This window comes from Dromiciops gliroides, chromosome 4, assembly GCF_019393635.1.
Source record: "Dromiciops gliroides isolate mDroGli1 chromosome 4, mDroGli1.pri, whole genome shotgun sequence".
NCBI lineage: Eukaryota > Metazoa > Chordata > Mammalia > Microbiotheria > Microbiotheriidae > Dromiciops > Dromiciops gliroides.
Window position 1 is genome coordinate 437,955,512 of NC_057864.1, and position 288,358 is coordinate 438,243,869.

At 40.6% G+C, this 288,358-nt stretch overlaps 2 protein-coding genes and 1 long non-coding RNA gene across 11 annotated transcripts; 1 reads left to right on the plus strand and 2 right to left on the minus strand.

Annotated features, from left to right (window-relative positions):
- Positions 1 to 13,269: 13,269 nt before the first annotated feature.
- KCNA2 (potassium voltage-gated channel subfamily A member 2) lies at positions 13,270 to 19,629 on the minus strand. Its single transcript, XM_044003808.1, has one exon. The coding sequence runs from the start codon at positions 19,617 to 19,619 to the stop codon at positions 18,120 to 18,122; it is 1,500 nt and encodes a 499-aa protein (XP_043859743.1). The 5' UTR covers positions 19,620 to 19,629; the 3' UTR covers positions 13,270 to 18,119.
- Positions 19,630 to 22,095: 2,466 nt separating this feature from the next.
- On the plus strand, positions 22,096 to 48,835 carry LOC122755412. Of its 3 annotated transcripts, none has more exons than XR_006356391.1 (4): positions 22,096 to 22,231; positions 26,669 to 26,752; positions 40,911 to 41,080; positions 48,777 to 48,835. It is a non-coding gene; the product is annotated as an uncharacterized LOC122755412 (long non-coding RNA). The 3 variants fall into 3 exon arrangements; XR_006356390.1 differs by lacking the exon at positions 48,777 to 48,835 and adding an exon at positions 41,760 to 41,966 and having other exon boundaries at positions 40,911 to 41,084; XR_006356389.1 differs by lacking the exon at positions 48,777 to 48,835 and adding an exon at positions 41,760 to 41,966.
- Positions 22,466 to 151,594, minus strand: KCNA3 (potassium voltage-gated channel subfamily A member 3). Of its 7 annotated transcripts, XM_044003803.1 has the most exons (4): positions 148,161 to 151,594; positions 142,896 to 143,034; positions 142,770 to 142,775; positions 118,032 to 124,289 (listed from the first exon to the last, which is right to left on the minus strand). In XM_044003803.1, the coding sequence occupies exon 1, from the start codon at positions 151,579 to 151,581 to the stop codon at positions 149,797 to 149,799; it is 1,785 nt and encodes a 594-aa protein (XP_043859738.1). In that variant the 5' UTR covers positions 151,582 to 151,594; the 3' UTR covers positions 118,032 to 124,289; positions 142,770 to 142,775; positions 142,896 to 143,034; positions 148,161 to 149,796. The 7 variants fall into 7 exon arrangements, with proteins under 7 accessions (XP_043859735.1, XP_043859741.1, XP_043859742.1 ...); XM_044003800.1 differs by lacking the exons at positions 118,032 to 124,289; positions 142,770 to 142,775; positions 142,896 to 143,034 and adding exons at positions 22,466 to 22,580; positions 24,396 to 24,475; XM_044003806.1 differs by lacking the exons at positions 118,032 to 124,289; positions 142,896 to 143,034 and adding an exon at positions 40,947 to 41,070.
- Positions 151,595 to 288,358: the final 136,764 nt, after the last annotated feature.

The window sequence follows — 288,358 nt, forward strand, 5'->3', positions numbered from 1 at the left end:
TTTTTCCTTTGTCCCAACTGAAGCATGTCCCTGCAGGGTCAAAGGATATGACTGGTATGGCATTGAGCCATCCTTGGTGGGAGATTCCCTCCAGAGAGTGGAGGTGGAGAGATTCTCAGAATTCTGGCCAACAAATCACTGGCATTGGTGCTTGGGTTCCAGGGATGTTGCCTAGCATCTGACTCTGAGAGCTGGCTGATCCCAGAAACCCAGGACCAAGGATGACTCTAGAAGTCTTAGGTCATAGAAGACTCTAGAGGTCCTAAGGTCATAGACGAGATCGTTTTGCAGCAGAAAAAGTCCTGGACTAGGAGTCAGGTGACCTAAGTTCTAGCCCCTGTCTCTGTCCCTTAATAGCCTCTCTGAGCAAAACATCATATCTGGATTAGATGATCTCATACAGTGATGTGCTGGAAAATATTTAATAACTGGCTTTCCAGAGGTGGGGAATGTATTCATAACACGCTTTTAAGTTTAACCTTCATTATTAACATTTTCCCCATCACTTTCTTAAGTCTAAACAATCAACTAATAAATCGAGCTGAGATTTGTAACATTTAATGATTTCTGAGGTATAAACGCTCACACTGAAAATTTAACAATCAGGTCTTCAGGTGAGAACTGGCTGTGGCACACCCTTGACTGGATCTTTGCTTAATCATGCAATCACAACTAGCTATTATCAATAGGGCTGTTCACAGAACCCCTGGGGAGAATTATGGTGCAGCAGAAAGTGCCCTGGATTTAATCAGAGTTAGAGGATTTGAGTTGAAATTCTAGCACCACGTCAGTGGGGGGCAAGATGACCTTTCTGGTCCCTTTGAGCTCTGAATCCTATAATTTTATGAATCAGAGCTGTTGGGCCCATTTAAAAAAAATTCAATCAAGTTGTTGACTCAAAAAATGCAGATTTTTTGCGCTATTCTTGCAAGCAATTTTCATGTCAGTCATATGTATATATTTCCCTTTGATATTTTCTCCACTGTGCTGAATCTGTCCCCATCACCCTTCCCACCCTGCAAAACAGTTGGCAACCACATCCTTCCTCCCCAGCCTACTATTGCTCCCTATATCTCGGCAGAAGTACAGACAGTCATAAAGTATAGTTTAACCAGAACAGGGAGATGGAAAGTCATTTTGGGGAGGAGGGAAAGTCCCATGACCAGAGGGGGGGGGGCCGGGGGGCAGAACTGCTGATAGATACCTTATATCCTTTAATCTGGTTATCCAGTTTTTGGCTGATCCCCAGTCTCACATTTCCAACTGTTTATTGGACATTCTTATAGATATCTTCAACTCAACGTGTCCCAGACTGAACTCCTGTTTCCCCTCCTCCTACCCCCTCTTTTAAACTTCCCTGTTCTCAGTCACCCAGGCTCACAACAAGGTGTTATCCTTGAATGCACACACTCTCTCCAACCCCCGCCCCCACCTCTATCGATCTGTTGATTTTATCTTCACGACATCTCTTGAATACACCCCCTTCTTTCCTCTGACACTGCTTCCACCCTGCTGCAGGCTCTCCTCATCTCAAGCGTGGACTATTGCAATAGGCTGCTGGTTGGTCTCAAGTCTTTCTCCACTCTAGTCCAGTCTCCACTCAGCTGTCCAAGTGGCCTACCCAAAGAGCTGGTATGACCATGTCACGTCCCCTCCCCCCATCTCAGTAACCTACATTGGCTCCCTAGCATCTCCAGGATCAAATATAAAAGCATCTGATGTTTGAAGCCTTTCATAAAGAGTCCCTCCTTTCCAATTTTTTTGAACACCTTCTCCCATCCCATATTCCAGTGACACCAGCCTCTTGGTTGTTCCTTGAGCAAGACACTATATCCCAACTCAGGCTATTTTTACTGGCTGCCTCTCATGGCTGGAATGCTCTGTCTCTCTCCTTCTCTCTGTCTCCTGCCCTTCCTGGTTTCCTTCGATACTCAGCTAAAATCCCACCTTTTACAGGAAACCTTTCCCAAACCCCCTTCATCCTAGTACCTTCCTACTATTGATTATTTTCAATTGATCGATCATGTCTATAGTTTTTACAGTTATTTGCAAGTTGTCTCCCCCATTAGGCTATGAGGTCCTTGAGAGCAGGGATTGTCTTTCACACATACCCCCTTTTTTTGTAATCCCAGTGCCTGGGATTACAGTGCCTGACAAATAGAAACTTCTTAACAGATATTTATTGACTGACTGGTAAACCCATTCTAATCAAATCCCCTTTATTTTACAGATGAGGAAACTGAGGTCTGGTGAAAGTGCTTACTTACCTCTGTGACCTAGACTCACCTTCCTGCACCTCAATTTCCAAATGAGGGGATTGGACTCTCTTTCCTCTGAGAGGTTCCTTCCTTCCTGCTCCAAACCTATGATCTTGTGACCTGCCCAAGGCTCTCAAAATATTACAGTGGGAATAGAACTTGGATTTCATCTAGTCTGGGGGGTTTGAACCTGAGGCTCTGCGAACTTGTTTTTATAATATTTTGATAACTGTATTTAATTATCATTGGATTCCTTTGTAATCCTATAGACTTTGGGCATCTGGGGTGGATGGGGGGGGTTCAGGGAAGACTATCACGTCTTGTTCTGAGCCCTTCTCAGGGCTGCTCATCCATCTACAGCGTCCCCCTGATTCATCCAACTCTTACCTGTGGCTCCAAGAAGCTGTAGCATGTGCAACAGCCACATTCTGGCAAACTCTCTTGGCAAATAGGCTAAACCAGGTCGAGGGTAACTGTCGTACCTCAGACCTGTTGGCGAGTTTGGGGGATGTCTACCCCAAACATGGGAAGACCCTTCCTGGTAGAATGGGTAAATGAGAACAATTGTTCCAATGGCCGTGATGGCGGCTGAAGCGGGGCGGGGGGGGGGGCACGGGGCTGTGGAGCACTCAGAGCTTGGTCAGACATAGAAGATGCCAAAGGCATCTACTGCATCCCAGACCATCCCCAGCTGTTCTGACTTTGGTCCTGCTGCTGGACTTCAATGACTCAGAAAGAGAGAGTAAGGCTGATGACTCTGTACAACTCTGCAGCAAGTCGAGCCCCATGATGTCATTGGTTCTCTTGGAAAATAAAGGACAAACAACAACTTTATGCATTTAAAAACATCATTCTAAGAAAGGCTAAGAAGAAAGGTTAAGAAGCTTTGCTCTAATCCCACTCTATTAGGTTACAGATATGGAAACTAAGGCCTAGGGACAGGAAGTGACTTCTCCAAGGTCATTAGAAGTTACTGGCAGAGCTGGGTCTCAAATCCTGTTCTACTGGCATCACTGTTATTGGGGAAATTTTTGAATTGGGAGTTAAAGAACCCAAGTTCAAATCTTGACTCTGCTATCTATTACCAATATCACCTTAAGAAAGTGACTTAGGGGAAGCTAGGTAGCACAGTGGATAAAGCACCGGCCCTGGATTCGGAAGGACCTGAGTTCAAATCTGGCCTTAGACACTTGACACTTACTAGCTGTGTGACCCTGAGCAAGTCACTTAACCCTCATTGCCCCACCAAAAAGAAAGAAAGAAAGTGACTTAGCCTTTATGGCCTACAGTTTTATAATCTGTAAAATGATCCAGATCTGTAAAATTGGTCTAGATCAGTCAGTCAGTAACAAGCATTTATTAAGCATCTACTATGTGCCAAACACTGTGTTGAACTCCAAGTTTACAAAGAAAGGCAAACCCCTCCCCCAGTCCTTGACCTCAAGAAGCTCCAAATCTAATGGGAAGAATAACATGCAAACTGTATACCAAAAGACATGTACAGAATAAACTGGAATTGATTAACAGAAAGGAGGCATGAGTAGGGAGTTGGTAAAGGCTTCCTGTGGAAGGTAGGCTTTTAGTGGGGACTTGAAGGAAGCCAAGGGGCCAGTCAGAGAGAATACTGGGAGTTGGAAGGTGTAGAGAGATGGCAAAGAGGCTCCCTGCATCATTAGATAACCTGCTAGCTTCCTTCGCTCTCTAGATCAAGAGTTCTTCACCTTTTGGGGTATCATGGCTCACTCTGTCAGTCTGTTGAAACCTGTGGGCCACTTCTCAAAATAAGGCATAAAATAATATACCTGGGATTAAAAAGGAAACCTAAGATTTGTAAAAATAAAGAAGCAAGTTCACAGACTCCCTGAAATCTATCAATGGGCCCTGGGTTAAGAACCTCAGCTCTAAACCTATGACCCTATTGTCTGTCCACTCTATTATCCCTCCAGAAATGCTCCCCACTGTGCCTAAGAGGATGATTAGGGTGTCAATATTGGATCCACAGACACATCTGCTTCCCCTCCTTTCCCCTAGCAAGTCTCTCATTGGCTGTCAACCACCCTAGGCTTTTTCTTGGGCTTTTTACTCTGGCTGTCTAGAGGAATCCAAATTAGCCAGTGACAAACACATTGCTTGGTCTGTTAGTTCCCTTGTCTCTCGCTCAACATTACCCAGACTCCACAGAGCGTGAGGGGGGTGTCCTTCTCTCCTAGTCCTTGGGAGACAAGGACATAACCTGACTGATTTTTCATTTTAGTCGAGGCAAGAGGCCAAGCAAGCCTGGGGGTAAGCACTGGGGAGAGAGGAGGCAGAAAGGGAGGGGGAGAGAGAAGCTTTCCAGGTGCCCTGTTCTTCCCATTCCTGTGGTTGTTTTTAAATCCATACCAGACTCGCCCGGCTGCTGAGCTCTTAGAAGTGGCTTCCCCTCCCTCTGGCACCCCATCCCTCACTGCCTCAGCACCTGCTGTCCAGAAATACAATTCCCTTTCAAAAAGAATGTAATGGCCAGACAGTGTTCCACTCCTGTCACTTAGACTGCCCCAGACCCTGCTAAATCTGTAGTAAACGTTACCTTCTCTATGTTTGGTGAAAATCCTTTCCCTGTCTCTTTTCATCCTCAGCTTCCCTGCCCTCCTACAGCTGGCTGAAGGTTCCAGGGAGTCTAGGGAGGGGGCTCTCATAGCACAATATCCGTTGCCTTCCCTTTTGGTCATGGTCCTGTGTGGGGCTGACTTGTAGACAAATCCCTGTGCTCTGACAAGAGGTCTTTTCTGGAGGAGGTACCAATTTAGTGTAGAGGATATATCCGTGGACTTGGGGTCAGGAGATCCAGGCTCAGGTCTATGCCATTTAGTAGTTTCATGTGAGCCACACGACTTCTCATCTAAAAATGGGGACAATCATCCCTCCGCTACATAACTTTACAGGGTTGTTGTGAGCAAAGTGCTTCATAAGCCTTAAAGCCCCATATATACATAAGCAATGACTATTATTCCCCACTCTCCTCATCTGCAGCCCCCAGTATAGCTGAAAACCCAAGATTCCATTCTCCAGATTGGAATCTTCTTCAACAGGGGTCAAGGAATGGGATTCGTCCATCTCATAAAATCACAGGAGCTCAGAACTGGATGACACTCCACAATCCATCAGCTCCAACCTTTCCCTGAACAAGAATCATCCCAACAAGTGGGGATAAAAATGATAATGAAATAATAATCATGTTGTTGTTGCTGAGTTTCGGTTGTGTCCGACTATTTCTAACCCCGTTTAGGGTTTTCTTGGTAAGGATCCTGGAGCGGTTTGCCATTTCCTTTTCCAGCTCATTTTACAGATGAGGAAACTGAGGCAAACAGGGTGAAGTGACTTGCCCAGGGTCACACAGCTAGGAAGTGTGTGAAGCTGGATTTGAACTCAGGTCCTCCTGACTCCAGGGCCAGTACTCTATCCACTGTATCACCTAGTTGCTCCCAAATCATAATAACTAACATTTATGAAAATGTTCTTTTATTATTCACACTTTAAGGTTTGCAGGTCACTTTTCTTATTTTACCTCATTTGACCCTCACAACAACTTTCTGAGGCATGTAATATAATTCCACCTGTTTTACAGAGAGGGAAAGTGACACTGAGAAGAGTTAAATGACTTGACCAGAATCACACAGCTAGTTCATATCTGAATCAGGATTAGAATTCAGATCTTCTTCCACTGGACTCCAAGGCCAGTGCTCTACATCCACAGTGACCCAGCCCCTCTTGAATAGCACTATTCGTGAGGAACTATACCTTCTGGGCAACCTATTCCACTTTGGAATTGTTAGGCAATTTTTCTTTAAATCAAGTCAAAATCTATTTCTCAGCAACTTCCAGAGAAGCCAGGGGCTAGAAGTGGGAGCTCCTGGCTTGAGGTGTTGAGTTGCCATAGTCACCAAGACAGGGAAGGCATCTGAGATCCCCGTGAATGCAGGAGAGAGCCATCCGTCCGGGTGACCTGGGACGTGTTGCTTGGCCGCCTGGGTCATTCTCTTTCCCAGAGCCTTCAGGGGGAATGGAATAGGCTAGGCTTGGGTGACGTGGTAGGAGGTGAGGGGGGAGATGAAACACAGAAACAACTGGCAAGATTTGCCGTCTGTTAAAAATTTTATTTTTTATTTCACACAGAATGATGTTAAAATAAATCCTCAATAATATATATTTATATATTTATTTACCTGTATCCATATTTACAAAAAAAGATGGTACTCTATGAAGTCTATGTACATCCATGATAGACAGCCAATGCTCATTGAGGCACGTATGTACACATGTATGTATAATCTATGTACAGGTATCAGACCTTACTGACACAGGGATTCTCAGCTACAGAAGTCTGGGCTTGAGGTGGGGGTGGGGCAGGGTGGTCATATAGCTTCGGTAGCATGGGGGGGGGGGTTGAGGTGGACCTGAAAGCTCCCCAGACATGTCAGCAAGAATGATAACATCTATACAGACTGTGCAATTCAATTACAGCTGGTGTCTAAATTTTCATCAAGCAAAGAAAGGGTTAAACAACTCCCAAGTTCCCGTGAGTCTTCCCCACCACTCCTGCTCCGCCTTTGGCTCCCATTGGTCTCCATCCTCCCATTGCCATGGAGACCCACAGTTCCACTTCGGAATCACTCTTACGAAGCTTTAACCACCAGCCTCGGAGTTCCTTCTCCTATTGATTCCAATGAGGCCTATTCATCAGCTTCTCCCCTTTGCATTTTTTCCCCAGCAATTACCAGGGACAGGACATGGCAGGATGGCCTCGGAGTCTCCAGCAATGAGAAAAGCCAGTGCAAACCCCTAATGAATGTCTTTGCACTTGGTTACAAACAGCTCTGTGCTCCCAAGGAAGAGGCAGCCGCCACATACATTGTACATACACATATACACATAGACTGCATAGACAGATGAGTCTGGGAAAGAAACAGCATCCCACAAACTAGAGGTTTACGGTGGTGCTCCAACATGCCCAAGGAACACCAGGATTTAACCACTGCTCTTAGTCACCATATTACCAATCTGGGCCGTCCCCAGACTGTGCCCTGCAAAGAGAGGGGTTTGTGGGCACAGAGACTCAAGGGAAGATGACAATTTAGCTGGTGCATCATCATCATCTCAGCAGGCTGAGGGGAGACTGGCAAGTTTCACTGGGTGGGGGGGGGTATCCCTTCCTCTCCAGGGTTGGAGTTGTTGGTATGGAGATGCCAAAGGAAGACAGGATAGCTGGTTATGGCATCCAGGTAGAAGTGGGCAAGCAAGGGGTTACCATGTTCAGAAACTCCAGAGCTGATGCTCACCTACCCCTAAACCTGCCTGGGACTGCCTTTCTTTCCCTTTGTCCAGTGGAGCAGTCTGAGGCCATAGCCCTGAGTTGCTGTGTTCCTTTTTTGGCCACACCTGAATAGGAATCTGAATGCTCTTGCAAACGCACTTCATGAACGGCAAAGGCCCAGGGACCTTGGCAGCATTTCGAGGAGCTGACCTGGAAATCGTCTGGCAGCAGAGCGAGCCCCTCTCCGAAAGATCTCCTCCCCCTGCCTCCTCTCCTCACTTTCTGTATCTGTGCGGTGTGTTTATGTGTGCGCACACACAAACAAAGCAGCCAGCACTCCTGGGAGTCATTTTCAAGGAGCAGCAGAGGTTGAGAGGCCTCTTAAGAGAACAGAGAAGGGGCCCGGAATGAAGTGCTCTCAGTAGAGATGGAAGGTCTAAGCACACGGCCACATCTACATTACCTTCATTACCTAGGTGCTCCGGCACCTGTAAACACACCTGTGCCCACTTTGCCTAGAACCTAGAAAGATGAGTTTCCAGCAGCAATTTAACCCAGAACAAATTAAGCAATTTGAGCTGGATTAACATCTAAATTGTCTCAGTGGGAGAATAGGGGGCTACAGGAACTCAACCAGGTTCACACCCATATCCACCAGCAGTATTTCTGCCAGGGTGACTTCTACCATGTGAGATGGTGGTTTTGCTCTTATTCAGCTAGACTAGACCATTCAGATGTTTATGCAGAGGGCCCAGATACTCCATCCATATTTGGTCTAACTACCCACCTCGGCCATTGCCCACTGTCCACGTTCAATATTTCTGGTCCACTAGCAGGACCTCTCTTGGTCCAGATCCATTTGCTATCCTCAGCTGATTGATGGTCACCCACTCAGGATCATGGGAGATGTCTGCATCATTGGATTTTGCAGAGATACTGTTGACTACCTTTTAGGTAGATGCAACCTTTTACAGGAGGTGACAGTGGGCAGTTGTGTGGGAAGCATCGTATAACGCACAGGTCTAGCATGCAACAGACAGGGTATGATTACGAGTTTATAGCATGTTACTGGCCTGATCTGGCTGCTTCTAATGTGATCTATGCTGCTTATTCCCACAGGGTTACCTAAACCTTGGAAGTCCCTCCTACCTCCACCCCAGAGATCGATTAAAACTAGTGGAGTGTGGTTACCCCTCTTCTGTGCACTATTGAGACTTGCAAAATGAAGAGTTGGAAAGGGCCTACACATTATCTTTAGGACACGGGACAGACAGTCTTACCAAAAAGCAGACACCACTGAAGAGCGCAGAGCTAGAAATAACTACTTTATTTAGTCAACTGTGGAATGTTTGCCGTGTCCCCTTCTCCAGGGTTGCAAAGCTGGAAGGATGTTCCTGGCCCTCTGTAGAGAAGCCAGGCAGAATGAGGAAAGGATGGCAGGCTGGGCTTGAGAACTTATCTCCCTTTTATATATGAATTAGGCAACTCTTGGGGTGGTGGGGAGGATCCAAAGTGGGACTCTGCCTATTCCTTTTGTTAGAAAAGAGCTATGTTCCCAATAGGGCTAGAATCAAGGGAGAAGTGACTGAACTGCAAAAGCAGAGGGCATAGAAATCATGGGGAAGGGGTGAGGGAAGGACAAAGAACCAAGAATATGCAGTTTATTCCATGGTTTGTTGAATTTATTCCACATTCATTCAACTAAGGGAGCTTGCTTTGTATATATAATTTCTGAAGTCATGGTATACATATACATATATGTACACATATATTATATATACACATATGTGTATTTATGGAAAACCTCGAATAACCAAACCCCATATCATCAAAACCCTCAATGAGCAAGAATTGCTTTTTATTCCCTGTGCTGTACTTTTAGGATAAAGAGGCAAATGTAGATAAAATAGGCTCAAAGTAGGGGTTTGTTTCAATCACTAATTTCCTGGAGTTATCCTTGGGGCCCATCTTCATCCAGCATAATTCCCCAGACCTTCTCTATCGATATAGTACAGTGTTTAAAATCATTGACCCCACAAAAGTTTCAATCACATTTATACATATACTCTACTTACTAAGTCAGGGAAGCATGGACTAATTTATATATTTTAGGAAGATTTTAAACAATAAGCATTGAAACAAAAAGGGTTCTCTTGTCAATACTAAATTATACAGATTATTCAGTTAACTGGTACATCACTTTCCCTGAGCATCCCCATTCCTGTAAATCAAGGTTATGTTGTAATATGTATGTAGATACCCACATATGTATATACATACATATATATGGAGAGAAAGAGCGAGAGAAAGGGCGTATTAAACAGGAATGTAATGGCCCCAGGCCATCATCAGTTATCCACTGACCAAGATTGTCCAATACAAGTAAGTATATGTACACCTAGATTTTCAGGGGGCCTCTCCCAAACCTCCCTCGTTGCTTGTGCATTCCTTGTGCAGTTGCATTGTGTTGCTATGAGTTACTATGACACAAACAGTGACCACATCCCCTGTCCCAACTCAGTTCATCTGAATATCCATTTTGGGAACTGGGTCACTGTGAATGCCTCCCTTTATTTTCTCCAGCTGACCATAACCCTAACCCCACTTCCCATAACATTCATACATGTTCTTTTGGTTAAAGGGCTCTTCCAAAAAGTCAGCATTGTCTTCATTTTGAAGGGAAGCAAGTCATCCATCCTGCCCCTGTCCAAGCCCCAATGCTGAAATGCCCTCAGGAAACCATTTTCCATTTAGGGAGGGCCAAAAGATTAGATAATGGTTCTTAATCCACAGAAAGGATCTTTTCATAATGGCCCGGGATGCCTTATTCTAATCTCTTGGTAAACCCTTTCTTCTGGGCTTCCATTAAGAGCTGCCAGAGATAGACTCAGAGCTAACTTGATGGCCTAGTGTGAGCCTACTCAGATTCATGGTTTCGGCATTGAGGGGTTGAACAGAACCCTGCCAGTTCATAGTAGTAGATAGAGAAAAAGAGGTTGTGCACATGCAGTCTCCCTCCCAGCCCCCCACCTTCTTATTGCCTACCTTGCATACTTCCTGTGGGTATTTCCCATCTATACACATTTACATACTGGGAGAAGGGTCAGGGGCTTCAAAGCAAAAGAACTCGGGCTAACCGAGTGCCAAGGAGAGAGGAAGTTACTGAATGGTGAGTGAGCACCCAGGGACCCCAGTCTTTACCCTAGAATCCAGGTGTTATCACTATTCAGTCCTGAGAGCAAGGTTTTGAAACAGCTATTGCTAAAGAAAACAGTCACTATTTATTTTATTGCACTTTTCCTCCTTTTTTTTTTCAAAAGATAAATAAAATGTGAAAAATGGAGTGTGATGGGTGGATGGAGATGGGGAAAGGGTCAGGTAAGCTTAGGGGAGGGCAGCATTGACCAGCTTGTTTTCATTTGAGGGAGGGACTGGCCCAGTAGAGGATGTGTCAGAGATCCAGCATCTTAACCAAAGTGAAGGGTCATGACTGGACTCCAAGAGTAAGATGGGGCCAGGACTGAGGATAACGACTGTCCACCACAGCACATAGAATGTTGGAAGTGGGAGGGACATTGGAGGTGATCTAGTCTTCTCTCCTCATTTTACAGATGAGGAAACTGAGGCCCTGAGAGAATAAGCAACTTGCCTAGGGTCACACAGCTAATTAATTAGTGGCAGAATCTGAAGTAGAACCCAAGTAGCTCCAAGTCCAGTGCTACCCCAGGCTGCCTCCTAATCCTGGAGAACATGTGTGACTCATGGTTATTTACTAATTGGCTCAAGTGGTTAGAACATCAGGGAGACTAAGATCATGGTATGGATGGGTAGGAGTTGAGGGCAAAACAGGGAAGGACTTCATTCTGCAATCTTAGACTGCATGCTTAAACCAAACTGACTACCTTTAGAGGGCTTTCTGCTGGTCATAAGAGGGAACTGGAGAAAAAAAAGATGGAAGGATGAACGTTTGTTGAATGAATGAATGAATACATGGGTGGCTCAGTTCAACCCATTTCCACTTCTGGATAGATAGTCCAAAACATATGTCTCCTGGATGATGGAGCCAGGGTGCCATTTTAATATTTGATCATTAGTATTTCACATTGTGTCCTGATCTCTATAGCTATGAATAGCAATGACATGAACGCCTCCCTGAAGCATTAGGGACTTTGGAAGCATGAACAGAAAGAAGCACTGTCCACATTCACTTCCAAGGGGGTAGGTGCTGATGTTTTATGAAAGGGACTAATGGGGAGGAAGTTCGTGGGAGTTCCTGGAGGTCTCACTGGCTACAAGTACCAAAGTCAAAGAAGGTGATTAGGGTTTGAAAGCCTCACAGCTCCTTTACCTTAGGTAGTAACACAGACACTAGGGGAAGGGAATTACATTTTAAGTCAATGGAAAAGTTTATGGAGAAGCCTTTCCCCAGTCAGATCAGTGGTTTTAGGGGCAGTGAGATTAGGTCAGGCCACCTTGGAGGTCTTAAATGTTTGGGGTTTATTTTTTCTAAAATGTCACCCTGGTATTGTGAGGTGCCTAGATCCCAAAGGAATACAGATTAGGAGAGGGAGGGGGGAGGAAAGGAGAGATTAGAGAGAGAGAGAGAGAGAGAGAGAGAGAGAGAGAGAGAGAGAGAGAGAGAGAGAGAAGAAATGGGGAAGAGAAAAGAGAAAGGGAAAGAAAGGGAGAATGGATAAAGGGGGGATGGTAAGAAGGGGAAGAGAGAGAGAGGAATATAGATAAAAGGAAGTGGGAATGAGAGGGGGAGAGGGAGATGGGAGAGAGATTGCAAAGCACCACAAAAACCCTAATAAACTCAGGGACTCTCATCTTCCATTATCTTTTGGCTTCTGCATAGTTTAGCCTGTCAATTGCCCAGTTCCATTTTCATTTCCTCAGCCTAATCTTCCTCCTCTCTCCTAGGGTTCGTCTTCCTCATCGCACTCTGAAAATTCCATCCCATTTCTTCCATATTCTGGGTTCTGAAACTCAGGCTACACAGACCATACATGAAACCAAAGGGAAAGTCAGTTCTCGTCTTCCAAACAGACCCCATCTTGTCAACTGGAGCTTAAGGCACAACTTTGTGGCAAAAGTTCCATCAATGGCTGAGCTGTCTTTTATGCCTCTGGACATGCCTCTGACAAAGTGAAAGTGGGCAAAAAAATGGAAGGAAGGCCATCAGAGGGAAAACTTAGAGTCTCCTGGGCCCTGTGCTCCTAGACCAGAAGCACACTGCTTCAACTACTGGCCTTCACTAGGGCAAGCTAGAAAGTCAACTTAATTGTTCCCATGAGGCCAGAGGAACTAGAGACACATTGAGATAATCCACAATAGTGGACAATTCTTAGATCATTTGACTAAGGTTTTAGAGTGGCACAGTAAATAGAGAGCTGGCCCGGAAGCTGAGAAAACCCGAGGTCAAGTCCTGCCTTTGATGTGTAACGATTGGAATGACGCCACCTGCTGGATACTTACTGTAGAAGAGTTCTGCCCATGAAGCAAAGGTCTTTGAGGGCAAGACCAGGAGTCAGGAAGTGACACAGGCTAGTGGGAGGAGGAAGGAAGAGACTGGCGCTCAGTCTCGCGCTCTCTTTCCTTTGGACTCTGGTGGAGAGCGGAGCTAGAAATGTGCTCTCCCTTTAATAGATAGGAATCTAGGCCTTTCTCTCTCTTTACCAAAATTCTTATTCTCCTTAATAAATGCTTAAAAGTCTAACTCTTGCTAAAGCTTATAATTTATTGGCGACCACTCATTAGATATTTTAGACAGTTTAGCTAGAATTTTAGCCCTTAACAGATGCATACTGGTTTTGTGATCCTGGCTAAGTCACTTAACTTGGATCAAATCTCAGTGCTCTAGGTGATTCTTTTAAGACTGTAAACTTAAGAGAAAGTTCTGACTGACATTGGTAGAGGGGATTTCCCCACTTGTATCCTATACAGAGGAAATCACAGGTGCAGCCTTGTATCTATCTTTAACAAAAAGACATAATCCAGCACTCCCTCCCCCCATTTTTTTAAAGTAATCAATTTAGCTTCCTATGTTTCACTCAGGCTAGCACTAGAAGTCCTCACGTCTCAGCAGTTACCTTCTAGGGATGCACTGAGGAGTGAGGGGAGCCCACTTTTTATCAACCGCCCAATTCATTAGCAATCCCAATGTGACTAAACAATAGTAGCAGGTTGGTTTCAATAACTGGGATCCGGGGAATTGTTGTTTCAGGAAGGTTGGTTAACTATTCCCCTGCCCCAGATAAAATGTCATTTCTCCTTATTTATCTAAACTGGCTATCCATGACCTGAGTGACAGCCTTGGTATTCCTCTTCTGCTGCTCCCAGCCCATGACTCTTGTTTCTCGGTAGCCAGCAGCCTCAAAGAGACTAGAACTGAGCCTAGAGATTCCAGTAATGCAGGAAAAATAACAATAAAATTAGCGAACGTTTGTATAGTGTTTTGCGAGTGCCTGATATATTATTTCATCTGATTTTTTTTAATTTTTGGAACATTCCTGAGAAGTAGGTACTATTAGGATCTCCTTTTTTACTGAGAAAAACGAAGACTGAGACTAAGGAATGGGTCCAGGCATCACACTGCTAAGTGTCTGAGGCAGGGTTAGAATTTAGGCCTTCCTGATTCCCAGCCCAGCTCTCTACCTACTGTGCCACCAAGCTGCTTATACTCCATCCCACCTTCCCCAAACAAACAAAGAAATCACCAACAACAACTAAACCCACTGGATTAATGGAACTGTGGTATAGATGTGGCCTGGGGGAGGTGGTATTCTCTGGAGGAAGTAGTACGGTAGGACAGTAAGTTTGCACATCAAGCACTGCCTGCTCTCTCTGAGCCCTAGATTTCTGGGAAGAAAAACAAATTATTTTATGCGCTATCTTTTAAGGTTCTCTGCTCCAATCAGAAGCCCTTCTGGAAGAGATGGTCCAATCACCTATCTTTACTCACAGATGAAGGTTTTTCCTTAGACAGGAAAAATTGGGATTGGATGAAGTAGGAAGAAGAGAAGAAAAAAAATAGATAATGAAGTTGAGAAAGTCACCAAGAGATGTAAAAGTAGATGCACCTGAAAGAATTCAGGGAGTACAAAAGCAACCCTAAGTAGCTGGGAGGTGTGTGTGTGTGTGTGTGTGTGTGTGTAGGAGGCTTTGGGGGGGCAGCAGATGAGGCTAAGGGGATAAATCTTATTTTAGAATCTACTTTTGTTTGTGCTTATCCTTTTTAGCTCCATGAGCAGAGAAATGTCGATTCTCCTGGTATGTGTTGGTTGTGTCTGTGTATGTTGGGTGTCATGTGTGTATTATTTGTGCGTGTTGTATTTGTGCATTTGGATTGTGGGTAGGACCACATAGGTCTGGTCCTATGTATTTTCTGGGGGTTTTGCCCATCTTTGCATGTCATATTGTGTGTCTTTTGCACGTGTATCTATTGCATGTATTTGTGTCTCTTGAAAAGAGGGTCGAGTTTGACTTTCTTTTAAGAGGACTTTCTATCCCACAAGGGAAACCTTTGCTCTTAACTCCTCTCTAGAAGGATATTGTAATAAAATACTTACCGCGCTGACCTAGAGTCTATAGATATGGGTTGTTTCCCTTTCAACTATGATCAGGATGGTACATACCCTTCTTAATTCCTATAAATTCAGAACAGCCTCATATGGACTGGATGCATATAATGATGACTACACAGAGCTGGGCAAACCCCTGAAAGATGTGTGGGTCCATGAGAGCACACCGTGGGCCTTGACTGTGCCCAGGAGTCCATGCATAGAAGTGGTGCATAACCATTAGATGCCTGTCTCAATGCCTCCCCAGGACAACTACAGGTACTGAGCCAATTGGCAGACAGTGAGATGAGCCTATGACAAAAGTTGGAGCTCACAGAGCTCTATCGTTGTTTTTGTGGGAATCTTAGACAAATTCAGCTCTAGAGGATGGCATAGGGCTCTGATCTTGCCACTCCTCACAAAGCCTAGGGTTTTTTCATTCCTTATTAGCTTCCTCCAGAGAGAGGCTGGTGGAAGAGGGAAAAGGATAGAAGAATAAAAGAAGAAACTCATATAACCCACTTGGGATAATCAATTTAGACCCTGAATGGACTTAGGGGATTTATCAAGTCTAATCCTGTAATTTTACAGTTAAGGAAACTGAGATGCCGGGGAGTTAAGTGACTTGCTCAGAATCATGTAGCTAGTAATTTTCTAAGGCAGGATTGAAGCCCAGGGCTTCCTGACACCAATACCATTGCCCTCCCTACTATGCCACGCTCCCTCTTCAGCAGGTCTAATGGGAGGAAGGAGTTATGGGGGGATGGAGGTTGAGTCTGGTGGTCCAAAGATTGTTAATGGACCACATGTAGATTTCAGTTATCCAGATTTACCTTTGTACTTTTCTAGATAGTAAAGTTAAAGACCAACGTTTCTGGGTCCTTGTTAGCCTTGGTGTTCAATCAGGAGACCTCTGGGAGGAGAGAGCCATGGAAGGGGCTGGGTAGACAGAGCCAGGTGAGGAGAAAACCAAAAGAGAGAAGGAGTGGGGGTGGGGTGAGGGGAGATGGTGATGGAGTTAATTCTGTCCTGCTGGATTTCAGGACCGGTGATGAAAAGGTTGCCCCTGGAGCTAGGCCAAGGGGCAGCTTGAGGGAACCGTGAGGGCCATGGGCCCTTGTGCACTCAGTAAGACAAGCTTCAGCCACGGGGACTGGAGCTGCAGCACATGGAGGGCAGAAAGACATTTTGTAATGGTCTAAGAAACCACACAGGCTGGAGTGTCTCAGGTGGTGGCAGCAAACCATAGCCCAGTGAGGGAGCCAATCCAAAATGAGGATCAATCCAACATGAACTCGTGAGGCCTCTTAGACATACATGAGTCATTTCCCCAGCTCACAGAGCAATGGCCTTGCCCTCTGAACCTGAACTCCAGAGAGTATACATTTACATATATATATACACGTATATAAACTACTATTTATACTTATATTTGTGTGTGTTGTGTGTTTGCCCGCGTATATGTAGTAAGTCATATACACGCACTAGTGCACATAGTCAGAACACATGCATAAATTGCCCTGTGTCAAAAATATTGCATAAGCTTATATTATGTTTGAATGCAACTATTTTTTTTAATCTCTAGCTAGGTAGGTAGGTAAGTAGGTTGAGGAACACATGAAGGGGATACTGGATATATGTACATTGGATCCACAGATCCACCTGCTCTCACAACTAAATGCTCTGGCCAACTGTAAAAATCCTGCTTGCAACAAGATTAATGACTAAGGTGCAGTCCACACGATCTGCTCAGGCTTTTCCTCGCTATTTCACCTTCCTGGCTCAGCTGAGGTCTGTGCCCCTGCCTGGAAGAACTGTGGAGCGCACACAAAAGGTCTGGCTTCCCTTTTCCCAGGGAGTCTCACGCTATATCTTTTCCTCTCCCCGATTAAGGACTTTTTTTTTTTTTGGTTTCCCATGGTTTAAAAAAAGTCCCCTAACTCAGTGCCATCCCGAATCTATCAATACTATAAGCATGAATACTGTGTGTGTAGACTACTCTGAAAAGAAAAACACAACAGATTAATCTCATGTGTATTAGATATTGAGATTCATGCAACAATTCCCCATGCAGAGTGCTGAAGCACTGTTGGGTTTCACTGCAGTATCAGTATGCCAAGAGGCTACCACATTAGCAAAGGAGACTCTGGGAAACTCAGGTGTCATGGAGGGATCGGTCGTTCTCTTTGGCGACCCTGAAAACTAGGAAACGGTGACCCTCCAGGCAGAGAGGTTCCTTAGTCGGTTGGTTTCTCCCCTAAGACTCGAGCATGAAATTTGAGTCTTAACAGCCCATCTTGGGTCACACGAGCTGTCCCTCCCCTGGGCCTCGCACTGACACTGCAGAGAAAGAGTCGAATGCAGTATTTTCCGTTATGAAACCAGCCTCAGCAGTCCTCCACTTGGCAACTGCAATTCACCAAGCCGGTGACACAGAAAGTGATTCTGCACACACGGCTGTGTGTTCTTTTCAATGCAAAACATGGGGATGACATTTGGAATAGTTACCAGAGCTTTAAAAAGTGAAGCCAGGATCCGTTCTGGCTATGGGGAGGGAGGAGAGAAGGCGGGGAGGGGGGGGGGAAGGAAAAGGGAAGAAAGAAGGGAGGGCTGACCAGAAAGTCTGATGGGGAGGGGAGTCCCTTGCATGTGCTAAGGGCAGTTCATGGGGAGAGATGACACACTGACACTAGTAGATCATGCTGCTTACACGAGATGGTTCGAATGTCCCTTTCTGAATTCTGACTTCATGAGTTGCACCTGCCTTTCTACACCTTCAGTCTTTGGAAACCCCTAAATCTGTGATGAAAGTCTGCATGAAAGCCACATACAGGATAGTCTGTGTTCTAAATTTTTAAAAAATTAAGAAATAAAAAATATCACTTCACAAGTCTTGCTTTCCATGCAGAACCAAGTACACGCGGTTAGGACACAGCTACAATGCAGGCTATTACGCAATATCTGCATTAGTTCCACTTGAGCTGTAAATATGCTAATAGGTTTCAATCAGACATCAGTTAACATTTTGGTAATATTCACATAGTTTGTGTTAGCCAGGGTACAGTTGGCTGTTTTCAAGTTTTCCTCTCTAAAGTCCTCATTGCTGTTGTTTACCCCTTCCTGGATCTCCATGTAATCAGACTTACTAATGGTAGAGGCACTCCTACTTTTCTTTAGGTCAGGGGAAGATGGGATCTTTGGACAGCTGGTCACTTGCAAGTACTGAGCCTGTTCCTCTCCCTCTGTCTCCCGGTGGTAGAAGTAGTTGAAATTGGACACTATGACAGGGACTGGTAAGGCAATAGTTAAGACACCTGCAATTGCACAAAGGGAACCCACGATCTTTCCCCCAATGGTGGTGGGGACCATGTCTCCGTAGCCTACTGTTGTCATGGAGACGACTGCCCACCAGAAGGCATCGGGGATGCTAGGGAACTGGGAATCTCGCTCATCTGCCTCTGCGAAATAGACAGCACTAGAGAAGAGAATGACCCCGATGAATAAGAAGAATATCAGGAGGCCCAACTCTCTCATGCTGGCCTTGAGGGTCTGACCTAGGATCTGGAGCCCTTTGGAGTGTCTGGACAGCTTGAAAATCCTAAAGACTCTTACCAACCGGATCACACGAAGGATAGCCAATGACATTGCCTGCTGGCCTTGCTGGGCGTCGTCTGTCTTCTCTGCCAGCTCAGTCCCAAGGGTGATGAAGTACGGGATGATGGCCACGATGTCAATGATGTTCATGATGTTGGTAAAGAAACCGGCTTTGCTGGGACAGGCAAAGAACCTGACTAGGAACTCAAAGGAGAACCAGATGATGCATAGTGTCTCCACAATGAAGAAAGGATCAGTGAAGGAAGTGGACTGTTGGTATCCCAATGGTGCTGTTAGAGTAGGTATGGAAAGAATCCCACCACCAGGCATGTCTTCATTCTCATCCCGAAAAATAGGCAAAGTTTCAAGACAGAAACTCACAATGGAGATCAAAATCACCATGACAGATACAATAGCTATAATCCTAGCTGGCCCAGAGCTCTCTGGGTATTCAAACAGAAGCCACACCTGTCTCTGAAACTCATTTTCTGGTAAAGGACGCTCTTCCTCCTTGATGTAGCCTTCATCCTCTCGGAACATCTCCATTGCCTCCTCACCCAGTTCATAAAAGCGGATTTCTTCTGAGAAGATATCCAAGGGGACATTCACAGGGCGCCTTAACCGACCCCCAGACTGGTAGTAATATAAGATGGCATCAAAGCTAGGGCGGTTTCTGTCGAAAAAGTATTCATTTCGGAGTGGATCAAAGTATCTCATTCGCTTCTTAGGGTCCCCTAAGAGGGTCTCTGGAAACTGGGCTAGTGTCTTGAGCTGTGTCTCAAAGCGCAATCCGGATATGTTGATTACCACCCTCTCACAGCACTCATGGTCAGCTTCGGGGTCGTAGGTGTCCTGGGGGTGCCCAGGGAGGGCGGCAGCTTCATCTGCTGGGTCTCCAGTAGCCACTGTCATAATGGGGGCTGGGAAAGGCTCCTGGCTTTGCACCTTCCAGCTGTCCCAGGGCAATGGACTTTCAGGACAATGCTAATGTCCCCCAGAAAAGCGGGCGTATCAGCTTGGCTTTGAACATGAGAGCACTGGGGGGGCTCTGCACACCAAAGAGCGCCTGCTTGGCTCGGCTGAAAAACAGAGTCAGGTAAGAGCATTACAATATGAGTAGTGGCCAGCATACCCCAAAGCCATTGCTGCTTGTCTCCCATTTTTTGGCCAGTGAGGAGTTTCAATATAAATTGTCTTCTCCCTCCTCCCCAATCCTTCAGACCCTAACAACTTTATTCCTACTGCTGGTCCTGAGGGGGCACAGAGGAGGCACTGAGCAGTCTCTCAAGAAAGCCACACCACTATACCTAAAGCAGGCAGCTCCCTAGATGGTGGCTAGGGGGAGGGAAATCAAGTCTCCTTCTTCACCACTCCCGTTCCTTCCAGCACAGCCCCCTCCCAACCACCATCCCAACTCTTGTCACTGAACTATTCACTTGCAAATACCTGTGCCCCAGCAGTCTCCCCCAGTTCTGGAAGAGGATGGGAGGGTGCTTAGCATGGGGCTGCACCACAGGCTTTAGGCAAACGGCAAATGACAAAACAACAAATTGGGTTACCTGGAGGAGCTGGAATCAGGGAGGTCTCTTAGTAACCAAGCCGCTGAGACTCTGGGGGAATCCTAGATACACAAACAGACAGCTGAGCTCCCCATATTGTCCTAGCACCCAAGTCAGGAAGAATGGTGAGTCATTCTGGGCAGAAGGGCAGGCTTGGGCTCCCGGAGGTGAGCCCTGGCGTTTGACTGTAGAGGAAACCTGGCCAGTATGGTCCTTGGCTCCGGGGCAGCCCAGCTCGTGTCTGGAGCCTCCGCTTTGACGGCGGTAAGATGCAAACCTCAGCGAAACCCAGTGTCCTCCCCGTCGTCCTCAGGAGGTGTGACGTTGCCTGGAAAAAACATCAGCAAGGTGGAAATGGGGTTCTGAGGAAGCGGCTGCCAAGACCCGGCTTCTAGGGGCATGTGGGGCAGTTTCCCACCTACCCTGGGCAACACATGGGGCCTCCGGAAGCTGTCCTCGCACTCTAAGGGACCTGGCTGCCCACCCCTCCCTCTAGCTAGGGGCTCCACTTCCATCGTGCCCTGGGACCACTGCGGGTCAGCTCCCCATCCTTTCTAGCTGGCTCCCCTCCACCTGGCAACCCAGCGATTCCTTCTCGCAAAGGAGACAGGTCAGGCAGCGTGGCCAGGTCAAGCTCTTTGGAGAACCTCTTCCCCCCTCCACCTCTCCCCACCCCCCAACGCCTTCCTCTTGGGTGGAGAAGGAGATGGAGGAAGGGGTTACAGGGCCCACTGGGACCCTCAGGCAAACCAAGAATGTGCCCAGGCTAAAGCCTCATCGGCTTGGGGTGGGAGTGGGGGTAGTTGATGGAAAGCCCTGACCCGAGTTAGTCCTGGGGAAAACAGAAAAATATCGTCCAAGAGCTCAACTTTGCAGGGCAAACACCACCCCTCCCTCTCTGAAGCCCCCCTCCCCCACTCCTCAGCCCTGGCAGCCGCCAAAGCCCACAGACTTACTCTCCCCCAAGGATCCCAGGGCCACCGGCCTTCCTCAGACAGGGGTGGCATTTGAGCTAAGAGGTATCTCCGGCCGACCATTGATTGCCCCCCCTAGAGAAAACCCCTCGCATTTCCTTTGCAGGACGATGGAAAGCTCTGCCTAGCTCTGTTTCAAGGCGGGATGGCAGAACTGAGAGGGGGGGAGAGAGAGAGGGAAGAGGCTTCGGGGCTGGCCCTTAAGCAACCCGATCCCGCAGGCCCCAGGGCATCGAGGGGTCCCCCGTCCTGCATTCATCACTCCTGGGGGTTCCGGCCCAGAGCACCCCCGGGCTCTCTCCAATCCAGACTGCAGCTTAACCCTCCTCTCCCTTCTCCGCTCTCCAGCAACCCAGTAGTACACTCCTGCCAAGCCTTGCACCAGAAAGCACCTCCCGTTAACCCTCGCCTTCCCGGCCCGGATTGAGCCCCTTCCCGGGGACGTAGGGAAACAGCCTATTCCTTTGTCCCCTTCGCTTCCCCCAGGGTCCAGGCGTGGAAGCGCCGAGAGTCTGGTTCCCTCTTGGACCCTTGCAGGGCAGAGGAAGCGGAGAGCCAGATGGACGGGTAACGGGGCAGCAGCCCCATATCTCAGCCTCCTTCCTCTCTAAGGAGAGGAAGCTCTGCAGCTCGCCGGAGGCCTGGGGAAAGGGCAAACACCCCTCAGAGTCTGACTTCTCAGCCTCCCGAGCCCAGGACCCCAAAGCCATTTCAGTAGGGGCTGGAGAATGCACCTTTGCCCGGGTGATCTGGCCCGGCCTCCCTTGAGCTCTTCCCGGCCGAAGGACTATGATTTAGCGACCAGCACTGACTGAGACCAGCCTCCCAGTCTTGGAGCATCTTGCGCACGGCCGCGTTCCCCAGGCTTCAGATGCTTGCTACCCAGGTCCTGATTCCTGCATCTCTACTTAGAGAGATGAAGGCCATTCCTCCCCTCTCCCCACCGGGAGCCATCCAGGCCCAGGTGCTGCCCAACAGGACTGGGCTCGTGGTCAGTATTGTACCTATTCTTTTGCAGAGGGCTTGCATGGCCAAAGAAGACCCCCCCACCCCCCACCCCCCGGGGCCCCTTCCCTCCCGCAGACGGCTGGCTGGGACTACAGTGGCCCCGGTACTGGAAGATAGGAGGCATGCAAAAGGGAAAGATCCCCTGCTCCAATTTACCCTTCTGGATCAGCAGCTCGAGCCTCCATTTTCGCAGATTATGGCAAAGCTGGCGGCTTGGGGGCGAGGGGGGGCCGGGGTGAAAAAACCAAGACTTCTCGCCGGCTCTGCAGTCCCGCATGCAGCGCATACAGAGCAAATTTCATGCGCCCCAGCATCACCATTCTTACCTGGCCCTGGGGAAGGAGAATTGGAATAAAATGGGGGGGGAGCTCCCAGCTCAGCCAGAGCTAAGGGGAGCGCTGACCCCAGAGCATAACCTTAAACTTCCTTAGAACAATCAGAAAATGGATATTCACGAGATTAATGTCACTGGGTCTATACCCCTCTCCCACCCACCCCAAATCCTGACCATACCAGCCCTGAATTCCTAGCAGTGGGAAATGAATAATTAATAATAATAATTCTTGACTAAGCTCAGGGCCCGGATCCTAATCTTATATGGAACTCGGGTCATTTCTAGAGAGGTCTTGGGATTGGGGATTTGGTAAGAGACAAGAGGATTTAACTTCAGGGGAGATCCATATCCCCTTGGCTCTTGCCAACACAATGAAATCGACAAGGAGGAAGAAATCAATAGCAACAATCCCCAACAGATATAAGGAATCCAGCCTCACAGGAAGAAGTGTTGCTATTATTATAACGATGCCAGACAGTATCTGCAGACCCCACTCCCTCCCTCCTGATCTCCCTCCTGATCTCCCTCCCTCCCCCCTCCCCACCCTTCGGCTTCCCTTTCTTTTACCCACTAGAGCAATGCCAGGGGACTGAATGCAGCAAGTCCTGCAGTATCTCACTGCGGCCCCACTCTGGATAGACAGACTCCCTCCCCCACACTACCAACCAAATGATCCCTGTTGGGTCCTATAGGCACTCTACAAATGATGGGGTGGGGGTAGGTTGAGGCATCTGTCCTCAAAGGGGGAAACTGACCAGCAAGTACCAATAGTGGACAGTTAGACAGCTCTTTAAAGTGAGCAAAATACTTATCTGCATTATCTCATTTGCCCCTTGAAGCAACCCTTTGAAGGCTGGTAGTGCTGGTATTATTGCCTCTATTTTACAAGAGGAAACTGAGTCTCAGAGAAGTGAAATGATTTGTTTTTGACCACTTAGCTAGCAAGACTAAGAGGAGGGTTTCAAAGTTGTGTCTTTCTCCTTCCAAGTCTAGCTCTCTAATCACAGTGCCACATTGTTCCATATAAGATTCGGTAGGAGACAGGGTTGGTTAAACCTGTCTATCCAAGCTCTCCCTGTTTAGAAATTCAGTGGGGGGAAGGCTAAGGAGAGAATTCTACCTGTTACTTCTGCATGGACAGCAGAGAAACTGCTTATGGCCTCTGTTTCCCTCCTTTTTCTTTCCTCCCTGATCTGAAGGTTAATTAAGTGAGGGTCCCTAGTTGTGCCTGTCAGTCAAGTCTTTCAGTGCCTCCACACAGGTTTTTTTTCTCCCATTTGATCCCAGAATCACATGGATGGACTCTCTGGCTGTAGCCCCACTCTGAATAGAGAGATTCACCTCCATCCTACTCTCCCACAACCCATTTACTTCCAGGGGTGAATGAGATTATATAGATTAAATACTTTGCTTGCTTTAAAATGCTAACTGTCCACTTATTGGTAACTGCAGGTCAGAGCCAGGCTTTCCCTTTGAGGACAGATGCCCTGAACTACTCCTCCTCTCATCATTTGTACTGTGTCCCTGGGACCAAAAATGGCCCAGATGAGTGGTGGGGGTGAGGGGAGTCTGTTTATCCAGATCCAGGCTGCAGTGAAAATGCTACCATACTGCATGAATTGATTGTTCTGTAGGCCAGATCTCCAGGGCCCTTGTCTTTCAAGGGAGTGGCAGAAAGATGAGTAAAAAGCCTTCCTACTTGCCCCTCCCTATGCTTGACAGGGTCTTCTGTACCATAGTTGTTGTTTTGTTTTGTTTTTTTAAAAGACACACCAGTGGTTTCTGTAAGAAATATCTTTGAATGAAGTCCCACCCCTTAATTCTGTCTGATCCTCTTGGGGTTCCCATTTACAGTCACAGCAGGTCCTTGGTGGTCAGTAGGCTGGAGGGTCTCTAGGGATGAAGGAGAAATGAGGTGTTGTTTTTGTTCATGTAGAAAAATACTAAGCAGGTACCCCACAAGTGGGCCTCAGCTGCCTAGACTAAGCCTACTTGGTGTATTGATGATCCCTATTATCTAGGCTGTAGGGGAGATATGAGCTCTTTCAGTGACAGTTTTTTTAAACATTGATGTCACTTCCTAATATACTCGTAGCCCCCCCCCCCCCCCGCCCCCAGAGCCTTACCTTGTAAAACCAAACAACACATTTTCTATGACCTTGGAGGCACAAGGTCAACTCAGATGAACAAACATCTATTAAATGCTTACTGTGTATCAGGCACTTTGCTAGCTGTGGTATTCAAGGTATTCAAAGGCTTACTACCAGCTCTATTATCTCCCTCTGATTTCTCATTTAGCTGCCTTAATTTCCCATGAGCATACAGCTCCCTTCTGCTATGAACCACTCCTTTTCAATTGTATACTTCCCTCTTTTTCTATATCTCACTCTTCCTCCTTTTCAGGCTCCTTCTTCTCCTACCTCTGAGCTATTACCTCTCCTCTCCTCTCTCCCAAATGTAGAGCCTTGCCTCCTTCTAAGTCATGCTAAACACCACCTCCTTCAGGAAGCCTTCCTGGACTAGCCTCACCCACCTCCTGTCACTTTAATTCAATTCAATGAATAATGAGTACCTGGTCAGGCCAGGTGATGGGGGGAAAGAGCCCAAAATAAGATAGATCCTACCCTCCCAGAGATCAACTGTTCTACCTTCCTTCTTTGGGCACTCTTGGGTATTAAAGCTTTGCCTCATTCAGTTAGCACTTACTTGGAAGCTTCATTTGCCCTCCCGCAGACCACAGAATAGGATAAGAACTGGCCCTTCAGTTTCATTAAGTTGTATGTAATAGGTTTGCAGCTTCATGTATGATCATCTTTTTTTCTATTCTACTATGTTATGGATATGTTTGTTTTATTTCTCAAGTGCAAAATAAAATAGATAAAAAAATTTAAAAATATATAAGGAACTGGTGGCACAGTGGATAAAGCACCGGGCCTGGATTCAGGAGTTCCTGAGTTCAAATCTGGCCTCAGACACTTGACACTTACTAGCTGTGTGACCTTGGGCAAGTCACTTAACCCCCATTGCCCCACAAAAAAACAAAAAACAAAACAAAAAACAAATATATATATATGGAACTCCTGGATGAAGGCCACCATTTTCTCTCAAACTTAGATTCCTTGACAGTTACCCAGAGCAGGTGTCAAACATGTGGCCTGTGATCTGCAACACTTTTTTTTTGGTGGGGTAATGGGGGTTAAGTGACTTGCCCAGGATCACACAGCTAGTAACTGTCAAGTATCTGAGGCCAGATTTGAACTCAGGTCCTCCTGAATCCAGGGCCAGTGCTTTATCCACTGAGCCACCTAGCTGCCCCTCCCAACACTCTTGATTGGTCCCAAACCAGATTAAGATATAACTGGGAAATAATAAAATGAATAAAAACAATAAAACAATAATATTATGTTGTAAAATTAAATCACTATACAATCCACATGGATCTTTATGGACAGATTAGTGGTCCCTGTTTCTCTTTGAGTTTGACCCCACCAAATAGAGAGAGGTTAGGTGACTTACTTAGGGACACACAGCCAAGTCTGACTTGGGATCAGGTCTTCCTGGCTTTAAAGGTATCTGCCTCTCTCCCACCTTAAGCTTCAGAAAAAGCTGTTGCAAACCTTATGGCATTCCTCTGCAGGTTTTGTTCTGGGGGAAAGGAGGAAGAGAAACCAGCTCTTCCTGAATGTTTGAATTCCTTCACTAATTTGGCCATACTGTTCAGAAAACAGGGGAGAACACACTCCAGTCAGCAGGCTAAGAAAATGCAGAGGATACCAGGCTGCTAGACAGTGGTCAAGGACTTAAGCCACTGCCGTTCCATTCTTTATCTTGGGAAAGAAGGCATGAAGCGCTTCCTGCCCCTCCTCCCCTCTGCCTTGGGAAACACCAGAGCTCTCTGCTGGGGAGCCCCCAGGTTCATAGGAGTGCTGTGTTGGAGACTCTGCATCACAAAGGACGGTGTCTGGGAGCATCAAACCTCTGAGGCAAGGTCCAGATTTAATGGGTTCCCATCTGGGCTATTTCCCCAGTCCATCCTGAGAGTGCCTGGATTAATCATAATGTTAACTTGGTTATCATTTGTTACAGATGGTGATTACCTTATCTTTACCATGGCAAGACCTATACAAAGAGGCATGTATGGAGTGACAAAAGCATTGCGCTTGGAAGCAGGTAAATTGGCTTCCAGTCCCAAGTCTTCAATGGAGCTTTAGTTATTTAAACTTGGTTACTCAGTTTCTTCATTTATTAAAAAAATGGGCTCAATACCCATTGTTAATGTGACCTAGTTTGGGCACCGCCATCCACACTTCATCAGAAATAGAGGTTTGCAAAGTGTTTACATGTCTTATTTGATCCTCACCACAACCCTAGGAGGTAGCTACTATTATTATGCCCATTCTACAGATAAGGAAACTGAGACAGGTATTAAGTGACTTGCCATGGGTCACCTGGCTTGTATGTGTTTGAATATAGATTTGAATTTGAGACTTCTTGAATCCAGATCCAGAGCCCTGTAACCATGGTGCCACCTAGCTGATTAGAGATAAAGTGGGAAGTATCAGGTGGGGTCAGATTGGGGGGGGGTCTTGATCTTATTTTTCCAGTCTGTAGAAACAGTCCCTGATACACCCTTTCTCCTCAATGAATCCCTTCCAATAATGTATTTTCGTCTTCATTCATTCATTCATTCAATCAATCAACAAACATGAGTTGAGTATCATATGTGCATAAGTCTTTGTGTTGGGCACTATAGAGGATAGTGCTAGATTTATAGTCAGAAGACCTGGGTTCAAATCCAAGCTCTGCCACCTATGTGACCTGGGAATAGTTGATTAACTTCTATGGGCCTCAGGTTCCTCAACTACAAAATAAGTGGGGGTGGGGTGGATGGATTGACTCAAGGGTGTCTTAGGTCCCTTTCATTTCTTTTTCTAAAATAAAAGTATTTTATTATTTTCCAGTTAAATGTAGAGATAGTTTCCAACATTTGTTTATATAAGATTTCCAATTTCAAATTTTTCTCCCTCCCTCCCCTAGACAGCAGGTAATCTGTTATAGGTTTATATATATATATATATATATATATATATATATATATATATATGTGTGTGTGTGTGTGTGTGTGTGTGTGTGTGTGTGTGTGTGTATAACATTAAACATATTTCTGCATTAGTCATGTTATAAGAGAAAAATCAGAGCAAAAAGGAAAAACCTCAAAAAAGAAAAAAAAAACAACAGCACCAAAAACAAAAGAAATAGTATGGTCCAATCAGCATCCATATTCCACAGTTCCTTTTTTTTCTGGATTTGGAGAGCCTTTTCCATCATGAATCCTTTGGAACTTTCTTGTACCGTTGGATTGGTGAAAAGAATCTAGTCTATCACAGTTGATAAACACATAATGTTGATGATACTGTGTATAATGTTTTCCCGGTTCTGCTCATCTCACTCATCATGAGTTCATGCAAGTCCTTCCAGGTTTCTCTAAATTCCTCCTGCTCATTGTTTCTTACAGCACAATAGAATTCCATTACATTCATATACCACAACTTGTTCAGCCATTCCCCAATTGATGGGAAACCCCTCAATTTCAAATTCCTTGCTACCACAAAAAGAGCAGCTAGAAATATTTTTGTATATGTGGGTCCTTTTCCCCTTTTTATGATCTCTTTGGGTCAAAGGGTATGCACAGTTTTATAGCCCTTTGAGCATAATTCCAAATTACTCTCCAGAATGGTTGGATCAGTTCACAGTTTCACCAACAATACATTAGCCCTATCATTTCTAAATATATAATCCTCAGAGTCTATGACATGGATTAATAAGATACAAGCCTTGTCATTGAAGAGTTTACAATTCAGCAAGGAATTATAAAAGGGGCAGCTAGGTGGGATAGTGGATAGCATGTTGGTTCTGGAGTCAGGAAGACTCATTTTCCTGAGTTCAAATCTTGCCTCAGACACTTATTAGCTGTGTAACTCTGGGCAGGTCACTTATCTCTGTTTGCCTCAGTTTCCTCATCGGTACAGTGAGTTGGAGAAGGAAATGGCAAACCATTCCAGTATTTTTTACAAGAAAACCCCAAATGGGATCATCAAGAGTTGGACACAACTAGACAACAAGGGAATATAAAACTTGCGCACCAATGACTATGACACAAGATAGAATTTGAAAGTGATCAATACTAGGAGGTTCAAAGAACTACAGGAGCTCAGAGAAAGGAAAGAGATCATTCAATTGGAGAGACCAGGGGAAATTGCAAAGGAGGAGGTAGTGCTATATTTGGATTTTAAAGGACTATGGGAAGGCAAGTGGTGGAGAAGTCAGAGAAGGAAGGACTGCCTTGGTTTGGCAAGGAACCGGAAGGAGCCAGGGCATGGATAGGATTTCTCCCAGCAGAGGACAGAAGATTAAAGAGGGCAAAATAAAAACTATGGACAGGGAGGGGAAGGACCTGGGGAAATAAGTCCCGACAAAAGAGGGGAGGCAAGGAAGGAACATCTTGTTGAGTGACTATAGCAGAGTCTGCTAAGGCCCCAGGATGTCTATGAGGAAGCCCCTACAGGCAAGAGGAGAGGCTTCAGAAGAGCCTTTGAGGTCTAGGAAGTAGATCACAGAAATGGAAGGTTTTACCAGGCATTCCATGTTCTAGTCAAAATAGTCAAAAAGTCCATTCAAACATTGGACATTCAAGCCAAATTAGCCTATTCATTGGCCACTCAATTTGGCAATCCATCTCCTCTTCTGCCTTTGTACACTATGTCCCAGTGGTCTCGAATGTTCCCACTTGTCCCCTCAACCTCTTAGAATCTCTAGATGCCTTCAAGGCTCATGTCATGCCCCACCTCCTACAGGAAGCCTTCTGTGATCTCTTCAATTGCTAATGCTATCTCCCTCTTCAAGTGATTGTGTATGCACCCAAATATGTCCTAGTAAATGTGCAATAGCAAGCAAACTCATTCTCCACTGGCCTATTAATAAAGGTATTACTCTAGAGGGGGTCTCTAGAGAGAGTTTTAAAAATGTATTCACTCATTTATTTATTCATTTATCTATTTCTTTATCTCTCTATTCATCTATTCATTCATTAATACATTAATTTATTTATTCATCCACCCATCCATTCATTCATTTATTTACTCATTCATCTATTTATTTATTCATTTATTTATCTATCTAATATATCTATTCATTATTTACCTATTTATCCATTCATTCATTCATTTATCTATTTGTTTGCTCATTCATTCATTCATTCATTCGTTTATTTTTTTTGTGGGGCAATAAGGGTTAAGTGACTTACCCAGGATCACATAGCTAGTGAATATCAAGTGTCTGAGGTCAGATTTGAACTCAGGTCCTCCTGAATCCAGGGCCGGTGCTTTATCCACTGCACCACCTAGCTGCCCCCAAGAGAGATTTTTATCTTGGTGCTATGGACAGCTAGCTGTGGGGCCATTGATGAGTTACTTTATCTCTCCGGGTCCTCAATTCCTCATCAACAAAATAAGGAGGTTGAACTAAATTGGTCTGTGGAGCACCTTCCTTCTCTTATATTCTGTTAATTTAAGGGGAATGGGGAGGGGAGGGGATGCCACAGCTGCCTTCAAGTCTTTGGAAGAAAAATCAGAGTGGTCGTCCTTAGCCCCAGAAGGCAGGATGGGAGCAGTGGATAGAAGATTGAAGGGCCAATGTTGGTTCTGATGTCAGGACAAACTTTCTAATGACTAGAGCTGTCCAAAGGTGGAGCAGGCTGAGGTCACTGGTTCCCCTCCTTAGAAGTCTTTGAGGAAAAACTGGGTGACCACCTCTCGGGTATGTTGTAGAAGGGAATCCTGTTTCGTTCTGGGTTAAACTAGATGGCTACTGAGTCCTATTCAACTCTGAGGTTCGGTGATTCTAAATTGAGAGGTGGTCCTGCTCCTGAGGGCAGTCTCCACTAAACCTTCGGACATCATTACTCTGCCACCTGACACATATGAAGATGGTGGTTGAATGATCATATCTTACAAGGGACAATACTATTAATAATCACTAGCATTTATACATTGCTTTAATATTTATAAGGTGCTTTATAAATATTATTCTCACAACAACTCTTGGAGGTGTGTGCTATTATTATTCTCATTTTAGGGATGAGGAAACCAAGGCAGGCAGAAGTTAAGTGACTTGCCCAAGGTCATACAGCTAGTAAGTGCCTGAGGATGAATTTGAACTGAGGTCTTTGAATCCAAGTCCAAAGCTCTATCCACTGTACCACCTGGCTGGCCAAAAAAAAAAAAAAAGGCAATAGCTAGTATTTATATAACATTTTAAGGTTTCCAAAATGTCTTTACACATATAATCTCATTCAATACTCCTAACAACATTGGAAGGGAGGTGCTGTTATTATCCCTACTTCACAGATGAGAAAACTGAGGCATACAGAGGTTGAATGATTTGCCAAGGTCACACAGTGTCTAAGGCTAGATTTGAACTCAGATCTTCCTAATTGCAAGTCTAGTCCTCTAAACTACTACTATCCTCTTAGCTCCATACCACTCTCACCTCCCAAGAGTAGGGATAGATTTGTGTTGAGCCATTCATATTCTTTCTCTCCCATCTCTCTGATGAGAAAAGTGGTGGGGGATAGTGAGAACAAAGTGACTTCTCCAAGGTCCTAAAGAGGGCAGAATGGGGATTTGAACCCAAATCGTCTTACCCCTAAATCCAACAGTGAAGGCAGGAACTGTATCCTATTAAGTATAATGTAGCATGTCTTTTGCCTTTCTTGTATCCAGAGGTGTACTGGAACCAATTGGTATAGACTTTTGAGAGCCGATTGTTAAATTGTTAGTGTGAGCAATTTATGCCACAGAATTCAGCAAACCCTACAAATCAGGGCTTGATGTATTACTTTATTAATTAATTAATTGTCTAGATTCAAGAAAGTGATGAAGAAAATAACAAGTGAAGATTAAGTTTACAAATGAGGTATGTTTTTTTGTTTTGTTGTGGTTTTTCAGAGAGCTGGTAGTTAAACATTGGCGGTTAAACATTTACCAGCACACAGTTGGACATTTACATGATAATTTGAAGAGGGTTGAGATCAGAGAAGGCTTCCTATAGGAGGTGGTACATGAGGAACCTTGAAAGGCATCTAAGAGGTCCAGGGAAGAAGTGAGGTCATTCCAGGTGATTGGGACCCATTGTATAAAGGCGGAAGGAAGAGATGGATTGGCCAAATTCCAGTGGCCAACAAATGGGCCACTTTGGCTTTTTGTCTGATGTTTTAGCTAGGATGAGGAGTGTCTCAAGGGGCCTTTTGTCTGATGACCTTTGTCAGTTATCATCCCACTTATTCTCTCCATAGCTTTGGACATTTTCACTGAGTCCTCTCAGGTCCTTTTCATTCAGATTGAAGGGTTCTGTGGTCTTCGCCTCACAGTGCAGAAAACTTCAACATCCCTGATTAAAAAGAGCCATATCAGCTCTAGCTGGGAGTCCTGGTCCAGGGTTCTCTGAAATTAAAGCTGGGGTTCAGTGACAGATTGGAAGCAACAGATAAATCTCTATTCACATAAGTACCTTTGAACCATCCATTGTCCCCATTCAATTTCTTAGCTTTGCCTCTCTCTGACACTTAAGGGAATTAGCCTCATGCACCTCATAGTCTATCAGGCAGCTTGGTGACAAAGTAAATGGAATACTGGCCTTGGAGTCAGGAGGGACCTGAATTCAAATCTGACTTCCAGACACTTACTTAGCTGTGTGACCTTGAGCAAGTCACTTAACCCTATTTGCCTCAGTTTCCTCATCTGTCAAATGATCTGGAGAAGGAAATGGCAAACTACTCCAGTATCTCTGCCAAGAAAACCCATAATGGGGTTATGGAGAGTGTAAGACTACTGAAAAGAGTGTAACAATAACCTCACCCTCTACATCCCTCTTCCAGGGAGCAAAGAAACAGTCTATAGTCCCCTGACCTACATCAACCAAGGCAATCTGTAACTTGAGATACCCTGAGCCCCGTTTGTCCAAGGTTTAAGATTGCCCCCAAATAAACATGGCCACTGGCTCCTCTCTGGCTTTTCGAGCCACCTTAATTATATATTGGAAACTCTTTAGGGGTCAAAAAGAATGGTTTACTATAATCCAAAGTCAGTGCTTGGAATTAGGAAGATCTGAGTTCAAGCACTATCTCTATCTAACTTGTATTACTTTTTTGACCCTGCATAACTCACTTAGTCTCTCAGTGCTGCAGGCAACTCCCTAATTAGTTACTATTGATTGTTTCCAATTTATCCTGTATATGGTTGGTTTGTACAGTTATTTGCATGTTATTCCTCTCATTAGACTGTGAGTTCTTGGAGATCAGGGAATGTCTTACTTTCTTAGCACATGGTGCCTGGCACATTGCAGGTGCTTAATTAATGTTGATTTAATCACTGACTCTAGGACATAGATAAAGTATAGGCCTGCCTCAGTGAAGGGAGCTCCCCAAGCAGAGGCCATCACAGGACCAGAGCTCTCCCCACCCCTCACCCTAATCTCTACCTCCTCCAAAGCAATAGAAATAAAAGATCCAGGAGCTTAGATTCCAAGTGCACACACAGTGAAATTTCCACCTTTTCCACACTCCTTTATTAAACATGCTCTATGCACATGTTGCTGTATTTCTCCTTTACCCCCTTTCTAAAATCTGTCCTTAGTGATACTCCCTTCTACCTTCCCTGCTCCAGGAGTGACAGTTTCTGAGGGTGACATCTCCCTAACTTTCTTCCTCCCTGGAGAAGGCAATGGGTTGATGCATTTTGATTGGGCTCTTCATCTTTACTAAGAATTCTGCACTAAGTTCTTTCTTATCCATCCTGTTCAGGGTAATCTCCATTACGTCTTTGGAACTAAAGTAGTATAGGCAAAGCAATGGAAATCCATTCTGGAACGGTTGCACAGTTCTCCTTGTCCACATTCAAGGCTTCTATCCCTAGGATCGCTCGCCCATCCTGGTCTGGGTGGTGTCCTAAGCTTACTTTAATAACTAAAGGATCTGTGATTTCATTAGCATACATACTCTTCATCCTTTTTCGGTGTATGGTCTTTGAGATTTTCTTAGGCTCAAAAATCCATATCCTTGCTGTAACCTGGTAATGACTTTTCTGAATTGGCCATGCTGGTCCTTTCACAACAGGCATGCAATTCTCTGTGGCTGGGGCTACATACACAAACAGGACAAGATGAGGCACCAGCAGGAAAAATAGATTGGGAATTCTACCAGAAACAAAAATTTTGAAAAAGAATTTCTAGGATCCCAATATCTACTTCTGACATACCACCAGTTATCCTTGGGCTATTTGGATCTGATAAAGGTGATGGACATAAGATAATTCTGTTAAATATTCTCATCTCCCCCCTCACCCCCCCCCCACACGCCCTAGGTGTTTCGTTGTTCAGTCCTTTTTCAGTCCTGTCTGACTCTTCATGACCCCTTTTCGGGTTTTCTTGGCAAAGATACTGGATTGGTTTGCCATTTCTTTCTTCAGCTCATTTGATAGATGAGGAAACTGAGATAAACAATGACTTGGGGCAGCTAGATGGCATAGTGGATAGAGCACTGGCCCTGGATTCAGGAGGACCTGAGTTCAAATCCGGCCTCAGACCCATGACACGTTCTAGCTGTGTGACCCTGGGCAAGTCACTTAACCCTCATTGCCCTACCAAAAAAACCCCAAAAAAACCAGTGACTTTCCCAAGGTCACACAGCTAGTAAGTATCTGAGGCCACACCTTAGGTAGGAAGACATAAATACTGGGAAATAGAAGGACTGAGTTTCAATCCCTACTCAAACACTAACTAGCTACGTGTCCATGGGCAAGTTATTTGGGCTCTCTGGGTCTCAGTTTTTTCATCTGTAAAATGAAGAGGTTAGAGTAGATTAGGGGGTTTTAACCTGAATTAATGCATTGTTTATTTAATTCATTAATTCAGGTTACTTAATTTATCTTCACTATTTTACCATAACTGATTTCCTTTGTAATTTTATATGTACATGCATACATACACACACACATACATACATACGCACATACAAACTTCATACTCTGAAAAAGGTTTAATGCATAGGATTTACTAGACTCCCAAAGCATCTATGGCACAAAAAAAGTTTGAGGACCATTAGACCAGGTGGCCGCTAAATATCTCCTGACTCTGTCTTATGAATCATAGAGCCTCAGTGCTGGAAGGGACCTCAGGGGTCATCCGGGCAAGTTCCTTATTTTTCTAGGAAAGGAAGATGAGCCTCAAAGAAGGGACTTGCTGAAGTCCCACAGTGAGCATCAGAGCTGGACCTCACCTAACAGAAGGGAAGGATGGGTCATGTGGAAAGAGCATTCGACAGAGTTGGCGATTAGGGTCTAAACACCTGCTCTATCACCTACTAGCTAAAGTGTCCTTAGATACTCATGTCTCTGAACTTCTGCAAAATTGGTATAATAACACTTGTGCTATTTACCCATAGTTGCTGGGGTGGGGAGCGCTTTGTAAACCTTAAAGAACAAAGGAAAGAGGAGTTATGGTGATGCTGCGGGGGTTGTACTGTCATAGACAGGAAACTGGATGGTGTGGTGGATAGAAGGGTGGACCTGAAGTCAGGAAGAACTGAATTCAAATTGTGCTCCTGAAGCTTACTAGCTATGCCCCTGGGCAAATCACTTCTCCTCTCAGCCTAGATTGACCCATCTACAGGATGAGAATAATATTAACACCTACCTCACAGGGTGGTTTTGAGGCTAAAATGAAATAATATTCATAAAGTGCTTTGGAAACCTTAAGGTGCTATATAAATGCTAGTTTACTAATATATTTATTTTCTTACTATTACTTATTACTATTGTTAATTATGACTCTAATCATTACTACTGCAATTATTACTGAAACAATTTTTGCTATTATTGTTCTTGTTATTAATGTGATGATAATGACAAAGACAACACCAACGCAAATCCTGGATTTCATATTGTCCTCCAAAGCCACGGAGGCTCTTTCTGCCAGAGAGCTTTGGCCAGTAATAGGGAGACTGCTCTTTGAAATTTGATGCAGAGGCCCCAGATTTTGTTCGTTGTTCACCTCAATTGCTTTTAAAATCTATTTCTCTTGACCTCGTTGCTCCCTGCTCTTTTTCTTAGTAGGGCTCAGGCCACAGATTGCACGCTGGAAGAATCCCAGAGGGGGCTAGTGGTAGCCAGAAAGCTTGTAGCAGAAGCAGAGAAATGGAGGGGGCAGTACTATGTGCCAAGAACTGTGCTAAGTATTTTACAAATACGATCTCATTTGATTCTCATAATAATCCTAGAAGGTAAATGCTATTATAATCCCCAGTTAGAGTTGAGAAAATGGAGGCAAACACAAATTAAGTGACTTGACCAGGGTCGCACAACTAGTACATGTCTGAGGCTGAATCTGAACTCAGTTCTTCCTAACTCCAGGACCAGTGTTCTATCCACTGAGCCACCTCATTGCCATAAAGAAAGAGGGTGAAACTGAGTTGAATTCAGAGTAAACTTTGGTGGGTCACAAGAAGAGAGAGAGAAAGATTCCCCATCCCATTCTAATCCCATTAGGGAATGGGTAAAGGGGATCTCCCCAGCTTGCTGCAGTTATAGGATCTGAGACCGAGCAAGGTGGGAAGAATCTTCCCACACTAAAGGCACAACCCCCAGTCAATTAAACAACAAGTGCCAGGAACTATGCTACCTGCTGGACAAAAAAAGGTACATGGAGTAGGCAAGAAGTCATGCCCTTTGCCCTGTTTTTCCCTGCCTGTGGACTATGTAGATAAGAGTGAGGGGGTATCCCACATGAGGGAAGAGTGGAACAGTTGAAAGAACATTGACTACATATTTGCAATACGTTTTTTTTTTTCCATTTTCAGTGAGGAGGGGAGGGGAAGAAAGGAAGGAGAAAACTTGGTACTGAAAATAAGATAAATTTGAATTTTTAAATAAAGAACACTGACTAGATTAGGAATTGATGGGGGAGGGAATAAGCGTGTGTGTCCTAGTCCCAATTCTGCTACTCTCTGTGTGACCTTGGGCAAGTCATTGAACCATTCTGGTCCTCAATTTTCACTACATGATCTCTAAGGTCACCTTTGACTTTTGAATATTCTGCAGTGTAAGATCTTTTAGAACCAGTAGGGGGGAGTGTTAAGAGATGAGGACAGTGAAGGAATTTTAGCAAAAGCATTTTGAAAATAGTAAATCTGATAAAAGTCCTAAGTCATGATAGAACAGGCTGAAGGCAACATTATCTCGGAAGGATCAGGAAGGTCTAGACATGACCTCGTGATGAGAGCACTGACTGCTTCCTGTCCTCAGGACCCCATGAGATGATGTAGATTCAATGGGAAGCAAGAGAAAAATCAGGCAGATTTGTAGAAAAAAAAACCACCTTGTTGGTTGTAAGGGGAATTCCTTGGGAAAGTTGATCAAGTAGGATTAAAAATAAAATTCCATCTCTGGAAACATTTAAAAGTAGGGCAGACACATGTCAGTCTTGGAGAATTAGACACTGACTTACCTGAAAACAGAGAGATGAACCTGGAGTCTATAACAGTAAAATTAGAACAGGCTTGTTTAGCAGTGGGACAAAATAGGTAATGAATTAAATAAATATCAAAGACTACTGTGGGATCTTACCATTGAGAATGGCACATAGGAGGCCCCTAATAAATGCTGAATTGAATTGAATCGTGAGGGGTAGTGGGGCTTGGGAATGGGAGTCACAGGGCTCAGGCTTTGCTGAGCAATCTTACTTTTAAATTAATCCAATAATTAATAAATTAATAAAATTAATTTTAATTAATTAATTAATTCTTTAAGGGGAAGTAGGGTCAGAGGACATAATGCTCCCTGAGCCAATCATCGGTGATTTCTTGGAGGAGGCCAGACTAGGGCAGTATTTGGAAGAGGGAGAGGGGAAAGGTACTTGGAGGAAAAAGGGGAGAGGGGAGGAGAGATTCAAGGGGTAGAATAGAAAAATGAAGGTCTGAGAGTAAGGGGGTCAGCACTCCTGGAGGAGAGTGGAGTACTGGTGAGGCATGTGGAATGGGGAACAGTACTGTACTCAGAATGCCTGAGGAATCTTGTTTAGTTTGGTAGACTTGGCTATTCTATGAAATGGGCCAGCTGGTGAGGATAAACAGATGCCCCTCTTAGGAGAGAAGAAAGGGAGGGGCCCTATGTCTGGGCAGGAGAGATGTTGGGGAGGGGGTTTCAGGGATAATGGGGACTGTGCTGGCAGCTTGTAGGGGAAACTTCCTTTTTGATGGGAGGTTGGACAGGGATGGTGGAGGGTAAACTATGGGGCAGAGCCAGGAAACTGCCTAGGGACTTGGTGAGGAACATTCAGGAGGGAAACTCCATAATACAGACCACAACTCATTGGAAACAAGCTTAGAAAGTGCCCTGGGTTCCCAAGAGCTTGTGATCTGCCCAGTTACAGCCAGTGTGTCAGAGGTAGAACTTGAACCCGGATCTCCCTCTCCTTAAGTTCATCATTCTAGACAACACACCACCTGCTTCTGAAGCTAATAATGCCTTGGATTTCACATTTATTACCTTGTACTGTTAGTTATATTTTTATGTCCATATCTTGTTTGCTCATGTATCTCCTGAGTATTGCACTTGTCTCCACACAATATTATAAGAGGGGCAGCTAGGTGACACAGTGGACAGAGCACCAGCCCTGGGGTTAGGAAGACCTGAGTTCAAATCTGGTATCATATACTTCCTAGCTGTGTGACCCTGGGCAAATCACTTAACCCCAATCCCCTCACCCCCCCACCCTCCCCCACCCCCCGCTTAAAAAAAAACACACACACACACATTATACAACTCAGAGTTAGGCTTCTGCTTCATAGGGTAAATACCCTGAGGTAGATTTGAAGAAAGTTATGGGCAAAACTTGCCTAGCATAAGAAGGAATGGAAAGATTATGGTCTACACTGGTTTGAGGGAGGGCTCACATGGATGAGGGTAGGTAGCACACCTTATACTACTTTGTATTCTCAGCACTCCATTGATGCATTCATTTATTCATTCATTCATTCATATCTTGAACTAACTTCTTCTCCTTTTTCTAGTTAAATCTGTTTTTCAATTAACAAGCATCCATGCTTTCTCTCTCTCCCACCACAGCCTCCCAATGAAAAAGAAAAATGTCTCTATAACATATATGCAAAGTCAAGCAAAACAAATTCCCACATTGATCATAGCCAATAGATAGATGGGTGGTTGGATGAGTGGATATATAAATAAAGATAGATAGCGACATAGATATAGATGTCAATATATACACATACATGTGCATACATATATATGTATATTTACATGTATGTATGTGTAGAGACAGTAGGTTCAACTCCCTAGATTGAAAGATTTTATTTAGTAAATATTGCCTAGGTTTTCACAGTGAGGAAGTTAAAAAGGCAGGACTTGAACCTGGGTCTTCTTGGGTTCACACTAAGGCTGGCTCTCTAGTCACTTGTCCCATACTGCTTCTAAAGTGAAAACTAAAAAAGGAAGACTATAAAGCTGTCCATCACTAAGAACATTAATTGACTTATATAACAAAATACAAGCCAGAGAGGTCAAATCAAGGTTGTTTGGCAACACTAGATGTGGTCCATTGGTTTAAAGGAGGTGTTATTCTTTCTGCATTCTCAGCCCAAGTCTAAGGCTGAAAAACCTATAGTTTACATTTCCTGAACTGCAACGGAGTCCAAGGATGTGCACACAGCGCAACCTTGTGGCCATAAGTGAAGACTGCAGGGAAGAGAAGGAAAAAGTCATTGGAAATAACTAGTGACTAACATTTAAATAGTTTACATACATTCTCTCATGTGCCTCCTACACATAATCCTCACAGCCACACCGTGAGGTATATGCTATTATTACCTCATTTATACATGAGAACTGAGGCTGAGAGAGGTTGGTGTTAAAATAGAAATAATGATAAATAACAAAGTACTTCACATACATTTCCTCATTTGAGCCCAACATCACCTTGTGAATAGGTAGGGTGGGGATTATTATCCCATTCTACAAATAAAGGAACTGGGTCTCAGAGACTTTCAATGAGTCGGCCAGAGTCCCATAGTCCACACGTGTTAGACACAGGACATGAAATCCAGGTCTTTCCAATTCCAAGCCTGACACCGCTCCAATACGCAAGCCTGTGCTTTATTTCATCAATATTTTTTTACACAAAGTCTTCACTCCATCCAAATGTGTCTATTCATTCTTCCCTGAACACGAATGTTTTCTGCCTTCCAGCCTTCTCTCAAAGAATTATTACTACTTGGAATGTTTTCCTACTTTCTGTCCATTTACAATTCTGTTCTCTTTCTTCAAATGCCGTTTTGAAGGACAAACCTATCGTCATAGAATTGTCTTCAATTCTCTACCCCTATCCCTCCCACAGCATGGTGCGTGGTACCAAGTTAGTGCCCCTTCTCTCTATACTGCTCCCACTCTGGGGCAGGCCCTCATCACCTTATTCTTGGACTATTGCAATAGCCTGCTGTTGGGTCTGCCTGATGCAAACCTCTCCCCACTCCAGTCCATTCTTCATTCAGGCACAAATGATTTTCCTCAATTGAAGGTCAGACCATGTTACCAGAAACACCCCCCCCCAACTCTACTCCCAGTAAAATGTAGCGGCTCCTTGTCACCTCCAGGATCAAATATAGACTCTTCTATTTGGCATTCAAAGTCCCTCAAAACCTGGCCACTTATCCCCTTTCCAGCCTTTTTATATCTTACATCCCTCATCCCCTCTACCTTACCCTCCACTACTCATATACTCTTCGATCCAGAGACACTGGCCTCTTTGTTGTCTCCTAAACTCCATCTCCTGACTCTGGGCATTTTCTCTGGCTGTCCTGGAATGTGCTTCCTCCTCATCTTTGCCTCCTGACTTCCTTCAAGTTCCAGGAAAAATCCCACCTTTTACAGAAGTCTTTCCCAATCCTTCTTAATTCTGATGCCTTCCCTTCATTGACTGATTTGTTCTGTATATAGCTTGCTTGTGCACGGTTGTTACATGTTGTCTTCATCAGATTGTGAGCTGAGGGCAGGAATCATCTTTTGCCATTCTTTGTATCCTCAGAGCTTAACGCAGTGCCTGGAACATGGTGGTGGTGGTGGTGGTTGTTGGTGGTTGTTGGTAGTTGATAGTTGGTTGTTGGGTGGTGGTGGTGAAGTCATTTCTGTTGTGTCCAACTCTTTATGACTCCATTTGGGAATTTCTTGGCAGAGATACTGGAGTAGTTTGCTGTTTCCTTCTCCAGATCATTTTACAGATGAGGAAATGGAGGTGACTTGTCCAGGGTCACATAGCTACTTAGTGTCTGAAGATGGATTTGAACTCAAGAAGAGAAGGCTTTCCGACTCCAAACTCAGCCTTCTAGCCACTGCACCACCACTGGACCAGCCATCCAGCTGCCCAACCTGAAATATAGTAGGTACTTAATAAATGCTTCTTGATTGATTGATTGTAGAATGTTAAAGATGGAAAAGCTCTAGAAATTATCTAATCCAAATCCCTTCATTTTTAGCTGAGGAAACTAAGCAGTCAAAGCCCACTGAGGTCATGTGATTTGCTCAATGTCCCTGGTTTGTTTAGAGAAGAGGCAGGACCTTTCCTAAGTCTAGATCTTGGTGGTCTCTATGTTTTCCAAATTCCTATAGCTAGGGGCATACAAGAGTAGGAGATTCCAAGTTTCCAGTGTGCTTATTTACACCTTGGAAATCAGCAAACTCTACAAATCAGAGCTTGATTAATTGTTTTGTTGATTGTTTAGACTTGAGAAAGTGAATGAGAAAATGCTATTGCTGAAGAATACTTGGTAAAAGTGAGTCTGGATTTCCCTAGAGAGATAGTTGTTAATACTTATCAGCACCCCTTTGTCTTTAGTATCCACTGGTGTAGAGGAAAGAACTGGTGTCCTAAGATGTAAGTCCTCTACCCAGTAATTGGCTTGCTACCCTTGATCAAGTCACTTAAGCTTGCTGAGTATTGGTTTCCTCATCTCGGCTATTTCAAGGGAAACACTATTCTAGACTATTTAAATGTGAACTATTATTTCATAGATTATCGGGGTGAGGAGCTTCCTTCACTCATCCTTCTTGGTCCCTAGGTACTGGGTTGCTGCCTGAGGCATGGAGAGCCTACATGATTTGTCAAGGGTCACAAAGTTAATAGGGCAACTACATGGTGAAGAGAATAGAGTGCTGGGTCTGGAGTCAGGAATACTCTGAGTTCAAATCCAGCTCAGACACTTACTTGACGTGTGACCTTGGGTAAGTCACTCAACCCTGTTTGCCTCAGTTTCCCATCTGGAAAATGAAACAGCAAACCATTCCAGTATCTTTGCCAAGAAAACCCCAAATGGGGTTATGGAAAGTTGAACATGATTGAACAATGACTGAACAACAACATAAAGAGGCAAAACAGCTTCCTCACTCCAAGTCTGGAACTCTAGCCTCTTAAACTGAATGACACTTATTTCACACAATTTTCTATTGTTAGTTTACTTTTGTGTATACATCCTTGGCCCATGCATCTCCCGAGTTTTGCACTATGACGAAATATTTTAAGATTCAGTGGAAGTAGTTACGGAAATATACCTATGGGTAAGAATTGAACAGGACAAGAAGGAATGGAAAACCTGTGGTCTATGCTGGTTGGAGAGAAGATCCATATGGACAAGATTATGAATATATTGCAGGTAGGTATCGGACCTGGGCCACTTTATCCATCAAACATTTTATTGAGCTCTGATTGTGTTCCAGGCAATGTTCCAATCACTTGGGATATGAAAGAAGGCAAAAGACTGTTCTTGCTCTCAGAGAGTTCACATTTTAATGTTTGGTATCTCAAGGACACCATTCATTGATTCAATGATTCATTCAACAAATGTTTTTAAAATATATTTTTTCAATTAGCAAAAATCTTCCTTTTCTTCCTTTCACTCCTACATCAACATGTATTTTTTTTGCAAACTTACTTGGTAAAATAATTCAATTCAATAGACATTTATTAAATACCTGCTGTAAGTAAGGCACTGTGTTAGGTGGTGGCAAAGCACACACAAAAATTAGTCTATCTTCAAAAAAATCTTGAAATTTACAGGTAAGAAGATTCTATGTACTAATAATTATTATTTTATCTAATTAGTAATTTGCATGTTTGAGCCTTACTCAGGGTGAAATTATTGTTTATGGAACTGTCTTTATTATTTATTGCTATCAAATCTCACACTTCCTTTCAAGTATATGTAATTGTATCTTTTCTGTGTCTTTCTGGGTGAAGGCTTAAAACAGGAGTTGAAGCCAAAAGAGAAATAAAATCCACTCCATCTTCTGAGTCCCCCCCCAACTTTGAAATGTGGGTGTGGTCAGTGAGGTTCAACTACACTTCTTTTCTACCCACCTGGTAGTTCCTACTCTCTAGTCTTTGCCTACAGGGGGCAGCTAAGTGGTGCAGTGGATAGAGCTCTGGTCGGAAGTTGGGAAGACCTGAGTTCAAATTTTACTTCAGACACTAGCTGAGTGACCCTGGACAAATCACTTAACCCAATTGCCTCAAATATCTGGGGCCATCTCCAGTCGTCCTGATGTATCTTTCTGTTGAACCCAGATGGCTCTGGAGGAGAGAGTGAGGCTGGTGAGCTTTGCATACCCTTCCCTCACTTAAATCCTATTCACTGCAAGTTATGACATCACCTCCTGATGTCATGGTCCTCTTTGGGAACAAAGGAAACACAATGACAACATTGCCTACAACTTGAACCCTGCAGAGAGCTTTTGTTGCACATGAATTGGGGACGGGAGAAAACAAGGGAGTGAAGCCACATGTCCCAATAAAATAATTCAATAAACCTTGTCCAAAATAGCAAATATGATGCTCTAATTTATTTTTAACCTAAGGAAAAGGAAGGAAAGCCCTAGATCCAATGTAGTTCTGCCTTTGGGGAAATTTATCCAGAAATTACTAGTAAATAAAAAACAATCAGATTTCCTCTCAATTTAGTTTAACTCCCAGCTAGGAGAAAAGCTGGTACTTTTAGGGATCAGGTTTCAAACTCTGATCCTTTCTATATCTCTATATATGAAAACCAAACATTGTTCTCTAATTTGTTCAAAAATAAGGCAACACATGGGGGTGGCTAGGTGGCACAGTGGATAAAGCACCAGCCCTGGATTCAGGAGTACCTGAGTTCAAATCCAGCCTCAGACACTTGACAGGCACTAACTGTGTGACCCTGGGCAAGTCACTTAACCCCCATTGCCCTAAAAAATAAAAAATAAGGCAACACACAGTGATTAATTCAATCAGATTTAACTACCTGGCAAAAGAGATACAAACTATTGTATCAGAAATTAGAAAAGTAACTTGACAAAACAGAATGGGCTTTGGAATGAGCTTCTGCCCTACTGAGGCAGAAATGAAGGGGAGACCACAATGGATTTTATAGTCTAATATCTAGTCTCCCCAAAAGATAGTGAACAAATACTCTCTCCTTATGGCTATTAAAATTGTAGACCCTGGAGTTTCTGAGGCTCTAATAACCATCTTAGTTGTTGCTGTGTCTCAGTACCCAGCTCCCAGTCTCTGGTCTTCCATTACAAATGTCATTCCATCTTCCTTGCTAACTTGCATAACTTGCTGCTGCAGCCAACCACATGTAAACATCTGAGTACACTGAAGATATATACTGAGCAGACGAAGGTAAACTGAACAGAGTAACATTAGCAGCTGAGGGTGGTTGGGGGGAAGCAGCTACAATAGAGAAAGACACACAAAGACAGACTCACCCAGCAGAACAGGGCTTAAAACCTCAAGTAGCACAAGTGGATAGGGTTCTTTTTTTTTTTAAGTGAGGCAATTGGGGTTAAGTAACTTGCCCAGGGTCACACAGCTAGTAAGTGTTAAGTGTCTGAGGCTGGATTTGAACTCAGGTACTCCTGACTCCAGAGCCAGTGCTCTATCCACTGCGCCACCTAGCTGCCCCGGTGGATAGGGTTCTAAGTAAGACCTGAGTTCAAATCGGGATTTGGATACTTACTAGCTGTGTGATCCTGGGCAAGTCACTTAAACTCTGTCTGCCTCAGTTTCCTCAACTGCAAAATGAGGATAATAATAGTACCTACCTCCCAGGGTTGTTGTGAGGATCGAAGGAGATACTTGTAAATTACTTAGTGCAGTGCCTCAGTTGTCCCTCATGTATTTAAGAGAAGGGTGAATCTACAGGATGGGCTCTATAGTCAACAAAAGGTCAAGAAACAAGGGGTCAAGGGGTAATGTGGAAGAAGCAGCAAGGTAGGCCTAGGAGGATGGTGTGCTTGGGAGGGAGGAGGAAGCAGAAACAAACTTGCTTTGACTCATAATTCTTCCTGGATGCAAAAGCACTGTCCAAAACATAAGAGCATTCATAGTATGAATTAAAACTGTGTGCCACCAGATTTTGTCTGTAGCCTTGTTCTGCCTCACCAAGAACACTGGCTGGTTGTTTTTCTCTCCTATCCAGCAGATTGTGGTAGATCAGGAAAGATTGCATTGCTTTCAGTCCTTTATTAAATTCATGAGACACAGTTGAGGCAGACAGAATACAGGGATTGAGGGAGGACAATTTTTGGGTCCCTTTTTGTATCATGAACCCCTTTGGGAGTCTGGAGAAACTTAGTGACCCTTTTTTGGTATAATGCATTTGAATGCATAAAATAAAGGACACAGGATTATAAAGGTATCCAATTATTTTGAAATAGTTACCAAAACAACAAGAAGTTCATGGATTCCAGGTCAAGAATTTTTGTTCTAGAACAGTGGTGTCAAACTCAAATAGACAGAGGGCCGCTAAGCCCTGAGACCACATATTGACATAGAAAACTACAAATTAACATTATATTTTATTGTATTTTTATTTATTTTGTTTAATATTTCCAAAATGACATTTTAATATAGTTCCAACTGTACTAGGGAATGCCACAGGCACCAGACCTTGTCTTTGATACCTCTGTTCAAGATCTAGAATGCATCTCAATCCTCAACAGATTCCTTGTGAATCCAAAATATCCTGCCAAGAAATCTCCCATCCTCAATCTCCTGGAGGGACTCCTCATGCCCCATCTCAAATATATTCTCTATTGAAACCTGAGAACTCTCTTTGGTAGGATCAGAGACCCCTGGGAAGCTTTGGAAGAGACTTCTCTCCCAGAGAGGCCTCTAATCATCTCAAGTTGACCTGTGTCTAGAATCTTTTTCCCTTCCTATCCCCAGTGGTTAGTAAAAGTGAATCCCCAAGTCTTAGAGGCATTCTAGTGGTGTGTGTGTGTGTGTGTGTGTGTGTGTTTCAGAGGGGGATGATCTATGACCATGGATCTGACATCAGCAAAGCTGGGGGATGTCTGAAATAGGAGATAATGGAGGTAAAAGCACTTTAAAAACTCTAGGCAAGACATTTGTAAGGACACTAGGAAAGAGCTGCGAGTGGCATTGTGCCTCCATTCTATGTTTTGTTTTATGCCAAGAACAATGACCTTTGGACTAGAAAGGTCAAAGCAGAAATGACTAACAGGGAGTTGATACCCAAGATAAATAAGGAGCTATTAAGACAGCACTTAGCTGCCCTTGATAAGTTCAAGTTACTAGGCCCATCCTCTGGTATTGAAAGAACTGGTGGGTATGATTGATAAGCCACTGTCAGTGACATTTGAAAGACTGGGGATAACAGAATTGGAAAAGGGCAAATGTTCCAATTCTCAAAAAAGAAAAGAACAGAGAATCTATATACTATAATTTCCTGAGCCCAACTTTGTTTCTTGGCAAAATTCTAGATTATATTATGAAAGGCATCACAAAACCCCAACACGGCTTCATCAAGAGTAGGCCATGCCAGACTCAATTAATTTCCTTTTTTTGAGTTACTAAACATCTAGAAGAGGAGAATGCTATGGATATGGCTTGCCTAGATTTTAGCAAAACAATTGATAAAGTCTTTAATGCTAGTTTAATAGAAAATATGGAGAGATATAGGCTAGATGGTACTAGAATTAAATGGATTTGCAACTTGATGGATGGTTGGGCTCAAATAGCAGTCATTCATAGTTCAAGGCCACTGTCAAAGGTAGTCTCCTGCAGAGTTCCCCAGGGATCTGTACTTGTCCTTGTGCTGTTTAACATTTTAATGATCACGCACATAAAGGGATCGATGGCACACTTATCAAAATTGCAGATGCCAGAAAACTAGGAGGGATGGCAAACACAATTAATGATAAAGTCAGTATCAACAGGGCCCTTTTCTCTCCTGGTTTCCTTCCTTGTTCCTCAGCATCCTTTGCTGAACCATTGATCCTCATCCCTCTCCCACCCCACCCCATTAATTGTGAGTATACTGCCAACTTCCATTCTTAACTCTCTTATATCTAGTTTTTAAACATTCTCCCTAGTAATTTGATCAGATCCCATGGGTTTCATTATTTTGATGCAGATGACTTCTCAGATCTATATATCTAACTCTAGTGTCTATCCTGAGCTTCCATCCCCTGTTACCAACTGCTTAATGGATATTTCAAACTGGATTTCCCTCGAACATCTCAAACTCATCATTTCTGAAACAGAATACATTATTACCCCACCCTGCCTGCCGCCATGAAATCCATCCTTCTTCCCAACTTCCTTGTTTTTGTAAAAGGCATTACCACTCATCCAGATTCACAGCCTAGCTGTCTTTCCCTCTTCACTTTCCCTCACCTCATATATACAATCAGTTGACAAGTCTTGTCAATTCTACTTCCACCATGTCTCCCTTTTCCCTCCTGGGGCAACGAGGGTTTTAAGTGACTTGCCCAGGGTCACACAGTTAGTAAGTGTCAAGTGTCTGGGGCCAGATTTAAACTCATGTCCTCCTGAATCCAGGGCCAGTGCTTTATCCACTGTACCACCTAGCTGCCCCTCACCATGTCTCTTGCATCTGTTTCCTTACCTCCGCTTGCAGTGCCACTGCCCTAGTTAAGATCCTCTTTACTTTTTGCCTGGAATCACCCAAATTTTTGCAGGAATCACCTAATTGGTTTCCCTGCCTCATTTTCCCCTCCTCCCATCTATCTTCCACACAGATACCAAAGAGATATTCCTAAAGCACAGGTCTGACCCTTTTATTGTAGTAGCTTTGTATTATCCTAAAATAAAATACAAACTCATTTATATGACTTTTTAAAATTAAAATTTAATTTTTTAAACTTTTTGCGATGTGACTTCACAGGCTAATTACCCATTACTATCCTTCATGTACTCTATATTCCAGCCAAATTGGTTGCTGTTGCTACTTGCTCTTCCTTCTATGCACACTTTGTTTTCTGACTTCAAGCTTTTGCATAGCCTGTTTCTCGTGCCTAGAATGCATTCTTTCCTCCCTTCTGCCTCTGAGAATCCCAAGCTTACTTCAAAGCTCAGCTCAAATGTCACCTCTTACCTGAGATCCCTTTTCACTTCCCCAGCTACTAGCACCCCCAAATTATTCTGTTTCATGTATATACATTTGTGTTTATATATTCACACACCACATGTACTGCAAAACTGCCATTGTTTTCTGTTCAGGGAAGTCTATCTTCAATCACATTGTTTTTGTGTAAGGGCCACTCCCCCTACATCCTACCTGGGATGTTTTAGCTCATCACTCTCCCTCTTAGAAATTTCTAGCATCTATCTATTGCCATATGAAAAAATGCTCTAAATCACTATTGATCAGAGAAATGCAAATTAAAACAACTCTGAGGTACCACCTGACACCTATCAGATTGGCTAAAATGGCAAAAAAAGGAAAATAATAAATGTTGGAGAAGCTGTGGGAAAATTGGAACACTAATTCATTGTTGGTGGAGCTGTGAACTTATCCAAACATTCTGGAGAGCAATTTGGAATTATGCCCAAAGGGCGATAAACCTGTGCATACCCTTTGACCCAGAAATACCACTTTTGGGTCTTTTTCCCAAAGAAATCATGGAAAGGGGAAAGGGACCCACATGTACAAAATTATTTATAGCTGCTCTTTTTGTGGTGGCAAGGAATTGGAAATTGAGAGGATGCCCATCAATTGAGGAATGGCTGAACAAGTTGTGTTGTATTAATGTAATGGAATTCTATTGTGCTGTAGGAAACAATGAGCAGGTGGATTTCAGAGAAACCTGGAAGGACTCGAATGAATTGATGATGAGTGAGATAAGCAGAATCAGGAGAACATTGTACACAGTATTATCAACGTTATATCTTGATCAACTGTGGTAGACTTGATTCTTCTCAGCAATACACTGGTTCAAGATAGTTCTAAAGGACGCATGATGGAAAATGCTCTCCAAATCCAAAAAGAAAAAAATGAAGTGTGGAATATGGGTGAAGATTGAACCATACTATTTTTCTTGTTTTTGGTGCTGTTGTTTTTCTTTTTTGAGGTTTTTCCTTTTTGTTCTGATTCTTCTCTTATAAAATGACTAATGAAGAAATATGTTTAATGTTATTGTACACATATAACCTATATCAGATTACTTGCTGTCTTGGGTCGGAGGGGAAGGAGGGGAGGGAGGGAGAAAAATTTGAAACTAGAAATCTTATAAAAACAAATGTTGAAAACTATCTCTACATGTAACTGGAAAATAATAAATAATAACCAGTTCTTAGTACACCACTGGCCCAGCAACTGCTTTGCACATATTTTCAACTTACTTATCTGGGACCATGCTCTTTCCCTCCAGTAGAATGCAAACTCCTTACAGGCAAGGGTTATTTCTTTTTTGTCTGTATCCCCCAAACTAGAAAATAATATATAACTGTTTGCTTAAAGAATGAATGATGCTGGGGGCAGCTAGGTGGCACAGTGGATAGAGCACCAGCCCTGGATTCAGGAGGACCTGAGTTCAAATCTGGCCTCAGACACTTGACACTTACTAGGTGTGTGACCCTGGGCAAGTCACTTAACCCCAATTGCCTCACCAAAAAAAAAGAAAAAAGAAAAAGAATGAATGATGCTAATCTCTTTGGAGAGTATCCAAAGGATGGACAGCAGGCATTTGAGCTGAGTGACACTGTAGTGAGGAAATAATTTTTAACCTTCACCCATGATGATTCTCTATTCTCTGTAAAAAGAACAGAGCTTTCTTTTTTCCTTTTTTGTTTTTTTAGTGATTTTTAAAAATTTGTATCTATCTGTTTGTTTATATATTCATTCATTTATTTATTTGCTAATTTACTTATTTATTTGTTCATTTGTCTACTTATTTATTTATTTGTTTGTTTGTTTGCTCATTCATTAGTTTATTTATTTATTTAGGATTTTCCCAAAGTTACATGTATAAAGAAATTTTCACATTGATTTTTAAAACTTTGTGTTACAAATTCTCCTCCCTCCCTCTCCACCTTCCCCTTAAAAACTCAAGTAATTCAATATGTTATACATGTGCAGTCATGCAAAACATTTCCACATTAGTCAGGTTATAAAAGAAAACAGAAAAAAAAAACTTTAGAAAGAGGAAATAACAAAAAATTATACTTCAATCTGTATTCAGATATCATCAGTTCTTTCTCTGTAGATGGATTGCATTTTTCATAATTCCTTATGATAGCATCCTGCTCATTATTTCTTGCAGCACAGTAGTGTTCCATCCTAATCTCATCCCACAATTTGTTCAGCCTTTCTCCAATTGATGGGCATCACCCCAATTTCAAATTCAACTTTTTTTGCAGGGCAATGAGGGTTAAGTGACTTGCCCAGGGTCACACAGCTAGAAAGTGTCAAGTGTCTGAGGCCAGATTTAAACTCAGGTCCTCCTGAATCCAGGGCCAGTGCTTTATCCACTGTGCCACCTAGCTGCCCCCCAAATTCAACTTTTAACAAAATCTCTTTTAGGATACCAACCTAGCAGTGGTATTACTAGGTCAAAGAGTGTGCATGGTTTTATAGTTCCTGGGCCATAGTTCCAAATTGCTCTACTGAATGTTTGAATCAGTTTACAACTTTACCAAGAGTGTATTAAGAACAGAGCTTTCTAGAGAAGGCTGCAAAGGCTGGTGACTTTTGTCTCCTTTCCATCTGGAACACATCACAGTCTGGTCTTGTTCTTGGTTCTCTATACCTTTATGATCTTGTATTTAGTCTCACTACCCACCCCAGAGCCATTTCCTCATCTGTAAAATAATAGAGTTGCATTAGATGACATCCAAGGTCCCTTCGAGTTCTAAACTTATGAACCTATGACCCTGAAACTTACATTCTACCAAACCATGGGGTATGAAGAGAGAAGGGAGGGAGAGAATGTGGATGGCTCAGCACAAATCAATCACTACTTCTAGGGGGAAGGGTAGGTCTATTACCAATAAAATACTTAAATACTGAACTAAAAACAGATCCTCAAGTATTGAACTAACCTTAAGTCCTTTCCACCCCAGACTAGAATGTTATAAGTATGGAAACTTTGGATAGGGACAAGAAGAACTATTGGAACAAAGCCGCTGATTCACAGATCATCTCACATCTCTCCTCTGAATTTCAGTCCAGCATCATCAGCTGTCTATTGGACTTTTCAAACTTAATGTTCTGGAGACCTCTCAAATTCAATACATATGAAGCCCCTAACCCACTTCTCCAAATTTCCTTAGTTCTATCCAAGGTACCACCATCTTTCCAGTCTCTCAGGTTCCTAACTTTGGCATCCTGCTTAAATCTTCCCTCTCCCTCTCCCCATACACCCAATCAATTGTCTGTCTCTATGTCTCTCTGTCTCTGTCTCTCTCTTATCAGGAAGCTCCACATTCAATTCCATACTCATCCACTTAGACTCTTTGTGACCCTGAGCAGATCACTTAATTTCTGTTTGCCTCAGTTTCTTCAACTGTAAAATGGGGATGATAATAATAATACCTACCTTCTAGGATTGTTGTGAAGACCAAATGAGATAATACTTGTAAAGTGTTTAATATAGTAGGCATTTAATAAATACATGTTTCCTTCCTTCCTTTCTTCCTTTCATATCCCATTACTTATATGAATGAGTATTAAGGTATGGACCTTAGCCATGTATTTCAACATCAACCGTAATAATAACAAAAACCATTGACTATGAATGAATCAAGTTAGCATTCTGATATAAAGTTCTTTAAAGGAATAATTCAATTTCAATTCAAACATTTATTATACTCTGCCATGCAGCCTTCTTTGTCCTGACCTTGGGAATCATAAAACATTATTTTTGACTCTAATGTGTTTTAAATATTAAATCAATGTGAGAACAAGTGAAATGGCTGACTTGGCAGCAGAAAAATTGGGTAGATATTTGTGAGTATTTGACTTGGAGAACTACTGGAATCTGGAAATATAGGCATGAGGCATCTCAAGTAAAGGATTTCCCTGCTTGGGAGCAGTCTTGGGATTCTAGGATATTGCCCCGTTAACTGCTAAAGGGTTATGTGTCCTTCTACATGTATACCAACATACAGGGTAGAGAGTGGGGATAATTCTTTCCACAAGGTAGAGGGAAAAGAGAAGGAAGAAAAGCCCTGAGAATATGAGGGTCAATCCACATGGAAATGATATTAATAGAAATTTCTCTTACAATATAAATTCATCTGACATTTTGAGGACCCTGGTTCAGGGCTTTAGCTAGAGCTGTTGTGCCTATTTAGTTTAGTCAAGAGGAAGAGGAAAAAGTTATAGAATGACAGACTCTCAGACCTGAAATGGGCCTTAGAGGTCATTTAAGAAGAGGGCCTAGTCAACAGTGTCCAGGGTGGCAGATTACTCAACTGGAATAGATAATGACAAAAAGGACATAAGACAAAAGGCTATTTAGATACTCTCTGTTCTAGCTCAATGACCCACTTGCCATTCCCTGGACTCAATATTTCATCTCCCATATTGAACAAAAGATCACTTCTTGAATTCTACATTCAGCCAAATTGGCCAACCTGCTGAACTTGGCACACCATTTCCTGGCTTGTTCCCTTTGCACAGACTGTTCCTCATGCCTGAAAGGCATTCTTTCTTCATTTCTGACTCTCAGAATCTCTAGTTATTCTCCATTGATTCAGATCATGATTCCTTTCTATGTCTCTAATTTTCAGTCTCTTCCTATCTCCTGGCTCCTTCCCTGCTTTCTACAAACATGCCCAATTGTCCTTTCATTTCATCCTACTGTGTCCTCTGGTATAAGGGCTTGCTGAGACCTTTTCAGGGTCACTCATCTACCTTTGGTGCCTGCCTATTACCCAACTCTCACCTGCGGCTCCAAGGAGCTGTAGCAGGTTCAGTAGCCATACTCTAGTAAACTGTGTTGGCAGAGGAGCTAAGCCAGTTTGAGGGTAACTGACAGGTGTCTAACCTGTTGGTGAGTTAGGAGGATGCCTACCCCAAGCATGTGAAGACCTCTCCCAGTGGGATGCACAGATAGGAACAATGTATTAGAACAGCCATGAAGGTATCTGACCCATGTGAAATGGAATACTTAGAGCTTAGTCAGGCATCAAAAACCCCAGGGTCATTCACTGAATCCCAGGCCATCACCAGCCATTTTGATTTTTGCCTTGCCACTGGACTTTTGATGATTCAGGAATAAAGAGTGAGGTTGGTGACTTTGTGAAACTCTGTCTCACTTAAATTCAATTCACCTTCAAGTCAAACTATCACCCTATGATGTCATTGATCCTCTTCCAAAATGAAGGATGGACAACAACGATAATGTCCTTAAACCGTCAACCTATATTGATCTTCCATTTTATAACCAAGCTCCTAGAAAATGTTATAGATACTCATTACCTCCATTTCCTCTAATTCCTCAAGGCAGCTAGGTGGTATAGTGCATAGAGGATTGACCCTAGAATCAAGAGGACCTGAGTTCAAATCTCATCTCAGACACTAGCTGTGTGACTCTGGACAAGTCACTTAACCCCATGTGGGACCATCTCCAGTCATCCTGATATCTATCTTGCCACTGGACCCAGCTGGCTCTGGAGGAAAGAGTGACATTGGTAATCTTTCACAGCCTTCCCTCACTTAAATCAGATTCAGTGCAAATTATGACATCACCCTAATGCCATGGTCCTCTTAGAGAATGAAGGACAAAGAACAACAACACTCATTCCTCAATTATTTGTAATCTGGCTTCCCAAGCTCATCATTCAACTGAAACTATTCTCTCCAAAGTTACTAATTATCTCTTACAAATCCTCTTTCCTCAATACTCATCATTTTTTTGCTTCTCCACAGTATTTGACATTTGTGGACCACTCTGTCTTCCTAGATATGTTTCCTCTCTTGAGTTTTTATGATATTCTCTTTTGGTTCTTTTCTCATCTTATTACATTTTCTATCTTCCTTCCCATCTCTTTTCCTACCATTCTCTTTCTACCTTCCTTCCTTTATCTCTTTCTATCTCTTTATCTTCTCTTCCTATCTTCCTATTTATCCATTGTCTTATCTTTCTGTCAATTTTATCTACAATATTAATAGCTAGTATTTACATAGAACTTTAAGGTTTTCAAAGCACTTCACAAATGTTATCTCATTTTATCCTTACAACAAACATGGGAAGTAGGAGATATAATCATTTTATAGTTGAGGAAAATGAAATAAAGAGAGGTTCAATGACTTTCACAGAATCACACAGCTATTTGAGGCTGGATTTGAATTAAGGACTTCTATCTACTGTGTCACTCAGCCTGTCTGTTTGAAAATGGGAAATGGATAAACAAACAGACATAGAAATAGACTATTACCATTTCTTAGGGAAGCTTAACTGGACTGATTTAAATTAATTGCCACAAGAGGGAAAGAAAATAACCTGGAAACTACCTACTTGATCCAGCATTCAGTATCCTTTTTTAAGCAGACATATATGGAAGCTAAAGGCAACACTGTCTTAGAATAGACAATTTTATAGAGGAAGCTGAAAATTATCAACAGTAGTGCTACATTAAAAGCAGACAGCCCTTAATGCAAATTCTCAGAATGATGTGATTTTGTCATATATCCTGCCAAGCATTCTTTAAACATCTTTTTTTCTGCATGGATGACAAAATATCCTTTCTAAGGCCCAAATCTATAAATGTCACTCTCTTGCTAATAAATTATCATTAGTTCCCCATTGCCTACACTGTAAATTATGTACTCCTTAGATTTACAGTTAAGATTTTTCACAATCTAGTTCCTGCCCAATTGTCCAGACAATTTCATATTTTGCCCCTGTACAAACTGGATATTTTAGCCAAACTGGATTATTAGCATGTTCCTCAAACCTGACACTATCTCCTGCTTCTATTTATCACCCATGCCCAGAGATCACTTCTTCATCTCTGCTTCCAAGAATCCTTGGCTTCCTTTAAAACTCAATTCCACCTCCTCTGTGAAATCTTCCACACTCCTCTTAGTTGTTATAGCTAGGTGGTGCCATAATGCATACGGTACCTGACCTGGAGTTAGCAAGACCTATCTTCCTGAGTGAAAATCTGGCCTCATATATTTACCAGCTGTGTGACCCTAGACAAGTTACTAACTCTGTTTGCCTTAGTTTCCTCATCTATAAAATGAGCAGGAGAAGGAAATGGAAAACCACTTTTGTATATTTGTGAAGAAAACCCCAAATGGGTTCACAAAGAGTCAGAAATGCCTGAATGACAACAAAAAGTTGTTGGTTTCCTTAATTTCCCTTGTACCATGTATGCTTGGGTCCATGTTGTGTCTGGCCCTGTAAACTGCAAACTTGATGGCTAGGCTTTGCTTTGTTTTTGTCTTTGCTACTCCACCACCAGCCCCACCCCACCCCCATGCTGCCCAGAATAGTTTCTTTTCTTTCTTTTTTTTTTTTTTTTTTTTTTGCAGGGCAATGAGGGTTAAGTGACTTGTCCAGAGTCACACAGCTAGTAAGTGTCAAGTGTTTGAGGCTGGATTTGAACTCAGGTCCTTCTGAATCCAGGTCCAGTGCTTTATCAACTGTGCCACCTAGCTGCCCCCCCCAATAGTTTCTTTTCTTTCTTTCTTTTTTTTTTTTTTGCAGGGCAATGAGGGTTAAGTGACTTGCCCAGAGTCACACAGCTAGTAAGTGTCAAGTGTCTGAGTTTGAACTCAGGTCCTTCTGAATCCAGAGCCAGTGCTCTATCCACTGTGCCACCTAGGTGCACCCCTCCCTCCCCTACCCCCCCCCCCCCCGCAGAATAGTTTCTTACGGAGAATAAGTTCTTTGTCACTGTTTGTTGAATTTAACTACATCGCATGGTGTTGATGAGTCCAAAGTCAGGATTTGGTCTCTGTTATATCTGAACTGCACTGACTCAGACAATACCATTTACCCTGGATATCCAAACAACCATCAAGGTTCTTTTTTAGGTCTGGCAATGCTGAAAGGGGTGAAAGATGTCTCTGGGACCCAAATACTCACTAAACACCCCATTCCTGGCTGCTCATTACCCCCACACAATAGTGCCTAACCTCACTTGCCATCTGTCCTCATTTTTTCCTGACCTCTTCCTCTCATTAGAATTTCTCTGTCCTCTCTGAAAATCTCAGAGGTGAAAGAGACTATAGAGCCCATCTAGTTCAAAGCTCTCATTTTACTAATGAGGAAGCATTATAATGAGGGAAACCTCATTAGAAGAGAGACAGAACAATTTGCCCACAGCCATACTGCTAGTGAATAGCAGATCTGGGCTTAGAACTCAGGTGTCATAATCAGATGTTCCTTTCACTGAAACAAAGTCATGTCTCTACCCCTCAGAACACTATTCTCTCCTAGTCAACAAGTGTTAAATGCTTAGTGTGTACCTGGTATTGTGCTAAGTGTTGGGGATGTGAAGAAAGGCAAAAACAATTCTTACTTTTAAAGAGTGTGCCACATGCCAACAAGTATATACAAGTAAGATCTATACAATATAAATGGGAGATAATTTTCAAGGCATTAACCAGCATGAAGGGAGTCTAACAAAGGCTTCTTACTGATGGTGGCATTTAAGCTGGGATATGAAGGAGGCTAGGGAAGCCAGAAGAGGGATAGAGGGAGAGAATTTCATGGGAGACTGCATGGAAATGTATGGAGTCGGGAGGGAAGAGTCTTATGTGAGGAACAGCAAGGAGGTCAATGTCATTGGATCATAAAGTATATGGATGGGGCATAAGAAGACTAGGGAGGTAGGAAAGGAGCCATGTTATGAAAGGCTTTGAACACCAGAGGATCTTGTAGGTAAAAGGGAGCCATTAGAGTTTGTTGAATTGGGTGGATGGGGCACAATATGGTTAAATTTGCCCTTTATACAAATGTTACTCTGATAATTGAGTATAGTAGATTTGAGGCAAGGAGATCAAGCAATAGACTATTGCAATAGTCCAGGTGTGAAGTGATGATGACTTACATTGTTCTTCAGCAGTCCAAGTCTTCATTACCCTATTTGGGGTTTCCTTGGCAAAGATGTTGGAGTGGTCTGCCATTTCCTTCTCTAGCTTACTTTATGGATAAGGTAACTGAGGCAAACAGAGTTAAGTGATTTGCCCAGGATTACACAGCTAGTAAGTGTCTGAGGCCAGATTTGAATTGAGGAAGATGAGTCTTCCTGATATCAGGCCCTGTACTCTAATGATTTCACCACCTAGCTCCCCAGATGACTTATGTTATGGTGGTGACAGTGTCATAAGAGAAGGGAGTATATAGGAGAGTTGTTACAAAGGTATAAGTGTCTAGACTTTACAACAGATTGGATATGGTGGTGTGAAAAAGAGTGAAGAATTGAAGATGATGCTTAGGTTCTAAGCCTGAGTGGTCAGGAGGATAGTGGTGCCCTCTATAGTAATATGGAAATTAGGAGGGGAAGATTGGGAGAGGAGATGAGTTCTGTTCTGGACATGATTATTTTAAGATATCCATGGGACATCCAGTTCAAGATGCTTAATAGGCAGTTAAAGACATGAGACTGTAGGTCAGGAGAGATCACTTTTTCGTCCTTTGGTTAGGGCATCAATTCCAAAGGTCCCTTCCAGCTCTAAATCTGTGAACATGTGAATAGGTTTGTGTTCACAACTGATTCTTGAGACACTGAAATTCAGTTGTGCTTTTCTACCTTTCAAAGTTAAGAGTAGATGGTTTGTAATGAATGGCTGTTAAGTAATGAGTCAATGGTAGTTTTCTGATGAAGAAGTCAAAGCTATCAATTGCCATATGAAAAAAAAAAGTGCTCCAAATCACTATTGATCAGAGAAATGCAAATTAAAACAACTCTGAGGTACCACCTCACACCTATCAGATTGGCTAATATGACAAAAAAAGGAAAATAGTAAATGTTGGAGAAGCTGTAGAAAAATTGGAACACTAATGCATCATTGGTGGAGCTGTGAACTGATCCAACCATTCTGGAGAGCAATTTGGAATTTTGCCCAAAGGGCTATGGTACTGTTCATACCCTTTGACCCAATTGTACCACTGCTAGGTCTGTATCCCAAAGAAACCATAGAAAAGGGAAAAGGACCCACATGAAAAATATTTGTAGCAGCTCTCTTTGTGGTGCCAAAGAATTGGAAATCAAGGGAATGCCCATCAATACAGGAATGGCTAAACAAGTTGTGGTATGTGAATGTAATGGAATACTATGATGCTGTAAGAAATGATAAGCAGGAGGAGTTCAGAGAAACCTAGAAGGACTTACGTGAACTGATGCTGACTGAGAGGAACAGAACCAGAAGAACATTGTACACAGTAACAGCAACATTGTATGATGAACAATGGGGATAGACTTGGCTCTTCTCAGCAGTGCAAACAGTTTCAAAAAACTCATGATAGAAAATGTTCTCAACATCCGGAAAAAAAAGAACTATGAATTATGAATGCAGATTGAACCATACTGTTTCTACTTTTGGACTGTTTTTTTTCCCCTTCTTTTTTGAGTTTTTTTCCCTTGTGCTCTGAATCTTCTTTCACAAGATGACTAATGTAGAAATATGTTTAATGTGATTGTACATATACAACCTATATTAGACTGCTTTCCATACTAGGGGGGAGGGAGAGAACGAGGCGGGGGGGGGGGTTGGGAGAAAAAAAATTTGGAACTAAAAATCCTGTGAAAACAAATGTTGAAAACTATCCTTATATGTAACTGGAAAATAATAAAATACTTTTTAAAAAAGTGTCAGGGCGACTAGGTGGCGCAGTGGATAAAGCACCGGCCCTGGATTCAGGAGTTCCTGAGTTCAAATCTGGCCTCAGACACTTGAAACTTACTAGCTGTGTGACCTTGGGCAAGTCACTTAACCCCCATTGCCCCACCAAAAAAAAAAAGTGTCAATGGTATAGGTTGGCTTAGCCAGGCACAGATAGCCATGAGCAGAGAGCTGAGACTAGTTTAATACAAGTCACCAAGGTGAAAAAAAGTGAACGTGTATTAAGGATGTATCCATTAGAATGCACCACGTAAGGTATAAGAAGTAATCCTTTAACTGTTGTCTTCGCTAACCACACAATGGTTAGAGTATAAGAGTCAATTTTGGTCACTGGATTAAAAAAATGTGGAAAAGGGGCAGCTAGATGGCGCAGTGGATAGAGCACCGGCCCTGGAGTCAGGAGTACCTGAGTTCAAATCCGGCCTCAGACACTTAACACTTACTAGCTGTGTGACCCTAGGCAAGTCACTTAACCCCAATTGCCTCACTAAAAAAAAAAAGAAGAAGAAGAAGAAGAAGAAAAAAATGTGGAAAAGCTGCAGAGGGCTAAGAGAAGAAGGTAAAAGGCAGTGGGGTTCCAGAGCCAGCTGGTATTCGCTTGAAAATGTTCAGTAGGAGTATTTACACCTTGAAAATTAGCAAATGCTGTGAATCAGGGCTTGAGTTATTATTTCATTGATTGTCTTAACTTAAGAAAGTGATAGAGAAAAAATTAATGTGCAGATTAAATTTATGAATTTGTCATGTGCACATTTCCTTCCACCAGAGATCTGGTTGTTAAATACTGTTGAATATCAAAATATAATTTTTATCTGCCTGTCTCCTAAAAACAGATCAGAGAATTAATATCCTACTAACCAGATCAGAGAAATTAATATCTTTAATCTCTCCTATAAAATTATTAAAGATCAGAGAAATTATAATATCTGATAATATCTCCTACCAAAACCAGATCGGATAACATATCTCCTATGAGATAAACCAGATCAGAGACAGACAGAAAAACATAATATCAATTTAATATTTTGTCCCAAGAATAAATATATAACACATGATCATGTGGAGACTCCTCTCCTAAGAGGGAAGCTAAGTGACCCTCTCCTTCTAAGGGTTTTTAAGGTTTCTTTGCCCATGGGTTACAGGGCATTGTCAGTTACAAATCAACCCAAAATCAAATACTATAACAAGAAAGGATGTAGCAGAGGCATCATGATAAGATTACAGGATTCCAAAAAAGGGTTTGGCAAGGATAAGGATACCCAGATGTCCCCATAAGATAGGGACTTACTATCTTGAGGAAAAAGAAGTTACTAAGTAGGGCCTTTTATCTGCTAGCTATCTGGATTCAGTTCTGAAGTCCAGTTGAAGGACATTTTGCTCCTATTAACCCAGAGTTTCATAAAAAATACTTTTAGATAATAAGGCACCTCCATCAAATCCAGGTGATTCACATATTCATATATCTTTTTGGTGAGGCAATTGGGGTTAAGTGACTTGCCCAGGGTCACAGAGCTAGTAAGTGTTAAGTGTGAGACTGGATTTGAACTCAGGTCCTCCTGAATCCAGGGCCAGTGCTCTATCCACTGCACCACCTAGCACCCCCACATATTCATATCAACAACATTTACCAACAAACACATCCTTGGTTAAGGGTGATTGAAGGTATGGAGAACATGTTCTGTGAAGAGGGGTTAGTTGGGGTTCTTTAATTTGGGAGAAAAGGAAGGCTAAGTTCTGATGTGATTGTTGTCTTCACAAACAAGTTTTTTTTTAATGAGATTTGAGGTAATTTATTCTCCAAATCTGGAGGAAAGGAAGCAGAGACACCCATTTCAAGGAGTTTAGCCAGAAAAGAGGGGAGAGATATGGGAATTATAGCTAGAAAGGACCGATGGATCAAGTGAGAATTTTTTGAGGATGAGGGAACCATAAATATGTTTATAGGCAGTAGAGAAGCATTTAATGGATAAGGAGATATTGAAGATAAGTGAAGAAGTTGGAGTGATAATGGGGAGGGTGTATCTGCTAGAGAAGACAAGATGGAATGGGATCACTGGTGTAAATAGAGGGGTTTACTTTGACTAGAAGAAACCACCTCATTAAATGAGGGCAGAGATGATGGTAGAAGGCATCTGTGAGATGAGTTGAAGAGAATGAGAGAAGAGGGAGCTTTCAGTGAATGGTCTCAGTTTTTTTCCCTCTTCAGTGAAATATGAAGCCAGGTTGTCAGCTTGAGAGTGTGGGAAGAAGGGGAGATTGGTGCTATAAGGAAAGATGAGAAAGTTTGAAAGAGCTGCCATGGTGAATGGGAAAGTGAGCCACTGTGGAGCTATTCTCCAGGACTGGGTATGTGGTAGGTGATTAGATTTTTTTTGTTCCATTTTCCAGACTCTGGGGTTATTGGGAAAAGTAGGCTCAGGAAGTGGAAGCCTCAGAATCAGAAAGATCTGAGTTTACCTCTACAACTAGTCCCCTGTACAAGTCACTTCTCCTGAGGCCTCAGTTTCTTTCTTTGTCAAACAAGGGTGACATTATTGGTACTTTCTACTTCACAGGGTTGTTATGATTAAATGAGGTCACATATGGGAAACAGAAGTTACCTTCATTATTATTATCCAGTGAAGCTCCCCAGTGCATATAAACCTTACCTGCTTTATGGAATCCTGGGCTGACTTCCCCTGACATTCTTAGACTCACTGACCATCTGGCATGTGCCCAGGGAATACCAGCTAATTTGAATATCCATCTAAGGTAAACAGAATTAGAAAGTCAAGTCATCTGCCCACTAAATCATAGAAATACATTTCAAAGCCAAGACAGAAAAAAAAAGGCTGTTGGATTGCCTACTATTTGAGACTAGCTGAATAATAGAGTCTCCCGACCTTCCATCAGCATGGATAAATGGAAGTTCACTATAGTACTCATCCTGTCGTATGAGTCTTGTTATGAATATGCTTTGTCATAGAGCCTGCAGAGGAGGCCCAGATGTTCCAGCAGTAGCACTGGTAGATTCTACAACCCACCCCTCCCCTCCCCCTTCTCCTGGGAGATTAAAGGATATCTTTTATAAATGGTACCCCTGGCTCTACAGAAAACAGCAGGGGGGCTTTGGGTAGTGAGTCTCCCTATTTAGTTGCTGCTATTGGTTAAGCAAAGACATATACATTTGGTATAGACTGAGTCTTCCCTCCCCTTTTGCTTTGTAATCTCTCTCTTCTTGTTAGAAAGGGGTTCACCAATAGCTGGAGCCACTAATCTTACTGGAAGGTGGGATTATCCCCTCCCCCAGGAGGCCTGATCAGGAATGGTGAAGAGAACCCAAGGCAACTGACCCGGAAAAGAGACAGAAGATGTCAATATTTGGGGCTTTGCCTTGGTGGGGCTGCTATGGAGTAGCTGGCTTTGTATGACCTTAACCAAGCAACTTTGCAGATTCATACCTCTGTCTAGCCATCTAATAAATGTAATACAGGCTTTCCTTCACACTTCCTTATTGTTTTCTTTGTTAGATTATGTGGGAGATAAATTTAAATATGTTGTGAAAGAGGGTTGGATGCTTCCAATTGATCAATCAACAAGCATATAATAAGCACTTACTACATACCAGGCATATATTTAAGCACTAGGAATACAAAGAAATGCAAAAACAATGCCTGCCTTTAAGAAATTCACATTTTAGGGGGCAGCTAGATGGCACAGTGGATAGAGCACTGGTCCTGGATTCAGGAGTACCTGAGTTCAAATCCGGCCTCAGACACTTAACACTTACTAGCTGTGTGACCCTGGGCAAGTCACTTAACCCCAATTGCCTCACTAAAAAACAAAAAAAAGAAAGAAAGAAATTGACATTTTAGCATCAGATAGAAGAATATTTTTTCTATGGAAGGGAAAAGGTATTTAAGCATCTACTATCTTCCAGGCACTGTGCTAAGTGCTTTACAAATATTATCTTATTTGACCCTCAGAATAACCCTAGGAGGTAGGTCCTATTGTCCTCATTTTACAGTTAAGGAAACAGGCAGAGGTTAAGTGACTTGTCCAAGGTCACACAGCTGGTGACTGAGGCTGGATTTGAAATCAAGTCTTTCTGACTCTGGTTCCAGTGTTTCCTAACTAGTGGGAAAGCCTTTTCTTAAAGTTCTTTCCTTAGAGACTTACGCCATAGCAACTAACATCCAAGATGTCTGCCCAACCTGGTGTACCATAGACTAAGCCTACATTTCTCTGAGCTCCTGAGGAAACAAGATGCTTAATAATGCTTTATCCTTATACTGCACCTTTCATCCTAGGATCTCAAAGCACTTTCACACTCACTTTTGTAACTGATAAAGAACATAATAATCTTTTCCTTTTGATGATTGAGGGCTTTGAGAGAAAGGTCATGTTAGAGGGGAAGACATACCCTATATTGCTATATAGACTTCATGAATCCTTATCACTTACTGATTAGCAAACACATTCATGTTGATACATGATTCAATTTATTCCTTTGTTCAGGGATGGCTGTGATATTGGCCTGTCCTCTGGTTAGATTGCTGCTGGAAAATACCTGGTGCTCAGCACACCTGGAGTGAATGTTTGAGCACCACTCTGTCAGCCACCTGTGCACTTTTCTAATGATTGGGCAATAAATATTTATTTAGAAACATTTCTTAGAATTTGTTAGACTAGAAGCTCACATTTATATAGCATTCTATAATTTCCAAAATACTTTGCTCAAAATAGCTCTGTGAGCCAGGTAGCGAAAGCGTTATTATTTCCATTGTCCAGATGAGCAAGCTGAGGCTTTGAGATGTAAATAAATTTGGTCCATCCAAGATCTTCTGATTCCTAGTCCAACACTCTCCTTACTACCCCACGTTGCCTCCCATATACTACCCAGATGCTACCCCTGTGTCCCTGACTCTGCTCAACTATTGGTCAGTGGCCTCTCAAGTGAGACCTGGTATATAATCAAGGGAAAATCTATTCTGGAACCTGGAAAGATGACTCAGACTGTGGCTTTGCAATGATGTCTTCTATATCCCTGGATGTGCTGGGGTGTCTGGCTTAAACTTTCATTTCTCATAGGCAATGTTTTCATGCCTGACTCACTCAGCATAGCACAATGCTGCCTACATTGCATTTATGCTGTATAAAACTATATATGTGCATGCATATACACAACCACATACACATATATATATACATACACATATACACATATACATATACCTATGCCTATACATATACACACATGTGGTTTCCCCATCAGATTGTGAGCTCCTTGAGGTCAGGGACCATATTTTTCTATTCCTTAGACTTAACACAGTGCTTGGAATATAGTCAATTCATTATAAATGCTTGATGACTGATGATTCAATTTGATTAGTTACTATTATGAATAAGATACAATGCTGGTAACTGGATGATGATGACACTAGATGGAACAGAGGTTCTTAACCTGGGATCCATGGACCAGAGCAATTTCAGAGGTGTCTATGAACTCCATGTACATGGGAAATGATAAATAAGTGGTCTTCCTGATTCCAGGCACCACCTAGCTAGTAGGGGAGCCCGCAAAGAGCCATTCTTTCCTTCCTTCCTTCCTTCCTTCCTTCCTTCCTTCCTTCCTTCCTTCCTTCCTTCCTTCCTTCCTTCCTTCCTTCCTTCCTTCCTTCCTTCCTTCCTTCCTTCCTTCCTTCCTTCCTTCCTTCCTTTCTTTTTTTGGTAAGGCAATTGGGGTTAAGTGACTTGCCCAGGGTCACATAGCTAGTTAAGTGTCAAGTGTCTGGGGCCGGATTTGAACTCAGGTTCTCCTGATTCCAGGGCTGGTGTTCTATCTACTGTGCCACCTAGATGCCCCCCCCCCATTCCTTTCTTAAGTGCTTTTCCTAAAGATTCACATTGTAGAAAATGACTGTCCTCCAACTGAAATTTAGCATTTCATTCAATTATTTAAAAACATTATTCCACAAAGGGGTACAGAGGTTTCCCAGACTATTAGAGGGGTCCATGTAACAACAACAACAAAGATTAAGAAGTCTGGAGTTAGAGGTTAGTAAAGATAAAGATGGGGGCAGCTAGGTGGTGCAGTGGATAAAGCACTGGCCCTGGATTCAGGAGAACCTGAGTTCAAATCCGGTCTCAGACATTTGACACTTACTAGCTGTGTGACCCTGGGCAAGTCACTTAACCCTCATTGCCCAACAAAAAACAAAAAAAGAAAAACAAACAAAAAAAAGAAATGATGATCTAATTGATTTAAAAAAAAAAAGACAAAGATGTAATTTTCCCATTCAAGTTCGTGGACCTCCTGAAATCTATTGGTGAAGGTCCATGGACCACAGGTTAAGAACCTTGCTCCAGAGGCAGAGACAAGAGGGGAGAGAAAGGATTCAAGTGAGGACTGAAATAGAGACAATTAAAATAATGAGCACTCTCCATTTTGTTTGTCCATGGTCCCAGCCCTGAACTTAATGGACACTTGGTAAATACTGGATAATTCTGATGAAGGATGACTGGTCCGTGATGTTTGTAGCAGGGATTCTTAGCCAGAATGGGACTCTGGGGTCCCTTCCAATACTGCGATTCTGTGACAGTGCTAAAAGAACAAAAAGAGTGAAAAGACAGAGCACCAAACCATTGAGTGAGAAACCCGGAGGAGCACAGGTAGGAAGGTGCCTGGGCCATGCTGCCCTTTCTATGGAGTCTGACCCCAGTATTCAGATGAGCCTGCATCCATCTCAGACATGAGCAGTAGAAAGCTGTTCTCACATCCGATCCGCAGAGGGCAGCAGAGAGCAGCTGCAGTAGTCGCAGCAGTATTAAGCAGGCATGAGTCAACGCCCCTCTCTGTAAAGTGTCCATGTGTGCTGAAAGCTAGGGACTGAGCAAGAAAAGATACAAAGAGGAAGGAACAGAGATGCTCCCTGAGCTTGGGGCCTAAGCAAGAGTGCAGAGTTAACACCCAGCTGCTCTTTCTCTGCAACTTCTCTGGGATCTGCCTCCTTTCTGTCCCATTTCCATCCTGGTAATTATACTTAAAAATGCAACCTAACGGGACTCGGGAAGCTGAACTGGGGAGGGAGGGAGGGACCAGAAGAATGTATCAAATGCAGTGCACTCTGTATTTTCAGAATAAGTTGTATCTGTCTGCCTGGGATCTCTTCTCTCTTTGGCTTGGCCTCCCCCAAGGTTTGGAAGAACCCTTAAGGAATCATGTAAAATAATACGATGAGGGGCCGCTAGGTGGCGAAGTGGATAGAGCACCGGACCTGGATTCAGGACGGCCTCAGACACTTAACACTTACTAGCTGAGTGACCCTGAGCAAGTCACTTAACCCCAATTGCCTCACCAAAATAATAATAATAATAATACAATGAGGAGCAGCTGCTATATGCTGGCTAGAGACTTGGCTTTGGAGTTGGGAAGACCTTCGAGTTGGAAGGGAACTTTGGGATGATAACGTCCACCCCTCTCATTTCACAGATGGAGTTAAGGCCTAGCAGGGCTGGATTAGGGACAGGATTTAGACTCAGATGATTTGACTCAGTGTGGTGCAGTGGAAATAACACTGGCCCTAGATGGATTAGAGAGGACTTGTATTCAAATCCCACCTCTCAACACTTTTTAAGGCCATGGGCAAACACTAAATTTTCCCCAGCCTCAGTTTCCTCATCTGTAAAATGAAGAGGATGAACTAGCTGATCTCTGAAAACTCTTCCAACTCTGAATCCATCATCCTAAGATCCATGTTGAGTTATTTTTCAGTCATGCCCAACTCTTTGTGACCCAATTGGGGTTTTCTTGGCAAAGGTACAAGACTAATTTGTCATTTCCTTCTCCAGCCCATTTTACAGAGAAAGATCTGAGGCAAACAGGGTTAAGTGACTTGTCCAGGGTCACACAGCTAATAAATGTCTGAGGCCAGATTTGAACTCAGGAAGATGATTCTTCCTGATTCTAAGCCCAGTGCTCTATCCACTATGCAACCCAGCTGCCCTTAGTAATAATAGCTAACATTTATACATCACATTAAGGTTTACAATATGCTTTACAAATATTATCTCATTTGATTTTCACAACAACCCTGGGAGAGACATGCTGTTATTATCCTCATTTTACAGATAAAGAAACTGAAGTAGGCAGGGGAAGTGAGTTGCCCAAGGTCACACAGTTAGGAGGAATCTGAGGCTAGATTTGAATTCCGGTCTTCCTGTTGCCAAGTCTAGTTCTCTATATTGCTTCTGTTGGGGGCAGGGGGAGTATTCTTCCTTTGAGTTTTCTACATCTTTACCCAGACAGATCCTTGAAGAGCTGTTTCTAGGTAGTACAGTAGATAGAACACCAGGCCTGGAGTCAGGATGACAAGTTCAAATCTGACCTCAGACACTTCCTAGTTGTGTGACCCTGGGTAAGTCACTTAGCATCTGTTTGCCTTAGTTTTCTCATCTGTAAAGTGCGGATAAAAATAGCACTCATCTCTCAGGGTTGTTGTGGGGATCAAATGAGATAATGCTTGTAAAGCACTTAACACATAGTAGGCACTATTATAAATGTTAGCTATCACTGGCAGCAGGAACTTTAAAAAAATACCTCAAGCCTTCCATTCATCCAGTTTTCTGCTTAGTCAGTTTTGTTAAGTGTTGTTGGCGTTTTGGCTGCAAGAAAGCAATGGGGTTAGGGCTGAGGTTAATAAAGAGAACTGAGCAATTTAGGATAAAGCAACCCCAAGTTCTTTTTTCTTTCTTTCTTTCTTTCTTTCTTTCTTTCTTTCTTTCTTTCTTTCTTTCTTTCTTTCTTTCTTTCTTTCTTTCTTTTTAGGGAGGAAGGGAGAAAAATTTGGAACTAGCTAAATTATCTTTCTCTAGGTAATGTGATGGTATCTAGGTGGCATAGTGGATAGAGTGCTGAGCCTAGAGTCAGGAAGACTCATTTTCCTGAGTTCAAATCTGGCCTCAGACACTTACTAGCTGTGTGACCCTGGGCCAAGTTACTTCACCCTGTCTGCTTGTTTCCTCATCTGTAAAATGAGCTAAAAAAGGAAATGGCAAACCACTCTGGTATCTTTGTAGAGAAAACCCCAAATTGGCTCACGAAGAGTTGGACATGATTCAACAACAACAACAAGAAGATAACTATGGCTGCATGAAAGGGGGTACATTCCCAGAATCTGGAAATGACTAAGTAGGCAAAATAGGCAGTCCTGGAGAAATGGGAGCTTTACCTTTTGAGGAAATCCACAGCTTTCTCTCCTTAGCTGAGAAAACCCTCCTCCCCACTCACCTTCTTCACTTCATTTACTTAATTCACCTAAATTCAATTCTTGTGGTGGAAAGAGAACTGGATTTGGACAGGTGGTAAGAGGTCCTGGGCTCTAATCCTAGTGCTGGTGCTCACTTCCCTTTAACATTCAGAAGGCCACTTAGTCTCTCTGAGCTGTCATTTCCTCATTTGTAAAATGAGATTGAATTATATCATCTCCAAGGTCTTAGTATTCCATGATCCCTGGGCAAGGTATTTCCCTTTCTGGTAAGTCTTTGACCTATAAAATACTGTGGGGATTGGACTAGATAATCTCTAAAGTCCCATGCGGTTTTAAATCCTATGAGCCAAATGAAGCCATCTAGTTTAATTGTACCTGAAAAGGAAGCTCCCCCACAATATGCCTGACAAGAAGTCATCCATCCTTTGCTTGAAGACTTGTCGGAGCCCAGTCCACTATTTGATAGCTCAAATTGGTAGGAAATTTTTTCTTAAATTAAATCTAAATCTGTCTCTTTTATACCCATCACCCCTGGTTTTGCCCTTTGAGGAAAAGTGAAGCTTGTCAACATGGCAGCCATTCATATGAATGAATGAGGGGGGAGGAGATGTATTAATTATTTTCTAAATGCCAAGTACTTTGCTAAGCACTGGAGTTACAACTAGAACAAAAGCAAGACAGCTCTGCTCTCAGTGAGCTTTTTTTTGGCGAGACAATAAGGGTTAAGTGACTTGCCCAGGGTCACACAACTACTAAGTGTCAAGTGTCTGAGGCCAGATTTGAACTCAGGTCCTCCTGAATCCAGAGTTGTGCTTTTTCCACTGCACCATCTAACTGCCCCTTCTCTCAGTGAGCTTTTACTCTGAGTCAGAGAGACAATATAGCTTCAGCTTCAGGATAGATGGGAAATCCCAGGTGAATCACAAGACTTGAGGGTCTGTAAAGTGAAGGTTAAATGGCAGCACCCAGGGATCTTCAGGATGTTATGACATCCTCTGCATAGTAAGACTTGGAAGACCTTAGGAGGTATGGAAGTTGGCAAGATTCAGTGGCCTTCTATATTACTAGAAGGACTGTAGTTGATGACTGCAAGCTCATCTAACTAGTATGAACAACCACGTCCACTCCAGAGGATAGGAAAGCTGGAGAGGTCTGGGCCACCACCACAGGGAAATGAGGAAATTGCTAGAGTAGCAATGGGATTCTTGGCTCCCTTGGGTAGGTGAAGGAAGGGTAGGGTTGTTTTCAGATAGGTAGAGCTGGGGGAAGAAAGCAGATATTGACATGAAGGTTGGGAGAGAGGGGTCCTCAATATACAGTCAAGAGTACCTCTTTCATGAAACAGTAAGGAGAACAATGTCACTGGTTTAAATAATAGATGCCAGGGAGGAAGATGTAAATAAGATTGCAACGGTAGGATGGGACTAGATTTTGAAGGGCTTTGAACACCAAACAAAGGGTTTTATATTTGATCCTGGAGGTAATAGGGAGTCAGTGGAATTTGAGTAGGGGGTTACACAGTTAAACCTGCACTTTAAGAAAATCACTGTGGTGGTTAAATAGAGGGTGGGTTGAGGCAGGGAGACCCATCAACAGTGCATGGTCCAGGTGTGAGGTGATGTGGACCTGCACCGAATGGTGGCAGTATCAGAGGAGAGAAGGGAGTATATTTAAGGGATGATGTTGCAAAGGTGAAATCTATAGTCCTTAGCAACACATTGGATAATAGAGGGTGAGAGATAGTAAGGAGTCAAGGATGGCACCTAGGTTGTGAACCTGAGGCACTGGGAAGATGGTGTTACTCTGTACTATAAGAGGAAGATAGAAGCGGTAAAAGATTTAGGAGGAAAGATAATGAGTTCTGTTTTAGATGTATTGAGTTTAAGATGTCTACCAGACATCTAGTTCAAGATATCTGAAAGGCAGTTGATAATACAAGGTTAGAGGTCAACATAAAGGTTATGAAAGGATAGGTAGATTTGAGAAACATCAGCATCGAAATAGTCATTAAATCCATGGGAGCATGAGATTGTCAAGTGAAATAGTATATATTGAGAAAAGTGCCCTGGACAAAGCCCTTGGGGACACCTACAATTAGAAAGCATGATTGTAATAAGGATCTGGCAAAGGGTATTGAAGAGGGTCCAATAGGTAGAAGGATGAGTAGGGAGGAGTGGTATCCCAAAAACCTAGAAGAAAGGGAGTATCAAGGAGAAAAGGTTGATCACCAATGTCAAAGGCTTCAGAAAGGTCAAGGAGAATGAGGATTGAGAAAAGGTCATTGGATTTGGCAATTAAGAAATAAATGGTAACTTTGAAAAGAGTAATTTAGGTGGATTGATGATATTGGAAGCCAAATTGTAAGGGCTTAAGAAGAGAGAAAGAGGAGGAAAAATGGAAGCTCCTATTTCAGATTCCTTCTAAAGACGTTTAGCTACAAAAGACAGAAGAAATACAGGACAAAAGTTAGAGGTGATGAAAGGATCAAATGAAGGTTTTTTTGAGGATGGGGGAGAGATAGACATGTTTGTAAGCAGTAGGGAAAAATCCAGTAGACAAGGAGAAGTTGAAGATAAGTGATATCTTAGGGATAATAGAAAGGGCAATCTGTTGGAGAAGATGGAATAGAATGAGATCAGATGTAAGTAGAGGGGTTAGTCTTGGTAAAGAGTAGGGCTGCCCCATCAATTGGGGAATGGCTAAACAAGTTGTGGTATATGAATGTAATGGAATACTATTGTGCTGTAAGAAATGATGAACAGGAGGAGTTCAGGGAAACCTGGAAGAACTTATATGAACTGATGCTGACTGAGAGGAGCAGAACCAGGAGAACATTGTACACAGTAACAGCAACACTGTGTGATGGACAATGGTGACAGACTTGGCTCTTCTCAGCAGAGCAATGATCCAAAACAATTTAAAAGAACTCGTGATAGAAAATGTTCTCAACATCCAGAAAAAAGAACCGTGAATTTTGAATGCAGATTTAACCATACTGTTTCTACTTTTGGGCTGTTTTCTCCCTTCTTTTTTGAGGTTTTTCCCTTGCGCTCTAACTCTTTTTTTCACAAGATGACTAATGCAGAAATGTGTTTAATGTGATTGTACATATATAACCTATATCAGATTGCTTTCCGTCTTGGGGAGGAAGGAGGGAAAGAAGGGTGGAAGAAAAATTTGGAACTAAAAATCCTATGAAAACAAATGTTGAAAACTATCCTTACATGTAACTAAAAAATAATAAAATACTTTTATTTAAAAAGAGAAAAAATAAATAAAAGGTGAAAAATGAGAGTAGGGTTGCCTCTTCATGTGAAAAAGGGGTGAAAGAAGAGATAATGGCAGAAGACATATAAGTGATGTGAATAAGGAAGGAAAGTAGAGAGCTCATTGCAAATGGCTTCATTTTTTTCTATAAAATGTAAGGCAAAGTTCTTTTTCTATTTTTTAATGTAATAAACATTTTTATTTATAGTTTGGGGTTCCAATTTTTATCCCTCCTTCCCTCCCTCCCCTCCATCCTCCCTGAGGTGACAAGCAATCAGATATAGGTTATACATGTATGATTATATTCAACATTATCATATTTGTCATTTTGTACAAGAAAATGTGATTAAAAGAAAAAATGAAAGAAAGTGAAAAACAGCATGCTTCAGTCTGTTCTTGCAATATCAGTTCTTTCTTTGGAGGTGGATAGTATGTTTCATCAATAGTCCTTTGGGATTGTCTTTGATCATTGTATTGTTGAGAATAGTCAAGTCATTCACAGTTCTTCATCAAACAATATTGCTGTCTCTGTGCACAATGTTCTCTTGGTTCTGCTTACTTCACTATACATCATTTCATACATGTCTTTCCTGGCCTTTCTGAAATAATCTTGCTTATCATTTCTCTCTCTCTCTCTCTCTCTGGCGGGTCAATGAGAGTTAAGTGACTTGCTCAGGGTCACACAGCTAGTAAGTGTCAAGTGTCTGAGGCCATACACTGAATCCAAGGCTGGTGCTCTATCCACTACACCACCTAGCTGTGCCCCCCCCCATACCACTTGTCATTTGTTATAGCACAATAATATTCCATCACTATTATATACCATAGTTTCATTAGTCATTTCACAATTGATGGGCATTCCTTTGATTTACAATTCTTAGCCACAACAAAAAAGAGCTGCTATAAATATGCAAATTTCTAGTATTTCCTAGCAGTAGCAAGAGCTCAGTTGAGGCTGTGTAACATAAATTTATAGTGGACCTAGTCATAATGATTGCATTATTTTCTCCACCTTCATTCAGTAGCATGTTTATAGGAACAAAGGCAGTAGATAGTGGGAATGATTCAAGGCTGAAGATTGGTAGGGAAAAATTGGCAATATGATAAGGCAGTTAAAGACTCAAGAGAATAGGACAGTGTAGTGTTTAAAGGGTCAACATGGGGGAAAGAGAAGAGAGGGGTAAATATGGAGGAATCAGGAGGTATGGGTAAGGAATGGGGTTTGGGTGATGACCTACAGAGCTTAAGAATCACTGGGGTGTGTAGGGTATGACCATGTGTTAAAATGTTCATCATTGAATGGAAGGTACATTTCCCAAAGAGGTTGGTGAGTCAGCTGGAAGCAAATGCAGTATGCGATGGAAAGTACATGGTCAGATGACCAGATGGGAGGTCACCCTTCTCTACTTCTCTTACCCTTAAATGGTGGAAATTAGGTAGATATAGAGCTATAGATGCAGCAGGAGATGGCAGTGTCTAACAAAATATATCTTTGTTTATTCATTCCTTTCTTTCTTTTTTTCTTTCTTTCTTTCTTTCTTTCTTTCTTTCTTTCTTTCTTTCTTTCTTTCTTTCTTTCTTTCTTTCTTTCTTTCGTGAGGCAATGAGGGTTATGTGACTTGCCCAGGGTCACACAGAAATTACATGACACCTCCTGAATCCAGGGCCAGTGCTTTATCCACTGTGCCACCTAGCTGCCCCTATTCATTCTTTTACCAGTACCTGCCCATAAAGGCAGGAACAATCTTTCTTTTTGCTTGTATTTGTATTCCTAGTGCTTGGCAAATAGTAAGAACTTAATAAATGTTCTCTTTCTTTCCCTTCCTCCCTTCCTTCCTTTCTTACCCCTTCCCTCTCTTCCTTTCTTACCCCTTCCCTCTCTTCCTTTCTTTCTTCCTACCCATCCATCCATATCTATTTCTCCATCATTAGATAGGCTGATCTCAGTTATTAAAGGCTTTAAAAGTTGAACAAGAATTTATACAGGTCCTAAACATCAGTTAAAGCTGCCCAAAGACTTTGGGGAAACCTTTTATTTGATCCCAGAGACAACGGGGAGCCAGTTAAGTATAATAAGTAAAATATAGTCCACTCCATCCTTCCATTACCCTACCTTATTCTCCTCTTATTACCTTATTCCCATCTTGGTTCAATGGTCATTGCTAATCTGGTGCCTTTGTGTACCATACCTGTATGCCTAGGTCAAGGAAAGTTTTAGAGAACAAGCATATAGAAGTCAGCAGAAGCTAATCTAGAATGGCTCACTGTACAAGACTCATCACAGCAACTTAAAACCCTTTAGGCAATGGTCCTAACTGGTGATAATGCCAAGTAGAAAATGGATCTGATGAAATCAGCTTCATAGAAGGGGCTGGTGGAGAGGGGTTGGCTAGTAAACCATGTCATGGATCTTTGTGTTCTGGGATCAGTCAAGCTAAACCAGGGCATAGGCTTTCCACCATAGGTAGAACATCCAATGTCTGGGGACAGCTGGGAGGGATCACTCAGTCCCAGCTGAAAAATTTTCCCAGCTGGGACTTTTCTGACAGTCATTGTCAGGGAAACTACCTCTGCTGAGTCATTCCTCTGGAGAAAACCAGCTGCTGTGTTCAGCCCCAGCCCCAGTTTCAAAGGAACATGTTATAAGGCATCAGAAAGCCACTGACAGTGAAAGGTACTTTACCTTGGTTTTCTCGTTTTCTAATACATCTGTGAGAAAATGGGTAGTTGTCTTCTCTCAATGCGGATATAACAGTCAGTCATACTCCTCCTGACCTGTTTGTAGAACAAAGGTCTCAGATCCCCTCCTCCTTCTCAGGTTAACAAAATCACATGGTTCAAGGAGCCCTTGTCTCAATAAGGTCCACTCCAGAGTTGTGTCCATATAAGGAAATATAAGGTCCACTCCTGAGTTATGCCCATACAAGAAAGAGGGATGGGAATACTGCATTCCAAATAGTTTTTGCAAGTGGATTGTAACCCTTGAGTAATCGGACCAGTGATGAAAAAGGGGAGGGTCCATTCCAATTAGGGACTAGGATATAAAACAGGGTTTGTGAGCCCCCTTTCTTTGCACCCACTAGATGCACACTAGGGTGCCTCCTTCTCATGAGAAGGAAATGAAGAGCCTTTGCCACATTGCTATTAAGTTCCTGAGAATTATTGAGAAGAGGATTGATTTTCCCTCACAACATCTGACAGTTTTCTTTTTGCCTAAAACTATCCTACCAATTTCACAGAGGAGGAAAACTGATGTTTTAAGAAGGTAAGTGATTCAGCTACTTGGCAATTAAATGCCAGACTGACTCTAACTCTGGGGTAAAGTGTCCAGGGTTTGCTCCCCAGCCCCCCCAAAGGTAAAAAAAATCCCAGACACTCAGTTCTCTCCCTTTAGTTCCATCAGTCAAGATTACTTGCTTCTCTGCTGTCTGACCCCACAATCAACAATAAACAAACATTCATTAAGTGCCTACAATGTTCCAAATACTAGGAATTCAAAGATGAAGGAAACAGTTACTGCTTTCAAAGAGCTTATATTCTAATTATTATTATTATTATTTTGTGGGGTGAGGCAATTGGGATTAAGTGACTTGCCTAGGGTCACATAGCTAGTAAGTGTCAAGTGTCTGAGTCTGGATTTGAACTCAGGACCTCCTGAATCCAGGGTCAGTGCTCTATCCACTGTGCCACCTAGCTGCCCCCAAAGAGCTTACATTCTTTTTGTTTTGTTTTGTTTTTGTTTTTTGTTTTTTGTTTTTTTAGACAAAACTCTTTATTTTACTTACCTCTTAGCAGTCCTTCTACAAGCAGCAGCCTAGGGGCCTCCACCGACAGGTTTCACTGCAGTCTCCCAGCCTCGGGTTCTGACTCCAGCAGGGTGTACATTCTCCCTCCCACATGGGGCCTTTCAGTTTGCAGATAATGGAGTGGCTCATGTTGTCCATGAACTCCATGTGCACCTGGGTGCACTGGCCCTGAGAACCGGCCGGCCTAGAACCTTGGTGACCCGAGCCAAGCTTGATGGGCTGCACGCAGCTGGTGTGCATGATGGTGGTGGCCACAGAGGAAGGAGAGAGAGGAGAGCAAGAACTTACATTCTAATGGGAGAGACTTTAGTATATAGAGGTATTAACAAGATACATAGGGGGCAGCTAGGTGGTGCAGTGGATAAAGCACCAGCCCTGGATTCAGGAGTACCTGAGTTCAAATCTGGCCTCAGACACTTGACACTTAGTAGCTGTGTGACCCTGGGCAAGTCACTTAACCCCCATTGCCCCGCAAAAAACAAACAAAAAACAACAAGATACATAAAAAGTAGATTCCAGGTAACCTTGGATGAAAAGGCACCAGGGGGCAGTGTGGTAGAGGGAGTGGGGAGGGAGGGGACCAGAAAGAATCCCTTAAGGAGGTGTCACTTGAGCTGATTCTAAACCAAGCTTGTAGGAATGATGGATTGAGCACTGGGCCCAGGCCCAGTCAGGAAATGCTGAGTTCAACTCCTGCCTCAGACATTTTCTAGTTGAGTGACCTTGGGCAAGTCATTTAACCTCTGTTTGCCTCAGTGTCTTCAACTGTAAAATGGGGTTTATTGTTAAGATATTGAGTTATTATTATTATTATTATTATTATTATTATTATTATCATCATCATCAATTACACCAGGGATTTTCAGAAGAGGGAGTGAGGAGGGAGAGCATTCTGGGCATGGGAAACTACCTCTGGTGAGTCATTCCAGAGAAGAAAACCAACTGCTATACTTGGCACCAACCTCAGCCCCAGTTTCAGATTGAACACATTACATGGCTTCAGAGGGAGACAGATAGAGCAAAGAGATGGGAACGGGAACATGGAGTGTGACTGAGAATGAGATTATCCAGTGCAATATCTTTTCTGCACAGTCATTGGCCTGGGAATCAGGAGACTCGGTTCCAGCCCTGGTTCTGCCACAAACTGCCTCATAAAACCAAGACAAATCACCTAACTGCTCTGTGCCCCACTTCTCTCTTCCATATAATTAGAAGAGACCAGATGATCTTTGAAGTCCCTTCCAGCCAGCCCTAAATGTAAATGGTTTCTCCATTGGAGGAGAGTGGAGGGGGAGTATTCTTAAGGTTGCTTCCACAAGTCCATGTGGATGGGGAAGGGAATGAGAAATGACATAACACCTACTATGTGCCAGGCACACTCAACCGAATACAGGGCTCTGTCCTTCTTAGAGCAGACTCCTCTGGTTGGGGATCTGAAATACAGGGCTGCCAAATGGACCTCCAACCCCTTTTCCCTCTGAACCACTGCCAGGGTAATATGAAACAGGGTGATTACACCCAGATCCCACTCTGCCACTACTTAACAGCTGGCCGGTGACTCAGGAAAGCATTCAGCTGGAGCAGAGGAGGAGGTTTTCACAGCTGGTGCTAAAGGAGACCTAAGGTTAAGGAGAACAACCAGCCCACCAATCTTGCCCCCACCATCATCAAAGCAAAGGGGTGGGACCACACCTCTCCCATTTCAACAATGCTCCCCTCTCTCCACCCTCCCCATTCTCAGGAGCATCAAGTGAAAGCTCATAGAGATATTCCTGTTTTTTATCACATCTTTCCCTGCCTTTTATGACTGTTTTCTGATTCTCTCATTTCTTTTCCCTGCTCCTAACTCGCATGACTACCTCCTGATCCTTTCATCACCAGTCATGTGACTTAGCTAGGTCTTACAGTAGATAAAGTACTGGACTTGGAGACTGGAAGACCTGAGTTCAAATTCTGCCTCTCTGTTACTAAACTGATATGTGAATTGGGAAACTCACTTAACCTTTTTTGGCCCCAGTTTCCTCTCCTGTAAATTGGCTGGGGTTGGGGGAAGGGATTGGACTAGATGATTTCTGGCATCCCTTCCAGTTCTCAATCTATGACCTTATAAATAATAGAATACACAATTTAGAATACACAGCTTATGACATACACCATGGGAAAGTCTACAAAATAGTAGCAGCTCTGAAAACAAGGTCTTGAATGCAAAAATACAGACATAGAACAAAATTTGGCAGAAGAAAAGCAAAAGACAATTAACTTGAAAAAAAGTACAAGTCAAAGAAGCTGACCTTGGCCACAAGATGTGCAAAACAAACTTAAGAATCATAGGTCTCCAAGAACATGATGAATGTAAAAAAATCTGAATAACATGCATACAGGAAATAATGTAAGAAAAACCTTATGTGTTCAAAGGATATGAACAGGCAGTTTTCTGATGAAGAAATAAAAGCTATCTATTGCCATATGAAAAAATGCTCTAAATCACTATTGATCAGAGAAATGCAAATTAAAACAACCCTGAAGTACCACCTCACACCTATCAGATTGGCTAATATGACAAAAAAGGAAAATAATAAATGTTGGAGAAGCTGTGGAAAATTGGAACACTAATGCATCATTGGTGGAGCTGTGAACTGATCCAACCATTCTGGAGAGCAATTTGTAACTATACCCAAAGGGCTATGGGACTGTTCATACCTTTGACCCAGTGGTACCACTTCTAGATCTGTATCCCAAAGAGATCATAGAAGACGGAAATGGACCCACATGTACAAAAATATTTATAGCAGCTCTCTTTGTGGTGCCAAAGAATTGGAAATTGAGGGAATAACTATCAATTGGGGATGACTAAACAAATTGTGGTATATGAATGTAATGGAATACTATTGTGCTGTAAGAAATGATGAACAGGAGGAGTTCAGGGAAACCTGGAAGGACTTACATGAACTGATGCTGACTGAGAGGAGCAGAACCAGGAGAACATTGTACACAGTAACAGCAACATTGTGTGATGAACAATGGTGACAGGCTTGGTTCTTCTCAGCAGTGCAATGATCCAAAACAATTTAAAATAACTCATGATAGAAAATGTTCTCAACATCCAGAAAAAAGAACTGTGAATTTTGAATGCAGATTTAACCATACTGTTTCTACTTTGGGGCTGTTTTTCCCTTTTTTCTTGAGGTTTTTCCCTTGTGCTCTGATTCTTCTTTCAGAAGATGACTAATGCAGAAATATATTTAATGTGATTGTACATATATAACCTCTATATGACTGCTTTCCATCTTGGGGAGGAGAGAGGGAAGGAAGGGTGGGAGAAAAATTTGGAACTAAAAATCTTGTGAAAACAAATGTTGAAAACTCTCCTTATATGTAACTAGAAAATAATAAAATACTTTTACTTATTAAAAAAAGAAAAACCTTCTGGAACTTCTGAATGCAGACAGCAAAGTACTGATTGAATCCATAAATCTCCACCAGAAAAAAACACACACCCATGCTTGCAATTCCAAGGCATATAGCAGTATTGCTTCCCCCACCCTAACCTTGTATCTCTGCTTTGTATGTGCTTTGTATAAACCTTAGTATGTGCACATTAGACTATAATACTCCCTGAGAACAGGAACTTTTAACTTTTATTTCTATCCTTGCTGTCTATTGAAATACTTGGCACATTATGATAAATAATTGCTTGTTGATTAATTGGTTAAGTTTTAGAAATTCCTTTTCTCCTAATAATGCAAATTAGAAATCTTTGACTTATCTTTGATTAATCCCTTTCCTTTGATCTTTACAGTCAATCCACAAGTCCTGTCGATTCTGCTTTGATGATATCTCTGACATCCATTCCTTCCTTTCTTTTTCCACTGCCACCACCCTAGTTCAGGGTCTCATTACTTCTATCCTGGACTGCTCTAACAGCCTCATATTTTGTCTCTACTCTCTTCTAATTTATCTTTCACCTCTGCTGCTGGCTCTGGGTATACCATCCCCTTGCTTAGAAAAGTTGCCTATAGAATAAAAACCTAGATCTTAAGCCATATATTCAAGGCCCTCTACTCTAAGTTCCAACTAGAGTATAACAAATAATGCTTTCCTTATCTCTGGCACACAGAGCTGAGTGTCACGGAAGAAAAAAATAATATAGAATGTTTATTTACTAATTTAAAGACATCACATCATTAGAAGGGGGAGGGGGAATGGTAGAATTTCATATTCTTAACAGGGAGGCTGTTAAAATTAGCTAGTTAAGGTACTGGTCCCAACTTATCTTTCCAGTCTCTCCTTTAATTGAAAAGGCAATAAGATACAGTAGTAAGAATATAGGAATTTCTACACAGAGTTCAGTCAATATTTCTACCTATCTCTTCTACCTATCACTCAGGATCACTTCTACCTATCTCTCAGGCCCTGGAGATGGAAAAGAAACCTAGGGACCTGAATGGCTACTAGGGGTACTGTCCAAGGTGGCTAGTTCATCTTCCCTCTGTACTGTCTAACCAATAAGACTTTCAGTAGCTGGTTCCCCATGGACACTTCTGAAGGCCAACTGCTTAGAGGCACAGTTGTTTCTGGACCAAGGGATGCCAGTCCCTCCTCAGGTGGGTCACATTTCCCTCAGTCAAGAGACTGCCACAGTAAATATCTCTTTGTAAAAACTTTGTGTAGGAATTATTGCAGGATCTGATCTCAAAACCCAGATCTGCCATTTCTGTTTATATGACCTAGGACAAGTCACTTAACATGTGTGGACTTCATTTTCTTCATTTGTAAAGTGAGGAAGTTGAACTAGATGCCCACTAAGGTCCCTTCCAGATTTAAAACTATGATCCTATAATCAATCCTTCCCCTCATGAACACTATGTCAAGTGGGTTCATTTACCATTCCCCAAACACCATGCATTTTCCCATAATAAATATTGATTAATTGATTGATTTAATCTCCAACTTTGCAAAAGCCATCATTCTTCAAAGTCCATTTCAAATGCCACCTCTTCCACAGAAGCCTTTCTTGATTTCCCAAGCTAGAAGTGATCTCTCCCTCCTGGAAGTTTCAGAATACTTTACATATATATATTTTTTTCCAGCACTAAGCACCTGCCATCTTGTATTATATTTATTTGAGTCCTTGTCATATTTCTCCTATTAGAAATTTGAGGGAACAGATCATGCCATATATAACTGTACACTCTCACTGCCTAGATATGCCTTCCACATAAGGAAGTGATCAGTAAGTGATCATTGAATTGAATTCAATGAGTCAACAAGCATACCATGAACCCAGCCCTGTGCTGGATTATAAGGATACAAAGGGAAACAATTTAGCTATGTAATAATAGTAAATCACAACAGCTAGCATTTATTTTAAAAGCCTTTAAAGTTTTCAAAGTGCTTTACAGATATCTCATTTCATTCTTACAAAAATCCTAGAAGGTGGGTATTATTATTATCCCCATTTCACAGTGAGGAAACTTTGAATTCAGGTCTTCCTGACTCCAGGCCCAATGCTCTATCTGTTATGGTGCCATGTACATATGTAGGTGTATACACAATATATACACATTAAACACAAAGGAGCATTTTGTTTTATTTTGGCTCTTTGGTGAGGGAAGATGTTTGAGGGTGATCAGGTAAGATTTTATATAACACGGGGTGTTTGGACCTTAACAAAAAGGAAGGGTTCCAAGAAACAGAGCCGAGGATTGAGGGCATCCCAGGCATGATGGATAGCCAGCTCATGGGAATATATGGGAGACATAGTGCTGTGTGTCAGGAAACTTTGCATGGACCCTAGAGACAATTTCACCCAGATAAAAATGGAAGGGAATGGGTGATGATGCTGCACAATATGATTTGAGCTAGATGGAGGTTTTCAGCTCTGAGCACAATGGAGGAAGTTAAAGTCTCAGGTACCACTTTCTTTACTAGTTTGTTACAAGACTGTCATAAAAGATTACATATCAGTTAGATGAACGTGGGCAAATCACTTGCCCTCTCAAATTGCTCCTCTGTAAAATGGTGGTTCTTTACCTGAGCTCTTTGAATTTGCTTTTTTAAAAAAAATCACTATTTTGATATAGTTCATTTCCTTTGTAATCCTTGTATTTTATTTTATGTATTTAATTTTTTTCTGAAAAGGGATCCATAGGCTTCACCAGACTCGGACAAAGGGAATCAAGTCACAAAAATTGTTGAGAATCAAGTCCCGGGATTGATACCAGCTCCCTAAACTAAGCAGCAGTCATGGCATCAAATACTAGTTTGTTTTGGGATCACTTTTACCTATCTCTCAGGCCCTGGAGAAAGAAAGGAAGCCTGGGGCCTGGATGGGTGTTGTCCAAGGTGGCTAGTTCATCTTCCCTCTGTGCTGTCTAACCGATAAGATTTTTGAATAGCTGGTTCCCTATGGACACTTCTGAAGGCCAACTGCTTAGAAGCATAGTTGTTTCTGGCCCAAGGGATGCCAGTCCCTCCTCAGGTGGGTCACATTTCCCTCAGTCTTGAAACTAAGTCATAGTAAAAATCTCTTAGTCACTAAGTATTGACTGAATTCTGTGTAATCCTCTCCCAGGTGCTTTTAATATTGAGTAATATTGTTTCAGAGATGAGACATAAACATATTCCCACAGAAATGTTCATATAAATAGATACAATATTACATTACATTAATAAGAAGGAGTGAAGTCAAAAATCATAGTAATAGGTTGGAGAATGGGTGTGGTAGATCAGTAAAGACTTCCTGTAAGAGGAAGCCTTGAGTTGTAACAGAAAGGAAGTGATATTGAAGGATGTGGTAAGGAAGTTTCCATTCTTGATAGTAAGGCTAGGGGGCAGGACCAGGTGTGTGTGGGGAGCCACAAGCAAAAAAACAGCTTGATTGGATCAGAGGATGGGAGTGAAGATTGAGTTTATGGAGTAAGCTAGGGAAAGCTTTGGAGGTCTAGGAATGGGGCTGTTGGCTTCCTAGGCCAGTCCTTCTCCTTCTGTTCTGTCCTCTTCTCTAGTCATCTCTTTCAGGGCTGTATGCAAGGGCCAACTAAATGTCATTCAGCTAAAGACCAGCTGGTGGGACCATTCCTAGCCCTTTACCTCAGCTCCAGATGGTTCATTGCACATATTTCTCACATCTAATTTGGCTCCAAAAAATGCAGGCAGCAAAATAGCAAAATAGACTAGACCCATGGTCTTCATTATTTTCCTGCTATTCTAAAATTCTTGCTTTTACTCAGTAAGGTTCTGACACATACCCTCATCAGCCTTGCACAGGCAAGGGGTAGGGAAGGGGAGGTTTCTTTGCAACATGCCAATCAATTCTTTGAATAGAGATTTCCCCTCCATATAAAATATAAAATTTCAGAGGGTCCTTTGATCCTCTTCCTACCATTTAGCAGTAGCCAAGGTATAGATTCTTTAACACTCTTGACCTTTTCTATGATTCCTCACTGTGATGTTTAAAATCTAATGTGTGAGGGGCAGCTAGGTGGCACAGTGGATAAAGCAACAGCCCTGGATTCAGGGGGATCTGAGTTCAAATTTGACCTCAGACACTTGACACATTCTGGCTGTGTGATCCTGGGCAAGTCACTTAACCCTCATTGCCCCACAAAAAAAATCTAATGTGTGGTCACCTTACTCCTGTCCCAAGCATAGGGAAATTTAGCTAGAGTTTACTTATAAATTAGAAGCTTTAGCACCAGTTTGGGGCATTGAGCATTTATTTAATCATACCAGGTATTAGTAAAAATAGAACACTTGGGTCAGAAAGATAGGAAAGCCTAGCTAGGATCTATGGGAGAGAGAGAAGAGATAAAGAGCCATCTTCACCTATGAATCTGAGGCCAAAAAGAGGAAGTTCCTGTGCCTGTCAGAGTGGAAGCTACCTGTGAGTCCAGAAGAGAAGCGGTGCCTACACACCACTCCAAGCTAATTGGTTGGTAGCATTCAAGTCCATTGATTCACTGGACTTGAGGGTGGTCCCATGTTGAGGTCAAAGTCCACAGTCTCTGAGAACACACCCTCTTCAGAGTCAGGCAGGTGTGGTTTCAATCAAGTCAATTTCAAGTACCTTAATCAGCAAAGTCAGTCAATTCTCAGTCAATCCCATCAGTCAAAATCAATCCCAGCTGGGTCATTTGGGCATTGGCAAAGCCCATTATTTTCTTACACTCTCCAAATCATGATGGACCATTTGCAGCTATGGATAGCAAGGTTAAGTTTAATAAGTACAAGAGGTTTTTACAGTAAGATCTTGTTGGGACATACATTTGCTGTTTTCCAAGTTTTCCCAATTAGTAGTAGAATAAAACCCTGCCTTTAAAACAGGGAAGTTATGCTTTCATTCTAGTGACTTGAATCTGAACTGCGAGAGTAGGTGTGAGTTGGAAGTACATGAGGTAGGATCAGTTCTGGTTTTAAGCAAACTTTAATGAAAACATAGATATTTGAGGGTGGTGGCTGCTTTGCACAAAGATTCAATTTAACTTGATTTTGACAGATATTTCAATTGCCTTTAATGTGCCCAGTACTGTGTAGGATTAAACAAGATAATTATAAAACAGAGTCCCTGCCTTTATCCAGTTTGCAGTCTCGTTAGGTAGGGAACAATTATGAAGAAGAAACAGTTAAATGGCATTTCTTTGCAAAAATGGATTTTCTCAATCCAGCTGACTGCAGACACATGCAGGGTTGCTCATGCCTGCCAGTTTGAGGGATTTGCAGACATGAGACAGCCCAGGTCTTGAATGGGTAGAATCTTTCCAATGAAAAATTTTCCTTCTCCTTCATTTGCATTTTCTAAGCCTTAGCACTCTCCTCATGTTCAGGGATTGATGAACAGTGGAATTCACCTATAGAAGTTCATCTTATCAGCCCTCTGGGTAAGGTTGGGGGCACATTTTTAGGTGGGAAAGTGGAATGGGGAAGAAGAGAGGTGACTGGCTTCAGGAAGGGAATCTGCTTTTAGATCTTGGAACTGACTGTTCCCTCCAGCTACTGGTGTAAGTCTCTGGCCCATTAGCTTCTCAGAGTAAGGCCATGTTCACTCAATCATCCCTTCCTGACTTCAGTGAGAGCACTGGCATGAGAGCAAGGGGCAAAGGCATTAGACAGAGCTGCCTTTGTGGGTTAGAAAACAATGCAGTTAGGTTTACAGTACATAGGACTATTACAAAAGATATTATAAGGACTTAAAATACACATTTAAGCTGCCCACAGTCGGAGGGACCAGAAGGGTAAAAATAAGTCCTGTTGTCTACAAAATAGAATTATCTGCTTATGAAATAAGATGACTATGCCATATGAAATTATCACAGCTAAAAAATTTCCTAAGTAAAAAGAAAAAAATCCAATATAAAACTGAGAATTCAAATATATTTTGAAATAGTGGCTGACTGCAGGATAGAAGATGGAGAAAGAAGTCATAAGCCTCCTTTTTTGCATCTTTAGAAATTCAGTCAGATAGAGCCATCTGGGGCCCCTGGGGCCCAGCTGGGTAGGAGGTTTGCAAATATTTGCTTAGTGTGGATGCAATATGTGCAGGAGAGAGGGAAGGAGAGGACCACTCTGTGTGTGTGTGTGTGTGTGTGTGTGTGTGTGTGTGTGTGTGTGTGTATGACTGAGACTGAATGGGAAAGAAAAGAAAAAGCAAGAGGAGAAAAAGAAGAAACACAAGTGTGTCTGTGAATATTAATGAGAATGGTCCCCTCCCTCCTAAAGATTGTGGCTATAGCAGTTTAATCTCTAGAACATATACATAATTGGCCCAGTGATGGGAAGCCCCCTCCCCCCCCCCCCTGCCCCCGATGTGCAGCTTCACAATTGGTCATTTTGAACATCTGTGTGTTCCCAACCAGCTCACAGTGCTAATGTCCCATGCAGCCAAAGCTGCAGAAGCACAGTTCATTGCTGCTAATTCTCTAGTTACCACCTGGTTATTTGCTTCATAACTTAGGGCTTTCCTCCTTGCATAGTTTTTGGGAAAGGAACAGGTGGTCTGAACAATTTAGTATTCTTCTTTCGTTAGTGACTTCCGCAGGTGTTTCAGAGGAGGATATGACCCTTCCTCCAATGTCAACCTCAGAGATGAGGGATGGCCCTTCAATATTAACAATCAATCAATCAATCATCATCATCAACAACAGCACTCAACAGCTAACACTGACGTTAGTGCTTAAAGGTTTACAAAGCCTTTGTGTACAATATTTCATTTGACCCTTGCAATGAATGATCCTGGGAGGTTGATGTTATTAGTATCTCCGTTTTACAGGTGAGGAAACTGAGACTAAGAGATTAAATGACTTACCTCATGCAGCTAGTGTCTGAGGCAAAATTATTTTCTTAATGAATAAAACATTTTTATTTTAATTAGATAAAATATAAACTTTTTAAAAACTCTGCAGTAGGGGCAGCTAGGTGGCGCAGTGGACAAAGCACTGGCCCTGGATTCAGGAGTACCTGAATTCAAATCCGGCCTCAGACACTTTGCCACTTACTAGCTGTGTGACCCTGGACAAGTCACTTAACCCCCATTGCCCCGCAAAAAAACCAACCAAAAACAAAACAAAACAAAAAAACCTCTGCAGTAAGCATTGCCTCATGCAGTCATTATACGTGATTTTTTTCTTTCTGTAGAATTTAAAAAATATTTTTTTCATTTCAATTTTCAGTCCCAAATTCTTTCCATCTCATCACCCCTTCCCTACTCATTGAGAAGGCAAGAAATAGAATACTAAATATGAAGTAATGCAAAACATTTCCACATTAACTATTTGCAAAGCAGCAAGAAAATGAAAAAAAATGCTTTATTCTGCACTCAGAATTTATCACTCCAAAGGTGGATATCATTTTTTCTTAATCATTTTAGTCTGACATCATGGGTTCTTAGCTTTAGAGTTGGGAGGCACCATAGAGGTCATCTAGTTCAACCTCTTCATTTCACAGATGAAGAAAGCAAGGTCATTAACTGAATGTCATGGGGGTAGGAATTAGTCTGGATTTGAACCCAGGACTTCTGATTCCAAAACCAGCATCTCTTCCCACTGTACCACTTTATGACTATCACAAAGCCATCAATAGCTATATACTTGGTAACACCTGAGTTCTACCTTCTCTCAGGCAAGTCTGGGTCAGGAGCCATGAACCACAGCAGCCTAGGGCTGTCTACACAGTACAACATATATTAATAATGTCTTGTTAATTGATGTTCACTCAACTTCATTTGCACAAGTAGATACAGAGAAAGAAATAACCAAGTGTTGTGTGCTAATGTGAGCCACATATCGCCTAACGCAGCAGATAAAATTATGCCAGAGATGAAAAAAAAGATGCAAACACTTGTTATCACTAATTCCAAGTCTGTAGCAGAGATGGGAAATTCTTTCACACAAACAATCAAAATAACTTTGCCTTTGGTTCCAGGAGCAGGTTTAAAAATAGGAGTAAGCTTATCTTGGGGAGGAAAATCTAATTTATTTTGAAGCTATTTTGTGAACTCTTAGTTTAGTCCTGCACCCCCATTATCTTCTAATTCTCTAGGAGTCAATTAAAATGTCTGGGTGGCTCCAGAACTAACTAACATGTTTCTAGAACTCAACATGTTTCTAGGTGGCACAGTGGATAGAGCACTGGGCCTAGAATCAGGAAAACCTGAGTTCAAATCCATCCTTGGACACTTACTAGCTATGTAATCTTGGGCAAGACACTTAACCATGTTTACCTCAATTTCTTCATCTGCAAAATGAGCTGGAGAAGGAAAATGCAAACCATTTTAGTATTTTTGCCAAAAAACCCCCAATAGCTTTGAAGAGTAAGATCCAAGTGAAATGATTAAACAGCAAAGATAAAGGAGAAACCATTGGGACAATGGTGAATCTAGTCTACTTTGTTTCCTGATTCTGTTTCAAGGCAGTGAGGTAGCACAGTAGACCAAGTACTGGGACAGGAATCAGAAAGATTCAAGTTCAAATCCAGACTCTTACTAGCTGCTTGACCCTGGGCAAGTCATTTAACTTCTGTTTATCATAATCCACTGGAGAAGGAAATTTTTTTTAAAAACTACTCCAGTATTTTTGCCAAGAAAACCCCAAAATGGGTTCCAAAGAATTGGACATGACTGGACAAAAGCAATTAAATATATCTATATGCATACATTTCTAAATGTGTATATGTATATATATTCATGTATGGGTATATAGATACAGATTTTATGTATAAACTCATAAATGTGTATACACACATGATATATTGTTACATTTGGAAATTAATGTAAACTATGAGACAATGATCTAAACATGATCAATTTATTAGAATATCCACCTACTCGTGCATATAATGTGCATAATGCACATACCCACCTACTCATGCAGACACACACATACACATATAATATTACTCAAAAAAGTTCTGGGGAGAACATATAAATAAATGTGATAAATGCAAAGGAGAGGTTCAAAGGTTTAGATTTTTTTTTAAGGGAGGAAGGATAGGAGTAGGATTGGGCCCTCCAGAACAGAAGTTACATAGTAACTTACCCCACTATACCCCATTTCCTCTTTTATGAATTATAATTATTATTACAGAAATCATTCAGCTGCAGCAGCAACTTCTTCTGGAACTCAGCACATGGTTGGTGAGGAGGTCGAGCAGTTGGCCAGGGTTTGATTGTAGGGGTCTCTTTCCTGGTGCTAAAGCAGGACTCTGTTGTTTTGCCCAAGCTTGGATCTGGGTCACAGTCTTGGGTGACAGCCCAGGTGGGGGAGGGTCACAGGCACACCAAAGCTTGTATCCACAGTGCTCCCTGGAAACTGTGGCCCACTTTAAGAATGAGTTAAAAGTCAAGAAATAGGCTGGCAAAATGAGCAAACAGAAAAAAAAGGCTGACCCTATAAAGTGTCTATGGTAACAAGGAAGATCAAAATATACCCTCAAAAGAAGACAACAAAGTCAAAGATCCTACATCCAAAGCTTCCAAGAAAAATATGAATTGGTCTCAGGCCATAGAAGCACTCAAAAAGGACTTTGAAAATAAAGTAAGAGAAGCAGAGGAAAAATGGAAAGAGAAATGAGAACAATGCAGGAAAATCATGAAAAAAAAGTCAACAGCTTGAAAAGCCAAATTGGCCAAATGGAAAAGGAGGTACAAAAGCTCTCTGAAAAAAATAATTCCTTAAAAATTAGGATTGAGAAAATGGAAGTTAATGTCTTTATGAGAAGTCAAGACACAATAAAACAAAACCAAGAGAATGAAAAAAGAAGGCAATGTGAAATATCTCCTTAGGAAAAAAATGACTGACATGGAAAATAAATCCAGGAGAGATAATTTGAAAATTATTGGGCTACCTGAAAGCCATGATCAAAGAGAGAACTTAGACTTCATCTTCCAAAAAATTGTCAGGGAAAATTGCCCTGATATTCTAGAAGTAGAAGGTAAAATAGAAATTGAAAGAATCCACCATCATCTCCTGAAAGAGATCCCAAAATGAAAACTCCCAGGAATATCATAGCCAAATTCCTGAGCTTCCAGGTCAAGGAGAAAATATTGCAAGTAGCCAGAAAGAAACAATTTAAGTACTGTGGAGGAGTCACAGTCAGGATAACACAAGATCTGGCTTCTTCTACATGTAAAGATAGGAGGGCTTGGAATATGTTATTCTGGAAGGCAAAGGAACTGAGATTACAACCAAGAATCACCCAGAAAAAATTAGTATAATCTTTCAGGGGAAAAATGGGACTTCAATGAAAGAGAGGACTTTCAGGCATTTTTGTGATGAAAAGACCTGAGCTGAATAGAAAATTTTACTTTCAAATACAAGACCTTGGAGAAGCATAAAAATGTAAACAGGAAAAAGAAATCATGAGGGATATTAAAAGGTTAAACTGTTTACATTCCTACATGAGAAGATGATACTTGTAACTCATAAGAACTTTCTCATTATTAGGGCAGCTGAATGGATTATATTTAGACAGAGGGTACAGTTGCAAATTGAATATGAAGGGATGATATCTTTTAAAAATAACATTAAGGGGTGAGAGGAATGCACTTGGAGAAAGGGAAAGGGAGAGGTGGAATGGTATAAAGTATCTCACATAAAAGAAGCAAGAAAAAGCTTATGGAGTGGAGGGGAAGATGGGGAAGGTGTGGGGTAGTGAGTGAGTCTTACTCTCACCAGAATCAGCTCAAAGAGGAAATAACATACACACTTAAATGGATATAGTAAACTATTTTACCCTGCAGGAAAGTAGGAGGGGAAGGGGATAAGGGGGGAGGGGTGAAAGAAGGGAGGGCATATTGGGGGAAGGGACAGTCAGAAGCAAAACACTTTTGAAGAGGGATATAATGAAAGAAGATACAAAATAGAGTAAATATCATGGGGAGGGAATAGAATGGAGGAAAATACAGTTAGCAATAGTAATTGTGAAAAAATTGAAGCAAGTTTGTCTAATAGGTCTCAGTTCAAAAATACATAGAGAACTGAGTCAAATTTGTTAAAATAAGAACTATTCCCCAACTTATAGATGAGCAAAAAACATGAAGTTTTCAGATGAGATAATCAAAGCTACCTATAGCCATATGGAAAAAATGCTCTAACTCACTATTGATTGGAGATATTCAGGTCAAAACAATTCTGGGTACTGCCTCATACCTATTGCATTGGATAATAGGACAGCAGAAGAAAGTGACAAATGTTGTAGGGGTTATGGGAAAATGAGACATTAATCCACTCTTGGTGAAGTTGTAAACTGATTCAAACATTCTGTAGAACAATTTGAAACTATGGCCACAGGGCTATAAAGCCATGTGTACTATTTGACCTATAATACCACTACTAGATTGGTATCCAAAAAGAGATAAAAAACAAAATGTTGAATTTGAAATTGAGGAGATGCCCATCAACTGGGGAACAGCTGAATAAATTGTGAGATGAGATTTGGATGTAACACTATTGTGCTATGAGGAATGATGAGCAGGATACTCTCAGAAAAATCTGGAAATACTTACATGAGCTGATGCAAATTGAAATGTACTGTATACAAAATAACAGCAATATTGTAAGAGGACCTGCTGTGGATGACAGTTATTTTCAGTAATACAATGATACAAGACAACTCTGAAGGACTTATGAAAAATATAATCCATCTACAGAGAAAGAATTGATGGTTTCTGAATACAGATTGAAGCACAATTTTTTGTTAGTTCCTTTTTCTAATTTTTTGGTCTGTTTTCTTTTACAGCCTGACTAATGTGGAATATTTTTTACATAACTGCACTTGTATAACTTAGATTTAATTTCTTGAGTTCTTAAGGGGGGTGGGGAAGAAGGGAGGAAGAGAATTTGGAACACAAAATTTTAAAAATCCATGTTAAAGTTTGTTTTTACATGTAATTTGGGAAAATAAACTTCTAAATAGAGTAAAAGGGAAGGGGGCATTTTCTCCTAGCTCTTTGACCTACTCCTCTAGTTTGTCAATCAGTCAACAAACATTTATTATTCACCTACTATGTGAAAGGCACTGTGCTAAGCACTGGGGATACAAAGAAAAGGTAAAAACAGTCCCTGTTGTCAAGGAGCTCACAGTTACTTACCTGTGGCAGAAACAGAAATCCAGCAAAATATATGCTGGTCCACAGAATTTTTCCATTACTTTCCATGCTTCCTTTACCTGGAGCATTTCCTAGAGACTCCTTGTACAGCCATAATTTACAATACTATTTTGCTAAGGCTATTCATTGCAGCCCTGGGCTCAGGTGCCTCCATTTTTTTTTTTTAGTGAGGCAATTGGGGTTAAGTGACTTGCCCATGGTCACACAGCTAGTAAGTGTTATGTGTCTGAGGCCGGATCTGAACTCAGGTACTCCTGACTCCAGAGCCAGTGCTCCATCCACTGCGCCACCCAGCTGCCCCAGGTGCCTCCAATTTTAAAGACTGCCAAAGGTCTGTACTCCTGACACTTCCTCACCTTATTTTCTAGTCTAGCAGGTTTGAACAATCACTAATTAGCAGACCTTTGCCAATGTCCTAATTGCACCTAGTACAGACAGTAACCTCAGCCAACCGATGTCTTTGAGAAGCCCTCCAGGAAAAACAAAAGGAAAACAAAGGGAAAGCCCTCCAAGTTCATTTACATCCTCCTTTGTATTCCCCCTTCATCTGGCTCTTCTCCATGGGAATTTCAAATGGAAGAGATAACAGGTGGTTTTCTCTGAGCTCTTACAGTATAACTATACAGCAAAGTGATAAGAACCACGTGCCTCACAAATATCTCAGTATCCTCTATGCTCTATAAAAAATATTTTGAGCTTTCTCTCCTTTAAAATATTATCGTCCTGGGGGCAGCTAGGTGGCACAGTGGATAAAGCACTGGCCCTGGATTCAGGAGGACCTGAGTTCAAATACGGCCCCAGACACTTGACACTTAATAGTTGTGTGACCTTGGGCAAGTCACTTGACCCTCATTACCCCGCAAAAAAATAACAAAAAGCAAACAAAAAATAGTATCTTCTGGTAGTTGGCAGCAGGTGATGACTGATGATGGTGAGACAATCATGAAAAGCACCTGGAAATAAACTTCTGACAATCTCCCCCATTCCTAACTCATAAGTATCCACACTGGTTCTAAAAAGTTGTGAAGTATGTCAATAGATCGGGTTATTCATATATTAAACAACCCAAGAGTAAGGAATAGCTTCTATGATTCCCCCAAATCTAATGCCCCATATCTCCATACATCATATGTTGTTGACCTATATTTCATATTTACTCATCTATTTAAAGACTGTCCTCCAATGCAGGTTAACTCCTTGAATGTGTGGACTCTGTCCTTTTTGTATTTTTATCCCTATTACCTAGCATGGGACCTGATACTTAGTAGACTTAGAATAATAAAAAAAAACTTGTTGATATAAATTTAGCTTTACCTAGACATGCAAATTATGTTTAGGTGATCATGTATAGTATGTAAACTATCATGTATGTATAGTAAACTGAATTGTGCTAAACTGGCTTTTAAAAATACAGAAAATTGCTTCAAATCAATGATGTCCCTCACCAATGGGAAAATGATTGGGACCAAAGTGAGGCTTTGTAGTTTTGAGAAGAAACTGCAATTTCAAAAGGGAGGATATGTTGTAGTAAATGTAATGTTTTTAAAGAGATAGTTATGATGAGCAGGCAGATTTCAGAAAAACTTGGAAAGACTTAAGTGGACGGATGCTGAGTGAAGTTAGCAGAACCAAGAGAACATTGTACACAGTAACAGCAACATTGTGTGATGATCAACTGTGATAGACTTGACTCTTCTTAGCAGTGCAATGATCCAAGACAATTCCAAAGAATTCATGATAGAAGATGTTCTCCACATCCAGAAAAAAGAACTGTGGAATCTGAATGCAGATTGAACCATACTGTTTCTACTTATTGGTTATTGTTTTTTATTTTCTGAGGTTTTCCCCTTGTGTTCTGGTATATATTGGTATAGATACCAATTTCAATAGATATCTTACAATGGGAGGTATATTAAATTCTAGTTAGATGGAAATTAAAAAAAAATAAAATATGCTTTTTTTCACCCATCTAAACTTATTGGATCCATGAAAAACAGGTTAAGAAACTCCATATAATGGCTGGTTAAGATATTTTTCCTGGGGGCAGCTAGATGGCACAGTGGATAAAGCACCAGTCCTGGGGTCAGGAGGACATAAGTTCAAATCTGGCCTCAGACACTTAACACTTACTAGCTGTGTGACCCTGGGCAAATCACTTAACCCTCATTGCCCCACCAAAAAAGAAAAAAAAGAAAGATAAAGATATTTTTCCTTACACAGGGTAGTACCATCCTATTTTTCTTTTCTCTTTTTTCTTTTATATAATTTTATATAGTTTAGCTTTTTTCTATTTAAATTATTCATCCACGTGGAATTTATTGTGACATATAGCATACGTTACTGCTTTAAACCCATTTTCTGAAAAACTGTTATCCTGTTTTTCTAAATGTTTTTATTGATTATTATAATACTTCCTATTAATATATGTTCTGGGGTTTAATGAACATTAGACTTCTTTACATTCTTGCTTCTAAATCATTATTAATTAATCCACTCCATTGGTCTATTTGGATAATTATTGGTGCAAAATATTATTTAAAATATGATAATGACATTCCTTTTTATTTGCTACATTTTTATTAATGTTCTTGATATTCTTGGATTTTTATTACTCTAAACAATCTTGTTTTTATTTTGTATACAATGGTAAATCTACATATCAATTTAAGGAATCCTGTTACACATCCTTTATTACACCAACATAACCACAGAGATTTAAAACCATTCCTGAAAAAATTAACAACTCTAGCAAGTTATTAGATATAATAAAATCACATAAACCATCAGCATTTTATATGCTACTAACAAAACCCAGAAGGAAGAGATACAAAGTAAAATTCTATTTAAAATAACTGCAGACAATATAAAATACTTGGGAGTCTACCTGCCAAATGGAAAAGGAGATACATAAGTTCTTTGAAGAAAATAATTGCTTAAGAATTAGGACTGAAGGGGTGGCTAGGTGGTGCAGTGGATAGAGCACCGGCCCTGGATTCAGGAGTACCTGAGTTCAAATCTGGCCTCAGACACTTAACACTTACTAGCTGTGTGACCCTGGGCAAGTCACTTAACCCCAATTGCCTCACTAAAAAAAAAAAAGAATTAGGACTGAATAAGTGGAAACCAATGACTTTATGAGAAATTAAGACACAATAAAGCAAACACAAATGAATAAAAATAGAGGGCAATGTGAAAAGCTGCTGACCTGGAAAATAGAGCCAGGAGAGATAATTTGAAAATTATTGGACTACCTGAAAACCATGATCGCAAAAAATAATTTAGACATCATCTTCCAAGAGATTATCAGGGAAATTGCCCTAATAGTTTTGAAGCAGAAGGTAAAATAGAAAATGAAAGAATACACTAAGTGCCTCCTGAAAGAGATCCAAAATGAAAACTCCCAGGAATATTATAGCCAAATTCCAGAGCTCCCAGGTCAAGGAGACTATATTGCAAGTAGCAAGAAAAAAAACAATTCAAGTACTGTGGAGGAGTCACAGTCAGGATAACACAAGATCTTGCAGCTTCAACATGAAAGGATTGGAGGGCTTGGAATATGATATTCTGGAGGGCAAAGGATCTGAGATTAGAACCAAGAATCACCTACCCATCAAAACTGAGTATAATCTTTCAGGGGGAAAATGGAACTTCAACGAAAAAGTAAACTTTCAGGCATTTGTGATGAAAAGACCTGAACTGAATAGAAAATTTGACTTTAAAATACAAGACCCTAGAGAAGCATAAAAATATAAAAAGGAAAAAGAAATTATGAGGGATGTTAAAAGGTTAAACTGATTACATTCCTACATGGGAAGATGATGCTTCTAACTCATAAGAACTTTCTCAGTATTAGGGCAACTGAAAGGAATAAATTTGGACAGAGGGCACAGGTGGGAATTGATTATGAAGGGATGATATCTGTAAAGCATTTATTGTTTGCTTATCACTTTTGTGGGGCAGTCAGGTTTGGGGGTCACACCCAGGGTTACACAGTTGGGAAGTGTCTTATAGGTCTGAAGCCAGATTTGGGATCAGGTCCTCCTGGGTCCATGGCTGGTGCTTTGTCCACTGTGTCACCTAGCTACCCCATGATGACATCTTTAAAATAAAATTAAGGGGTGAGAGAATTGCACTAGGAGAAAGGGAAAGGGAGAGGTAGAATTAGGAAAAGTATCTCACATAAAAGAAAAAAGAAAAAGCGTATGGAGTAGAAGGGAAGATGGTGAAGGAGCGGGGGAGTGAATGAGCCTTGGAATAACATACACACTCAGGCAGGTATAGCAATACATCTTGCCTTGCTGAGAAGTGGGAGGGTAAGGGAACTTAACTAAATTTCTAAAAATAAAAGGTATTCCCCCAACTGATAAATGGTCAAAGGCTATAAATAGGCAGTTTTCAGAAGAAGAAATCAAAGCAATTTCATGAAAAAATGCTCTGTCACTACTGATTAGAAAAATGTAAATTAAAACAACTCTCAGATACCACTATATACTTGTTAGATTGGCTAACACAAGAAAATGAGAAAATAACAAATGCTAAAGGTATGTGGGATAATTGGGACACTAATTTACTGTTGGTGGAACTGTGCACTAGTTCAACCATTCTGGAGAACAATTTGGAGCTATACCCCCAAAACTATAACATTATGCATACCTTTTGATCCAGTAATACCACTACTAGGTTTGTATCATAAAGGGAGCAAAGAAAAGGGTAAAGAGCCCATTTTTTTTACCAAAATATATTTTATAGCAGCTCTATTTGTGTTGGCAAAAAATTGGAAACCAAGAGATTATCTTTCAATTGGGGAATGGTGAGAACTCCACAGGGTTTATCAGCAGGACAGGTCAGCGGTATCTAAAAAGGCATGATGTTTTCAGTAATGTTGCCAAATGCCTTCAATGAGGAAAAATACAACATCAAGATCAGTTATACTGATGAATTTAAATTCTTCAACTTTTTTTTTATTTCACTTTTATTTTCATATTAATGTCACATTTACTCCCGTGCCATAAGTTTTTGTTTCTTCAGTTTCTTTGGGGGTATCTTTTTCTTTTGAGCAGCCTCCTCTTCTGGTTTAGGAACAATTTGTTCCTTTTCAGTCAGTATCATTTCAATTCAGCAAGGGGAACTCATGTATAGGTTGATTCAACTATGAGCCTTGTAAGTATGCCATCGCATTTTGAAGGCCTTGTTAACCTGGATATGCTCAATGACAAGAGGATCCACATCAGCATTACTTTCTGCATTTTTAAGCAAATGCAGAAAGAACTCAGAACTCTTTTTGGGCCAATGACCCTCTGTCCAACCCCACTGCTTAGCCTGGACACATCTGCCAACCCCACCATTGTATTGATGGAAAGGAACACATTGTTTCTTCAATGTGACATCTTTCAAATACTTGGTAGCTTTTCGGAACTGCATGCCCTTGATCGCTTGGGCTGTTTCATGGGTATTCTTGAAGTGGACTCGGAGATTTGAACCCCTTTACTTGCATGATTTTGTGGGGTTCTCTGGATCAAGAGAGTACCTCACCATTTTAAATGATTACCTAGGACAGCTCAAGGGAAAAGGAAGCAAATTCTTCAACTTTAAAAGGTTACAAGCCAAGACTAAAGTGGAGGGAGTGTTTGTGCATGATTTTATTTTATTTCATCCATTTATTTTTTTCAGGTGATTATATGTTCAATGCAGTCTCTGAATCTGAGACGCAACAAAGTATGGACTGATTCTCTGCTGCTAGTCATAATTTTGGCCTAACAATTAATACCAAGAAAACACAGGTGTTCCATCAGCCAGCACCACACCATGTTGTAGATAAATTCACTTATGTTCGTAAGAAACAGGTGGAGACCACCTCCTCAAAATAAGTTCTTTCAGAGGCAGCTTTGGTATGACAAAAGCCTTTATTGCTGTAACGATTGGAATGATACCACCTGCTGGAGACTTACTGTAGAAAAGCTCCGCAATGAGGTGAAGGTCTCTGCGGGCAAGACCATGCGTCTTTTCTTTGGCGTCAGGAAGTGACGTTTGCTTGTGGGAGGAAGAAGGGGGAGCCTGGAGCTCTGACTCGCTCTCTTTCCTGAGGACTCTGGTGGAGAAGGGAGCTAGAAATGCACTCTCCCTTTAATAGATAGATGAATATAGGCCTTTCTCTTTCTCTTTACCAAATTCTTATTCTCCTTAATAAATGCTTAAAAGCCTCTTGCTAAAGCTTATAATTTATTGGCAACCACTCATTAGATATTTTAGACAGACTAGCTAGAATTTTAGCCCTATCATTGCATTCTCATGGGAATGGGACACCCACAGTAAAGCCATTCAGTGAGTGCCAATGCTGAAAGCAAGCATCAGTATTTATCCTACACCCTGCCAAAATCAATCCTTTCCTTGAGCCACCATAGGTTGCTAGGCACAGGTTCACAATCTTCCCGGAAGAGTTCTAGCTAAATCCTCCTTGATATGTTTCCCCTCCTATACACATACACCTTCACTCGACCCATGATCGAAAATGGGGTGGAGGGGCAGCTAGGTGGCGCAGTGGATAGAGCACTGGCCCTGGAGTCAGGAGGACCTGAGTTCGAATCGAGCCTCAGACACTTAACACTAGCTGTGTGACCCTAGGCAAGTCACTTAACCCCAATTGCCTCACCAAAAAAGAAAAAAAAGAAAGAAAGAAAAAGAAAATGGGGTGGAGATTTTGAACAAGGGAAGAGTAGTTAATATTAATAAGACTATTAAGCAAGTGCAGTAGAGACTAGGGTTAACCTTTTACCTACTTTTTCTAGGACACTGGAGAGAGTCAGTTCAAACTAGTTTCTATCTCTAGTCCTGAAAAACTTACTTTTCTTTCTTGAGTTGATGTAATTCACTAGATAATATTGCCCTGCTGTTCTCTACATGGGCATGCTTCCCTTGAGAAGATCCCATCATGTATCAAACCATTCTGAGAAGATTTCACTATGTATCAAACCATCACCATTTCTCACACGGTGGCAGTATATTTTCCAGGGATGTACACACTGGTAATGAGGTTGAGGCATTCATTGCCAGAGCTAGCTCAGCATTCAGGAGGCTCTGAAGAAAAGTGTGGGGCAGATGAGGTATTAGACTCACTACAAAACTGAAGGTCTACAGGGGCTATTGTGCTGACCTCATTGTTGTATGCCTGTAAAACCTGGACAGTATACCAGCCATGCCAGGAAACTGGATGGCTTCCATTTGTATTGTCTTAGGAAGATTCTGAAGATCACCTGGCAGCATAAGATACCAGACCCTGATGTGTTCTTCCTCTACCTTTCTCTCTAGAGAAAAAGCGACAGTTGAGTTACCATGGAAACCTCCCACCCCCTACTCTTTTTCCATTTCTCAACGATTTTTATATGTTTTTATAAAATACTCTATTTATAGCATTTGGAGCTATATTTCTCTCCACCTCTGCTTTGAAAAGGAGGTTTCCTGTCTGAACAGAATACCAATGAGATTAATTGCGTTTAGGGAAACCCTCTGATGGAAGCCATGAGGGGAACATTTATCATCTTTGGGGTCTGAGTTTGACCTGCATGAATAATTTCAAATGGCAAGATTGAAAATCCAGCCCTGGGGATTAGGATGTAGTGGACGGTATTACCTACAATAAGAGAGTGAAGAAGGAAAATAAGCTGTGAGATGGAACTGGGAGGGCTAATTGGCTCTTGTCAGGATGTCATGTTGGGGATTCCTGCATAGCTAGGAGTTGAATTCCCATGCTAAGATTCTGATTCTGGTAATATGAAAGCAGTCAGAACAACAAAATGAAAAGGCTCTATTTAGCAACCACATCCCCCATTCTTTCAAGTGGCTGGGGCCACTCCAAAGATTTAAGAGCCACTGGGGGTATGAATTGGGGATCTGCCTTGATAAGGGATAGAGCACTGGAGCCAATGGCTGAGATCTGATCTCTATGCAAAAATAAGCTGTCAATTCTGGATCCTGAGCATTCTCCTAAGAGGATGTATATCATTTCCCACAGTACAGTTTCTCAGAACAAAAGGGGCAACAATACCATACTGATATTTTAAGTAGGATGTTGAAACATACTTCTCACCTTTGTCACCTAGAAGTTTGATAAGAATGGGATCTAATGTAAAATCCATCAGATGCCTATTTCTAACTCTTTGTCTTTATCCAAGTCATTGATAAAAATGTTGAACAGCGCAGGGCTGAGGATAGATTCTCCTTTCCTTCATATAGACATAGATTTATTAGTTAATTGGCCTTGAATTTGGACAACTTTAAATCTACCTAACTGTGTCAGGATCTAGTCCATATTTCTCCAACTTGGTCACAAGGATCGCATAAGGGACTTTTGTCAGATATTTTACTGAATCCTAGGCATGCTATGCTTATACCACCCTGACCCCTTAACGACCAGTAGAGCGAGCCCTTTGAAACAAAGGAGATGAAGTTGATCCGTGAGATTTGACGTAAAAGCAACTAATTGTCTCACTGATCTTCATTTATTTCAGAGTTCAATTCTCCAGTGACTAACTTTGCTCTTTTTCCTAATACAAAAGTCAGTCTTAGCTGAGATCAAAAAACTGAATAAAAAAAAAAAGAGTCGAGTAATTATTATCATAGTCATCCAAGCAGAAGTCTTATCTTTTCTTCCCTTGCCCATTAGCCACATGCCGAAACCCAGGCCATCTACTCCGAGGCCTGCAGTTCATCTCCGTGCAGATGATGAAAGACCAAACCTCAACACCTTGGCTTTTGACAGTCATATATCCCCCATCTGCCTCTTGGACATCTCAAACTGGGTGTCATTTACCTCGTATCTGTCTTTGTAAATACTATATAAGTACTTGCTATTTCTTCCATAAGAATATAAACTCCTGGGGCAGCTAGGTGGCGCAGTGGATAGAGCACTGGCCCTAGAGTCAGGAGGAACTGAGTTCAAATCTGGCCTCAGAAACTTGACACTTACTAGCTGTGTGACCCTGGGCAAGTCACTTAACCCCAATTGCCTCACCAAAAAAAAAAAAAAAAAAAAAAAGGAATATAAACTCCTTGAAGGCAGTGACTATTTCTTTCTTTCTTTTAAAATGTTATTCTCTTTGCCTGGCACACAGCCTAATGTATTACATAATAAGTAGTTAATAAATGCTTGTTGGTTGACTTATCCTCCTTTCATTATGACTTCCAGTTTACCTTCTTAATGACCTTTTTTTTCATTTGAACATATTTAAGGCCACAAGTTGATTACTGGCAGTTGATTACTGGCAATCTTCTTGTATATTGTCTCCTGTGAACTATTAGTCCTTTAAATATTCCTTTTTTAACATTGTGTTTGTTACATTCTGTGATATCACATTCAAGTATGGGTGCAAGTACATACACACACAGAGGGCTCTCTCTCAATTTCAAATTTACAAGTCTCTAGACAATTTTTTTTTTACTAGTCCTTATTAGTTAGTCAATAAGTATTTAATAAGCATCTACTAAGTGCTAGGCACTGTGCTAAGCCTGGCAAAGAAAAGCACAAGGCAGGCCTTGATCTGAAGGAATTCACAGTTGAAAGCACCTGCTTACAGACAAGAGATGTACAAGATAAATTGGAGATGAGCAAAGGGAAGGAACTAACATTAAGCAGTATCAGGAGAAACTTCTTGGAGAAGATGAGATTTCAGCTGGGAATAAGGAAGCCAGGAGCCTCTGCCTCCTCCTTCACCCAATGAACAGTAAGTGGGGCTGGAGTCTTTGCCCTCTCCCTCATCCCAGAGGTACCTTTCTCCTCTTGATCTACATACACCAAGTTTAGCAGAGACACTACAACCCATTCCAGATAACCTCTGGTGGAATCTTTCTTCTTGGCTGCAGGGAAACAACCTGTTACCCACCCTTGATGAATGGGCCCTTGTTTCCCTCTGACTTATTATTCTTTTTAAACTCTGCATTAGTTGCTGTATTAAAGCCTATTCTGAATTTTCACTGAAAAAGTTAATGTTGGCATGCCCTACTGGTAATGATGATGTTAAAAATTGTATTCATTGACCAAATGAAAACAAAACAATCAAGCTTCCTATCTCAGAAGGATAGATATTCCCTTTGAATACATGGATTCTCTCCACAAAGATTAAGGATCTGCGGTCAACTGGAGGTCACTCTTCTATCCTTCTGAAGGGAAACCAAACTATCCTGGGTGAAAGCCCTTTCAAGATTTCCTCAGTTCATAAAGGCCTCCAGTGGGTGTTTGGATAAAAGTGTCCCTTTCTACATAGTGCACACTATAATTTCTTCAGGGATCTTTCTCCCATAGGTGATCCTCTGGGGTATCCAGACAAATTTCTTCTGGGTGTCTATACCAAAGGAAGCCCCCAATTTCCCCAATAGATCCCTGACACTGCAAAGGCAATCCAAATGGAGTTTCTATTTACCACCCACTTGAGAAAGTGGGATCAACTATTCATTTAGGATTGATTACTCTGAGTTTCTAGGCCAACAGGCAAATTGTGTCCTGTGGACCTACTGTCAACAAAGAACTCAGACAAGGTGTCGGATTCAGGCTACAATAAAGCAAGCATTCTAGGTCTGCTTAAAATTAAACTTTTTTATATGAGCATAGATCAGCCTACTCTAGGTAAGTACAATTTCAAATAGAAAGTGGTAGCCACTAATGCATACAAAAGAGTTTCTGTGGGCCACATATTGACTTAGTTTTAATATGTGATATTATCTGTATTTTAGGGTATTTTTGTTTATTTTTTAAAATGTTTTCCAATTGCATTGGGGGGGGGCAGAACAGTGAGGGTTAAGTGACTTGCCCAGGGTCACACAGCTAGTGTCAAGTGTCTGAGGTCAAATTTGAACTCAGGTCCTCCTGAACCCAGGGCTGGTGCTTTATCCACTGTGCTACCCAGCTGACCCCCCCCCCCAATTGCATTTTAATCTGGTTCAGGCTGTACTAAGGAGCATTGAGGCCTATGGGAAATGGATTTGACACCTCTACTCTAGGTGAACCTCTAGTATTATAAGGATGCAAAATCCATATTAGCTGTAATGCTCAGACTGAGTGCACTGTAATTTAATATGTTGATAAATGAACATTCCAATAAGTAAAAGTTACTTTAAACATATACTCATCTATCTGATAAAAAGCAGACCAACAAAAATGACTGCTATATAATTGCAGTCTAAAAGAGAAAAAAAGATATTTTTCCTAGTGGATCTTTAAAATTTGGGTATCCAATAAATAACATTTCTAGAAGAACCTCTCTAGTGGCTTTACACTAATATGAAAAGCATCAAATGTCTATTTTTCTAAGAACCTACCAGCACATCCCAGGTGTAGGTTACCCAGAGGGGTTGCAGTGGTTTTTCTATACAATAGCACACAATCCCTGCCTCCCTTCCTCTAGTTTGTTTCTCCCACTAGTTTGCTTGATCTCATCAGCTGTTATCAGTTATAATCAATTAGCCAGCCAGGCATAATTAGCTTTTAGAAATGGGTCTTTACATCCCCCCAAAGAGAAAGAGACCTATTTGTACAAAAATATTTCTAGCAGCTCTTTTTGTGGTGGCTAAGAATTGGAAATCAAAGGAATGCCCATCAATTGGAGAATGGCTAAACAAGCTGTGGTCTATGATGGTGATGAAATATTATTGTGCTATAAAATATGACAAGCAGGATGACTTCAAAAAGGCCTGGAAAGATGTGTATGAAATGATGTATTGTGAAATGAGCAGAACCAGGAGAACATTGTACGCAGAGAGAGTAATACTGTTTGATGAAGAGCTGTGAATGACTTGACTATTCACAACAATACAATGATCCAAGATAATTCCAAAGGACTATTGATGAAACATACTATCTACCTCCAAAGAAAGAATTGATATTGATGGAACAGGCTTTTTCTCGCATTCATTTCTTTCAATCAAGTTTTCTTATACAAAATGACAAATACAGTAATGTTTCACATAATCATACAGGTATATATGATTATTTGCCACCTCAGGGAGCGGGTAGGGGAGGGAGGGAAAGAAGGATAAAAATTGGAACCCAAAACTATAAATAAAAATGTTCATTATTTTAAAAAGAAATGGGTCTTTACTAAAAGGTTATAGTAAGAATAATCATTTGTGCAAATGTTCCTCTCCCACCTTGCTCCCCCTCAAAATCAATATACTCTCTGACATTCTGACATTCCTCTCCCACCTTGCTCCCCCTCAAAATCAATATACTCTCTGACATTCCTCTGACATAGAGGATCCAAGGGAAAGTGGACTAAAGCACAGGGCACACATGGAAAAGGGGATAACTCACAGCTCCTGGAAATCCCTTGACTAGAGTCCTCAAGATATTCCTCTTGTGTATTCAGTAGCTTTCAGCTGTATTCTCAGCAGAGTCTTGCAGCTGCCTTTCCGAAGTGTATCTAATTTGTCCATGACCTCTTTTGTAGACACTGCTGCCGGTCATTCCCACTCCTGGGATGTGGCTAGGACACCAAAGAGGAATCTAAACCCGCTGACCCTCCCAAGTTTACAGGGTCTGACTCTGAGCAAGGTGTATGGGTGAGTTGGGGGGAAGATGGGGGAACAGAGGTTTTCTACCACCCTCACCCCCCCCACCAAGCATGTCCGTCTTAGAAAATCTTGCCTCCTCTGGAGTGCCAGACCCTCTAATTCTTCATTCTAAACTATTAGGGGTGGAAACTGATTAACTAGTTCCTGTCACTTAGCTCCGTGTCATTAATTGAATGATTCAATAGTCTTATGTTCACCTGACAAAGATATCAAGACTAGAGCCCTGAATTTGTTAATAAGTTCTGTGGACTGATTCATTGACTGATGCAGATCGACCCCAACCTTTACATTTATATCATATAATAATTTGAAAATGGAGTGGGAAAGGGGATCTTTAGGGATCAAACATAGAGCCCCCCAGGGAACTTATGTTAGGGGAACAGAATCACAGAATTTAGTAATGGGCCTTCGAGATCTAGCTTTCTCTTTTAGCATGATGGGTAGGGTCATGTCTCACCTTCTCTGCCCCATTCCCAAACCGTTTGAGACACAGCTAGACTGGTATAATCGCACTAAGCACTCTCTAAGGGGAGGGGCAGAGCAGGTGGAATGTGGCTGGTGACTTCTTTCCCCCACCCAATCATTTACCAAGGAGCTAGGTGGTCAATAAGGTGGTTTCCAATTTTAAATCCAGACCTGTGGTTTGCATCAATAGAGAGAATGTGTTCGAGGAGCACCCTCCACCAATTCAGTCTTCTCTACCACTTACTCTCTTATGAGAGTTGCCTGAATTACTAAAGTTATGTGACACTTGCTCGGAGTCACACAGTCTATATAGGTGAGAGACAGAACTCTGACGTATTCAGACCAGAGTTAAAATCTAGCCTCAGACACTTAGACGCTGTGTGACCCTGGGCAAGTCATTTAACCTGTGTCTGCCTCAGTTTCCTTATCTGTAAAACCGTGGATAATAATAGCACCTACCTCCTGGGGTAGTTGTGAGGATCAAAATAGATAATATTTGTAGAAGCACTTAGTAAAGAGTCAGATACATAGTCCTTTATTATGTTAGCTGTTATTATTAATTTTTTTTCATGCGTCCAAGGTCAGTCCTCTAGCTACTATGCCATACTTCCTTTGATTCTAACAGCCGAAGGTAAGTTCCCTGAGGGCCCTGTGTTTGGTTGGTCTGCCTCATGGCTAACTCTTTTCTCCTTTTTAGTTGCTTTTTTTTGAGGCAATGAGGGTTAAGTGACTTGCCCAGGGTCACACAGCTAGTAAGTGTCAAGTGTCTGAGGCCAGATTTGAACTCAGGTCCTCCTGAATCCAGGGCCAATGCTTTATCCACTGCACCACCTAGCTTTCCCCTTTAGTTGCATTTTTAAATGGTGATGGTGGTGAGATTTTTGGGCACTCTTTAGCTTCCCTTTCTGAAAGCCCTAAGTAAATCTTGGTTGACATTGTCCCACATTCTCTCCTTTTGCTGTTACAAGTCAAGTATAAGGATTACTCACTTTGTTTTCCATATGTGTGTATGTGCATATATATACCTGTATACATATACATATATACATTTTAAACCCGTGAAAGGACATCCCTTTTCTCTATGCTGCTGATGCCTGTGGGGTGGGGCATGGCCTGAGTTTTGCAGTTTATTTGGAAAAGAAGAGTGCTAGACAGAAATTAGGAAGAATTGGAACCAAGAGCACACATACTTTTTGAAATCCTTAGCCTATAGCTTCAGCTCCTGCTTAATGGTGCTGCTTTCCTACCATAAATCTCATGATCTCCAGGTCTTTCCTAAACCCTGCCAAAAAAACATCCCCCAAACCGAGCAAACCAAAACAAAAATCTTGACGTGCTTTTAACAACTAAACAATAACAGTGATGTGCAACAGCTGCAGTCCCACTTCCGCGTTACCAGCTGAGATCTCAGGGACAGTGTTATTAGACAAAAAGGTTTAACTGCTTTGGAAGATGAATCAGACAATGACTCATAAATATGAGTTGGGTGTTTGCTAACCATACTCCTCGAGGTGTGTCTCTGTGGAGGACTGGACATATTGGGAATAAATAAACGGAATGAGGGAAACAGATCTGAAATCTGGTTCATATGAGGTTATTCTTATGATGTAAAAATCCAAAAGAGATTTGTCATGGGTCACAAGAGAACTGTGCATCATCCCTAGATTCCTAGTCAAGCATCTGAGTGTAGTAGGAGGAACAACAGACTTGGGAGTCAAAAAGCTTGGGTTCAGGGCTAGAGAATTGGGGGTAGGTTATCTTCCTCTCTGAGACCAGATGTGACACGTCCAGAGCTGGAAAGCCTCTATAAATATTAGTTCTGCTACTTACTTAGAAGCTAGATGGCTCAGTGAAAGGAATGCTGGATTCAGAGTTAGGAAGACCTGAATTCAAATCCTACCTCTGACACTAGCTTGATGAGTAACTCAGCCTAAGAGCCTCAGTTTCCTCATCTATAAAGTGAAGATATGATAGCACTCACCTCACAAGGTTGTTGTGAGGAACAATTAAGGTGACACATATGTAAAGCATTTTTGCAAATTTTAAAATGTCATACAGATGTGAGCTATTATAACTGGCCGTCTGAGCTCAGACAAAGAACTCAACCCCTCTCTTTCTTCATCTTTAAAATAGGGGCAACAAATTTTGCACTGAGGGGCAGCTTATTGTTGAGGATAGAGCCCTCAGATAGTGTTCAGCTAGCTCCAACACATCTGGACAATGTGATCCTGGGCAAGGCACTTAACCCAAGACCACATGTTACAGTCTTATAGTTGCCAACAGTTGCCAGTCTGCATTAGTAGGACATGTTTCCTCATGGAAGACTCTCTGAACCAATGAAATCACAGATTCTGCTTGTCACGGGGTTGTGGTTGTTGTGAAGAAAGCACATAACAGACGACAAAATCCTCTGTAAATGTGTTCTAGGATTAAATAAGCTAGGGACAGAAGGATTACACCTAGTCATCATAGTGATTGGGTCCATCCTCTCCTTCCCAGGCAGTTTTATACCTAACCTGTCCCAGACAATGAGGTATCCATTCTAGGCTATCAACTAAAGTTTGTAGAATCACCAAATATATAGAGTGTCTAGCATGAGTCAGGGACAGCTAGTGGCAGGATAGTGCATACAACACCTGGCCTGGCATCAGAAAGACTTATCTTCATGAGTTCAAACCTGGGCCCAGACATTCAAAAGCTGTGTCACCCTGGGCAAGTCCCTTAACCCTGTTTGCCTTAATTTCTTCATCTAGAAAATGAGCTGAAGAAGGAAGTGGTAAATCACTCCAGTAACTTTGCCAGGAAATTCCCAGATGGGGTTGTGAAGAGTCGAACACCACTGAAAAATTACCTTAATGAAATTTTAAGGGGAATTACTTCTTTAGTGACATATCCTTCAATTCTTGCTACTATTAGGTTGTCTGGGGCAAACACTCAGTATTAAGTTCTTTGGGAGAAGTAGATCATCATAGAGACCAGCTAAAGATATGTATGTGTATGTGTATGTGTATGTGTATGTGTATGTGTATGTGTATGTGTATGTGTATGTGTATGTGTATGTGTATGTGTATGTGTGTATATATATATATATATACATATATATATATATTTTTTTGTGGGGCAATGAGGGTTAAGTGACTTGCCCAAGGTCACATAGCCAATAAGTGTCAAGTGTCTGAGGCTGGATTTGAACTCGGGTCCTCCTGAATCCAGTGCTTTATCCACTGTGCCACCAAGCTATGTATATATTTTTTAAATACAAGATTGTTTTTTTTTTAATTCTTCAGCAACAGGTAAATAATGGATGTTAAAGGTCTTTTCAGATATAAACAATAGGTTAGTAATCTTAGTGTTATAAGCAAGGCCCACATAATCAGATGCCAGATGAAAGGCAGATAACCACTTAAAAATATAAAGAGAAATGTCTAAGAATGGTTATCATGACCCATCATTAAGATAGAACAAATGTTCCTTTTAATTCTGTGGGAGCCTGTTACAGTAGCATCCTTATAATTTGTCACTGCTTAAATCACCAATACCACACTACATTAATTACATCCTACCACTGGGCTCCATGAAAGGCATGGTGGGCGAAAGTAGGCTGCAGCATATTTTCAATTGTGACCTATGTGTGAAGAGTGACAGAAGGGATAGCTATCATTGAGGAAAAGGAGGTGGGCTAGTCATGGAGCAAGAGCAAAAGATGGGCATGGATAGTCCAAGAACTTCATTGGTGTTCACCTCCAACTAGTTGTGTAGATCTATTGTGGAAAATCTATGGGAAGAAATGAATGTTACCCACTATGGTAAGGCAAGGATGGATGGGTTGTGATCTGCATTAATTCCCCTTTCCCTGTGAACCTCACCCCACTCTTTTCTTTGGATTTTCCAGATATTTTTCTCTCTTGGTTCTCCCCCTAGCTCTCTGACTCCTCCTTCTTTGTCACACCCCCTAACTATAGGTGTTTCCCAAGACCCCATCCTGTTCCATCTTCTCTTTCTCTTCACTCTCTCAACTTGGTGACTTCATGAATTGTCAAGAGTTTAATTACTTTTTCTATGGTGATGACTCCCAAGATCAATTTATTCACCAATAAATAGTCTCTTTACAAAGCTAGTGTGTCCAAGTGCTTGTTGAGTATTTCAAACTGGATGTTCTATCTCTAATTCTGCATGTCCAAAACACAATTCATAATATTTCTCTTCAAACCCACAATTCTTCCAAACACCCCTGTTCCTTTTGTGGGTGCCACCATGCTTCTAGTCATCCATATTTCCCAACCCCGGTACCATCCTTAATTCTTTGTTCTTCTTCATTTCATATATTGAGTCAATTTCCAAATCTTGTCATCTCCACCTCTATAACATCTCTCTTATCTATAACAACCATCACCTAGTTCAGGCCCTAATCACTTCTAACTTGAACTTCTGCAATAGCTTGATCTCCCTGCATTGTCTTCCCCTATTCTGATACATCATGCACATGGATGCCAGTGACTTTCCCAAAGCATAGTTCTGACCATGCCTCCTAATCAACAAATTCTGGTGGCTCCCTATTAACTCTAGAATCAAACCAACTCCTTTGGTTAGCATTTACAGCCCCTTATGAACTGGTCCCAATCTACTTTTCCCCTCATATTTTATACACACAGATAGATAGATAGATAGATAGATAGATAGATAGATAGATAGATAGATAGATAGATAGATAGATGGATGGATAGGTGGATGGATGGATGGATGGATGGATGGATGGATGGATGGATGGATGGATGGATGGATGGATGGATGGATGGATGGGTGGATGGATGGATGGATGGATAGATAGATAGATAGATAGATAGATAGATAGATAGATAGATAGATAGATAGATAGATAGATGGATGGATGGATCCAGACAAAACTGGCCTTTTTTACTACTCCTCACATATGCCACTCCATTTCCCATTTCCATACCTTTGCACTGGCTGTTCACAATGCTTTGAATATCTCTTTACCCTTTTCTCTTAGAATTGCTTGTTTATTTTAAGTCAGTTCAAATACCATCTTCTGATTCCCCATCTGAAGCCTCTCCTGATCTTCTATCTCCTACTTACTTCCTCCTAAAATTACACATATGTATATGGCTCCTCTAGTCAATGGTGTGCTGTAAATGTTTAACAACCAGCTCTCCAGGAAAAAAAATATATGCACAGCATACTTTTTTTTTTTTTGCAGGGCAATGGGAGTTAAGTAACTTGCCCAGGGTCACACAGCCAGTAAGTGTCAAGTGTCTGAGGCCGGATTTGAACTCAGGTCCTCCTGAATCCAGGACCAATGCTTTATCTACTGCACCACCTAGCTGCCCCCTGCACAGCATACTTTTAAGCTTAATTTTCATTATTTACATTTTCTATCACTTTCTTAAGTCTAGACAATCAACAAAACAACAAAGCAAGCATTTGCAGATTTCCATGGTGTACATGCTCACACAAAAAATTTAACAATAGGCTTTCGAGGATGTATGAGATGACTAGAAAGCCCCTGCTCCCTGTTGTTTATAAACTCCTTCAGGGTAGTGACTATTTCACTTTTGTTATTGTGCCTGGCACACAGTAGGTGCTTAATAAGTATAAGTGGATTGATGGTTGTTTGAATTGAAGGAGGGAATCCTCACATTGATGAGATCAGTGAAGGTTTGATATTTTGATTGAAGTATGAGCTCTGTCTCTGTCTCTCTGTCTCTGTCTGTCTCTCTCTATCTTTCCCCTCTCTCCCCTCTCTCCCCTTTCTCTTTTCTTCTTTTTCCTCTCCTCTCCCTCCCTCCCTTTCTCTCTGTCTCTCTCTCCCTTCATTAAACTAAAAGATGAGAGGCCTAGTAAGGAAAGGGAAATATCTCCTGCGTTTCAGAGTTAATGCTTTGTCTTTCATCCCGCCTATATTCTCTATCATTAAAGGAAACCAGACAAGGCTCTTTCACAGTTAATCTCTTTCTTTCTCGTCACCCCTGGGTGGGATTATCATCAATAAATGCTTGTGATAATAGTGATTTACAGTTTGAGACCTGGGTCTTTAATCTGCAGTTTTCTGTGGGCAAATGTCCATGAGATGAAATGAGAACTGGCAGATGAACATGCATTTTATGAATCGGGATACATTTTCACTGGGTATCCCTCAGTGTGGCTTCCATGGAGCAAACACCATGCAATTCAACACAAGAGCCCTTGTCCAAATAAAATACTTAAATAAACTGGGGATTGGAGGAGCTTTTGATGAAGTTTAAAAACCATCAGAATGGCTTCAATTCTAAGGCTAAAACTGTACTTATTTGATTTCTTTTTCTAACTTAATAGGCTTATAGTAAGGGCCTGAGGGCTCCTTGAATATCAAACAGCTTTCTAAAACAGTGACTCCTTGTGTCCAGATTACCTCTCTTTTGCACTATTCAATTATTTCAAAATTAGGAGGGGAAAGTGCCAGGAGAGAGATGCATTTGGTCTTCTCTCAGTTCTTTGTCTAAAACTCTCTGTAAGTTTGAACCTGGAGTGGCTCTAGGGGTCTGGGATCAGTTTGTGTATTGCTGCATATTGTAGCCACTAGCCTGCTGCTTGTGGAGGTAGAGGCAATAAGGAGAAGAACGTACCCACCCATGCCAGTCTCCATTGGTCTCTGTACTGCCATGGCTGTTCAACCACATCCCTGGGTGACAGTGCTGCTCTTCTGCAATAGCACTCTCTCCCTTCTGAACCACATTAATGTAAGAGCAAAGTATTCCTCAGTGAATGAGGACCCAGGACAATGTCTGAATATACCCATTACAGTTAGCACTGGGACAGGGGGAAGCCACAAAAAGGGTATCATCTAGGAGAATCTAACACAAACATGAAATTGCATTCCAAGTTATGGCAGATCATTGAGGCAGCATAACCAAAGTCAGAAAGCCGTTTTTGCCTCATAGAAGATGAAACCAGTATTGACTGAAAGGAATTTAGTGAGAAGGAAAAACAGAGATTAACAGTTGATTCAAAGTTTACAGAGTCTGAGCATTTTTCTCCTCTTGGAATCTCTCTTAAGAACTGTTACAGAATGAAATCAAGTGAGAAAATCAGGAGAAAAGTTAAACACTAACAACATAGGAAAGACCAGCAACTGTGAAAGTCCAAAGAACTCTGATGAACAAAATGACCAGAATCTTGAAATTGAATCATGCTACCCACCTCCTGACAGAGGGGTGATGGATTTGGGGCATAATGAGACATACATTTTTCGACAGAGTCAGTATAGGGATTTATTTTGTTTGACTATGCACATTTGTTACAAAGGTTTTTTTTCCTTTTCCTTTTTTCAAGGGGTAGGGAGTATAGGAGAGAGAGAAAATAGATTTTTTTGTTTATTTGAAAAAAGTTAATTAAAATATAAACAGCAAAAGAGTCAGAGGACCTCAAATTATTGGCTTATGAGGATATTGTTCTGTTGCCTTCACAAAGGAACATCCCAAATACTTTGAAATGAGGTGAAATAAGCAGGTAGGGGAGTTTTTTCTCATACCTTGTGATCTCCAACATGCTTGAGGATACTTCACATACTTCTCATTTTACCACAAAGTCTGAATTGGGGTGGGGGTTGGGGGATATTAGCAGATAAATAAGGATGGGGCTAAGCTGTAAAGGGGACTGAGGTCAGAAGAACTGGGTATTCCTTCTAACTCTGCCTCTCACTAAAATGTGACTAAGGAAGTCATTTGACCTCACTAAATCTCATCTCTAAAGTACAGATAATCCTGCCATGCCTACCTCACAGGATTTTGTAAATACCAAATGAATGATAGAATCTGAGTTAGAAAGAGTCTCTTCTGGGCAGCTAGGTGGTGCAGTGGATAAAGCACCAGCCCTGGATTCAGGAGGACCTGAGTTCAAATCTGGCCTCAGACACTGGACACTTACTAGCTGTGTGGCCCTGGTCTAGTCACTTAACCCTCATTGCCCCACTCACCCCCAAAAAAAAAGAAAAAGAAAAAAAGAATGAGTCCATTCTGAAACTTTTATGATGTAGGGTCATCCAAATTCTGCTGGATCTTAAAGAGGCCTTTTAAATTTTTGAATCACACCAATCATTAAAATATGGTTGTGATGGTTAAAATAAAACACATCTAATTATGTAGAATGTAAAATGGTTCTTGCTATCAAGCAAAAAATCTGCCTCTTTGAACTGTCTATCCATTAGTCTAAATTCTTCCCTATAAGAATTGTTAAAAATGATTGAATCCTTCTTCCAAATGATAGCAACTCAAGTATTTGAAGATACCGGCAATATTCTATCTTCTAAGTTCTCCTTTCTCCACAGTGAGTATTTCCAGTTTTCCCAATACATACTTCTATGACATACTCCATTCACCAGCCTTGCTGCTGTCCTCTGGACAGGCTACATCGTGTCTTTCCAACTGAATAAAGTAATCCACATATGCTTTGGCCAGGACAGAGTATAGTAGGGGTCCCTTGTCCCAGATATTATGCTTCTATTGTAAGGGTGGGGAAATCTCCTAACTCCATTTTAACCTAGATACCTTTACTGGATGAGAACACATCAGAAGGGTTAAGTGACTTGCTCAGGGTCACATAGCTAGTAAGCAGATAGGAGCTGATAATAGAGACCTAGCACTCTATCCACTGAACCACATAGCTGCCCATTTTGAGTAGGCATTGTATTTACTTATTTGGGTACATGTTGTATCTCCCAGCAGAATGTATACTCCCTAAGGATACCTCTTTTGATTTTTTTTTGGCCATTATAACTCCATCACCTAGTTCAGTGCCTTGCATTTAACAGATACTTAATAAACATTGGATGGAGTTACATTTTCTAAAGAAAACTAATGAACCTGTTGATTTCTGGAGAAAAAAATAAAGGATTCGTTATCAAAGGGGTAGTTCATGAGCTTTCCTGCCATTTACTTTTACTATCATCCCTTTCCCCTCTTGCTCCATCCCCACAAACCTTAAAGAGCCCCTTTCAATGTTCTTAGCATTCATTGTAATTCCCAGCCTACTCTGGGCTTTAGCCATCCCTACATTCCTGCAGAATCATGCCACCTGCTGCCATCTTCTGTATAGTATGTCTTTAAAAAACCCAGTTGGCAGACAAGTTCCCTAAGCAGCTATGTGATTTCTTTATACAGTTCTTCTTGGTGTTATTCATCAAAATAATCTGCATTTGTGTCACCAGAAAAGCATTCCAGAGAACCTCCCATCTCACAGGAACCAATTTCCTTTGTAAAATGTTAGGACATTGGATTCTACCTACCTGTACTAATTGTAATTCATTCTCCCAAGGCATAGGATACTATCATTCTGTGCCTTATGATCCCTTACTTATTATCGACTAGAAGATGGGATGATCATGTCTCTCCCTGCTCTCCTCTCCCCTCCCCCAGTCCCTCCCACCCCCTCCTGATTCTTGTCCCTATACGTTTCTACTCAGCTAGGAAAACTGGTGACAATTTCACTCATTTCTACTTTGGCCCAAAGATTCTCTTTATACATGGAAACATAGGAATTCATCTAATTTAAACCTCTCGCTTTGTTAATGAGAAAGATGAAGTAAAGTTTACACAGTAGTTAGGGGGAGATCTGGGATTTCATCCTAGGTCTTCTGACTTCAGAGCAAAGGGTTTCTGCTTCTCACCACAGTGTCTTGATTAAAATGAGGTCCACAATAACAATTTCCTTCTCTTTGCTGTGCTAAGTGGCTCAGTGGGTAGAACATTGGGCCTGAAGTCAGAAAGACCTGAGTTCAAATCCAGCCTCAGAGATTTACTAGTTGTATATCTTTAAGAAAATCACTTAAACCTCTGTCTGTCTTAGTTTCCTCATGTGCAAAATGGGAATAATAATAGCCCCTACTTCCCAGGGTTGCTGAGAGGATCAAGTGAGATGATAATTGTAAAGTACTTAGCACAGTGCTTGGCACATAGTAGGTGGGCTATTATTATTACATGATCAAAGGCATGAAATAGCCAGATTTCTATTGGATGATATATGTGAAAATGTTTTTTAAAAATATACATACATAAAATACTATTAAATTTATATGATTCAAGTATTTTTAAGAAAGTTACTCTTAGGCCAAAAAACAAATACCCTTTGGTTCTGTCTGAACTTAACCTACATTTTTTACTTGATTGGGAAAAGTAATACTGCTTAACTCCAACAGCTTCACATTCCTTCCTGTGTTGGGTTCATGAGATATTTTGTACTGTTGATCTAAAAAGTGATATATTAAAGGGAAACTATCAACAGCTTTGAGATATTCTTGGCAGGGCACAAAATCACATCACATTCTCTGTGGCAGGCCCACAGCAGTAGTTGTTAGGAGCATTCTCAATGACATTTTGGGGACTTTGGGGGGGGGGGGGTATTGTCATGTGGTTGAGAGCCTGAAGTCAGGAAGACTGATCTTCCTGAGTCCTAATCCAACCTTAGATACTAACTAGCTGTGTGACCCTAGGCAAGTCACTAATCCTGTTTGCTTTACTTTCTTAATCTATAAAATAAGCTGGAGAAGCTAATGGCAAAGGAGTCTAGTACCTTTGCAAAGAAAACCCCAAATGGGGTCACAAAGGATCAGATGTGATTGAATAACAACAAAATATGGTTCTTATTACAGTGCATTTCTATTCATCATAGAAAATGCTCCACAGGGGGACGTGAAGATGCTGATAATGATACTACTACCAGCTGTTATTCCCATGGGAGTTGATGATTTTACGAAGTGTGTTATTTTCTTTATCTAATTTGATCCTCACAACATAAACAGTATGTTGCTACTCACATTTTATAGAAAAGGAAACTGAGACCAAGAGAAATCTTCTGTCCCTCAAAGGGTATCAGTGCTAAAACTAGAACTCAGGGCTTCTACTACTCCAGAGGTGCCTCTCACATCAAGAATTCATCATTTTTTCCCTTAAATCTAGGACACATTATCATAAGTAAAATTACATTGGTTATCCATTTTAACAAATGCTATTTCTCTCTACCTCCTACTACAATTCTAATATAAGCAAACAAGCATTTCCCTGCAGCAAATATCATCAGTTCTCCCACAGATATTGACTCCTATGGAAACCAAAGAGGTGATTTATACACACATACACACACACACACACACACACACACACTAGCATGCACATGCACACACACAATTCCTCCTCAAGTCCTTGCCTAATTTTTATTACTACCTTCGTGATTACTTTTCAATTCTCATCACGTAGACCGGTGTCTGTTTCATGGTTGGCATAATGATATAAATGAAACTTGTAATACCTGACACCTACCTCCTGGGGACATTATGAAGATTAATGTGATGCTATCTAGTAGTTGATTTATATTCATCATCTTCATCCAAAGCATGTATTAAGTATCTATCTGAACTTGGCACTCTCCAAGGTGCTAAATATTACAGTGCCTTGCAGTGCCAGCCACATGAACCTTTGGAAATTAAGAGATCTGGGGAGTTGCTTGTCTGCTCCTCCTCTTCTTGTTTTCTCTTAGTAAATGGTTTGAGATGTGAGAGGATATTTCAACAAAAATGGCTTAACTGTAGGCTTTATTTAGATCTTGATTTCCTAGATTATAATAATCATTTATAATGACTTAACATTTTAGGGTTTAGAAAACCATTTCCTAAAAAAAAAAAAAAAGAAAGAAAACACTATTCAGAACAACCTTGAGGGCAGGTAATGCAAATATAATTGTCCCCATTTTATAGGTGAGGAATATGAAATTCAAGAAGGCATGGAAACTTGGCCAGGTTTGAGCAGCTATTCAGTGTTAGAACTTGGGTTCCCACCTAGATTTTTTGAATCTAAGATAAGTGTTCTTTATATTACACCATCCTTCTTATGTGAGCCCTTATGTCAGCAACCCTAAATTCAGAATAAACTAAATTTTAAAAAAAATCATAAACTGAGGGGCAGCTAGGTGGCACAGTGGATAGAGCACCGGCCCTGGAGTCAGGAGGACCTGAGTTCAAATCCGGCCACAGACACTGGACACTTACTAGCTGTGTGACCCTTGGCAAGTCACTTAACCCCAATTGCCTCACCCAAAAAAAAAATATCATAAACTGAATTGTACTTGGAGCATTTCAGTTTCTCCCAATCCTCATTACCAGAGATGACTGAGTATCATTATTTGAGAAAAGTGAAAAAAGGGTTATTAAATTTTAAAATCTCTGAAGTTCATTAGAGCAGAGCTCTCTGTGACCCCAGATAAGTCTCATAAGTTTCCTGAATCTTAGCTTAATTATCTGTAAAATGAAGGGGTTGGACAAGATGGCTTCTGAGGTTCCTTCCGTCTCTAGATTTGCGATCCTTACAATTTACTTAAAAGTGCCCATGGCTACCATGGGCATTACTGATAAAGAGATTCTGACAAGAGCAGAGGGTACACTTTTTATAACTAGACTCCCAGGAAAGCTTTCTTGCCATCATCCTATGCTGCTTAACACTATATTTACATTTATAAATGTAAAGTTTCCAAAAATCGATGATAACAAATACGGATTGACATTTTAGCTAGTTACTAGAACTTTTAAGGTTGGGGGCCAATTTTAACCATGTCCAAACTGCTTTGGTGCTGTAGAGACTAGAAGGGAAAGAACCATGGTCACACTTTAAAAAAAAATTAGAACCCAGTTAAGTGATATTGAATTGATCTCTTCTTGGTTTCATGGTCAATCCAGTAGTGACTAAAGTCTAACCATTATGAATGTCTCTTTCTCTTCCTTCCTTCCCAACATAATCAATTGGAAAAGATACTTAATAAAACAGGATGTATTTGCTATTTTATTGAATTCTGCATATGAAATAACTTAACATTTCAAAGTTCCAAAGAAAACCAAGAGAAACTTGATCAAATTTTTAAAACTACACAATTAAAACTCACTTGTATTTACTGCAAATTAACAAAAAGGGCAAGTCATCATGGAATCGATATTAGTGAGCAGAAAGTAATACTTCATTTGTACTTTACATCAAGTGTGACAAATAAGCATGATTAAAATTTTAAAATGGAAATTATAAATATAGCAATGAAATATCTGGTATATATTTGATACTATACCCTAATTTAGAATTATATTGATTATGGTCATTACTCAAAAAAGAATGTTATTCATTCAACAACAAAAAAATAGCATTTATGTAGTTGACGTGTATTGGCCAATAAAATAAAATTGGGTTGGAAATGTGAAATTTCAGCTAAAAGTGTATGTTCCATTAAAATATTCATAGTAACATTAAATACAAGCCATTAAAAGTACCATATATGTCACAGATTGTTGATTCACATAGGGAAAGCACTGTCAATGCATATCAATTACTCTAGAGAATCATAACAATATAGACCCAAAACATCCACAATTGTGTTGAGGCAACGTCATTTAAAATTAAATGGGCTTCCTTTTTTAATTTGAGTGCTTACAAAGGGAAAGAAAACAATTCTTAAATGGATTTTAAGGAACGGGCTTAAGCCCATTAAGGTTAACTTTAACCTCATCCATCAGAGCCCAGAAAAGGTCAAGTGTTAATATGGTCAAAATATGACATTTGGTTCTTATTCTACATGAATAGTTAGAAGAAATGTGGAATGCTCTTAATTGGTGCAAGGAATACAGGAAAGTGATACAGACCACATCTGATTTAATTGGTATAGGGAACACCCAGGTGAGGTAACTCCTCCTACTAAAGCAAATTGGCACTCTATCTCTAATTTATAGTTTTAGAGAGTTGCCTAGAGCACTGAAAGATTAAATAAGTTCCCTAATATGAAAATAGTAGAATTAAATAATTTGATTTTTAATACATGTTACTGATTTGACTAGCAATAAAGTTTAATGAATTCATCTGAATTATATTTTCAAGATCAATTTGACTTTAAAATTTCTAATAACTGGGGAAATGGGCTGAATCTGAATTTTTTTCATGATTTTATCTACCTGCATCGAAGGTCTAACCAAATTAACCATATGATGTAACATACCTAGTTCTTATGACATAGAAAATAATATGAGAAAGTGATTTTTCCTTGCACATCTTGAAAAATGTATATGATGGAAAACATTAGATTAAAAAGTCATCTGATATTTTTAGCTGTAATAATGTCTGAATGGCATTGACTGCAAGGCTGAGTCCTTTGTGCAGAAATCATTTATTAAGATGGAATTTTAAAAATATATTTAAGACATCAAATTCATTTACTGCAAAAAGGATATATGGACATAAAGGGTTTTTTTTCAAAATCAAAAATAGCCCATTGTGGTTCAACTTAGTATTATAATTTAGCAGAAAAAAAACCTCTCAAAATAAAAAAAGCATCAAAAATAGCCTGTACCTAAAAAAAAAAAAAGGAAAGGAAAGAAAGAAACTTCAAAGGTAGTTTTTTAATGTCTGAAATAAAAATTCTATCAAAATTGAAAGAAGGTAACAGTGGTCACCTCAGTGTGGGGAAAAAGTTCTACTATGGAGGCAATATATTTGCTATTCTAATCTATGCAAATTACATGCATATACCCTCACCTATGCTGTATCTATCTTTACAAAGGAACTGTTGGCTAGATTATCTGTATTTCTCTTTTATTCAGTTAGAAGCAATTTACAGAGACATATTTGTTATACAGATTTAATTTGCTTTCCTTTATATCAGAGTTTCTGTCAAAGACAGAAAATGCTTTGTGTGGCAATTCTAATATATAATCTACACAACACAGTTAAAATTCACAAGGCAATATTCTGAACTAGATTATGGTTACACAAAGATAACATTAGTCTGAATTTCAGCATTACAAGATTTTATGCCTATTTAGAGAACCACAATGACAATTAGCTTTAAATAAATTCACAAAACTCCCCCTAATCCAGCATTAGAAACCAGACCATGAAAATAGTGATATAAGTTAAGCTTCAGTACAAGAAGCATCACAAATTTTGGCTAGGAACAGTTGTAATACAATGTACTAGGATCAAAGTCTGGCATATTTTACTAACTCCATTATGAATGAACAAAGTCCAATAACACCAATACACAAGAAGCACAAAGTCTTACCCAAAAAGAAAAAAAATTATATTCATGAACTCAAACCTGCCAGATTAAATGATCTTTTAGTGAATCATTCTGTTAAAATACACATTTCCAGTTGTGACAGAGGCTTAAAATCAATGACCAAAACTGGCCTCTATTTTTGGAATGGTGGAGGTAGAATGAAACTACATAAACTCCTGATAAATATCACAATACACAATCTTTTTTGAATTATTCAAATAAATTACCAGTTTCTTTAAATGATTTCAATGATGTTCTCAGTAACACCATTCAGTAATACTAAATGATTTCTATAGTACAAGACTGGCTTCCAGAAAAGGTTTTTGGAAACTAAAAATGTTTCTTATTAGTTTCTTCTTAATTGTGAAGAGTCAGAATATATCATTTGTAGTACATCTATGTTCCTCTATGGCATCTCTTTGAACATATAAATTGATGCCAGTCCTGACCACGATTTGGTCCATGATATACCTATATTCCATGAGCATGAATAACTATGAAATGATTATAAATCAGGCCTCCTTTGACAGGGTCAAAATACCTTACAAATGCCCATGATTATTAAAAAATTCTTGGTGCCTCTTATAAGGACCAAAAGAGTGTTCATTATTTATATGTGACAAACATATGCCCAATCAATTAATTCTATTTTAAAAATATATTTACTTTAGATCTGGTAAAGTCTTAAGAGTATATGGCTGGGGCAGCTAGGTGGCACAGTGAGTGGATAGAGCACAGGCCCTGGATTCAGGAGGACCTGGGTTCAAATCCGGCCTCAGACTTTTGACACTTACTAGCTGTGTGACCCTGGGCAAGTCACTTAACCCCAATTGCCTCACCAAAAAAAAAAAGAGTATATGGCTGATCAAAGAGTAGGCCTTAGGTGGGAGTGTAAAATATTTTATATGCATACTTAAATCAATACTCAATGGTAAAGCTATAAAATGTATAAATTATATACTTGATAATATTTGATACAGATACTTGTGCTTATTTAAGTAAGGTGATATAAGAATGCTACAAATTCAACTAAGTGCATTTGTCTTATTTCATTGTCTCTTTAAATGCTGGAATCACTAAATATCAATGCTGCCAATTTTTTTAAAAATAAGAATATAAATAGCTAAATTTCTAATATGTTTTCATTCTAAAACTTTTTAAAAATTGTCAGGTTATGACTGATGTAAAATATTTATGAAACCCTTGTGGTGTGTGTGTGTATGTGTGTGTGTGTGAGAGAGAGAGAGAGAGAGAGAATGGTAAAAGGGGAGAAAACAAGGATGGCTCTCTGAATAGATGGGGTAAATTGAATCAAGATGGCATAAGGTGAATCCTACATAAAGCAAAAATGCTTAACAACTCCCTGGTTTATCTTTTTCCCTTTTGGCTTGCCTAAAGCATGGTTCAACTGTATTTTCACCAAATCTGTGTGTTTTTCTTGCATTTCTCATAGGGATTTTAAAGTACCTTAACATGTAACTGAACTAAATCAGATAAGAGATACCATCTTCATTATCTTGATATTATGTGATTTTTTTTTTTGTTCAAGGTCATGCAAATTGCAAAGAGAGTATTGATTTAGTGGAGGGAGTTTCCTCACCAGAGTTCCCTTATTCCTATTAAATCAGTGGCCCTGCTACCTCCCACCCCCATCTTCTGTCATGTAGGTCAGTGGTAGAAGATTAAAAAAAAAGGGTTAGAAGAATTTCTGTCCTGTCTACAGATCTGAAATCCTACATCCAGCCAACACTTTATATGCTTGTTTTCCCCAATTTTTCTTTAATTTGAATATTAAGATTTCAGAAATATAAAGGAAACCTTTGACAAAATTATTTTTCAGGGCACTGCAAACTTCTGGAATCAGAATGAATCTTAGAGCTGGTAGGGACATCAGAGAGCAATGATTCGGGTCTGTTGATTTATAGAGGAAGAAACTGAAGCCCTTTGAGGTTATATGACTTGCTTGAAGTCACACAGTTTAGGAAGCTACATAACATATTTGCTGTAAGAGCTTATCAAGCTGGTATCACTTATTTGTTCCTCTTCGCTGACCTTCTAGAAGCTCAGGTGACCATCCTAGGGATCTACAGGCACCTCTCCCCCTTTTCCTAATGTTATCTGAGAGGCAACTATGGTGCAATAAGGTTGGGGGTTATATAGTGTTTGAAAACTACATCTTCCTAGCACCCCCCCCATGCCCCAGGCTCTACCATAATAGTCATTAAAGGGAGTCAGTAAGGGAGGAGGTGGTACTTTTTGTCTACAGGTGTTGAGCAGAGCAGGAAGTCAAGGAATTGAGAAACAAGAGCTCTATGATTGCATGGGCCCAATAAATGTGTATTGTCCCTCCTTGCCTCACAGAGTTATTGTGAGAAAAGTGCTTTGTAAGCAATTAAGTGGCATAGAAATGCTATTATTACTTTATGCAGAGAGAGCTACAAGCACACAGGTGTTGCACATTGAGACAACACTAATAATATCACATTCAGTAATTCTAACCTATCAGAGGACTGCATATGAAGGCACTACACTTCAAAAACCTCATCAATTTCATTTTGTTAGCCCTTAGGGCTCACCAAAATGTCTTTCAGAATAGAGTTAACAATCAATATAAGTGAAGATCGCCCTCTCTTGTGCCATTGTAGGAATCATCCTTTATCTAACTTTATTTAAATGCTACCCAATCTATTTACCTAAGAAATACCTTAATCTGGGAATCCCAACCTTCTTTTCATCTTCTTCACTTCCTCTTCCCCAAAGGGAGATGAAACCATCTTTCTAGACATAGCCCCTTTGTTCCCTCAGTCCCTTCTCATTCTCTTTCTTTGGGCTGCTCCTTCTGGTGACAACTATATTGATTTTTATTAGCAGATCTGTTGACAAATACTTGTCCTGTCACATGTTCATAAATACATGAATTAAATGTTTAGAAAGGAGTTCAGTGAATTGTTTGATTTCCAAAGTAAAACTGTTCCATTTGAGAAGAAAAATTATTGAGAATAATTTAGATAAGGATTTAATTTCATCAGAGACAACGTACTCTTTTTCCAGCGAGTTTGAGGTTACTCTGACAAAGCTTTGTCTATATTTGAGCCATTTTGGGACGTCTATATCTCTATCTCTATCTACATCAATATTGGTATCTATACAATATCTACCTTTATAGAAATACTTATAGATATGACTATAGATATAGATAGATGTATCGCTATCAGTATAGATATCTCCATAGATATAGAGATGCAGATAGATGGAGATGGAGATCCAGATATAAGCATATTTACTTGCACAGTTTGAAGCCAATTCTATACCACGGTATGAGTAGTTTGTTCATTTCAGCCATGCTAACCAGTTATTATGGAGAGTTATGTGATTGATTAGTTTGTGATGGCCAGTAAAGGATCGCAGCTCACATCTAGTGCTTCAAAGTTTACAAAGCACTTTTACATGCAACAACCCCATGAGGTCAGTAATTAAAATGTCATAAGCCCCATTTTACTCACAAAGAAACTGGGGTTCACTGTGGTTAAGTGAATTTTCCGAGTTCACATAGCTGAAGTAACAAAGCCAAGGATTTTAACCTCAGCTAGCTGACTCCATGTCTGGTGCTCTTATCCTTATTCCAGGCTACCTTCTGAAGATAGCTAGGACAGACTGGCTGTGCCACCATCTAAGTCGACATCTGTAACAGCCAACACAATGCACAATGAAGGGGGGGGAGTGAAATTAATTTTAATACTAAATTACTCAGACAGTACGGCCACCTACATCAAAATTGCCAGAAAATTACCAGTCCTTCTTTTTATTTTGTTATCATACTAATCTAGGTTCAAATAATGCCCTGAAAGAAATGATCAGCATTTCATTGGGTTTTCCACCTGTAACCACATGGGGAAACTGCACAAAACCACATGCTTAGGCCATCTTTTCTGTTAGTGGGCATGCTTTTAAATCATCTATTCCAGTTTCAACTGCTCCATCTGAGATGGCTCCTATAAGACAAGTGATATTTATTTCAGATTCTGTAAAAACAACTAGACTTCAACAATTTTAACAACTGTTTTAACAATTAAATTCTGCAACTACAGTTCTTTCTAAAGGAAATCAAAGGGAATTATAAATGAAGCCTCAATTTTCAAGCCAAAATAAACATTTTCTAGTTCTGTACATTTTTAAAAAGTAAGTTTATGTGCCATTTCAGTAGCAAAAAATGGATATATTTATGTGGGTGTCTAGATATGTTTGCAAAAAGAAATATGGGCAAGAAGAAAGAGTCTTCTTTATACTATACAGTCATGGTTAGCCTTTCCATAAGGCCTATAAAATAAGGTACAAATAGCTACTATTTTGCTGAAATGTCACAGTGAACATGTAAGGATGGGACAGAAGTGAACTGCCACAAAATGGGAAGCAATTTGATGATTATTGACCATCCTTACCCAGACAAAACTTTGCCTTCTTTTTGCAAAAAAATTTCATTTCTTAAAAAATTGTAAATGCAGAAAATAAAAATGTTAAAAGTTAGACTTTCATGGGTATACTTTTGAAGTAATTACTCTTAAAGACAGGTGAAATATTGCATTTACTTCTCTCTCAAAAGTTCCATTTCTAACATCCCATGGAAAATAAGAGTTGAGTAATTGATATTAACTATTCATTATTTAAAATTATAACTAAATACTATGCTTTTTAGTCCAGATGAAAAGTATAGTAAGTACTATACATGCTTTCATAAGGTTTAGAATAGTTAATACCTAAGTTGGAGTCCCAGATTGACAAGATTAATTTGCAAATCTACTGTTTTGAATTTTAAAAAAAAATGAATACATGGAGTTTGCTTCAAAAAGCAAGGCACATTTCTTTTAGGCAAGTCTGTCTTTAATGCCCTTACTCAGGGCACAGTATAGACTCTGCTATTTCTTTATGTGAAATTGGGTTAATAGAAATAAGAGAGCCTTTGGTTAATACATATTTTCATAAATAAAATTTTACATAGAAAACAGAACATAACATTAATATCTTAGCATTAAAGACAATACTTAGGTTTATTATGAAAGAAAACAGTAACAGCTGATCTTTTCAAACCAAACATTTAGGCTTTCTTTATTAGCAGCACTGATTTTTAAGTTTCTGAACACTTATATTTCAGCAAGTATTCAAAAGGTTGAAATGATGTAAAAATAATATTTTTTTTTCTTTCTTGTCCTTCATCAGTCTCTTATATTGCACATGATTTGAAGATAATCCTCCAGGTTCAGGGCTGTTCCCTCTACATAATGCACTTGTTAGAAAACACGGGTAACTTAGAAAATTGTTTTATGCCAATAAAAACAAAGACGTGTGCAAGCAGGCAGATATCCATCCATCACAGTCATTGCATTCTTGATCTATGTGATGAAAAAAAAAATGAATATCTTACTGTTCACAGTACAGTTCTACAGCTCTTATGTGAGGCTTCTTCAGATATCTGTTGGGCAGAGTAAACAACAGTATTACTGTAGACTTCAGATTTTTAAAAAATGACATGCTTAATGAGAAAGTAGAAAAGATTTGCACATGATTCTTTTCAGAACTTTTGAAATTTTCTTGCCCTAAAAAGAAAAATTGTTAAAGCACTTTAATTTTGTAAACACAGTGTGCAACATACATGTTTAATATATGTGAATATATGCATGTGAGCAAGTCACCTAACCACTGTTTTTGCCTCAGTTTCCTCATCTGTAAAATGAGTATAATAACACCTACCTCCCAAGGTTGTTCTGAGTATCAAATGATAATTATAAGGTGGTTAGCATGGTTCCTGGCACATAGTAAGTGCTATGTAAGTATTAGCTATTATTATTATGTGAATATACATATATGCCAGGAAAAATCTAGATACATACCTGGATTGCTGATTATTTTTCTCACTGATGATGGCACAAAAGTTCAATTTGAAACAGTTAACAAAATCTGACCAGGCTACTTGGAAAGTAAAATGTATCTTTAAGATCATTTGAAAAATCCCCAAATGCTCACATAAAAAAAACATAAATTTCCAAGGGCTTATTTATCTATCTTTTCTTCCTTCCTTCCTTCCTTCCTTCCTTCCTTCCTTTCTTCCTTCCTTCCTTCCTTCCTTCCTTCCTTCCTTCCTTCCTTCCTTCCTTCCTTCCTTCCTTCCTTCCTTTCTTTCTTCCTTTTTTCCTTCCTCCTTTCCTTCCTTCCTCCCTTCCTTTCTTCTTCCCACCCTTTCTTTTTTCTCCCTTCTTCCTTCCCTCCCTCCTTTCTTCCTTCCCTTCCTTCTTCTTTCCATCCCTTCTCCTCTTCCTCTTCCTCATCCTTTCCTTCTTTCCTTTCTCCCTCCCTCCTTCCTTTCCCCCTTCCTTCTTTCCTCCCTTTCTTCTTTCTTTTTCCTTCCCTCTTTACTTTACTTCCTCTGACCCCTCTCTCCTTTCTTTCCTCCCTTCCTCCTTCTCTACTTGCCCCCCTCCCTTCATTCTTTTTTTCCTCCTTTCTTTTTTCTCTTCACACCCCACTGAGATAATCCAAGATCAGTGCTGACTTTGAAGCCAAGGGAAATCTCATGCTCATATCAGTTTCATGGGGAGCAGAGCAAGGGAAACATTCTCAAAACAAATATTGTGGAAAAATTCATTCTAGATCTCAACGAATATCATATCTAGATTTTTATTTATTATTACAAAGAAATTTAAATAATTTTATCCCTTAAAATAAGAAAATGTCTCATTGTGAATAATACTCCTCAAAGCCACTTATAAAAATGGAAACTTAAATAAACTAGAAAGTTATAATTCATACTGCAAAAATACAGACTTTTGTGTGTACTTATCATCAACTATTTGATGAAAAGGATGTGGAAAGCATGGAGCAGAGAAACAAACTTAAAATGTTAGGAACCCCAGGAAATTGAAAATCAAATAGATAAAGTGAATTACCTCTTATTGATAATGGAAATAAATGGGAAAATGAATTAGTTTATAACAATTTAATTTATAAATACCTTCCAGAAACTTAGCTATTGTACAAGATATGTCATCTCTATATAAAGTTACCAATTTAAAATGCCAAGGCTGTGCTGTATGTGTCGATGTATTGACCATCAGAAACCACTGGTAACTGAACAATTTGATTCAATCCAATGAGCATATATTGAGCAACTTTTAAGTGTCATAACAGAGCTACGTAATACAAAAAAAAAAAAAAGCTTTCAAGACACTTCTACTGGGGAGAAGTAACAGGAAGACCAATCAGTACATAAAAAATGTATGCAATTTAAATACAAGGTAATTTAGAGGTGAAGAAGGGACACACTAACAACCTGAAGGAGGCAGTACCTGAGCTGTACTTTGAAGGAAGCTGGGGATTCTACAAGGTAGAGGAAAGATGGAAGAACTTTCCAGTGTGAGGGAAAGTGGGAGAGGGAATGATGTATATCCCACAGCTGTGCTGACTAGGTCCATTACAAATGTATGTTAGTTATCTAATCTTAGTTGTCCCTGACCACAGCCAGGACATCCTTTTAATCCTCTCTAATCATCTCTCTATCCCACTTCTAACAAGTGCTGGATCTCTTTAAATTTTCCATACAATCCCCTACTCCAATCCTCATGACTGAATATCTCACCTCATCCTTTACTTAGGAAAGAAGGCATTTGCCCTCTTTCACGCTTTCTCTTCATCTCAAGCACTTTGACATCATCCCTTATTCTCTCCTCCTTCACCTCAATCTCTGATGAAAACTCCTCTCCAAGGCCAACCCTTCTTCATGTACCCTTGATCTTATCTACTTCTACATTTTCTAACAGATTTCCCCCCTTCCCAACCATTCCTTCCCTCTATTTTTCATCCTCTCTCTACTGGTTCCTTTCTTTCTATCTAAAACACAACCAAATTTACCCCATTCTTTTAAAAAAACCTTACTAGAGTGCCCCATCCCTTCAAAGTACCATATTATATATATATATATATATATATATTTCCGTTTCTTAGTCAAAACTCATTGAGAAAGTCATCTATATTTGTTTCCTCCACTTTCTCCCCTCTCATTCACTTCTCAACCCTTTGCAATCTGCCTTCTGATCTCATCACTCAACTGTAACTGCCTTCTTCATCCTTTCTTGCCTGGAGTATTGCAATAGCTTCCTCATTGATCTCTCAGTCTTGTCTCTCCAAACTTAAATTCATCCTCCATATAACTACCAAAGTGATTTTCTTAATCTGTAAATCTGAGTATATCACTCTTCTGCCTAATATCCTCTATTGGCTCTTTACTGCCTCTGGAATCTGTTTGGTGATTAAAAAAAAAGAAGTAAGAGTAAGAAGCCAAGGTTAGGTGTAGATTGCGAAGCCTTGGCCTTTCTCTAGAATTATGGTCCAGCCATAGGGGTTGCTGTTTTTCATATGCATCATTCCACCTTCTATGTTCATGCTTTTGTATTGGCCTTCCTCCATGCCTATTATGCATGGGGAAAGGCCTTATATCAGAGATGAGCTCTGAAGACAATTAGGGATTCAAAGAGGAGGTTCCACCTTGCCCACATTGGGAAGCAGCCTGTGCAAAGAATGGAGATGGCAGATGGAGTGTCATGTGTAAGAGTCAGTGAGGAGGCCAGCTTGGTTGGGTCACTAAATGCAGAAAAGGGAGTAACACAGAATACTCTAAGTGTGGAGGCTTGAAATGTCCAACAAAGTAGTTTGTACTTGACCTCAGAAATCATAGGGAGCCACTGGAGTTTATTGAGCGGGTAAGTACTACTGTCAGACCTGTGCTTTGGGACCATCACTGAAAGGTATGTGGAGGATGTATTGGAAAGAAGAAAGACCTGAGGAAGCGTGAACGAGTAGTTCACGACAGTCCAGGTGAAAGGTAAAGAAGGCTTGAATGAGGGTAATAGGTGAAAACAAAACTTTGCAAGATGAGAGAGTGACAGAGAAACAGAGAGACAGAGACAGGAGTGGAGAGGAGGGAGAAGAGAGGACACATATACACAAACAGAGGGAGAGAGTTAATTGATGAAACTAGCTTCTGGATGGGATAGAACAGGATGGAATGAAGGGAACAAATAGAAGGGATGACCTCGGCAACAAAAAGAACCTCTTTCTCAGAGACTGGAGTAAAGGAGAGGATGATTGAACATGGAGAGACGTTTTTAAGGCAAGAAGTGAGAGTAAGAAGCAAATCCTGGTGGATGGTCTTTATTTTGTCAGTTAAATGGAAGTCCAGATCATCTGCTGAGAGATGGTTCGTGGGTGATGGAAGCATTGGGGAGAGAAATATTGGAGCAACTACCTTTTATTGATCTTACACAGGCTAGTTTCCATTATAAAAACTGAAAATTTCTGATTGCCTAGTCGTTCTTTATGCCTAGATAATTTAAGCTGGCTAAAAGCAATGTCAGAGGAATAAGAGTTCTTTCATAGTTGCCCAAGGTCCCTTTTGAATAACACTCCTGTATCTCATTATTTGACTCCCTAATCATTTACCATGGTTCTCCTAACTCTGTAGAGCCAGGGTCACATCACTACTGATATACCTTTATTGTAAAAATCTCAGTCTACATTATATGCACTGGGGGCATGTGATTCTTTGTATTAAACAATGGTGCCATATGTATAACAAATGAGAAAATAAGTTATAGGGTTTGACCATACAAGGAGGCCATAGTTAGAAATACTACTTCCATTCCACTGAAGCAGGAAAACAAAGAAAAAGAAAAGCTGAAATGGTAGCAAAGTAAACAAATATTGGCCAAGTACTGTGATTGGGAACTTTCAAGAAAGGGAAGAAATAGTTCCAACAAGTCTGGCACAGAACCACCTCTGTAAAGTGAAAGCAAGGGTGACCTTTGCCCCTAGCTAACTCTGTTTCTCTCAGCTAAAAAAAGAGATAAATGGCATGAGGCTCAGGAGAGTGAAAAAAGTTGGTGAATACAGTGAACTTTTAAGAATTCAGTCAGATTATCAAAGGTGTAGATTATAACCACTGTGGTTCTTCCCTGCCTTTTCATTCTGTTAATGAACACTTCTTGTGAAAGAGAAAAATATTAACTTAAATTAGTTTAGTTACTTTTTTTGCTCTAATAAAATACCTAATATGTCCTATGGAAATGAAATTTATGAAATATCTGTTGATATTATGTATAAATGCTCTCTTTGCCACTATCCTATCTAGCCAATGGCTCTCCAGTATATATAGAGACAGATAAAGATAGAGATAGAATGAAAATAGCGATATAAAGCTCTATACCTATATTTACATAATCTAGAGATACAGGCTCAATTTCTCCTGAGTTGTAATCCCACATTTACAACTGCCTGTTGGACATCTCCACTTACATATTCCCATGACACCTCAAACTGAACATGTCCAAAAATGAACTCATTATCTTACTTCCTAAATCTATCTGTCTTCCCAAATTCTCTGTTTCTGTTGATGGCACCACCATTCCCTCACTCAAACAAAGTTCAAAACTTCACAGTCATATAAATGAAGAGTTATAAAGAACTTTGTTGGTCATCTAGCTCAACCTCTAGTCTTTGACTCTCTCTCTCTCTCATTTCCCATATCTAATCAATTGCCAAGCCATACTGATTCTACCTCCATAATCCCCCATATTCATGCCTTCCTTTCTTTGTATACTGCCAGTATCCTACTTCAGACTGTCACCTATTGCTGTCTCCTCTTAACTGGTTTTCCTGAGATAAGATAGTCTTTTCCTCCTTTCCAATTCATTCTTTACACAGATGTCAAAATAACCTTCCTAGTACACTAATCTGACCAGGTAACTCCCCTTTTCAATAACATTCAGTGGCTCTCTACTACCTGTAAGATAAAAGACAAATGTCTTAACCTGGCATTTGAGACCTTCCATGACCTGCTTTCCATCTAACTTTCAAGTCTTATTTTATATTACTTTCTTCCACACACTCTATGTTCCATCTAAACTGGATTAATAGCTTTCTTCCATGTTCTGGAAGAACCTGTGAGGTCTATTTCTCATACATGGAATCTACTCCATCTTCTCCTCATGTTGAAATCCTCTTCTAACTTCAACACTCAGCTCATGTGCCACCTACTCCACGGAGCCTTCCATCATTTTTCTAGCTGAAACATCTCTACCTACTCAGATGCTCCTAGAGTACTTTCTTGGGATTTCCCTTTTTCCTTTCCATTCCACCTCCCACTTTCCTCTTTCCATTATACTTTGTGGCATACTTATTTGTATGCCCCCAAGTCAAACAGTAAGCTACTTATTCTTCATGTTTTTATCTCCAGTGCCTAGCCCTGACTCAAAAGTAGGAGGTGCTGGGACAGTTTGGTGGCACAGTGGATAAAGCACTGGCCCTGGATTCAGGAGTATCTGAGTTCAAATCCGGCCTCAGACATTCGACACATACTACTAGCTGTGTGACCTTGGGCAAGTCACTTAACCCTCATTTCCCTGCCAAAACAAACAAAAAAAAGTGGGATGTGTTTGTTGGATTGACTATTTGGGTGGTTTTTTTTGTTTGTTTTTGTAGGGCAATGAAGGTTAAGTAACTTGCCCAGGGTCACACAGCTAGTTAAGTGTCAAGTGTCTGAGGCTGGATTTGAACTCAGGTACTCCTGAATCCAGGGCCAGTGCTTTATCCACTACTCCACCTAGCTGTCCCTGGATTGACTATTAAATCACTGACTTAGTTTTCACTGTAATTATCAGCACCAAAATAAAGAGTCATGATGTCATTTGAAGAAGTGAATTGTTCCAGCAATATTCCAAGGCAGAACTTTGATCTGCTCCTGGCTCAGCTGCCTTGCTCTATGATAATTTTTTTCTTTTTTTTCTTTTTCTTTCTTCTTTTTTTTGTGTTATCATTATTGATATAAAGAGGAAGTGGGGGCAGCTAGGTGGCACAGTGGATAAAACACCAGCCCTGGATTCAGCAGGTCGTGAGTTCCAATCCATTCTCTGACACTTGACACTTAGTAGCTGTGTGACCTTGAGCAAGTCACTTAACCCTCATTGCCCTGCCTCCCCCCACCCTCCAAAAAAGGAAGTGAATAGTAGAGAGGTTTAGGGAGGAAATAGTGTGGAGATTTCTACCAGTAGTTAATTGACTGACCACTATTTCATGCCCATTTGGTAAATTCATTTGCCTTCATGGAGCAATTCAAGCTTATGAAAGCCTCCAAGGTTCAAGAAAGCAATGGCTGCATTATTTGAGGTTTCTGGGAGTCTTAATTTGATGTTAAGGTTTCTCTTTATGTCTCGCCCAGAATACTGATCCTAGAGAAGGCGGCCAGGTGAGCCTTATGTTCTGTCTGTGTTTTCCTTCTCCGAAGTATATTAGGGGCTATGACTATACTTGACACCTCCCCACTGGTTTGGGGTCAGGGTTCTAGTTCATACAACAGTGTGATAAAGCTTTCCTTAAATGGTTTAAACTACATCTTTGATACAGAAACTATCTCAGACCCATCAGCCTTGGGGTATTTCTGAGAGCCCCACATATTTTTCAAAGGAACTCTATTACTCATGCTAAACATAACAGTGAGAAAAAGCACCAAGGTTCCTTTTTTGTGAGGCAATTGGGGTTAAGTGACTTGTCTAGGGTCACACAGCTAGTAATTGTTAAGTGTCTGAGTCCGGATTTGAACTCAGGTGTTCCTGAATCCAAGGCCAGTGCTCTATCCACTGCACCACTTAGCTGCCCCTTCCCAAAGTTACTTTTTAATACTCTATGATCCTCTGTTGGGCTCCTCTCCTGAATTGACATGCTGAACTCAAGCCAAAAAAACTCAAACTCACTGGAACTTGACAGTCTGTTAAAATTTGGTTTCTTTCAGAAAACTAGAAATTCATGAGAGTTACAGACTGTGAGCAAAGCAATTTATAACACTCAATATTGCTCTATTTATTGTGTTGTTCAGTTGTGTCCAACTCTTTGTGACCCTAGTTGAGGTTTTCTTGGTAAAGATACTGGAGCAGTGTGCCATTTCCTTTTCTAGCTCATTTTTACAGATAGGGGAACTCAAGCAAATACTGTTAAGTGACTTGTCCAGGGTCACAAGTATCTGAGGTCACATTTGAACTCATAAAGATGAGTCTTCCTGATTCCAAGTCTAGTGCTCTATCCATTGCCTCACCTAACTACTGCAGTATTGCTCTAAGCAGCATTTAAATTTGACATACATTGTTAATTTAACATGATATTTGTTACAATATATTTTATTTTAAAAAGCCAATTATATATATATATATAAAGAGAGAGACAGATAGACAGAGAGAGACAGACAGAGACAGAGAGAGAAACGGAGACAGAGAGAAAGACAGAGAGAGAGACAGAGAGAGTTGTTTTGAAATCATATCATGTCAGGGATACAAAATATTAGAATAAAAAAGATTTCCTACTTTTAGTTTCATAATAAATAGTAATGACTATATGTCCAAGTTATAAATCAAAGTCAGATTGCTGAGTTAAATAATATAAATGAATGATGAAATCACAAACATGGTGACTAAACAAAACAACACACAAAAAGATTCTCCCTGAGGAAAAACAGACACACTTATGCATGAATAGTCCAGCTTAAAATTTGTCCCAACATTCTGGAAAACAATTTGGACCATTCTCAAAATGTTACTGAACTGTGGATACCCTTTGGGTATCCTCTATTGGGCCTATTTCCCAGAAAGACCAAAGAAAGTGGAAATGGACCAATATGTACATAAATGTTTATAACATCTCTTTTTATAGTGGTGTCAAATTGGAAACCCAGGGTTTGACCATCAATTGGGGGAAGCTAAATAAATTGTGGTATGCAAATATCATGGAACATTATTGCAACAAAAGATATAATGAAATAGATAATTTCAGAGGAAACTGGGAAGATGTCTATGATCTGATGCAAAGGGAAATGAACAAAACTAGAACAATTTATACAGTGACAGCAATGTTATAGAGAAAAATTACTTACAAAGACTTTAGAGCTCTGATTAACAGAATCTGAACCCACATGTCTGGAGGACTGAAGATGAATCATACTATAGCCATCCACTCCCTGCCAGAGAGGTGATGGACTTAAAACCCAGAACAAAATTTTGGGATATAGACAATGTGGGAACTTGTTTTGCTAGATTGTGTGTTTGTTGAATGTGGTTTTTTAAATTGCTCAGTGTGGGGAGGGGAAGGAGGAAATAATAAAAGAAAATAAAGAAGATAAAATATATTAAAGCATAAAGAGAAAATAAAAACCTATAAAATAATTTTTTAAAAATCCCCTCAAGCAGACTTCCAGGGCGGGGCAGAGGAAAGGCAGTAAGGTCTCAAACTCACTACATGATTCCTCCAAAAATATCCAAATAATGCCAAAGGACTATTCCTGGAGCAGGAAAATCCACAGAAGAATATGCTGAGATCATTTTCCAACCAAGGATGGCTTGGAAGGTCAGAAGGAGGGAGCTGCTGTGCTGAGACAGGAGTTGGGCCCAACCCCACAGTCACCCTGACACAGATCCAGTCCCAGGAGGGCCTCACCAGAGAAAGAGACCCTGCAGAGCCTCTGAATCAGCTGCAGCACCTGGAACTAAGATCACAGTCTGGTGAGAGGGATGAGCCTTTGTCAGGGGGGAGATTACAGAGGTCTCTGCTAGGGCTGAGGTGGAATTTGGGTTTTTCACCCCTGCTGGGAACCAAGAAGTAGGCTTCAGTAGCAGTGGCTCAGTTGGAGGAGGGGCACAAGTTTGTCAAAGCTGACAACCACAGCACACAAAGCTAGTTGATTAGCAAGTTGGTCTGGGGTCATCTATGGACCAGGGAACAGTCCAGGCAAATGAAGAACCTGATCCTCCTTAAATTATACCACCTAGGACCTCCTGAAGCTTGAGATAGTGCAGCCTGGAAACAGTGCCCCACTTTAAGGAGTAAAAAGTCAAGTAAAATAAAGGCAAGATGAACAGACAGAGAAAGGTGAAGACCATAGAAAGTTTCTTTAGTGACATGGAAGATCAAGGTGCACCCTCAGAGGAAGATGTCAATATCAGGGCCCCTATATCTAAATCTTCCATAGAGGCCATAGAGGTGCTCAAAAAGGACTTTGAAGATAAAGTTAGAGAGGTAGAGGAAAAATGGAAAGAGAAATGAGGGAGATGCAGGAAAGACATGAGAAAAAAGTCAACAACTTGAAAAGCCAAATGGATAAGCTCTCTGACTAAAATAATTGCCTAAGAATTAGGATTGAACAAATGGAAGCTAGTGACTTTATGAGAAACCAAGACACAATAAAGCAAATCCAAATGAATAAAGAAAATAGAGGGCAATGTGAAATATCTTCTTGGAAAAACTGCTGACCTGGAAAATAGGTCCTGGAGAGATATTCTGAAAATTTTTGGTCTACCTGAAAACCATGATCAAGGAAAGAGCTTAGACATCATTGTCCAAGAAATTGTAAGGGAAAACTGCCCTGATATTCTAGAAGCAGAAAGGAAAATAGAAATTGAAAGATCACCTCCTGAAAGATATCCCAAAAGGAAAACTCCCAGGAATATTATAGTCAAATTCCAGAGCTCCCAAGTCAAGGAGAAAATATTGCAAGCTGCCAAAAAGAAAGAATTCAAGTACTGTGGAACCCCAGTCAGGATAGCACAAGATCTAGCAGCTGCAACATTAAAGGACCAGAGGACATGGAATATGATATTCTAGAGGACAAAAGAATTGGGATTACAACCAAGAATCACATATCCAGCAAAACTGTTTATAATCTTTCAGAGGAAAAAATGGGATTTCAACGAAAAAGAGGGGTTTCAGGTTTTTATGATGAAAAGACCTGAACTGAATGGAAATTTTGATTTTCAAATACAAGACCCTAGAGAACCATAAAAAATTGGAGTTGGGGGACATACCCAGGGTCGTGCAGTGGGTGACTGTCTTGTGTCTGAGGCCGGGTTTTGGCCGGGGTCCCCCTGGGTCCAGGGTGGATGCTTTGTCCACTGTGTCACCTAGCTGCCCCATTATGACATTTTTAGGGTAAAATTGAGGAGTGAGAGGAATGCACTGGGGGAGGAGGAAGGGCAGAGGTAGCATGGGGTGAAATCCCACATGAAAGAAACAGGAAAGAGCTTATGGAGTGGGAGAAGAGATGGGGAGGAGCAGGGCAATAAATGAACTTTACACTCATCAGAATAGGCTCAAAGACCTTAATCTCATCAGAGTTGGCTCAGTGAGGGATTAACATATATCCAATTAGGTGGAGTAATCTATTTAATCTAGGCACTAAATGAGCCTAGCACTCATCAGAATTGGCTCAAAGACCACAATCTCATCAGAATTGGCTCAAGGAGGGAAAAACATACATACTCAATTGGGTGGAGTAATCTATCTAACCCTGCAGGAGAATAGGAGGGGGAGGGGATAAAGAGAGAGGGGCAAAAGAAGGCAAGGGCAGATTAGGGGAGGGGACAGACAGAAGCAAATCCCTTTTGAAGAGGCATAGGGTAAAAGAGTAAATATCATGGGGAAGGGAATAGTATGGAGGGAAACAGTTAACAATAGTAATCGTGAAAAAGAAAAAAGGTGGGGGAGGGGGGGAAATTGTACAAAAATATTTATAGCAACTCTTTGTGGTGCCTAAGAATTGGGAATCAAGGGACTATCCATCAGTTGAAGAATGACTAAAGAAGCTGTGGTGGTCCTTACCATTTCAGACCTGGAGAACCTCCATTTCATGGTACAAAGGAGAGAAAAAAGTTGAATATCTCTTACTATATTGTATAGGATTAAGACAACTTCTCTATTGTGTATCCTTTAATTCATTGCAACTGCACTCACAATAATTCTATTTCAAGGACTTCCTTAAGCATCCTAATATAATTCTTTCCTTGTCTTTCCTATTTCCATTCTCTATTCATTCATTAGCATTGTTCTGTTAAACTTTTTCAATGGAGCATGACATAAGTAACAACTCTTTTCTATGGTTTCTCAACTTAATGGTTCTATGCCCTTTCAATGATCAATATATCACTGTTTTTAAAAATACAACTTTAAATTTCTTGTGATTTTATAATTTATATTGAAAATTCTACTGATTAGAGAAGTCATTTAAGATGTTTTAGGATGTAGTTCATAAAGTGTAAATTTTTTTAAACAAGGCCATAAACTACCATATAGAATATACTGGGGGAAAGTCTATGCTCCAATGTCTGCAAATCATAAAATGCAGTAATGTTATGAAGAGTTTGATAAGGTCCTCCCTATAAAGCTGATGCATACCTTGATACATGGTTATGTCAATCCAGGAAAGGGAAGAATTTAGAAGTAAAGTTAAGATATTGGGAAACATAATTGTGGATCAAGACATGAAAGAGGTCAGATGACACAAAAATATCATTGCTATATATCATGAACATTTTTTCAGGGAGATAGAAAATGCTGGATGTGAGGAGAATCCATTATGGGGTAAACAAGATTTCCATTGAGTTTGTGTGATAGGTAACACAGTAGCTAATAACTCTATCACAATGCAGAAATTCCAGAGGTTCAAACCTAGGTTTTATTATGCTTAAGCACAGATTTAGGGCAAACAAAACAAAACAAAACATACTCAAAAAGCTAACTGAACCTTAATTGAAGTTTGTAACAAAGATTTTATAGAGGAAAATTACATCAGAGAGACAGAGAAATAATTTTTGATATATAGCAATCCTACCTCCTCTTAGCAGACCAAGCCAAACAGACTTAGTTACATATTCAAAACCAAGTTTCTAAGATTTTAGATTTTACAAGAGTTTAATTGAGAGGGGTAGATTTACATGTTATAGAGATAACCATAGGGTCAGAGCAAGAGGAATCCTTCCACAAATAGAGCAAGGTAAAAACCTAGGTTTTCTTATTATGCTCAAGCATAAATTCAGAGAATACCTGAACAATCATTAGTATTCTGACAGGACTTCTTATAGGCAAAACTATGTCAGAGTGGCATAGAAACAATTCTTTTACATATTGAAATTTTGTACATTCCTCTTAGGCCACAAAAGTTAGAGGAAGAGTAGATCCAAAACCCCAATGTTTCCTTGTATATAGGTAAAAAAAAGAAGTTGAATAGACTTAGCTAAAGTTATCATCTCCTACATAAACAACTCTAGTCAAACAGACTCTATAGATAGACTAAATCAGTATAGATTAAATACATCACAAATAGGCTAATTGAGGAAGAAGATTTATATGTCACCAAGAAGTCTGTAACAGTTGAGATTCTTCCTCTGGTTTCATCTCTAAGGAATGTTTAAGGCTATAAGTAAATATTTCCCATGGGACAGGTTTTGGTCAACCCAACAACCTCTCAACTAGGAGAAATGGCCCTGACTTACCCTTCACATTATTATTCCATGATTCATGTTTTGTTCAGGTGAAGTTACTGAGTGAAAAATAAAAAACTGCCATCACACTCTACCAACACAACTCTGTTATCATTTAGTAACTTGTTTGTAGAATAGTCTTAGAGAGCTGACTGGGGCTGGAGAGCTATGACAGACTGTGATCTGTTCATGGTAACAAAGCCTATGTAGAAATGAACTGAGACCTTTTAGACTCCAATGCTAGCCATCTACCTACTACAGCAGGCTGTCTCCCAGTTGCATCATAAAAAGTGAAATTATGTCTTAGAAGAAAGGAAATTACTACCTACAGATAGAGTGGTCATTTCCAAATTGGCTCTCTTTAGGCAATGAGAACACTGGCATGTTAGAGCAAAAGTCAAAGTAAATCTAAAAGAAATAAAAATGAGAAAGCATTGCATGTCTGATGAAATAATGAGATTTAGCAGATACTCAAAGACCCACCTGGAGATTAATCTAGACTGATTGAATCAAGTGAGAGTGATTAACTGCTGATTAGCCTACTTCAAGTTAACTGGATTGTAATCACACCTTGAGAACACCTTCAGAACCAATGGATTTGGATGACGCCAACCAATCAGCTTGAAGCAGTGTGTAAGGACTGCCTCTGTTCCAACCTATAAAAAGCTTCCACAATCATCTTGCTGGACAGTTCCTGATTAAAGCAGGCTCCTGGAGGAGGACTTGAGGAAGAACCCAACCAGGCTGGAACTCTATGTCAGATAGGCTTTTTCTTAACTTTCTGAACGCCTTGTGAACACCTGTATGCTTTAATAAATGTTTAATGCCCAAGGACTGGTGCTAAAGCTTCTAATTTAAGGCGACCACAATTTAGATTTTAAACATCACACATGTTATTACTGCAACTCCAATCTTACCTATTTAAACAAGCTATTAACTAAAAATAGGAAATAGAGAAAAGAAATACATTGACTCTTATTATTTCTTAGAAAAATATAACATTTAAAACAGTCACTACAACAAGGTAGCAAAAAGAACTTAAGACATTTGCTAGCTTAAGCAATTTCTAACTCTGTGTAAAGCAGAAATGACAACCAAAGGCAACATTGTTTTACAAGGAAAGTAAAATATTTGTTAACTTTGGTAAAAATTATGGTTTGTAAAACAATATGGAAATAATAGTTCTAGTCTAGAAGACAGAATATAAAACACACCACCCTTTTCCAGGTAGAGAGAAGTGGGACTATGGATGTTAAATCTTGCACATGAGGGTAGATGGTAGATGAAGTCACCACATTGGTTTAATTGCTTTTCGTAATTACATAGGAAAGTTCATTAGGAAATGACTGTGGTAGAAAAATAAAAGGCACAAATTAAACTTTTAAAATTATGGAAGAGGATGATGGAAGATTATAGAGTAGTGTTTCACAAATTAACAAAAAGCTAGAAAATTAGCGTAGGGAGAACTTTGCACAGGGCTCCACTCAACTAGATTATTCTGAATGTATTTACAGATGAAACTTGAAGGAAGTTAACAAACAGATACAAAATGGAAGAGATCTGCTGACATGTATTTAATTTTTTATAGTGATCTATTCTCAAGGGCAATGACAGAAGAACTGCATATCTGATCCCTAATTCAACTTAATAAGCACTTCTCATTCCCCTATTATTCATAAAGGACTATTAGGCATAAGGGATATAAAGACAAAAATGGACAGTTGCTGTCCTCAAAAAAGTCACACTCTACCACCTCTCTACCAGACATATTGTTTGAGGAAGTAATATATAACATAAAAGAAGATAATTTTGAGAAGAATTAGTGGATTTGGCCAAACACATAAAGAAGAAATCTATCATTTAAAAAAGAACTCAGGATTTGATTCTCAGGGGGATTTTTACAAGATAATCAGTGAGATCATATGCAAAGCTTTTATAGGGAAAAACAGTAAGCAAGAAGAAAAAAAATTACTGTCCCACATGCCTATTTTTCCACCTCTATAAAATCTTCAAGAAAATGGGATATGTACACCTTGAGGATATTCCTAAGGAAAACATGACAAAGAAATATGATTTAGTGTAAAGAGCACCAGATTTGAGTCAAATAATACAGCTTAAGACCCTGGCTTTGCAGTTACTACCTATAAAAATATCTGGTCAAGTCATTTAACTTCCAAGGGCCTCAGTTTCCTCATCTGTAAAATGAGAAAGTTGGGCAGGAAAACCACTAAGGGTTCTTCGATCTCTAAAACTTTTGTTTCTGTGAAAATCAGCCTTTCTCAAATGTTTTTCTGTATCAGACCATATCTTTATAGACAAACAGTTGAGTAGCAAGGAGAACTTAAGATCCTGCTGTTGTGATCAACTTTTTAAAAGTACTTGACTTTGTAGAATAAAACTGAATCTTAAAGGCTCTCATCAAAATGTTTCCCTAACGTTTCTGACCAATATGGTTATGGAGGTAACTTTGTTTGATAATCTGCTCAGTTTTGACATTAGGCAAAGTTGATTTACAAAGATTTATATAAGTTGTTTGCCAGTATATTGGGTAAATTCTAAGTAAAATTCTACCTTAATCACAAGTTTCTCTAAATGATCCTATTTGCAAATGAAATTGTTCTAATTTCGAGTCTCCCAACACTACAAAGTGAAACCCACTGCAATGTAAACCATTCACAATAGAAAAAATGAAGTGGATGAAAAGGCCTTTTGCCTAGACTATGACATGCAGATGGACGGAGAACCCTTTGAATAGGTCCAGATGGAGCAGGTGCTTCAGATGGACAATGGTTTGGGCTAAATATCAAGCAATAGGAGCTCAGGCTGGATGACATTTGGGAAACTTCAGTGCTTTTTAAAGATCCCAAATTGCTTGCTGCCACAAAAGCCCATGTTATATGGTTGCAAATAATGGAACACTGATCTCAGAACAAAGCAAAGACAGTGGAAAGATGCATGGTAAGTCTAAGCAGGCTGTAACATGTTACTAATGATGATTTTGTAAGTGAGAAATAGAGCAAAAATATCATTGAGGATATTGTCAATTATGAATGAATGAAAAAGGAAACAGCTCAGTCATGTAGTGAAAACAAGAGACAAGAGGTGGAGAGTGATCCATTGGTGCTCCAATGTCCCACCACAGTCTCATAGATGTGGCCACTTTCATCAATAAAGATCACAACCCATCCATGCCTTCCTATCCTGTGTGATTCCTTCTCTCTCCTCCAGTGCATCTTCCACAGGGGAGCCTTCCCTTTGTTCTATTGACTGTTTATCATTAACCTGTGGTACACTGACATCTTCATACTACTGAAAGAGTAAGAGTTGTATTTTTAACACATTGTATAAAAACTATGGAGAATTAATGGGACACCCTGAACAACAAGTATATATGATGAGAAAGTACAAAAAGGCTGTCATCTCTTTTCAATGAAGAGAGTAAAACATGGGTTAAATCATAGATACCTCAACGTACACACAAGAATGTTACCATTCAGGGTAACAGGCAGCTAGTGGCACCACAAAGAGCAGTGGTCCTAGAGTCAGGAAGAGCTGAGTTCTAATCTGACCTCAAACACTTACTAGTTGCATGATTCTGGCAAGTCACAACTTTTGTCTGCCTCAGTTCCTCCGACTTTAAAATGGGGATAATAATAGCATCTGCATTTCAGGATTGTTGCAAAGCTCGGGTGAGATATTATTTGTAAGGTTCTTTGCAAATCTTAAAGCACTATGGAAATCATACATATTATTATCATCTCAATCAAGCCTTGAGTTTTAGAACTTGCTATTAATAGGACTAAACCTAGAGGGAGATTCTTTGGCAGGTCTGCCAGGAATACAGATAGGCTTTCTAGAAGTTCTTTGCTGTACTACTTTGATCATTGAATAAACAAGTTTTTATTGAGTTTTAAGAGAGTAGAATAAGTCTGTTTCACACTATTTCAATCTGTCCTAAGTAAATACCATTATTATATCAAGATTGCTTTTTAAATAGAGAAAAACCCTGAAGAGTAAAAAATGAATTCTCATGAAGCAAGCTTTCTCTACTTGTTTCTTCATCAAAATGGAATAATAGGCTTTCATGGGAGGACATGAGGGGAACTGAGTGGAGAAGAATGAAGTTGCTTCTTCCTCTCTCCTTTTTACCTCACTTGATGGTGATCCCTGCTATCCTCGAAAATAAGAGCTATTCCTACAAAACACATTCATTTTAACTAATCTAAAATGCAATTTGTGCTCATCTAAATGCTATAATTATAGTATTGAGGGCAGCCAGGTGGCACAGTGGATAGAGTGGCATCTCTGGAGTCAGGAAGACTCGTCTTCTTGATTCCAAATCTGGCCACAGATATTTACTAGCTGTGTGACCCTGGGCAAGTCCCATAACTCCTTTTTCATCTGTAAAATTAGGTAGAGAAGGAAATGGCAAACTATTCCAAGATCTTTGCCAAGAAAACCCCATATGAGGTCACAAAGTCGGTCACAATTGAAACAAGTAAACAACAACAAAATACTGAAAATTCAATACTAGGTTGGCTGCAGAGTAAGGTTTTCTTTAGCAAAAGAAAATTTTGGTGATACCCTACTAAGTCTTAGAAGGGCTGCTAACTACATCAGTGTAGGGAATACCCGTATGGATGAAATTACAGATCCCTGAAGTACATTGGAGCAAGAAGCACTACATCCTGCCCAAAATCGCATGATTTTTTTTTACTCTAGCAAATCTGTTGTCTCCTGTCCTATTTAGATTAAAACAGTATTAAATGTCTCCAAAGAAAATGCAAACATCATGAAGGAAATAGTTTAATTTCAAGATACAGCTTTGCTAGGCAGTGAAACTTAGAAAAAATCAAGTTAAATAGAACAAAAAAAATTTTTAAGCACATTGTTCTTAAGACTTGAGAAAGGACAAAAAACAAAACACAAAAAAAAATTTTTTTAAGACTTGGAAAAGGAAAAAAATTATTTTACTATGGATAATGATTTCCATGGGATAAGTATTCCCTCATCTAATATTCATGGTAATTCTTCCATGTAGATTATGGCTGAAAAATTGAACCCTTGGAAGCCAATTTTCTGGTAAGGAGCCAACTTTGTGAATTTAGCAGGATTGTTCTATACAGCCTATACAAGGATCAACACCTGATGTCGTTCTAGCTTGGTAAGACCCACCCGAGTTTGTGCTTCATTGCCTTCAAGAACCCAGAGATATCTCTGCACCCCAATGAGGCATCCAAGTAGGACTTTAGTGGAGGGCAGCACTCATGATTCTCCTTTATTTGTGTATAATTTTTACAATGTGGACAATCAACAGATCAGTTTTCTAACCATTAATGCATCACTCAAATGACATCTGCTTATAAAGATAAAAGCTAGATATAGCAATTGTCTAGAAGCCCCTGTTTCTAATAGCCCTTTTCTAAGAAAAGGGCAAAAACTTAGCCACAGCAGTGTGCTTTCTAGTCTGTGTAGTCCATCCATCCTTCTTATAATCCAGATCTTTTATGCTTCAGAACTTATGACAGCTGACTATGTATGAGTAAAAGTCAGATGGGTGCTTACATTATGATATATAAAGTCCCCGAAAAATAAGAGAAAAAAATACATACCCCAAACTGGAAAATGATAGCATAGGAGGAAAAAGAAACACAGGAGTTTCATCTTCAGTCTAAAAGTGTGAGAGAAGAGAAAAAAAACCTCACCCACCCCCTAAATGCCTTTTTTGCAGTTCTCACTTTGTAATGGTATCTTATCCTGTTTCCCAAGTTTTCAGACTTGGGGCAGAAGAAGGTGTGCATAGTGCCTGGTAATTCTCACATGGGAGGGTTTTTCACTTTTTATTCACAGCTGAAAGGTGGGAAGAGCTTAGAAGGGCTATAAGGAAAATTTAAATGTACAGTCAGAAAATTCAAGTGATGGTTCCTATAGAAATGGAATATGAACAGATATTACGTAAATGAAGTTGCTATAATATACAGAATGGCAAAACACTTGAATATAGCATATGCATGGGAATGGAATGGTTCTAAAATAAACCATAACACTAAATTTCCTTTTTATTGTGCATTTAAAATCTCAATTTTGACATTTAATTTTATGGTTTAGAGCAACCGATGTAGTAATTCCCCTATTTCTGTCAAGGCACCACTGCTTTTCAGTCTATTGGTTTACAGTCCTGGCATTATTTTTAATTCTCATTCACCTCACATAGTCCCTCAGCAGCCAAATCTTGTCATCTCCATCTCTACAATATCTCTCACCTCTAACCCTTCAGCCACCACCTTAATTCAGGCTATCATTGACTCCTGAAATGGGCTTCAAATTAGTCTCCCTGCTTTATCTCTTTCCCTTCCAGTCAATCCTCCATAAATCCACCAAAGACATTTTTTTTAACAATGAGGGTTAACTGACTTGCCCAGGGTCACACAGCAAAGACATTTTTCTTAAGCTGACCACATCACTTCCTTACTCAAGAAACTCTAGTAACTCCCTATTGCCTCTAGGATAAACTATAAATTTCTCTGTTGTGTTTTTAAAGTCCTTAACAATCTGGCCCCAACTTCTTTTTTAAACAAAAACAATCTCATTATACATTAATATCTTCCTGCCCTCTATTTTCCAGCCAGACTGGCCTTCTCTCCATTCCTCAACATGATGCTTTATCTCCCATTGCTTTTACTTCACACTGGTTGTCTCTGATACCTGGACCACACTCCCTCCTTACCTCTGCCTCATATAATTCCTCTTCCTTCGAGATTCAATTCAAACACCATCTTCTACCCTAAACCTTTCCTGATTCCTCGAAACTGCAATTGTCCTCCTTCCTTATTACAGTAAAGTCCTCAATATTTATATAAATATTCAATATTCATATATATATATATATTAAATTTCTGTATTTGCAACCCCTATAGCTAGCATGATACCTGGCTCATAGTGGGTATTAAATAAATGCTTGTTGATTGAATGAATACAAATCTAATATTTCTAAGTACATTTAGTCATGTCACCATGGTGCCAAATAGAAATTATTGTTATTGGAAAGGAAATAACTATTTTTCTACATGTGTATTTTCTGACTCATTATTAAAGAACATGTGTTTTAATTTGTTTTTTTTTTTATTAGTTGTGCTGGATAGCCACTAACCTACCCATATGCCTTCACCAGCACCCTCTTGTGACCAGTATTATGCATTAAATAATAGCTAACATTTTTATAATGCTGGCCATGTGCCAGGGACTCTCCTAAATAATAAAGTTGCAGTTATTATTTCATTTGATCCTCACAACTCTGGAAAATAGGCGTCATTATTATCCCCAATTTACAGATGAGGAAATGGAGGCAATCAGGGGTGTAGTGACAGCTAGTAACAGTCTGAAGTAGGATTCCAATTCAGGTCTTCTGTAGTGCCTGGCCAGGGGATACAGTGGAGCTAATTAGCAAAAACAAAATTTAGTTCATCCACACCACATTCCAAATTGGTCACAAATCCATATTTTATTTATGAAAATGATGTGTTGGGGGCAGCCAGGTGGTACAGTGGATAAAGCACAGGTCCTGGATTCAGGAGGACCTGAGTTCAAATACAACCTCAGACACTTGACACTTACTAGCTGTGTGACCCTGGGCAAGTCACTTAACCCCCATTGCCCCGCAAAAAAATATACATATATACTGTAAATTGGGTTATAAGAAGCTTTGCAACCATTATCTCATTTGAGCCTTATAACAACCCTGAAGGGTAGGTAGTACAACCATTATTTTCTGCATTCTAAAAACAAAGAAATTGGTTTTGCCTTACATAGCAAGCATATAAAAAAGTGAGGATTTCTATCCAGTATGGAGTTCTCTCCATCATAAGAACAACTAACAAGTTTGAGGTTTGCAAAGCACTTTATGTACAAGAGCTCATTTGAGTCTTACAACAATTCTATGAGGTAGATGCTAATATAAGCTCTATTTTACAGATGAGGAAACAGATAGTTTAAGAGATTTGCTCAGGGTTGCACTTCTAGTAATTTTCAGAGACAGGATTCGAAACTAAGTCTTCCTGATTCCAAGCCAGCACTCTATCCATCCTAACAGGATGTCCCTGAATATTGTATAGTGATAGTTTCTAGAAATGATAATAAAACAATGAGATTATATTTGTATTCATTCAACATGTTTGTCTTATGCAATCATCCAATGAATCAGACCTCTTCCCCTTTAAAAATAAGAAAGAACCCACTGTATACAGTGCTATCTGAAATGGTATTTCAGTTAACCAACAAACAAGTATAAGAGGAAGTTCTCTAATACCAGGATTAAAGGATTTTGGCCTAATATTAGAAAGAATCAAACTCATCTTAAAATTGAAAAATATCTAATATTCTTCCTGTCAGGTTCCATCAAATTGACTATACTTTTCAGGTAGGAGATTAAATGAATAAGTCCCATAAGAATATAATCCTTTATAACTAGAAAAGCCAGTCTCTTCAGCCTCATAAAAGAATAGGTGATAACTAATTCTATTGATTAAATACCGCCAATTATGAAGGGGTTAACTTTCACTCTGCTAGATGGGATATATTATTGGAGATGAGATCTTTTCCAAAATTCATTAACTTGCTTACAAGGGATATGGCTGAGCTCAAACAGAAAGGCTACATGTAAAAGCATTAAAAAGTATTTCTTTCTACCCCTCAGATGTTTAAAAGCAATGAAAGCTTGGTTATTTTCAATATACAAGATTAATTTATGAAGATAATACATTTTTCCATTGCAAGTGAATTTGAAGTTAATTATACCAATCTTCTGTGTAATGGTCACTGAATAAGATGACTTCTTTGCAAAATCAGTCAGAATCTTAGAACTTGATGGATCCTTCACTGATTATTCATATATATATATATATATATATGTGTGTGTGTGTGTGTGTGTGTGTGTGTGTTCATATATATGCATTCACATATGTATGTATATATATTTCATATCTGTATATACCATTTAAGAAGAATACATGTTCATTTGTGTTCTTCTTAAATTGAGGAAGGCCTCCAGTGCACTGGGTGGCCCTTTTATGGTGAATTTAAGGGAGGACATGGGTATGAGTTACAATGAATGGGCAGGCATGGAGAGGTTGCACTCTGCATTTTTGGTGTTGAAAACCAACCAAATTTTACCCAAACCAAATTTGGTTTAAAATACCCAAATTTATGAAATTGCAAATCCATTTGAATATTCGAGGATATCATTCTCTTAAATCACAGGCAGAATTGGGGTGTCTATCAAGAGCTGTATTACAATCATGAAGACCTGAGTTCAAGTCTCACCTCTAACACATACTGGTTGTATGATACTGGACAAATTATTTAACCTCTCAGTCTTGGTCTAGGTAATGTTTTTAGGTGACTTTTTAAGACTACAAATTACAGTGAATGTGCCAACCTGTAATGGGAAGAAGTCTCTTCACCCAGATTTCCCTATATTAGTAAAATCAGAGGTCTAGTCTTAATTTCTCCCTATCCTTTTAAGTAATGAAAAGAAATCCAAAATTGTGTATGTGTGTGTGTGTGTGTGTGTGGGTGTTTTGTTTCAAGTAGTGAATTGTAATAAAATGTTGTACTTAATGTTTAGGACAAGACTTCCTTCTCTTGGAAAAAATCTTTTTCTTGAAAAAAGAGTATTAGATCCATATTTATAGACTATATGATTTACACAGAACTCTACAAGTAGTGGCATAAGCTTAGTTCATGATCAGAACTCATGTATCCTCTATCTTTTCTAAATAAATGTAAGATGTCCAATGAACTTTGTTCACCCATATGTTCATAAGACCCTTTATTTAGTATGTAAAAACAGTTCTAACACTCCGTCATTCCTACCATAATTCCAAAAGAAATCACTACTAAAAATGAGCCATTGTGGAAATGTCTAATCATTTAAGATGCAGTAAGTTTAGATATCAGGTAAACATCCATATAAGGGGGCCATTCTACTCAGTTGCCTAGGAAACATTTAAGTAGATGAACTCCACTGAGATGCATTGAAGGATATAAAGAAATGCTGACACTAAGGATAGGTTCACAGAAGAAACCAAATGAAATTACATTTTATCTCAATTATCAGTACTGCTTAGCATCAACCTTATCTGACAACCTCCTCTTCCCACCAAATATTCTCATCACATCCTTTTAAATGATATCCCACTAGGGGGAATGATGTACTTCTTTCTCCCTGAAAACGTTTTATGAATAGGAAAAGACAGTGATAAAGCAAAAAAAAAAAAAAAAAAGGTAAAGAAGATTCTATGATAAAAACCTCAATTTAAGATGGAAAGTAATTTTCCATTATGAAAAAGAAAAAAAAAAACTTCGTTACTTTAATGGTCAATTTCCTCAATGCAAAGGAATACATGACATCTATAATCCTTGTGGTTAAATAATACCAAGTTTTAAAAGGTTAATCTTCAGGCTATGTAAAAGAATAAATTAATTTCTGGAGAAAAAAGATTCTTTTCTGCTTTTAAAAATGAAATATTATTATGACTTCATTGCAATTAGCAAGCTAATTCCAATTGCATGGCCAATATTAGCACTTTATATTATTCTAATGCACTGGAAATTAAAATTGGACCAATTATCTCAAAATGAGATGACTGCCTCCTGTCTTTGCAAGAGGAAATAGGTTGTTAGAAAGCTATGTGAATTAGCAAGGTATTGGAAGGAGTGATTTCAACACAGCATGGGTTGAGGGGTGCATGAGCAGTGATTTGCAATCTTCTTTTACAAATAAACAATGCAAACCAATGGAAATGGAACAGTGTCCATTTGTTTACCAGTGAAAACCAAGCATTATTAATGGTAGCCAAAGTTCTAAGGAAAGATGTATTCCATCCTAACATGGTATTTGTGTGAAACTATTTGTTCTTCAAATGACATTGCAATCTAGGGATGAGAAGTGTTTGTCCAATTCCCTGTACAATCTTACTGTTCTCAACAGACAACACAAAGCTCACCTGATTCTATCTGCTGTCTGGCAACCCCTGGCTTGTAGTTGAAACAGGCAGGTATTTTCCCCAAGGTTTGGTTACTTCCTTTCCCTCCTCTTTATCAATAGTCTTTCATTTTCCCCCATTTAAACTTGAATGTTTTGCATTTTAAAGGTTTAGCTAGCGCTTCCAATGTTGTGCAGTTCAGACCGTGTTAATTGTTGTTGGGGTCTGAGTAATTTCTTTTAAAAGAGAACTTTGGAGGTCATTATAAGTTTTTTTTAAGGTGCACTAATTGAATCTTTAATTTGCATAAGTATCAGACACAATGAAATATGCTCTCCAATTTCATTTATCTGACAGAAATTTCTTGAGGTGGGAAAACTGGAGGCAGTGTCTTTTAAAATTATTGCCTATTAACAGGTGTTTGATTCAGGACACGTCTCACCGTGGCTTATATAGCTAACATTCCAAAGATGATAATTTTCTTTCTTGATTCAGTGAATACTTGGATTATTCCAATGATTTCTTTTTCACATAAAAAAGTTTGATGATTCCTAGTACCCACACCTCAGATTATCTAAGATTAACTTTCTTTGTGCAGTTTACTCAAACAGCGGTTTTCCTGTGAAATCGTGTAAGGAGGAACCATCTGGAAAAGGTTACTGTGGAAACAGCAAGGGGAAGCAGGGGGTGGGGCTAGAGAGAGATGCCATGACAACCTTTTTCGGGTTTCCCAGGAAACGGCGGTTGCTATAGGAACTGCATCACTCAGGTCCGAATTAGTAACTTCCGCTGGAAGGGGTGTCTGTCACTTTAATCTTCTTGTGATATTGCAGAAGCTTATCTCTCAGATGCATTAGGGGGAAAAAAAATCTTTCGTTTCTCTCAGCAGCACTGAAAACATCTCTGTTTCTAGACTATGATTGGTTTTGGCTAGGGGGGCGTGAACAGAACTTCTTCACAACGATTTAAATATTAAATCTAACGCTTTCCAAATACTTAAGCAGTCCACAGGGTTAAACTACAGTTAATCAAATCATTCAATCTTGAGTTGGAGAAAGCATTTTCTTCAGAAATTTTAGAGACATGTAATTCTGAGGAGGGGGATTTCAAACGGAGAGTTCAGATAGAAACTGAATAAATTTACAACGGGTTTACAAACCATTGCACTAATTAGAATTTAATTGATCGATCCTTTAGGCTAGGCAATTTACCTACAAGCACAATAAACAATGCTAGAAGGTCCTCCCACTGACTGGTTAAAAAAAACAAAAACAAAAAATAACACACCCAACAACTGCCTTTAATTATGTAGTTAAACCAGTTACCCTAAAAGCACTTTTAATTCCCCTCCCCACCTACACGTTTCATTGTTTCAGAGCGTACTAGAAACCAAAACTAAGTCACAAACAGCATTTCCGCTATTTGCAAGATTAAAAGAAAGAAAAAATGGGGAGCAGAGGAAACGCAGCCCATTTGCAAAAGACACCTGTTTTGGTACGAAGCAACATGGGACAGGGGCGGGGTGGATGAAGGAAGTGTATTTTCCATATTCTTCTCCGGATGAATGGTCTGGAAATGTATAAAAACGAGGGCATACACAGACCAATGGGGCACGTTCCACACAATACTAAGCATAGCATATCACTAGTATCATGTATTAGACATCGGTGAATATCTTTTTGATGTTGACACACGAGTTGGGATTATTGTTCGTGGTGCAGGTGGCCGTGGAGTTGCCCGTTTTGAAGGGGGCTGGGGGGAAGGTGCTATGGTTCATACCCGCCTCCTCGATCACCATGTATTCTGACTTACTCAGAGTCGAATTACTCCGAGCTTTCCTTAGCTCTTCGACTGAAGAGGAGAGATGCTGGCAGCTCCCCACGTGCATATACTGGGCTTGCTCTTCGCCCTCCGTCTCTCGGTGATAGAAGTAGTTGAAATTGGAAACAATGACTGGCACCGGCAAGGCGATCGTCAGGACACCAGCGATGGCACACAGCGATCCCACAATCTTGCCCCCGATGGTCACCGGGTGCATATCCCCATAACCTACGGTGGTCATGGTGACCACTGCCCACCAGAAAGCATCAGGAATACTGCTGAACCCAGAAGCTGGGTCGTCTGCCTCTGCAAAGTAGACGGCGCTGGAGAAGAGGATGACCCCGATGAAGAGGAAGAAAATGAGCAGCCCCAGCTCCCTCATGGAGGCCTTCAGGGTCTGCCCCAGGATCTGCAGCCCCTTGGAGTGGCGGGAGAGTTTGAAGATGCGGAAGACCCGCACCAGCCGGATGACCCTTAGGATGGCCAGGGACATGGCCTGCTGTCCATTGCCCTGTCTCTCGGCCAGCTCAGTGCCCAGGGTGATGAAGTAAGGGATGATGGCCACGATGTCAATCAGGTTCATAATGTTGCGGGAGAAGGTGGCCTTACTGGGGCAGGCGAAGAAACGCACCAGCAGCTCAAAGGAGAACCAGATGATGCACAGGGTCTCTACCACAAAGAAGGGGTCCGAGAAGCTGGAGGCGCCCGCCGGCGAGCCCGACGTGCTGTTGTTGGCGGCTTCCAGAGTGTCTGGCGACAAGGGCACCGGGTAATCCTTCTCGTCGCGGAATTCGGGCAGCGTCTCCAAGCAGAAAATGACAATGGAGATGAGGATGACGAGCACCGACACGATGGCGATGCCCCGCGCCGGCCCCGAGCTCTCAGGGTACTCGAAGAGTAGCCACACCTGGCGCTGGAAGTCGCGGCGGGGCAGGGGCCGCTCCTCCTCCCTGAGGAAACCCTCGTCCTCTCGGAACTTCTCCATGGCCTCCTCGCCCAGCTGGTAGAAGCGGATCTCCTCGGAGAAGATGTCGATGGGCACGTTGACGGGCCGGCGGATGCGGCCCCCGGACTGGTAGTAGTAGAGGATGGCGTCGAAGCTGGGCCGGTTGCGGTCGAAGAAGTACTCGTTGCGGAGCGGATCGAAGTACCTCATGCGGCGCTTGGGGTCTCCCAGCAGCGTCTCGGGGAACTGGCACAGGGTCTTCAGCTGCGTCTCAAAGCGCAGCCCGGAGATGTTGATCACCACCCGCTCCCCGCAGCACTCCTGCTCCCCGCCCGCGCCCGCCCCTGCGGGCGGCCCGGCGGGCGGGAGCGGCTCATAGCGGTCGCGGTCACGGTCACGGTCACGGTCACGGTCACAGCCGCCGCAGCCCCCCGGCGGCGGGCCGCCCGCCTCGGGCTCCAGCAGGTGGTCCCCCGGTACCACGGTCATGCCGGGCGGCAGTTCGGGGCTGGCGGCGGTCCCCGCGGCGGGCTCGATGTAGCCGGGGTTGACCAGGGTGTGGGCGCCGCCGCCGCCACCCGGCTGGGGCTGGGGCTGGGGCTGCGCCGAGGGGTGGGCGCGGTGGCGGACGGAGGGTGGCGGAGGCGAGTGCAGGAGGCTGAGATGCTCGTCCATAGGCAGCGGCGGCGGCGGCCGAGGCGGAGGAGGAGGCGGCGGCGGCGGCGGCAGCGGCTGCTGCCCCTTCTCCGCCTCCCCTCGCCGCGCCCACCCTCCGCCCGCCGCCTCAGAGCCGCCGAGCCCGCAGCCTGTTGCTGCTGCTGCCGCCGCCGCCGCCGCGAGGCTCCGTCTGGGTCTGCCTCGCTCCTCTCGGCTCCGCCAAAGACAGACAGCTCCCTCCCCTCGCCTCGCCGCGCCTCGCCGCGCCTCGCCTCTCTCCCCCTCCCTCCGCCCCGTCCGCTCCCCCCGCGTGGCGCGCGCGCGGCGCCCCACTCCACTCACCTCGGGATTCCCGCCCACCGCGGCGGGGGCGCGCCGGCCCTTCCCGCCCACTGCGGCGGGGACGCGCGCCCCTGTCCCCCTGGGCCGGCTGGGGACAGCCACAGGGTCTTCCCCACCCACCCCGGGGCCTCGGGGGCGGGAGCTCAGGTTTCCTTTGGTGTCTGGACTGTATCCTATCTAGTGTGTTGTCCCAGACCCCTAGGCTGACCTCTCCTCTCCTGAGCTCGAGATGCGGACAACCGCACCCCGGCCCCATGCTCACTCCGCTTAAGGGGCAGTTTACCTGTCCCTAACATCCCAGCGAGTCGCCTCTCTCCCCTTCACTACCATCCTTAGCCTAGGATAACGCATAACCGCTTTTTTTTTGGCGGGGGGGGGGGGTGTTCTCAAGTGCTTTTCTTTCATTCATTCAACAAGCACTTATTAAGCTCCAACTGTATCAGGCACTGAACTAAGCCCTTTTCCACAGTGCAGGCAGCTCACACCAGCCCTCTCCTCTCTACCTCCACGTCCCTCCTCTCCCAAATGAGTTCGACTTGAGTTGGGCCCTGTCTCACTCCCCTCACCCCCTGGTCGGATCGTATCACCCAGAACCCCAGGATGGCCCAGCTTAAGGACGTGGCGTGTGCCAAGTACACCAACCCCGCTGCAAGGCGTGTGCCTGGAAGTTGGTGTAGCCAGGGAACAACGTGGAAGCAACCTCAGGTTAGGGTGTTGGGCAACATAAAGAATCAAAGGCTCTTGCGTGAGCTGTAAAAGACCCCAGAAGCCATCGAGTCCAACCCATGGTTTTATACAAACGAGGAAACTGAGACTCAGGGACCTCAAGTGGCCTTCCCAAGGTCACGAAGATGGTAATCGTCAGAGGCTGGATTTCAACGCAGAATCTTTGACTTCAGGGCGGGAAGATGAAGTAGAAGGCAGAGCCAGCTGGGAAAGGAGGCCTGGATGGAGCGGTAGTGCTTCAGGTACAAGCTCTTAAAAAACAAAAGACACTTCAGTGTTAAGACCTGCGGCACACTTCTGGGAGGGAGACCTATACCTGACAGTAAGCTTTCATTTATCTCCTTCTAGGGTGAGATACTGTATGGGAGGTATGGGTGCTGCAGGCAGTCTCATTGGAGTTAAAAGAAAATCGGTCATAAAAATCCTTCCAGGGAGTCCCTCCTGCTGTGGGAAGATGAATTATGCATAGGTCACAAGCATGCTATAGCAGAGACTAGAAGAAATGGAGAAGACCCCCACCCGTTAAGGATCTAGTCTCCAGCCAATGTTGGCTGGTTGGGAATGGAGGTGGGAAACCAATATTTTAAGTTATCTCTGTTAACTGGGGTAGCTACTATAAGAGCTGCCTTTGGGGGAATTGGTGGTGAAGAAAGAATATGAGTGGGTTTGAGGGTGAGATAGGGAAAAAGAGAAGCACTACAGGCAAACCTGTATGGTGTAGAACATAATGGCCAGACAAGACAGCTTTGAGATGGAGAGGAGAGGCAGCTGCTTCAAGAATCCATATTTAATGTGCTTTCAATGCCTTGTTGGCTTCTCCTGTGGTCGGGAAGCCACGCTCTAGTTGTTAAATAACCGGATTGCACCTCTATTGCTTGACTTTTTTTTTCCTAGGCTAGACTCATGCATTTGTCCCTGTTTCATTTCATCCATTTCTCTAAATAGCCAAGGTCACTTTGAATTTAATCCTTATTTTCCAAGGATTTAGCAAACCTGCCCAATTTAGTGTCATCCACAGACTTAAAACATGTGTCCTCTATTCCATGATCCCAGTCATTTATAAAAATAGTAAATAATTCAGGGTACAGGATTAAGCTCTGTGGAACACCACAGTGTATAACGCTTCCTTCCACTAACCTTTACCCACCTTCTCCACCCTCCAAATACACACCAGCCCACAAATAGCCTAACAAGTAGTTTTTAGTATTCCTAACAGTAGACATTAGCAATTCTGTAATGCCACAGTGTGTGCATTTTTATGTAGCCTTTATCTTCAAAGAACCGCCCCCTCCCCCACTGTGCCTAGGACTGTATGCACTGTGTCCTTTTACAAACAAATGAATAAAATTGAGTTTAAAATACATTTCTCAGTTTTTCTCACTGGTTTTCCCCTTCTGGCTTGCCATGGTGTGGCACCTGTCTGGGGGCTCTTTAATGCCTCCTCTCCTCTCCTTCCACTCATTTATCAGTTTACATTCAAGTTTGCATTTGTCCCCTCAGCTTACCCAAGTCAGTCTTAGGCAAAATAGACATTCAGTAAATAAAAAATGAAGTTCGTCAACTCATAAATCTTCAGAATAATAAGAATTGACATTTATAAAAAGACTTCAAAATTCACAACATGCTTTCCCTACATTGTCTCTTTTAACCCTCACTGAAACCCTGTGAAGTAATTGCTTCTATCAACCCCCGTTTACAGCTAAGAAAGCAAATGGAGAGAGCTGTGGCTTGCCAGGGACCAAATAGCTATTGCTGGTAGAAGATGAGATTTGAATCCCAGTTCTAGGTCAAGTGATCTAACCATTAAGCAAAACTGCCTCACTATCTCATTATGTGCCATTCACACTGTTTTGTATAATTTACATACTTGACACCTGAGTGAGTTTGATTTGCTACTGAGTAAACTCATAGAAAGGCAAAGACCCTGCTAATTTTCTGAGTCCAAATGTTTAATATACTCATGTGTCTAAACGAGGAGGTGACTCATTCCTTGTTTCTCAGAAATTAGCACTAAAATGTGTTAGTCAGTGACAAAAAAGAGCAGAGCCAAAGATGACCTGTGATGGATGGTCTCAGGCTTCTTCTCCCTGCTGAGAAGGAGCTCTGCTTTGGATAGGGTTATTTCCGTCCTTCTTCATGTCTTGTCTGACAGATTCAGACTACAGCCTCCTGTTAGGAACCCTTTAGACTCAGAGGATTTTAGAGATAGAAGGGAGCTTAGTGATTCCTTTTTACAATATATTTTACAGATGAGGAAACTGAGTCATCCAGAGATTTTTTTTTTTAAGCAGTTTGGCCAAGGTTACACAATGAAAGAGCCAGGGTTGGAACCCAGATTTCCTAAACTTCCAATGCCAGTGAAACTGCTGCTACAGCACACAGTTAAATTCTCTGATGATAAGCATTTGTGGGTGCTTAATGTGTGTTAGATTGGAAGACTAGCCTGTTTGTGCCTGATTACTGACTATTCACTGCAATGTATATTTATCATAACTGAAAACCACTGCCTTCTGAAGGCTAGTCCTTAGCCTACAGGAAGTGAGCTGGTGGGCACAATCCAACCTTTGTTGGATATCAGTACCCATCACAACAAGTCAACATTGCAATTTTAGTAATAACACATGCCATTTATTTAACACCCCCAACTGAGTAGTTCAAAGTACTTTGAAAATGTCTCATTAATCTGTATGAAGCCCCTGGGGGATAATAATAATATTATTATAATGTTCAAGGCTAAAATTCTGGCAAAGCCAAAGGTTGTTTTGAGCATGTGCAGGGTTTCACCACTGCCTGAATGAAATCATGAGGTGTGATTTAGATAAAATGCAGAATCAAACCATACTTGGTGGAGGGTTTTTTTTTTGGGGGGGGGTGGCACTTTTGGTTTGGTTTTTGTTTTTTCTAAGGACTATTAGGCTTGGAATAACTCACTGCTTTCTAGTCAGCTGATGAGACAGTCATAACTAACTATCTATCTATCTATCTATCATCTATCTATCTGTGTCTGTCTATATCTCTCTATCTCTATCTAAGTCTAGTCTATTTGTCATCTATAGCTATGGATTTAATGACCATCTATTATGTGTAAAATGTGGGAATACAAAGTTGCGTGTGCACGTCATACTAATAGATTATGAGCTCCATGAGAGCAGGCACCATATCTTATTTAAACTTTGTATCACTCCCAGGAGCAAGAAGAGTACTCTACACTGAGCAGACCCTAAAGAAATGTTTGTTGAAATGTATTGAAGTTGGATGTGGTCCCTGTATTCAAGGATGACCTTGCTATCTAGTAGGGAGACAAAGAGAGCGAAATAGCAGTATATGTTAGCAATACAAGAGATGGAACAAGGGAGTAGTAATTGATTAATTGTGCAATTAATTGCTAAGTGAATGGTATGATGAATGAAATGAGTTCAGAGGAGTGAGAGATCACTGTGAGCTAGTTGTGTAGAGGCTTTCCTGAAGGATGCAGGACTCAAGCTGGGCAAAAAAGTATGAATAGAATTTGGATTGATAAGAAAGAAAAGGGATGGTAGGTAGAATTTGAACAAAGACATGGGGGTGAGAAAACATAAGTCAAGTCCAGAGGACCAGGAATAGAACACTTTGGCTAGAGAACTTATATAGGACAGTTGTGGGAAACAATACTAGAAGGATACACTGGCCTTATTCCCTTCTGAGTTGTGCTTTTGACTTTCCAAGCTTCACTACTGTGCATCAACTGCAATCTCCCTTTGGATCCCCCTTTACTGCCTGATCATCCATTCAGGCCTACTCATCCTGCAACATCCCTTTGCCTTATTGGTCCTTTTATCCTTTCCCCCATTGTTGAGTTTCATCTGGGGTCTTTATTTTGGGAAAGAGCCCAAGCCAGTCCATTATTCTCCTTCCAAATGTGCCTCTGACTTTTGGGACTTTAATATCAGGTACCCATGTTGGGTATCTTCACCTCCCTCCTTCTAGCTCTCTTTGGTGTACTCTGCCACCCCCTCCCTCCACCATTAGAATTTAAGTTCCTGGAGGGCAGGAAGTGTCTATTTTTACTTGTATTTGGATCTCCAGCACTTAGCACAGTGCCTGGTACATAGTAAGCACCTAATAAATGCTATTTGTTTGTTACCTTTGCCTAGATAGTGGGGGACCTGAAATACCAACATATAAACTTGGGACTTTATCCTCTAGCTTGTGGGACTTGTAGGCTCACCTTGTCAGAGACATATGAGAGCAAGACTCCCACCTGAACCAGATTAAAATGTAATTGGGGAGGGGGCAGGTAGGTGGCACAGTGGACAAAGCACCAGCCCTGGATTCAGGAGGACCTGAGTTCAAATCCGGCCTTATATACTTGACACTTACTAGCTGTGTGACCCTGGGCAAGTCACTTAACCCTCATTGGCCCATGCAAAAAAATATTAGAAGATGTTCAACAAAATTTTTTAAAAATACAATAAAACACAGATAATATCAATTTGTGATTTTCTAAGTCACTCTTTGACTGGCAGCAATCTATTTCTATTTGAATTTGACACCATTGCTAGTCAGTCGAGAACAACTGAAGGCTTTTGAATAAGGGAGTGCCATGATAAATGAAAGTAATATTTTAAGCAAATAAATTTAGTTCAATAACTTAGAGTAGGGAAAGCTTGAGGGCAGGATACCAATTAGGAGCCAACTATAGCACTCCAATGAGAGATCATGAGAATGACTGAACTAAAGGGTTATGTGTGGGAATGGAAAAGAAAGGATAGATAGACATTTTGAAGGTACAATTAAGATGACATGGTGACAGATGATTCTATATCCTGCCTATTTAGATTGATTTTTTTTTGCTGCTCCCCAGCATAGATACCCTACTCCAGGAAGACTGATACAGAAGCAATGTGCTACAATAGGAAGATGTTGAAATTAGATCCATTGAAGGTTATGATCAAGGCAGTGACTTCATCAGACTTGTGTGTTTGGGAGATTACTTTGGCAGTCTCATGAAGGATGGATTCAAAAAGGGAGAGACTAGATTCAGGGGAACCAATTAGGAAGATATCAAAGTACCCCAAGCAAGAAACAATAAGGGCTTTAGCCAAGGTGATAGCCATGTCAGTGGAGAGAAAAGGTTAGAGCCAATAAAAACTGAAGAGATAGAATGAAAAAGACTCAGTGAATGTTCATGTATGGGGGAAGGAGATAGAAGAGCTAAGGATGACTTCTTGGCTACAAAGCCCAGTGATTGAGATGATGGTGCCCTCATAAGAATAGTTTGAGCATTTAATTGTTCTCTGATTGTTTCATGTGTTTTTTTAAACTCTTTCCACTTTGTAAACTCCTTGAGAAAAGGAGGATATAGTATACTTTCTAAATATTCTTTTATTCCATCTATCTTCTAGTGGAATGGCAGGCATATAACAGATATTCAATAAATGTTTACTTATACATTGATTGACTAATTATGGTAGATGTCAGCTATAATACATTTGCTATTATATTGATATGGATAATAGTAGTCAGAGTAACTGACATGTTTAGAACCTTTGGGTTAACAAAGGACTGGACATAGATGATCTCATTTTATGCTTAGAAATATCAATATCCCCATTTTTCAGATGAAGAGACAGACTCATAGAGGTTAAACAACCCAAGGACACAAAACCAATAAGTGGTAATGAGGTGGCATTCCAACCTAAGACTCTCATAACTCCATGTCCAGCATTCTCTTCATTATATCTCACAACCACCCATTTATAATACAGTTAGCTCAGCAAGTATTTATTAATTTTGAAAAATGAATTGTTATTGATATCTTTTTATATCACCATCATTTCCAGTTGTCACCTTCCCCCTCCCAGAGAATCATCTTATATAAAAAGTATTTTTAAAGACAAAATAAAAGAGGGAAAAAATAGCATAACTAATCAATATAATTAGTTTCAAAATATGTTTAATGTGCAACATTAATAGACCTCCTACCTCTCCAAAGAGGGGGGAGGGGAGATTTTTCATATTTCTTCTTTTGAGCCATGCTTTTGACAAGCATTTATTAAGTGCTTACTATGTTCCAGGCACTGTGGATACAAAGAGAGGCATAAACAAGGTTCTTGCCCTCAAAAAGCTCACAATCTAATGAGGAAAATATCATTCAAACCACTATGTACATAGAAGATATATACCAGGTAAATGGAAAGTATTCTTAGAGGGAAGACACTGGCAGTAGAGGAGACTGGGAAGGTCCTCTTGCAAAAGATAAGTAAGATTTTATCTGGGTTTGGAAGTAAGCCAGGGAAAGCAGAAGGAAGAGATGAAGAAGGAGAGCATTGAAGACAAGGCAGATAGCCAGGGAAAATGAGTGTCATGTTCTAGAAATAGCAAAGTGGCCAGTGTCACTAGACCACGGAGTATGTGGAGAGGACTAAAGTCTAAAAATACAAGAAAGATTGGGAGGGCTTCAAAAGCCAAACAGAGGCAGCCAGTGGAGTTTACTCAGCACAGTAGAGGACTGCCATAGTCATACCTGTACATTAGGAAGATCACTTTGGTGGCAGAGTGGAATTTGGGGGAGAGTGAGGAAAGACCTGTTTCGACAGAGGCAGTTTTCTTACCTGGGAGTTCTCCAAACCAGTGAAATCACAGGTCTATTACCTATCCTGTAGATATACTTACACATAGAGAATAAAAATATCCAACAGTTGGTGAGTTTTTCAGTTCTTCAAAACCTCTGTGATTGTATTCATTATGAGAAGTGCAAGGTGAGATAATGAAATAGCCACAGAAATTTTTGTTTTATCTTTGGGTAAATGATTAAACAATCTCATCCATTCCCCTTTTCAAGGAGAATTTATGAACCATCCTTCTATCTAGCTACAATTTTGCTTATAAGCTCCTGTTTCACAAGAATGTCAGTATTGCTGTAACTCAGATCCTTCCATAGTACATCAATTCATAGATCATTGGACAAGGATCCTACATTTAGATCCTACATTTGTGATGAAATAATGAGATTTAGCAGATACTCAAAGACCCACCTGGAGATTAATCTAGACTGATTGAATCAAGTGAGAGTGATTAACTGCTGATTAGCCTACTTCAAGTTAACTGGATTGTAATCACACCTTGAGAACACCTTCAGAACCAATGGATTTAGATGACGCCAACCAATCAGCTTGAAGCAGTATGTAAGGACCGCCTCTGTTCCAGAGCTATGAAAAGCTTCCACAATCAGTTTGTTGGAGAGAGTTCCTGATTGAAGCAGGCTTGTGGCAGAGGACTTGAGGAAGAGCCAGACCAGGCTAGAACTCTAGGCTAAATAGGCTTTTTCTTAACTTTCTGAACTCCATGGGAATATCTGTATGCTTTAATAAATGTTTAATGCCCAAGGACTGGTGCTAAAGCTTCTAATTTAAGGCGACCACAATTTAGATTTTAAACATCACACATTTACTAGTAGTTAAATGAGTGGTTATAGATATGTTTCTTGGTATCCTTTGCCCCATTTCCCCCTTGGCACCTTCTACAAATGTCTCACAAAAGCAGAACGGGTTCTATGGGACTAAAGAGAATTTTATATTTTTAAAATGAGAAGGGGCAGAATAGAGAATCTGTTCTAGCATTAACTATCTGATCTTATTTTTCTTGTGTGTCCCATCCTAAAACTGACATTAAATTGACCTTTACAGGGGTAGCTAGGTGGCTCAGTGGATGGAGCGCTGGCCCTGGATTCGGGAGGACCTGGGTTCAGGTCTGGCCTCGGACACTTGACACTTGCTGGCTGTGTGACCCTGGGCAAGTCGCTTGACCCTCATTGCCCCCCCCCCAAATACATAAAATAAATTGACCTTTAGATGGAAAAAATGGCAGATAGAAGCAGGAATACATTTCCATAGAGTACTCACTTCTCTCTGTCCCTAAAACTGGCATGTTATGTATCCACATGGCCTCAAACAGATTAATCTCTGAGTAAAATTTTTTTCAGTAAAATTTATTCTTTGGTGCCTTCAACCTTACCTCTTAAGCTTATCTTTTCCCCAAACTCTTAGGGTGGGGTATGGAGAAAGATAAATTGATTCATACTAAGGTGTTAACTTAATTTTTTACCCCTCTCTTAAGTAACAAAGATAGTGACAAGGGTAATCCTTAACTTAAATGAAATGATTTATCAACTCTAGTCTATGTGACATAGGCCTGGGGATAAGGGGTCTTCCTGCCACTTCTTCAACTCATCATGTCAATTGTGTAGCCAACTACTATAAATAACACTTCCCAATACAGGTTCTGTGCCAAATCCAACCTCTAAAGTATTATATCTTTTTTTATTCATAAGTTCTTGAAATCATGAAATCTTCTATGAAAACTTTTTTTTGATGGGAAAAGAGGTCACCAATTACCCCTTGGCTTCTGCTTCAAGTTTAAATATGCATTTGTGATAATTGTTTTCAATAATTATTACCTTATATTATGAATATTCCTGTAGTTCCCATATTATTAATGGTTGTCATAATTGAAAAAAATCAATTCACAATGGCTGAACAAGTTGTGGTATGTGATTGTGCTATAAGAAATGAAGAACAGAAAAACCTGTGAAGACCATGAAGACAAACTGATGCAAAGTGAAATAATCAGAACCAGGAGAACATTGCACATAGTCACAGCAATATTATACAATGGTCAACTCTGAATTACTTAGCTATATTGATAGATACAATGATCCAAGACAATTCTGTTTTGTGGTTTGTTTGGCTTTTTTTTTGTGGGGCAATTGGGGTTAAGTGACTTGCCCAGGGTCACACAGCTAGTAAGTGTCAAGTATCTGAGGTCAAATTTGAACTCAGGTCCTCCTGAATCCAGGGCTGGTGCTCTATCCACTGCCCCACCTAGCTGCCCCGATCCAAGACAATTCTAAAAGGATTTATGATGAAAAATGCAATTCGCCTTCAGAGTGATGGAATCTGAATGCACATCTAAGCTTAGTCTTTAAATTTATTTTTCTTATTTTGTAACATAGCTAACATTGAAATATGTTTTTTATAGTTCCACATGTATAATTGATACCACATTTCTTGCCTTCACAAAAATGAATGTTAAAAATAAATGAACAATAACATTTAAATTTAAAAAAAAAAAACTTCTGTGATTTCTTTCAAGTTAGATCAGTGCTATCATGGTCTTTTCATGCCTTACAAAATGGCTTCCTGAGTTGATGTGGCCATCAAATTCCTACCTCGACTACTCAACCTGTTCCTTGGTGAAATTCTCCAGACATAACTAGGCTGAGCTTCTGATACCACCCTGTCATCAGGCCCACACATGAAGCCTGTCCACCAAGGTACAACCTGACACAGATCCAGCTCTCCTCTCATAGCCTTAAGGGTCTAAGGTCATCTACACATGAAAATGAGGCATGAGGAGGATAAATGGTTATTTAGACAAATATTGATATTAAGAAAAGGGGACGGCTTGGAGGAAGATAGAATAAGTTTTGTTGGCACCACATTAAGTTTGAGATATCTATGCAATATGCACTTTGAAATGTCCAATAAGCAATTGATGATGCAAAACCAAAGTTCAGAAAAGAGAATGGTATTGTATGTGTTGTTAAGGTGTATCTGTAAACATATATATTGCACATGTATGTGTATGTGTGTACATACATTTATGTACACATGGACATACATTTGTCTACAATATAAACACATACAAAAACAACTTCTCTGAGTGGCAACTAGATGGTGCAGTGGTTAAAGCGCTGGCCCTGGATTCAGGAGTACCTGAGTTCAAATCCAGCCTCAGACACTTGACACTTACTAGCTGTGTGACCCTGGGCAAGTCACTTAACCCCCATCCCCCTGCAAAAAAAAACAAAAACAAAAACAAAACAAAAAACCTCTGTCATTTCAAGTCCTTCCCAAACTGCCCCCAACCTGCCTTTTCCATTTTGTCATATGTTACTTCCCTTAAGGCATTTCTTGACTCAGCCAAACTGGCTGATTTACTATTACTAATGCTGAGAACTCTATCTCTCATCTCCATGCTTTTGCATTGCCTGTCTCCCAAGCCTGGAATGAACTCACTTCTCACCTTTGCCTCTTAGAATCTCCAGAATCCTTCCAAGCTCAGTTCAAGCGCTACCTACTATATCAGGCCTTTCTTGGTCCCCCTAGTTGTTGGTGCCTCCCCCAGATTGTGTTGTATTTAGTTTGTATATAGTTTAGATATAAATGCATATATGTACATGCTGTCTCCCTTGACAGGATGTAATCTTCTTGAAGGCAGGAACTATTTCATTTACACAAGTGCCTAGCATAATGCCTGGCATACAGCAGGTGGCTAATACATCCTCGATGATTAATTGAGTATTAGTACGGTGCCCCACCAATGTGATAAAAGTATTTCCCTGGATTTGTCCCAGTCTCAGAAGGTGGGGGTAAGGTAATTATTCTCTTTCACTTGACATATGGGAATAGAGAAGAGAAGTTAAGGTACCAAAGGTCACAAGTCAGCAATGAAAGCAGAGACAAAACCCAGAGATCCTCACTGTTGTTTCATCATTCACTGGTGGTTGCTGTGCTCAGCCCAACAGCCTGGCAGGATGAGTGGCCTATTACCAGAGGGAAGTGAACCTTCTCAAATTTGCTGAAATAATTTGAAGGCTTGTTGCTGCCTTTCTGCATTGGGAAAACTGGGCTTCCTTCACCGGGGTTGTTGACCTTAGAGCTAAAAAAAAAATCATTAAAGCAAGTATTAAAATAAGCCCAGCAATTTCTCATGAGCATATGTGAAAAAGAAAGAGAATTAGAACAAGGGAGGGAGAGGAAAGAAAGTATAGGAGGGGGGAGATGAGACAGATGAGAGAGAGAGAGAGGGAGAGAGAGAGAGAGAGAGAGAGAGAGAGAGAGAGAGAGAGAGAGAGAGAGAGAGAGAGAGAGAGAGAAGGAAAGGGGAAGAAGAAGATGAAGAAAAGGGGAATAGGAGGAGAGAGAAAGAGAGAGAAGATGGGAGAAGAAGGGAGTGGGTGAGAGAATGAGAGAGAGAAAGAATGAAGGAAAGGGAGGGAGAAGGAGAGGAGAGAAAGAGAAGAAAGGAGAGGATAGGAGAGTGGAGAGAAAGAGAATGAGAGGAGAGAAAGGAAGGGGGAGAGAGGGTAAGGATAATCAGAGAATAAAACACCTGCATGCTATTTCCTGACTCCTTATTTATTTACTGAAATGCAGACAATACCCACACCTATAATCATAGAAAAGCTATACAATTAATGATGAGCTGTGAACCAAAGCTTTGAAGCTAACCCCCTGGTATGCACCAATTATTAGTTTACAGATGTGACTTTTTAAAACATTAGTGAAAATGGTCAAAATGACTTTAGGTTGTATTTGAACTGTAGTCAAAGTAACAAAATGTGTACCCTCTTTTTAAAAATAATTGAAGAGGGGGCAGCTAGGTGGCGCAGTGGATAGAGCACCGACCCTGGAATCAGGAGTACCTGAGTTCAAATCCAGTCTCAGACACTTGACACTTACTAACTGTGTGACCCTGGGCAAGTCACTTAACCCCAATTGCCTCACTAAAATAAAAATAAAAAAAATAAAAATAATTGAAGATATGAGTTGTAAGTGGTACATTTATACAATTTACCCATGGTTTTACTAAAATCAAAATTAACTTCAAATGTTTGGAAACAGCTAACATCTTGATATTTGAATGACATGTCCAGCAGCTGTCTCCTTAATTTCTTCTCATGAAGATTAACTAAACAGTAGCATGTTGTGTATGAGATTAGAATGGCAAAACATGATAAGCTAAATTTTAAAGTGCTAAATAATTATTCAGTCATGTGTCTTGACTGGAATGAATATAAATTGAAGGATTATTGAAATCTACATTTCGTTGTAAGAAACTTATGGGAACTTACTGAAACATCATGGTATGGGGGGCAGCTAGGTGGCACAATGGATAAAGCACCAGCCCTGGATTCAGGAGGACTTGAGTTCAAATTTTGCCTCAGACACTTTGACACTTACTAGCTGTGTGACCCTAGGCAAGTCACTTAACCCTCATTGCCCAGAAAGAAAAACCAAACAAAACCCAAAACCAAACAAGCAAACAAAAAAGAAAAAACAAAAACAACCAAAAAAAGCATGGGTATGTTAGGATTTAAAAAAAACAACAACTAGTCAGGTCTTCATTTCTCCAATATGGAACTCTCATTTAGAAATTCCCTTCACCAATGCACACAAACAGCTCCTCTGTAACTCAGAGTGTTAGACATTTGCCTGGGGCAACAAGAATGACTGGCCATAAAGATAGTGTGTATCAGAGGCTGGGCTTGAAGCCAGGTCTTTCTGATTTAGAAGTGGGTGTGTCTTTAAGCTCTTCTCTGCCATATGTAAAGTTAGAATCCATCCATCTTTAGAGAGGGATCATGTCCTGGTACCATGCTAGTGAAAACTAAGCAGCAATAATATTGCAGTGTCTTTATTTTTATATGAAAATATGAAATGAGGTTGACAAAGCAATTAAATACAAATCCATGGAGAGAACATTGAGATTTTATTGAGTGTTCATTCCAGTGCCAGTAAAGTTAATGACAATGTAAGAAGACCCACAATGATACAATTAATATTGAATGATAAAATGACGGAAGATTGTGAATGCAATTCTTTGGAGACTTCATCATACCTGAAATGTAATATAATTAATGTACTAATCAATTAACACGTTCATGTAAATAAAACCAAGCCACACCATGATGGAATTTCAAATTACAGCTACAAATGACAAACCCATGTAAATAGAGGTGTGCAGTTTTAAAATAATCAAACTAAAGTAAAATAATAAACAAATACTATATTCTCCACATGAAGGATAATTCTTTGATTATCTCCTTTGCATTCAGGTTGACACTGGAAATTCCTTGTTCCTCTCTGCCCTGTTCCTATCTTGACTTTCTTTCCTGTAGCCCTGCCTTTCACTGGTTATTTTTTCCAGTGACTTGAACTCATCTCCAAAACAGCCCGTATGACTGGATTCCATTTTCTGCTACAGGATCTTCCTGTTTGGAGTGAACAAATGAATGTTAGAGAGAGGTCTAGCGGTCTTTAGGGTACAGTGGCAAAGACACCAATAATGCATCTTCTTTGGCATCATTTCCATTGATAACACCATGCTCTTTTCCAATGATGAACTATCTGATGATGTCAAAAACCCTGGTGCCAAGAACTTTCTTTTCCAGCTATTTCCAATCTGTGGCTGCTGAGAAGAAAGTTGCTACAGCATTTGCAAAGGGTCAGGGTCCTGGGCTATATCCATTGGGATGTTGGGGGAGGAGGTGGGAATGGTTTGACCCTGCTGGTGCATGCTGCCTTCTGTCTTTCCTTTAAGGTGTATTTGTTGCTTCCAAAGAGGCTAGTTTACCTGCCCAGAGGTCACAGCTGGTTAGCAGTTGGTAGGAATGGTGGGCCCCTTCTACATAGTCATTGCTCCCCTAGATGATGGCTGTGGGGGCCAGGCTGAAGGAAGGGCCCATAGTCTGAGATGCATTTCCATTCCCAGGACTATTGGCCTTTCATGCCTGTCACATTATGGAAATGTAAATTATTAATTTCTTTTAATTTCCCAGGTATATTTCACCAGTGTTCCTAGGAAACGACCTATTGCCTCCTGATGAGCTTCCATGATGCCAACAACCATTCTGGCTAGATGATAACCTATCGCCTCCTGCCATATTTCCCTTGTGGTCTATTCACCTGTCTAGATTTCTTCCTACTGCTCACTGTTGGAATCTTCCTGGAATTTTTTTTGGTGCTTCTTTGTACAGGTCTGTCTATATTCCAAGTGCTGGTTGTCCTTGGCCAAGTCCATCCCACCATGCTATTGGTAGTGAAGAACAGAGCCTTCCTTTTATTCCTCATGTATCCTTCTAGGCTTGTGGGTTACTGAGTGTTAGCATTCAAGAAATGACTAATGTATGAGTGTTTTCTATGAACAAGAAGCCTGATTATCCCCTAACACCCAATAAGAAGCCAGGGAAAGTAGGGAATAACCACTCTCTCAAATATGTAAGTATTTGACTGGGCTACAGAGTATTAGAATCTTATTCTGAAACAATCTCAGCTTGTCTGCCTCAGGGGCAAAGCTGACCTATCTGTCTTGGCATATCTTCTAGCTTTATTTATGGGCCACTCACACCTAATAGAAACTGCAAAACAAGGTAGAAAACAGTCTCTGCCTTAGGATCAGAGTTCACTTGGCTACTTCCTGTAGAAACACTTAGGTGGTGCTGTTAGTGAAGTTGTGGGCTTGGAACCAGGAAGACCTATGCTCAAATACAACCTCAGACATTTATTAACTGTGTGACCCTGGGCAAGTTACTTAACTTCTGTCTGCTTCAGTTTCCTATTCTGTAAATTGAGGGGTAGAAAATGAGTCTGGTCTCTGTGGTCTCATGTTCCTTCCAACTTTAATTCTGATTGTTTTCTCTATTGCTATTATCTCTGCCTTTCTGATGTTCCAGACTACAGATTCTGCTTATTTGAATGTCTAAGACATTTCTGACCCTTCTTGACTTATTTAACCTCCTTGAAGATTATCCTGCGCCAAGCTAGACCTATAATATTGCAGCTAGGTGGCACAGTGGAGAATGTGCTGGACCTGGAGTCATGAAAACCTGAGTTCAGATCCAGCCTCAGATACTTACTTGCTATTTGAACATGTGCAAGTCACTTAATCTCTATCTGCCTCGTTTTCATCACCTGTAAAATGGAGATAATATTAAGTTACCTTCCAGAGTCGTTGTGAGGATCAAATGAGATAATATATGTGAAGTGTTTTGTAAACCTTAAAATACTATATAAATGCTAGTTATTATTTAATTTATTATTACTCTGCTTGATCTTTCTAATATACAACATTCCAGAAATTGACCTAAAATATGGTACCCATCAGTCCAATTCTGGAACTAACTCCCAATCCTGATTCTTCCTAACCAGTCTCTAATTTTACAAATAGGGAAAATGAGGCATGGAGAAGTGGCCTGCCCAAAGTCTCACAGCAAAGGCTGTGGGCACTCTAATGATTTGGATCTCTTGATTTCTAGTCCTTTGCTCTTTCCATTTCAACTTGTTATCCCATTTCCAGATAAGTTCTGGGGTGATGTCTTATAGCAAAGGAGGGCCTTGAAATGATGTCTTCTCTGCAAATTCTTTTAGTGTTCTCTAATGACTTATTGGGAAAATCTCCCTTTTCACCCTTCCTCTGTCTGCAGTGAAGCTTCCTTCTTTTTTCATATTTCTGCATTATTCAGGTTGTGAAAGAAGAATCAGAACAAAAGGGAAAAACCTCAAAAAAAAGTAGAAACAGTATGGTTCAATCTGCATTCAAAATCCACAGTTCTTTTTTCTAGATGTGGAGAACATTTTCCATCATGAGTTCTTTGAAATTGTCTTGGATCATTGTATTGCTGAGAAAAGCTAAGTCTATCACAGTTGATCATCACACAATGTTGCTGTTACTGTGTACAATGTTCTCCTGGTTCTGCTCACTTCACTTAGCTTCAGTCCACTTAAGTCTTTCAAAGTTTTTCCGAAATCCACCTGCTCATCATTTCTTACAGCACAATAGTATTCCATTACATTCATATACCACAACTTGTTCAGCCATTCCCCAATTGATGGGCATTCCCTTGATGTCCAATACTTTGCCACCACAAAGAGAGCTGCTATAAATATATTTCTAAATTTGGGTCCTTTTCCCTTTTTTATGATCTCTTTGGGATACAGACCTAGTAGTGGTATTACTGGGTCAAAGAGTATGCATAGTCCCATAGCCCTTTGGGCATAGTTCCAAATTGCTCTCCGGAATGGTTGGATCAGTTCTTAGCTCCACCAATAATGCATTAATGTTCCAATTTTTCCACAGCTTCTCCAACATTTGTTATTTTCCTTTTTTGTCATGTTAGCAATCTGATAGGTGTGAGGTAGTACCTCAGAGATGTTTTAATTAGCATTTCTCTAATCAATAGTGATTTAGAGCATTTTTCACATGGCATTAGATAGCCTTGATTTCTTCATCTGAAAACTTCCTGTTCATATCCTTTGACCATTTCTCAATTGGGGAATGACTTGCATTCTTATACATTTGATTCAGCTCCCTATATATTTTAGAAAAGAGGCCTTTATCAGAAACACTGACTGTAAAAATTATTTCCCAGCTTTCTGCTTCCATTCTAATTTTGGCTGCATTGGAGAAGCTTCCTTCTCTCAGTCGTTTGTAGTGACAGTATCACTAATCAATTTCAAACCAAATCAAATCAAATCAAATCAAATCTTGCCTCTCCCTTCATATATGTCCCTGTCTCTCCACTTACACCATTGCCATCCCAGTACAGGACTACTGAAATTGCATTTTAATTGATGCGTGCAGCTCAAGTGTTTCCCTACTCCAATCTAACCTCCACGTGGCCACCAAAGTAATTTTCCTGAAGTGTAGTCATGACCAGGCCACCCTTCCCCCAACACACACACAACACACACACACACACACACACACCCTCAAGAAACTCTAGTGGCTCTCTATTACCTCCAAGACCAGTCCTTTGGCATTCACAGCTCTTCACAACCTGCCCCCTTCCTATCTATCGAGTCTTCTTACACTCGCTCTGCTATGGCCCAATCATACCAAACCCCTTGCTGCTCCTCCCACGAGATGGTCCAGCTCCCATCTCTAAGTGTTGGCACTGGCGGTCGTCCCTTAAGTGATCTTTCTCCTTATGCTAAGAATATGAAACTTCCTTCAAAACTCGGCACAAAATCCACCTTCTGCAAGAGGCCTTTCTGGTTCTCTGAGCTGCTAGCTCCTTCCCCATTCAGATTGCTTTCCATGTTCTCTGTATTTATCTCATACGTCCCTATTTGTTCACAAACTACAATATAAGATCCCTCACGTCAGGGACTGTTTTTTGTCTTTCTTTGTATGCCCCTCTGCTTAGCACAGGGCATAGCACTTAAGAAGTAATTGTTGATGGATTGAAGGTAGAAACAGGTTGGGCAGAAATTTATATCATAGAAGGATGTCGAGGGATAAGCTGTCTCACTCTACCCAGGAGAGCGCGACACTAATGCCTAGAGGAGTTGAAACCTCAAGACCATGTTCCTCTAATAAATGAAAGGAAGAACCAGAACATGGCTGGTTAATTGTCTACTTTGTGCCCAGGAGGTTATCAGTGCCTATATTTAAAGGAATGAGGAATGTCTGGGTTCCTATTTTGAAGCTTCATCTTTATTCATTTATTCATTCGTTTGTTTGTTCATTTTGTGGGACAATGAGGGTTAAGTGACTTGCTCAGGGTCACACAGCTAGTAAGTTTCAAGTGTCTGAGGCTGGATTTGAAATCAGGTACTCCCAAATCTAGGGTAGGTGCTTTATCCACTGTGCCACCTAGCTGCCCCAAAGATGCATCCTTAAAAACAATCTGAGCCTCCATTAGGATGAGTTTGAAAGGAAAGGGTATACCCACCAAATCATGAATAACTGAATTAAAGGTACCAAGTGTACAAAGGGTTCCTGCAAGGGTGTAATCCAAGAGTGTTATAAGTGCATCTGAGTTCTTTATTGCTTCACAAATGACACAGTTACATTATCTACCATGGATATGGAGAAACTAATAAATGAACAGCTTTTACTTTTATGCTGCGACATAGAGGAGCCAGAGAGGAAACACAATAGTGATTAGGATAATGTGAAAAAATGTTTCCATGCTCATTCCTAATGTGTCCTATGCCAAGCAAAAGAGAAAGTCAGGGTTGCTCACCTCCTACAGCACATTTTTGTAAGATGCTGTAACTCTTGGCTTAGTCCTTTCACAAATGTGTTCCCTTCAATATTGCAAATAAAATATTTTGATGTATGAAATAAAATGTAGTGTACTGAGTTTCTATGTTGTTGATGTTCAGTGGTTTCAGACCTGTCTGACTCTTCATGACTCTATCTTGGGGTTTTCTTGTCAGAGATACTAGAGTGGTTTGTTATGTACTTCTTCAGCTCATTTGATAGATGAGGAAACAGGGGTAAGTGACTTGCCCAGGGTCACACAGTAAGTGTCTGAGGCTAGATTTGAACTCAGAACTTCCTGACTCCAGGCCTAATGCTCTATCCACTGTACCACCTAGATGAGTTTCTATAGAACTTCTTTATGCTCTCTGGAACTTTCTTAGTGCAATCTGGCTCCTGATTTGGGGAATTTTATTGTGGATTTCTTTTTTATTGTCTTCTTTGTTAGATTCTAAGTTCCACGTCAGAAGGACCTGTGACAGATTCATCTTTGTATCACTCAGCAGACAGATAGGTGGCACAGTGGATAGAGAAACAGGCCTGGAGTCAGGAAGACTCATCTTCCTGAATTCAAATCCAGCTTTAGATACTCACTAGCTGTGTGATACGGGCAAGTCACTTAACCCTGTCTGTTTCAGTTTTCTCATCTGTAAAATGAGCTAGAGAAGGAAATGGCAAACCTCTCCAGTATTTTTGCCAAGAAAACCCCAAATAGGCTCATGGAGAATCAGACACAACTGAAGAACAACAACTGAAATCACTTGTAGCTCCTAGTCATATAACTTGGGAATTCAAATGTTTGTGGACTATTGATTAGTGAATGGCCAACATTAAAGAATTGTTGCTGAGCCTACAGAGACTGAGGTACAGTGCCAGTCCCTCTACCATACAATGGCACTTGGTTTGACCTAGTTCAGTGTTGGGTAGCCTGGTTTCCCCTTTAATCACACTCATTATTTCATTAAAGTCCTCACCCTAGGGGCAGCTAGGTGGCGCAGTGGATAGAGCACCGGCCCTGGAGTCAGGAGGACCTGAGTTCAGATGTGACCTGAGTCAGATACTTGACACTTACTAGCTGTGTGACCCTGGGCAAGTCACTTAACCCCAAATGCCTCACCAAAAAAAAAAAAAATCCTCACCCTTAAACCCTGGGGAAAAATTGATTAAGGCTTAGGATATTGACTCATGTCTAAGTTTCCCCAAAGAGGGAAGTAAAAGAGATACAGAATGTGCAATAGGAACCAGGTATGTTACAGGTAATTTATTCCTGCATTCACAACAACAAGAGTGAAATTAAAACAAGATTCCTAAGCTTCTGATAGCTGTCGCCATCTGCTGGGAGGCTATTTAAGATTCATTAGAACACAGAGCATGTTTCAATATATCTAACTAGGTATTTTATATATCACCTTGGCTTGGCACTATCCTCACAACTCGCAGGTGAGAGAGCCAGGCTTGGACCAGTCCTCTCACCTCTCCAATACAGAAGCTTTCCCTGCTGCCAGGCAACTCTAAATCTGTGGGCTCAGTGACTTCTGGACCCCTCGAACTCACACAATTTATTCCAAGCCTGGACAGGGTCACCTCATTGTTCTCTTAAGATCCTGGAAGGAACAAAAAGAGGCGAAGGCAACTGGGGACAGAGGCATAAGTGTGGCTAGGCAGGATGTACTCTTGGCTACATGGAGCCTGAGTAGGAGATAGGAGCAATTAATTCTTCCCCCACTTTACTCTTGGAAAATAGTTTGAAATGGTCCTCATATTTCACATTTAGAAAGGAAGAGATCAGGGAAGGTACAGGGTCATCTCTTTTGTACACCCACTAAATCATCAACATCTCTAACTTAGCAGCCAATTAGGGGATTCTTCATTATCTCATAGTGCAAGTCCCTCATCCATGTGTCATATATGGTTAGCTCTCAGCATGCTTTGGGGGAATACCCTTATTATAAATGGATATAGCAAAGGAAGCCAATTATTGCCAAATGCAACCTTCACTTTGCTCTGTGCTCTCTAGGTCAAGCCATCATACACTGAAAACGTCTCTTTTGCCTCTCAGCCCCTCAACATCCTGATGGCTTGCCGTATTTCTTTGTACTCTGTAATATGGGAATGTTTATTCAAGGTCAAAATTTCTTCACTAAGTATCAGAGGACCTGGGTTTGAATATTTGCTTTGCCACGTACTACCCATGTGACTTAGGATAACCTCCATACTTGTTCTTCACTTTCCTTACCTATAAAATGAGGAGATTGGACTGGTTGACCTCTAAAGGTTCATTCTAGCTCCAAAACTGAAATTTTTCATCTTATGTCTAGCTCTATCCATCAAAGAAATTAAGCAATACTAATCAAGGGATATTTCTTACGGGTCTACTATGTCCTAGGCTCTGTGCTAGTCACAGCTTACCTTCAAGAAGCTTACATTTTATCGGGAGAAACATACACATATGAACATAGGCAAAATATAGGCCTGTTTAATGCAAGGTCGTTGGAGTAGGCAGGGGGATGTTTGGGATCTAGAAAAGCTTCATGAAGATTGCAAGGCAAAAACCTCAGTATGACAATCTTATCAGGACATGCTTTCTCTCTGTTTCTATCTCTTTGTCTCTAACTCTGTCTCTGTCTCTCTGTCTGTGTCTCTGTCTCTTTCTCTATCTCTGTGTCTCTTTTTCTTTCTGTCCCTGTCTCTCTTTCAACTCCTTTATTCCCTTTTCCTCCCTCATTCTTGAAATTCATTTCACCACAGAGGAGTCAGGACAGACCTCATTAAAGTATTCATTGATTCAATGGCATTTAGTCAGGGAATTCATTCCACATTAACTCATTAAGCCCCACAACCCACTGTGTGATGGGTCAAAGACAGCAGAATCACCCTGCTTGTGACCAAAATGTGCCAAAACCATGAGCTAAGAGACTTGATTCCTCAGAATCAGAAAACATTGCCTTTGACCTCAGGGAAGCTAATCTCAAGAGAGAGATGGTGTGGGGTGGAGAGGAAAGAGTAAAAAAGAAGATAAATATATCCATTCTTCCTAGACAGAAGACATGTTGGAAATGGGTTGACTTAGCAGTGAAATGTTTCTGACTCCTGTGTGGTGAAATGAATTTCAAGAATGAGGGAGGGGAAAAAGGGAGCTGTAAGAGAAATGAGAGAGAGAGAGAGACAGAGACAGAGACAGAGACAGAGACAGAGACAGAGAGAGACAGAGACAGAGACAGAGAGAGACAGAGACAGAGACAGAGAGAGACAGAGACAGAGAGAGAATGGCATAGAGACACCGAGACCCAGACAGACAGACCGATATAGACAAGACAGAGACAGATAGATTGTACTCCTGTCCTTAGGGTACTGTCCTCTGAAGGTACAGGGTGCTGAGCTTTCTGATACTGGCTGAAAACAGCAGCTTCCCTGTAGCTTTGGGAAACAGGAAGGAATGGGAGATGCATGATCTCTCTCTGTTGCCCCCCCCCAACCTTTCTCTATCCTTCCCTCCCCACCCCCCAACATGAAGAGGCCAATTTTGTCCTTAGCTACATCATCCACGAATAGACATAAAATCATCACAGTCCTTAATGGGAACCCTGCACACTCAGTTAAGATTTAGATTATAATGGGTAGAGGCCAAAGAGGCTGTCTTGGACTAGAGATAACCATGTTCTGCTAATCTTTCTTCGCTGGCCTGATGAAATGACATGACCCAATAGCAAAATGTCTCTTTTTCCTGGCCAGACTTCAGTCATTTTTTCCCCTCCCTGTGCTGCATTTAGCTGCATGAATGGAGTTTCAATTAATATTATATTAATCCTCATTTCTGATAGTGGCTTTTAAGCTCTTGGCCGTGGAATTTTTGAATGATTTTTTAAAGACGCACAAAAGATTCTAAGAGAAATTCTCATTAAATACTTTCAGTTCTCATTAATGTAAATCCCTACAGTTTGAAATTCTTAATAATGTGGAAAATGCTAAAAATAGCTATTCCCAGTACAAATAATATAATGTACCACCATAAATTGTTAGATTTCTCTGATATATTTTCTTGAATAGTCCCATAGGCCCCAAAATATAGAATGTTGGAAATAATCTGATTTTTTTTCCTCATATTAAAAAATGTTAGAAATAATCAATCTCAGTCTAGCTACATGTAGACCAATTTAGGTGTTCATTATGCATTTGGCACATATTTAGTAGAGTGAATCAATTTTAAATACCATGTAAGAAGAGGTAATTCATTATAGAAGTAAATATAAAAAATGCTAACCATATCATATACCATTGGAAACAATAATGTTTTTAGGTTTAAGGATTAAAAGGGCTCTCTCTGTCTCTCTGTCTCTCTCTGTCTCTGTCTCTCTTTGTCTCTGTCTCTCTTTCTGCCTCTCTCTCTTTTTTTTAAATTAATAAAGTATTTTATTTTTTCCGTTACATGTAAAGATAGTTCTCAACTTTTGTTTATACAAGCTTTACAATTTCAGATTTTTCTCCCTCCCTCCCTTCCCTCCCCCCTCCCCTAGACAGCAGGTAATCTGATATATATATATATATATATATACATATATACATATATACATATATATACACATAATAACATTAATCCTATTTCTGCATTAGTCATGTTATAAGAGAAAAAATCAGAGCAATGATGAAAAACCTCAAAATAGAAAAAAACAACAGCACCAAAACCAAAAGAAATAGTATGGTTCATTCAGCATCTATACTCCGCAGTTTTTTTTTTTCTTGGATTTGGAGATCCTCTTCTATCATGAGTTCCCTGGAACTCTTCTGTACTATTGCATTGGTGAGAAGAATATAGTCCATCACAGTAGATCAACACTCAATGTTGATGATACTGTGTACAATGTTCTTCTGGTTCTGCTCATCTCACTCATCATCAGCTCACGCAAGACCCTCCAGGTTTCTCTGAACTCCTCCTGCTCATCATTTCTTACAGCACAATAGTATTCCATTGTATTCATATACCACAACATGTCCAGCCATTCCCCAATTGATGGGCACCCCCTCAACTTCCAATTCCTCGCCACCATGTGAAGAGCAGCTATAAATATTTTTGTACATGTGGGTCCCTTTCCCCTTTCCATGATTTCTTTGGGAAAAAGACCCAAAAGTGGTATTGCTGGGTCAAAGGGTATGCACAGCTTTATCGCCCTTTGGGCATAATTCCAAATTGCTCTCCAGAATGGTTGGATCAGCTCACAGCTCCACCAACAATGCATTAGTGTTCCAATTTTCCCACAGCTTCTCCAACATTTATTATTTTCCTTTTTTGCCATTTTAGCCAATCTGATAGGTGTCAGGTGGTACCTCAGAGTTGTTTTAATTTGCATCTCTCTAATCATTAAAGATTTAGAGCATTTTTTCATATGGGAATAGATAGCTTTGGTTTCTTCATCAGAAAACTGCCTGTTCATATCCTTTGACCATTTCTCAATTGGGGAATGACTTGGATTCTTATAAATTTGATTTAGTTCCCTATATAGTTTAGAGATGAGGCCTTTATCAGAAATACTGGCCACAAAAATTGTTTCCCAGCTTTCTGCCTCCCTTCTAATTTTGGATGCATTGCTTTTGTTTGTACAAAATTTTTTTAATTTAATGTAATCAAAATCATCCATTTTGCATTTTATAATATACTCTATCTCTTGTTTGGTCATAAACTGTTTTCCTTTCCAAAGATCTAATAGGTAGACTATTCCTTTCACTCCTAATTTACCTATGGTATCACCTCTTATGTCTAAATCATGTATCCATTTTGACCTTGTTTTAGTATAAGGTGTAAGATGTTGGTCTATGCCTAATTTCTGCCATACTATCTTCCAGTTTTCCCAGCAGTTTTTGTCAAATACTGAGTTCCTATCCCAGAAGCTGGAGTCTTTGGGTTTATCAAACACTACATTACTAGTGTCATTTACTACTGCATTTCCTGAGCCTAGCCTATTCCATTGATCTTCTCTCTCTCTTTTAAAAAAATGAATAACAAGAGAGGACCACGAATACCATTTTTCTCTTGCACAGCCTTTTTCATTTTAAAGCAGTAGAGACAGCAATTAGTCGACTCTATCCCCATGAGATAGACTGATGTTCCATTTTACAGATGAGGAAAGTGACCTGAAAATTAAATTTACCAATAGGAGGATGCTCACCTAATTTGATATTTCAAACACTCTGCTCGTGAATGCACTAAAAGGAACATAAGTAACAGAACTTAACAAAAGCAAAACAAAAAATGCAAATCCTATGCAAGGTGTTATGAGCAACAATAATAATACATGCCCATAGCATTCAAAGGTTAGTGAAGTGCTTCCCCCGAAACTACCCTAGGACCAGAGGTAAGGCAACTAGTAGAATAATTTTTATCCCAGTTGTATAAATTAGGGACCTGAAGCCTAGAGAGCTGAAAAGACCAAGGTCACCCAGCTAGGAAGCAGCAGCGGTGAAATATACTCCTTGGTTCCAATTTCAGAGCTTTTCCCACTATTCCACACAGGAGCAGGAGCAGGAGCAGCACTGATTATTTTTGTGCTTATTGTAGGTTTGAGGGACTAATTTCAAAGGCCAGAGAGGTGACCTGTATCTCTTTCTCACTCCACAATATTAATATCTTTAAATAAAGGGTTATGTGGTATGTTACCACCCTATCACTTAGAAGAAAAAGCAGAGTCTCATCCATATCATATATATCTAGTTAAGGTTATTGAAGTAGAGAGTCAAACTAGGCAGTCCCAAAATGATGAAGAAGGGATGTATGTAGAGTATGGTTGTCCCTTATGTTCCTATTGGGCCTATGGTAAGTCATCATCAATCAATCAATCAACAAACATTTGAAAACACCAGTAAAACAAGTACTGTGCTAAATCATTTAGGATGCCAATGTAAAAATGAAATAATCCAAATGTTTAAGGAACTTATATTCTATAGGGAGAAGGAATAGATATATGCATACACACACACACATATATATACACACACACATAGGCAACAAATACAAATAACTAAATATGTGTATAAATATTATATGTACATAATCACATTTATATTTGTGTTATGAATATATATAAGGGAATTTGGGGGGAAGCACTACAAGCTTGGGGGGTTCAGGAAAGATCTCACATAGGAAATGACATTTAAGCAGAGCTTTGATGGGAGGGGAGATGAGGAAGTACAAGCATTGGGGCAGGTTAAGGCATGTCACATATGTAGGATAGCAAGAAGACCAGTTTGGTTGAACCACAGTGAAGGGGAATCATATTTAATAAACCTGGAAAGGAAGTTTGGAGCCATTTCGTGAAGATCTGCAAATACCAAAGGAATGTATCTTTTATCCTATCGTAGAGGTAATAGGGAATGACTGGAGTTTATCGAGTAGGGGAGTGACAAGGTCGTATTTGTGCTTTTAGAATATCACCTTGGCAGCTGTGTGAAGAACAGATTGGAGAGGGGAGCGACCTGGGACAGGGAGATCAGTTAGGAAAATGGCAATAAGAGCCTGCACTAGAATTGTGGTGGCTATATGTGAGAGTTGTTGTAGAGGAAGAACTGATAAAGTCTGGCAACTGAATGGAGACGTTGGGTGAGTGAGATCGAGGAGTCAAGAATGACTGAGCTTGTAGACCTGTATACCTGGAAGGATGAAGATGTCCTCAACAAAAATAAGGTGGTTTAAAAGTGAGCAGATTTTGAAGGAAATAGTAGTTCTGTTTTGAAGCATGTGGTATTTGTGATACCCATGGGTTGAGATGTCTAAGAAGCAACTTGTGATTTAGAGCCACAACTCAGTAGAGAGATTACGGTTGAATATATAAATCTGGGCATTTTCTACATAGAGATGATAAAAAACATGGAGCTGATAAGATCACCAAATGAGGGAAGAAAGAGAGAGAGAGAGAGAGAGAGAGAGAGAGAGAGAGAGAGAGAGAGAAGACAGAAACTTGGGGTATACACACAATTAAGAAATGAGGCACTGATGATGATGCAGTAAAAGAAAATGAGAAGTGGTCAGACAAGTGGGAGAACCAGGTGAGAGAAGTGTCATTTAATTCCCAGAGAGGGAGGAGTATCCAGGAGTAAATGGTGGTCAATGGTGTCAAATGTTGCAGAGAGGTCAAGAAGGATGATGATTGGGGGGGAAAGTCATTCAGTTATTGAATCAAATTGCCAATGAAGAGATAATTAGTAATTTTGGAGAGAGTAACTTCAGTCGAGCCTTAAATTGGGAACCAAATTTAAAAGGGTTAAGAAGTGAATAAGAAGATTAAGTGTAGATGACAAATACAGAAAGCTTTTATATAAGAATTTAGTTCTGACAGGGATTGGAGATATAGGATGATAGTTTATGGGGATGATAGAGTTAAGGATGTGGGGTTTGTGCACAGAGGAGACCTAGGCATATTTATGGGCATCGCTTAATGAGCCAGGAGATAAGGAAAGCCTGAAGATTAGAGGGAATGACTATGGGGACAATCCTCTAGAGGAGATGGGATAAAGAGATTGTCTCCACATGGATGGAGCTTCCCAATTCTGCCAGAGCACAGGTTCATACTAAGATCTTGAGGGTGCCTTGGAAGTCATTTAGTCCAACTCTCATTTTATAGCTGAGGAAAGAAACACAGATTATGTGACCTTTTCCCAAGCTCATATGAGGAAGGGATACAGAGAGAAAGCAGTGAATCTTCAGCAGAAAAAGTCACTTTTAATCTGGCTCATGGACTGTCTTTCTGATCTCATGATTGTGGGGTTTTTTGGGGGGCAGGGGGATTTTGGAGTCAAGGTAAGTCAGTAAAGCATCCTGAAAATGACCCTAAAGAGACTACTGTTATCTTAGAATGGTATAGGGATGGAAGTGGGGAAAACTTTCAAGGTAAGACATCTTCCAAATATCACAAAGGAAGAAAAAATTGAACTCTTAATAGGCAAGCTAAGGGGTTGCATTATGTGTATGTGTATGTATATGTATACATATATAACATGTTATATATTATATACATTATAACACATTTCAAAGAAAACTATTGACTCAATATGTGAGCGGAAAGAGTTATAATGGGGCATTATTTTTGTGGGTGGGGGGCAATGAGGGTTAAGTGACTTGCTCAGGGTAACACAGCTAGTAAGTGTCAAGTGTTTGAGGCCAGATTTGAACTCAGGTCCTCCTGAATCCAGGGCCAGTACTTTATCCACTGTGTCACCTAGCTGCCCCCCTGATTTTCAATCAATAATTATTTATTAAGCACTTACTATGTGCCTGTCACTGTGTTTGGCACTAATTCCATATAGGGAGTTTTTGCCTATACTTAGTCTTAATTCTGTAATTATAAATTCACACATCAACAGCACTTCTAATCAGGAAGTAGACTGTAGCACTCACATCAGGTGATGTTTGTGAGAGAAAAAAGATGCCTATAATAATACCCAATTTAATATTAAAATAATGCCTTAAGGTTTTCAAATCACTTTGCATATGTGATCTCATTTGAGCCTTAGAACTCTGTCAGTGAGATATCTCATTGTGGAACCTGAGGCTAGGTTAAATGATTTGCCTATGACCATGCACCTGGTAAATATCAGAATTAGGATTAGAACTCAGTTCTTCTTGAGTTCTATAGTCCAGATGGATGTCTGTCCACCATATTATTCAGTATTTTGATTATGTACTTTCTAATTGCTTTTTGGTGGGGTCAGCATTTCTAGGTGATAAAATTCTTGAGGCAGGCAATTAGGTGGCACAATGGATAGAGTGCTGGGCATTCAGTAAGGAAGAGTTGAGTTCAAATTTGACCTCAAATACTAGTTGCATTTACCCTGGGCAAGTCACTTAACCTGTCTGCATCAGTTTCTTCAACTGTAAAAAGAAGATCATAATAGTACCTACCTTGTTGGGGTTGTTATGGGGATCAAATGAGAATATTTGTAAAGCACTTAGCACAGTGCCTGGTACATAATTGGCACTATATATAGGCTTACTGTTATTATTGTCATGGGACAAATATATAGCTTTTGGATTTTTCCCAGATCATGATAAGAGCTTCAGTTCCTATTATATTCACATGGTGAAAGCAAAACCACCCCAGCTGCTGAAAGAACTGGCTTCTCTTTGATGCTTGTCAACATCCAGTTTTTCTTCTGCCAGGGACACACATTGATCTTTTTTGCATTATTTTTTGATGCTGTTTCTATTCAGAGAAACAGCTATTTTAATAATCAGTTTGATCCAATTGCATGAGGCCTGGACTCTTGGACAAAATTCTTTAGCTAGGAATGATGCTTCTCTTCCAGATCATTTTATCATAGTTATACCCTAGAAATGAGAGTTACATGTCAGTAATAATCTTAATTTGAGGCCCAGCTGTTGGGATACAGGGTTAGCAACTGTATCACATCTGTAGATGTACTTAGCCAGCAGCCTCAATGATATCTTATATTGTTTTACTGGTTGGTTTTCACTGTCTGAAACTATTATCAATGAAGATATATTTGGATATGTTTTTAGTACAAAAGACACAATGAGCAGCTCATTATCATTAATTGGCATGACAATTATTTGAACAAAAGTTTGAGCCTTTTTTTATACCTATCTCCCCACAAACAATAATATTTTTAAGGGAGGGGATTATCTTTTGTATCTACTTTACCTGTATACTAGTTGTTTCCATTTTCATTAGAAAGTATGCCCCTTAAGAGTAAGGAATATTTGTATTTTTTTTTGTATAATCAGCACTAGATGGGGCAGCTAGGTGGCTCAGTGGATAAAGCACTGGCCCTGGATTCAGGAGGACCTGAGTTCAAATCCGGACTCAGATAATTGGCACTTACTAGCTGTGTAACCCTGGGCAAGTCACTTAACCCTCATTGCCCCACAATAAAAAAACAGCACTAGAGTCTGGCACATGGTAGGTTAATAAATGCTTAGGGAATCAAATTTAGTGTATGAAGTCCTTACTAAGATGTAGCGAGGTATTGTTTTTGTTTGTCTCTCTGCCTGAACATGCTCTCAGTTTATTTTAGATTCTCTGTTGGTCTAGACTCTATCTTCTTAAGTGTTTAATGGGAGAAGATCTCTCATTGCCACAGGTCAATTTATATGGGTTAAAATCTGAATCTCTATAAAAGTAATCCTGTCTTTAAAAATAATGACAGTGATACAAATTGTGGGATATTAATGAATTTTTTCTTTACCTATCATCTAATGTGCTCCCACAAATCTGCATCAACATCTACTTAGTTCAATTCAGTTCATGTTAATTCAATTCCACTCATTGGCCATGGGTATTGAGGGGATGAGGGTGGGAGAAGAGATTATTAGACAATAGAACAGGGTGAATTTAGGAGTTAACAATCTAAAAATACATATGCTGTTGTTATTCTGTCATTTCAGTCATGTCCTACTCTTCGTGACCTTATTTGGGGTTTTCTTGGCAAAGATACTGGAGTGGTTTGCCATTTCCTTCTCTACCTCATTTGATAGATGAGGAAACTGAGGCAAACAAATTTAAGTGATTTGTCTAGGGTTCCACAGCTAGTAAGTGCCTGAGGCTGAATTTGAAGTCATATCATCCTGACTCCAGGGCTGCCACTCTACCCACTGAATCATTTAGCTCTCCCCAAAAATATATATAGTTTATAGTTGAATATAGAGATTATATATGCTTCTCTCTATTAGACAGTATATGTGATTCCAACACAGTGTAGGGCAGAAGGCAGGAGAATCAGTGAACAGAGAAATTCTTCTGTGCTTATTCCCACCTTTACCTTCATGTGCTCAGGTGTGTCCTGATTATTTTGGGTGGGGGTAGGAGTGACAGAATCTATATTCATTGAGTCTTTCTCAGCTCTCTTCCATTTACCTCATTATTAGCTGTATTTAGTCCCAAAGGACACACATAGACAAATCAGTACAGTAATGAATTGCCATGTGGTTTTAGAAATATGTGTTCCAAGAGTAAATGGACTAAAAAAGGGATGGATAAAATAGAACTGGGTGACTATATGTCTCAATGGATGGAGTGTCCAGGCCTGAAGTCAGGAAGACTTATCTTCCCGAGTTCAAATCTAGCCTCAGACACTTACTAGATGTGTGACAAGTCCCTTGGCTTATTTACTAGCTTACTTACTTAATAGCTGGACAAATCCCTTAACCCTGTTTGCCTCACTTTCCTCATCTCTAAAATGAGCTAAAGAAGGAAATGGCAAACCACTCCAGTATCTTTCCAAGAAAATCCCAAATGGGGTCACAAAGAGCTGGACATGACTGTAAAATGGCTAAACAACAGCGAGAACAAAGCAGAATCATTGCTCCCTAGAGAAAGAGTAAGAGGTATATAAAGAGGCAAAAGATGGGAATGTAGAATTCTCTGTGTTCTGTCTCTGTAGCATCACAGACACAGCAATCACACTGTCTGACGAATCCTCAGCTCAGAGGCTGTTACTCAAATCTCACCTTGTTCCGACTGGAGTCTAGAGGGCAGCTCCTGACACATTACACCATCTCCCCTGCACCTCTTCTCTAGCATTTAAGCACAATGAATGCCTGGCACATAGTAGGCACCTGATGATTGCTATTGACCAACTGACTCTGCAGCTTACCAGCTCAACATCACAGGTGCTTCTCTTATCACCCCTCCTCCTCATGTTTGCTCACTTCTTGCCTGTCACCAAGGTTTTAGCTCTCTCCATCCTTGCATAGGATAGGGAAGGAGACTACCCCTTTAGACACAGTCACAGAGCACAAAGGGCTTGAGCTGGGAGACAGGGAGAAATCTATGTCTGTTATCAGAAACTGATCTCCAATGTTCCAGCATACTTGCAAAATGTGAAGGTGAATTTACTGGTCACTTTTAAAAGGCAGCAAACCAAAATAAATAAACAAACAAACACGTAGATAGATAGATAGATAGATAGATAGATAGATAGATAGATAGATAGATAGATAGATAGATATTTCTTTAAAAGGCAGTAAACTCAGTTCACAGTCCATTTCTTGGAGAAAATTACCCCCAATAGACAACTTTTCAAGGCTTACTGGACATGACTTCCTATCATGTACTCTACAAGCCAGCTAAAATAGCCTTCTTGCTATGCCTTACATACAGCATTCTATTTCCTTTCTCTCTGTCTTGGCATAGGCTGTCCTATGCACCCCCTCTTCACCCCTGCCCCTTAGAATTCCTAGTTTACTTCATTGCTTACCTAAAATGCCACATATTACATGAGGCCCTTACTTGACCCCTTTCCCCCCAGATACCAGTGCCTCTGCCCACCAAATCACACTTTAAATTTATTTTGTATCTGCTTAAATGTGAACCCGTTGCTTCACCTGACGAAATGTAAGCTCTTGGAAGACAAGACACTGATTCATTTCTGGCCTCCTGGCTGTTCCACAGACAAGACACTCCATGTCTTGGCTTGGGGCATTTTCTCTGGCTGTTCCTCATGCCCGGTACTCTCTCCATCTTCTGCTCTGACTACTGACCTCCCTAGCTTCCTTTAAGCCCCAACTAAAATCCCATAATTTCCTGGAAGCCTTCCCCAACCCCTCTTAATTCCAGTGCCTTCCCTTTATTAATTATATCCTGTATCTCCTGTATTAACTTGCTTTGTTGGCATATTGTTTCTTACATTAGATTGTAAATTGCTTGAGACCAGGGACTGTCTTTTGCCTCTTTTTGCATCACAAATACTTAGTATATTGCCTGCCACATAGTAGGTACTTAATAAAAGTTGATTGACTTTTGTCTTTGTTTACCCAATGCCTATCACAGTTCCTCATACATAGTTAATGCTTGTGATTGATTGATTCCTGTTCTAAGCCCTGACCTAAAATTAGACAACTAAACTAGAAGCTAGCCTCTAGTTGATATTCAACAACCCTTTCCTCTTGTTTCCTTAGAATAATAGGAAACTAAGTTGTCATGGATGGATTCAATCTTCACTGCTGAAAGGAGTACCTCCAATTAACACAGTGCCTAGCACATAGTAGGCTCTTAAAATGCTTATTGAATTGGATTGAATTGTTAGTGCTTTCTCCTTCTGGAAATGATTTTGTATAACTTTATATTTACTTACTTGTGCACATGTTTCATTAACTTTTTCTACCCACATAGAATACTTTCCTTGAGAGCAAGGGCAATATCTTTATTTATTTTTTCATTGTACCCCACCCCTCACCCTCAGGGGAGGGGGGTTGGGCATATAGTACTTTGTACACAGCAGGTACTTAATATTTTGTGATTGCTGAAGGGAACGGACAAGACCACAGATTCTCACCTTGGAGAGTAAGATAAGTATGATATCTCTTCTCCTTTAGGAAAGTATTAATCATCACTACCTGTTTTCCACACTGAGCAAAATATAATGGGCCTACTTTAAAGTTATCCAGGTATGAAAAAATATGTCTTGACCACTTTGGTCCTCTAATTTTCACATGTGATTGAAAAGAATTTCCCAGACATCAGCTTAGCTTCATGTGCCTATTGAGCTAAACCCAGGGTCTTCCAGGGTTGAGCAACAATCCAGGAATATCGCAGCAAACAGCTAGAGGATGGTTTTCAGTCATTTGGGGGTCACCTTATTCTAAAGGACACGGGTGAAATATAGCCCAACAAGGGAGATGCAAGGAGAATTAGACACCCGAGGGCCTCTCTTGAAAGACAAGATTAAGATTCCAGTAAGTCAGAATAAAAGAATCATTGATCATGGAAATGAAAACTAGTCAGCATGCCAGAGTACCACTCAGCTGTCCTTGCCAGTCCAAGGTTATTTCCCATAAAAGACAGCTTTTGACTCTCTCTGGCCAAGGCTTTCTGGGTGATTTTGCACATGACATTCATGAAGCTTGAAAAAGAAAAATCAGTACTGCCTGTGGCATCCTTTGCATATGACATACAATTGAACAAGGATGTAGGAAGGAGAGATCAAGGAGAGATAGGCTTTGAGAGGCAAAAGTAGCAGATTCTAGATCTGGACCAAGTTGAATTATTGCCAGGGAAGCCAAACTAAGAAATAGGAGCTACTAAGTCAGATTCCCAGTGGTAACTCCTTGCCAACTTAGCAAAAAGAGCAGTGTTTATGAAGCCAGATTTAGAGAGCAGATTTTATGAAAAACCTAGGATTCTTCTGCCACCCAAGACTGTGTTCTAATTTTGTTCTTGGGTTGTCCTCAGTACTCCTAGCCCACATGTTCCTTCTCTTTGGGTGTTTATGTGCCAGCATAATACTGGGCCCAAGAAGGAGGGAAGGTATTTCTTCTTTCTTTGTTGAAAACAATAAAAGGGAATTGAATTTTGGCCACAGGATCAGAATTGTTCCACCACTGGAGTCTCTTACTCTTCTCACTTCAGCTCACCCAGAGATGACTAGAGCTAGCATCTTGGAGGTTAGTAAGATGTGTAATGGGGGGGACAGTTGCCATTAGAATACTGAATGTGGAGTCAAGAAGATTTCTTGGAATTCTCCTTTAGTCACTTGTTCACTGTGTAAACCTAGGCAAACCAGTTAATTTTTCTGAGCCTCAGTTTCCTTGTCTATAAATTAGAGGTGGCACTTCCATCACCTGGTTGTTTCCCAGCTGAAATGAAATAATGTTATGTAGTATCTTTTGAAAATCTAGAGTGTTGTGTAAAGGCCAATACCTTCATTTGATGGCTGAGGATAATGTGTCCCAGAGAGTTGAATCAACTTGTTCAGTGTTGGTTTTTTGCCCTTTTTTGTATCCTTAGCTCTTAGCATACTGCCTAGCATATCCTAGGTGTTTAGTAAATGCTTTTTGGCTGAATGTTACATGCTTAGATAATGGAAGAGCCAGGATTTGAACACAGGTCTACTGACTCAGTCCATTAAGTACAGGGAGGAAGAAGATATCAGTCCTTTAATTCAACACTTTCTCCACTTCTTTCTCTGCAGAGATCCCAAAGTTAAAGCTACGGTCACCTCATTCTGTGTTCTAACCTTCAAATCCCCCATATCTCTCTGCTTTGGGTGAGAATGTTAAGCCAAGGGATGACCCTAGGGACCTGGCATGAAAATATAGTTCAGGACTCTACTGAGAGGAGCATCCAAGAGTGCCTACCAAGAGCAGGTGTCCATGGACTTCTTTTCCTATCCTAGCAAAGCCTCATTCCCTGGGTCAGAGAAGTGCCACATGGCCTGGGAGTGAGTGTTCTATTAAACCTTTGGGCACCACCAGCCTATGGTCTCAGAATTTGTTTTGACAACTGGATGATTCCCGCAAGTGAGAGCTGGGCACTCAGATAAAAAGTTAGCTCAAGGCTCTAATGAAAAAGGAACCAGATTTATTCTGTTTGATCCCAGAGGGTCTGGGGGCAAAAACAAGATCAAAAGGTAGAAGTTTCAGAGGGGCAATTTTGGGCTTGATATAAGGGAAAACCTCTCCTACTATTAGAATTGTACACAAGTGGAGTGGGAAGCCTTGGAGAGTAGAATAAAAGTAGAAGGTCTCTTGGGAAGAGACCTTTTCTAGAGGTCCTGGGGGTTGTAGATTGGATTCCTGTTGGGTCGATTTGATCTCCGCTAAACTCCCTTCCTTCTCTGACATGGTATGATTCTACTCCTTGTAATTTGGAAGTTCTTCAGGAAGGAAAGTTATTTCCTGCCACTAGTCTGTTATCACAGAAGGCTTCCAGAAGTTGTTGCAGGTGGCCAGGGAATACCTGGGTTCACCCTTGTCTATCTATACGTGCATGCCTGGAGCTACGTATTACACATGTGACCTCATGATCTGTGTCCTGGCATTATTGGGAATTTGATCTGCCGGGTCATTTTAGTGCTTCAACTGCGCTCAACCCAAACCCATGAGGCCAGCCCTGTTCTGCAAACACAGATGCTCTATTGAATCCACTCTCTTATCTCTTCTGAAAACCATTTTTAATCAGTGAATAACATATTTTTCTCTTCCTCAGTATGCCATCTATTCTGGGTTTCAGGTTCCTCCTCTCTTATCAGTGTTTATCCCAGAGGCTCACTCTACATTTGCATAGTATTCATTCCTGGGGCCCAAAGACCATGAGCCTGGTTTCACTGGGCTAGGTATTTTGCTCTTGACCAAATTGTTAAATCTCCACAGGCTACCCCCCAACCCCCACCCGAACCCCATCCCCACCTATGGGTTAATACAACCGTAGAAGGTTAGACCCAGGAAGGGCATTAGAGGTCTTCTATTCTAACACCATCATTTATAGATGAAGAAACTGAATAATGGGTACAGCTGGCATTGGCTGGGTTTGGAAATTTCCCACCCAACAGCAGTCTCCAGAGATAGTATCTTCAGCCAAGAGTGTTCAGAGCATTTAAGGTTGGCTATCCCAGGATGGTAACGGCAGCAACAGAAACTATTCTCAGATTTCGAAGGAAACTGGTAATGGAGGTAGGTGGAAGGAGAGAGAACGTTGTACTTTTAAAAATTATAAGTGCACTATGTGGGGTCCAACCCATAGCCCCTTTCATGAATGTCTCTGTTACTATGAATGACTAAATACATCTGCCATCTTGTCTATCCTAGTTAACAAGTTATAATAAAGCCTATATGAAGTATATATACTTCATCATTTCAGGCTCGGCTATGTTCAGTCATCCTCAGCCAGTCAGACCAGAATATGCAAAAAGGGATGTTGTGATGCCAAGATCATTTAAGAACACAACACTATCATGGCAAAAATAGTTTGGAAGTCACTGGGAGAGAGAGCCATGGTCTTCAGGCCCCATTGTCTTCTATCTCAGCTATCTCTAGCCCTATCATCTCACACAGAATCATTCCAAACAACCTATGGACACACAACAAATTTTCCTGAAGAATATTCATTGATGGCAATTGGAATGGGAATCACAGACTCTCTTTGTTAGAGGCACAAATCATATACATATACACATACACATACATATACATGTACATATTGATAAAGACAATTTACTGAGAACTGACTGATACCCACCTACTCCCCATTGCCAGGCCAATGAATTGCCTAACCAATCTTCATCTATTCCAGACTCTTGATTGACTTATGGATCTCCCCCAAACAAACTATCCTCTCCCAAAGGTTCCCAAGCTTAATTCCTGGACTTTAGGTTATTATGTAAAAAGGTTCATTTACTTTAAGTAGTTTCTGTCTGTGAGAAACTTATTTTTCCCAAGGGCAGTCTCATAGCTCCCCCTGTTCTGTTACCCCATATAAACCCTGTCCTCAGTGCCCATCTTTAGATATCCCTAGCATCTTGCTTTGTGATACTCTGAGTTATAGCATTTCTCCTATATTGATTGTTTCATTAATTTTCAGGTTAATATAATACAAATACACCTACAAATGCATATGAACATACATTCATTCATACATACACACGTACACAGATACATACACATATACACAAATACACACATACATACACATACATACAAAATGCATACATACATATGTACATATCCCTTCCCCATTTTTTCAAGTTGGGAGGGCACTGAAGGACCATTGTTCTACCCAATCATTCAAATGGGTGGTTGACTTCTTTATTTGATATTGATGGCTTCAATTTCATTTCATTCCATTCCATTCAGTTCAAATCAATTAAAAAAAAAAAACCATTGAGTACCTGCTATATACAAGGCATTGTTCTTGACCTGGGGATAAGAAAAAAGTCCAACAAAGATGAAACAGTCCCCAACATCAAGTAGCATCCATTCTATTAGGGCTGGGGAATATAGCATGGAGACAATTCAAGTACACTCAGAAACTTCTTTGATGGTAAACTTTTGAAGGATTAGAATTTAGAAAGAGAATGCACAGGGATATGATTTGGGGGGATATGTCAAATACCTTTGTACTAATGCTTTGTTCATAGAATGATGGATTTAGAGTGAAAAAGGATTGAAGATGGGCAGCTAGGTGGCGCAGTGGATAGAGCACCGGCCCTGGAGTCAGGAGTACCTGAGTTCAAATCTGGCCTCAGACACTTAACACTTACTAGCTGTGTGACCCTGGGCAAGTCACTTAACCCCAATTGCCTCACTAAAAAAAAAAAAAAAAAAAAAAAAAAAAAAAAAAAAAAGGATTGAAGATGTCATCAAATGCAACCCTCCCATTTTTGTATTCCCCCTGGCGTTCTTGTGGGTATAAAAGCTCCCTCTGATGAGTGATGTTCATTTGCTCTGCCAACCTAATATCCATTCAGCACATCAACACCTGTGTCGACAAAACTTGGTGGGTCCACATCCAGTTCGTACTGAACGTTTCTCCCAAAAATGAGTAACTACTTCGAGTGTGCAAAACAAAAACTCCTCCAACTCACATGTGTTTCCCTAACTCTGTATGACACAAGATGAAGATGAAAACACGGTTACCATTTGTTTCTCTAGAAAATGCCATCTCGAAAATATTGAGCCATGTTCTCCCTTGGCAGCAGGGACACACTGCTTATAAATGAGGCTCTTTCAGATGGCTACCAGCATTTTGGCTTTTGAGCAGTTCTGTGCTGGTCCTACCACATCTGGATTACTGCATCCCATTATAGCCATTTCATTTTAAGAGAGACATCAACACATTAGAGTACGTTAAAGGGAGGGTAACCAGAATGGTAACAGTCCTGGAAATACCTCATATGGGTGAAGAGAAGATTATTTGAAGGACTATCATGTGGAAAACAAATGAAGGAAAGAATGCATAAGAAAGATTTGACAAATCTGGTCTCAAACACTTGATACTTACTAGCTGTGTGACCCTAGGGAAGTCACTTAACCCTCATTGCACTGAAGAAGTCTATCGGGGATGCAGTAGGAGAGTCTTCTGTGCTATATGGAAGGTGAGCTTGAAGCCCTGAAAGGTTCTTTTCTAATTCTAAATTCTACAATTCAACTTCAACATACATTTTAAAAGCTCCCACATCGGGCAAAGCATGGTACTAGGCATCAACGTTACAAAAAACAGAAACAAAAGTTTCTCAAACCAAAGTTTCTTCCTTCCCCAAGGAAGGACGGTAACAAATGTCTATTAAAGACGTAATATGTGCCAGCATAGTCAGACACTGATGATGGTGAAAATAACTAGCACTTCTATAGGACTTACTATGTGCCAGGCACTTTACAAATATCTCATTTGATTCTCACAACAACCCTGTGAGGTAGATGTTATTATGATTCCCGTTTTGCAGTTGACAATACTGAGACAAAGAGAGACTATAGTGTCTTGCCTAGGGTTACACAGGTTACAAATATTCAGACACTAATAATAATAATAATAACAATAATAACAATGACAGCAATAACAATAATAATGATAACAATAATGACTAGAATTTATATAGTACCTACTATGTGCTAAGCACTTTATAAATACTATCTCATTTGGTTCTTACCAACAACCCTGTTAAAAGCATGTGATATGGGGCAGCTAGGTGGTGCAGTGGATAAAGCACAGGCCCTGGATTCAGGAGGACCTGAGTTCAAATCCAGTCTCAGACACTTGACACTTAACTAGCTGTGTGACCCTGGGCAAGTCACAGCCCACATTGCCCCACAAAAAAAGCATGTGATATTATTAACCCCATTTTAAAGGTGAGAAAAGTGAGTTTGACAGAGTCTGAAGGGCCTGACCAGGGGCACTTAGCTAGGATGTATCACAGGCAGGATTCAAGTTCAAGTATTCCTGAATCCAGGGCTAGGGTTTTGTCTACTGTGGCCTTAGCTGCCTCCAGAAGACATATACTCCTCAAGGACCTTCCATTCTACTGAAAGATACAACAAGTTTTAGGAGGGAGAATGTGCTTAAAGCTCAGAGGAAGGTTAGAGGCGGAGATCAGGGAACGTTTCAGTGGATTTGGCCCTTGTGGTGAGCCCTGAAGGGAGAGGGGAATGCTAAAAGCTGGAGGTTAGGATGGAGTGATTTTCAGGCAGAAGAGACGGTTTGCATGAATGAGTGAAGGCATGAAATGTCGTGTCCTGTTCAGGGAGCAGCTAGTTGTCAAGGGGGGATGAAATCTAGAGGGCATGAAGAGGAAAACTGTGAAATGTGGCTGGAAAACTAGTCAGGTGCCGGACTGGAGAGGACTTTCAATACTAGGCCTTTATCCCAGAAGTGATAGAAGACCTTGAAGGATGTAGCTGCTCCAGAGAAGGGATTGTTTCATTTTTTTGTCTCTGCATTTCTTTCACAGTGCCTAGAACATTAACTGAGTGCTTCATAAATGCTTATTGATTGATCGATTTTGAGTAGGGGCATGACAGGTTCAGACAGGTGCCTTCATCTTATTTCAGTGGCTGTGTAGAGAACAGATTAGAGAGGGGAGAGATTGGAAACAGGGAGACCAATTAGGAGGCAGTTATGCTAGGCCAAGAGAGCTAATGAGGACCTAATTAAGGTGCTGTCTGTGAATAGAGAGAATGGACTCTAAGTAGTTGATACAGGGTATTTGGCTTAAGCCATTTATTGTTGTAGAGATCAACTCTATGTCAGGCCAATTTCAGAGGCCCACCACAATAAATTGCAACTGGATCTTTAAGAACTATGATGCAATGTCACATGTGTAGATTTGAATGCTTCTTTTTTTAAGTAATAAACATTTTTATTTATAGTTTTGGGTTCCAATTTTTATCCCTCCTTCCCCTTCCTCTCCTCCCCCTTCCCTGAGGCAGTAAGCAATCGGATACTGGTTATACATGTATGATTATGTAAAACATTACCACATTAGTCATTTTGTACAAGAAAACTTGAATAAAAGAAAAAAAATGAAAGAAAGTGAAAAATAGCATGCTTCAGTCTGTGTTCCATCAATATCAATTCTTTCTTTGGAGGTGGATAGTATGCTTCATCAATAGTCCTTTGGGATTATCTTGGATCATTGTATTGTTGAGAATAGTCGTCATTCACAGTTCTTCATCAAACAATATGTGCACAATGTTCTCTTGGTTCTGCTCACTTCACTATACATCAGTTCATACAAGTCTTTCCAGGCCTTTCTGAAATCATCCTGCTTGTCATTTCTTATAGCGCAATAATATTCCATCACCATCATATACCCCAGCTTGTTGAGCCATTCCCCAGTTGATGGCTATTCTTTTGATTTCCAATTCTTAGCCACCACAAAAAGAGCTGCTATAAATATTTTTGTACAAATAGGTCTTTTTCTCTTTTTGGGGATGTCTTTGGGATATAAACCTAGTGGTGGGATTGCTGGACCAAAGGGTATGCACAGTTCTATAGCCCTTTGGACAAAGTTCCAATTGCTCTCCAGAATGGTTGGATCTTTTTGAATGCTTCTTGTTAATAAAAATTATTGATATATTTTGTGTGGCATGACCCACATTTCCCATTGTATCCCTTCCCTTCCTAGATAACTATCCTTTATAATATTATTAAAAATAATAAAATAAATGATTAATATAATGATATAATGAAATAATTAAAAAGAGATTAACAGAAACAGAAGTTCAGTCAAAGCAACCAACATATTGAAAAAGTCCAATGTTATACTCCCAGAGTCCCCCTATTTCTAGAAAGAGACAGGTGAAAGCAGTTACTCAATGCTAGTTCTTTTTTGGGGCCAAGCTTGGTTATTATAATTTCACAGCTTTCAGTTTTGGTTGTTCTGTCGTGATGATTCTGTTGCAGTCATATATATTGTCTTCATGGTTCTGTTTGTATCCTTGTGCATCAATTCATGTAAGTCCTCCTATGCTTCCCTGTATCCATCATATTCATTATTTGTAATATTCCACGACTTTCTTGTACCGTAATTCCTTTAGCTATTTTCCAGTTAAGGGATATCTATTTTGTTTCTAGTTCTTTGATACTGCAAATAAAAGGCTATGTGTGCTATAAATATTTTTGTGTAAATAGGGGCCTTTCTTTTTGTCAATGAACCCTTTGGCATACATGCTTAGCCATCCAAACTCTGGGTGAAAGGATATGGGCATTTTAATTACTTTCTTCCAAGCAAGACACCCCGAGGGAGAGAAAAGAGATGACATGTGCCCTGGCAAATCAAACCATGCCCACCATCTCAATCCTTTTCCTCTTTTTCCAAAGGAGACAGCCTGAGTCCAATAATCCCAACTGTTCCTGTTTCTAGCCAGCCCCATTGCCATCATCCACAGAATCAACACTTACGGAGATTTGACCTAGAAACTGCAGTAGCCACAGCTACTGAAGCCTAGGAAAAGAAAGCTCTCATCACCAAACTCCTCAGCCCTGTCAAATTGTTCAACATCAGAAAGGGTCATTGTTTCATCTGTGGAAATACCAATAAAGAAGACACACTATTGTTTTCTTCTTTGCTTCTGCACCCTAAGAAACTTGGGGACATTTCCATCTGATACTGAAACCTCCTATTTGTGCTGCCTTCTCTTATTAGAATGTAAGTTTCTTGGAGGCAGGAACTGTCTTGTTTTCTTTTTCTTTTTTTTATTTGTATTCCCAGCACTTAGCATAGAGTAAGCCCTTAATAAAAGCATTTTTAAAATGCATTTTAATTACATCATTTATAATTCCAGATTGCTTTCATGAAGAGCTCAAACTGCCTTCTTTCTGACTGGAGTTAAGTAGCACAGTAGATCGAGAGCCCTGGACTCTGGAAGTCCGGAAGACTGATGTTCAAATCTCAACTTAGAGTGAGGGTAAATAGCAATTGCTTCTGTTTTGGCCAGAAACCCTGAGGGCCTTCCCTTCCCAGACTTCCTTTCTTCCTTCCTTATTTCTTTTGACTTGATAAAGGAGGTCATTCTTTGCCTCTCTTCTTACCCAGACTTAATCAGTGAATGGGCATTGCCTCAGGCAAACTGAGACCTGGGAAAGACCTTAGCATGGCATGGGTGCCATCTCCAGTCATCCTAATATATATCTTTTTTTAATCGTAAAATTATTTTATTATTTTCTAGTCACATCTAGAGATAGTTTTCAACATTTGTTTTTATAAGATTTCTAGTTTCAAATTTTTCTCCCTCCCTCTCCTCCCTCCCCCTCCCCAAGACACCAAGCAAGCAATCTGATATAGCCTAATGTATATCTTGCCACTGGACCCAGATGGCTCTGGAGGAGTGAATGAGGCTGGTGACCTTGCACAGCCCTCCCTCACTTAAATCCAATTCACTGCAAGTCATGACATCACCCCTATGTCATGGTCCTCTTTGAACGAAGGACAAACAACAATGAACAACAACAACTAGACTCTTACTAGCTGTGAGATCCTAGGCAAATCACTCTGTCAACTTCAGAATCTTCATTTGTAAAGATAATAATAGTACCTACCTCCCAGGTTTGTGAGCATCAAAGGACATAATAACTGTCAAGTGCTATATAAATGCTAGTCATTGTTGTGAAGATAAAATGAGATCATGTTTATAGAGTGCTTTGGAGACTTTAAAGTGCTATATAAATACTAGGTTTTATTTTCTGTAATAATAATTAGCATTTGCATAGAAAATTAAAGCCCTGAAAGATATTTCACATGCATTATCAAGGCTTCTACGTTGTACTAGATCTGGATTCAAGAAGACCCAAGTTCAAATATGACCTCAAATACTTATTAACTCTGTGACCATGGGCAAGTCAGTTAACCTCCACTTGCTTCAATTTCTTCATCTGTGAAATGGGGATAATAATAACACCTACCTGTCTAGGTTGCTGTGAGGGTCAAATGAGATAATATTGGGAAAGCTCTTAGTGTCATGCCTGGCACACAGTAGGCATTATTATATGCCTACTATGTGCCAGGCATAATTATAACAATAACCACAATAATAATTAGTATTGGAGCTATTATTATTAATAATCATTATATAATGCCTACTATGTACCAGGTGATAATAATAATAATAATAATTATTATTATTATTATTATTATTATTATTATGTTCCTTTGAGATTTACAACATCCCCAGAAAGTAGATCCTATAGGTATTTGTTATCTGTCTTTTACAAATGAAGAAACTGAGGCTCATAGTAATGCTTATGCGACTTGCCCATGATCACACAGCTAGTAAGTTAGGGAGGCAGAATTCAAACCCCTATCTCTTCCTGATTATTCAGTACACTATGCTGTCTCTAAATCCAACAAGAATTTTTTTAAACACCTACTATTGGCAAGGCACTGTGCCAAATCCTATGCATGCATGCATGCATGCATGCATGCATGCAAAAAAAAAAAAACAACCAGAAGGAAAAATCCTTTCTTTCCTCAAGGAGCTTAGAATAGTTTTTCCCTTTTTAAAAGGGCATAAAACCGACTAAAGGGCAGCAGGGTCCTGTGTGGCTTTAGACATGGAGGCAAAGAAATGCAAGCATTTTCAGTGGCAAGGTCCAACTTAGTCAAACAGAGAATTCAAAAAGCCAAGCTGGTGGTATATTGAAAGCAATGAATTTTGTCTCCCTTTCCATAAAAGCACCAGCTCAGCAATGTTATCCCAAGTTTACAAACACACGCGCGCGCACACACACACACACACACACACACACACACACACACAGCATTCTATCTTGGTTGCTGTGAGAGAATGAACAAGACAAAAGGGCAGGAAGAGAGAGTTTTATTTTTTGGGTAGATATGACTGAATAAGAATGCATGCATTTATATGTATTCTTTCCTGGTACAGGCTCTGCAAATGGAATATGGTTTAGTCAGGAAAAAAATGGGAAAAAATGAATGGTTTGTTTTTATCCCTTTCAGGCAGCTGCAAGAAGAAAACCCACTAAACTATACAAAATGATCGAGATATTTGTTTCCCAGAATTTCAGCCAGGATGAAGGAAACACAGAACAAAGTGGCTGTTATGCAGCAGCATTTTTCCAACCCTTGTTCCCCATCATGAGGCTCCATTTGGATGTGGGGATTTTTTAGATATGCTTCCATTTAGTCTAGCTACAGGGAACCAAATTTATGGGCCTGACCCTAGTCAGAATCACGAAGTAGGTCACTATGACAAAGAATTCCCTTCCTCAGTCCAGGGCAGATTCTGTAAATAGGTTGAAGGCTCCCTCAGTTTGTTTCTACCATAATTTGGTGCTACTATTGTCCAAAATGTTAATGAAGGTGTGTGTGTGTGTGTGTGTGTGTGTGTGTGTGTTGGTGTTGGGGTGGTAGGAGGGAGGATAGACTTATTTAATATATATGCTACATGTTCTCTTCCCCTTTAGGGGTACCTCTTTTTTTCACTAGAGTTCAGGGTACACAATCGGTTCTACCACATCATATGTTGGTAGATAAAGGCTGGCTTGGGAGCCAGGAAGACATGGGTTCATGTGGCTGATGCAGACCCAGACAGAAACAGGAGGCATGATGTGCCAGACAGGTCAAACCATTATTGACTACCTTGGACACCAATGGAGACAGCTCAGGACCCTGGATGCAAGAGCCTTGGGAAAAGGAATGCTTCCAGAAGCCCAATGCCCTCCATCAACCCCTGTGGAGATACAACCTGCCAGCTGCTCTTCTACAGACCACAGCCAAATCTACTGAGGTCCCAGAAAGGAAAACTCTTGCCACCAAAATCCTTGGCACTATAAAATGGTTCTATTTTAGAAAGTGATATAATTTTATAAGTGAAAAATATGTTGAAGAAGAGACATTACTATCTGTTTTGCCCAACCCTAAAGATAACCTGACTTGCAGCTGAAACCTTCCATATGTGTTGCTTCCTCTGTTAGAATAAGAGCTCCTTGAGAGCAGGGGCCATTTTCCTCTTCCATTTCCATTCCTAGTGCTTAGAAGCACAGGACTTTGCAAAAAGTAAGTGTTTAATAACTGCATCATTCTTTCTTCCTTCCCTTCCCTTTCCTTCCTTCCCATCCTTCCTTTCTTTTTCTTTTTAAAATTAAAGACTTGCTGATGCAAAGTGAAATGTACTGTATACAAAATAACAGTAATAGTGTAAGATGATCTGCTGTGAATGACTTGGTTATTTTCAGCAATACAATGATCCAAGACAACTCTGAAGGACTTAATGAAAAGTGCAATCTGTCTACAGAGAAAGAACACAGATTGAAACATAGTTTTTTTTGTTAGTTTCTTTTTCTAAAGTATTTTTGTCTGTTTTCTTTCACAACCCGACCAATGTGGAAATGTTTTACATGACTACACATTATAACTTATATTGAATTGCTTAAGTTCTTTAGCAGGGGGGAGGGAGGGAGGAAGAGAATTTGGAACACAAAGTTTTAAAAGTTGATGTTAAAATTTGTTTTACATGTAATTTGGAAAAAATACAATTCTAAATAAGATCAAAGAAAAAATAAAATTAGAGGTTTGTTGACTATCTACATCAGTGTAGTTATCTATACTGTTAAAATTATAAGTCTAGACCCCCCTCCCCCACAATAAAAAGACATTTAAGGGCTTAGTTCTATACAAGTGAGGCCAATGGAAGGTACCATCATATATTTCTTAGGTAGGTCAGCATTAGGGAATTGACCAGTCTCTTCTAGGCACTCCCTGCAATCTCTTCCCTTTTCTACTAGATAAGTCCTTTTGTGAAGCCTCAGCTATTTGAATTATGGTTATTCTGACTTTTCCATCTTATTTTCACCCTCCAATTTGAATTGACCAAGACATTCTCTTTGACCTCCCCTGGTTTTTATTTGTTTTCTTTTTGTTTGTTTTTTGTTTGTTTGTTTTTTAGTGAGGCAATTTGGGTCAAGTGACTTGCCCAGGGTCACACAGCTAGTAATTGTTAAGTGTCTGAGGCCAGATTTGAACTCAGGCACTCCTGACTCCAGGGCCAGCACTCTATCCACTGTGCCACCTAGCTGCTCCCCTAGCTGCTCCCCCCCTCCTTTGGTTTTTAAAGGAACATCCCTTCCTATTTGGATTCCAGGTCCACAGCTTTTTGCTTCTGATCAAAATTTCTATTGAAAGAGTTATGGGGGCAGCTAGATGGCACAGTGGATAAAGTGCCGGCCCTGGATTCAGGAGTACCTGAGTTCAAATCTGGCCTCAGACACTTAATTAACACTTACTAGCTGTGTGACCCTGGGAAACTCACTTAACCCCAATCGCCTCATCAAAAAAAAAATAAAAATAGAAAGAGCTATGCCCCTCACCAATACCTTTCCTCTTATCAGCAAATATTTGGGAATGGGAAAAATCTCAGCAGAGCTCTGCTCACAATACATAGGCAATTATATACCATAAGGTGAAGGCCAACCCTCTGCATATACTTTAGTTTGAGGGGTATAGCGAGCATTAGAGAGGTGAGTTGAAGTTTGACATTTGAACAAGAGAGATTAGACCTGGAAGACTGATGTTACTGAGTGGGGGATAGAGACCCTTGTTCATAGAATCATAAACTTAGCATTAGAAGAAACTTCAGATCATCTCACCCAAACCTCACCAGATCATAAGCATTGCCTACACCATCCCCAACAAATGGTCATTAAGTCTCTGCTTCAAGATTTCCAGTGACAGAAAACTCCCTATTTCACAAGTGGCTCTTTTGCTCCTTTGTAAAACAGGAGTCTAACTTCCTGTAAATTTCATCCATTGAAAGAAGGACCATATGCCCCATGACATGAAGCACACTTCTTGTGTCTGAGTTCAAACTCAAATGCAAATAAAGGCAGATAGGTGGCATAGTAGATGGTATTGCACTTGGAATGAGGATGCTGTTATTGCTGTTCAGTTGTGTCTGACTCTTCATGAGTCAGGGGTTTTCTTGGCAAAGATACTGGAGTAGCTTGTCATTTCCTGCTCCAGTGAGTTAAGGCAAACAGAGGTTGAGTGACTTGCCTATGGTCACACATCTAGTAAGTTTCTGAGGCTGGATTTGAACTCAGGTCTTCCTGACTCTATGCCTATCACTCTCTCCACTGAGCTACCTAGCTGCCTTCTGGAATGAGGATGACTTGAATTCAAAGCAATCCTCAGATGCTTAATTAGCTGCATGACTTTGGGCAAGCCAACTTCTGTCAGACTCAGTTTCCCCATTTGTAAAGTGGGGATAATAATAGTACCTATGTCACAGGGTCATTAAAAGGATCTAATGGGATAATATGTGTAAAGGGTTTTGTAAATCTTTAAAGTGGTATATAAGGGCTAGCTATTATTAGTATTGATATGAAATTGGTAAATATTTAACTTGCAAAAATGGCATATGTGAGGAGGACCTGCCAGGGGAAACAGGGAGTAGAGTTGAGGTGAGGAAGGAAAATCATCCACTATAATGTATTATGTATCCCGAAGTTCTTCATCATGCCTTTATCCCTAGTTTACCACCTTCCATAGCATAGCCATGAAACAGAGAATTTGAAAAATGCAACTGTAATGAGATTAAAATGCTATCATTTCTCACATGTTCCAATGGATGATACTGTGTTATTTCTCATCTTATCCCACTATTTTTCTGATTTTAACAGATGGTTTGTCAAAAAAAAAAAACAACCATATTTCACCAACATCTAATAATACTTGCCAACCATACCCAAAAGGGGCAAGCAGCACATTTCAGCCATTTTATTCTGATTAAAAGACAGGTGAGTGTAATTTTCTGTTGTGGACTGTTTCCCCAGCTCCATGATTAACTGAGAAGCCTTTGAGCTTTCACCCCACAAAGAGACGGTGGTGGAGTGGGTTGGATTCTTGAGCTGGAGTAAGAAGATATATATTTGAGTCTTGGCTCTGTGACTGACTAGCAGTATGACTGAGCAAATCATTTTACCTCTCTCTAGGCCTCAATTTTCTCATCTATAATAAAACCAACAAGCATTTATTGAGCACCTACTATGTGCCAGGCACTGTGCTAAGTCCTGAGTATAAGAAGGGGAGGGAACAAACATTTATTAAGTGCCTACTATGTTCCAGGCATTACACTAGGCCCCAAGAATATGAAGGGGAGGGAACAAGAATTTATTAAACAAGGCAGCTAGGTGGCGCAGTGGATAGAGCACTGGTCCTGGATTCAGAAGGACCTGAGTTCAAATCCGGCCTCAGACACTTAACACTTACTAGCTGTGTGACCCTGGGTAAATCACTTAACCCCAATTGCCTCACCAAAAAAAAAAAAAAAATTTAAAGTGTTTTTGCAGACTTCGAAGTATTATCCAAATGTTAGCCAATAATATTATTTTTAATTCCCTATGTGACCTTAGGGGAATAATTTGACTTCTCTCGGCCTCAGTTTACTCATCTGTAAAATGAGGAGGTTGGGCTACATGACCTCTAGGACTCCTTTCACTTCTAAAATCTGATAATTTTCAGTTCCACATGAGTCAGGAAGTTTGGAAGGGCCAGGCAGGCAGTGCTCAAAGAGCCCCGTTGCCTTCAACATATGCTGTTCTTGTGCTTGTTGTTATGGCTTTCGGCCCTTGCCATTCTTCAGAAGCTTGTTTTTCAAACGTGTATCTGCTGATTAATTAATTAATTGAGAAAAGCTACCCAAGCACAATGACTAGCACTGTGTGTTAGTCATTCCTGCATGGGCCAAAAGAAATCACGTTAATGTCGGCAAGTTCTTTTCTGTAGGTGTCTCCCGAGCCCATTGCTGTGGCCCACGAAGCATGAGCTCATGGCTTAATTGGGTTAGAAATTAAATGAATGGGGTTTTTTTCCTTCTAAAGAAGAACCACCCTGTACCAAGACTAGCAATTAAAATTGAAAGGAGATACTTGGAAGGGTTGGGAACAAGACATAAGCTAAGTGCAGAAGTTAGGGGAACAAAAGCTTTTACCTTCAACAAGAACAAAAAAGAGTTTGGGAGGGGCAACAGACGAATATGATCACTGCATTAAAGTTGGCGGAAATTGAATTGACCACAAGCAAGGCAGACTCTGGGTAGTCAGAAAAGTGGACACCTCACATGGGAACTCTTAAAAGATGGAATTATGCTAAGCTGTTGTTTATGCTTTTGTAGGAACTGATGTGGTGAGAATAATGGGCAGTATGGCGTAACAGGCTGAGTGCTGGGTTTAGAACCAGGAGAACAGCTTTAGAATTCTGGCTCTGACTCTTAACACCTAGGTGACCTTGAGCAAGTCACTTCCTTTCCCTGGGCCTCAGTTTCCTCGTCTGTAAAATTAGGGAGCTAGGCCCTTCCTAGTTCCAGCCCAATGATCTACCTCGATGAATGTCAGTTTCTTAATTTGTAAAATGGAGTTGGAAGATCTCTAGAGTCTCTTCTATCTTGAAATCCTACGAACACCTCCCCGTCCCCCCCCAAAAAAAATCCTAGTCTTGGCTTGGATTAAAACACTGGCAAATTCTACCATGATGGAAAAGATTTGGGTACATTTCCAGTGACACCCTGACTGCTTTCCAAGTACCAGACTAAGTACAGAGAAGCTTGTCACCAGTTAGCTGGCTGCTAGGCGATGTATTCTTTGGTCTAGCAACCTATGCATGCTACAGTGATGATACAGTCATACATCCCCAAATACACAAACATCCCAAACTCACACTTCAACTTTTGCCTGCTTGTCAATCCAATCTAATCCACCAAGCATTTATTATGCTCCTAAAATATTGAAGGCACTATGCTAATGACTGGGGACATGAAGACAACTAAATCCTTGCTCTCAAAGAGTTTATTTTCCATACTCTCTTATTTAATAGGTTCTAAAGTATAATCTATGTATTCTTTACATACACACACATATACATTTTGTATGTGCCCTTTAAGGTATAAAGAGGGAAGGATTTGGGGGAATGAGTTTAATGATGAAAGTAGATACAGTATTTATATATTCTATATTTCCATATACTATAAGCAGAAAATGTTTCATTAATTTCATAATTCATTTATTCAAAGTTAATTCAACTAGCATTTATATTAAGCATCCGCTATATCCTGGGCTCTGTGGAAAATGTAGACATGCCTTAGAAATTACACATTGGGTAAGAGAGCATTGGGAAGAACTACAGAAACCTACACAGTGGGTGCCCTGTCTTCTTTTCTTTAGGCTTTGAGGGACTCCTTCTGTCTTCCACATAAAGTTCAACAGGAAGGCAAAAGCTTTGGGACTGGAGAGTAGCAAGGCACAGGCGACAGCTTCATAAGTCCCCTTCTGCTGAACCTGGACAAGAACACAGTGATAAATGCTTCAGGAAAGACTGGGATCAGTACTTAAGAGGTGATTCAGACCCAAGATGAGTAGTGAGAAGTGGAGCAAGGTGGGATGTACTAAATGCCAGAAACTGTCAACAATGTATCAAGAAGGTTGGTAGATTGGTGATCCAGGGGTTTGAAGTGAACTCTTCTCTTCCTGTTTCCCCTGTTTTTATGGTATAATAGAGAGGCAACACCGGGGAACTCACAGGGTCTTACTTTTCCATAATCTGTACTCAGTCATTCAGTTGTATACTGGGTCCATTGTAGGGAAAGCCTTATTTCTCAATAGAGGAAGTAGGTTCCTCAATTGTCACATTAATTGGCTCATCACCTTTACCCTAGCTGCTCAAGGGATAGTTCTATTTTTGTATCTATTTTAGGGTTTTCATCCAAAAGGAAGAAAGTTATTAAAAGTGTGTACAATGTGCAAACATGAATTGGAAATGTAACAGGTCCTTGATTCCCATACAGAAAAGGGAGTGCTAAGTACAAGAGAATGATGGTGTTACAGAATGATTAAAACAGAATTTAGTAACATGATACTATTAGTACAATCAGTTGGGAAGTTTTGTTGGGACATGAAAAGGTTTTGGCAAGGTTGGCAATTAGCCATGTCACATTTTATTTTACTGGAAATAGTTTGATCAAGCTCCATCTTTGTTTTTCTTTCATGTGGTCTCTTTTGCTCTTGTTTGGCACCAACTCACTCCCACTGTTCGTTAGACACATTTCAGGTGGTAGAACTGCTCTACACAGCCCCTTCTCTTTGTAATCAGTCACTGCCATGCTAGGGGACATCACAGCTTTGCTGGTTAGAGACATTGCTGGTACTACCACAAAGCTCCAGGACTCTTGAGTTTTCACCAGGCCCTGTAACAAAGGAAAAAAAAGACACAGAAAGGTGGGAGCCTGTGGTAGGACCAATAGCTACAAGATTTCCCTCCTCCACCAATATAGATCAGGCTAGCTTCTTTCTTAGGAAGGAAGAAACACAACTTATCAAAAACCAAATGAAAAAAATTCCCCAAATATCTTATAAAGAAAGTAAAATTAAACCAATTCTGAGGTTTTGTGTCATGCCTATCAGATTATCAAAGATGGAAAAAAAAAAAGCAGAAATGGCAGTTGTTGGAGGATATAGGGATAAACAGGCACATGAATGCACTCTTGATCAAGTTGCAAATGAGTATACACATTCTGGAAAGCAATTTAGAACTAACTACAAAAGGTGTCTAAATCTTGACTTTTGACCCCGACATATCACTTCTAGGCTGATTCTCCCAATGAGATTAAAGAAAGAAGAAAATGATCCCCACACACAAAAAACCATTTACAACAGCCTTTTTATTTATAGTGGCAAACAACTGAAAACTAAAAAGAACTGGAAACTCTTATGAAATGGCAAATGACTGAACAAATTATGTCATATGAATGTAATGGATAGTATTGCACCAAAAGAAATGATGAAAGGGTCAGTTTCAGAGAAACCTAGGAAGACTTGTATCAACTTATGCAGTGAAGTGAGCAGAATCAGAAGAATAAATTATACTTAATATTATATTATAAGGAAAAACAACTTTGGTTTTGCCTGCATAGAGACAATGCTGCATGGGGAGGTCTTGTTCCTTCTTCCCATCTAAAGATGATGCGTTCTCATGAATATGGGCTCTTGGTTCTTTGCTTGCATCAGTGTTTGTTCTTTTTATTTTAGGTGAAGAAAGTTGGAGGCAATGATTTTGTTGTTTCAAAAGGTCAGAAGGTCCAGCCACCCAAAATCTGGGGTTCCAGGAGTCTGAGAGTTGAGTCCATGCCAAGTTTTTGCATCTATCTAGTTGTCCCCAAGATCAAGGAACAACCTTTACAAGAACTGAGTCCAGCAATGCCCAAGACAGGACTCATCCAGCTGTGTGCCCCATTTGGACATGAACTTGGTGGGACCAGTGCTTTGTAGAACTTTGTTAAGATTGAGTTCACTCTCCCTATAAACATAGGTAATATAGGGGAGCGTGTGACCCTAAAGTATCAAAGGAAAATGTTCATACTTTTATTATTCCTATATCTTCAAGTAGTTGAATGGTATAGGGTTCTAATAACTAGAGAAGAAATGCCCAGAATGAGGGTTTGAGTCAATGACATTGGAGAAGAGATACCCCCAGGAATATCCTTAGATATAGCAGCCCAGTTGTGGTATGGTATGCCCATAGAGTACTCACTATTCCACCTTTTCTAGCTTTCTTTAATACTTAGTTCAATCCTGACCTGATCCCCTCAGTTGGTAGTACCTCCTCCAGAAATTACTTTATATCAACTTTTTAGATACTTTGTTTTCAGAAGCTAGGTGCTACAGTGAATAGAGCACTAGGTCTGGAAGACCTGAGTTCAAATTTCACCTCAGACACTTACTAACTATGACCCTGGGCAAACCATTTAACTTCTATCTGCCTCAGTTTCCTCCACCGTAAAGTAGGGGTCATAATAGCATGTATCTTACAGGGCTGATGTGAGGATCAAATGAGATATTTGTAAAGTTCCTAGAACTTGTCTGGTACATATTTAGTACTTAATAGATGCTTAGAATGTGAGTTCATTGAAGGCAAAGACTATTTGATTTTTTTTCTTTGTGTGCCCAATATCTGCCACTTAATAAATGCTTGTGGCTTCTTAGTCTCTTTTTGGTTCATGACACCAAATGGGACCCATGGGAATGTCTTTTTTTTTCAGTCCATGGACAAGGTGAAACTAAATAACTCTTTACAATGTAGCCCCAAACCTTCCCAGCCATGGTGCCTGCTAATCACTTGGGCCAGCTCTCCATTTTTGACAAACTGATCTTACTCACCATTTCCCAATTCTTCCCCAATCTCTTCCCATCATAATCCTATGTACCCTCATTACAATTGACATCTCCTTTATTGGACTATAAACTCAATGAAGGCAAGCACTGTGTATTAACAGAGCTTTGCATATTATCCAATCCCAAGCATAGCACTATGAATAATGCTTCTAATAAACTTTTGTTGAATGAATAAATGGAGGAATGAATGATTACCAAGAGAATTGTATTAATATGAAGGTTACTACACTTAAGCATAGTCATTCTAAATCAAGATTGAGTTTCTTTTATCTAACCTCCACCCAGAAGACAGGATATAATGTCAATGCCATCAATGGAAGGCTAATATACTGTATTTACAAACTTGTCCTCTAATGAAGTAATGCTTTATCTGAAAGTGATTTATATGCTTGTTTTCAACATTTCTAATAAATATCAGATTAATTAGTTTTGTGGATTTCCCCCCATTAAATTAACCTGCAATTCAAGTAGCATAGTCATTTTATTCAATTGCTGCCTGGAGCCTGGATATCTAGTTAGTGAACAATACTTCTAGAAGCAGGATTTCTAACTGATGGGCAGAATTATAGATTCTCAGAATTGTAAGAGCTCTTAGATGCCATCTTGTCCAACCTGTAACTCATCAGGAATCCTCTCTACAACTTACCTTACTAGTAGTCTCCAGCTTTTGTTTGAACATCTCCAATGAAGGGGAACTCACTAACTCCTGATGCAACCAAGTCAAACTTAGGCAACCAGCAATTAATTGTAAAGATTTTTTTTCTTACATTGAACTTAAATCTACCTCTCTCTTCCTTTCACCTATTATTCCTCGTTTATTTCTCTAGGACCAGGGAGAGCAAATCCAATTCTTCTTCCACAAGGAGTCTTTTTTTTTAAAAGTAATAAACATTTTTATTTACAGTTTGGGGTTCCAATTTTTATCCGTCCTTCCCTCCCTCACCTGCCCCTTCCCTGAGGCAGTAAGCAATCAGATACGAGTTATACATGTATGATTATGTAAGACATTACCATATTAGTAATTTTGTACAAGAAAACTTGAATGAAAGAAAAAAATGAAAGAAAGTGAAAAATAGCTTCAGTCTGTGTTCCATCAATATCAGTTCTCTCTTTGGAGGTGGATATTATGTTTCATCAATATTCCTTTGAGATTGTTTTGCATCATTGTATTGTTGAGAATAGTTAAGTCATTCACAGTTCTTCATCAAACAATATTGCTGTCTCTGTGCACAATGTTCTCTTGGTTCTACTCACTTCACTATACATCAGTTCATACAAGTCTTTCCAGGTTTTTCTGAAATCATCCTTCTTATAGCACAATAATATTCCATCACCACCATATACCACAGCTTGTTTAGCCATTCCCCAATTGAGGGGCATTCCTTTGATTTCCAATTCTTAGCTATCACAAAAAGAGCTGCTAGAAATATTTTTGTACAAATAGGTCTTTTTCTCTTTTGGGGGATGTCTTTGGGATATAAACCTAGCAGTGGGATTGCTGGATCAAAGGCATAAGGAGTTTTTGAAGTGATTCAAAATAACTATCCCAATCCATCCCCAAGTCTTCTCTTCTCCAAACTAAATGCCCCCAGTTCCTTCAACTGTTCCCTGTGGTGTCATCGGTCCTCTTTGAAAACAGAGGATGAACAACAACAACTACATGGCATAATAATGGTCCCTTACCATCCCATCCACCCGCTTCTAGCTGAGCTTTAGCTTGTCTTTGTCCTTTCTGACATAAGCCTCCCAGAACTGAGCACAATACTCCAGAAGGGCTATGAATAGAGGGAAATGATCACCTTCATCTTTTCTGCTCAGAGTCTCCATACAGCCTAGAATGGAATTTGCCTTTAAAAAAAACAAAAATATGTCACAATGTTTAATGGCTTGTTAGAATGGGTGTTTTCTCACTTACATGCCATATCTTCTCATTTTACCTCTTCTAGCTGGGCTTTTTCTTTGTTTTGATAAATTGATGATCTGACTATACACAGACAACCGATTCAGAAACGACTCCTACACTGTAACTAGTTATTTTCTGTTAAAGTATAACCAAATGTGTGCTTATGTGTGTGTGTGATGATTATTTAGTGCTAGCCATGCCAGCTAGGTGGCTTAAGGGATAGAAGACTGTACTTGGAGTCGAGAAGATCTGAATTCAAATTCTCTCTCTGATAGTTATTTTGATCTGCATGATGCTGAGCAAACCATTTAGTCTCTTTAAATCACATTAATTTTTTGTGGGGGGTGAGGGCAATGAGGGTTAAGTGACTTGTCCAAGGTCACACAGCTAGTAAGTGTCAAGTGTCTGAGGTAGGATTTGAACTCAGGTCCTCCTGAATCCAGGGCCAGTGCTCTATCCACTGCGCCACCCAGCTGCCCCAATCACATTAATTTTTGATGGGGTAAATAGGGAGAATAGAAAACTAATACCCAGGGTGGGGATCAAGAAAGATCTTGTGTAGAAGGTAGGTGCTTCTTGAAATGAACATTGAACTGGAGGTAGGCATGTTTTGTATAGGGAACTAGAAGTAGGTGAGTTTGACTGGAACAGAGAATGTGTGAAGAGGAGTCTGGTAAAACCAGCCTAGAAAGATAAGTTGCTTCCATACTGTAAAGGGTTTTAAGTGCCAACCAAAAGCATTTATATATTATTACAGAGGAAGTTAGGGAACAACTGAAGTTTACTGAAATAGTGTTTTAGTAATATTTATTAGTAAGTGTATGGAAGATGGATCAGACAGGAGAGAGACTTGGAAACCGATTAGATATAAGAAGTGAGGAAGAGAAAAAATTCCAAGGTTATGATCCAGGATGAACTCTTTACAGAAATAGGGAAGCAAGAAAAAGGTGAAGATTTGGGGTGTTACACAATGAATTTCATTTTAGACATGTTAAGTGTGAGATGACTATGTAGCAGACAGGTGTGAATATATAACAGATGGTACCAGAGCTCTAGAGAATGCTGAGTGCTAGCTATATAGATCTGATAGTTATTTGCTCAGATATGATAATTGAATGAGACCAGCAAGAAATTATACAGAAAGAAGTAGAAGAGGGGCCAAGATAAGGCCCTGGTCTATACCCATGCATAAGCGGCAAGAAATACATTTTCCTACTCATGAAGAAGAACAAATTTAGGAAAGTCCAAGAAAGATAGAAGATTCAGAAGGGGGGAGAGATGGTAAACAATATCACATGCTACAGACAGGTCAAGAATGAAGAAGCCTGAAAAAAAAGTTATTGGATTATATTTAAATTCAGAGATTATTAGTAGCCTGAGAGAGACATCAGTATCAAGTCAAGCAGTTGCATCAGAATGCCTCTTGTCTAGATTATGATACGCAGTTGGAAGGACAACCTAGATCACTGGTCCAACAGTACGTCTTGGACAGATACTTAAAATATGCAATAATCTAGGCCCATAATTGAATAGGAAGAGAAGTTGGATTTTTTGGGGGAAAATTACACAGATTTAATGAGCCCAAGAATCTCCCTAAAATAAGAACCCCTTCTTTAAAAAAAAACAGTGATATTGCATGGTTTTAAGAAATGGAATGCCACAGACTCCAAAGAATTCAAGTTGAAGGTCACCCAAAGGTAGGCTTGCACGGATAGTAACATTTTGCCAATCAGGAAGCAATTTGAGAGAAGCAGTTTAAAAGATGTCATCAGAAAATGCATTCCTGGGGAAAATGAGGTGATCATGTGGGATAACTGATGGACAGCCCACCCATGCCATTGATATTCATGTTATGTTGAGTGAGCTGTGGAAGGCCACCAGCACATTGGGTAGACTCCCCCTATAAAAGATTTATGGGAGGATCATAGATATAGAACTGGAAGAGAGATCGGAGAACAATCAGTACAACCCCTTTATTTTACAGATGAGGAAACTAAGACCCGAATAGGTAAAGTGACTTGCCCAAAGACACACAAGTAGTAAGTGATGGAGCAGAGATTCAAACCCAGGTTTTATGACTCCAAATATACATGGACAAAAGTTTTATAGGTTAAAAAGATATGGTTGGGTTTCAATCTGTCTTGTTAGAGCTAATGCTTCCATCGATGACATCAAAGAGCCATCAAAATATCAAAATATGATACACTATTGCCTCATATCAGACTCACTAAAACTCCCTTTTCTTTTCACACATAACTATTGTTGAGCTACAATGGTGAGTTCCCAATTAGAGTGAAGTCACTGCATTGCTGCATTATTTGAATTTACACTATGGAAGTTAGAATTGTATGAAAAATATGGTAATTGGCTGCAGTCAGTGGAAATAGGCAGGGTGAATTTGAATAATTCAACCACTTCATGGAATTGATTATTTATATGAATTCATAATTCACAATAACTGGGGGCCTAGCCATGCTCCCCAATATCTATTTGTGAAATTTAATTTTGAACTTAAGTATTAAAATTTCTATTTATCTCTTTTTGATTTCATCTTCATCGAGTTAGCCCATTTTTTCCCAGCCTGTTAAAATGTTTCATTGGCTTCAGACTCCGAAATACAATATGTTACCCATTCCTCCCAACTTTGTGTCACTGGCCAATGTGATAAGCATGTCTTCTATGACTTCATCCAACTCATTGATAAAAACATTAAATAGCACATGTCCAAGGACAGATTTCTCGCATGCTCCAGTGAGTACTCCATTAAAAACCTCGTTCCCAGCTGACATAGAGCCATTAATGGCCCCTTTTGGTGTTCTGCTATTCAACCTGTTTCAAAATCATTCATAGTTACTTTATGGGTTTGTCCCTTCACTCACTTACACATACTAATATCTTGTCCACATGTCTCCAACTAACCCACAAGGACAGCATGAGAAACTGTCAAAAGCTTGGCTGAACTCTATATAATAATGATAATAACTAACATTTATTGAGCTGTAAGGTTGGTTTTCCATGTATTATCTCATTTGATTCTTATGATAACCCTGTGTGGTAAAGGCTACAGATATCATTATCTCTGTATTGTAGAATAAGAAACTAAGACCCCCAAAGATTAGATAATGCAACCAGTAACCTTCCAAAGTTGCATTCAAATCCAGGATTTATTGACTCTGGTAAGGAACCAGGAAAAGACTGAACAGGACTTTTGTGACAATACAAAATGTTATAACCTGAAGGACATTATAAATCACCTATTCTAATACTCTCATTTTATAGATGAGAAAATCAAGGACTGACAAAGTCACATGATTTGTGTATAGTCACATAGGTAGTAAATAGGAGAGGCAGGATTTGAACTTGAGTCCTGGGATTCCAAATCCAGTATTCTTTCCATGATACCATGCTGCAGGTCATTCAACCACTAAAATTCAAGGCCATAATTCAACCTGGGACCTTCTGATTCCAATCCCAATACACTCTTTAGTAATATCGTTTAAAGCTCTCTGTAGAGTTAGATGGTTGAAAACGGCACTGTATTTCTCTGTATTATTTTCTTGCAGGTCTCTAGAATCAAAACAATGGGAATGGCTGTAGTAGTTTAGGGCCTCCCTCAGACTCCACCCCCTTTTCTTCACATCTGTTCCTTAATCTCTCTGATAAGTGTTCTAACTCAGGCAGAAAGTCATCAGAAGCTACCCACCTGGTAGCTACTCTATTATGCAACTGGTTAGATCAATGACAACCTTTTGTTGTTAAGGTTGTGATACTAAGGCTGGAGTAGAATGAATGTGACATAGGATTTTAGAACCATCTTGACTGACTCCATCTGAATCAAGATGCCTTCTAATGCCACCTTCCTAAGGCCCTTAACTTGCCTCGTTGCAACTCCCAACCATGGCTGCTTGTTCTGGCTTCTGGTGTCAATCAGAACCTCTCACACTTGTAGTGAGCCATTCAAATTTGCTACTACTAAGTTTTCTCCCTTTGGATGAGTAAACATGCCCATTTCCTTCCCTTAGTTCTCCTTTTCTAGTCCCTCACTATCCTGATAATGCCCCAACTTGTCAATACCCTCCGTAACATGGTTCTCAGACCTCAATGCAAATTAATTCATTAACAAACATTTATTATGTGCCTACTATGTTCCAGGAGCTGTGCTAAATGCTAGGGATACAAAAAAAAGAAGCAAAATACAGTTCCTCTTCTCAATGAGATTGCAATCTAATAGAATCTCACAAGCTAACATAAGACTCCTTATGTGACATGACCAGGACAGAGCCCGGCAGATCTATCACTTCCTTATTGCTGGGAGTTATGCCTTTTAATGTCACCAAAGACTACATTACCTTTGTTGTGTTGCCCTCACACTGTTTACTTATGCTGATTTTTTCTTCAGATAAATGTCTAGCTCCTCCTCCATCTTTTTCCTTCTGAAGTTGATTTTTTAAATGCAAATATAAGATTACGCTTGTCTGTATTGTACTTTTTCTTTTTTTTTCTTTTTTTGTGCAGAGCAACAGGGGTTAAGTGACTTGCCCAGGGTCACATAACTAGTAAGTGTCAAGTATCTGAGGCTGGATTTGAACTCAGGTCCTCCTGAATCCAGGGCCGGTGCTTTATCCACTGTGCCACCTAGCTGCCCCCTGTATTATATTTCAATGTTCAATCCAATGATCTACACCCAGGGGTTCTCACAGTATAGCTTAGGGACCCCTGGGGATTTTGGAGACCCTTTCAGGGGTCCAAAAATTCAAGACTATTTTCATAGTAATTCTAATACATTGTAATTTCTAATGTCACAAATACTGATAGCTATGACCTGAATAAACAAAACATCTTTGTGGAGGGATCCGCAATATATTTTAAGATTATAAATGGATACTGAGACCAAAATGTTTGAGAATGGATGATCTAGCCTGTCAAGACCTCTCTAATACTTCCCCCCGCCCCCTGCCATTACATTACAAATCTCTGTAATTTCAGCAAGACATTTGGCAGTATCTCTCATGTTATTCTTGTGTCAAAGCAGAGAGTTATAAACTAGATGATAGTACATTTAGGTAGGACAGAATTAGGTCACTGATTAGACTTAAAGAATATTGATCAGTAAATTGATATCAAAATGGAAGGAGGATTCGAAGGCAGTGCTGTGAGGCTTCATCCTTGATTTGTATTCTATTCAGTATTTTAATTTGTGACTTGAACAAAATTCAGAACTTGAACTCGGGACTTCTGACTGCTGTTCAGTGCTCATTTCAGTAAACCACACTTAGCTGAGCTCTAAAAGTCCATGATTCTATATACCTCATAACCCCAGTGTGTATTCTAGGGTTGGACATTACCATTCCCAAAACTATATTTCCCAGCTCTGTTTGCAACTGAAAGATCATTCCTTTCTTTCATATCAGAAGTGGAAAAACGGAATCATGGGGAGGAATTCTGGCTTGTGGCAGGTGGACTTTCTTCTTTTCTCCTCCAATAGCTCAGCCTCACCCCTGCCACAAAGGATGAGTGACTCATTCTGGATCATTCGAAGCTGGAAAGTGCTTGGTATGCAATCCATGCTTGGAAGGCTGGGAAACTATTAACATGGCAAATTCCATTGTTTATTCCTCCCAAATCATTCTCACTGAACAGGAAAGAGATTGTGCCCAGCTGCTGGAATCAAATCAGGAGTAGATCTGTACAAACCTAGAAGATGGGACCGATAAAAAGCCATAATTCCTCAGCTAGTGAATTTCCAGGGAAAGGAAAAATGCTTGCTTGTTACAGTCAAACATGGTAGATAGATCAAATGCTTATTCATCTTGGTTTGGGAGGAAGGGAGGGGAGGGGGACATCCAAGCAGGGCCATCTGCAATGGCTAATAGTACAGGAAGCAGGGGAGGCTGGGGGAGCTTTCATTTCTCATCAGAAACCGATGGTTCCCATTCTCAGACAGCTTATTTGTCAGGGGAGCCTAAGACCAATAGGCTTCTGGGTCCTAATGACCTACTCATCTATCTCTATACTGTAGACTGTTTACCCAGGACTGTCATTCACTGGATCATGAGGAAAGGTACTCAGAGTTTTTTTGTTCATTCACCTTCAACAAAGGAGAAATGAAGTTTACCTGAGACAGGCTGGAGCTGCTAGAGTTGTTTGTGTGTTGGTTTTTTTTTTTTTTTAAGGGAAGCAGTGTGGGAATGAATTCGGAGAGACAATGGGATGTAGGAGAAACCTGACTGAATGTGCAATCAGGAGAGCTGGGCTTGATTCCAACTCTTAGGAGGTGTTTGACCAGGGGCAAGTCCCTTTGTCTCCCTCAGTCTTAACCTCTAGGAGTTTCAGTTTCCTCATCTCTCCCCCCCCCCCCCGCCCCAGTTCTCTCTCTCTCTCTCTCTCTCTCTCTCTCTCTCTCTCTCTCTCTCTCTCTCTCTCTCTCTCTCTCTCTCTCTCTCAATCTCTCTCTCTCTTTCTCTCTCCCTCTGTCTCCCTCCATCCCCCTCTCTCCTCCCTTCCTCTCCTTCCCTCCCTCTTCTTCTCCTCCCTCCTTCTCCCACCCCACCTCATTGTCTTCCCCTCTCTCTTTTGTTTTATATATATATATATATATACACATACATACACATATGTATGTATGTATTATATACACATAATTGTGACAATAATGTCTTCCATTTCCTACTATTTTCTGCAATTGCAAAGCATTTTGTAAACCTTGAGCATTATGTAAGAGGGAGTTATATGTCACCAAGTTGGGATGGGGAATATATAGCCTTGTCTATCACTATGAAATGCATTTGTAACAAAAATGGAATCATCACCTGAGCTTTTGTGTGCTCCCCCCACCCCACATTTGTGTAAACCCTTTATTACTTTTAATAACATTTTAATTTTCCTCAATTACATGTAAAAACAGTTTTTAACATTTGTTCTTTTTTTAAGTATTGAATTCCAAACTCTATCCCTCTTTCCCTCCCTCCCCACCACAGTAAGGAATCAGATATAGGTTTACATGTGCACTCATGTAAAACATTTCCATATTAGTCATTTTTTAAGTAGGAGAGATGCAATTTATTATTTTTGATTCTCTCTTTTCAAGAAGTTATTTGGACTTTATTTTCCCAATTACATGTAAAAACAATTTTTAACATTCATTTTTAAAACTTTGAATTCCAAATTCTTTCCTCCCCACCCCCAACCCCCAAACCTCGTTGAGAACACAGGCATAGTAAACCCTTTATTACTGAGCAGGTATGGCTGGTGAACTGGGTATTTCAGGACATGGTGGTGCTTTAAGGGTTCCAGGTTCTGTCCTGTCAAGAAGACGAAAGGCCTAGTACCAATTAGTAGAACCCACAAGGAGAGATTTAAACTCCATATGGGGAAGAATGTCCTAGCGCTTAGAGCTATCCAATAATGGAATAAGAGGTGTCATAGGCAGCTGGCCTGGAAGTTAGGAAGACATGGTTTCAAGTCCTTCCTCTCACATAAACTAGCAGTGTGATGATAAGCAGCTGCAGCTCAGTTGTCTTTCAGCCGTGTCTGACTCTTCATGACCCCATTTGGGGTTTTCCTGGCAAAGATACTGAGCTGGTTCACCATTTCCTTCTCCAGCTCATTTGACAGATAAGGAAACCAAGGACAACAGGATTAAGTGACTTGCCCAGGGTCACACAGCTAGGAAGTGTCTGAGACCGGATTTGAACTCATGAAGATGAGTCTTCCTGACACATGATAGAGTGCCCAGCAGTCTATCTATTGCATCATCTTGCTGCTCCATAGTAATACCTAATACATATTAAATGCTTGTTGGCTTGTTGAATTATTATTACTTAACCTCTCACGTCCTAGACAACTCTCTAAGACTATATATAGATTGTAGAGTTGCAGAGAAGTTACCAGCATACACTAGTGGAAGGAGTTTTCTATGATGATAAAATCACAGGTCTGGAAAGAATAATTCATATAGAACTCTAAGGTATTTTATATTTATATATCTGTGTGTATATATATATATACATACACATACACATTTATGCATACACATACATACATATGTCTTTCTATATGTATACATATATACATATATATTTAAATACATACATACACACATACACACACATACAAAATATAAAACACAAAGAGCTTTATATGCATAATCTCATTCTATTCTCACAATCACCCTGTTAGGTTGGTACTATCATATCCCTTTTACAGATGAGGAAACTGAGGCTCAGAGATGTGAAGTGACTCATCCCTGGCCACATGGGTTTTGAATACAGGGCTTCCTGACTCTAAGTGCAGTGGCATATCCATCATGCTTCAGGAATTGTCAACAATGTTGAGGAAGGGATTCATATTTCAGGTTCACATTACACTAAAGACATCTAATTTGGGGATCCCACCTTGGTGGAGTCATCACTATAAGGCCATTTACCAAATCATTCATAAACCATTCACTCATATAAGGAACATTAAGTAAAGGCCTGATATATGTTCAGTGATAATCTACAAAGAAGGTTGAAGACATGGTCCCAGCCTTCAAGGAACATGTGCAAATGTATACAGTAGGCTGGCCAGGCACATGACAAGTTAGGTTACCCTACTTTGAGTTAGGGGATAAACTCCTTCCCTTCCCAGACACCAAATCCCTTGTTCTTGAGGGACTGGCTGCAGCCCCAAGGTGAATGAGAGTACTTTCTCATTTGCTCCAGGTGGTATTTCCCTATCCCTAATGATTATTCTTTTCCCTCCCCACTCTTCTAAAATTCAGACCCTAATCATAATTGCTAAATGCCAGGTGCTTCTATCCTCACCTCAGCCTCCCCACAGGGGCCCTCCACCTCCCCACTTCCTTCAACCTTATCTAAAATAGAAATATATTCTTGTTATCACGAAAGGAAGAGGTTGAAAAATAACCCAGTCATTGTTGCTTGAATATAAATTACACGCTGATGGCACTTCTGTGGTTCGAGAATCCCTCTCCCATCCATCGCCTCTTAGAACAAAGATAGATGAGACAATTTGGCTTTCCAGGGTCCTTTTTCAAATGTCTGACCAAATTGCAGTGGAAAATGCTGAATGATTATTTGTTTGCATAATCATTAATTTGGCTAATTGAAAATTCCTCACCAGCTGTGGGCTTGGGGAGGAATTATTAGCCACTCCATTGTGTTATAACAGATTGCTCCTTTAAAAAAAGAAGGTAATTTGAAAATGCCTCTGAAAATTTCTGATAGAAAATGAATTGATTTGAAATGGACAGTTCTCTCCTTCCTTCATGTCCCTCACCACATGCCCAAATCCAGGAGCATAGAAACTGAGATCAGAGTATATTCCATCTTCTACTCCTTGGCCTACAGGAGGCCAACCTAAAATGGAGAGAAAGTGTGGGACGGCAGCCAGAGTAATGAATTTGGATTCAGAAGATCTGGGTTCCAATACACTTCCTAGCTGGATGACCTTGGGCAAATGACATTGCCTCCATGGGTCTCAGTTCCCTCATCAAAAGGAAAGAGGTGGGACTAGATGACATCTAAGCTCTAAACCCATGGCCTATTATTATTCTACCTTTTAAGGTTAGTTATATGAAAGCATGATCAAGCCCAGGCTTTCCCAGCACAGAGTGTCTCATTGTACCTCTGAAATTATCAGATTATCAAAGGTTATGTGAAAAATTACACAATAGATGTGGTTACTGATTACTTTCGTAATCTGGAGAATACTTTGAGGGCCACTGGCATCCCAGCCACACAGACCTCCTTATTCCTTCTCCGTTCCTCCATCTCTCTCTGAGGGCTGGCATTGTTCTGGAGTTATGGTCAGAACGGTTGTCTAGCCTCTATCCTAACCCTACCTGTTGTCTGAGTAATTGGCCCATAGGGTCTTATTTAGCCATCAACCATGAAAGGTATAGTCCCTACTATATATAAGGAATTTATGGCCAGGGCTTTGTCCAGGAGTAAAAATATGAATTAAGGAAATTGTGTTTCTGCTCCCCTCAATGTTTTTCTTTTTTCTCATCCCTGCCTTCCACAAAGAGTCCTTATGCTCCCCCATCCCCTTTCCTCCCACAGAGTCCTAACTCAACTTCCCTAGTTCTCAGTACTACCGAATCCACAGTGAGCCACTCACTTTAGAGGAAAAAGCCTTCCTGAGAGGTAAGATCAAACAAAGCCTCTTCAAGAGGGTCCTTTCCCCTACCAGAAACCAGCAGCTGCTGAGCGAAGGCCGACGCCTTTAGTGCTATGGTTTCCTCAAGAGGGATTTGGGTTTTAATCTGTTTGGTTTCCTCCTTCCCCCATCAGATTAAAATCCTCTCTCAAAGGCTCTGATTACTCAGAGATTTGATCAGCCACTCATGATATTTCAGTCAGAGAGGAGGAAGACATTTCTCTCCCTCCTTTAGCAATAGGGCCTCATTCTAGTTCCTGGCTGAATCCAGCCTGCTTCTCAGAGGTCATTGAATCAATCCCTCTGCCTCCAGATAAATCATATCAGATGAATATCAATCCCATTTTTAGACCTCGAGGAAAGGCGGCTCCTTAATTTATTTAAGTCACCTGATCTGGGAGATTTCCCCATCTTTCTAAGAAGGTTTTGTCCTAAAATTCAGAGGGTAGAATGAGGAAAGGACCTGCCTCTGGGTTCCAACCTCTGTACTGGCACTAGCTAGGTATCTGGCCTATAGCAAGGTCATACAGCTAGTAAGTTTCCGACTCTCCTTTTCCTATCTATGCCAAAGCTTCTTTGACCCATTATGGGGTCATTTAACAGAATGTGGGGGTCGTGAAAAATTAGTTAGCAGTAAAAGGTTATGTATACCTATTTTATATACCTATATAACCAGAGTAATGTAAAAATTTCTCAGGGTAGTGAGTGGAAGAAATTTTAAAAGCCCTGATCTATGCAATGAGAAAGTTGAACCAGATGATATCTGAAGTCCTTCATATCTTAAAAAGCTTTCTGATTCTGTAAGTGTTCCAAACAGAAGTGTGTCTATAAAAAAAAAAAGAGCCCTGCTCATGAGCGAAAGAAGGGCTTTATTTCTCTATCTTGCCTGGGTCACTTCTTCCATTTATATACTAAAACGAATCCCATTGCACTAGTTTTGGGGACTTCCATATCACACCATTGACTCATACTAAGCTTACAATCCATGAAAACACCCAGATTCCTTTAAGATGGATTATCTATCAACACCTCCTCCTCCACTCATACATGTGAAGTTGGTTTTTTGAACCCTATGCTTCATTCTATCAAAGTTCATGTTACATTTGGCCCAATATTTGAGCTCCTTTTTTGGATCCTAATGTCATCATCCAGAGTATTTCTCCATGTTTTATGTCATCTGCCAAAATAAAAAAGTATGCCATTTGTACCTTCATACAAGTCACTGGTAAAGAGGTGATACTGTACATGGCCAGGAAAAGATGCCAGAGTATTCACTAGAGCAGTGTTGGATTTAGAATTGTAAGGGACCTTAGAGGTCATGTAGACCAGACCCTCAGTTTGGTTTTGTTTTATTTTGTAAAATGTATTTAGGACTTAACAAACGCCAAATAAAATAAGCATAGTAGAACAGAAAAATAGGGTTGCACATGAAAATTCATGTCTCTATTATATACAACTTGCTTTCCTTTTAAAGTGTATACTAAGTTCAATTGATAGCTTTCAAAGCTATCCTGTCTGTTTGTGCTTCTTTCTGGCACTCCTTCTGTTCTCTTCTCAGCCCTCTTATTTTATAACTAAGGTCCAAAGGAGGGAAGTGACTTACCTTGAAGCTCTATATAAATGAGAGTGATTTTTTTCCAGTCCTACCCTCTACCTCCCTGCAACTGTCTGGTATAAACCTTTATTGAGCGGATCCATTTTTTAAATATATTTTTGCAGACTGGAAAGAACTATTCTATTGTGTAAACAATATTCTCCCTTATTCACATGGCCTTAGTAGAGATGAACTACTGTGAGAAGGAAAATTGGGGTGGCGGGGGCAGCCAGGTGACGCAGTGGATAAAACACCAGCCATGGATTTAGGAGGACCTGAGTTCAAATCTGGCTTCAGACACTTGACACTTACTAGCTGTGTGACCCCAGGCAAGTCACTTAACCCTAATTGCCGAAGGAGGAGGAGGAGGAGGAGGAGGAGGAGAAGAAGAAGGAGAAGAAGAAGAAGAAGGAGGAGGAGGAGAAGAAGAAGAAGAAGAAGAAGAAGAAGAAGAAGAAGAAGAAGAAGAAGAAGAAGAAGAAGAAGAAGAAGGAAAACTGGACCATGAATTGCTCTTGCTTGAGGTGGCTGCTCCCAAATACTAAACTACAATTCTGTGGCCAAGGGTGGTAATGACATTTGCTTATGTTTATCCCAGCAAGTCAGTATCAGAGCCCAAAGAAGAGCCCGCGTCTTCTGATTTCGTGTCCAAGGTTTTGATGACATGCTTGAGGATGTAAGAGCTACCCAGAAAGGAAAAATCACTAACTAGCTTTCTTCTTTGGCTCCTCCTCCATCAGGAGCGAACAGGGCTGAATACTTTGGGGAAATAAAGTGGAGGGGAAGGAAAGCTGTCCTGACAAGACTCCAGAAGATGCTGGCCTCTCCTGGGGATCCCCTAAGTCTCTCTTTATCTCCTGTATAGATAGATATCTAGCAGTCTGTTTGAAATGGAGCCTCAGTTCCATTCTGTTTATCCGGCTCCATATTAGCAGAATGTTCCATGAGCTCTTTATCAGGAGCTGACAGGTGGGGGGCAGGCAGGGAGAGAGAGGCTAGGCACATTCATCACTGCACCTAGGGAGCTGCCTCAGCTGGGAAATAATACTTGTCAGTGCTTAGCAGATATAGCCCATCTTCACACTCGGTGGGAGCATAATTGAAAACCTTAAACCTTCATGACCTTCAAGAGGCAGCATGGAAAAACTATCGACAACCAGAACCCAGCTCGACGTGGCAATTTAGTTTCAAGAGCCTTGTGGGACCTGAGCCAGGCAATGTAGTGCCAGGTAAGAAGAATCCCTGGAATGATGAAGAAACACAGAGTCCTAGCCTGTCAGAGCCTGATAGGACCTTGGGAATCATTCAGACCCCTTCCTCTCCTCATTTTACCGATGAAGAAACTGAGACCCAAAGAAGGAAATGTGTAGATTGGTAGAAGACTAGAACCAGTACCCAGGAATCCTGATTCCCAGTCATTGTGCTTTTACACTCCATCCCACTCCCTTCTTAAGAAACACACATGGTTACTGCTAACTGGTAGCTACTATTATTAGAGTGATAATGCTAATTATGCAATGATTAATCATGTGTGGGTCTTGCAAGGCAGCTCTTTTTAAGTTCCAAGTGTTGTAATAATAATATCTTATATTTACAAAGCACTTTATCATTTATAAAACACTTACTTACAACAACCATGTAAGGTAAGTAATATAAGCATTATCCCCTACTTTGCCAAATAAGAAACAGAGGTTCAGAGAAGGAACATGATTTCTCCATTTTTAAAAAATACAACATAATACACATGAGACGCTAGATCCCAACTGAGGTCCTTAGGATCATAGGTTTCAACCTGGAAGGGAGCTTTAAAATCATCTAATCCAATTCCCTCATTTTACAGAGAGGGAAACTGAGGCCCTGAAAAGTTAGATAACCTGTCCAAGGTAACACAGGTAGTGGCAGAGCTTGAATTCTAACTCCAGGTTCAGTGCTCTCTCTAATACACCATATCCCCTTTATAGAATTATCTTCCCACAGTCAGCCATTAGTGCTGGTTTAGTATGTAGTCACCTGGAGGCAGAATCCTCATCTGAACACAATGGGATTCAGATGAAGGAGGGAAAGAACCCTTTTCTCTCTGGTAACCAACTCACTGCAAAACAGAGGAGAGAAGGCATACAATGAGGAAAAGGACATTGAGAACCAAACAAAATATATAAACTACCATAATAACACTAGGCTGGCTTCTCCCACACTCGCAAGGTTCTGCCTCCCACTGTTAGTGGGTGCTCAGGGAATTAAAACTCATTTTAATACCAGCCTAAGCAAAACATAATCAGGATGGTAAATCTGTCATCACAAAAAAAAAAATCCAAAACAAAAACACCACATTACCATATGATGCAATTGAAAATCCAATAGGAATGATTTCTTTTTTGGATTATCTGCATATTTGGATTATCTATGCTCCATCTGGTATCTTCAATTAAGTGACTGCCAAGGTCAGATGTAATTGTTAAAGTGACATTTGACATTCTAATGAAATTCAGAATGGATATTTGGAAATCATTTTTAAGAATGCCTAGGCTATATATGTCTACACAGATGTGATCACTAAGGTCCCTTCCAGCTCAAAATTCTATAATCCTATGAGCCTATTTAAAATCATTTTTAAAAATATTGTGACTTTTTCTGGACCATTTTCTTGAATCCCATGTGATAATTACATGACCTGCTTTTCAGGGAATGGAGATTCTATAAGCAGTGTGCTATGTAGTGGAAAGAACATTGAATAGGAAGCAAGAAAACTGGGTTCTAGGTCCAGTTCTCCCACTAATTCACTGTGTGACCTTGGACAACTCTCTGAACATTTCTGGCTCTGGGTTTCCTCACTTAAAAAATGAAGAAAGGTAGGAGTCACTGAGGGTGGTGAGAGGCAGATCCTAACTCAGAATAAGGATGAGTTCACTTAACAATTAGAGTTGTAATAGAAGAACTTAATGTTGTTTGGTAAGGTAATAAGATCTTTGGGGTAAAAGCACTGGCCTTTGAGTCAGGAAAACCCGAGTTCAAATCTTCTCTTCAACACTTACTACCTGTGTCACCCTGGGGTAGTCACAACCCAACCTCAGCTTGCTCCAGATTCATGTAAAATGGGGATAGAAATAGCACCCCCTTCCTCAGCTGTTGTGAAGATAAAATAAGATTTGTGAAGTGCTTAAAGAGTTATATAAATGTTGGCTATTATTATTAGGCCACAACTGTAGTGTGAACCTGGGCGAATAATTTTCCAGTGCTTAATACCATATCTGGAACATAATAGGTGGTTAATGTTGATTGACTGGCTGACTTCACTTTTCTGGCACCTCAGTTTCCACACTTGCAATAGAGGACTAGTTGCCAAGATCATTATTGAGATTCCTTCCAACTAGCTATAAAGTTATATGATTTTTAAAAATTATTACTTATTCATTTTTTTTGCGGGGCAATGGGGGTTAACTAACTTGCCCAGGGTCAAACAGCTAGTAAGTGTCAAGTGTCTGAGGCCGAATTTGAACTCAGGTACTCATGAATCCAGGGCGGGTGCTTTATCCACTGCGCCACCTAGCCGCACCTACTTATTCATTTTTAACATTATTTAATTTTTTTTTTAATTCTGAAGTCTCCCTTCCTCCAGTTCCTCCCCTCCCCATTGAAAAGGCCAGCAATACATAGATTGCATATATAGGAAATCATGCAAAACATATTTCCATATTAGCCATGTTGCAAAAAAAAGACAAGAAAAATAAAGTTTCAGTCTGTACTCAGAGTTCACCAGTTCTCCCTCCGGAGATGGATAGAGTTTTTTATCATGAGTCCTTTAGAATTGTCTTGGATCATTGTATTGACCAGAGTAGCCAAGTCTTTCATAGTTCATCATCCTTATACTATTGCTGTTACTGTGTACAATGTTCTTCTGGTTATGCTCACTCCACTTTGCATCAGTTCATATGTCTTCCCAAGGTTTTGTGAAAGCATCCTGCTCATAATTTCTTATAGCACAGTAATATTCCATCCCAATCATATACCACAACTTGTTCAGCCATCCCCAATTGATGGGCAACCCTTCAATTTCCAATTCTTTGCCATCACCAAAAAAGCTGCTATAAATATTTTTTGTGAATATGGGTTTTTTTGCTTTTTCTTTGATCTCTTTGGGATACAAACATCATAGTTGTATTGCTGGATCAAAGGGAATGAAAAGTTTTATAGTTCTTTGGGCATAGCTCCAAATTGTTCTTCAGAATGGACAGATCATTTCACAACTCCACCAATAATGCATAAATGTCCCAAATTTTCCACATCCCCTCCCACATTTATCATTTTCCTCTTCTGTCATTTTAGCCAATCTGATAGGCATGAGATGTATGGTTCCTCATAGTTGTTTTAATGTACACTTCTCTAATCAATAGTGATTGGGAGCATTTTATATGACTATAGTTTTGATTTCTTCTTCTGAAAATTTTCTGTTCATATCCTTTGACCATTTATTAATTAAGGAGTGGCACTTATTTTTAATAAATTTGACTCAGTTCCCTATATATTTGAGAAATGAGGCCTTTATCAGAGAAACTGCTGTAAATTCCTCCACACTATTCCCCAGTTTCCTATTTCTAATCTTGGCTGCATTTATTTTGTTTGTGCAAAACATTTTTTTTAATTTAATGTAATCACAATTACCAATTTTATTTCCTGGAATGTTCTCTAACCCTTGTTTGGTCATAAATTCTTCCCTTATCCATAAATCTGATGGGTAAAATTTTCCATGTTCCCCTAATTTGCTTATGACATCATTCTTTATGTCTACTTCATGTACTCACTTTGACCTTATTGTGGTATATCGTGTGGGTTAGTCTATAACTAGTTTCTGCCAAACTACTTTCCAGTTTCCCCCAAATCTTGAATTTTTGAATTTATCAAACCAGTATCATGTATTATGTACCTAATCTATTCCATTGCTCCATTACTTGATTTCTTAGCTGGTACCAGATTGTTTTCATGATTACCACTTTGTAATAAAGTTTTGAAATTTGTTTTTCGTTGATTCTCTTCATATTCTTGACATTTTGTTCCTTCAGATGAATTTTGTTATTGTTTTTTCTAGCTCTATAAAATAATTCTTTGTTTGGTATGGTACAAGTAATAAATTAATTTAAGTAGAATGGTCATTTTTATTATTTTGTCTCAGGCTACCCATGAAAAATTAATATTTCTCTAGTTGTTTAGGTCTATTTTTATTTGTGTGAAAAGTGTCTTATAATTGCATTCATATAGTTCTTGAGTTTGTCTTGGCAGGTAGATTCCCAGGTATTTTATTTTTTCTGCAGTTATTTTAAATGGAATTTCTCTTTCTATCCCTTCCTGCTGGGCTTTGTAAGTAATATATAGAAATGCTGATGATTTATGTGGGATTATTTTATATCTTGCAACTTTACTAAAGTTGTTCATTGTTTCAACAAGTTTTTTAGTTGATTCTCTAAAGATTCTCTAAGTATACCATCACAGAGATAAAGGGTAATAGTTTTGTTTCCTTATTAGAAGGAAATTATTATTTCCTTATTTATTATTCCCTATTATTCCTCCAATTCCTTTTTTTGTTGTATTATTTTTATAGGTATCATTTCTAGTACAATACTGAATAATAGTAGGTGTTGACAGCCTTGCTTCACCCCAATCTTATTGGGAAGGCTTCTAGATTTTCCCCATTACAGATAATACTTGCCCTTTGTTTTAGATATATAACTACTTATCATTCTAAGGAAAGTTCTTTTGATCCCTGTGCTTTGTAATATTTTTAACAGCAATGAGTATTGTAGTCTGTCAAAAGCTTTTTTTCTGTATCTATTGAGATAATATATGATTTTGTTGTTTTTGCTATTGATATGGTCAATTATGCTTATAGTTGTCTTAATATTGAACCAGTCCTGGGGCAGCTAGATGGCACAGTGGTTAAAGCACCGGCCCTGGATTCAGGAGGACCTGAGTTCAAATCTGGCCTCAGGCACTTGACACTTACTAGCTGTGTGACCGTGGGCAAGTCACTTAACCCCCATTGCCTAAAAAAAAAAAAAAAATATTGAACCAGTCCTGCATTTCTGCTATAAATATGGTGTCTGATCTTTGTCATATATTGCTGTAATCTCCTTGCTTGTATTTTATTTAAAATTTTTGTATCAAAATCCATTAGGGAAATTTATTTATAGTTTTTGTTCTCTGTTTTTGGTCTTCCTGGTTTACCTGTCAAAACCATATTTATGTCTTAGAAGGAATTTGGTAGGACTCCTTTATGTATTTTTCCAAATAGTTTATATAGTATTGAAATTAATTGGTCTTTAAATGTTTGGTAGAATTAAGCTTGTGAATCCATCCAATCCTGGGTATTTTTTCTTAGGGAGCTCATTAGTAACTTGTTCAATTTCTTTTTAAGTTATGTGATTCTAAGACAGAATATATTTGAGCCCAAATAAACAGAAGACAAAAAGTACCACAGAAATTCAGAGAAGGAATTTACCAGTGAAGCCTAGAGTAATCAAAAAGGCTTTGTAGAAGAAGTTGGACTTACAGAATGGAGAGAGTTTGGAGAGGGGATAAAGAAGTGGGAGAACATTCCCATTTAGGAGGAGCATCATGAGCAAAGGACTAGAGACAGAGGGAATGTGCTGTCATCAGCAAGCTATGGGGAGATCAGTCTGGTTTGAGTATGGTGTTCCTGTTGGGAAGTATCAAGGGAAGAGAATGGATGGGCCAGATTGTGGATGGCCTTAAACTGCCAGGCTGACAACTTTGGGCTTGATATGGGAGGTTAGAGACTCTATCAACTTCCTTGACTATGGCATAGTTTCAGGAAGAAGTTTGTACATATTATATAGGTCAGATTAGATAGGGAAAATGCTGGAGCAGGGGAGACTAGCAATGAAACTGGTTCGGTAGTCTAGACATGAAATGGTAAGGGCCCAGCATATGGATTTTTTGCAGTGAGAATGAAACAAAAGGGATGACTGCCAGGAAGATTTTAACTGGGAGGCTCAACAGAAGTTGGTGATTGCTTAAGGGCACAAATGAGGGTATAGGCCAAAATTGTTTTACAACTTTTGAACTCATAGGACTGTATGCCTAGAAGAACAGTGCTATCCACCAATGTAATGGATAAATACAGGACCTGTGATTTTATCAATATAGGGAACTCCCAGATAAGGAAACTCACTCTACCAGTGCAGGTTCGCATCTTTCTGAAACTTAAAAATCTTAGAAAGTCGACTGGGGATTTCAAAGCTTACACGAATAGTCTAGGGTCATATAGCCAGTCAAGAGAGGAAACTTGAACACAGGTTTTTTTTTTTCCTTTCTGGTTCTATATTGCCTCTGTTATTTTAAAAAGAAATTTAATAATCCCTTCCCAAATTATAGTTGCATTCTAAGTCCACTAGTGTTTTTCTGGAGGAAAACAAAAAGTATCTTGGAGATAGGGGCTAAATCATAAAGGGGGGGGGTCTGCAAATGTCTGCGACTTTTTGTTAACTCCAATCATTTATCAATCAATAAATATTTAAGCACCAATTATGTGCAAGGCACTATGCTAAATGCTGGGGATACAAAAAGAGGCAAAAGACAGTCCCTGGGGCAGCTAGGTGGTGCAGTGGATAGAGCACCAGCCCTGGAGTCAGGAGGACCTGAGTTCAAATTTGACCTCAGACACTTAACACTTACTAGCTGTGTGACCCTAGGCAAGTCACTTAACCCCAATTGCCTCACCAAAAAAAAAAAAAAGAAAGAAAGAAAAGACAGTCCCTACCCTCAAGGAGCTTGCAGTCTAGTGAGGGAGACAACATGCAAACAAATATATACAAGAGGGCAGAGGCTGTATGTTAAACTTTATCTCCTCCAGCATTTGATATGGCATTCCATATACAGTAGACATTTAATAAATATTAATTCATTAATAGTGGTAGTTGTTGTTGTTATAGTTTCATGATAGGCCATGATTGATTGACAGGATAAAAAATGTTTACCAGAAAGTATGTCTGATGGAAAAGGGCCAAGTGCTCTAAATAAATTGTTTACCAAGAGAACATTGTGCACAGAGACTGCAATATTGTTTGTCGAAGAACTGTGAATGACTTGACTATTCAATGATCTAAGACAATCCCAAAGGACTATTGATGAAACATACTATCCATCTGCAAAGGAAGAACCGATATTGATGGAACATACTGAAGCATGCTATTTTTCTCTTTCTTTTATTTGTTTTCTGTAATCATTTTCTTGTACAAAATAACAAATAGGGTAATGTTTTACATATCATAAATGTATAACCCATATCATTGCTTACCGCCTCAGGGAGGGGATAAGGGAGGGCAGTAAAGAGGGATAAAAATCAGAACCCCAAACTATAAATAAAAATGTTTATTACCAAAAAATTAATTTTAAAAAATCAAAGAAAGGAAAATGATTGGATCCTGTCAAATCTGCTTCTGAAATGGCTTTTCTATCTCTCTAATCTTTTCCAGTCTCACTGCCACAGCTGTAGTTAGCACAGAACCTTGCAGACTCCTTCCTGGGCTGTTTCAATAGTTACCTAGGAGGGAACCACCTCTACTCTCTTCCTTCTTCCTGTTTAATCCATTCTTCACACCTCTCTCTGCCCAAGTTCATGTTCCCTCTTCACAGATCTGATCCTCCCATTCCTCTGCTCAAAAATTTTCAATGACTCTCAATTGCCAAGCAACATTCTTATTTGAACTTCTTCGGGGTCATTTGAAGTCTTCCAAGTTCTGGTTCCACCTTCTATTTCTAACCTTTCTTACGCCCTTCCTCCCAGGCCTCTGTGCTGCGGGCAGGTTGGAGAACTTGGTGTTCTCCATGCAAGCTTGCTCCAGGGTCTCCCCCCTCCCCGGCCTTTGTTCCTGACTTACTTATGGTTGGAAAGTCCTACCCCCACACATCTTCCCCTGAGGAAATGTTGCCTATTGTTCAGGTCCAACTCAAATGTCAACACCTATTTGAAGCCCCCAGACACTAATGATTCATCTTTTCTTAAGTTTTGAATAATATTTGATTTGAACCTCCTCTGTGTCATTTTATATTATATGCATTGTATCACTCTACAAGCCCGACTTCTTTAAAATTGTCTCTCCCCAGTGCCCAACTGTACTATGTATAGAAAAATAATACAAGCTAACCTTTTGTAGCACTTGAAATTAGGCAAAGCCCCTTCTGTACATTATCTTACTTGAGCTATGAGGCTGACATTCTGGATCTGATCATCCCCATTTTACAGATGAAGAAACAGTCTTAAAGAGGTTAAAAGACATTAATTCACCTAATTCATAAGATACTTGAACCAAGATCTTTCTGACTTCATGTTCAGATGTTCAGCATTCTACACATTATGTCACTATGCCTCTTCAGAAGCAGGTGGATAATAAAGGTTTGTTGAAAATAAAAGGTTGAGGGGGCAGCTAGTTGGCACTGTGGATAAAGCACCGGCCCTGGATTCAGGAGGGCCTGAGTTCAAATGCAACCTCAGACACTTAACACTTACTAGCTGTGTGACCCTGGGCAAGGGTCACTTAACCCTCAATGCCCCACAAACAAACAAATAAACAAACACCAAAAAGAAAGAAAATTAAAGGTTGAGCATGCTTAAAATGGAAATATATTTTGTATGACACCACATATATAACAGGTATCAGACTGCTTGCCTTTGTAATGGGTAGTGAAGGGATGGGAGGGAGAGAATTTGAAACTCCAAATTGTAAAAAGGAATTTAAAAATTTAAAATAAAAAAAAGAAATGAAAGCCTAAAACAAGCACCGAGCATTTAGGAGGGTAGTACCTGGAGGAAATTATATAAGCATGGGATGAATGAAGTAAAGAAAAAAGAGATTAAAAAGAAAGAAGCTGAGCCTGGTGGTGCAGATCTCCGATGCCTGATGATGAGGAAGATGAGGCTGATGGGCTTCTTGATTTGAAATGGGCAGAATCAATAGGGTGTTCACACTCCATTCTGAATCAGCTCAGTGAACTGGAGGGGATAGGGGTAGGAAAGCATGTTGACTAGGGAGAGGTGAACTATCTCAGGTAGAGAATAGAGCAGGCCAAAGCTGTCCTGCCAATTAGTAGTGAGAGCAGATAATCAGTAGTCCCTGAATATCCAGACTGGATAAGATAGGCAAACCAATTCTTTCCAATAATAATAAAAGTAATAATAATAACAATAATAAATTTAACATAATTTTTTTTAAAAGAAGAGAAATCTGAGAATTTGGCATGCAGAGAGGTGGGGGGTGTCTAAGGAGAAGAGAGACTTATTGAAGTATAATTGGGAAAAAATATTCAGAAGAACAGACAGTTCAGTTAGCTGCAGAGAGCACAGCTTTGACTTGAAACTGGGCATTAAATCTACAACTCAGAAAGGAAAAAAAGAAATAAATGTCTCTTCAAAGATAAGGAATGACCAGACTTATGGGAGAGAAACAGGTTGGAACTATGAGAAGGAAATGTCTGTGTTAAGCCCTTTCAAGATGTACTAATTAACCAGGCTAATACCTATATATAGTTTGTGCTCTGAGATTTCCTGACACTCTGGTTAATTTGCTTTGGAGCCTAAATGGCTAACTGGGCATGGACTTGACCTTGGAGGCCCTGGGGTATCCAAGATGTAGCACCCTCGAGGCAAGAAAGGCTGATTGTCCCTATAATACAGTATTTTGGGGGCAGCTAGGCGGTGAAGTGGAGAAAGCACCGGCCCTGGATTCAGGAGGACCTAAATTCAAATCCGGCCTCAGACACTTGACACTTACTAGCTGTGTGACCCTGGGCAAGTTACTTGACCCTTATTGCCCTGCAAAAAAGAAAGAAAAAAAGAAAGAAAGAGAGAGAAAGAAAGAAAGAAAGAAAGAGAGAAAGAGAAAGAAAGAAAGAAAGAAAGAAAGAAAGAAAGAAAGAAAGAAAGAAAGAAAGAAAGAAAGAAAGAAAGAAAGAAAGAAAGAAAGAAAGAAAGAAAGGAAGGAAGGAAGGAAGAAAGGAAGGAAGAAAGAAAGAAAAAAGAATGTAGTTTGAGTAGAAACCAGTTGAAACAGAAGGTTTAATACTTGGTGCGCGTGTTCTAGTTCTAATCTAGTCTAGTCTACTGCAAGTGCTCTCTGTGTCACTGGAAAAGTCATTGAACTGATCTGTGCCTGTTTCCCTTCTTTGTCAAATGGGAAAATCATTCATTTTTCCCTATTTATTTTAAGGATAATTATGGAGGGGGAAGGGGAATAGGGACATTTTTCATAAAGAAAACAAGGCAGGGGCAGCTAGGTGGCGCAGTGGACAGAGCACCGGCCCTGGAGTCAGGAGGACCTGAGTTCAAATCCGGCCTCAGACACTTAACACTTACTAGCTGTGTGACCCTGGGCAAGTCACTTAACCCTAATTGCCTCACCAAAAAAAAAAAAAAAAGCAGAGAAAGCAAGGCAAAGTTACTTAACTTTGGTTTTCCTTTGAGGGTCCAACTTCTTCCTTGAAGCTTATAGAAACTTGCAATTTCCATAGTCCAGTGCTAGTGTGATGGGAGCTGAAACAAATTCACTCATCCTTATAGGAGTGAGGGCTTGGGAACTTCCCATTAGGTGGGAGGAGAGAAAAGATCTTGATGGTTGTTTATCTCAGGGATCCTTTTTGGGTCAAATTTGCTACTGTATTGTTATTGTATTGGTTTGCTATGTATCTGATTAAGAAAAGATCAGAAATAGGTTCTGGGTGGCACAGTGGATAGAAATTTGGAATCAGGAAGACATGAGTTCAAATCTTGCCTCATACATTTAATAGCTGTGTAACTCTGGGCAAATATCAAGCTGTCAGATTTAGTTTCCTATAAAATCAGGAGAAAAAAAATAACACCTACCTTACATAGTAGTTCTCAGGATCAAATTAGATGATGTTTGTAAAGTACTTTCCAAACCTTTAAGTAAGACATAACTGCTAGGTATTTTTCCCCATTAGGATGGGAACTCCTTATGGACACCACTACCACTATGTTTTTGCCATTTCTTTATATCCCTGGGGTACTATTTGGCACAAAGTGTATGCTTAATAAATGCTTGTCAACTGACTGACTGAAATTTGTTGATAAATCTCTGAATCAGGTTTGCCCAGGGTTAGTCCCACAAAAGAGTAATAATACTCCTCTGTCCCCTCCCCACCCCATCTCAAGGAACATGAAGAGATGACAGCTCAAACAGATGACAGTAGCAGTCCAATGGAGAAAGAGCAAACAGAAACTTCAGAAGCATATTAGGACCTTCTAAGGCAGAGCAGTCACAAGAGGAATGCTATAACACTTGGAGCCAAGAAGCAGTGAAACACAGCTGGCTGCCAGAAGAGGCAACAATAGAAGATGTTCCAATCACAATGTAACCCTTCCTCACCTAAGAACATGAATTTTCTGGAAATCCCCCTTTCTTGATCATCATGAGGATCTGAGAGAGATTTGTATTCCTTTGTGTATGGGGAAACTAGGATTGATTTTAACATGTGATTTCCCTTATTATTTACTTTGATATTGTCCTAACTAAATGCTTTGCTATTTAATTTGTCCAATATGTTGGTAAACAATTCATGGATAGGATCATGAGTCATTTCCATAATCATGAATACTCAAAACACGCCACTAAAACTGAGGTGGCTCCAGATCAATTGGAATCCAAGTTACATTAATAATATTTTATATTTTTATATCACCTTCCTTCTTCCCTCCTTTTATCCCTCCCTCCTTCCCTCTCTTCCTTCTTTCCTTCCTTCCTCAAACATTTATCAAATGCCTACTATTATGTTAGACACTAGGACAGGTACAAGGTTTAAATAATACCAATCTCTGTCCCTCATGAAGATTATAGTTTAGGCAAGGGATAAGACACAAAATAGAAGGATATACAGATAACTATAATGCATAAAAATATATGACAATTGCATTAGAGAGGTGCAAAATAAAGTGATATGTGAGATATGAGGGAGAAAGTCATTACTGATGGGGGGAGGATGATGAAGGAACTTAGAATTTGGTTTGGGCTTTTATTTTTTTAATAATAAACATTTTTAGGGCGGCTAGGTGGTGCAGTGGATAAAGCACCGGCCCTGGATTCAGGAGTACCCAAGTTCAAATCCGGCCTCAGACACTTGACACTCTTAGCTGTGTGACCCTGGGCAAGTCACTTAACCCCCATTGCCCCGCAAAAACAAAACAAAACAAAATAATAAACATTTTTATTTATATTTATGAGTTCGAAATTTTATCCCTCCTTCCCTTCCTCCCCTCTGCCCTCCCTAAGACATTAAGCAATCAGATATGGGTCATACATGTGCAATTATGTAAAACATTATTATTAATTATTATAAATATTAGATATTTTGTACAAGAAAACTTGAAGAAGAGAAAAAATAAAAGAAAGTGAAAAATAGCATGTTTCAGTCTGTGTTTCATTAATATCAGTTCTTTCTTTGAGGTGGATAGTATGTTTTATCATTAGTCCTTTGGGGTTGTCTTGGATCATTGTATTGTTAAGAATAGTAAAGTCATTTACAGTTCTTCATCAAACAATATTGCTATCTCTGTGAACACTTGTTCCCTTGGTTCTGCTCACTTCATTATACATCAGTTCATACAAGTCTTTCTAGGCCTTTCTGAAATTACCCTTCTTGTGATTTCTTATAGCACAATAATATTCCATTACCATCATATACCACAGCTTGTTTAGCCATTCCCCAATTGATGGGCATTCATTTGATTTCCAATTCTTAACTACCACAAAAAGAGCTACTATAAATATGTTTGTACAAATGGGTCTTTTTTCTCTTTTTGGGGATGTCTTTGGGATATAAACCTAGCGGTGGGGGCAGCTAGGTGGCTCAGTGGATAAAGCACCAGCCCTGGATTCAGAAGGACCTGAGTTCAAATCCTGCCTCAGATACTTGACTTACTAGCTGTGTGACCCTGGGTAAGTCACTTAATCCTCATTGCCCCAGAAAAAAAAGTATTAAGGAACCTAGCAGTGGTATTGCTGCATCAAAGGGTATGCACGATTCTATAGACCTTTGAGTATAGTTCCAAATTACTCTCCACAATGATTGGATCTTTTCACAACTCCACCAACAGTGGATCAACTTCCCAGTTTTCCCACATCTGCTTTGGGCTTTTAGAGGGTGAATAGGAATTCAACTGGAAAAGAAGAGAGGGATCATATTCCAAGAACAGGGGGGAAAAATAAAAGCAAACAGAAGCATGAGTGAAAGTCACTTATGGGTGTCAGAGAGTAGCCTGGAATGTAGAATGAGTAGAGAAGAGTAATCTGAGAGAAAACTGTAGAAACTGGGTGATACCATACTGTGAAGAGCCTTAAATAATTGGCAAGAAATTTAAAATTGACTCACTAGGCAATGGAGAGCCAGAATGTTTTTTGTTGTTTTTTTTTTAAATCAGAGTTAAGGAGAAGTAGGCATAAGAAAAACCACTTCAGCAGTGATAATAAAGGATAGAATAGAAAGGAATAAGAATCCATGGGAGGGGCAGCTAGGTGGCGCAGTGGATAGAGCACTGGCCCTGGAGTCAGGAGGACCTGAGTTCAAATTCGACATCAGACACTTAACACTTACTAGCTGTGTGACCCTGGGCAAGTCACTTAACCCCAATTGCCTCACTAAAAAAAAAAAAAAGAATCCATGGGAGCTGATGAGGTCAATGAAAGACAATGTAGAGGTGAGAAGAGACTTGTGTTAAACTTGATATGGGGGAAACTTCCTAGAAATTGTTGCTATTCAAAAATGGAATGGATTACCTTAGACATTGGTGGGCTCCCCCTAGAAAGAGATCTTGAGGCAGGTGAGTGGTGGGGTGGATAGAGCACTGGGCCTGGAGTCAGGAAGACGAGTTCAAATCTGGCCTCAGATACTTATTCTGTGTGATCCTGGGTAAGTTACCTCTACCATCCTTAGTTTCTTCAATTGTAAAATGGGCATAAGAATAGCATCTACTTCCTAGTATTGTTGTGAGGGTCAAATGGAATAATATTTTTAAAGTACCTAGCACATAGTAGATGCTTAATAAATGTTTATTTCCTTTCTTAAGGCAAAAGCTACATGACCATTTTTGTTGTTTTTCCAGAGAGGATTCTTTTTTTTCTTTTTCCTAAAGAGTATATCTTATTGATGACTTTTGCTTTTATATCACAGTGATTTCTGGGGGAAAAACACCCTTACCCCAGATTGAATATTCTTTTATGACAAAGAAAAACAATCAAAACACCTAGTGTAGTGACTGGATCTAATAATGTTTATGATGTTTTGCCTTACTAGCCCTTCCCTCCCCCATCTCTGTTCCATGAAGAGGGAGAGTCTGTTCATTGTCTTCTTGGACCTTTATTGATTTTTTAGTTACTGAGAGTTTAGGTTCCTATTAGTAATCTTTTGCATGTACATTGCTGTAGTCATTGGGTATTTTGTTCTTCTGATTTTCCCTCCTGCCCCCTCAGCTGGTGCCTTCCCCCATCTTCAAATTACCCTGTGTGTGTATGTATATATGGATATGGATGGATATATTTATGGATATATTTATATGGATATATGTATGGATGTGTGTATGTATATATATGTATGTGTTTATGTATGCATAAATAGAAATATAAAATATAAGTTAATTTGTAAGTGGAAGAATAGGAAGTCACCAGCTGCAAGAGACAGGTGAATCAGAATTTATATATACTTATATATACCAGGATAGAATATAAATATAAACAACTACATACAAATACTATATAATATAAACATGTATATAGGTTATATACGTATATTTGTATATACATACACACATACACAGTAATTTGAAGGTAGGGGTAGGAAGTCATCGGCAAGGAAAGAGAAATAAGAATTTATTTATATATGTATATATTTAAATATTTATATGTGTACAAAGATAGCTGTATATATATGTATGTGTGTATATATATCTATATATATATATTTATTATATATACATATTGGTTACTAAAACTGTAAGCTCTTTGAGATCAGGGAATGTTTCATTTTGTCTTTGTATTGGAACACATAACACAATGCCTGACATGTGATAAGTTTTTAATAAATGTTTGATTCTGCTACTCAGAGGATGGTGCAAAGAATATGTGACAAAGGGAGGAGGGGATCTGAGGAAGTCCACATTAGATGGCCTCAGTCTTTTAGGAGGCCAGGGTGTGGTTGGGGAATGAGAGGAGAGAAGAAAATGTTTCCAGAATAGTCACTGTGGGAAATGAGACAGAGAGTTGATAAGTGCATTTGCATCTCTTAGCTCATTTATTATTACATCCCAATTTAGAAGACATTATTCTCCAGTTCACCTTCAGATAGGGAATCTAAAACTCAATCCATGGAGCTGATCCTAGAACCTGGGACTCCCTCACTGGTTGCAGCCCTGCCCCCAAGCTTGTGTTGTCTCAGCATGATAAACATATTTAAATTTGTAGAGTAATTATCTTGCTTCCTCCAAATCTCACCCCCGACACACACACACACACACACACACACACACACACACACACACACACACACACACACCTGGGAGTGGGACAGAACCAAATTCATGGTTCTTATCAGACCTGATTGAGCCTAAAGTCTTAATGAGCTTCAGCAATCTGGTATTTTCCTCTTGTTTGTGCTGGAAGCTGCTCTTTTAATTCAGAGCAGGAGAGGAAGAAGGAGCTGAATGTTAACAGCACACTTCAGAGGGACTGAAGAAGAGCAGGGAAACAAAACACTCCTCAGCATGCATGAAAGGAAGCCAGGGTTTGACACAGGACGGGATCCATTACTCCTGGGATGCTCTGGGGAGTCAGCTCTGGATCTCTGACAAGCCTCCTCCGGGGACAGAGCTCGTCTCCAGACCTGGCTGATGTTAGAGAAAGGATGTTTCTGGCCTCATCAACAGCCCCAGGGCCAGTTTCGCTGGCAGGCTGAGTTCAGCTTGAAATGACAATGAAAGAGAAGAAATGTGTCATAGTTGCCCCAAGAGGAAATATTTCCCTCCTGTCAGGTGGGGGGATTCTGAGTTATGTCACTAATGAATCAGTCAGTGCAGCCTTTAAAAACAGTCAGTTCTGCTCAGTCTGGGATGAGTTATGGTATTATAAGGGGGTCCTGGCCACCAGCAGGAGAATGAACTTTAAATGGGGAAGGGGAATTTTCTGTGAACTCAGTGGAGAGGAGGTAACCTGTACTTTGGATTAAATTACTCAGATTCCAGGGTAATGGGATAAACTCAATGGAATAGTTCTTTCTATTCCTTTACCAACTTGGGGTGAACTATCTTTCTAAGATATGTAATCAATATAGTAACATGACAAACCCACCATTCATTCACCCAAGAGGCTTTCTGATTGTCTGAAAGTGAGCCTGGGATTAGAGGGACACACCAATGATCTTCACCAGTGACCAGATGAGTGAATTCCAAAACTCTGTTGAGGAATTCTGGGAGGGAAGATGTTTTCACCTGGAACCACAAAGAGAGAAGAAGCTATGATATAAACCACCTGAAGCAGGGAGAATCCCAGATTCTGTATCTACTTCTCTTCCCCTGTGCTATTCCTTTTTCATGGAAAGATTACATGGGATTTGAACTGTAGAGATATGACATATCTGTCAGGGTTTGTCAGCACAACTGTCCAAATACTAGAATGGCTCTGGGGATTGGCATAGGACCCAGTAGGGCTCAATCTGAATGACTACAGGGTGTTTCTGTGTGTGTGTGTGTGTGTGTGTGTGTGTGTGTGTGAGAGAGAGAGAGAGAGAGAGAGAGAGAGAGAGAGAGAGAGAGAGAGAGAGAGAGAGAGAGATTGAAATCTCATCCTATAACCTTAGTTTCTAACTATCTCCATACTCCCTAAAATAGAGTTTCACTGTAGAGGGCACTCCTGATGTCCCAGGGTTACACACCTGGATGCTCCTTCACATATGAATCCTGGTCCCATTTTCCCCCTCCATATGTGCTCTGGTCACAGAACGTCTTATATGTGTGCACTCCATGTATGTATGTGCAACTTTCCATACATATGTCCACTCCTCCTAGAGATGGTATGGGAGAGGGTTTATGGGAAAAATTTTAAATTATTTTTCTAATATGCCATTCAATTAAATGCTTTGGTTTGAATTAATGCTGTCTTCTAGCTGACTAGCAAAAGTAAATACATGGGTGAGGATTTGTATATGTGAACTTAGAGTATCCTGAACTTGGGGACCCATTGTGAGTTGGAGGTGTCCCTAGAATGTTCTCCCTTTCTTATTTCTCTCTCCCTCCCTTCCCTCTCTCAAGTTCTCCCTTCCCCTCTCCCCTTCCCTCCTGTTCTCTTTTTCACCTTCTCTCTCCTTTCTCTCCTCTTGTCTCTTTTCTCTCCCTATCCCTTTTTCGTTCTCTTTCAGGAGGTGGTCAGTGGATTCTTTCAATTTCTATTTTAGCTTCTGCTTCTAGAATTTCAGGGCATTTTTCCCTGAGAATATCTTGGAAGATGATGTCTAAGCTCTTTCCTTGATCATGGTTTTCAGGTAGACCAATACTTTTCAAATTATCTCTCCTGGACCTATTTTCCAGGTCAGCCATTTTTCCCAGAAGATATTTCACATTGCCCTCTATTTTTTTATTCATTTGGATTTGCTTTATTGTGTCTTGGTTTCTCATAAAGTCACTGGCTTCCATTTGTTCAATCCTCGTTCTTAGGCAATTATTTTCATCAGAGAGCTTTTGTACCTCCTTTTCCATTTGACCAGTTTGACTTTTCAAGCTGTTGACTTTTTTCTCATGTCTTTCCTGTATCACCCTCATTTCTCTTTCCATTTTTTCCTCTGTCTCTCTAACTTTATCTTCAAAGTTCTTTTTGAGCGCCTCTATGGCCTGATACCAATTCATATTTTTCTTGGAAGCTTTAGATATAGGGGCCCTGATGTTAACATCTTCTTCTGAGGGTGCACTTTGATCTTCCTTGTCACTAAAGAAACTTTCTATGGTCTTCACCTTTCTGTCTGTTCATCTTACCTTTCTTTTACTTGACTTTTAGCTCCTTAAAGCAGGGCACTGTTTCTAGGCTGCACTATCACAAGCTTCAGGCAGTCCCAGGTGGTATGATTTAAGGAGGAGCAGGTTCTTCACTCACCTGGCCTGTTCCCTAGTCTGTAGATGACCCCAGACCAACTTGGTAATCAACCATCTTTGTGTGTTGTGGTTGTCAGCTCTGACAAGCCTGTGTCCCTCCCCTACCTTGGTCACTGCTACTCAAGCCTACCTCCTGGTTCCCAGCAGGGATGAAAAACTCAAGTTCTTCCTCAACACCAGAATAGACCCCTGTGATCTCCCCTCCTCCTCCCCGCCAAGGGCTCAGCCCTCTCACCAGACTGTGAGCTTAGTTCCAGATGACAGTGCTTCTGCAGCTGATTCAGAGGCTCTGCGGGATTTATTTCTCTGGTGAGATCTTCCTGGGACTGGATCTGTGTTAGGGTGACTGTGGAGTTGGGCTCTACTTATGTCTCAGCACAGCAGCTCTCTCCTTCCAACCTTCCAAGTTGTCCTTGTTTGGAAGATGATTTCAGCACATTTTTCTGTGGGTTTTGCTAATCCAGGAATTGTCCTATGGCATTATTTGGATCTTCTCTCCCTATCCCTCTACTCTTTCTCCCTCCCTTCCTTCCTACCTCCTGCAGAGCCAACCAGTTCAATTATAACAATATCATGGGTCAACTTTTGACAAAGGTAAATAAGTCCTACTTTCTCCAGCTTTTAAATGCTAACTGCAGGTAGTCAAGCACAGCAGAGAAGCTGGTACCATGATGGAGACTTGGTAGCACCATACTAACTTCCCTACATCTCGATCATCCTGCCTTATACTTGGGTTAATATAATGCACCTTCAGGATGGGGAATGAGACCTATAAAGATCTCATGCCATAATGATAACTCAGATTTGAACAACATCCTAAATTTTGCAAGTCTCTTAAGAATAGTTTTATTAAGTTGATAGTACCAGTATTCACCATTCCATCTTACAGATGAGGAAATTGTGGCTAGGAAATAGTAACTTCCTCAAGATACTAATAAGTATCTAAGGAAGGATTCAAAGCCAGGATTCTTGACTTCAAATATAATCCAATTCAATTCAATCTAGCATAATCTGAGGAGCATTTATTAGACTCCTATTATTTGTAAAACATTGGACTAGATTATGGGAAAACAGGAAAAATTTTTAAAAGTCTCTTTTTTCAAGGATGATACATTCATAGATTTAGATCTGAGTTTACTTTTTGCTAGAGGGATACAACATGTACATTATAATCTGAGGAGGAATGGAGAATACTAAGGGGACCAAGAAAGGCTTCCATTAGAAGATGGTACATGAACCAAGCTTTGAAGAAGGCTAGGGATTTTAGGAGATGGAAGTGAGAGGGGAATGCATCATAGGCAGGAAGCACAGCCTGTTCAAAAGTATAAAAGCAGGAAATTGACTTCAAGGAATAGCAAGTAGACCAGTAGTACAGTGCTCTATCCACCGTGCCAGTTTTTTTTTTCTCAAAGGTACTTTATAGAATGATTAGAATATAATGGTCACTTGAGAGCCAGTGCCCAGTACAACAGTATATTCCATATTGTCAGTCTTCACCATCACTCCGGTGTGGGGTTCTATGAGTTCAGATGGGAAAGACCCATAAGGAATTGATGAAGAAGTCATTCTTACTATTTTTAAAGCCTTCAGAGACTTCTATTTCTGGCTCCCCCTTCACTTCCTGATGCTGGTTCTGTGGGGATCAACTTCTGTCTACTCAAATCATAATAGTCCTCTTGAATGCATCTGACATATACATGGTCATCCAGGACATGAATTCTTAACCCAAGGTCCCTGAACTTTTTTTAGATAGATAGATGATGGATGGATAGATGGATGAATGGATGGATGTGATAAATATAGATAATTATATTTAAATATAATTGGTTTCCTTTGTAATCATATCTATTTTATTTTATTAATTTAAAAACATTCTTCTGATGAGGGGTACATAGGCTTCACCACACTGACAGAGGAGGCCAGAACACATGCAAAAATTAAGAAGCCCTGATTTAGGGGTAAATATTTGGTGTTTTCTTGTAAAACTGATCTAGACAACCTGGGAAGGGGTTCAACTGCCCTGTCAGTTGTAGTTAAAAGGGCGTGTTTAGGGGCAGCTAAGTGGCGCAGTGGACAGAGCACCGGCCCTGGAGTCAGGAGTACCTGAGTTCAAATCCAGTCTCAGACACTTAACACTTACTAGCTGTGCGACCTTGGGCAAGTCACTTAACCCCAATTGCCTCACTTAAAAAAAAAAAAAAGGGAGTGTTTAAAGAGCAATACTTCTAGTTGGCTATTCTGTCCAGGACTCACGGGGTGCCTATCTTTTCTCTTGGTGAGGCATCATAGAGTTAGGGCCTGTTCCTCATTTTTATAGGTTTACAGTCTCTTTTGTCAGTTCACCCAGAGCTGATCAGGTTCTGAGAAACTGATTTATGCTAACCCTACCCATAATTTACAGACCAGGATGCCAACTTATTCATTTACCTTTCATGATATACCATGAAGGAGGACTGCTATTAGTCATGTGAATAGGGCATACTCCTCTGATGGGTAATTTCACTCTGGAGACCAAATCACAAAATGCAGGAAGCTGTTTGGCAGGCACAGAATTAGAACAAGACTGCTACTACCTGCTACATAAGAAGCATTTTACAGTTTCCTTGATGACAACATCTCTTCAGGGAGGGGAATAGAGGAGAGGAGGCATTTATTAAGTCAGGGAGGGGAATAGAAGGAAGGGAACATTTATTAAACACCTATGATGTGCCAGACACTGTGCTAAGGACTTCACAAACATTTCATTTGAGTCTCATAATGACCCTATAAGGTAAGTACTATTATTATCCACATTTTACAGTTGAGAAAACTGATGCAGATAGAAGTTAAGTGACTCACCCAGTGTCCCATACAGCTAATAAGTATCTGAGGCTGTATTTGTTCTTTTTTTTTTTTTTTGAGGGGCAATGAGGGTTAATTGACTTGCCCAGGGTCACACAGCTAGTGTCAAGTGTCTGAGGCTGAATTTGAACTCAGGTCTTCCTGGGTACTTTATCCAATGGGCCACCTAATGCTATGACTTGTGGCTTATGTCCCAAACCAATGCTTTCCATTTCACAGGATGATTCCAGGCTCCTTATTGATTCAGGAGTCTTTTCAATAACACCTTTGCAAAATCCCTCCTGGAGCTAGGGAAGAGGATAGGATATTATTCTACAATGGACACCCTGTTTGGGCAGGTACTTCTGACCCATTAATCTCATTTATAGACTCCTGGAAGGAGAAACCCTGGTATCCAATTACTTGAGTAATCGGCTCTCTTACAGGATATTCCTGCTTCAACTCTTTCCTTGATTTCACTTCTATCTTTCAGGACTACTCCACTGACACCATTCTAGTACAATGCGATTTCTGCCCCGGGTTTGTCCCCAGCACTGGGCATCTAGATGGCATAATGGATAGAGCAGCAGGCATGGCCACAGAACCACCCTTGTAGGCAGTGTAGCCCACAGGTATGGGCTCTGGATCTTCTCTCTATCTCTTCACACTGGAAGTTCGGGATGGGGCATCTTTCCAGAGGGGAGTCCAGCCATGGACATGAGCACACTGCTACAACCCAAACTCTGTGTCCCAGGAGAAACCCTAATAGGTGTGTGTAGAAGCACACCCTCACTACATACCACTATAGTTTTTGAGCCCTGCTCTGTGCTTTCCATTTACATAATATTAATCTCACTAACTTTACTGAGGAAAGGATAAGAATAATCATGAAGTTTACTTAACAAAAAGCAGAAGCTAAAATGATTGAAATATAACTGTTAATTTTGAAATCTGGGTCATACTCTCCCACCAATGCACATAATGTCCATGGGGGTAAGTGGGCATGCACTTATAGAAATTGAGCAAGGAGGCACATGAGTGGAGAAAACCATGTGCCCAAGCCGATTCACAATCTGGACTGTCAAATTAAATGTCCTCAGTCTCTTAAGAGAACAATTTGAACCAAGAATCAGTTGCCACTCAGGTCACTGAAGCTCTTTTTTTTTTTCAAGCCACCTTTGACAAGATGATGAGAAAGAGTTATGTTCTTTTAGTGCCAAACAGTTCCTTTAATCATGTGAACTGTCAAACTCTACAGACATGCTCTAAGGCTTTGAGTGTTTTCTTCCTCTCAAGTTAGTGATAGGGCCATGCAATCTTTCCCCAGTCTTCAAATAAGAAGGGATTCTGTTTTCTCCCTGGCTTTCAACAAAGCCATACTTCTTCAATCAGCACAGCTACCAGCAAAGCAGATGTAAAACCTATCTTTCCCCTCTCTTTCTACCTCTCAAACTACAGAGGTTAACAAAGGGAAACACTGCCAAATCCCTGGAAGGTTTCATTTCTCAGGGGCCAGACAGTAATATTGTTTGATGAAGAACTGTAAATGACTTGACTATTCTCAACAATATAATGATCCAAGACAATCTCAAAGGACTATTGATGAAACATACTATCCACCTCAAAAGAAAGAAGTGATATTTATGGAACAGACTGAAGCATGCTATTTTTCACCTTTCATTTTTTTCTTTTAATCAAGTTTTCTTGTACAAAATTACTAATATAGCAATGTTTTACATAATCATACACATATAACCCATATATGATTGTTGGCTGCCTCAGGGAGTGGGGAGGGGAGGCAAGGAAGAGGGATAAAAATCAGAACCCCAAACTATATAAATAAAAATGTTTATTACATTTTTTAAAAAAAAGTTAAACTAAATTTAAAAAAAAGAAGGCAAAGGGTCAGCTAGGTGGCACAGTGACTAAAGCACCGGCCCTGGATTCAGGAGGTCTTGAGTTCAAATCCAGCCTCAGACACTTGACACTTACTAGCTGTGTGACCCTGGGAAACCCCCTCTTAACCCTCATTGCCCTGCCAAAAGAAGAAGAAGAAGAAGGCAATGCTGTTTTTCTCCAGCCAATCATCTCCAAAGTATTTTGATCAGCATTGTTCCCAAAAAACAGCTGCAAAATCTGCTTTTATATATGATGTCTTGTGTATCATCTTCTATCAGCAGTTCCCTTTGCCTCTTGTTTCTTCAGTCCCTGATTCCCCCTGTGCTCCGTTTTTTTCTGCTTATATCTTCATCTGATCATCTCCTTACCACTCCTATATCTTCTAAGGTCTCAAATCAGGGCCTTCTCATAAGGTGTTACCCATCTCCATGTAATGATGTTAAACCAAAAAAACAAAAAACAAAACAAAACAAAAAAATGTACACTTTTATAAGTTATGATGACCCTAACAATCCTTATATAATAATCACAAGGTCCCTAAACAGTTATTTGATTTACAATTTCTCAGTTGCAAGCTTCAAAGTTCTGAAAACACTCATATATAAATGAGCTGATGGACCACAATGCCCTTCAGCATGTTTACCCATGATTCCAGAGGACTACCCAGGGCTACCCAGCTCTCAAAGGACAGAGTATGGACTAAATATGCAGAAAGAGGTACACATTTTTGGACATGGCCAATATGGGAATTTGCTTTGCATAACTATGCATATTTGTTATAAAATTGCTTTTATTTTCCCTGAGGCAGGGGGAGGGAAAGAAAGATCCTTATTAATTGATAAAAAATAAGTGTATGGTGAAACAATGAACATAAACAGTACAGATACTTCCAAGTGAAGGGAAGAGAGATGGGATGATTGGTTGAGGTTAGAGCAAGGCCAAGGAAAATCTGAAAAGTCCTTATTTAATATCTATCTGTGCATGTATGCTGCTCTCCTTTGTTGAGTGAGTCATTCAGATATCATATCCTTCCTGGGGAAATCCCCTTGCCTGAGGCTCCTTTCTTGCTTTTTTGCTTTTTTTCTTTCTTTTTTTGGGGGGTGGGGGGAGTGGGAGATAGTGAGGATGGGGAGGATGCCAAGTTGTTTCTCCAGGTTTGTCACCCCTCCGCATTATAGAACAAGGAGAACCTTTTCCCTAGTAACACATGTAATTTCAGTGGTTTTTTTTAATGTAGATAACCATTTTCTATATACCATCTTCCATAGAAGGGAAGCTGTCATGAGTGGGAGGAGTCACCATAATAAAGCAAAGAGGTTATATTTAGACTGGGCAGGGGGAGCAAAGAATTATGGGTCACAAGAAAAAAAAAGAGGTCACCCTGTGAGCAAAATCGAAGGTTGAGTTAGCAAAAGGTGGGAGAAGGAAGACTGTTTGAAGGTTGATAGAGGTGCAAGTTAGAAGAAGGAAAACTAGGGGGGAATGTCACTGGTCCAGGTGTCAGGGTGCTGCCTGGAATGCAGATTTGAACTTGAGGGTTAGACTTGGGGAATCGATTAGGATATGGCACTCTTATTTTCTGTCCCCAGAGATACTGAAAAAGAGATTGTAGCCAGACTAGAAGTAGAAATAAATTGGAAACAGAAAGGGAACTCACCAAAGAAAGTCCCAGGTAGGATGAGGCTGGGTTCTGAAATTGTACCATGTATACACATCACCTGTACCAGCCAGGGGTTTGCTCCGGCAGAGGGCAAATCAAGTGCCTGCTCTGGTTCCTGCCTTTTGGGGAGCTGAAGCTGTCGCGGGAACCAGCCTGTAGATGTGAGAAATTAATTCCTAAAGAAAGAAAGTGCTTCTGTCTGGTATTTCAAAAAGACAAAAGGGGGAAAAAAGACCTGGAATCGCTATGATCCTATGACTAGTGGAGGCTGGAGGACGGAGCTTTACGGCCTGGCAATGATGCCAGCCATCTCCTTACACACACAGCCCGAAACTTCTCGTCATCTTAGATTACCTTCCCTTCCAGTCCCCTTTGAAGCTGCTCTTGGTGTTCATTTAACCCCAAATCAGCTGCATAAGAAGCATTAGTCCCAGGCCCCGACTTCCTTAAGTGCCTATTTGCATATAGTTCTTACCCTTCAATGGAGTTTTCTTGCCCTCTAAATGTTGAACAACTCCCCTGTGAGGCTGATGAGAAAAAGAATAAAGGAGCCAGAAGTGTGGAGCCAAACTATGAGGAGACCCTACCCTCTTCCCTTTTCAGGCCCAACTGATGACAGAGAAATTGGTCCATGAGGAAAACAGGGAGTTTCCTTTTGGGGCTGCCCCTGGGAGATATTTATAACTACATAGCCAACCCTGCTCCTGGGAGTCTGAATCCCATCAGAATCTCATTCAGTTCAACTTCCTGTTCCAAGCTGTCCTCTCAATCAGAAGTCTCTTTTGCCCACATGGTCTTCTTTACAGTTTGTAGGTTTCAGAATCCTAGTTCTGTTCAAAAAAGATGTTTTGGGGGCAGCTAGGTGGCACAGTGGATAAAGCACTGGCCCTGGATTCAGGAAGACCTGAGTTCAAATTTGACTTCAGGCACTTGACATTTACTAGCTGTGTGACTCTGGGCAAGTCACTTAACCCTCATTGCCCCCCTACACACACACACAAAGATGTTTTCCCTAAAATATTGTGCCTAGAACTTAGCAGAATTCAGAACCCCCCATTCTCTCTTCCTTTGCTCCAGTCTCAGAAGATAAGATAGTCTTTCTCCTCTCAAGACCACACTCTCCTCCAGTGAAGTCTTCAAAAATACACCCTCCTGTATCTTTTAGGAGGCTGCCCCATTGATCATTCAGCCCTTTGTTCTGGTCTTCGGTCTCGATCTTTTGTGTCCAATCTAACTAGCTACAAAATCGCTGCACGTCTTCCCTATTCTCTAAAATTCCTTCCTTTAAATCGACAATTCATTCATGCTATCATCCCATGTCCCTCATCTCTTTTAATGCTAAACTTCCAGAAAGACCAGTAACTTAATTGCCCTTATTTCCTCACCATTCATTCACTCATCCACCCCTTTGAATCAAGCTACTTTCTCAAAGGACACCAACAATTTCTTTATTTTTAAATCCCATAATCTTTTCTCCATCTTCATCCACCTTAATCATTTTGGAATATTGAAGATTTACAATCCACTCCACCTGATTTTTCTATACTTCCTGTTTCCATAACACAGTTTCTCTCTCTCTCTCTCTCTCTCTCTCTCTCTCTCTCTCTCTCTCTCTCTCTCTCTCTCTCTCTCTCTCTCTCTCTCCTCCCCCCTCTCTCTCTCTCTCCCCCCATTCTTTCCCTCTTGATTTCTTCTGCTCCTACCATGGATTAAGTGATTACCTCTATGTAGCTGAGGCTACATCTATATATCCAGCCAAAATCTCTGTCTTGAACTCTACTCCTGTATTGAGAAGAGTAGCCTGGACATTTCTACCTTCATGGCCCAGTGATAACTCAAATTCAGAGTATCTCAATGTGAACTTATCATCTTCCCTCTTCAATTTAGAAAGATAGGTGGTGCAGTGAATAGGCCTGGAGTTGAGAAGACCTGAGTTCTAGTCTAGTCTCAGACACTTCAGACATTTAGAAGCTGTGTGACCATGGGCAAGTCACTTAACTTCTGTCTGCCTCAGTTTCCTCAACTGGAAAATGGATACGATAATAGTACTTATCTCCCAGGGTTCTAGTGAGGATCAAGTGAAATAGTATATGTCAAGTGCTTAACACAGTACCTGGCACATAAAAGGTACTTAACATATCATTGTTCTCATCTACTCAACTTGCCCCATTCTACCAATTTCCTCATCCTCCAAGACACTCAGGCACAAAACCTTAAGAGTCTCATTGACCTTTCCCTCTTTGCCTTAATGCCTAGCCCACATCTAATCTGATGATGAGTCCTGTTAATTGACATCCCACACATCTTTATGTTTTTCATGTGCTGGCACCATTCCAGTTCGGCCCCTCATCATCTATAGTGGGAAGATGTTTGTGTGGCACTCTAGCCCAATCCTCTTATTTTAGGAAACCAAAGCAAACAGGGTTAAGTGACTTCCCCAGGGTCACACAACTACGAAGTGTCTGAGGTTAGATCTGAATTCAGGAATATGAGTCTTCCTGACTTCAGGCCCAGCACTCTATCCACTGTGCCACCTCTCCTCTCTCCCATACATCCCATGTATCCATATCCATCCTCTATGACCTATAATGTCAAACTGAAAGAGAAGTAAGACCACTAAACCATTCACAAAGATCCATGTGGCCTACACATTAACTTAGAAAACCACACATTAGCATCATTTATGTTCTATTGTATTTTAATTAAATATTTCCTAATTATATTTTAATCTAGTTTGGGCTACATTAGGGAATGTTGCTGGCTGTAACCATGTTTGATACCTCTGAGAGAGCAAAATAATCTTCCTTAATGAATGGGGGTGACCATTTCATCAATGACTTTCACAGTGTGAATTTGGTCTGATCTAGTTAACCTTCATGACTTTATCAACTTAAGAGATATTATTATGCCATCTCACCAACCAGATGGTATAGTGAAAGTCCTAAATTAAAATTTTGCCTCATAAATGTACTAGCTATGTACTCCTGGACAAATCTCTTAAATATCTTTATGCCTCAGTTTCCATCTCTATAAAATGAAGAGAATAATAGCACCTACTTTTTAGGATTTTGTGATAATCAAACAAAAAAATATATGCAAAGCATTTTGCAAACTTTCAATGCACTACATAAATGTTACTTATTACTGCTTCCTCATATAACACATTAGATACTTAAGTTAATAGATGTGTGGTGATTTAATTGTCATCAATGATGAGAACAGACCATTGTAGAAACTTTGAAGAATCTGTTCCCCTTTGTTGTCTTCCTACTAATTTCTTCTATGAATGCTCTTGGGATGGTAAAGCTTTATTGGGTCTCATCTCTTCACTTCAAAATACCTGTGAAATCAATGTCTTCTCCACTGTCTTTTCCTGTTTTCTGAGGCAATACTTCTTGTGGTCTTCTGCCATCTTTCCCCAGAATGTATTACAAATGAATTTATATTCAAAACTGATCCAGCTCTTCCATCTCTCTATGCTTAGCAAAGCAATCAAGTATTTTTAATAAGTTGGATTTAGGACCCTTGTGGCCTCCATATGGAGGTCTCTCCTCTACGTTGATTAATCTTTTGCAGGAAGAGCTGATAATCAAGGTCAAAACCTTTGCCTTTTCCATTTCCATTTTTAAGCATCTATGGCTTGTTTGAATGGGTCAGCTTGAAACTTAGTTACAGTGGTAATATATAATTCTTATCCTTATCCCTTTCCCCCTTCTAACTTGATGTTGACTTTTTTATCTCTAAATTTATCACCATTAACAGCCTGACTACACACAAAACAATGATTCTGTCTTAACTGCCAGTCATTTCCTGTTTGTTAAGATATAATCAATTTCATTTCTCATGATGTGGTTTGGTGCTATGCCCAGGGTTTTCTGAATCTCTTCTTCAAGAAAGTATTTATGATATATAGTGAAGAGGTTTCTGGGTAGTCTACACATGTTTGGCCTCTTTTATCTCTTAAACCTGAACCATATTTTACAAAGTATCTCTCACCATCCTTGCTGAGGCCCACCTTTGCACTGAAATCACATAGCTTCGGAGTATGCATTGACATAGTTTGAGGGATGTTATCAAGCTATGCAAAGAATTTCTCTATCTCATTATACTCAGCAGCAGATGCTGGTGCATAAGCTGCAAATATCTTCATGGTGTTCTGTTTGCTTTTGTTCATCACAAGCACTGCAGGATGAGATAGCCAAGTGTTCCATGAAATTATCTTTCCTATTAGCTTTGGGGAAATGGTGAAATCAGTCCTGCCAATTCCTTTCTTTGGCTCTCCAAGGAGAACCTGTGGGGTGCCCTTTTATTTAGTTACAACTTCCTTTTATTTACTGATTTCATTTAATAAGAATGTCCTTAAAGTGGACTGCTGGTGCAATGTGAGTCAATAGTTCAACATAGAAACAAACAAACAAAAAAAGCTACATTAAGAGTGGTATAGGGGCAGCTAGGTGGCACAGTGGATAGAGCACTGACCCTGGAGTCAGGAGTACCTGAGTTCAAATCCAACCTCAGACACTTAACACTTACTAGCTGTGTGACCCTGGGCAAGTCACTTAACCCCAATTGCCTCACTAAAAAAAAAAAATTAAAAAAAAAAAAGAGTGGTATAATGTTGAGAACGAGAGATGTGAAAGTGCTACTTTGCCCTGGTCAGATCTCAACTAGAGTATTGTGTTAAGTTTGGAGGATGAAATTTTAGGATGGATAATTAATCAATAAAACAACATCTAGAGGAAGAGGTAGAGGAGGAAGAGGAGGAGGAGCAGGAGGAAGATGAAGATGTTAAGATAATTCCACGCAAAGATCTGCTGATAGAACAGGGCATATCTTAGCCTTGAGAAGAAAAAGGACTTGAGAAGGCCTCTTTCATGATGGCTGGATGGAAGAGCTAAGTGGCATAGTGGATAGAGCACTAGACCTGGAATTAGGAAGACCTGAGTTTAAATCTGGCTTCAGACACTTCCTTTCTGTGTGACCCTGGGCAAATCACTTAACCTCTATAGCTGCACCTACCTTCCAGGGTTGTTGTGAGAATCAAATGAAATAATAATTATAGGGGCACCTAGGTGGCGCAGTGGACAAAGCACGGGCCCTGGATTCAGAAGGACCTGAGTTCAAATCCGGCCTCAGACATTTGACACTTACTAGCTGTGTGACCCTGGGCAAGTCACTTAACCCTCATTGCCCTGCCCCCAAAAAACAAAAAACAAATAATAATTATAAAGCACTGAGCAAAGTGCCTGGGAAGCATGGCATCAGTGTTACTGTGAGTACCTTTATTATTCAAGCCAGTTCTAGAAGCACTCTTCCTTGGATGCTTGTAGGGAGAATTCTTGTTCAGGTGGAGAGCACAGGAGCAAGCAAGCAGAAGAGAAATTAGAAATAAGCTCTGCCTTATCTCTCACCCTTTATCATCAGCTCATACACAGTGAAAATGGCTCCATCCCTTTTTTGAGCCTTCTTTCCTCATAAGAGAAAAAACAAAATAGATGTACTGTCTTTCCCTTTCTTCACCACTATTGGTTCATCCTTAGCTCTAGCATGTCTACTGCTATTCTACCAGAACTACACAACACTCTGGTGACCAACACATGCCAATCCATCCAACTGCCATTTTGCAGGCCCTGTCTTCAAGGCTGAAGAAAACCACTGCCAACTTCAGCACCATCCTGAAGACCAGAGCCCTGGAATCAGTGAGTCTGTTACCTTCTGAGGAGAAGTGCAGTCGATTCTGTGGGAAAATTAGATTTTCAGGAGGGGTACCAAGCCCTCTATTCCTGTGGCAGGAATTGTGCCATTCCCAAGACAAAAATGGAATAAAAGGAATATTTAAATGTAAAAGTAATAACAAGTTGCACATAAGAGATTTGCAGTTTCATGTGTAATTATTTTTATTATGCTATGTTGTAGAAATGCTTTTTTATTCCACAATTTAAAAATAAAATATATATTTTAAAAAGACATAGTTTCCAGCACTGGAGGATGTGGTGAGGGCCAGGCTCCCAAAGGCTGTTCCAATGGAGAACATGAGTAAGCCAACAGATCCGGGAGGTTTTTCTAAGTGCTGTGTGTCCCATTCAGATCAAAATGATTCCTAAGAATGTCTTCTATCTCCCCCTCCTGGTGTAGACTTACTCTATGCTTATTCTTTTAGTGGTCTCCCACATGCTTATATGTTTACCTTTCTATAGTCTTTGGGGTTCTCTAGTTAAAAGTTCTTAGCTCTTTCTCAATTTGTCCTTATTTCTCCACTTCCCTAATTCTGTCTCACATACCCCTTGCTATTATAGAAGTATAATTTCATCCTATAGACTCTCCTCTAACTCTGCCTTCAGCAAAGACCAGACACTGTGATTATTATTCTTGGTATAGAGGGAAAAAAACAAATGTAGATTTTCACTTAAAAACATATTGCTTATTTTCACAGGATGTTAGAATCAGAGGTACCTTACAGATCATTTATATAGTCCTACTCTTCCCAATTTTACAGATAAAGACAATGAAATCCATCAAGGTTAAGTGATTTGCTTCTAGTCATACTACTAGTAAACAGCAGAACTGGGCCTTAGAATTCTTTGTGTAGTAATTCCTTTATACCAGTAGTATCAAAATCAAATAGAAATACATCCCTGAGCCATATATTGATTTAGAAAACCACAAATGAACATTATCCAAGCTGTACTATATTTTTGTTTTGTTGAACATTTCCTTACATTACATTTTAATCTGATTCAGGCAGGAGTTTTGCTCTCACATGTTTTCTACAAGCCAATCCCATCAGGGAAATAGGGAGATGGAAATGGTGAAGCAGAAGGTAGATTAAACAGTCTTGGGATTGGTAACAGTCTGCCCAGGTAAAGAGAAATAGGTGGGTAGACAAGCAGGGGTGGTTGAAGAGCCATTTCTTGAAGATGAGGGTCAAGACAGTTAGAAATACTTGTGACTTGTATGGATATTTGGGGCTGATAGTAGAGGAAGGAGAAAGGAGGGTGACAGAAAAGTGGACCAGTGATGGAAGAGTGACTAAGGTGCTCTTCCTTAGGGATGATGTGGTAGGAGCAACATCTGCTAAGATGGGAAATTCTCTGTCAACTAAGCTAAACTGCTTTTCCCCTAAAAAGACAAAGAAACCATCCATGACACTTAGTTGGTTCAAGGGAATAAGCTTTGAAACTTAGCATAGTTTCTTGGATGTTTACCACATGAAAATCCCAGTGTAAGAACAGAAGTCAGTGCTCCTCAGGCTTGATATGCCAGTATGTTCTGATGAAGCATACCACCATAGCAAATGTGGACATGAGGGAAGCATCACCTACCTGAACCAATGCTGTATCTTTGCTGGATATCCTTTCCATGTTACTGTTGAGTAAAGTTGTGTTTTGTTTTGTTTTGTTTTGGTTTGGTTTGGTTTTTTGCTAAATGTCAGATGATCTACCAGTGTTTCCTTTCTTCAAGTTAACCATTTTATCTTCTCACCATGCTGCCCCTCTGGAGAATGATGGAGGGAGCAGTAGAAGCAAAGGGCAAAAAGTATGGCCCCATTCTTCCCTATCCCCAAACATCTCTCTTAATCCTTATGGTCCTAGTGCCAAGCTTCCATTCTGATTCTGTGTTTATAATATGGTGATGACATACTACCAGATCCAATAGTAAAGAAAAGACCATTATTTTCACAGCACTGATATCAGGTCAGCATATATTGTTGCCCTGACAGCCCCATTTTCAAATTCTTAGGACAAAGCAGATGTTCCTAGCTAATTCTGGGAATAATAGGGCCGCAGGTAGGCATGGAGGACTGTGACTATGAGTAAGCACAAGGATGTAGTTTTATGGGAAATCTAAAGTGGAGATAGGAGGACACTAACACAAAAAAAACATGAAGTAAGATGTTGAAGCACTTTTAAAAGATTGTTAAGGGAAAAGGACCCATATGTACAAAAATATTTATAGCTGCTCTTTTTGTGGTAGCAAAGAATTGGAAATTGAGGGGATGACCATTAATTGGGAAATGGCTAAATAAGTTGTGGCATATGAATGTAATGGAATATTATTGTGCTTTAAGAAATGATAAGCAGATGGATTTCAGAAAAACCTGGAAAGACTTGCATGAATTGATGCTGAGTGAAATGAGCAGAACCAAGAGAACATTGTACACAGTATCAACAACACTGTGCGATGATCAACTATGATAGACTTAACTCTTCTCAGCAATACAGTGATCCAAGACAATGCCAAAAGACATATGGTGGAAAATGCTCTCCACATTAAGAAAAAGAACTATGGATTCTGAACGAAGATTGAAGTATACTATTTTCACTTTTGTTGTTGCTTTTTTGTTATTGTCCTTGTTTATTCTTTCTTGTGTTTTTCCCCTTTTGTTCTGATTCTTCTCTTACAACATGACTAATGTGGAAATGTTTAACATGATTCTATTTATAACCTATATCAGATTGCTTGCTGGCCTCAGGAGGGGGTAGGGAAGGGAGAAAAATTTAGAACTCAAAAAATGTCTTTACATGTAATTGGAAAAAATATTAAAAAGATTGTTGCAATGAAGGAAATTATTAAGGAGTTGCAAATGAGTTCATACTCAAGCTGTTCTGGAGGGTAAAAACATACAAGAAATGCAGTAATTGGTCAGAGACTAATGGGAAGCAGAATTGGGCAGATGAAAGCAGTATCTTTTCCCCAAGTAGATAAAACAACAAACAAAATGTCCAACAATCCTATCCCTTAAGATGCTCAGGAAGTCACAAAGGACTAGCTGAGAAGTCATCTATCCCAAATCAGAGACTGAATTTCTGCAGTAATGCCATTCCTAGACTTTTGGAAATAGGGGTTCTGGCAACATCTCTTAAAGCTGTAAACACTTCTGCAATGTCCCTAAAGAGAAGGAGCCAGCCAGATTGGGGGGGGCGGGGAATGTGAGGAGGGAGGGAAGGATGCTCTTTCAGTATGAATTGACAACAGGGAGGGTAGGGCCTGACAAGTGTACAAAGATATGGAAAGGGAAGAGCATGTAACTAGGATGTCCAGGCTTTGGGGAGTTTTCTCAGATAACTGATAATGTTTTAAGAGGCTGATAATGTTTAAGAGGTTGATCCCTTTGTGGCCATCCACCTGAACACAATGAAATGCCCTCAGGGGACTCTCCCACCATTTCATAAGCAATTAGGGATTGAAATATAGATTTATGAGGGCCACACTCTGATAATTAACATACATATGTCCTGGACCATGGGCTAACTTCCTTATTTCCAGGCATGTGAAATCACAGTAGGTTATTGCCATAACCTGATTTTCAGGCTTTATTTTCACCCACCCAGGGTAATTGTTCCCACTGAATATATGATATCACATGTAGCTTACCTGGCTTGATAGTGTGGTCTCATGCTATCATCCAGGCTCCCTTGCTCTCCTAGTACATAGCTAAGTAGCCCTATTGTGAGGGCCAAAATTAGATAAACTGAGCATTATTTGGGTGACTCGCCTTAATATTGGGGTCCCAGAAATATGAGGGACCTTTTTTCAGGTTTAATCTCCCCTCTGAACTATTCTTTTTAGATATTTCTCCCAGGCCAATAAGAAAGGAGCCTCTAAGCTTTAGTTCACAAAAGGATCAGATTTTATTACTTGGGAATTGATTAAACAACAAAGGTGAAACTAATAAAAATCAAAGATAAGGAAATGGGAAATACAGATAGATCTCTTAACTCTAAACTTAGCCTAAGTTGGTTCAAAGGAATTTAGGGTTTTCCGTAGGTAACTCACCCAAGCCTGAACAGCCCGCCAGACCAAGAACCAGCAGGCCACCACCCCAACCTCAGTCAACTGCCAGAGAGAGTGCATCCAGCGTCCCTGAAGTGCCCAAGAGCTTAGCTTACTGGAAGTGCCTCACCTCCCTTCAGGTCTCGTTCAATCTTTCCTCCCCCAAAAGGGGAGGTCCTTCAAAAGCTGCTCATGGACAGTTCTCCTTCTGACCTCAGTAGCATACATAATCTTAAAGTGGGCCAGGTGTGGCCCCTCCCAAATGATTCAGCTAAGACTTGTGCGATATTAATCTTTACCACAAATAATTTTTACTATACTATCTAGGAATCAGTTGAGTACCAATCCCCAGGCAGGATACCAGAGAGCTGCAAGGAGATTTCTGGGGTGACTTCTTTTAGTCCAACCCTAGTTCTGCCTCCAGAAAGAGTCACTGAATGAAACTCTAGAGTCTGTCCAGAAAAATTCAGCTGCCAAGAATCCTGTTTTGCATTATGAGTATCTGTTTATATGTGTTATTCCTGCGATCAATTGTAAGCTATTGAGCACAATGACTAAATCCTATCTCAACCTCCAGTCTCTCATAGGCACCTACTTGTGTTCTGCAAGCTATGGATGCTTAATAAATAATGCCTCTTGATAACACACCATAATAATCTTAAGATCATCTTAAATACCATAGTAGCCATGTATCTCCATTCAGCCACCATCCCTCCTTATGCCTTTTTTAATGTCCACATTTCTCTTTCTCCTAGGTACCCTCCGTTCCCCAACCTTTCTTTCCCATTCCAATAGCCAGCAGCTCCTGAACCTTTCCTCTCAGACAATTCCATTTTTTCTCTCTCCAGTGTTGGTATACAGTCACGTTTTATGAGTTAGTGGAGCTCCTTCAGCTCCTGACAGCCTAGGCTATGCATTCACTGGCTTTTGTTAAAGGAATCTGGGAAATGGAATTTTTCAGCACCAGGCACTGCTAGCTTGCACACACACACACACACACACACACACACACACACACACACACACACTCACACTCACATGCAGGCAAACAGAAGCTGAGGATTGAGGATCAGCCTTGGGTGGGAAAACCAGTCTTTCTTATTTCATTCACAAATGGCCTGGGGAGACACAGTGGAGATGGAAAATCTGGCTTATGAATTTTTCAACAGTACTTGGGCTTTCTCTTCAGACAGGGAAGATCATCTTTAAGGCTGAATTTTTCAAACAACCCAATGGACCCTGACCTGATTTCATTTTTATTTTATTCCCTGGATTTCTTCCAGTGCAGGAAAGAGCATAGGGAGGGAGATTTTCTGAGGGAGATGAACACAACTATCAAAAGTCTCTGTCAGAGTCCAGAGCTCTACTGGCTATCAACCTTCCTGAAACCTGTGAGAATCCTTCTCACAATACTTCCTCCCACTCAAATATCCAGCCCACACAATCTCCCTTCCCCCTTTCACTTCCACATCCAGAGTCTTAAACCTGCAGCTCTACAAATGTGTGCCTAAAATCTGGAGCTTAGACAAGCCTCTGGTTCCAAGTAGACGGGAGAAGGAATGTAAGCTCCTGAGGGCAAGGGCCATCTTACTTTTGTATTTGTACCCCTATTGGTTGGCAGTGTGCCCAGAATAGAGTAGGTACTTAATAAGTGCTTTTTGACTGATTTATTTCCTTGGCACTATTCTTCTTATTTCTTGTTTCTTTTTCTTTTTTTTTTTTAGTGAGGCAATTGAGGTTGAGTGACTTGCCCAGGGTCACACAGCTAGTAAGTGTTAAGTGTCTGAGGCCGGATTTGAACTCAGGTACTCCTGACTCCAGGGCCGGTGCTCTATCCACTGCACCACCTAGCTGCCCCTCTTCTTATTTCTTGTGCGATTTGTGAGGTGAAAGTCCTGAGTTTGAGTTGCGGTTCAACACTTATAAAATTATATTATTTCGAACTCTAAGGGTTATTGGAGATACTGACTCTTCTGCAGGGCATGCTTTCTGGAGAAAGTGGCATCTGAGCTGTGAAACATCAGTGGAAAGAGCACTGGATTTGGAGTCTGAGAGCATAGTTTCAGATTCTGAATGCTCCTCACTACTTATGTGACCTCAGTTTCCTTTTATATAATATAGGAACAAGACTAGATAATCTGCAGTATCCTGTTTAGTTCCAAATACTGTGGACGGGTACAGATGTGAGGTAGGACAGGGAAGAGCATTTCAGGAAGGGGGATGGCCTCCAAGAAAGCATGGAGGTGGAAGAGGACAGGGTAGGATCAAGGAACAACTAGTGACCTGCCTAGTCTGATAGGAGCAAAAATAGGAAAAAGAGGATGGAATGAATTATAGCTTGTCATTTAACCCTATTTACCTCAGTACCTCATCTGTTGTTGTTGTTTGTCCTTCATTCTTGAAGAGGACCTTGACATTGTGAAGTGATGTCATGACTTGCACTGAATTGGATTTAAGTGAGGGAGGGCTGTGCAAAGTCACCAACCTCACTCTCTCTTCCAGAGCCATCTGGGTCCAGTGTCAAGATACATATTAGGACAACCAGAGATGGCATGGGCTGGAGAAGGAAATGGCAAACCACTCCAGTATCTCTGCCAAGAAAACCCAAAATGGGGGTCACAGAGAGTCAGATATGACTGAACATGACTCAACACTAACAACAAACACAGAGAAAGATTAACCCAAGATGGAGAATGGCCTTTAATGCTGAACAAGGAGTTCTTATTCTCTCCTACAGGCAATGGGAAGATGGGATAGTTGGTTCAATTCATCTTCTATTGATTTCAATATACAAAAGACAGTGCTCTTGGCTGAGGCATTAAGAAGTCAAATTGAGCAGCAATTAGCCTTGCCTCTCTCAGGTTTGCAAGGCACAAGAAGAATGTAAACTAGGTTTTGCTTTCACTGACTTGTACCCTGTTCAACTGTACCCTTGAGGTGACAACAAAATAACTCCACAGAAATGAAAATTCTCTTCTCAGTTTATGCTATTGGGCTAGGTAAGGATCAGTAATGGGCTCTGGCAAGAAGTTGCACCCGTAGAGTCTAATGCGTGTCAAAGGCCAATTGAGAAAGCATAAGCAATTAGAATTTGAAGTCTAAGAGCTAGCAACTTCAGTAAAGAGGCAGGAAGACAACAGTCAAGGGCCCCAAAGAAAGTCTAGATGATGGGTCAGAACCTAGGCAAAGAGCTCAAGTAACAGGGATGAGACTTTGAATTCAATTGAATTCAGTTCAATTCATCAAAAATGTATTAAGTACATACTATGTCCAAGGCCCCATGTGAGTCATGGGAGTGAAAAATGACAGTCCTAGTCCAAGGGAGTTGATGATTCCACTGTATTCTATCCAAATCAGGCCATATTTGCAGGATTATGTCTATTTCTAAATACCTTGTTATAGGAAGGACATCAGGGGCAGCTAGGTGGCATAGTGGATAAAGCACCGGCCCTGGAGTCAGGAGGACCTGAGTTCAAATCCGGCCTCAGACACTTAACACTTACTAGCTGTGTGACCCTGGGCAAGTCACTTAACCCCAATTGCCTCACCCAAAAAAAAAAAAAAAGATATTCTATATGTCCATATTCCTAAAACTAAAGCTCATGAGCCCCCACCAGTGTATTTATCTTTTATAGTCAGTCAATACAATTAGCTCAAAACCAAGGCATTACTGAGGTGGAGAATATTAGCTATGGTGTATTTTCACCTTCCTCCCCATCATAGACCTAAGGGATACTTTCCCACAAGTGCACATAGTATCACTGGAAAGAATTGGCACACAGTCCCTATGATTTCCACTCTAGTTCAGGCTTTTGTCACCTTTTACCTTGACTATTACAGTAGCCTTCTCATTGGTTTCCCTACATCAAGCCTCCTCTCTCTCCAATTCATTTTCCACACAACTACCACATTGATATTCCTAATTCTGATCATGTTTCTTTCCTATTAAAAAAATGCCAGTGTCTCTCTCTTGTCTCTAGAATAAAATATAGACTCCTCTGGATTTTAAAGCCCTTTATAAAGGGAGCTCCAGGATACTTTTTCTGGCTCTCTTCTCAACTCACAGATATCAGACTCCTCAAAGCTGTCTCCTGACTTGATTACTGGTCCTGTTCTCTGCTGGGCACAGTGTCTCCAGTAGCTCTTTTGCAAGATTCCTTAGATAGTGTGGGGAAAAGAAGGGATCATTACCAGCTCGTGACTCATTGCTCTCTTCCCCACACTTTGCCTTTCAGCCAAATTGTACTCCTGGCTGTTTCTGGATTATAACATTCGATATCCCATCTCCAAGACTTTAAACAGGAGGTCTCCATAGCTGGACGCCTTTCCCTCCCCATCTCTGCCTTGAAGAGGCCCTAGCTTTGTAAAGCTTGGCAAAGAGTGGCATCTACTATAGGAAATTCATCCTGATAGAGCCATCTTCTGGAAATTATTTTGTATATACTCTGTTTTCTGTGTCTGTGTTTTTCCCAGAGTATAACTCTTTGAAAAGAGAGATTGTTTCATTTTGGGGTATCTTTTATCCCCAACACCTAGAATAGCACCCGACCCATTGTATGTCCTTAATAAATGTGTGTGGCAGATATGAGCAGGGCAATGGAAAGACCCATGGTGAGCTCAAATAGGCTACAAATCAATTCCTAGTGTTCATCTATGGTCAAGAAGGGACAACAGGGAATTCAGTGAGGAAATTTATATACAGAGAGGGAAATGGGCCTGTCATGTGGTAAGCATAACAGATAATCTATAGCTAACCACAATTCTTCACTAGTACCCACAAATTTTTTTTTAAATAGAAGGGCTCTAACACACTGAGAGTGGAGGATCTAGGGAAGAATATCAACAAGAATCACCTAGGTGGAAAAAGCATGGGAAGGATGACATCTGTACAAATGAAGGGTAGAACACCCCAACTCCCTACTTCTTATTTGTGCTGATAAGATTATGACAGGGCCACAACTAAGGCAGGGCTATTGTGGTTTTGTTCCAGGGCTCCAAAATTTGAAGGGTGCTAAGAGCAGGTAGAAACAACTGAATTTAGCACCTTAGTTAGCAAGATTAATTGGATGAAAATAGGAAATTACTGCTGGTCAAATTTATCTTTTTAACTTCTCTATCTGTCACAATTTCCCCAGGCTTGCCTGATATTTAAGTTGAGGTGAGTAAATCCATTTCATCACCCAAGGCCCTAGGCCAAAAGTGGCCTGAACTTCCATAAATTTAGACAGTTATTTTTCACAGCCTGCTAGATGTATGGTTCAGGTTTGTTATCTCCATTTTGTAGGTGAGGCAACAAGAGGAGAGATTGTAACCTACCTGATGATAGTGGTCAGAGCACAGGTCACCTCTCAGTCAGGAGATCTCTTCTCGATGAACTGTACTGAGCTTATTTTCTCTAGTTTTTCTTCTGTAAAGTTTGTGTCCATTGTTTTGATATCCCAATGAAATACATATAAACCATGAAAATAAGACTCTCAATAAAATAATTCCAGCTCACAACATCCATTATTCTGTTTTCTATGATTTATTGAATATGTGCTAATCAATCAATCAACCCAAATTTATTAAATGTCTCTTATGGAGCAGCCATTGTCCTTGTTGCTAGAGGAACAAAGACAAAGATGAAATAGTTCCTGTTTTCAAGGAACTCAAATTCTATCTATATCCATCAATGGGCTATGTATGTATCTGTGTATCTATCTATGCATCTATCTACCTATAAATTTATCTATCTATATACATGTATGTAAGTAGTATGTATGTATGTATTCAGTGTGTCCCAAAATTCTTAGTAGAGTTTTTCTCTTTTTTCGTGGAGGCAATCAGGGATAAATGACTTGCCCAGGGTCATACAGATAGTTAAGTGTCTGAGACCAGATTTGAAGTCAGGTCTTCCGGACTCCAGGGCTGGTGCTTTATCAACTATGCCACCTAACTGCCCATTATTAGAGTTTTAAAGCTTTAATAACTTAAAATTTCATTATTATCTGGTTCTTTTTGTTTTTGAAAAAGAGGATTCAGGGGCAGCTAATTACCTATGTGACCTAAGGCAAGTCATTTCTTCTCTACATCTCAGTTTCTACATCTGTAAAATAAGAGGTAAAAAGAGGTAGGACTAGATTACCCCTAAGGTGTCTCTAAAGCCCGTTATTTTTACTAAAAACATGCCCCAGTTCGTCTGTGACCAAAAGGCAGTGAATTGATCTTGCAAGTCCTTCTTTCCCTGGTCCAGGATGAGCTAAGTGTTAAAACCACTGTTAGTGATGAGTATCCACCTTTCCTCAGCTATGCCAGCTATTCAGTGCCACATGAGGATAATAATGACTCACATTTTTGTAATTTTTCAAAGTTTACAAGGTGCTTGTCTTCCAATAAGCCTGGGAAACTCTGTGGGAGGGAGAGCTAACAGATCAGAAGACAGGCAGGATCCATAGAAGTCTTTATAGACCAGAGCTTTGGGCCAAATCTCATAAGGGGAAATTCAATCAAGAGAAACGTGAAGTTTGACATTTAGGTATGAAAATAGCCAACTTTCATAACAAAATGAGGGAAGCACGGCTAGATGGCTGCTTTTCTAAAAAAGATCTGTGGGTTTTGCTGGAGCACGAGCTCCATTTGAATCAGCCCATGTTGCAGTCAATCCAAAACATTCTTCAACCAGATGAAGAGAGGCCTAGCTCCCAGAAGTGAGGATACCATCATCATCAGAATTCAAGTCAGGGTGCTTAGCCTAGAGAAGAGAAGGGGGTGGGGTGGGGTAAGGCAGACATTGTAGCCATGCTCAGAAATTTGAAATGCTGTTATGTGGGGAAGGGATTGCACTGAGCCTTTGATCCCAGAGATCAAAAACAGGAGCAATGAGTTTAGCTTTAGGCTTGATGCAAAACAAACAAACAAAGAAAAAAAAACAAAAAAATTTAAAAAGCAAAACCCAAAACAAACCCAGGAAACTTTCTTAACAATCAGACTTGTTGGAAGGTAACAGGGGCTACCTCTAGAGGTAAGGATTGCTACACCTTCCCTCCCCCCTCCCCCACAACCTTCAAGTGAATGCTATCTGACTGTTCGTCAGGGATGATATAATGGGAATTCCTTTTGGGTATGGGTTAGACAAGATGGCTGCTGATATCCCTTGTAGCTCTCAAATTCAGTGATTCCATGAAATAGGCAGTATGGTCATGATCCCCATTTTGTAGACCTGGAAACTGAGGCCGACAGAAGTTGGGTAATTTAGCCAGATTCATATGGCTTGTTGACATCAGAGCAAAAGACTTGAACCCAGTTCTTGAGTTTCCAAGTCTTGTGGTCTTTCCACCAGACCACACCAGAGACCCTGGAATGTGAAGGCTTTAAATAATGAAGCTTAGTTTCAGTGGAAAAGGATAGAATCCCAAGGGAGGCCTGGATGCTTCTCTTAATAGCCCAAACCACACCATTGCCATACACTGATAACTGCTGTCATGCTATTCTCTTTCACCTCCTGATCAGATGCAGCTCAATAATCATGCATCCTTATCAAAGGTCATTTCTATTACATAATAAGTGCTTAGAATACCAATCTCCTGATGATATTTTTGCATTGCTTCTGAGTTGCATGTCTCATCCACCAACTTCCCCTTGCCCAAAAAGGTCAGCATGACATCAGTGTCTGGTATGCACATGGGCCCCCCCCCACATAGTCTCAAACTCAGCAGCAGCATCTCTAGGCACAGCCAGAAAGCTTTGCTGCCAGTTACCTCCCTTAGGCTGCCCCAAATACCATTAAGAGACACAGACCTAGACATTTCTCTCTGATGCAGGTTTCCATGGAAACCAAGCCCAAAGCCAGGGTGGCAGAGAAGCAAGCCCACTAGGCCGACACTCAAACAACCTGGGTTATAATATTGGATTTGCCATTAATTAGCTGTGGGACCTTAGCCAAGTTCATTCACCTGTTTAGGACTGTTTCCTTACCTAGAAAAATTAGAAGATTTAACTAAATGTTTCAAAAGGTCCCTGGAAGCTTGAAGAGTATAGAATAGTAGATCTTTTAAGAATCCCAAAGTTGTTTTGCTTTCATGATTTCAATCTGATTTCAATCATGATTTCAATTTCTATGCTGATTATCTTTAAGACTTGTTTGGAAATATGCACAAACACCAACAACATATAAGTATGATTTATTTTAAAAAATAATGCTACCAATCATGATGACAGTTTTTCATGTATCTGTCATTTCTCCAACAAAAAGTTAAATTCTGAGTCATAAGGTATCCCAAAAGTCTTGTAGCAGTTTTAAGCCTTTAAAGCTTTAATAGTTTAGTAAAGCTGTTAAATTCATTAATAATTAGTTATTTGGGGTATATGGGGGTGTTCAGGAGGACTAGCACCTTTGAGGTTTGCAGAGCCCTTTTTCAGGACTGCTCATCTGTCTTTGGTGTCCCACCTGATTCATCCAATTCTTACCTGTGGCCCCAAGAAGCTGTAACACTTACAGTGGCCACACTCCAGTAAAACCATCCTGAGTGGATGGGCTACACCAAGTTGAGAGTAACACACGGGTTTCAAATCTGTCAGTGAGTTAGGGGATGTCTACCCCCAAGCCTATGAAGACTTTCCCTGGCAGAATGGGCAGATGGGAAAAATTTGTTCTAAGGACTATGAAGGCAGCTGACACAAGCACTGTGGAGAGCTTAGAAACTGGTCAGACATCAAAGACACCAAGGTCATCCACGGCATCCTGGGTCATTCCTGTTCTCCTGACACTGAACTTCAATGACTCTGGAAGAGAGAGTAAGGCTGATGACTTTGTACAACTTTGCCTCACTTAAATCTAATTCAAGCACAAGTCAAGCTGTCACCTCATGAAGTCATTAGTCCTCTTTGAAAATGAAGGACAAACAACAATTATTTATAATTATTATGTTATGTCACTAATTGTATATAACTGGTTATTTATAATAAATATACCATATAACTAATAATATACTTCATTGTTTATAATAATTGTAAATTATTAATGTATACAATATTAATAATTAATTTCGTGCTATGGAAGCTTTAATAGCTTAAAACTGCACTAAGACTTTTAGGATACACTGTATGTCTTTGTGCCTATAATAATGTAGCATATAGTAAATATTTAGGTAGATCATCAGTTTCGTCAGTAGAGATACTTTCTCCAATAGTGCAGAAGGAAGGAAGGAAGGAAGGAAGGAAGGAAGGAAGGAAGGAAGGAAGGAAGGAAGGAAGGAAGGAAGGAAGGAAGGAAGGAAGGAAGGAAGGAAGGAAGGATGAAAGGAAGGAAGGAAAAACATTTTATTAGGTGTCTAATATGTGCTAGGCACTCTGCTAGGTGCTAGAGATACAAATACCAAAGTAAGATAGTCCCTGTGCTCAGGAAGCTGATAGTAGAATATTATATTCTAATAAAGAGACACATCACAAGTAGGGAGTGGTGACCATGGGAAGGGGTTTAGAGATGGCTGGTTGCAAGGATGGCATGTGAAACAATAGGCAAAAGGTTCTCATGCTCTTTTCAGTAGCCATCTTAGTATTGAATAAATCATTGTTCCCAGAGCAAGAAGTAGAAATTGAGACTTGTATAGAAAGAGAGGGGAACTTTGAAGACCACATACAGGATCAAGGCAGATGGCAAAATGTAGAAGTCAGCCCAAAATAAATTTCTTGATGGATTGTTGCAGAATGGAATGGGAAGCATGGTCAGGGAATGGCTAGATTTGTATTCACTCATCAATCAGGACAATTCAGCTCCAGAGCAAGGAGTTACAAAACAGAGAAGATTAACTCCCCCAGGGCATGGTTTCTGGAGGTCAGGTCTGGATAAGGGGAGAGTGGCAGGCAATGTGGCAAGATGCCCAGGTAGGTCCTGCTCTCCTGGTGCATTGCCAACCTTCCCCTCCATCCAGCCCCAGCTTGTGTGAATTTGTGCTTCATAAAGCACTTACCCATCATCCTGAAGCCTTTTCCTTGAGCACTCAACCAATAAACTGAACTGGAACAGTAGCATTATCACTGTTCAAACGATTGCTCACAACCACTTCAACATAACATTTATCAATAAAAATTTAAGAACAGCATTTTTAAGAGATGTCACCACACCAAATACCCCCTGACTTCCAAGCTATGTGGGATTAAAAAGGTTTCAAAATCTAGAGAAAGATTAAGAAGAAATTAAAGCCACGTAGGAACATATCATCCCCCTTGTCCTATCTGCTTCCTGAATTGTCCTGAAGCTGCTCTTGATGAGTCTACAGATGGTCTGGCATCCTGATACTTTGAGGCAATTAGGAGAAAAATCAATCATTTTATCCACCTGTGCAAGTTTGCAGAAAATTAAATATCAATGAATAATGATAGCAAGAGAGTGATCCAATCTAGGTCTACTTCTTTCTGAAAAAAAAAAAAAGAAAGAAAAACCTAGAAAATAATAATGTTGTGGGTCAGGATACTGGTGGAACTGTTGAAACCCCCACATTTTCATGATACTAGCCTGCATTGTCACAATACAATAAACATTTATTAAGCATGCCAAGCACAGATCATACAAATAAGAAAAAGAAGAGACCCAATGAGGGATCACCAGGATGGTGAAAGTGGAATTTAGACCATACACTTAATGGAAAATGAAGAGAGCACAGGGATTCTGAGCCCTCTTTATAGGGAGGCTATGGGAGGAGTTTTTGCCTCTACCCTTCAGCCCTCCCATCAGAGGGGCAGAGTCTGTGGGGGGTTCTGATGACCTGTGAGTCCCAAAGCTGAAGCAATCTCTAGGTTTCTCTAGGGGATGTGTTTCCTGGTGATGAACTTTTCCTGGATGAGGTGGGGGAAATAGGGAAGTATCAGTGCAGACCTGGAGAGATTGGGTTAACTTTGCTCCCAGGTGGATTTCTCTGAATCCCGGCTGTGGGGCCTTTGGTCAAGAAGAATGTAAAAATGGATTTTAGGACTTTGTCGGCAAGCTCCTAAGATCTCAGGCAATCTCCTTGCTGACTGCCTTTAGCCTTCTTGACAACAACTTTTATGTTTTTAATCTCCCAGATCTGCTTTTAATCACCTTGGATACTGCTTCTACCAGGGGGTATTAGAATAACCCCCAATATAAACATATATAGATACACACACATATGTGTGTATCTATATATCTATATAATGAGAGAGGAGATGAATAGGAAACATGTGTATGTATGTGTGGTGTAGGTGTGTAAAAAGGACTTCTTGGCTCTGGGTAATCAATTGTACCAATTAGAGTGCCGCTACAGGACCCAAAAATAATAACTACCACTTATAAAGCCCTCCATTGTTTGCAAAGCACTTTCGTCACAGCAGTCCTGAATTATTATCTAAATTTTATAGAAGAGGAAACTGAAGTCTCTCAGAGATCAAATGACCTGCCCGTGATCACACAGGCAGTTATTGTCTAAGAGGAGATTTGAACTAAAGTGCTCTGGTCATCTAGGTGGTTAAGTGGATAGAGAGCTAAGTCTGGAGCCAAGGAGTTTTTGCTTAGTCATGTCCAACTTTTTGAGACCCTATTTTGGGTTTTTTTGGCAAAGATACTGGAGTGCTTTGCCTATGTCCTCCAACTCATTTTATAGATGAGGAAACTGAAGCAAACAGGATTAAGAGACTTGCCCAGAGTCGCACAACTAGTAAGTGTCTGAGGCTGGATTTGAACTCATGACTTCCTAACTCTAGGAACTACACTCTACCTACTGCACACCTAGATACCCCACTAATTCTTGGACATTTCAAACTGGATGTTCCATAGACATCTCAAACTCATTATGTCCAAAGCAAAATTAATTATCTTTACCCTTCAAAACCACCCCTTTAGCAAACTTCCTCATTTCTTTAGAGGATACTACCAACCTCCTAGTCACTCAGAACTACAATAATAACTAAAAATTAATAGCTCATTATTGGTGACTCCTCACTCTTTCTCATCCCACTTAGCCAGTGTGTTGTCAGATCTTCTCATTACTACTTCCACAATATATTTTTCAGTCTTTGTTTTATTCTTGTGTCCATTTTTCCTACTCACACCATGGCTATCTTAGTTCATGGCATAATCACTTCTCACCTAGACTTTTTCAACCTCCCTCTTCCTTATCCATCCTCTACATGGCCACTAAAGGTACTTTTCATAAATACACATCTAACCATGTCACTCACCAATTAATAAACTACAATAACATGTTTATTGTAAAACATCAAATGAGATAACATTTGTAAAAGCACTTAGCACAATGCCTGGCACAGTCAGCCAACAAGCAATTACTAAGCTTATGTATCAGGGAATTTGCTATATGCTGGGGATTTAAAAAAAAAAAAAAGGCAAAATTATGGTCTCTGTCCAAAGGAGCTCCTATTCTAATGGGAGAGACAATATGTAAATAACTACTACATACAAGAATATACAGTTCAAATGGGGGGTCATCTCAGAGGGAATGCATTGAAGTGGGAGGTTTGGGGAAGGGCAGAAAAGGCCATTATGCCTTTTGCAAGGCATAAGCCTTGAAGAATTGCTTCAGAACCCACTCACTGTGCATTTTGCCAAATGGATATTCCCATTATGTCGATCTGACCAAATCCCTTCCATGACTAAGAAGCTCCAGTGGACCTCAAGGGCTTATGAGTAAAATATGAACTCCTCTGTCTGGCATTTTAAAGCCCATCATGCTCTGGCTCTAACTGACTTTTCCAGGTCCATTGCCCATTGTGCTCCTTAATATATCACTTTGTTTCCCATTCCCTCTCTCCATGTGCAGACTTTCTCCCATCCCTAGGACCCCCCCCCCCCCGCTTTTTTCCTAATTGCTCCTTCACTTAACTTAATTCATGTCTTTCTGTAAAGCTTAGCTGAGCTACTGCCTCCTACATTGGGTCCCCCTACTGGCATTTACTTTTACTTTGTATATTTTTCTATGTCCATTCTCTCTCTCTCTCTCTCTCTCTCTCTCTCTCTCTCTCTCTCTCACACACACACACACACACACACACACACACACACACACACACATGAGAATGTAAGTTCCCTGAGAGCAAAGACTATATGATATGGGGGGATAAAATGATAGGCTCTGGAGTCAAGAAGACCTGCGTTCAATTCCTACTTCTGGTAATACATATTAACTGTATGGTCCCGTGCAAGTGTCTGAGGCCCAAATTGAACTCTGGTGTTCCTGATTACAAGTTCAGCACTGTGTGTCAACTAGCTGCTTACATATACATGTATATACATATACAGTAATATGTGCATATTACTGTATGGATATTGCTATATATGTATAGATACATGTGTGCATGTATATATACACATACATATTGGGTAGGTTTTTGAATGGCTGTTGTTCTTCCAGCCCAGGTGAGATAGAGACTGAATTTTAGATAGATGGATGGATGGATGGATGGATGGATAAAGTTTGTATGTGTGTGTATTTATGAATACATATATATGACTGGGTTTCCATCTCATATATGTGTATATATGACTGTGTTTCCACATGGGTGTGTATAAAATGTATATTTATATATAATGCATACATATTTATTATTGTTCACTCGTTTCAGTCATATCCCACTCTTTGTGACCCCATTTGGGGTTTTCTTGGCAAAGAGACTGGAGTAGTTTTCCATTTCCCTCTCTAGCTCATTTTACAGATGAGGAAACTGAGGCAAACAGGGTGAAGTAACTTGCTCAGGGTCACACGGCTAAAAAGTATCTGAGGTTAGATTTGAACTCAGGAATATGAGTCTTCCTGACTGCAGGCCCAGTGCTCTATCTACCGTGCACAACACTTTGAACCTTTCCTTATTTTCACCTGTCCTTTCAAAGCCCACTCGCAGTGACTGCCTATGTGAGAGGCAGGGTGGAGTTAGAAGGAGGCAGAGAGGGACAGCTAGGTGGTGCAGTGGATAGAGCACCAGCCCTGGATTCAGGAGGACCTGAGTTCAAATCTGGCTTCAGACACTTAACACTTACTAGCTGTGTGACCCTGGGCAAGTCACTTAACCCCAATTGCCTCACCAATAAAAGAAAAAGAAAAAGAAAAAATAGAAGGAGGCAGAGCTCCAACCTTTGCCAGTCCCCTTTGGGGCTCTTGGAGCTCCAATTTTCTTCAGGATACCTCAAGCGGGACTTGCTTTGGGCACTTCTGGCTTCCAACTTCAAGAAAGAAGATGGAAGAGACCAAGTCCATTTCAGGTTGCTGAAGGAAAGGACTGAGAAGACATGAGAGGAGAAAGCCATCTCCATCCCTATCCCCAGTTAGTGAAGTAGAGACTTAGGGACTTTCCCCTTGAGTGAGATCATTACTTGTGCACATGTATGTCCCATCATTCTTCTAGATTCTAAACTCCCAGATGGCATTAAATGGGCATTAAATATTGATTGAATGGAATTGAATCAAGTTGAATTGAAAAAGAGTTTGTTTATCAAACTTCTGAGTGACTGTGTAACTCCTGGTCAACTGCCATCAGATCTATGGAGAAAAGAAACCACAGGCACAATTCTCCTCACTATTAATATTGGAGCACTAATCAGTGGCAACACCAGTGCCCCAAAGAGTATCAGTTCTATGACCATGGATGATGGAGAGATGATTGTAGAGTCAATTCCCAGATTAGGAAAGATCTCAGTAATATCTAGGACAATTCATCCTGACTATCTTAGGAGCTTTGCTGCTAATCACAAGCCAGCTCCTGTGTGCTTCTATCCTAACCTGGGGAATGCAACTAAATTCAGAACCTGAGCACCTGAGTCTCCCTATCATGCCCAGCATGAAATTCATTGCTGCGGTATTAATATAATTCATTAGAATTGGCCTCTGTAAATGTGACTTGTAGAGCAGAATAGAAAATAATAAAGCACAGTACAAAGGGGGCAAGAAGAAGACAATTGAGAAGACAGGTGCGCAAGTTCAAGATAAGCCCAGGGCCAGGCAATTAGGCTGAGCAAGAATTTCAGTAAAGAAAAGAAAAAAAAAAGAATTTCAGTAAAGGTGGAAATGATGAGCCAGCTCCTTGGGCCTGTGCATCAGGCCTCTAACAATCCAGCTGCCAGGTGTTTCTGTTAGTAAGGCTGTTTGTGCATGACAACAAAGACCTCTGTTATCTCTTTTGGGGTGTTAATGTAGCTGGGCTTAGACTACAAGGAAATGCCCTGAGGCTCCTGGACTTAAACTTCCCAGGGAGGAATAAACAAACACATCTTGTTATGACTAAAGTCCCCATGCCAGTGGTCAGCAGAGCCTGGTGTCATTGGAGGGGAGCTGCGGACAGCAGGCGGTCCCTGGGCCAATAGCTCAGCAGGAGCTGGGTTCTCCCCAGTGGAGGTTCCACTTCAAGAACCAGCACTATAGAAGCCTCCAACACTGGTGATCTGCTTTGGGTGCCCTTTTCTGCCTCGCTGGGAAATGTCATCTCAGAGCAGGGAATCAGCTTGATTTTATAGCTCTAATGCCCAGAGAGAATCAGTGGAAAATTACTCTCCTTAGCTGCTAGGAGCCTTCCATCAACTGCATTGTGGTTTGAGTTTGTATTTCCCTATGGATCATCTCATATCCTAAGAATAGCCAGCATTTATAGAGAGCTTTAAGGTTTGCAAACCCTTTACAAATATTAACTCGTCTGATCCTCGTGTCAGCTCTGGGAGGCAGGTGTTATTATTATCTCCATTTTTCAGATGAGTAAACTAAGGCCACTGTTCAGATGTGGATGACTCTCCATCACCCCTTTGGGGGTTTCCTTGACAGAGATACTGAAGTGGTTTGCCATTTCCTTCTCCAGTTCATTTTATAGATGAGGAAATTGAGGCACACAGGGTTGAGTGACTTGCCCAGGGTCTGAGGCCACATTTGAACTCTGTTTTTCTTGACTTTAGGCCCAGTGCTCTATCCACTGAACCACCTAGCTGCCTTATTTAGGTATGATCCATGATATCTTTGTGTTCCTAGGAAACCTGAAACCCCCAAGCAAGTTCTGTCTAGTCTTATCACCCTCTGGTTATAGGTACTGGAAAAGAGATAAGAGAATTTTTTTTTTTTTAGTAAGGCAATTGGGGTTAAGTGACTTGCCCAGGATCACACAGCTAGTAAGTGTTAAGTGTCTGAGGCCGGATTTGAACTCAGGTACTTCTGACTCCAGGGCTGGTGCTTTATCAGCTGGTTAGATCTTTAGACACAGCAGCCCCTGAAAGAAAATGACCTTAGATCAAGCTAACTAGCCCACTAGAAGGGCATCTGGGTGGTGTAGCAGATAGAGTGCTGGGCCTGGAGTCAGGAAGACTCATCTTCCTAAGTTCAAATCTGGCCTCAGACACTTATCAGCTGTGTGACCCTGGAAAAGTCATTTTACTCTGTTTGCCCCAGTTTCCTCATCTGTAAAAGGAGCTGGAGAAGAAAACAGCAAACCACTCTACTGTCTCTGTCAAGGAAACCCCCAAAGGGGTGACGAAGAGTCAGACATGACTTAAAAACAACTCAACTACAAAGCAGTCCAGTAGAGCATGGCTCTGAGGTTCCCATTCCTTTATTGTCATGGAATAAGACCTAGAAGAAAGATAGCATTCTTTTATAAAATACTTGTTGGATCAGTGGGGGGAGGGGGGGACATCTTTCAGATAAGTTGATTTGATCCAAATATCAGACCTAGTACTTCCATGTATTCAAGCCCTGTCCTGAGTAAATTGTCTTGGGTGTTCAGAGTGCCCAGAGGCACCTACTATGTTCCTGGCACTGGGCTAAATACTAAGGTTACAAAGAAAGGCAAAAGATACTCCCTGCCCTTAAGGATATTACAGTCTAATGAGAGATACTATGGAAACAGTGATGCCCAAACAAGCTAATACAGGATAAATAGAAAAGAATCAGAGGAAGCCCAGAGGAAGAGGATAGACTTTGTGTTCTAGACTTTGAATAGCATATCATCAATAAACATTTATTAAGTGCCTACTATGTGCCAGGCACTGTGCTAAGTGCTGAGGAAACAAAAAAAAGGCAAAAGATAATTCCTGCTGTCAAGGGGGGCTCCCAGTCTACTGGAGACATTACTAAGACATGGTGGCTGTAGGGTGGACTGAGGCTTCTTCATTTGGTACAATTCTGGGGACTGAGAGGCAGAACAAATGTTTACTAATTTCTTTCAGACCTTTCCTGCTGGTTTTCCACGTTGTCTTTGGAAAATTATTTCACCCTGTCCTTTTGTGGGTTCAGCTGCTCCAGAAATTGTTTTATGGCATTATTTAAAGGTGTTTGCAGGGGTGTTGGGGAGAGCTGGGGTGAGTGGCTGCCTTTTCTCTACCACCTTGGCTCTGCCCCTCCTTTACTCATTTCTTTCAATAAAAAGTGACATCTCTTTTTTTTTTTTGAGTAATGAGGGTTAAGTGACTTGCCCAGGGACACACAGCTAGTTGTGTCAAGTGTCTGAGGCTGAATTTGAACTTAGGTCCTCCTGAATCCAAGGCCGGTGATTTATCCACTGTGCCACCTAGTTGCCCCCAAAAGTGACATCTTTCTAATAACATAAGTCACATAAACGCTCCACCCAACGCCTCACCTTTTCTTTGAAGTCCTGCCCAGTGGAAAGTAAGTGGTTGCTAAGTACAAGAGTAGGTCCCATATAATAAGAATAGCTTATAGTTGCTTAATGCATTATACTTTTCCCATGTGGCTTCCTATTCACAGCCTCCTTTTAGCTTCACAACCCCTTTGAGGGTAGATATTGTCTTCCCCATTTTACAGATGAGGAAACTGAGGTCCAAAAAAAAGTGATTCATCCAAGATCACACAGAATATACCAGCTCTGTTATTTAGTAGAAAACTAAAGCCAGGTCTCCTGTTCATCCCCCTCCCTCCCTCCACAATACCCCATAGCCCAAGGCTGAGTTGGTAGGAGACTTGGGAAACCAGTGTTGCCTCTTCTGACCCTTCTTTATCCCATTTTCTCTCTTTTCCTTGTTATATGATGTTTCCCTTCCCCCCCCACCCGCCGCAGTCAAACCAACATTGAAATTATGTGTTTGGGGCTTTGTTCTATGTATCAGGTTTATTTTAGGTGACTCAGTTCTCACTTTCTTCCTCAGAGCCAGGCCTGACACTTTTAGAGATCTTTTAAAGATTTGGTCATTTGGTTTGGTCAATTCTCCCTTTTAAAGGCACAGTACGCCTGGACCTGGAGTCAGGAGGAATCAAGTTCAAATCCGACCTCAGACACTGACCACCTGGGTGACTCTAAGCAATTCATTTCACTTCAGTTTCCTCATTTGTAGAACCAGGCCAAAAACACCACCTACCTCTCAAGGTTGTTGTAAGGAAAGGATAAGATAATATTTATAAAGTGTCAAATAAACAAATAATAATAATTTCTTTTAGAATTCTGGACCCACTGGCAAGGACCTTTTTTTTTTTTACAGGGAACAAAGAGCAATTCCACCAAATGAGATAAATTGATGGAATTAAGCAGAATTAGGAAAACAATATACACAACGACTATAAAAATGTAAATGGAAAGAATTGTGACAACCCCAAATACAGTGTAATTATAATGATCCAGCTTGTCCATAAGGACGAGATGAGAAAATGAGTCTCCCTCTTTCCACTGGGGGCGGGGGCTTATGGATATAGAATGTTGCATACACTGTCAGACTCATTTTACATGTTGTCGAACATTCTTTTTCTTTGTTTCTTTGTTCCTTCCTTCCTTCCTTCCTTCCTTCCTTCCTTCCTTCCTTCCTTCCTTCCTTCCTTTCTTTCTTTCTTTCTTTCTTTCTTTCTTTTCTCATTGGCAAGGGGAGGGGAGAGGAATATATTAGGAAATGACAATGACACAAAAACCCAAAAAAGTCAATAAAAATTAAAAAGAAGGCAAGAAAATAACTTCATTAGACCCTAAAGTCAGAGAGCCTTATTAGAGATAAAAAAATACTCACCCCCCCACCCCCCTCATTTCATGGATGTGGGACCTGAGGCCCAGAGACATGAAGTGGCTTTGTCTAACTCCTCCAGCTAGTTATGGGACTTAACACTAGAAGGCAGGGGTCTTGGCTCTAAAGCCAGTGTCTTCTCCAATGCCCACAAACTAAGTGCCTAGTCTGGGCAGTTTACTGTACTATATGCTCTGGAGCATGGGATGTCAAACTCAAATGGAAATAAGGAGCAGGATATGAGCAGCTAGATGGTGCAATGGATAGAGTCTTGGGCTTGAAATCAGGAAAACTCATCTTCCTGAGTTTAAATTTGTCCTCAGATACTTACTTTATAATTTTGGATGAGTCACTCAACCCTGTTTGCCTCAGTTTCCTTATTCATAAAATGGGCCGGAGAAGGAAATGACAAAACTACTCTAGTATCTTCACCGAGAAAACCCTTAATGGGGTCACAGAGTCAGATACAACTGAAATTACTGAACAAGAACAAACGACATACAGATCCCTGTGGGCCTCATGTTGACTTAGTTTTAAAATGTAATTATCTAGTATTTATTGTGTTTTTATTTATTTTGTTAAATAATTCCTAGTGACATTATAATATTATTGGGGCCACATTCATGTGAAGACCCAGGCTCTAAGGTACACGAGCATGTATAAAACATAGTGACCACTTAGACCTCTCGTCAGTGACATTGTAGAAGGAATTCTTGTTCATATATGTCTTGGAGTGGATAACTTCTGGGATCCCATCTGATCTTGGAGTTTTATATGATTTATGTCCCTGCCCTCAGGAAGCATGAAATTAGCTGGAGTTTGTGTATCTCCCTCTGGATCTGCTCTAATAAAAGTAATGATGATGGTGGTGGTGGTGGTGTTCACAGGATCATAATTTAGATCTGGGAGGAACCTAGCAGGTCATCTAGGCCAACTCCCTCATTCTACAAATGAGAACAATGAGAACAAAAGCAGATGAAGTGACTTGTCCAGGGTCATCAATGTAGTAAAAATGTAGTGAAAAGGAAAGCTGGTATTTCTCAGTCTCCATAACCACTGTGCTTTCCACTCTACCTCTAAGGTTCCTTCTAACTCTAAGAGTCTATGACTCCAGGGGCAGCTAGGTGGTGCAGTGGACAGAGCACTGGCCCTGGATTCAGGAGGACCTGAGTTCAAATCCAGTCTCAGATACTTAACACTTACTAGCTGTGTGACCCTGGGCAAGTCACTTAACCCCAATTGCCTCACCAAAAAAAAAAAAAAAAGAGTCTATGACTCCATTGTAATTGGGGTGAAAATAATAACTCACTCATTTGTAATCTATTAAGTACTTTCCTTACAACAATCCTGTGATAGAAAGTATCATCATTCTCATTTTAACAATGAGGAGAAACTCAGAGAGGGAATAGAAGGGGAAGAGAACAAGCATATTAATTGGGCACCTTCTATGTTCTAGGCACTGTGCTAAGCACTTTACACTGATCACCTCATTGGATCATACCCTAGGAGGAAGGTGCAGTTATGATCCCTATTTTGCAGATGAGGAAATTGTGGCAAACAGAGGGGAAGTGATTTGTCCAGGGTCACACAACTATTAAGTATCTGAGGCCTCCTTTAAACTCAGTGCTCTAGTCACTTCATCACCTAGCTGCCCAGGTGAGAGGAGAGGTCTAGTCCAGTCAACAAGCATTTGCCAAGTGCCTGGTCACACAGTATGCATCAGGTCTGGCATTCCAAACCACAGATCCACTGCTCTTTCTAAGACTTATGCACAAGAGAAGCTCATAAAATAGAAGCTTTAAATAGCAGCTCAAGACAATAGAAGTGATGTCAAAGCAGTGCATGATTAATTGCTCCTGCTTGCCACAGCCAATTGTTGCCATAGGAGTTCAGAGGAGAGTGAGACCTCTTTGTGATGGGTAATCAGAAAAAGCTTTATGGAGGAGATGGGATTTTAACTGGGACATGGGACTTTTAAGATCACCAGAGCAAAGATGGAAAGGCCCTTGGGGCTCATTTCATTCTGCACCTTCATTTTGCAGTTAAGTTCATTGAGGCCCAGTAGGTAAACTGCGGAGGATCACACAGCTAGTAGTAGGCAGAACCAGACTTTGAACCTCTGGTCCCAAATCTAACACTTGGAGAATATTTGGGCCATTTTAGGTTGAAAGTGAATTATGTAATACTTTGGATGTTTGGGGGAGATGTGAGGTTTCTTAGAGCCAAAGACAGGCAGACTACCAAAAAGAACTTTAAAAAATAGCTGATGTGGGGCAGCTAGGTGGCACAGTGGATAGAGCACCGGCCCTGGAGTCAGGAGGACCTGAGTTCAAATCCGGCCTCAGACACTTAACACTTACTAGCTGTGTGACCCTGGGCAAGTCACTTAACCCCAATCGCCTCACTAAAAAAAAAATAGCTGATCTAAGAAATAAATATTCCTGTTTGGAAAGATGAATGGATAGATGGATGTGGATGATGGATACATGGATGGATGGATGGATGGATGGATGGATGGATGGATGGATGGATGGATGGATGGATGGATGGATGGAAGGATGGATGGATGGATGAATGGATGGATGGATGGATGAATGGATGGGTCATTTATTAAGTGCCAGTTATGCATTAGTACAAAGTACTGGGAATACAAAAAAACCAAACTAGACAGTCGCTGACCTCAAGGAACTTATATTCTAAAGGGCGAGACAATATAATATATAAAGTAGAGGTGGAAGGAGGTTAGGAGGCTATATGTGCAGTGGCACAGCTGGAGATGTCCAGAAGTGCTATGGAGGCCTGGAACTGAGCAAGATAAAGCCAAAGTGGCCTAGCTAAGCTCAGGGTGGTTCTAAATCCAGAGTCTAATTATGGGTGTCTCATGGCCCTAGAAGGATACACCTGTTTTGAAAGGATCACAGGGTATCAGTATGGAATTGAATGTGGGGTGAGGAATTAGGGGGAGCTCTTTGGGATAGAAAACTTGAGTTGGACTGAAAGGAATGTGCAATAGATGCACAGAATTGTAGATATGAGAGAGCTCAAGCAGTTTTGGGGGATTAGTGAATAGAAATGGCTTACTAAGAAGTTTCTATCTCAGCCTACAAGTACAGAGAATGCCAAGACTTGGATCTGCCTTTAAAAGGCTTCTTTAAAAGCAGGGAGCACATCATATATCATTCCATTTCAATATCTACTGCCTACTCCACATTTCTTGTGCCTCGAATATAGGCATTAATAAATGCTCTTTCTCTCTCGCTCCCTACCCCCTCTTCTGAATTTGAACTCAGGTCTTGGGCCTGACTCCAGGCCCAATGCTCTATGCACTTGCCATCCAGATATCAATTAATTGATAGATTGGAGTAGTCTTCTGAATAGGAGACAGATGAGTACAAGGAATGTCCACAGCAAGAGCTTGATTGCTAGGTTTGAGATAGGATGATGAGGAGACCTGGGTTCCAGTCCTGGCAAAGTAGCCATGTGACCTCAGGAAAGGTACTTCCCCTCTCCAAGGCATTCATTTCTCCAAATGGAAAGCCCCATTCACAAGAAGCTGCCATTCTAGTTGACTGGGAAATACAGACCCAAGTCCTTCAAGGCCAACTCATGCGGCACCTCCTCTGTGAAGCTTTTCCTGATCCACCCCTCCCCTCAGCTGCAAGAGATACCCCCAGAATTATTCATAGAAATTGTGATTTGTGTACTAGGAGGACCCCAGAGCTAGCCATAATTATGGGATAATGTCCATCTCAAGGCCAGATGTCTCCAAAAGAGACAATAGTTTTAAATGTCCCAGCACAGTCACAGCCTTGAATCTCTCATTTCATCTAGTTCCTTGTTCTGACATCTCTAACCACATATTGCCTCGCACTGTAGTTGTTAGTGAAAATGTCTCATCCCTCTATTGGACTGTAAGCTCCATGAAGTCAAGACCTGACTTATTCATCTTTCTGTCTCTCTCAGCCCCTGTCACAGAGCCTTATACGTGAGAAGCACAGCTATCCTGTCTTCCCCGAAGACTTCTCTCATTAAATATTAGTTCAATGAATGAATTGTCTCTCCCTGATACTGAAGACTCATGTTGTGGAGGATCTGGGCGAGGTTCAGCCTCCAGGAATCCTGGTCCGAATACAAATAAAAGTCCCCATTCTAATCATTTTGTTTCCCTTGGGTTCTGAGCTCCTTCCTTGGGCAGCTCCTAGGCTAACTCGGTGTCCTGGCAGGTATGGATGGAAGAAAAAAGGACCACAGAAAGTCCTGCCTTCTAACTCGCTGTTCTATTTTCCTGAAGGGATCTTCTCCTATCTTTGCTCTACATTACAGGATGGATTCTCTTCACAGGGCATTTCTAATGAGGACAAGGTCAAGTCAGTGCAATGTGGGGAACTGAACCAGCTCCACATAACCTTGTTCTCTGTGAGTAGAGATGGTCACACACGCATCCAGCGGACCCTTACAGCCTGCAACAATAAGATAATGTGTTTAGACCCAAAAGGCACCGTAAAGGTCGTTCTATCCAACCTTCTAATCTTACAGATTCAGAAACTGAGACCTAGTGAAGTCAATTGACTCTTTCAGGGACATGCAACTACTAAGTGTCTGAAGTGGGATTTGAACCCAGGTAAAAACCAAGCCACCAAGCCACCATTATATTTACTATTAGCATGCTGCCTCTGGTCATCCAGTGTCTTTTCCTCCTTTCCTATAGTGCCCAAGCTCCCTTTGCTTTGAGGGTTTGGGATACATGAGAGTAAGAAGGGGGAAGAATACTTTTTCATTTTTTTTCATCATTTTATCCTTAGTACTTAGCACAGTACTTTAGACTATTTTCATTTTTGTGTGGAGAAATTCCCTTTACCAATGCTGATTAGCAACTATTCTGGTACTGGTGTGAGAGCTGCCTGGAATATGAGGTTAAATGTCTCACCCAAGATAACACTCAGATTGTGTCGCAGGACTTGAACCCAGGGTTTCCCAACTCTGAGGCCAGCTCTCTTGTTACTACATTGTGCTGTCTTTCACATTATAGATGCTTAGTAAATTTTTAAAAATTTAATTTAATTTAATAGATTGATCTGAAAGTCAAACAAGACAGCAAGGCAAGGCAATAAGCATTTATTAAGTGGTTACAATGGACCAGGCATGTGCTAAGTGCTGGAGATATAAATAGAAGCAAAAAGGACAGTTTCTGCCCTCAAGAAGTTTACATTCTTTGGGGGGGGGGTGCAATGAGGGTTAAATGACTTGCTCAGGGTCACACAGCTAGTAAGTGTCAAGTATCTGAGGCTGGATTTGAACTCAGGTCCTCCTGAATTCAGGGCCAGTGCTTTATCCACCGTGCCACCTAGCTCCAATAGCATGCATCTCAAATAGCCTCTGACAACCGAAGCCCAATTCCTGGCCTTCTCATGGCAGAATTGTTTACACTAACATGAGAAGGGGTGAAGGCGAGTCACTGGTACTTTAAAGCCAGTCCCTTCAGGCAGGTGGGGCTCATTAGCCTTGGCAGGCAACCCGCCTAAGGGAAGGAAACCCTGATTTTAAACTTCCACTGCCTTGCATCTATACCCATATATGGGGAAGGCTTCAGGAGTTAACCCCGAGGAAAAATCAGGAGTTGGAGTCCCTTAGGCAGTTGGATATTGGACATCACATATCTCTGGCAACTCCTGAGGCAGCACTGGTGCTAAACTGTATTGGCTCTGCCTCTCTTTTGGATCCTGCTGCATGGGCAACAGCTTGTTTTCCATATTGATCTGCCCAGGCCAGCGCCTTGGAGAGGACACTCCAGCTACTCCTCATGGGGTAGATACAACACAGGATGCGGCAGTTATAAGTCATTCAGGAGCTGCGGCTCCCATATCAGACTGCACAGCCACACTGTGGCCTGTGGCTCTTCAAGGCACTGATCCATGGTCATTCGAGACTGGTGGAGGCCTACTACTACTACTGCTACTACCTAGCTAGCTGCCTCCAAGAAGTGTACATTCTAATAAGGGAAGACCATAGATAAAAGATAGCCGAAAAGGAGGAGGGGGAAGGGAAGCAGAAGGTACCTACCTACATGAGAGGAGGCATAGTAGAAAAGTTGGTAGAGTCGGAAGCACAGGCAGGAAGGGAAGGTCTGTGCTTGTTCCTAAAATGCAGGGACTCAAAAATGAGAGAAGAGTTCAAGTACGGTAGATTCCAGGGTGAGAAGATTCTGGGTGCTGAAGGAGGTTCCAGTGAGAAGGAAGCTGAATTATGGTGGCAGAGTCCTGAAAGAAAAACAGGAAGGGAAGGAAGCATGGCCTGTTTATCATGTGTCCCCAAAATGGAAGCCCCCAAAGGAATTCACCAATGGGAAAAGGTAGACAGTCCAGGGTGAGAAGGTGACCAGAACTGGCCTCTTTCTTGTTGGAAGAGAATGAAGCTCAGAAAGCTGTCAGTGGTGATGGAATCCTTATCAGGGACTGTTTAGCCCCCAAGCCAAGTTCAAGATCATTGAGTAATTCAGGTAAAAGCTTGATTTTTTTCTTGGTCTTTCCTGCCTAGCTGCCAGGACAATACTAGAAGCAGAGGACTCCTCCCCATCCAAGTGGCCCATGAAAATTTGCCTATTTGTGTTTACTCTTTCCTCCTTTTAAGTGTAGGAGACTGAAGGTAACCATGTCTTTGAGAGTTTCTAAAGGTCAAGAGAGCAGTCCACCAAGTCTGGGAGCTGGAGTTCCATATGTAGGGGCCAAATTTAATATGGTGAGAGTTAATGGGGTGGCTCACTGTAATATTGGGGTTCAGAAAATAATGAGGGACCTCTAAGTCCAAAGTTTCCTCCCCTCTGAACTGCCTTTTTTAGTTATTTCTCCCAGGCTGATAAGAAAGGAGCTTAACAGCCTCTTTCCCACAAACACATCAGGTTTTATTTAATGGGAATAAAATACACAGAAAAGGTGAAATTAATAAAGTCAAGGACAAGGGAATAGGGAAAAAGGAAAATTGATACTCTCCCTGGCTCTAGCAAGGGCTGTCTCAAACCCAAACTCACTTTCAGCTCAGCTAATTCAAAGGGCTGGATTTAACTCACCCCCAGGGGTCCATAATTTCTATGGGAGTCAGCAGCCAGTCTCTAGTCCGCTCCAAATGCTCCTCCAAGACCAGAGAAGGACACCAAGAGTGAGAGCCACTTCCTGTTGGGGTCCCTTTTTCTACATCCAGCCACCCACCAAGCCCGCCAGCCAACCCCTCAGTGAGGGCATGCAGAATGACCCAAGACATCCATCTTAATAGCAGCTAAGATGAGGACTCGCCTTTCAGCTATGACAAATTTGGAAGTGGATCTGGGAGGAGTGACTGCTGGGTAGAAATTGTGCTAAGTTGGAGCCCACTCTCCCCAGGGACCCAAATGGTATCAGGGAGAGTGTGCTCCCCAAGGTTTTGGAGGAGGGAGAATGATGCACTTCTGTTCTTGTTGTACCTTCTCAAAAATACCATTTGGTATAAACTTTCTTTTTTTTTTAAGTGAGGCAATTGGGGTTAAGTGACTTGCCCAGGGTCACACAGCTAGTAAGTGTTAAGTGTCTGAGTCCGGATTTGAACTCAGGTACTCCTGACTCCAGGGACAGTGCTCTATCCACTGCGCCACCTAGCTGCCCCCGGTATAAACTTTCAAAAAGGAATTCAGAGGCAAGGAGGGACTGCTGAGAGATGCTCCTAGCAGATGGCTCAATTCCCAAAGGCCAGGGAAGGGGACAGGGTCATTATGTAGGTCATTGAGCAACTTCTGGACCCAGCTCAGAGGGGAGTCTCATAAGTTAATGGTCCTGCAGGCAGATTAGAGAAGCTTTTCTCTCTGAGACAAGGAACTGTCCAAAGTCCCCATCCTTGGAGGCAGCACCTGCCAAGCCACTCATGTTTCTAAAGAAAGAGCTCTGCTTCCCTTTTTCTAACCTCCCTTCACCTCCCCCATCCTGCATTTAAAATCCAAAGCATTTGGGCTTCTAGTCACCAGTGGAAACAGCAGAGCTGTGGCAGTGTCTGAGACTGACTTTCATTTCGGGAGTATTTCCCCCCACACACTGACTGGGGTGAGGTGTGACAGTAGCCCCTTTCTCACCAGCTTTTCAAAACATTTCCAAGGCTTGATCTCGCTTGGCAGGAGCTGTCTGTCAGCTGTGGTGGGGAAGTAACTAGCATTCCACATTTGTGAGATGCTTTTCATGTTGGTGACACTTTGCAAAGCATTACATCATCAGCCCAGCCTGACAGTATGCAGAGATTGCTCTGCTTGGTCCTCCTGGGCCCGGATCAGAGAGTGTGCTCTGAGACGTGCAAAGAGGGCAGCTCTCCTTGAGTTTATATCAGGTAAAGAGAATTTGTTTCTCCCTATCCCAAATTGGAACCATTTTCCTCAAGGCATACTGTTCCCCACCGTGTTACACAGGTGGCATTTTCCTAAAGGACTGAGTCACTCTTTGATGTAACACTTAGAGGCAGACAGAAACAGACTTGTAGCACTGGAAGGGTAACCAGTAATTTCTCCCAGGACACTGAGATCCAGAGGGCACCTTTAGCATGACGAAACAACTGTGCTAAGAACCTAATGAGCAAGAATAACTCATTGAAACAGGAAGTTGCTAAGTGACCCATCCCAGAAGACCTGTCCTCTTACGGCAGCCACCCCATCAGCAGATTCTTTATGTTCTAGTGTCTCTCCACAACTACCAACCCTGTACCCAAAATTTGGAACTTGTATGCTGAGAGGGGAGGTTTCTTTGTCTACCACAACTAGATTTGTGCTTGTCCAAAATCAGCCACTCAATTAAAATAATTAATTAGTACCTACTACATACAGATGCTGTGATGTCTAGTGATGATCCTGGTGACCCAAAGACCAAAACCTATTACATAATTCCTGCCCTCAAGGCCCTGCATTCTACTCATGGCTCTGTCCAGGAGTATGGGAGCCAGGTGAGTTGCTGATCCATTACTGGTGATTTTTCAATGGAATCTAGGAGGGACTAAAGCAGGGGGACCATCCTTTATCCACAGTCAGAGATCTTCCTGGGTCTGGATGAAAATGTGAAGTAGGTGAAATTGATCTTTTGCCTCTACTTCCTCTCTCATCTTCCATGTCCCTCCTTTACTCATCTCTTTGGGCATTGTTTTGCTTCTTGAGTGCCTTCTTAACTGCCAGACCGTTGTAGCTTCCTGCTGTTCTTTATATTTCAAGGGCCTCCTGATGTGGCACTGTACCAACCTGAACCATTCCCCTGGTTTCTGGAGCTGCTTTCCTCTATCAAAATGTTCACACCTTCTGTCCTATCACAGCGAGGGAACTGTCCTCCCTATGGTGACAATGGATAGAAATGGAAAAATCCAATAACTAGGCCCTTCTCCCCCTTAATATGTTTAGATAGATGATGGTTTGTTTCCACCATCTCTAATCCCTCCAGGGGAATACAATCCCTTAACCCATTTGAGTATTCTTGTTCTTTAGGAAGGCCTATCAAAATAATAATGAAAATTTCAGTTTTCATGATAGGCCAACAATAGCTTGTTATTTTTAGTAAGAGGGTAAGGAAGCTTTTAGAAGCATTTGCATCACAATACCTGGGCATCTTTTGCTTTGTCCACCTCTCAGGCCAGTTCTAGGTGGGCACACCAGTAAGAGGACACAGATCCAAAGCCACAGGGAAGGGCAGGGGTGTGCAGGAGCCAGCTCCTACCAACCTGAGAGAACTGATTATAATGTTTCAGTGTGAACACTTGCACCTCATAAATCTGCAAATGCTACAAATTGGGGCTTAACTTATTATTTTGTTGGAGGTCTAGACTTAAGAAAGTGATGGATAAAACAATAATGTAGATGGAACTTTAAAAGAGTCTTGTATGTACATTTTTTTTCAGAGAGCCTGTTATTAAACATTTACTAGCACATCACTGGGGAAGGGTATCTAAATGCTCATTGGCTTTTCTATCTTGAAATGTATCCCCTGACTTCCTGGGCCTTTCTGTAGGGCCTGGAACTGGAGAGTCATGTGCAGAATAACCCAGCTATAGACCACTGAACTGTGAGACCAGGCCAGGATAAAGCCCAGAGTGGGGCTAGAGAAACCTCAGGCAACTCACCATCACTGGGGTTTCCTAAATCCTTTAGCCCTCATCTAAGCCCTCAGACTTGGGAATTCTGGACTCTCTGACTCAGCTCAAACTTCAATCCTTGGTTAGAGAGGAAAACTGTGTAGGGAAAAGAAGGATGAGGGAGAATGAGAGAGGAGAGGAGGTGTGACCGCCAAGTCCAAGATTTATTTTTACAATGCACAGAAACTCCAAGTGACCTCATTTGTTTAAAAAAAATCTCCTTGGGATATGGATGATATTGTTGTCAATAATATTGATACACTGAAGCCACCATCAGGTTATTTTTGTTAGCTGCTCACAGCAGCCTCTGAAATCCCTCTTCAAACTAGCCGGTTACACCTTTGAGTTTGTGGATCTCCCTCTGGGTCAATCTACTAACTATCGACACTAGGGAATTATGGTTTGTCTTTGTGTTTCCAGGTAAACAGGGATGCTTGAGTGGGCACTGGTCTGTATCTGTCTGTGGGGTGAGAGAAGGCATCCTCCTTTGGGTTTGAAATGTCATCATTTTGCAGAAAAGCTTCCCCCGAGAGCTGTCTGCTCTCTGAGAATGAAGTATTCATTGCAGAGACAATAGCAACAAAGCTAAAGACTTGCAGCATGTGCCAGAAATTTTAATCACTTTCCCCAGAATGACTTTGATTAATGCTCTTTCCAACCTCACCCAGGTGTGTTTCAAGGCTCACTCAACACCAGCTGCTGGGTAATTATTGCACTGGGGAGGGAGGGAGATCCTTGTCTTTTCATAATTCTGCCTCTTGCGGGTGCCACATTTTAGACACCGATAAGCTAAAGAGTATTCCGAAGAAAGCTAGAATGTCCTAGGAATCATCATCATAACAGCTAACAGTTATATAACACTTTAAGATTTTCAAAACATCTTCACAAAAATTATTTCATATTTATCCTCACAACAACCTTGGGGGAATAGGTGCCTTCATTATCTCCAGTTTAAAGAGGAGGAAACAGGGGGCAGCTAGGTGGCACAATGGATAAAACACTGGCCCTGGATTCAGGAGGACCTGAGTTCAAATCCGGTCTCAAACACTTGACACTTAACTAGCTGTGTGTCCCTGGACAAGTCACTTAACCCTCATTACCTCAAAAATAAATGAATGAATGAATGAATGATAATAAATAAATGAACAAATAAATGAATGAATGGATGGATGGATGATAAATAAATGAGTGAATGAATAAATGAATGAATGAATGACTAGTGACTAGATGAATGAAGAAAGAAAGAAAGAGAGAAAGGAAGGAAGGAAGGAAGGAAGGAAGGAAGGAAGGAAGGAAGGAAGGAAGGAAGGAAGGAAGGAAGGAAGGAAGGAAGGAAGGAAGGAAGGAAGGAAGGAAGGAAGGGGAGGAAACGAAGGCAGACAGAGGTTAAGGGATTTGCTCCAATCTTACAGTTAGTATCTCTGTCAGTATTTGAACTCCGGTCTTCCTGACTCCAGGTCCAGAGTGCTGTCCGAGGTACCACCTAGCTACTTTACACTATTTTGGGATCTGTTTAAGGAACTAGAGATATTGTCCCTGGAAAAGAATAAACTTGGAATGGACATGATAGCAGTCTTCTAGTGTTTGAAAGCTTCCTATGGGGAAGGGGACCAGACTTGCTTCATTTGACCTCAAGCAAAAGGAAAGTAATAAGCATTATTATATATGATATTATATATTATATAGCACACACCATGTGCCTAGCACTGTGCTAAGCACAATATATATATATAATTTGATCCTCATAACAACCCTGTAAGGTAGGGGCTATTATTTCCCCTATTTTACAGTTGAAGAAACCGGGGCTAGATTTGAACTCAGGTCTTCCTGACCCTAAACCCAGCACTCTATCTTCCATGACACTTGGCTGCTTTGGAAAGTAATGGGTTTCTTCACCAGAGGCCTTGGAGCAAAGGCTGAATGAATGAATGAATGAATGAATGAATGAATGAATGAATGAATGAATAACATTTTGTGCATGCTTATTATGCATTAAGTACTGGGGGGAGGTAGGGAGACAAAAATGAGTCAGTACTTGGCTTCAAGGAGCTTACACTCTAATGGGGGAGTCCATTTCATGACTGCAGACTGGGTTTGCTGTAGAGGGGTTGTTTGTTCAGGTGCAGGTTGGACCTCCCTTCTCAATGTTTGATTCTGTGATCCCTTCCTCCAAAGTCTTCATCTAAGGTTCCATTACCCATTTCAGTTGCTCTGTTTGGGACTCTCACAAGGAAGGGAAATGAATAACTAAATGACCAAAAAAAAAAGAGAGAGAGAGAAAGAAGGAAAGAAAAAAGGCAGACAGAGGAAGAAGGAACAGCTGGTATCGTTCCCTCTTGAGTCACCAAAAAGTTGAATGTAGATTAGATAGCATCTGATTACACCACCCTATTCAGCTCCTCTTGCTTTTATCTTTCAAACTTCAGTTAACTCCATCCTTCCTCAGTGGCTTCAGTACCCAGATCACAGTCTCTACAGCAAGACTGGATGATTTCAGTATTAATCTGAACATTCTAACCTCCCCATGAACTCTGCCTCTATGCTAGTGGAAGTGCTAACACCTTCTCCCTTTCTAGGAAGGAAGGAAACAGGGTTTATTAAGTACCTACTATATGCTAGCTACTGTGCTAAGCACTTTTGAAATGTGATCTCATTTGATCTTCAACAACCCTGAGAGGTAAGTGCTCTTATTATCTCTATACTACAGTTGAGGAAACTGAGGCAAACAGTTAAGTGACCCTATTCAGGATCACTCATCTATTAAGTGTCTGAGACTAAATTTGAACTCAGATCTTCCTGATTCCAAGCCAAGAGCTCTAGCTATTCTATCATCCATCTGTTTCTATCCTGCCAAATATTTTCTATCCCATTTCCAACTGATATTTTCTTCTCATTCCTTCAACAAGCATTTATTAGACCCCTGTGGGCCAGGCCCTAGTATACAAATATAAGTAAGCATGACAGCTCCAGCCCTCCAGGGATGTATATTCAAATGGAAGAAGAATATAGAACAAAGGAATTGGAGAGGTATGTCATGGAGATGGTTGGGACTGGGCTCACCTCTTAGAACCCAGTGCTAAAAATCAAGGTTCTGCTAGGGAGGAGGTAGGGATGAAGGTCTGAGTGGAGAAGGCACAGCTTGGAGATAGCCATATGATGGGGATATAAACAAAAACAAAGATCAACCTCTGCTCTCAAGGGGCAAACATTTCTCATTCCAGTCTTCTGTCTTCCCACATCTTCATTGACTCACTCCTCCTCAAACCCATTTTCAGCCTCACAATGACCTGTGCTCCCCCAGTTCCTCCCTATTCTCAATCCATTACTCCCTTCTTCTGGCCTCAGTTTCTTTTCTTTAACCCCGAGGGTTGGGATTGTTGTCTCGCACTCTTGGATCCCTTGACCTCTTGTTCTATTGCTCAGACCTTGCAAATCCTCCACACTGAACTTCTGCCGCCTCCCTTCTCTTCTCCTGTTCCTGAGCTAGTAAATGCTGTGGGGATGAGACCTGCTATCAATTTGTCTTATCTAACCACCATTGGGCCCTCAGCACTGCCCAGAAATCCTTTTATTTATTTCTAAAGGACTCCCAGTTTATCATCCAAAAGGGCAGAGGGAAGGTTTGTGGAGGGCATGTTCAGGCTGCAGCACATTACAAATGGATAGGAGATCTTGGGTAAAAAATGCCACTGGAAAAATGAATGACCTGAGGAAAAAATGGACTGCCCATGGAGCGAGGATGAGGGACAGATGATGGATGGCCTACATGCTCTGCTGCTACCTTTGTGATATCAGCTAGATTGACTCTCTATGGTGAATTTAGGGAAAAACACAGAAGAGGTTTGCATAGAACTGCCAATCATAAATGGCTTATAATCAGTACTGAGATCGATGAGATTACAGGTTTTTGGATTGTAACTGACTCCCTATCACACTTTCCACACAATCCCCTCTCCAGCTCCCATACAATCTCCCTCTTTTTCTGTAGATATTCTCACTCCCAGTGTTTTGGGGGTCTAGGGGGAGTATGGGAAGGAGAAGGGAAAAAGCATTCCTTTATCAAGTTCTTGTTATATGCCAGGCACTGTGCTAAGTCCTTTACAAATATCTCATTTGATCCTCACAACAACCCTGGGAGGTAGGTGGTATTATTATCCCCATTTTACAGTTGAGTAAGTCAAGGCAGAAAATAGTTAAATGATTTGCCCAAGGTCACACAACTACTAAGTGTTTGGATTTGAACTCAGGTCTTCCTGACTCAAAACCCAGTGTTTTAGCCACTGTGCCACCAACGTCATCTTTACTGAGAACATTGAGGACAATGATCTCCCCCACTCCCCCTCATACCTGGAGGCTTCTTGCTTGACCTCATCACCCATCTTTTCTTCCTCTTCTAAAGAATCAGAGGATGAGGTAGCCCTTCTCAAAAGGGCATTAGGGCAATTGGAAGGGAGAAGGATCCAGAAAGGCTTATGTAAAGTCAAGACTTCTTACAAATGATTGAGCAGGGGACAGTTAGGTGACAGTGGATAAAGCACCGGCTCTTGATTTAGGAGGACCTGAGTTCAAATCTGACCTCAATCACTTGACACTTACTAGCTGTGTGACCCTGGACAAGTCACTTAACACTCATTGCCCCAGGAAAAAGAAAAACAGAAATGATTGAGCAGAATCCCAAGAGTCTGCTATGGGTCTCTACTGCTTGTTATCCCAGGTTCAGACTTCTCCCCCTAAGATTCAGGGCTTGTCATCACCTCTTTCCCATTAGCATTCACTAGGCCTATTTGACTTAGTATATAAGCTAAAATATTTGTTATTTTAGGAGGGAGGTAAACCCAGGCCTGTGGATGGGTCTGTTGCTCATGAGTTTGCACCTATGTGCTATGGTTTGAGAGGTGATGGGAAGATTTCTCTGCCCTCAAGTGACATGCCCAATCACAACCTGTCAGTGATGCCTAAATTCCCTTATTAGAGATTGATTCCTTTGTATTAAGGCTTCAACCCCTTTCAAAATGTAAAATCCTT

Bases quoted from the DNA above. Each gene is read 5' to 3' on its own strand.
- KCNA2 (XM_044003808.1), bottom strand. From the start codon at position 19,619: ATGACAGTGGCTACTGGAGACCCAGCAGATGAAGCTGCCGCCCTCCCT.
- KCNA3 (XM_044003800.1), bottom strand. From the start codon at position 151,581: ATGGACGAGCATCTCAGCCTCCTGCACTCGCCTCCGCCACCCTCCGTC.